We start from the raw sequence: 241587 nt of genomic DNA, 5'->3' as shown, positions 1-241587 counted from the left end.
TTTAATAAAAAAATCTGAACAATCGCAACTTTTGAATTATTACGAGTCAGACAAATTTTGAACTGACTCGTAATAATTCAATAGTTTTGTAATATAAACTGAACATTTAATGTATACAAAATGAACATTTCTTGATAAAATATGAACATTAAAATTGCATGTTTATGTTCAATTTTTGTGACGTGTTCATATTCTTTTTACTAAATGTTCATTTTTTGTAAAATGTTCAATTTTTATTTACTAAATGTTCAAAAGTATAGTCGTGGTGCACCTATTTCTAGGTGCACCATGGTGCACATAATACTAATTGCCCAGCGCGTAATATTTCTAAAGGTGGGGGTGGATCGGATGAGATTCAAATCCATGACATGTATGTCACATTAGCTCCGATGCCATATTAGAGAATCATGTAAATCAAAAAGTTAAGCGGATGGTTGAGGCCCAAGATTATATGTATACACATATTGTTTGAGACAATTTGATATTATAATATATGGATGGTTGGATCGATTTCAAAGCACAATCTAGCTGCTCGTGAGCTTGCATAGTTGGCACGGCATAATCAGTAAGAATCGTCAAATATTGTGATCTTTGACAAATTGAGTCCACGCTATATCATAATCATTAATAATATCTTGTTACAAGACTTATTACCACATTAGTCAAAGATTGATTTAGCAACGAATATAGCATCTATCTATATTTATCAATCTATATTATCACGGAGTACTAATTTTATCCATTTAATCATTTCCAATTTGAATTTGGACTGTGTTGTATTTCACGTTTAGTTGTTGTAACGCACAATTAGAATACAATTTAAGTACTCCAAACGATATCGAACATTTATTTGATCGTTGAATAAAACAAAGTCAATATTGCATCAAAAATAAGAAATTAAAAACAAATAATCTATATTGAATAGAAAGTACGTAGTATATTGTATTTTGTATGTGGATGGATTATGGATTTATCCATTTCCATTTGTACACTCTCAAAGTTTCCTACCTAATTTGTAAAATAATAAATTAAAATATCTACACAAGTACAAGAAATACTCTTGTTGTGGCATATGTCAATATCTATGTAGTATATGAAGCCTGTTTCGAGGCAAGAGACCTGGGTTCGAATCCTACCAACGCCCCGAGACAAGGCGAAAAAGAAAAAATAGAAAGAGCAAGTGTTCTCTCCATATAATTTTGTTTAGCAATGGAATAAAATAATAAACAAACCACTAATATCTTCAAGTCTTCAACAACGAACTCATCAATAATGTATCTCCATTAAAATGATCAATGACCAGCACCACCCCTACTTGGACCGGAGTAAGCTCTTGCGATAATATATCGAAAAATCGATGAATCAACGGGTTGTTCTTGATCTCTTAGAGGTCTCACGCCTTCTACTCGCATACACTCAGAAATAAGCAAAACGAAGATTGTAACAAGAATCATATTGAAGAATGATGCATACATTTGGCACCTCATTTTTCCTTTTCTTTTTTGGAAGCTAAAATATCTCAAGAAATAATAGGTAAATTAAATGGTATGTATAATGTATTGTAGTTTTTTGTACGTGAAAATTTATGATTTGAGAATTATGAAGAAATGAAATGAGGTTTTGAATATTTATAGAGGGAAAGAGAATGAAATATATGTTCATCTACTACAAATTGATTTAGTATATAACAAAATTTGGTGGGTTGATAATAAATAAAGAAAAATATTGTGGGAAAAGTTTATGAAGTTTGGCGAAGAAGTAAACGGTAGTTAAAATTTTCAAAGGTTTGAATTTTAGAGGGTTGGAAACGTGTATGAAGGAAAGGTTATACAGATTAAAAGTTATAAGTCGCAAAATGTTTAGCATATGAAACGAGTTAAGTCAAAGTGTCGGAATAAAGGTAGGAGAGTTGGTACGCTGGTTAAGCTGCAACTAGTATAACGATTGGCGTTTTCAAACTTTGGACTGATTTTAGTTATTATTAAAGTATAATCTATTAATCTCACATTCTTACTGGTACAATCTTAGTACGTATATACTTTAGTTATTTAATGCTGTTTATGTGTTGAAAGTTTATTTATTGGACTTTTTCATTGTTGTCATTTTTTATTTTTACATAAAGGTTATGAAAGAGATATCAAAGTTATGAACTAGTACTTGACAAGCTATTTGGTCGAGTAAGTACTGAGTCTCATTTTAAGTTTCCTATTTTAAAGTTCAAGATGATACGTCCATTATAAAAATTAAAGTACTTTGATGATTGGTAAAGATAAGAATCTTACCTTTAAAGTACTTTTAGAGGAAATAGGTGAATTTCAATCCTACTAAGTTTAGTTCAAATTAGATCAAATTTTGAGTCGTTACTTTTAAACTTTTAACTTTGGATCAGGACTTTATCGCTTTTCCAAATCTAGCTACACCTAATGAAATCGTTATATGGAATGATTTATACTTTAATAGCAAGTAAATAATTAAAAATAATCTATAACAAATCAATTATAATAATAAATAATGAACTTCAACCTTTGAAGTCAAAAGAAACCTTTCTTTAACTTAGTAGGGAGGGAGTAACCATCATTTCATTTCAATTTTATTTTTACTTTTTAATATCCATTACAATTCAGCATTTTGCTAACCTCCACCCCAAAAAAGTAACATGTGTACATGACAGCAAGCTGAGCAAAAGAGAAGACTAGTAGTAGTGTGAACAGCCAACATATAATGACGTGTGAACAACTACTTTTGTATGGCAAATAGCAAAATAAGACTGAAAATTAGCTCAAAATTTATGGAAATGTTGCACAAAAATATGTTGATAAAAAACCAACCGTCCTAAAGCATAGCACATACAATACAATAGTGTGACCTAAGCAATGACTAAAACATCTTATATTCTTCACTCACACACAAACAAGCAGCTAATACAATTTTCAGTCAAGAAATGCGCAAGCTCAAAAAATTTGAATTGAATTAAGATTTTGTTTGCAGTCAATGTTCTGAATTTGAACAAGTCACCATTGATTTAGTTGTGTTAGTGCACCTTACAATTCTCAACCATTTTCAAAACATCAATAACATACAACATTTGAAAACCTACAAGATAGATGGTCAATGTAATACATTATTAGAAAGGAGATAAAAAGGAAGGTGCTCAGCTGTTTCATAATTTCATCATCTACACATGCTGATATGCAGACATACTTTCCAGCAATAAGCTTTGACTGACCGCCTGTGACATGATTCCTGTGGAATTCAAGATACTAGTACGAGTGAGAGAAGAGTTTAGGAAAATTCAACATCCACTCTGTTTCCAAGCTGTAAATGTATGATATAACCACAAACGGTGCTAGGGAATTCCAAAACTGTATGCTTATGGACTGTTATAGTTGATACCATCGTTTGGCTCACACCAAAGCACATCCTCTCCCATAAGAGGGGAAATTATGTTGCATTCAAAGCAGAGCAGACATTTCTATCACCTGCGACGAAAACCAATACAAGAAATGAGAGCGTGAAATGACTGATCCAGGCATGATGCAATATAAGCAAACTAACCTGTCAAAGTCATCATAGGGAAAGAACTGCATAGATTTCAATCTCTACACGGAGAATCAAGTTTATGCCATATCGTCATCAACTTTGTCATAGACAAGGTTGCATCGTTTATTTAACTGCAAAGCAAAAGAATACTTAGATCCAGATGAAAACAATTATTAAAAGTACAAAGCAACTGGAAAAGTTAATACATGAACAAAACCTAGCTTTTATTGTTCATTTGATATACTTTGCAAAATACTATTTCAATCCACCAAATTGTGTTTGCGAAACTAACAATAAGTGTTTGCAAATAAAACTACTACCCAATATGCTTGGGATGCATTACCATAATCTTGCAATTAAGACTAGGGGTCCGAAACTTACACATGCAGCTACAGCTTGGGTTTCTACTTTCAAGCATCATCATCACATTGATGATAAATATCCTCATGCTCTGCATCGGGCACGAGTTCTAGTATCCGGGCCAATTTGTTCCATTGTGGTCTAAGGTCACCTTTTTAAGAGATCCACTATTTTCAACGGAAGTTGTATAACTTCAAACTCGGAAATACATAGATGCACAGCCACTGCCATTGCATTACAGCATGAGCATATCCTTAATCAACATCCTTCCGCAGGATGAAGAGAAGGAACAATGTATGTTGACTCATAGCGAGTGGTTCCTTAAAACATAAATACACTTCCTTAGATCAAAGCATAATGTGCAAAAAATAAAGGCTCTTCCCAGTTGTTGGGAGGAGGCATACACAAATACAATGGAATGTAAACGAACATCTTTTAAGTGATAATAACAGAAAATTACTCCTTCCAAAGACAGTGATTAAACAATTACAAGAAACATATTCATCGAAATTCCATACCAATTATTGGAATGAAACAAGGTTAATCCATGATTCATGGAAAGAATAGCCAAAGACATCTACTCCATCGCAGGCAAATCCAAGTGTCCTCCGTAGCTTTCACTAATACAAGCCTAACATATATTTACAAGCAACAATTAACATATGATTACAAACAAAATAGAGAATAAAAGGCTACATCAGCAATTCATGGGAGCCACCAAGCCACATAGGGAAATACTGAAACAAGCAGTTAGAATTTGGAGTACAGGTCTTTGGCACCACCAGGCCCAACAGACTTAACCAGCTAAACAAGCAAACAAGTGAACAACTGATAATGTCAGCTATTCGGAGAAACTGAACATGCAAAACTAAAATTGATATGTTTTCATCATCAAGAATTCCTAGAAGGCTAGAACTGTTGGTAATAGAGAGAGGACAGAAGCTGCCAAAATGGCTTTAAACCAATGATAATCCCACCAAGGCATTAAATTATAAGAAAGCCACTACACCTGCATTCTGTTCATACAAATTTGTACAAAATAACTATTATCAAAGATAACCTCCCTCTTAAACCATCCCAAAAAAGTGAGTCAGCAATTGACCACGCATATCATCGTTATCTTGCATATCATGATAGTTCGTTTCTATTTTGCCAAATATTCTTTTATGGGGAAAAAAATCTAATAGAAAGACACCTAAACCCAAAAATTTAGCAAAAGGTTAACTGCAGATATAGTAAATTTCTCTGTGGGTTGATGGTTAGAAAGAGCTTCAATAGTAGTCAGGATATATAGACTTCCATTAACTTCAAAGTGCATAATTCTAACAATTCATTTAGGCAATTTTGTAGAATCAGATAATGAGAGAAGAAAAGACATGATCACAAAAGCAATATCATACCTGGAGATAAGGCAAGACAGCGTCATATGCATGTTTAAAAGCCTTTAATTTCAATGTCAACCTGATCCATTAACCAAGTGTTACGATAAATGAATAACAGGCAGGATGTAATTATTATTTAAAAAGAATGAGGGGGAAAAAAAAAAACACGTTCAAAATAGGATACAGAATACAAAGACCAGCTTTGGACCAATTTCGAAGGGTTTGGAATAATTAACATCAATGAAGATGAGGGGGCTCCGGAATGCCAAGTTGGTTATTATTGCAACCACCTCCTGCCACATAATTTCAAAATAGCCACATTACTGAACCAAACTCATTATTGGGACTTTATATAGACCTATTGATAGGCTTCTTATGGTTCCATACCAGCTTATATGACCCTGGGATCACCCCCACGCATTTACTTCAACTTCGGAAAATTTTCTCAAAAGTGGCCCAAAAGTGTGAATAATAACCTTTAATTTTGAACAATTTACAACTTTTTGGGACCCGAAAAGAAAACAGGTCGGGGTGCTTCCCATAATCCCATAGACCAAAAAAACCCCTGGAGTCCATTTGAGTGATTGGAACCATCAACTTTACCTTTAATCTGCCAGTTCCCCCCCGCCCCCCCAATAACTCAAGACCATCACATGACTTTGTACAATCGACTTGTGCCTATATATGGTTCCAAACAATATTATATGACACAGAGATACAACCCCTCAATCCTAAGATTTTTCAACATGAAAGTCTAAAACCCATTAACCCCCTCAAATTTCACGAGCCTTCAATTTTGGTCAATTTCGGACTTCTTCGACCTAGAAAGAAATTTTGTCAGGGTTCTTTCCATGGACCCCACAACAACCCGAGAGGTCATTTGGGTTGTTGGAACCATCCACTTTGCCTTTAAACCGTCAATTTAGTTGTTTCCGTAGAAATCTCCCTTAATTAACTCAAGGTCACCATAGGCTTTTTATGACCGTTTAGTGGTTATAATCGTTACGTGTGCTTCCAAAAAAAATATATGACCTTGGGATGCATCCCTGAAAATCCCGAAATTTGCCGACATCGGGTCCTGAAACCTCTAAAATTGGTCCAAAAGAGTGCATTCAAAAAGATCATGTTAGCGTAGAACCCATATTAATCAATGCAATTGTCTGATCCTGGATACTAGCTAATTCAATAACATTAAACCTTTGTCTGAGTTCTGATACTACAATACGAAACGCCGGAAAGATAAAAAGCTTACACAAATGCAACCCAAAGCAATTTCAAAAGGTGCACAATGGTCGTGTATTTGAGAGTCTAATCAGATTTTTATTTTACTTTTGATACTTGTCAAGGGAAGCATAATTGCACAAATAGGAAACATAAAAAGCATCCTTTACACATTATTTCCACAGCTGCAAATATGAAAGCCTAAGACTACCCAGTTTTAAATTGAGTCAAATTAGATAATTCCAATGTAGGTATTGAAAGAAAGGCCACTTCAATCCTAGAACCAGCAATTTTGCAATATTGATAGATATGGATTTCAGATTCAGATTTAAAGTTCCCTATATAGCAGCCGCAGGTCCAGATAAATCCTTTAGACACATTATAAGAGTATGATGTATCCTTTTGTTGAGATCCTCTGAGAACACAGACAAATTATTGTGCATATCAGTGTACCACTATCATTCAGGTCATGTGACATGAATATAAGGATGAACATAAGGGTTGGACCCCTGCCTACGCCCTTAAATGAGTTGAGAGAAAAAGCTCCTAAGTGCACCTAATAAGCTCTAGATAATATAAAGGACAAATATAAATTTATATCAAAAATAGTGCTTCTATGTGAGAACATGTCAGTTGTATTTTAAGCAGAGTTGTCGTGCCAAACCTAATAAACGGACATTAGATGCATACCTTTTTAAAAGACGAAAACAAACATAGATTTCCTCAATGTCTTCCTCAAGCTTCAGCTGAATATACTGCCTCAGAAGCTCGCATAAGTTATGCGAAGATTCATTACCCACATCATCGAAATCACTATATATCTGAAATCCTGAGAGACAGCATTGCAGCGTAGAGGACAACACCCCAGTAGACCCTGACCTGAGAAACATCTCTGCAAGAATGTTCAAAATCAAGCAATTGCTGACTTTGAACTTATGGACCCAACAAGGAGGACTTCCAACCCAAAGATTACTATCTTTAGCACATTCCACAGATCCAGTATTATCCCGGCCATGCCCCATTTTCTGCGCTACCTCGGAAACTTTGCAAGACTCAGGTAAACCATTTGGCCTTCGATGGGCAGGAAGTGCCCCAACTATATCTGCTCTCAGTTCCTCAGGTAACTGGTGTAGTATAGACATGTCCACTTGGCTTAATGAATAAGGCATTAGGTCAACAACTCCTGATTCCACTACAGAATTAGGGATAATTGCAGTTACTGTGCCAATAGTAGGCAATGCCTCCTTTTCCTGATTCTTGGAACACCCGGCCTACAGACCACAAATCCACAATGATAAGTCATTACAAAACAAAATAGACATGTCCACTTGGCTTGAATGACTAAGGTATTAGGTTGACATTTCTGATTCAAGTATTCAACACAAAAATAGAAATAATTACAGACACAGTTGCTGTGCCAACTGCCAATAGCAGGCAATACCTCTTTTTCCTGGTTCTCGGAGCACCCAGCCTACAGACCACAACAACAAGTCATTATAAAACAAAACATAAATACAAAAGCAACAACTGCATGTTTACATGCTTAAATGACGCAATATTATTATGTTGTACCCAATTAATCACAATACTATGTACCTATGAAAGAAGGAAGCAAAATTACAAGATAACTCCTATGAAAATGATAATAAAACAGTCATCAAATGAAAATCGGCAGCTGTATTAAACACTACCTTGTCATCCTTAATGTTGTTAATTTGCACAGCAGCAGAAGCATGAATTTCCTGTTCGTTGCGCAATTCACCTAAATGACCATTGGGGTTAAATAGTAAGCCAGGCAAAATCTAACATACACAGACAAAATGTTACCTTCAACTTTCTTCACAGACATAGCAGAGACACTCTTATATAGGTCTTTGTCCTTAATTTTGGATATGAGATCAGTCAACCTCCCTCCATACATATCATTAAACTCTTTAAACAACTCTGGGGGCAAGCTCTCAATAACACCCAGATCAAGATCACCCAATGACGGCAGCACTGCAACTGGATTTGAGTGAGATTCATGGTATGAAGGATTTGAACTTGTCGCTGAAGGTCCAACAGACTCAAGATAAGCTTGGCCTGCAACAAAATCAAAATGAGATGTCACGCAGAGCAGATACTTTCAACAGGAAGACCTGTAACCACAATCTCTGTTTGAAGATGGTATATCCACAATACCTGTATCACACATGTTGCGGTGTTCTGTAGAGTTTGTTGTGCCAGATCTAAGCCACGACCTTAGAAAATTTCTTTCTTGCCCTTAAGATCGGATATGAAAAGGAGACATTAGATATTGTCAGAAACATCAAAGTGAAGAAGCAAAACAAGAAAATACAAGACCATGTCAATGGCATGCAAATCAAAGACATACTTTGCTAGTTTTCTACTATAAGACATAGAAAACAAGCAGATAGAAATAAAAAAATATAAAGAAAATTGTTGATAGAATAACAAGCCAACAAGGTGCTCAAACAGACTAGCACAAACCTTGTCTCATAGTATCATTACCCTCCAGCTTGGTCACTTGTAATCCGATTCCTCGAATATCTTTGACATCTAGACAGATAAAACGGATAGTTTAAAACTTGGAGAAAATCTAATAGATCTATCAATGACTAAGGCTGTGAAAATCTAGGAGGAAATAGAAACATTTGCTTGGCTCTAAAATTCAAGACTCTGTATCCAGACTTTCCCAATCATCTCTTTCCCATAGAAAAAAGGCATCAGCAATACCCAAGCTCTTAAATAATAATTAAAAAAAAAAAAAAAAAAAAAAAAAAAGAATGTGTATTAAGACAATAGACCAGCACTACAATGGCAGAAAGCTAGTGGCACCAAGGTCTGGCCACCCCAAAAAGAAAACATTAAAGGAATAGAAATGACTTCCAAACCCAATTGTTTACAGCATAATGCAGCCCTATCTCAATTTTATGAAAGAGCCCTTATATTACAAATTTTAAACCTTTAAAACTCAAAAAAGTCATAATTTATCATGTACCTCCCATGCCACAGTAGACAAATTATAAAATGTGCAAACTCATTATTATTACAAACTCCTTAGTAGCCAATATCATTTAGTGGACTAAAAACTAAAAAGTTAAAGATCCCAGATACAAGCTGACCTATATGAAATGATCCAAATAGCTGCATTGTTATCCTTTGAAGAATGTCAACATCATCCGTTGCAACAGGAACCTGTAATCAGAAGAGTAACTCTAGGATGAGAAAAAAATGATAATAAACAAAATGACAATTGTCAAAACTTAATCTAAACATACTGTCGTAGAGTGACTAAGATTTTCACAAGCCCCATGACCCATGTATTTTGTTGGCTCCCCAGCATCTTTTCTGCGCTTCTTAATCTAAAAATTATTAATGCAGACAAAAACAAAGATTATAACTTGAGTTAGCAGAGTTATCTAACACCATGAATACAAACAAACAAGTATTTCACAGTCAACAAAGCTTTCAATAACTCCAGACTCCAGAGCATGAATGTGAAAAGGAAAAAAACAAATAAATAAAGAAAAATCCAACAAAAAATTTACAATATTATATAAATATATACATACATAGAAATAAACAATGTTACATAAGCAGAAAAGAAAATTGTTGTACCTTGAGCGTAAAGGTACGCCCTTGTAATCCACATCCCTGCAAGCGCAAAGAAACCTCCTTGCACAGACTCGAAAGGAAGTGTTCACTCTGTAAAGCATGTGAAAACATATCTCAGACATATTTAAGGGCAAAGAAAACTGGATATTTAGTCGCATAAAGAGTTGAGATCCGACATCTTTTATATCCTTGAAGCGCACACCCCAGTTTACATCAGCACCAATTGACTTGCTTTCCTATACAATGTGTTTATTAGTCAAAACAATTGCTCAATAGAATCAATATCTAAATTATACGTCAAAAGGCAAGGTTCTTAAAAATACATTATATGTTTAGACAGCATAAAGATAGTTAAACAAGGTTTTAAAAATACATTATATGTTAGACTAGGCATATATAAGTTTGTCAAACACCACATGGAGATTCACAACACATATATAAGTTTGTCAAATACATTATATGTTAGACTAGGCATATATGACAAAAATAAGTGGAGTCAATATTCAAATAGGTTTAAGATCAAACACTACATGGAGATTCACAACACAGATTTTGCTCAATGCATCTCTCCATCAAAAAAGAAGAAGATTAAAAATTACATTAACCTAATTCAAAACTGGGAACTAGGCAGTCATCCAAACAAGTGAACATGTATACCAGAATAATTAATAGCTGGATTCAATCTTCCATAGACTTCTAGAAGTGACTCACAATCTTAAAATATCAATTCAAAAGTTGCACATGTTAAATCTAGTCTTACACTTCAATGTCCAGATCCCGCCAAGGGTAATAAAACACACCCTATCAATGCGCCACAGAAATTTCAACGTATAATCCCTAACATGTTTCTAGACAGCCTTTTGCACTCTTTAAAAAAAAAAACCGAATGTACTATCAACCATCAAATGTTCCAAACTGGAAGTTCGCAAATGGCTAGCCCTTCTACAAGATGTACTGGACCAAATATATCCATCTCAAGCAACTGCAAGTATGTAAGCACCTCAATACCACAAGAGCAATCACCAAAATAATTTGGGTATACCAAAAAGGAAAATGCAACAGACATGTATCATATATTCTGCCGAACCTGAATGACTCCAACTAGCCGATTATCAACACCTCTGCAGTAATTCCACAACATTTCACCAGTTTTTGTTCCAAAGTCCCTCTGTAAAGCCTCCTACAATTTGAGTATATCAAAACTTGTTAAGAAGTTCCATAAGAGCCAACCCCTTACTTAGATCATATAATCTCACATTTAACAGTTATAACACTTAACATCCGAGAGGAACAAAGATACAGAGTGCCAATATTCCAATCAGAGTATAACATCATAGACAAGATTATCACTATGCTTTGCACTATATATTAGACCTTAGAAAACCTTCGCAATTGGCCACAGGTCTGAACTCCTTTATTTTTTAGCTTTTGCTCCAAGACATGTCCAATACCTGGAAGTGTCTTTAAAGGGAGTTGCAACAGATACTCGTCAACCTGCAAAACAAATTTAGTAGTCACCATTTCAGAGACGGAAAATCAACTGTAAAAAGAAAGCAATGGTTCCAAGAGAGAGTAAATTATAAGAATGCACAGGACAACAAAGAGAGAATTTAAGCCAGCAATCAAACTTCTTGAGCTCAGATCAAACAAAAATCAATCATTTGATGACAGAAAGTTGACTGCAATTGTTCTGATAAAAAAAAAGAAAAAAAAAAATTAAAAATGAGCACAAGACTGCAAAGCAAATACGGATCCAGCTTACAAAACCCTTACACTGTGATCAATAGCCAAAGCTGCATAAAGCTCAGCCAAGCTACAACACAGGTATTTGACTTAAAATTAACCCCTTGTAAAGTGTTCCTCAAATAATTTAGAGCAAGGAAATTACATCTTTATTCTTTGGACATGCAGAAATGCAAATATATCATCATGATCAAGCAATCCCAAGTTTGAGCTCAACGAGTCAGTCTTGACTTAGGCAAGACTGCAAGATGGAACTGATCTTTTCCCAAGGCATATTTACAGTCATGCAACTAATTGAATTTTCTTTTCCAAGAATCATTTACACTAAGTAGTACCTTCTCCGGAGAGATGTAGCATTGACCGTTTGGTTTGGCAGTTCTAGTGGCAAGACGAGCCATAAGCATATTTGAAGCAATGCCTGCGCTAGCCGTGCAACCTGTTGTTTAAAAGATCTCTTTTCTTATTTCAGAAACTAAAAGCTCCGGCTCTGCCACGTCTGAGTCAGTGATATCCAGAAATGCTTCATCACAACTTACTGCCTGCAGGAAAAACAGATCTGCTAAAAAATACTGACAGAGTGACAGCAAGGATTAAATTGCATAGAATATTGTTGCACATGCCTGCACTTTATCACAGTGTTTGTGCAAGATGTTGTAGAATTGGTCAGCTACCTGCCACAACAGCAAAAGTTTCATTAAGTTCTAAAGACTCGCAAATCAGGACTTCTCTAATACAAACTATGAGAGGTTTTGGGGGTGGGGACGATGGCAACTAATATGAGACTCGATGGTCTATAATACCTCTTCATAAGCTTCAAAGTTGTAAGGTATGATTTCTAGATGAGGACAACGAGCCTTGGCATCTCTAACAAACATTCCAGCTTTCACCCCTATTACAAGAAAGATAAAACCATTTGAGAATAAATTCTAAAAAACTGTCCATTTAAATCACAATGCTAACTGCCATAAGGATTTAAAATCAACCATAGTCTCGAGCAGGATAATTCGCAGAAGAGATTTCAGCAGTTCCTCTAGAACTGTCTGAATGGCACACTGCTACAGGCTTGTCCATCAAATCTGGACGGTTCCGGATAACAACAGCCACAAAAAAGCAGTCCTGCAATGATATATTAATCAAGAGGATCAATAGATGGTGGGAATAAGGGAACTGGGCCTTTAAGTAAGGGAGACACATTTTTTTCTTAAGACTTAAAGAGTGTGGCATTGAAAAGACTGATACAAGACTACGAATTAGAGAAAAAGTTTCAACAGAGAAGACTCAAGTCATCAAGTACCATGTCCATATGGATGATCATAGTTTTCCGAGAAGTAGAAGCAGCATTAACATCAAAGCTTTTTTGCTTAGTTTTATTGGAAAGGCAGGAAAATCGCTTACGGTACCGGTTCCTCCAAGTTCCAATGAAATGCAACCTTGAACTCTTCCCAGCCACAAACACAAATAAAAAAAAAAATGAAAAAACATATTTTAAAAGAAATGGAGGAAAAATGCAGATAAAAGAGATGAAAGAGAACAGGGAAACATGTAGAGTTTTTACACCTTAAAATAGTTTTCAACAAAATTCAGGTCCTCAAGGGTTGAATGACGGCAGCAGGAAGGTCCCCCAGCCAATGAACCAGATGAATCCCCGCTAGGCTTTTCATACGATTCATGATGACTGGTGGGACTAATATCGACTTTGTCTTTAGAGGTGACTGACTTCTCTGGTTGGGAGAAATCTTCTTCAAAAAATTGCTCTGAGTCAGCTGTACCAATTTTCTTACATCCATCGTCTTCCATCTCCTTTTCACTTTGCCTAGAACATTCAGACAACTCACCCAATTCAGAAGAGGCATGATCAAGAACAATATCATCCTTCACTTCTGAAGCTTCAGCATCTGCTTCAGCTTGCAGCATACAAGCTGAATCAGACAGAACACCTTGATTGACTGTATTTCGTTTCAAAGCGAAGAAAGCAGACAGCTTTGGTTGATTGCTTCCTTCATTGGCCAGCTGAATGAGTTGGTATGGAACCCCTACATTTTTTTTAAAAAAAAAAAAGACAAGAAAAAAGAACAAAGTCAGGGGAATTCACAGGCATACAGCACAATTACTGCTTGACAAGATCATTACCAAAGCAGAAAATAACTTCTACTTGGATTTTGGGAAGCTAAAGGGTAAAGTGAACCTGGCATACCCTACATTATCCCAGAACCAGATTCTTAAGAAGAATAGAGTCAAAATTATTTAGCCATTTCAAATTTTCTCCTTCGCATATAAATATTCTTATTTCCAGCCATAAAAACTGGATGCGCCAGTATCCAGCTCCCTTTAAATTCCTGCAAAGAATTAGTCGCCAAATTTGGAAAACGAAAAAACAAAAGTTCAATACTCTTCTAACTAATATGCTACAGTTAACCTTTTCCATAGAATCTTCCTACAAATTCTCTTTACTAGATTCAGAAATGAAAGGTTATGTATTGAAGAAAGGTGTACAGTATCTCAAACGAACTTACAGCTGTAAAACATAATTTAATATATCAAACGCTCTCTCTGCAATTAACCCCCTCTTTCCCATATTAATATTGGTTTATTTAAGAAAAAAAATGTACATCTATCTCTCTGATGCTAGCACATCTTTAATGCACCACTCCTCTCAAGTCTCAACATATTTGTCATATTCTCTTAATATAGAGTATGTACATATTAGACTCTATAGTTTATACAGAAACTGGAACTGCATCAATAGGCCATATCTAAATGACTAAATGTGGGTCTTGCCAGAAGGCTCTATTTAAGTAAGCTATATTCTCCAATGTTCTTAGTCACTTGTTCTTTTAGCTAATAAAGGCTGTTAATTCTGCTGTCTTTTACTTTATTAATTTATTTCAAATTCCTATTCTACTAATTCGTTAAGGGAATCTGGAGAATTGAGTGAACATCCAAGTGGTTTGACATAAACACCAAAGGCAACTAGGCAAGAAAAGAATAATACACCCTCCCTCCGTCACTAAACGTTCTTCCTGTTTGGACAGTGACAATCGTGCAAAAAGTAAAAAAAAATGCACTCTGTAACAAATACGGAGTAGTTAGGATGAGCAAATAAAAGACTCACAGTTCAACAGTTTCCCAGCTGCCACACAATCCAACACCCAAGTGGGTTTTACAACAGGCAGTCCACCACTGAAAGATCTACACCAATTATACAACGAATCAAACCATATTCCAATACAACCCTAAACCATTAAGTACTCTACTATCACTATTTAAAGAAAGAATAATTGACAAGAGAAAAAAGAAAAAACCTGAGGTTTTTAATTTTACTATCAGGTAGGTTACTGCAAATTATATGAGTGACACGATGCCTCGAAAAGTAATTCTCAAATCGTCCCCCATGCTTCAACATGTATGCTCGAAGCTCCTATTAGGTTTTATTACCAATGTTTTTCATGATCATTACAATTAATCGATCCAAGCACCAACATAAAAAAGAATTCGGAGGCTAGTTTATAACAAACCTGGCTAGAGGGAATAGTAAATCCATCAACAAAAATCGAAACACACTGAAATATCGGGTTTACAGAATCTGAACCACTGTAAGAAGAATTTGAAGCTTCTGCATCAAACTGATCATGTAGTTTCTTATTCTTCACAGCCATATAACTGCACAACACATTAAATTCAATCAATTTTATAACCTTAAAATAACGCCTTCAATTCACCTACCCTAAAATAAAAGGCAAGTATCAAAATTTTCCACAACTATTTAAGCAACTGCAATTTATGTTCAAGACATTCCCAAATTGTGTCAAAATTGACCAATTGAACTAATAATTTGCAATCAACGACAAAAATCTCGTGCAAAGTGAAATTAAACAGTCTGAGCACATAACCTACATCAAATTAAGCGATTTTGAGCGAAATTTGAAGTGAAATTCAATAAATTAAACGGAAAAAATAAATAAATTTACCTGCCAAAATCGGAAAATGGGGCACTACGAAACGAAGATCGGGAAGAGGTGAGAGAATTAGCTCCCCAAGCGACGCCTAGGGTTTTCTGATTAGTCTTCTTCTTCTTATTGTTAGTGTTATTGGAAGAATTTGAATTGAAGCTTCTTTTGGAATTCGAATTGGAATTTCCAGAACGAGTTGAATCGTAGCTCATTTTCGACGCAAATTTTGCTACAAAAAGCGCGGGAATCAGATGAATGTTTGAAGAAGAATGCGAAGGAAAACAACAAACTTGCAATAGAAGTCTATATAGGGATAAGAGAGGAATTGTGTATTTTTTTTTTCGATATGAAACGGAAAATTATAAACCTTTGAAAGAAAGTGGTCAAATTCAAGAATTTTTAAGCGTCTTTAACTCGTCTCAATTAAATACCGATTACTTAAATCGATAAATAATCAAGAATTCTCTTCGGTGGAGTCGTCAAATTGTAGACGTCAACCAACAATCAAAATCAATAACTTCACCAATGACCAACAATTCTACCACAGAGAGACTGGTACATCTACACTAGTCGTGTAGATTTATTGAAATCAATAGTGAAAATTAGAACATAATTAGGAGAATGGGTCGAAAATAGTCTATTTTCGAGACTATTTCGATTAATGAGCTAAAGTAAGAGAGCTGCTAGTGTTTTGATTGTATATGTTATACTAAGTATTAGGGTGGCATTAGCTATGTGACTAATTAAATTTGATTAAGTTACTTGATTGCATAAAAAAAACAAAATTTTCACATACCTCAATAATTAATTGAATTAACCTTTAAAAAAAATATAATAATAATAATAATTAGTTGAATTAAAACATCTTTTTAGATCCTTAAAAAGTTTAGTAAAACCATGTTTTGCTTGAGAAGCCGAGAACTAACAAGTTATGATTATACTACCTCCGTTAAATGTAATGTGTAACTTTGGGGGTAAGTTGCACATAACATTTAACGGAAGTAGTGGTTTTAATGGATGCATCATTTTAAGAATCACGGCTTTTAGATGATCTTTGGAGATGAGAAATATAACAAGAAAAGAAAAAAAAAAAAAAAAAAAAAAGATCCATGTAATATGAGAAAGATAGAGAAAATATATTAACTAAATAGGAAAGTGGTGCATCTTAATTAAAAGTATAAAACTTTATATATATAAAAAGTGATGCATCTAAAAAACGGAGAAAGTATAATCATTTTATTTTTTGCAAGATAAATTCTCATACGTATTTAGGGTCTATTCTCTTCAGCTTAATTTCAATTCAGTTCCGTTCCTAATTTCCTTCTCTCATAAAATATTCATTTCAACTCTATTCAGTTCAATTCAGTTCAGCTAAGCTCCACTCCGTTCATATTTATTTCAATACGGAGTACAATAGTGTACAAAGTGCATGTATGGAACCCTCATTTTAGTGTCAAAAGAAGACTTTACTGATTGAGTTGCACTACTCCATACTACAAAGAGATTCAAAATATTGTACTTGTACTAGATATTCTGATGTAAAAATATTTTCTTATATACGTACCCTTCAACTAGCTATTAGTCCCAAGTTCATCAACAATCTATACCTTCTTATCCCTTGGCACCCAAAACATTTGTCCCCTTCATTAGGTCTAAGAAGACACAATTCTTCTTCCTTTGAGCAAAAACTTTACATTACTTCTTCATTTAGCTACTTAAATTCACAAAAACAAAGTAATTACTACTTGGACTATACTTAGATGACAACTAGATTTCAAGGCCTGGTCCTGGTGAAGTTATAGTAGCAGATGACCAGAAATCGGCACCATTGTTGTTTGCGACATGGAGGATGCATTCCAATGGAACCAAGCATAGTCCTCTGCTACTTAGACCCTCCATTGAATCCATCTCCATTGCACTCGGTCCACCCTTTTCCTGCAAACATTGACGATTAATTTCATAACTAGTAGTTCCAGAAATACTTTGTAGTTTCATCTCATGAACGAAGCCCAAATATATTACTACGTATGTCAAACATATGATGTATAGCATATACAACTATACAAGTACTAGAGCGCGAGTAAAAATCTAGGTGAGCGACTTAAATACACTTGATCAAATTGAAACTATGTCAGCCAAACAACTAGGAAATGATTTTGGCACACCATAAGTTAATTTTAGCACTCTTTGTGAAAGCACAATTTTTTATGCTCTTCTTAAATGAAGGTGTGTCAATATCAATTAATGACGTGCCAAAATCAATTCCCCGTGACTATGTATTTGGAAGTATCATTTCATAGTTATTAGAAAAATTGAAAAGAAGGGGAAAGAGGCAAGTGCATGCATGCTTCAGTAGATGGCCTGATTATGATGGGACTATAGCTGCGTACACTTACAAGTTAACTCTTTTGAGCTTACAAGTCTTTAATTTTTTTGAATTTTGATTGACATCATATCACTGTTTTTTCTCCTTACGTCATTCTTACAGTTTTTTTTTTAATCACAATAATCCCACTTATTTTAGAATTAATTAACTAAAGTATCTTTTTCTAGCAAAGGTTATCTCCCAATGTCTATAATCAATCACCTACTCACACAGTCACACCTTAATACATACTCCAGTACTTACTTTCGTTTTCATTTCTGGCTGACCATACATACGAAGTAATGTTTTTGTTCCGTGTTCGGATCAAGTACATACACGACTACACGATACATAGATGCTTAGAATAGACAAGTACTACTAGAAAGATAAGCTAATGGGAGTATATCTGTATATATGAAGAGGCTTAAATAAAAATTTTAAAACCGCATAATAAACATTGAATCAGTCAATACATTGATCAACTTGCCTTCCTTCTAATTAAATACAGATTATTTCGAATTAAATCTTCCTAAAATGATGAAACATTAGAGTGGTAAATCATCTAAACATCACTTGTTCCTCCTATAATTCACATGTATTTCTCAAAGTTCTAGTCCGACCATCTACATTATCATACCACATCATGTAGACCAAGAATATAGAAACAAGTCAATTCATAAGACTCCAATCATACAACCAAATTAGGTGAAACACTTCTAGCAACAAAGATGTTCAGGGTGGTGCCAAATTAGAGTAAAATGATAATCAATCGCGCACTAGTGTACAACTGTCTTACCTCAATCACCATTTATCTTATCATATTGCACTGAATTACTCCATTACATTCATAAACAAGATAAAATTTGTCCCAAATTTTTTTTCCACTTTGGGGTAGATTCATTATAGATTGTACTTACAGAAATAAAGTGACGAGGAGACGACGATGAAGGCGAAAGCTTCAAGTAAGGTGTAGAAAGCACCTTCACTTGATCATGTAGGAACCTTATGTACCCCATTGCTTCATGTAACACCGAAGAAGTGTCCGTCTGTATCACAAGAAAATAAAAATCAATAAACCAAACAAGCATGCATAAATTTATTTCCTAGGAAATCAAAATAAATTCCCATGAATTTGTTCGTCAACCAAACAAGGCCGAGGATTGTACTCAATTATTATAACTAGTTATATATCCAATTTATGGATTTACAATGATTCAAAATTGAACAATTTTCACATTATGCACGAAGTACATGTTACTTACTGAATAAACCTAGTACAAACATACCGTCCACGTAGAATTGGCAGTGCAAAGCTAAGTAGTTAAAAAGAGAGAATAGTTAGCAAACCTTGCCATAAGGAGATACAAGCTGCTGCAATACAGCAATCCTCTCACCAAGTTTCTCTCTTTTCCCCTATTTATTTATTGTACATCACAAAACATCAACAACATAAATTTGCAGCAATATTTATCAATTATTTGAGTCATCTTAAAAAATAAAGAGCCCAAAATATATTGTAACAGCAGTAGAACTATAATAAGACTAATAATCAAGGTTTATGAACATGCATGCAAAGTAAAGCTGAAAGCTTTTACCAACCTTTACATGTTTAGGAGAAGATGTAACAATGGGCCCCATTTCTGTTTTATTCTTCTTCACCCCATTTTTCTGATTCTGACCATTTTGAGACCCATTTTCAGATTCTTTACCCGGCCCATTTCTCCTTTTCTGTAATCAAAATTAAAACTCATCAACATTAGCATCATTTATGTTACCCGACTCTTCATTTCATCTCAACTACCCGTACAAAATTTTTCATAAAGTAGACGAGTCTGATACTTAGGCACGTACTCATGTCAGACACGAGTACATGAATCCAAGTAATATAAGATTTCATAAAGAGTAATAGAGGGTGAAAGAAACTAACATTGGAGTTTGAGGGAGTGAGATTAGTAGTATTGGCAGTAGTATGAGTAAATTTAGGAGTGGTTTTAGAAATAAAGTCACCAAAACAGAGCATATTAGGAGTATTAGAAGAAAACAGAGTAGGAGAAACAGGGGAATCAACAGAAAAGCCCTTTTCTTCAACATCTTCTAATGACAAAAGTAGCCTTGAAAAACTCCCACCTGGAAGATGAATTTCTCCCTCTTTTCCTCCATTTTCACCCATTATCATACTATAATATTTACCCTTTTTATTTTTTTTATAAAAAAAACCCAAAAAAGAAATGAATGTGGGAAAGATTTCTAGGAGTAAAAAACGGAAGGTTCTTCTATTTAATGTAATGCTCTGTTTTTATGCTCTGTTTTATTTGCTCTGTTTTTAAGGAAGGAAGAAAGGAAGAAGAAAGAGGAAATGGGGGAGGGGTAAATTAAATTTCCAAGGAGAGTGTTGGGTAATGGGGATTAAGGGAGTCAAAGAGTGAAGAAAAACACAATCTATCAATCAAAAAAACTAAGCCCAAGAAAAGTCATGGGTTTAGTGCTTCTAAACCTGAAAATGCAAAACAGTAAAAAAAAAAAAAGAGATAATGGTACTGTTACTGTGTTTCTACCGCTTTGGTGGAATCGAGTAAGTGAGTTGAGTACATGTTTGTTTTAACTTCATGTGGAAGTGGAAAGATTTTAAGAAATGTAGATGAAATTTGGTTCACATTTTTAAGGATTCCATATTTTCAAAGGAAAAAAATACTCCTCATTTACTACTATACAATAATTTAAGGCTTACCTTCGCATTCTAATTTACAGGTGTTAAAAACTGACTTGATCGATCCGAGAACAGCCTAATTTAGATTTTGATTCATGTACATAAAATATTTAACATGACTTAATTTGGAAATAGATAGACCTAATTCGACCTCACCAAACCCGACTCATTTATCTTGATTGACACCTATTTATTTATTCTATTTCCTAGAATATCCCAATGTTATTTAACTTTTTGTCTATAAAAAAAAAAACCTTGCTATGGAGTATGTATTTTGTTCTAACTTATGTTTCCTCCAAGTTTTATGCTTGTCAATGCACTTCTAAACAAGTAATATCTATAGTAGTAAGTATGATTTTAATCTTACATCAAAATGATTCCCTGAATCAAGGACATTATTTGAAAAGTTAATAATCAAACGAATCTAACAAGATAAGTGTCTTTCTTTATTTTTTGGTGTTTAAAGAGCCACAAGGGCGGGGTGAGAATCGATCCTAGGATCTCCTGGAATCGAGAGGGAAGCTCTAACCACTTGAGCTATCCCTCACTCTCATAGTGTCTTTCTTTATAGACTGGTATTAAAATGCGGTCAAAGTTTAGTTAAATTATTAAATCAGATCAAACCAGATAATAAAAATTCATATTAGACCAGATCAGATCTCGTGAAGTAAACAAGTCTTAAACCTGTATACTAGATTAAGCAAAAGAACTCAAATTTGAAAGGCTTATAGAAACATAACATACTTGCTCATTTATTTAATACTACAAAATCATCTAAACAAAGCAAGTCAATTGAAATCCACACAGGTGCAAAAACTCTAGCCCTTTTATGTTTCTGCAAGATATCATCAACCTTATTTGTCATCAAAACGTCCCCCAAAGAATGTTTATATAGTTAAAAACTCATCACCCCCCAACCCGCTCCCCGCCCAAAAAAGTATGTTCAACTGATGGCAACAATACCAGGATACAGTTTTACCATCCTCAAATACATAGTTGTAGGTGCTTAATAGTACTCCAATCTCTAAAGTCAAACTTTAGACCTTTATCAGATTTCTTGGCAGCTCCAGTTGCAAACAATAGCAGAGCACAGGTGATGCATGAGTTCATTTAGAAGGTCTTCACCTTCGTTATTGTGATGCTGCAGTGTTACCTTGGTAGCCTATCAAACAAGATACAGAAACATAAAATCATCAAGGCATTGGAATGGAGATAATACAACAGTCAAGTACTCCATTATAAGCGGAAACATCTTCAAGGTGGAGATTGAAATTACAATAATAGTTCATGAAATTTTGAAGTTATTTTCAACAATAAAATAAAATAACACACGTTTTCAGTAAGGATACCAGTAATATTTAAGGAATGTAACAATGGTTTAGTGTTCATCATTACTTCATCTTCATCTAATTCATCCTTCTCTCTCATACATTTTCTCTCAATTTCCCTTCAAATTAGTCAGAACCAGAATTATTCAATTTCTATGACCAAGAACAAGTTTCTTCCTTTTTCTCTCATAATTTCCACTTAAACCTCTATGAATTCTCAACCCTATAATCTTACTATGTATACATATTATCGCTTCCTTTCTTCTATCTTTTTTAAATTTCATTTCATCTTAACCTCAAACTTCCTTTGAGCGCCTAATGAGAACTGAGGAGTGAGGAGTGATGGTTTAATGACAAAAAGTGATTTTGCTGCTTTTATCACAGAAAAATACAATTGCTATATTGCTTAGTCAAGGAAGATAAAGTCCTCAGTAACTGTTATTGGAATACAATTGCTCCTTACATGTAATAGAATCTTCTACACACCAATAGCTTATGAAGTGCACCCACTTGTAGAATAGGGTAGAGAAATAGAGGATGGCTCATTTATGGAGTCATTCTCCTTCCTCTCCCCTCCTCTGATAATGCTCTCTTCTTCTTACCCCATAATTTTGGTTCATGAAAAAGAAGAAAGAGGGCCTCTTAAAAAGTTTTTGGTAAATGATGCTCCAATAATAGTACAGTCAAACCCTTCAAATAAAGTTTTTATTATATATTTTTACGATGTGCCTCAAAGGTCTCTAGCCATAATAAGAAAGTTGGAAATAGGAAACTAAATTCTCATACCAAAGATCAAGAGTGAACCAAGAACCAAGAACCAACAACAATTCCAACAGAATTTTCAGTCTTTCTCGAAGATCTAGTCATCATGTTCCATGACCAGCTAACAAAACTAATCCTTGAAGATTTAATAAGAAATTCACAAAGGACCCCCCCCCCCTTCTCTCATCTTAAAACACATCAAGGTAATTAAAAATTCTACTGCTTTTTTAGAAAAATAAGAGGCTTATAAATTAAAATTGAAGAACATGAACAGCCATGGTGATTTGCTTCAAGAGCATTCTGCACAGAATCACATCTTCAAAAAAAGTAACCATGCCTCCCTCAAAAATATAGCAGAAAAGGCTAAGGCATATTTTAGAAATTAAATAACAATGTATCGTCGCAAATCAATGATTAGTGGTGCATAGAGATGCATGCATCCACCAGCGCGTGCACCACACACGTCGGCATATGAAGTACATATGAGTAACTTATGTACCTCATACGTCGGCGTGTGTGATGCATGCGCCGATGGATGCAATTAGCTTGATACACCTAAGATGGAGCCTACCATTAGAAACACTAAGCTTCAGAAGCCCAATTGTACCACATACTATGCAGTTTCATTAACAACAACACACTTAAAAAAAAGCCAAGTCCAACCCATAGAATTAAGAGATTTGTAATCATTGTGATCATCAAACAATGATAACGACACTTTATAACAAATGATACATCTTATTCATAAAATTAATTTAAACCTATTGAGAATACAATATCATTCCTCCATTCCATATTAATTGCAACATTTTGACTTTAAAATCTTCAATGTACTTATTTGACCATTACTTCCTTAGTATTGATCATTATAAAAAGATTATATTTAGAAAAAAAAATCAAGAATAATCTTACAAGATTAAAATTCCTCATGATTATGTTTTTTCTTATATGTTATTGAGCATTTATAATTAGAACATTAGTGTCAAAATGTTGCAACTAATAAAGAAGGGAAGTATATATTATAATTTTCCCTTTTTTTTCTGTTAATAATGAAATCTTCATGAGGACTTAGGAGGTGATAGGCTAATAATAGTGGCATCTGAGAATTTTTCTAGATATCAAAACAAAATGATAAAAATATGATCATTTGGATATTGTATTGCAAAAAAATATTCAAAAATTATTATCACCATATCATTCCTTGTCTCATGATTGAAATCCAATATGCATCATGATTCACAACACTTATAAAGGAAGGAAAGAGGTGGACTTATGTGTGGCCCATCTTATTCTCTACTTACAAATGGTACATGATACAAAGAGAATACTCTTCCTTCACCCAATGTCACTTACTCACTTTCCTCACTAGATTCATACATCCATATTAATGTATAGTTCAAAAATATGTTTAGCCGCTAATAGAGGTAAAGGGAGGATGAATCATGAAAAGTTGATTATTGATGATGATCTAATAGATAAGACATGCACCTTCCATTTAATTCAATTTACAAGAAATGCGTAGAAGTTATTAAGCTACAACAAGACAAATCAAAGGCAGCCCAAACTATGAATTAGCTACAATAATATGTAGCCAAAGCTTACACAACATTTTTACCAAGGGATTTAAATCACATGAATGAGCCGGCTAAACTATTCCTTTAAGCTTTAGACTAATAGAGATCCAAAAAGGTTCTAAACTTCAAACCACAAATAGGTTACTATAACTTCTACCACAACTAAAAATGGGCTTAATTCCTTCTCCAATTGATTTAAATCAATGCTTACATGGCGCACATAGATACATGCACCAACCAACGAGTGCACCACATGCGCCAGTGTGTGAGGTGCACATATTAAATACATATAATGTATCTCACTCACTAACACATATGATGCATGTGTAAGAGGTGGATATAGCTAAATACACCAAAGGCACATAATGGAGAACCAATTAGAGATTAGAACAAAGGATTGTTAAAAGTTTTTAGAGAAAACAAAATTCCTTAAGTAAAGGGAGTGTTTGAGTTAAAAGACACTAATTTTTGTATCTTATAATTTTTGTGCAAGTTAGAAACAACTAAATTATGTTTTACTTCATAAGCTACGAGGCAACAAAACCTTAGAAGGAACACTATTTGAGAGAAAGGATGTGGAGTGCTTATTCTAGGCGAGGTGATTTCAGTGAGGCCAGCAGATTATTTTAATTAAAAAAAAAAATTACACCAAGTGTGCCTCACTTCAATGCACAATGTGCACCTTCCGCCTTTTCATATATATGATGTGACCATCAATTTAACTAAGGGGTAGAGAGTAGAGACTAGAGAATCTAGAGAGCTAGGCATGAGCTATTCAAACAATCCCTTGAAGCTTTTACTTCAAGAAGGACCCATACCCTTTAATAACATCAAGGTTACTCTAAATACTATCAAAGTAACAGATTAACAATATATCATCTTTATGAGAAAAGAGGATGTTCAGGCTTAGGCACAAGGACAATCATATATATGCTTCCAGAATGCATCTTAAATGTCACTAAGCCTTTCCCAGACACATAGAGTGACTTGGGACTCTTTGAGGCTCCTCAGTCAAAGCTCAAAAGTTCTATTTCATATAGGCTTTAGCAAAACAATGACCTTCACTCTTCCTTAGTTGTCAAGGTAGTAATACATGCCATTAAATCAATGCTTACATGGTGCACAAAGATGCATGCATCCACCAGCGCGTGCACCACATGCGCCAGTGTGTGAGGTACAGGTGACTACCGTGTATGCCTCATACGCCGACACGTGTAATGCATGCGCCGGAGGGTGCACATAGCTTCATGCATCAAAGATATGTACATAATTACTCCATTGCATCCGGTATAATATATATCTTCACAATCCAACATTAAAAAAAACACAATATTGCAAGAGAGATCTATCACTAGACAGATCGCGCATATATCATAAACAGCAACAGAGCAACAGCAAGTCCAACTCATAAAGCACAAAGCTTAATAATAGCAGCAGTTAGCTAAAACATCTTACATGCCTGAATAATCAAAATGACAAAGTTGATATCAATCACTAATCTAACATTTCCAATCCAACACAATTGAACTTAATTCAATGATCAAATCAAAACAAATTCCAAATCATCACCAACACATGCAAAACAATCAAACTTTTTAATCCGAAACCCAACAAGGCAACAACTAAAAAGAAAGAAAAGTGGGGAAAGCGTACTGATCTTTCACTGGGTAGAACAAACATTCTTCAGCTTCTCCGCCGCACCTTCATTCACAGAATACTGCAATTTCACCCACCAAAAAATCAGGAAAAAAAAAATCCCAAATTAAACAAAAAATAACAAAAATCGAAGCGTCGAAGAGAGAGATGACCTTGTGAAGAACCCAAACAGAATGAGTATAAGTGCGATTAAGAAGTTCATCAATGGCGGCGGAATCAGCAGCATCAACTTCTCTGTAATTGACGAAATTTTCGCGAGCATACTTAGCATAATAAGAGCGAGTATCTTTGGGAAGACGCCTAATTAACCTCAGTACCTCAGCATATGCTCGCAATGCTTTCTGCATTTTCTCTACTACCATTCGATTATTCTGCTGCTGCTGAAATAAGAACCCTAATTTTTTTCTCTCTCTTCTTCGGAAATTGGGAATTTCAGAATTTGGGAGTAGAACTGGTAATGCAATTGGGGAAGACGATGTCTTGTTAATTGTTGCTCACTCTTAAAGTTGTATCTTTGAAAAGTCAACTTTTGGGCTTGCAGTTATTTGTACCATTGTTTGGGCCTCCTCTTAGATCTCATCTTATTGTGGATTTGTGGCCTTGTAAGTTGTAAAGTTAATTTAGAGTCTGATAATTCTATATTTGTAATATCTGTATTTATTAGATGAATATTTTTTTTATGTTGGGTTGGAAAATATATGCCTACTTTTCCATTAAGTTTGATATTGATCATATTGAGGGCATGGCTATAAATATATATATAATAAATATAAAGTAGTAATATAAGTGGTTAAAAAAAATACTTATATTAAATTGTGAAATACTACTATTTTCGGACATATATAAGAGATAATTAAAGGTCCAAATAAACCTTTGCTCCACCATTAACGTTCTTACATACTCTCACTTTGCCTTGTAATTAGGGGAATTATTATTTCTACTCTAACCCCACAGGATACTAATAGATAAGAATCTATCAACATTTATATATGTGACTAGATTGGTGTATTATTTGAAGAGATGTAGTTAACTAGGTTTTAGTGGTATCAATTTTAGCACGTAGCATTTGTCTAATATGCAAACTACAAAGCTGAAATTTGGCCACTTCCTAAACAGGCTAAACATTCCAATCGTATAAAGTATTTTTTGTAAAGTCCAAAATTGGCTGCTCCAAAATATCCACGTCAACTTCTTTGTATTCTTTTCCATCACCACTCAATAGACAAATTTATTACTACTAGTATAAGATCAGATTGAACTCATTGAAAAGCAATGCAATAAATGTTAAATTCACGGGCCATGCAAATGAGAAAGGATAACCAGTAGTATCATTTTCCTTTGAATATACTTTTCAAAACTTCCAATTTTCGGTTTAATAAAAGTTACAGAGTATATATTGAGCGAATAGTTAAATTTGTTTCTCAATTAAGAGCACGCACGCAGTAGATAAAGTAATTAAACAAGAGTAATTGTAAAGATCATGCTAACTAAAATGAAAACGGAACAATCTTATATTAATTAATCATTGCCTTAATATACGTAAAATGGACTAATGAGGACAATATAATCTTTAAGAAACGCAGGGATTATATGTTATTATATCTGTATATATAATATTCCCTTCTTCCTTTAATACAATGTCTCTTTCTCTTTATGTGAAAAATAAATGCTCAAAAAAGGCACTGTATTAAGGGACGGAGGGAGTATTTCGTATATGTTACACATATTGGGTGTACTATCACATTAAATGCATGAAAGCAAACAGAAGTAGTAAGATCAACCTAGCTTAATATGGACCGCTTATGACGATACACCTTAGAGCCTTATTTTGTTAGGTGGCTAAAATTAGTTCCAAGTTGGCATATCATGCATCACTCATTCTTCCTATAAATCCATGCATGTATACTACACTTCATCGCTTACAGTCTTCCATACACTACTCTTCTCCTTAATTAGCTCTTAACCATAAACCTCAATAATATAATCTCAAGTATGGATATTTGGTCATGGATATGTGACCTACCTAGTTCCCCTGAATGGAGTAGTCATTCAAACTCGCAACTCTTTTACAACCTTGCTTCTTCTAGTAACACCACTAGAGAAAACTCAACTCGATCAATTCAACTAAAAGCTGAACGTTCATCCGAGTTGAAAACTGAAGTATGGATAACGTTTTCTATATGTATCCAAGGATTTGATCCTAATGAACCGTTGTCGTCTCAAAAGACACTATGGTTATCTGACCCTTGTTCCCTTTCCTCTAATAAGCCTTTTCTACCCCTTGTACTCCAACTTGTCCAAGAAACAATAAATCGTGCACCTATGACTTTCCATGATCACACCCACCATGGATCCCAATTTGTTAAGGTAAAACTTTATCCAATTGCAAGGATCCTTGAGACGTATACACCCGAATCTTTTTCGTGTTTTTTCAATCTATTGTTATTCACACGCCTATTTTGGCTATGTGCATGCGATGCTCCTACTGAAGTCGGATCTTTCTACTTCCATTCTTTATTAGGCCCAAACCTCGAGTTATTGTCACGTGTTAATCGCGTGCCAGTGTTGAAGGGGTTCATGGGTGTTATAGGTGCCGATGTTGAGATGTGCATCTCACGCGCCTTTGGATATATGCTAGCAAAGTGGTTGATTACAAGAGAGATGCGCGTGGGTTTGACATCGTTACTACCTTTGCCTTCAAACCTTGGGCTTACTTATGCTTCGGAAGCTTGTGGTCTTTGGTTGTTGAAAGGGTACGTGCCAATATGGGGGATGAAGCGTACGTGCTCAAGTGATGGGAAAGAAGGGTTTCTTTTTGTTGGGGCTAAGGAATCAGCACTAAGGTATGCTCTAGCACACCAACAACTAGAAGCTCATATTCAGCTTGAATATGCAGTTAGATTCTTTGAAGGGCATATCCAAGTTAGCACACGTGTCGATAACATACGACTCCACGTGGTAAAACTAGGGTTTAATAAAAATGAAGACGGTAATGAGGTGGAATTTCGTGAAGAATTGTATTTTCCTTCAAGAATTGAATTTTGGGTTGGACCAGAGGTAGGGTCTGACTATGTAACAAGTTTGAGTTTAGGGAAATCAACGGCTAATTCAGAAAGAGAATTGGAGACACAAAAATTAGTGAAAGGCAGTTTTGGTAAGTTGAAGAATCCTAAGGTGAAAACGATGTCAAGGAGCTCAACAAAGACGAAGATGAAGAATTGGAGATACGACCAAGATGTAGAGGGAAACACGGCAATATTTGATGCAATCTTTTATGATAACACAAATGGGATTGAAGTTTATAGCACAAAGTTAAATGGAGGTGCATGTATCAATAACAAGCCTAAGGATGATTTGGGAAAAAGGTATTCAAGAGTAAATAGGCCTTTTATGAAATCTGGTGGCCTTGTTTTCACTGGAAATGAGTATGGAGAAGAGGTTAAGTGGAGATTGAACAAAGATATGGAGGGTAGTGTGTTGAAGTGGGGAATTGGGTGCAAAATTTGGTTGACTTATTGGCCAAGTGACGTTGAAAGTTCTTATTATGAAACTAGGTGCATAGAATGGAGTGATGAGGTTGATTTGCCACTAATTTCTAGTAATTAGATTGTAAATATAATTAATAATGATACGTAAAAGTAATCCATGTATTATATACTTATATATAGTTATATATCATCTTAATTAACCGAATGAATGTATGATAAATAATTGTAATTGTATATCCTACTTATGGCTTAATTTGATGTATGGTTTATAATATAAGTACTAGTAGTGTTATACCTATCTTATGGCCAGTTTTTATTTTACCTTTAGATTTTTATGAACTAAACTATTAAACAATTGGTCATATAACTCATAAGCCATGTAAATGAGAGGACTCCTCCCGGATTTTATTACTTAATACCTATAACAGAGTATTAATTTAACACTATTATTTAATTATAAAAAATTATTCCTAAATGAGATGAGGGAAGAACCCAATAAACAAATAAAAAACACAATTACACCAACATATGTGGCAAAACCACTCCAACTATATCCTCCCGAAGAGTAATGCTTGGTTTGTGGAGGCGGATGCACGATCTGTATGGTGCATCCGCTCCAAAATACAAAAAGGCAGAATGAACATGCATGTATATACTAATGTACATGGGCATATAAAAGAACATAGTGTTCATTTATAATGTATATAGACATATATATAAAAGAACATAGTGTTCATTTATAATGTACATGAGATTTTCGTACAACAATTTTTTATATATATATTTATTTTTAAAGAAATTTTGTATAATAAAATAGATAAATAGTACTATAATTATTATTTTTACCATACATTAATTACAAATCATTTCAATTTTTTTTTACCAAAAGTTCACTTTCTCTCTCCAAACAAAACTTCAAACCCATTAAAATTCCTCAAACCTCAAGCAAAATTTCAAGAAATTCGAAATTTTGAGTCCAAAATTGTTCAAGATGACATATAAAAACGAAATGTAAGACCAGATTCGACATTCAAACTTGTTTATTTGACATTCATGCTTATTTATTTTGAGTTTGAGTGTTTGTTTTTTATAAATTAGATTGAAAATTGTAATATCTGATTTCATTGGGAATTAATTGCGATTTTGATGTAATTTTGTTGTTGCAATGAGAAATAAAATATAATTCTTGAAGAAGATCAACCAACTAATACATTTTGGAAGAAGAAAGCAAGCAAAAAGACAAATTTAGAAAAAGTTGTAGATCCAAATAATACAATGTACATTAAAATACAGTAAAATGTTCTTTTTTCATATACTTACATGATGCAAATAATACAATGTACATTATAATACAATATAGTGTACTTTTTCATATACATATATGATCATTTATACCAAATGTACATTTACTATATGAATAATGTTCTTAAATTGCAAAAAATCACCTTTTATAACACTTTTTTTGTGAAAAAACACCTTATAAAAATTTTCTTGTAAAAACACACCTAAGATCACTTTTTTTTTGTGAAGTAACACCTTAACCCGGTTTCCGGTGTTTGACTCGATTTTCCGGCGTTGACTTTGCACGTGTGGGTCACGTGATCTTCTTCCTTTATTTTTTTTTCTCTTTTCCCTCACCGCCACCACCTCACTGCCGCCCCCACCAACACCACCTCACCACCACCACTAATTCACTACTACTCTCACCAACACCATTTCACCCAATAAATTTGCTCCCATGAAAATTCCACCCATGTTCATTCAGCCCCATTCACCCAAAAACCCCACTTCACCTCTTCATCCCCTTCCTCCAATGAAGCCCAATAAATAGAGAAAGCACATACAAAAAAAAAAATAAAATAAAATAAAATAAAATAAAGACCACATTGGTGTTCATTAATTGGCCTCTCGAAATTACTCCTAATTTCATCATTTGTGGGAAAAAACGAAGAACCCTAGCTAATTTTCAATTACAAACCCTAATTTATGAATATACGAAAAACCCAACATAATTTACAAGAAATTCAGTAATTACAACAACTTACCCTACTCGAAATTAGGTTAATTGCAACAATTCATGCTTAAAAATGGATATTTCTTCATTATTAATGGTGAATAATTGGGACTTTGTTGGAGAAGAGGGAGGAGAGAAAGTTAAATTGGAGAAATGGAGGGTAAATTGGGGAAAAAAATAATAATAGGGGCAAGTCACCGGAACACGTGCTTCTCACGCGCAGGTCAACGCCTGAAAACCAAGTCAAAGGACGGAAACCGGGTTAAGGTGTTACTTCGCAAAAAAAAAAGTGGTTTTAGGTGTGTTTTTACAAGAAAATTTATATAAGGTGTTTTTTTTACAAAAAAAGTTGTTATAAAAGGTGGTTTTTTGCAATTTTTCCTTAATTTTATTATGTTCTTTATTAATATTACAAATGTTCTTTAGATTTATAAAAAAAAAACATATAAAATTGGATGTTCTTTATAAAATAGCTATATGTTATTTACAAAATAACTATATGTTCTTTACTGACAACTAAATGTTCATTCCACCTTTTTTTAAAGAAAACCGGATGCACCAAAAATTTCACCCGAAGAGAGTTTATTATTTTGATTGGAAGACCATACATGGGTCAGGGTGGTGGTCATCAGCGGCTAGGGTGGTGGTGGACTGGTGATTGTCGTCGATCAGTGATTGGTGGCATCTGGCAAGCAGGGGAAGGTGGTGGTGAAATATTAAGGACATGGTGGTCAATTCACACATTAACGGTTTTGTTCTTTTTTTATGGCGGTATTTAACACTCCAAAATGAGAAATTGATTTTGGCACACCCCTACGTGAGAAAGAACATAGAAAATTGTGCTTTCACATAGGGGTGTGCCAAAATCAATTAGGGGTGTGCTAAAATCATTTCCTCCAAAATGATCAAATTATTAAAAACTAAAAATTGGTCAAATTATTTTACTGTTTTAGCATACAGTTTATCTTCCTCAAAATTTCTAAACAAAATTCAGCTCAAAGATACAGATTATCATTAAATCATAAAAAAAAAAAAAAAAAAAAAAAAAAGAAGCTAGGGTTTCTAATTACTTGAAAACATTAATCAAATTCAACCTTTTTTTCAGACGGGAATCAAATTCAACCTAATATGCACTATTTCCCCCAATTTTGGCCTGAAATCAATCAAATTCAAGCGACATTGTTGTAAGATCAATTGTCAATGTTTTCTGGGAATGCTCAACTTCGATATTGCTCTTCATTTCCGCTTTTCGGACCAAATTTCGTCTTCTCTCGCCATTTTTAACGCCCAGGTTAGTCGATACAGATAATTTTCTCTCTCCAATTCTTCGTTTCCCCTTAATTTGTCAAGCAAAATTACAAAAATTGTAATAAAGTTGATTAAATATTTTTTTTATTTGATTATTTGTTTGAAAGCTTGAATTAATGTTATACAACATTAAAAATTGAATTTTTCATGTATATATAACTAGTTCAATTATTTAATTTCCATTATTTTTTTTCCTTTTATTTTTTAATTTAATTTCACTGTAACGAAGAACCTTAATGCAGCATTTGGGAATGATTTGTGAAATTTGTTGCTAAAATGCTCCACAATCTCGTTGATTTGTGAAAGAACCTTGATGCACGTGAATTGTTTGCTGTATTGCTCCAGTAGTGAGCTTAATTTAATACTTGTACTTCGTTTGTGTTTGAATTGAGCAGTTTTTGTATAAAAAATGTAACTGTGAATAGAAGTGAGCGGTCAAATGTATCCTAGCTCACCTAATTAATCTTAGTGGACACTGCAAGATTATTGTACACTGCTTCCTATGGTTGTGTTTGTGTGCTTTTGATTGGATTGTCGCAATGCGATATACCTTGACTTAAGCTGTGTCCGCTTGCTGAGAATGTTTTCGTGATGATAATCCAACGAGTTATGAACACGAGGTTATGAATTGTGGAGGGGCACATGATAGAGTTATGGTTGTTGAGGGATAAGTCATTGGTTGATAATTTAGATCAGTAGTTTCAAATCTCTTCCTATATTGGGTGTTTTTGATTTGATTTAGAGTTTCAACATTTCCAAGTGCCCTCCCACTGCACAAGAACAAGATTTTTATCTATTATAAAGAAAAAGATTCAAGATTTTTATTGCAACTATCCTTCCCATGTATTATTGAGTGGTGAAATCTTGGATATCCGAAGGATTGTCCATTTTGGCATTCATGTTAATTTTATTCCTCATATAAACTTTCTGTTTTCTTAATTTCCTTCTTGTAGCCTTGTAGGTTTTACTGTCATCTCTTGTTTTTGTTGTAAGCTGAATTTTTTTATTGACAGTGGTACAGGATCATCAAGGAGGTTGGCTTTCCTAGTACTCTGCCACTGCGATGGTTGGAATTGCAGTTGCAACTTTTCTATGGAGGAATGCCTGGATAAGGTATAAGGTTTTCATCACAGCCTGTATTTTGTTGCTTCAATATTTATCACTGATATATATTTGGATCTGCGTAAGACTTTGAAGATAAGTACCCTCACTTAATATAAATTACTTTGACTTAAGGGTTATAATTTGACTTTTAGCTTCACTTATCAAACTTTAAATTTAGAGGAACTCTAAATTCATTTATAAGCTTCACTCACATTAAAATTGTTTTTGAGGAACTTGTATGTGGTTTGATTTGAGATGCCTTTATCTCCTGCAAATAAAGAAGAAAGTTATTCCAAGCTAACGCTACCAAAGTAAAGATTCCAAATGCGTGTAGCACCTAAGTTAAATATGTGAAGCACCTAAGTCAAATATGTGCATTGGCATGAATGATTATGCTGCCTTATGCTCGCATTGGAGTATATTTTTTGATGCTAATGACTTTATATAATTATATTTCAATTTATTGACATTATAGGTAATGAAATAATAGTATTAGATCACCTAAGCTTTGGCAAGCCAATTAATCCTTCAAACCCCATTTTCAAGCGCCAAATTGTCTGCAATATGTTAGGATGGACTTTAATGATTGAATTATTGTAACATAAAAGCATATAGACCAGCAACATGCAATTAACACACAATTGAAGGAGCATCTCCATTTTATTGATCACAACAGCACCATATCAGAAAATTAGCCCGTCAAACTTTTACCACAATCCTCAAATCACATACCTGATGGAAATATCTCAATGATTGGCATTGCTAAAGCTTAGGTGATCTAATACTGTAATTTATTACCTATAATATTTATTATTTGATATATAATTATATTTGCATAAAAAAATCATATCTATAAAATTAATTAGTTGTTTATATATATTTGATTTCATATTTATATTAATAGTATATATAACCTGTGCGATGCACCTAAATTAGAGAGTCCATATGTACCTGTTCAGAAAAAATAAATAAACATGAAGCCGCTTGTTGGAGTTTTGCTGCTTACATTTTATTGCCACGTAAAACATCATGTTTCTAGCACTCATTAAGAAATTAAACTGCCTGTTTTGTCTTGCTCATTTTTCCCAGTGTAAAATGCCAAAATGCCACCAGATGAGACCAACCAGCTGCTATACTTATCTAAGGGCCTGTTCTCTTACGTTGAAATTCAGTTCAGTTCAGCTCAGCTCAGCTCCTAATTTCCTTCTCTTATAAAATATTCAGTTCAATTCAGTTCAGCTGAGTTCAGTTCAGTTCAGCTCAGCTCAGCTGAGTTCTGTTCAGTTCAGCTCAGCTGAGTTCAGTCAATGAGAACAAGCCCTAAGTTGCTACATTTCTCACTGATCAACTCCAACCTCAGAAGCAATCCAAAATCTTGCTAAGAAGACCCATGAAATACTTAGTACAGCTGTTCCCCAATAACCTTGTTATGAAGCTTTGGAAAGTAGACGTCATTTACCGACAAACACATTATTTAACGATAGAAAGTGTTTTACTTTTTTTTTGAACGGAAAATAGCTTTTTCTTGTGCTATTCACATTGAAACTAATTTAACCGTCTTCACAATACCGAGTGTCTGTTAAATCACATATCAGCAAGCTTTGGCATGTTGTCATTTAAAAGGTTGAAGCTTTCCTTGCATTTGTGCCTTGGTAAATTATAGTAGGCTAACTTGGAGCTGGGTTTAATTTGATTGTGTGTGTGTGTGTGGGGGGGGGGGGGGGGGGGGGGGGGGGGTTGTTACCGAGACAGATTCTCCAGAAAAGGGAAATATGACTTATTTATTAAAACATTTTTTTAAAAAAAAAAACGTTGTGGACGTTAGCTTATTTTTTGGGATCTTTTGGATGTATTATTAGTTTTGTTAGCACTTCATTTCATTTTGATTCTGGTTTCCAAATGTTGTTTCATGATCTCACAGATGGACAAAACATCGCAGGATCTAATATTTGCATGAGATCAGTACCTCTGAGGGTGCAAGTTCGACTAGTGAAAGTTGCGAGCTGCACTGTAACTGTGGGCTTCCAGCCAAATTGGAGGATGTCAAAAACTTTGAGAAATCCCTATAGATTATTCTTTAACTGCCCCAAGAATGTGTTTCAGCATGTATGCACTCTATATCTCACACTTAATGTTCAATTCTTTTCAAGAATTTTATTTATCGACTCATAGTTGTAGCTTTTCTTTTTGACATTATTGCAGCAATGTGAATTTTTTCATTGGTCTGATGAATTATCAGCTAGTGTAGAAAGAAGTAGAAAAGAAATTAGTTTTCTTCGGAATGAGTGTATTCGGCTGCACAAGAGAATTGCACATGTTCAGTCTCGGCGAGAAAATGATAGAGCTTTGTGGGAGCTAGAAAGGTCAGAGCTAAGATCAGAGGTATCATCTGTTCAAGCAGAGCTAGATGATATCAAGAGTAGAGTTCAACACTTGTACAAGTTAGATAATATGCCTCCCGTAGATGAATCGTATGTCATGAAAGCGGAGAATGATGGAGCAATATATATAGAAATTATATAGAAAATGAGGAGAGCTCAACGTACTTGCTCATCTTTAGTGCTCTGCTTCAAACATCCATATACCGCAAACTGTTGTTGCCATCAACCCTCCGATTTTTGAAAGGAAAATATATTTGTAGTCTCAGTCTCTTAGCAGAAGGAAGCTTTTGTCTTGAGGATGGGGTTAGCCAGTTTCATGAAAATTGTACTGATTTGCTCCCCTTGTAAAAAAATTCACATTACATAAAAGTGGTTTAATCTACATGGACAGTCTATCTGTCATGTTAATGTATTTAAATTATATGTTCATCACTATGGAGTAGCTATTAAGCCTATGTGTTGTTAGAGTTGCTCACATTGCACGGCTTTATTAAATACTAGATGAAGCCCGTGCGATGCACGGTTTGTTTGATTTTTTTTAAATAATGTTTTTTTTGTATTTATGAGCCTAAAATTTGTTATATATTTAGATAAAATTCCTAATATTAAAAGATAATATATAATATTTAATTAATTTAAACTTAAAAATCTCATTCGCCAATTTTGCTTACATGACATTTAAATTATTTAATCCTAAAAGAAATTAATAATCTCTTATTTAATTGGCTACTACTAAGATTTATAATCCTACATGGAGCGCTGAGAAAATTAGATCCTACATGGCTCTCTAAAAACTCGGGAAAAAACTCCCCTTTATATATATATACTAGTTTTGTGCCCGTGCGATGCCCGGGTTGTTTATTGAATTTTAAGATAAATTTTTAACTATATGTCAAATTTTAAAACAGTACATATCATTGATACAAAATTAGTTAGGAATTGATGTGTTTTTGTGATGATTTAAACTATATAGTAGGCATGTAATGACTAATAATAATATTGGTGAAAAACATTTCTTGACCCGTAACCTGAAATAATAAAGTATATTGTTTTAATTGATTAGAATATATTATAAATAATGGATGTGGTGCATTTTGAGCTAATTCCTTCGCTCCAAAAAAATAATATGATACAAAAAATAAATTTATATGATAATTTATGAGTGTTATAATTTTTTTTTAATAAATTATAATTTAATTTGTACATTTGAAATATTGCTATTTTATCGAAAATAAAACTCTAAATTAATAATTTTATCCTAAAATTCTATCCAAATTTGATTGACTTTTTTATATAATTCTAAATTAACTTTTTTATAACTCTACCCTACGTGACGCGACACTTGGCATTCGACACTTGGCGAAAAGTTGGAATGCCAAGTGTCGTTATCTCGTCGTCTAGCTAAAAGTTTAGCTTTATATATTAGTTATTATTAGTTATATGATATGATATTAGATTGTTACGGAGTATTGCTTTTATAGCCCTGATAAGAAAATATAGCAATATACGGAGTATTTGGGAATTGTAAACCTTCCCTAGTTCCTACATAAAACATATACTGTACTTGTATTCAAGAATCATACTATATCATGAATATAATTTGTTCAATTTACAATATTTTAATCCCAACATATCAAACACAAATTAAAAAAATTGAATAAATTATATATCAAGCGGCACTTTTGGAATAGTTTCCGTTATACATTGATAAACTGAATAAAACTTTTATATTCGCATAAGTTGGATCAAAATAAAATACTTTGTATTAATTTTAAACTTATAATTATATTAAAAAAAAATAAGTCTTGTTTTATATACCTCTACTTTTTAAAAGTGATACACTAGCTCTTTTTACGTCTCACGCATGTGACGCATATGTTTTGCCTACTTTAAGAGTATAAATCCTCAAAACCCTAGTAAGTTCCATAACATACAAGAGTTGACGAAAAGGAGATATGGGAAGGCACAGAGTAGTGGATTGGTCGGATCTCCCACCGGAGCTTCTATTAGAAATCGGAAAACGCCTCAAATTCCGGTTAGACGTCCTGAGATTCCGGTCAGTTTGCAAGTCATGGAGATCTGCTCTCTTCTTTAAACCCAAAATTGAAGCTTTTAAAATCCCTGAACCTCCAATAATTTACGACTGCATAAAGAGAAGGGATCCACCTTCATCATTTATTCTAACAGAGAGAACTATGTATTTGCTTCACCCCAAAGAATCCGAACAAACTGGGCATGGGTATTATAAATCCGCATTCGGATTTGTAAATTGGGCTTCTGGCAAGCTTGCTGAATTTGAGGAGCTTCTTCCTAGTAAATTTCTGCCTCATGTTTTCTCCTCAAAATCTTCTATTGATGGGTTTTTTAAGGTAAAAAATATGCTTGATTTTACTATTTCTCCAATTACTAAGTTTTATGGAATTGTTCTTCTTCATAATAAAGAAGAAAATGTGAAGGAAAGATTTGTTAAATTTGATCGATTTCGATTTTTAGCTGGTTATAATGGTGTTGTTGATAAAGTTATTATTGTGAGTAATTATAATTATGTTAGTATTATTTATCCTATTCCTATTGATTGTGATGATGAGGATGGAAAAAATGTTGTTGTGGCTGCCCTTTTGCGAGGAGGGAAAGTGGGATTGTTGAGGTTGTTGGGATCTGAATTAACCCCTGACCCAGTCGGACGAAGACATTAGGTTTGATGATATTGTTAATTTGGAAGGGAGATTGTGTGTTGTTGATTGCAAAGGGAGAGCCTTTTTAGTGGATTTGTATTCGTTAGAGTTGACTCAAATCGCCTTACCCCCTCCTAACTGCAATCTGGAGGGGCTGCAATTGCTTCAGAGGAGGAGGAAGCGGTTGGTAGAACATTCCGGTGATTTGTATCTACTTGTCACTTGTCGATACAAAGTTTGAGGAGGGTTAAGACCTCATATATTAGTTTATAAGTTAAGGGTACAAACCCGAGAGTGGGTTGAGGTTGTAAGCTTGGGTGATCTAGCTCTTTTTGTGGGTTTCGATTTCTCTTTTGCTGCCACTGCTAGTAACATCTTTGGGAATGTGGAGTGCAACAGGAACTGCATATTTTTTGTCAAACATAGTTTCCCGGATTGTAGCAGCCGCTATCAAGAAGAGGTTATGAATCCTTTATTCCTAACATCACCCTATCACCGTGATGTTGGAATATTCGACTTGCCTGATGGTGCCAATTTTGGTTTGGCATCATGTGATCGCTGTGATGAGTTAACGTACCACCCTCCGACTCTTGCTATTGATAGGTATTCCTATGGCTTCCCTGTTCACTTGTTGGCATTGTTGCACTTTTTATTATTTTTAACTGGCTTATGTGACCCTGCATAATCATTTAGGAGCATTATCGTGCTCCACAAATGATACTCCACCATTAGTGGTATAGTCCGTAGCTGCCAAGTTAGCAAAGCCTCCACTAGACCACCACACATATGATACTTGAACCTAAAATGGTTGTATATTCTGCCACATAATAAGATGAAGCAACACTAGTTTTTTCTACCTTAGAGTGTTGGACTGTTTTTACATGTTGAGTTTACTTTTAATTCTTCTCTTGCATGCTTTCCCATATAATGCCCCCAAATTAGGCCAACTCAACCAGAACCAGAGTAGAAAAGAAAGTAAAATCTCTAGAGATAGTCTTGTAGCAAATTAATTTTCCAATATACTATTTAGCGATGGTGGTGCTTGTTATGGCATACTTGAGTTGTTCAGCCAGTTGAATAATGCATCCTTACTACTGTCGCTCTCCAATTCTTTGCACTATGATTTTAACCCACCATCACAAGACATGGATTGATTATAATCTCTACACTTTGGTGAATTTTGTATTAACATGTTAATGATAGACTAAATTTAAATGCTTATGCTAGATTTACAGTTTAAATCTCAGTGTAATTAATGCCATGAATTTTTGTAGGCGCCGGTGGGCGTCGTTTGATAGCTGAATTCAGACATGAAACTAGAATCAGTGAGATAGTAGAATGTGAAGGCATGAAAAGGCTTTGACTCTGTTTGGTGAAGAGAAAGACATTATTCTGTTGTGCTAACAATTACATTGAAGAATTCATGTTGGATGTTGTGGAATATGGACTATGGAGCGTCAACAATAATGCATTTGCCTTTTTTGTATCTTGTTCTGTTATCAACAATAATCAAATTTAGGCTTTGATTGATTGATTGTTTAGTTATCAACAATAAACTTGTAGTTTTAGGTGATGATGCTGTGTCATCATAGCTACCCATTTTCACTGTCTCATAAGTAGCAAGGACGACAAAATGCTGGATATAGATCAATTATCCTCATACGAATATCATTATGTACTGATACATCTGTTAAATCTTGTACATTATATAATTTATAATTTATTCCATTGGATTGTTATAATGTTTCATGTCGTAAGATCAACTTCAGTTTGTAAATCACATTTATCTAAGAACATTACTCACTCTATCAACTTGTGATTAAGATCAACTTGAGCCCGTAAACCACATATATTTATCTAAGAACATACTTCTATCAATTTTTTGTATTAAGATCAACTTGAGCCCATAAACCACATTTAGCCATGTATGTTATATCAATATAAATTTGGAAATTTTTACATTTGCTACCACTAAAAACACCAAGCTTCACATTTGGTACCTGTTAAATTTTTTTATTTTTTTTATTTTACTACCACCTAAAACAGAGTTTGTTAAAAATCACTACCACATGCCTTATTCTGTTACTATTTCCGTTAGTGGGCCCACTCCACCGTTTAGCCACCCCTCCAACCACCCCTCCTCCTCACTGCCACCCCTCACCTCCCCCTCCCTCTGCCGGCGCCAGCGCCGCCGCGCGAACCCACCCCCTCCCTTTCCCCCACCCTATGCGCATCCAATCCCCCTTTCCCTTTCCCCGTTCTTGAGCTCCGACCCCCACCCCGAACGAAAACCACCCCCTTTCCCCTTCCCTCCACCGGAAATCGGCCCCCCTCCCCTGATTCCCCCACCGAAATCGACCCCCTCCCCTTCCCCTACCCTTTTCGGCCGTCCCTAACCCTAAACCACCACCCCAAAACCACCCTAAACGAATTTTAGGGTTTCGGTTGTGGTGGTTTTGGGGTGGTGGTTTAGGGTTAGGGATGGCCGAAAAGGGTAGGGGAAGGGGAGGGGGGTCGATTTCGGTGGGGGAATCAGGGGAGGGGGGCCAATTTCCGGTGGAGGGAAGGGGAAAGGGGGTTACGGTGGTGTTGGTATGGGTTTTGGGGGTTACGGTGGCGGTGGTGGTCTGGGTTTGGGGGTGTCGGCTTTGCAATTTTGGGTGGGGAAAAGGGAGGGGGGTGAGGTCACCGGCGCCGACAGAATCTTTAGGCGCCGGCCGCCGGAAGGGGGGAGGGGAAGGGTGGCAGATTAGGGGAGGGAGAGGGTGGCAGATTAGGGGAGGGGGTGGGTGGGGTTGCTGGTTTTTTTTTTTTTTTTTTTTTTTTAATTTTTTTTTTTTTTAATAAACTTAACGAAAATCCTAACGGATTCCGTTAAGTGGTAGTGATTTTTAACAAAATCTGATTTAGGTGGTAGCAAAGTAAAAAAAATAAATAAATAGGTAGCAAATCTGAAGCGAGGCGTTTTAGGTGGTAGCAAATGTGAAAATTTGCTATAAATTTCAGTTTTTGTACAAGCTAAAATCAAATTTTGAATCCTTGAAACAGCGAAATGATGCTTACTTTTGAGATGTGGGTCTACAGTGTGAAGTTGCTATAAGGTTACTTATTTGCATATAATGTGATAACAATATATGTGTAGGGCGACAGATTCGTAATAAGAATTTCAGCATTAGACTTGATCAACATCCCACAATATAATATGCTGTATCTTTTACTATTGTCAAATATTCCAATGTTGACAAATAAACTAGGGATCTTTTCCTGGCACTTTTTTAATGTGATGACTGATGGGCAACTACATATGATATAAGAACCAGACATGCCATTATATCTTTATTTGTTTGGCAGGATCGGAGTAGTAGTGAGACATCTTCCATAAAAAATGCTCCCACTTGAACCTTCATGGATCTCATCCATCTTGCTCCTTTGGGCCTTCACTTCATTGGCTTTTGGATCAACTGCAACCTGTAATACTATTCTATTCTATCTCCTACTTAAATAAAATAAAATAAATTACAAAAATACTTAACGGCACGCAGACCGTATTTAGATTACAAAAATACATCACGATGCGCAGATCGTATTTAGAATCTATGGGCCATAGTACTAAACATGGGCACGGGCCGTGCCCGTGCCGCCGCGGGCCGTGCCGGGGTGGGGGCCGTGTCGTGCCGGATCCGCGGCGGGCCGTGCCGTGCCGTGCCTGAATTTGGCACACCCCAGCCCACGGCACGGCACGGCCCACGTGCCTTGCGGGCCGTGCCGTGCCGGGCCGCGGGCCAAACCGTGCCAGCTTTTTTTTTTTTTTTTTTTTTTTTTTATTTATTTTTTTTTTAATAAATGAAAAAAAAAAAACGAATTAAACGATATATATTTTTTTTAGTACAACTTAATATATGTGATTAATTTATGTTTATGTTAAATGTTAATGTTAATATATTTTATTTTCATTTTTTGAACAACTTTATTTTAATTTAGGTTATATAAATTATTTATCTAATTAATAATTATGTTTAAGTTTATTTAAACAAATAAAAACAATTTTATTAATTTAGCAAAAAACAACAATGCATATAATAAAAAAAAAATACGAGTGCGATAATCCGAAAACACAAAAAATTGAAGAATAACTTATTTTATTATATGACGGTAGCCGGTACCGCGGTACGAATGTACGATAATTCAATAATACAAAATAAGTAATGATAATTAAAAATCGTACAATAGTGTATGAATATTGAATAACTTCATTTATTATACGGAATACGAAGTTCGATAATACAAAAAGAATACAATAGTGTATAATGTAAATATGTAATCATGTAATTATTATTGGTCGTCTTCGTCTTCGCCTTCGCCTTCGTCTTCGTCTTCGTCTTCGTCTTCGTCTTCGTCTTCTAGAGGTTCAAGTTCATCCGCCAATTGAGTTGATTGAGAAGTATGAGAACTAAAAGAAGTCGACGTTCCTTCATCGTCGTCGTTTTGTGCATAAGTACGATCTTGAGAACGAGTTTCGGCATCCAACCAATCCTTGAAGCAAACACACATTTCAAGTGTTTCGGGTTTTAGTCTTGTTCTTCTATCGTCTAAAACTCGTCCCGACGCACTAAAAGCTCTTTCGGAGGCAACGGAGGAGACTTGGATTGCAAAAATATCACGAGCCATTGCCGACAAAATTGGATGTTTCACGGTTTGTGATTTCCACCAATCGAGGATGTCGAGGCCAAACTTCTCTTCATCGTCCATGCCTTTCATGAAGTCGTAACTTAAGTACATTTGCAACTCCGAAACATCGCTTTGTGTTCTCTTACTTGATGATGATTCCGTACCTGAAAACTTGGACATCATGTTAGCAGCTTGTGCAAATAAACTTTTGGCCCGTTTACTTACATTTTTGGATGTTTGAGAAGGGGCAAATCGAGACACGGTTCCATATTTACTTTCATAGGTGGAGTATAAAGAAAAAAAATCATTTGTCACCTTAGTTTTAAAAGCTTCAACATCATCTTCAAAATTCATGTTACTATAATAAATATCAATTAATAAAAAGGTGCCATCATATTTTTGCCTAGGATCTAAAATAGAAGCAAAAATATAAATCATAGGAATATCGGTGTAATATTTACGCCATTTTTCCTCCATGGATGGAAGATATCCACGATAAACATGTTGAGATCGGTGTTCCGCAAAAAGTTGTGCAAGTAAACATGCATTACTAAGAAAAGAATGAGAACAAGGATTATATACAGAAGAAAAACAATGTGTCATACCATATAGTAATTGTAAAAACTGCATATATTTTTCACAATTAACCCAATCATCTTCTAGTAAAGCATTTTGTGGAAATTTCATATTATAAAAAAGTGTTAAATGAACCTTGTACTCGATTGCCCGACTCAACATTTCATAGGTGGAGTTCCACCTAGTTGGACAATCCGGTGTTATTTTTATGGTTTTTATCCGTTGTTGCCTGCAAAAACCTTTCCATTCTTGATATCTCATGTTAGAGCTATTAATAGACATAATAGCATTCCTTATTTTGTGATAAAATGGACCAATTGCTTGTGTTCCATCCTTCACACACAAGTTAAGAACATGACAAATGCATCTAACATGAAGTGCATTTCCATCTAATATAACATCGGTCAATTGGTTTTTGACCAAATTCGCACTATATGTCATAGAAGTTGCATTATCGAAAGTCATTGACATGATTTTATCCCTAAGACTATATGCATCAATGGCTTCCATTAAATGATGTGAAATGTTAAGACCGGTATGAGGGTATTCAAGCATTTTGAAATGAATGATGCGTTTTTGTAACATCCACTCATTATCTAACCAATGACAAGTAACACATAAATAGTGGAGTCCGTAACCACCATCCCATGCATCGGCGGTTAAAGAAACTCTACTAGGAAGATTAGCTAATTCATTTACTAATTTCAATTTGTACTCTAGATAACTCTTCATGGCAGCAGATCCAACGGTTTTTCGGGAGATTTTTTTGTGTTTTGGTTGTAGTGCTCGGTTAACATAGTTGTTGAAGGCATCATTTTCGGCGAAAAGAAAAGGTTGTTCCGCATGTACAATCATTCTCCCAAGTTCATCCCTATCTCTCTCGTAATTGTAAATGAAGCCTTGTGGATGGAATTGAGAAATTTTGGGTTGGGTTGGATCACTAGATGGTCCACCACATTTTTTTGTATGTCTATTAAGGTGTCCCGTCCCTCCCTTGGTATCGGCCGAGAAAATTTTACCACAAGTCCGACACTTGGCCTTTTGTCCATTTTTACTTAATTGATAATGTGACCAAACTTCACTCTTTCTTTTGGTTTGAGCAAAATCCTCTTCGGTACACCACTCTAATATGTTAGGATTTTGGGTGTTGGGCATTTGGGTGGATGGTTCACTCGACCCGCAGGCTTGTGTTTGGCTACCTTGGGAAGGAAGAGGAAAAGGAAATTCATGTTGTTGAAATTGGCTTTGTTGAAATTGGGTCCAAGGAGCCATATCATCCATTTGTTCTTGCCCTCCCGTGATTTGGGGATTAAAGAAAGGGGTGGAAGTGTTTGGAAAGGGCATGTTAGGGGAGGGAAAGGGCATGTTAGGGGGGGGCATAGGCATTGAAGTGTTTGGATTTGGTGATTCCCTACGTTTTGACTTGGCTTTTCTAGAGGAGGAGGAAGCGTTCGGGTTTGATGCCATGATTAATTAATAATAATAACAATAAAAGTAACAATAACAATAATAATAATAATAATACAAATAACAATAACAATAATAATAACAATAAAAGTAACAATAACAATAATAATAATAATACAAATAACAATAACAATAACAAAGTAACAATAGCAATAATAATAACAATTCACAACAATAATAATAATAACAATTCACAACAATAATAATAACAATAACAATAAGAATTAGTAAGTAGTTTTTATATAAATTAAATTTTTAAAAATAATTATAATAATAGTAGATTACTTGGATCAATGAGATCCCAGGTAGGAGAGGTTAGGAGCGACGTTGTCCAGAGCCCAAGTCCCGCCTTAGACAGATTTCAACAATCCAAATAACCCACAATTAAAATAGAAAGTAGTTTTTATATAATTAAGTAGTTCCAACTTCCAAGAATACAATAATAATAATAATAATAATAATAATAATAATAATAATAATAATAATAATAATAATAATAATAATAATAATAATAATAATAATAATAATAATAATAATAATAATAATAATAATAATAATAATAATAATAATAATAATAATAATAATAATAATAATAATAATAACAAGATTAACAACTAACAATAACAAATTAAAATAAAGTTGAGTTAGATCTTACAATGACGCTTCAATGCTTTCCCAAATTTATAATTTCCCGAACTTATAATTTCCCGAATGTAAATATAACAATTTTTTTTTTTGGTAGTAGACTAATAAAGGTAATAATAGTAAAAATGTAAAATTTATAAGAGAGTAGGAATTTTTTTTTTTCACAAAAGAGAGCAAGATTGTAGATTTGTAGGATTTGTAGGAATTTGAGAATTGAGAATTTGGGAGTAAGAAAATTAGAGAATAAGAGAGAAGAGATAAGTTGATGAATTGTGAAAATTTTGGAGGAAAATATGAGGTATTTATAGGGAATTTGGGTGGGAAAAGGGGTGGAAAACTAGCCGTTTATAGCTGTTGGAAAACGGCCATAAACGGCTAGTTTTCCAACGGTATGGCACGGGCCGTGCCGTGCCGGGCCGTGCCGGGCCGTGCCTTGCGGGCTCGTGCCGTGCCGTGCCGTGCCCGGCCGTGCCACGTGCCGTGCCGCCGGGTCGTGCCAGCGTGCCGGCCCACGTGCCGGCCACCGTGCCGCCCGGCGTGCCACGTGCCGTGCCCGTGCCAAATCCCACAATTTTGTTCACGGCACGGCCCACGGCCCACAGGTGGGCCGCCGTGCCGGGCCGTGCCGGAGTCGTGCCGGGCCCGTGCCGCCCGCGTGCCGGCACGGCCCGTGCCCATGTTTAGGCCATACTAGTCTATATATAGCAATAAACAATATCATATATTATAAAGTGCCATATAATAAATCACTCATCATGCTTTCCTAAACTACAACATCGATGTTCACAATAAAGGAAACATGGCTTCTAAATATCTCATATTATAATTAATTACTGTAATTAGATAATATCATATATTATTCATGACCAATCATAAAATATCATATATTTTAATTTAGGTATGAGATAGAATCAAATCTTATTTGAATTATGGAAGATAAATCATATTTATTTTCCATGATTATCCTAATTAATTTAGGAAATTCTATCATAATTACTAACCAATCATATATTTTAAATCAATTATTATCCATAAATAATTATGGGATAATCACATTATTTAATCAATCATTATCCAAATAGAATCTTTTGCTCCATAATTATCCAAACTTAACAACTTTAATCTTGTTAATTATCTTTTCAAAATTAAAACTTATCTTTTTAAAATTTGAAAATCTGATTTTATCCAAAATAAAATAAAATAATTTTTTTTTTTTTTTGAAAAAGCTGTCGCCAGCCACCGTGGTGTGGCCAGCCGAAGCCAGCCACGGTGGCCGTACACTGCAAGGTGTACGCTGCTGTGCAGCGACGCAGGGCAGCAGCAGCAGTGTCGCGCTGCAGGTGCACGGTGCTGCTGTTGCTGCTGTTCTGACCCCTCCCCGCTCCTCCCTCCGGACCACCAACAGCGGCAGCCGCGGTTGCTGCTGCTGAATTTTTATTTTTTTTTATTTTTTTATTTTCAATTAAATAAAACAAAACAGATTTTGTAAAATTAAATTAAACTTTATGTGGTCCAATTAATTCCAAAACTAAATCATATTCAATTTTGAAATTAGGGTTCTTGATGAAATTAATCCCCAATTTAATTTAACACTTAAATTAAATAATTTGATCATGAAAATTCATAATTTTAACATGTAATCAAATAGATTAAATTCTTTAAACATATTACAATCGAAATAAATCAAAATTAAACACAAAATTTCACAAATTAGGGTTTAAATTTTCGAAATTTTCAAAAATTAGGGTTCTTGGGGTTCGAAATTTTCGAAGCTATTAGGGCAAAAATTCGGATCAATTCAAGGTTAATATGGAGCAAATTAAACATCTTTAATGATTCTATATTGTTAAATCACATTTAAAATAACAATTGACCCATAATTAAATTATTCTCCCTCCTAATTGAATTAAAATTGTGGATTATCAAAGAATTATTACTCAATATATGTAATTGCAAGAGGCGCTCTGATACCATTGTAGGAGATTATAGGTACTAATTGCGGAATTAACATGAATCATATTCATATAGCACCAAACCAAGGATCTCATGCATAACACATAAAGAAGTAAGAATTATACCTTTGAAGCGTGATTCCACCGGTGATCGAGCAAGAACTGGGGAGATAAAGAACCTCAAGTGTGATTCCTCTACTTGTTCCACGGGCACAGATTAAGACCTCCACTAATGCTAGTTAGTCGCGAGAGAACTCTTCAATCGACCTTCTACGGAGATGAACGAACAACGAACTAGCCAAGAACCACCGCACAACACCACGAGGACCACTAGGGTGGCCGGCCGTGGGTGAGAGGGGAGAGAGAGGGCCGTGATTTTGAGAGGGGAGAGGGCTTTGGATGTTGGTTGCTTAGATTCACAATTCACTGTATGTTAATTGTGACTTAATTGATCAACCCTAGGCATGACTAATTAAATGCTCATGAGGCCCATTAATGGGCCTCTAACTTGCTTAACCCATTACCCTTGTGTGTGACCTTATAGGATCCATTCTAAAGGGCTTTGGATTATTTGACTAGCCCAAAGATCATCTCTCATAGTCTAGCAACGGAGGATGACGCCCCAATAGAATGAACTTATTATCTCCATAATAGTGATCCTTGATATATCTAGTAATTGCACTTATCGAAGACACAATTCCTTCACTCCTTGCACTCCTCAATTCCCGAATCAGAATGGTGTTCTCGGACCTCGACCTCAGCAAGCATACTACATGGCTGCCCCTCCTTCTCCGGGTTATGTTCCGACTAATATTGAACAAGCTATGCATACCTTGTCTATGGTGGATCCGAACTACCACATGGACACCGGTGCTACATCACATATGACCAATTCCCAAGGTAAATTATATTCATATGTTCAATTGCATAAAAACAGTAATAATTCTATTATTGTTGGTAATGGTAGCAAAATTCCAATTCAAGGTTATGGTCACGAATCTCTTAATCAAAACACACTTCAACTCAAAAATGTCCTTCATGTCCCAAAGCTTATCAAAAATCTTATTTCTGTTCGAAAATTCACTATTGATAATAGTGTTTCCATTGAGTTTGATCCTTTTGGGTTTTCTGTGAAGGATTTGCAAACGGGGAGCAAAATAGTGAGATGTGATAGCAGTGGCGATCTTTACCCTTTCTTCTCGGATTGTCAAGTCCTTTCTTATTCCTCTCCATCAGCTTTTGCAGTTGTCTCTCCAAGTGTGTGGCATTCCCGTTTAGGTCATCCGGGAAATGCGATTTTAGGTTCATTACGTAGTAATAAATTGATAAAATGTAATAAGGCTCATATTGATGTTTGTCACTCTTGTCCTTTGGGAAAACTAATAAAATTGCCTTTTTACGATTCTCAATCTCATACTACTATGCCTTTTGACATTATTCATAGTGATTTGTGGACTTCTCCCGTATCTAGCTCTCTTGGGCACAAATATTATGTTCTCTTTCTTGATGATTACACAAATTTTTTGTGGACTTTTCCAATTGCATCCAAGTCTCAAGTTTACAACTTGTTTCTTCGACTTAGAACTTATATTCGTACTCAATTTGAACGGGAGGTCAAAGCTTTCCAATGTGATAATGGAACCGAATGTAAAAATGATCCTTTTATTAAATTTGATTACCAACATGGGATGGTTTTCCGGTTATCTTGTCCATACTCTTCTCCTCAAAATGGCAAATCCGAACGTAAAATTAAGACTATTAATAATATCGTTGGAACTCTCCTATGTCATGCCTCTATGCCTCCCTCCTTTTGGCATCATGCTTTAGAAATGACTACCTATTTACACAACATCTTGCCAACTAAGCTTCTTGATTATAAGTCTCCCACTCAAATATTATATCAAAAACACCCCAACTATTCTCATCTTAGGGTGTTCGGTTGTCTATGTTATCCTCTTTTCTCTTCTACTCAAATTAACAAACTTCAACCGCGCTCTACTCCTTGTGTTTTTCTTGGATATCCAAGCAATCATAGAGGTTATAAGTGTTATGATATTTCGAGTCGCAAAATTATAATTGCAAGACATGTTTGGTTTGATGAATCGGTCTTCCCATTTTCTAAAATTCATTCTCCACAACCCCATTCTTATGATTTCTTGGGTGATAGCTTAGGACCTCTTACTCATCCATTGCTTCAACATAATTATGATGCTAGCATTGATCAGCGTCCTACTCATACACCCCACGCAAATCAGTCCCCCCAGCAGCTTCTACCTTCGCCAATTTCTTCCCCTAGGCAGTCTACCCCGCAGCCTGGTTGCGGCACACCAGCCCAGGCCGCGGATGAGCTGCGGAATACGCTGCCTGCCCAGCAGCAGCTCCATCTGCCCCCCCACATCACCCCCCTGCCAGCAGGTGAGGACTCTCCCAGCACCCTGCAGCGTGGCCCTGTGCCACTGCCTGCATCCTCCGCCGGGTTACCAGCGGGTGTTGGTGCTAGAGCTCCCATTTCTGCCGAGCCCACTGCCCAACCCGATGGTTTTCCATCGGCCGCTGGTGCGGGTGTGGACGAGCAGGGGGTGCTTCACATTCCACCCGATTTCTCTTCTTTTTCCTTCTCCTATCCTACTCCTACACCAACCCACTCCATGACTACTCGTAGTAAACATGGAATTGTCAAGCCCAATCCCAAATACCAAGATCAATCTCATCATACTACTACTTCCATATCACCTATTCCAAAGAACCCGGTTAATGCACTTCGTGACCATAATTGGAAAATTGCTATGCAGGAAGAGTATGATGCTCTTATTGACAATGGAACTTGGAAATTGGTTCCACGACCACCGAATGTGAACATAATTCGGTCTTTGTGGATTTTTCGGCATAAGACTAAGTCTGATGGGTCTTTTGAGAGACATAAGGCACGTCTTGTTGGTGATGGTAAAACTCAAAGGGAAGGCATTGATTGTGATGAAACTTTTAGCCCGGTTGTTAAACCGGCTACTATTTGGGTGGTTCTTAGCATTGCTTTGGCTAAGTCTTGGAAAATTCATCAATTGGATGTGAAAAATGCTTTCTTACATGGTCATTTTAATGAAACGGTTTACATGTATCAACCTATGGGATTCAAGGATCCTAATAACCCTGATCATGTCTGTTTATTAGAGAAGTCACTATATGGTCTGAAACAGGCACCCCGTGCATGGTACAAACATTTTGCAGATTTTGTGGCTACTATTGGATTTTCTAATAGTAAATTTGATACTTCATTGTTCATTTATCGCCATGGTAATGATACTGCTTAGCTACTTCTGTATGTTGATGATATTGTGCTCACTGCTTCATCGGAATCTCTCCGACAACATATTATTTCTCGGCTCAGCTCTGAATTTGCAATGAAGGATCTAGGTCCATTGAGTTATTTTTTGGGTATTGCTGTTACTAGAGGTAACAATGGTTTATTTTTATCTCAGAAGAAGTATGCGCAGGAAATCTTGGAAAAAGCAGGAATGGCAAATTGCAAGCCTTCGCCTACTCCTGTTGACACCAAAGGCAAGTTGAGCACTCAGGAGGGTGTTTTGTATGACGATCTTACTTCTTATCGGCGCCTTTGTGGTGCTTTGCAGTACTTGACATTTACCCGACCAGATATCTCTTATGCAGTTCAGCAGGTTTGCTTATTTATGCACTCACCACGTGTTGAGCACATGGATGCGTTAAAACGCATTCTTCGATACATTAGAGGTACGACGGATTTTGGTCTACAATTGCATAAAACTCCTATTTCTTCTCTTGTGTCATACACGGATGCTGATTAGGGCGGGTGTTCGGACACTCGTCGTTCTACATCAGGGTATTGTGTGTACCTTGGTGATAATCTGATTTCTTGGTCTTCAAAACGCCAACCCACTTTGTCTAAGTCCAGTTGTGAAGCAGAGTACAGAGGGGTTGCAAATGTGGTTTCTGAATCCTGCTGGATTCGCAATTTGTTGCTTGAGCTATCTCTTCCTATTTCGAAGGCAACATTGGTTTATTGTGACAATGTTAGTGCGATTTATCTCTCTAGTAATCCGGTTCAACATCAGCGCACTAAACACATTGAGATGGACATTCACTTTGTTCGCGAGAAGGTTCAACGCGGCGAAGTTCGTGTCCTACATGTTCCATCCCGATACCAGATTGCAGACATTTCCACCAAAGGTATGCCAAAGGTGTTATTTGATGATTTTCGGGACAGTCTCAGCGTTCGTAGTCCTACCGTTTCGACTGCGGGGGTGTGATAGATTATGGAAATAATCTTTTGTAATTATCTTGCATATATTTAGTGTATATCTTTCCTAGTTTAGCATAGCTTAACCTAGATGCCTCTAATCTTGTATATATACTAATATTTGATGAATGAAAAGGCTACGGCAAATATTCACATATTCTCTCAGGTGGAGCCATGTTAGAGCAGAGAGATTGAAGAGAATGAGGAGAGAGATTGAAGAACAAGCAAGCAAAGCAAAAAAAATTGAGGAGAGAATAAGCGGGAATATCACATATGCAGATATGCCCGCTGTATATATATTGCTCGGTTGCTCCGTGTGTATATAATCTAGCAATACCTTTAGTTATGGTTATCCCATTGTAAGTTTTTTTTAATTATCTATAAAGCGTTAAAACTTACTTTACAACCCCGAGTAATACTTTTATACTCCCTCCGTCCCCTTTTGATAGTCCCTTATGAGCATTTTTCACGGGAATTAATAAATGTAAATAAGAATAGTAAAATTACATTGAAAAAGTAAATTGACATTGGGTATGCAAAAAAGTGGAGAGAGAAAGTAATAAAAATATATGGGAAAACAAAATTTACATGGAAAATTAAAATTTGGAGGGAATTTTGGTAAACAATTATTATTAATGGTTGTTAGAAAAAGCAAACGATGTGAACGTTTTGGGACTAAAATTAACCCATAAGGGACTATCAAAAGGGGACGGAGGGAGTAATTTTTTTTTTCTGTGGAGGCGGATGCACCATGCTTGGTGCATCCGGTGTTCTTTAAAAAAAAGGTGGAATGAACATTTAGTTGTTCAGTAAAGAACATATAGTTGTTTTTATAAAGAACATATAGCTATTTTATAAAGAACATCTAGTTTTATATGTTTTTTTTTTGTAAATCTAAAGAACATTTGTAATATTAGTAAAGAACATGATAATATTAAAGAACATTATTCATATAGTAAATGTACATTTGGTATAAATGACCATGTATGCATATAAAAAAGTACATTTTATTGTATGATAATGTACATTGTATAATATTCTAATGAACATATATGTTATAATGTTGGTTACATGTTTAATGTACATTGTATTATTTGCATCATGTAAGTATATGAAAAAAGAACATTTTACTGTATTTTAATGTACATTGTATTATTGAACTTACAACTTTTTCTAAAATTGTCTATTTGCTTGCTTTCTTCTTCAAAAATGGATTAATCGGACGATCTTCTTCAAGAACTTCATTTTATTTCTCATTGCAACAGCAAAATAACATCAAAATCGTAATTAATTCCCAATAAAATCAAATATTACAATTTTCAATCAAATTTATAAAAAACAAACTCTCAAACTCAAAATAAACAAGTATGAATGTCAAATAAACAAGTATGAATATCGAATTTGGTCTTACCTTTCGTTTTTATTTGTCCTCTTGAACAATTTTGGACTCAAAATATCGAATTTCTTGAAATTTTACTTGAGGTTTGAGGAATTTAAATGGGTTTGAAGTTTTGTTTGGAGAGAGAAAGTAAACTTTTGGTAAAAAAAAAAATAAAATTGAAATGATTGTAATTAATGTATGGTAAAAAAATAATTATAGTACTATTTATCTATTTCATTATACAAAAAAAATAATTATATTATTATACAAAATAATATACAAAATTGTTGCACAAAAATCTGATGTACATTATAAATGAACACTATGTTCTTTTATGTATATGCCCATGTACATTATAAATGAACACTATGTTCTTTTATATGCCCATGTACATTAGTATATACCTGCATGTTCATTCCGCATTTTTGTACTTTGGAGCGGATGCACCATGCGGATCGTGCATCCGCCTCCACAAACCAAGCAGTTGTGGAACCGCGTGATCGGGCGCGCGGTTCCCAAGTTACTCATTAGCTAATTGTTTTGGCATCGGTAATAGTTACATAGTTTTGATATGTTGTGGTTTTATAAAATGTAATCAATTTTTATTATTTATGAATACAATATATCAAGTACACTCTTATGGCCTGTTCACTTCAGCTTAATTTCAGTTCAGTTCAACTCTTAATTTCCTTCTTTCATAGAATATTCATTTCAGCTCAGTTCAGTTCAGCTCCAATCAGTTAAGTTTCGTTTAGTTTAGTTTAGTTCAGCTCAATCCATTAAATATGAACATGCTCTTATATTAATATTGTACTTCTGACCAAAATTCATAAACTTTGCCTATCAAATTAAATTTTATACGAAGTAGAAGCTAACCCACGCCTTTTGGATTATTAAAATTGAATCTAAACCGAATTTGAATTCAATTTAATCCAATCCAATCTAATATAAACTGAAATAATTCGATTATGGAAATTGTATAGTATAACTCCTATAGCTTATTTCACTTACTTGTATAGTTGTATATCTATGACATATTAGTTACTCTCCCTATCAAAAAATAAAACTAACACTGGTTCTTTGAAGCTTTATATTGTGAGATTTGTGACACGACATGCTAAACTAAGGTGTAAGGAGATCTATTCTTTTACATTGTGTTGTGGCTAAGGCTCATTCATTAAACTTCCAAAATTAATTGCTTGGGACGGAGTGATGGACAGTGCAAAAGAATCAATAATTCCTTCATTCATACAAAAACTTGATTTATTACAAAATTATCAGTACATTATACAAGTATTAATCTTACAATCAACTATAATACATACTTCGTATAAATTTGTACTTCATAAATCAAATATTACAAAATTGATGAACACCGAAAGACTGATCATGATCCCTATATGCCCTTAACTATTCGTAACTTAAGCTTCTTAGCTATGGATAATCCCTCCTTAGTTTGGTCTAGACCGCTCATTGCAACAGAGATTGAAGGCATGCCTCTAAATCCTCTAAAGTTATTGTCAGCAACTCATTTGAGTCCATACAATCAACGAGCATTAACCAACAATGGATCAATCAAACCACCATTCATTTCCTGCCTTCCTGGCGTTGCTTTACAGTGGTTTCTCTCTCAATCAATTCTGCAATAGTATCCAAAGTGTAGAGAGAATGTAACCTAAATCCGTATAATAAGCTACTTTCAACTTGGTTTCGAGGGTGGGGGGAGGGGCGGTCGACGGTTTTAAGGGGAGGGGAGGGTTTTTTAGGGTTATTCGTGGGTGGGGGGAAGTGTTTTCGAGGAGGGGAAATCACACCAATAAGATGCCACGTCATGAGTTGTTTTTTTTTTTTTTTGTACAAATAATTTTCTTCAACTAAATTTATAATAAAAGTATTTAAGATTATTATAATACATTTATTTAAAAAAAAAATTATTATAATACAAGAAAACTATAATTTGAAGTAATCACTATTTAACACATAGACCCGAGGCATCGCACGGGCTAAACATTAGTTCTCGCTTAAATTTAATCAAATTCAACCTTTTTTTTTTTTCAGACGGGAATCAAATTCAACCTAATATGCACTATTTCCCCCAATTTGGGCCTGAAATTTATCAAATTCAAGCGACATTGTTGTAATATCAATTTTCAATGCTTTCTGGGAATGCTCAACTTCGATGTTGCTCTTCATTTCCGCTTTTCGGACCAAAATTTCGTCTTCTCTCGCCGTTTTTAACGCCCAGGTTAGTCGATACAGATAATTTTCTCTCTCCAGGTTCCTCTTTTCCCCTTAATTTGTTAAGCAAAATTACAAAAAATGTATTTTAATCGATAAAAGATCTTGTTTATATTTGATTATTTGTTTGCAAGCTTGGATTAATTTAATATGGCATTAAAAAATTGAAGTTTTTCATGTACATATAACCAATTCAATTATTAAATTTGCTTTTTTTTTTTTTTTTTTTTTTTTTTTTTTTTTTTTTTTAAATTCAATTGCACTGTAACGAAGAACCATAATGCAGCATTTGGGAATTGTTGTGAAATTTGTTTGCTAAATTTCTCCACATTGTCGTTAATTTGTGAAAGACCTTGATGTACGTGAATTGTTTGCTGCATTGCTCTAGTCGTGAGCTTAATTAATGTGTGTTTGAATTGAGCTAGTTTTTGTGTAAATTTGTAATTGTGAATTGTAAATAGTAGCGGTCAAATCTACCCTAATTCACATAATTAATCTTATCGTACATTGTACACTGCTTGCTATGATTGTGTTTGTGAGTATGTTTTTGGTTATTTAAGCTGATATAGAATTGCTGGATTTCATTAGTTTGCAATTGTTTGCTTGGTGGAAGTTAAGAGGTGCAAAAGGAACCGAGTACAAGAATAGCAACTGATTGTAGTAAGCTTAGCTGACAATCTCTTCAGATGGTATATTTTTGGTTGTAGAGACTAGAGACAGTGGGCAATGCCTTGAAGTCTAGTATGCTAGGTTACGTTGATGCAGATCTGGCTCTTGAGTCATAGTGATTATTCAGAGACATGGAAGCTGGTATTGATACTGTGGTGACGGGTTGAATTAGGGGTGAAGAAAATGGCATGGTGCTTCTCCCAAAGGTAATCCAAGACAACTTATGACACCAAATATGAAGATGGTGAGGGACAGTTTTTGCCATTGACGTGATGAGTTGAGTCATTAGGCTGGGTCTAGCACTCTATCCATGTAATGTCATGGCGATTTGCAGTCTGATGGTTGTTCAAACAGTCGTAACATTCTGAATAATAATCGCCGCTGTTACACAAGGATAAATTTCATAGTGCTCAAAAAGTCAAAATTGCTGTCTATAGTATATTTAAGATAAATGAACCAGCAACTATTAGTCTATAACCCATTCTATGAAACCTCTCCTCGCTCCCTAAAAACCCCCATATTCGAAGGAAAGATCAAGTTTACTGTATATTATGTTTCCTGACATTCCTCACAATTTTGGCATCTGACTCCCATATTAGGCCGAGGCATCATACTGTTCTTATCTATTATAAAGAATAAGATTCAAGAATTTTAATGCAACTATCCTTCCCATGTATTATCGAATTGTGAAATCTTGGATATCCGAAGGATTGACCATTTTGGCATTCATATTAATTTTATTCATCATATTTTCTCTTTCTGTTTTCTTAATTTTCCTTTTTGTAGATTTTACTGTCATCTCTAGTTTTTGTTGTAAGCTGAATTTTCTGATTGACATTGGTACAGGATCATCAAGGAGGTTGGCTTTCCAAGTACTCTGCCACTGCGGTGGTCGGAATTGCAGTTGCAACTTTTCTTTGGAGGCATGCCTGGATAAGGTACAAGGTTTTCATTACAGCCTTAATTTTGTTGCTTTGACAATAATTATCACTGATACATGTTTGGATTTGCTTAAGACTTTAAAGATAACCCTCCATATAAATTACTTTCATAATTATTTGACTTTTTGCTTCACTTGCCAAACTTTTAAATTCAGAGGAGCTCTAAATTCATTTGTAAGCTTCACTCACATTAAAAATAATTTTTGAGGAACTTGTATGTGGTTTGATTTGAGATTCCTTTATCTCCTGTAAATAAAGAAGAAAAATTTTCCAAGCTAACGCTAGCAAAGTAAAAATTCCAAATGCGTGCAGCACCTAAGTTGAACATGTGAAGCACCTAAGTCAAACATGTGAATTGGCATGAATGATTATGCTGCCTTATGCTCGCATTGGAGTGTATTTTTTTTTTATGCAAATGACTTTATATAATTATATTTCAACGTATTAATATTATGTAATAGACTAGCTTGGCGGGGTAGTATATGTATTTTAGTAATATTAGTTCATTAAGGTTAATAGTCCTTAGTATAAATAGAGAGGGAAGGGAAGGAAATAAGTAGGCAGAAATTTGGTGTAAACCTTTGGAGAGTTATGGCCTAAAGCTATTATTGGAGAGTGGTGAGCTAAACTCACTATCGAAGATTGATAGCCTTAAGCTATTACATTATCCTTTGTAACCCTTCCACCATTATCAAGCAATCTAAAAGCTTTCTTCTTTATTAATTTGCTAGTTAAAATCAGAAACCATTGTTGTTACATTGGCTTTGCTGGGTGACCGAACTCAGTTATTTACATATTACAGTTAATGAAATAATAGTATTAGATCACCTAAGCTTTGGCAAGCCAAGATTTCCTTCAAACCCCATTTACAAGCGCCAACTTCAAATTCCCCTAAACATCGTATTGTATGCAGACAAGATTGAATACATTAGAATCCATATAAACCCATCTTGTCTGCAACATATTAGGATGGACTTTAATGATTAAATTTTCTTAATAAAAGCATATAGACCAGCAACATGCAATTATCACACAATTAACAGTAAAACACACAATTGAAGCAGTATCTCCATTTTATTGATCACAACAGCACCACAGCAGAAAATTACCCCTTCAAACTTTTACCACAATCCTTAAATCACATGCCTAATGGAAATATCTCAAAGATTGGCATTGCAAAATCTTAGGTGATTACTGTAATTATATTTTTTGATATTATATCAATTAGTTGAAATATAATTGTATAAGGTCACTTGCATTAAAAAATGTCATTTGCATAAAAAAAAAAGAAGATAAATTTACTACGTATAAAATTTATTAGGTGTAAATATAGTTGATTTCATATTTATAATATTAATAGTATATATATATAACCTGTGCAATGCACCTAAATTAGAGGGTCCGTATGTACTTGTTCAGAAAAAAATAAATAAACATGAAGCCGCCTGTTGGAGTTTTACTGCTTACATTTTATTGCCACGTAAAACATCATGTGTCTAGCAGTCATAAAGAAATTAAACTGTCTGTTTTGTCTTGCTCATTTTTCCAAGTGTAAAACCAGATGAGATCAACCAGCTGCTATACTTATCTAAGAAGCTACACTTCTCACCTATGTTACTTGGACTCGGATAAAGTGTCCAATTAGACACGGGTGTCCAAGTATCAGACTCGCCCATTTTCTTGAAAAAACTGTGTTTTTAGTTAAAAATGAAGTGTCCAAGTGTCGGTGTCGGTGTCCGACACGAGTCGTGTCGACACGGACACGTGAGGTAAATGAAAGAGTCCGAGTAACATAGCTTCTCACTAATCAACTCCAACCTCAGAAGCAATCCAAAATCTTGCTAAGAAGACCCATTAAACACTTAGTAGAGCTGTTCCCCAATAATCTTGCTATGAAGCTTTGGAAAGTTGATATCATTTACTGACAAACAAATTATTTAACGATAGAAAATGCTTCTCCTTGTGCTATTCACATTGAAACTAATTTTGACCGTCTTCACAATACCGCGTGTCTGCTAAATCACATATGAGTAAGCTCTGGCATGTTGTCATTTGAAAGGTTGAAGCTATCCTTGCATTTGTGCCTTGGTAAATTATAGTAGGCTACTTGAAGGTAGATTTGAAGGGGTGTTCCTAAGACAAATTCTCCAGAAAAGGGGAATATGACTTTATTATAAAAACATATTTTTTCAAAAAAAATAGTGGACGTTATCTTATTTCGGGATCATTTGGATGTAATATTAATTGACTTTGTTAGCACTTCATTTTATTTTGATTCTGGTTTCCAAATGTTGTTTCATGATCTCACAGATGGACAAAACATCGCAGGATCCAAGATTTGCATGAGATCAGTACCTCTGAGGGTGCAAGGCCAACTAGTGAAAATTCTGAGCTGCACTGTTGCTGTGGGCTTCCAGCCAAATTGAGGATGTCAAAAACTTTGAGGAATCCCTATAGATTATTCTATAACTGCCCCAAGAATGTGTTTCATCATGTATGTGCTCTATATCTCAACCCTAAGTGTTCAATTCTTTTGAAGAAATTTATTTATCAATTCATAATCGTAGCTTTCTTTTTGACTTTATTGCAGCAATGTGAATATTTTCATTGGTCTGATGAGTTATCAGCTAGTATAGAAAGAAGTAGAACAGAACTTAGTTTTCTTCGGAATGAGTGTATTCGGCTGCATAAGAGAATAGCATATGTTCAGTCTCGGCGAGAAAATGAAAGAGCTTTGTGGGAGGTAGAAAGGTCAGAGCTAAGATCAGAGGTAGCTTCAGTTCAAGCAGAGCTAGATGATATAAATAGTAGAGTTCAACCCTTGTATGAGTTAGATAATATGCCTCCTGTAGATGAATCATATGCCATGAAGGCGGAGAATGATGGAGCAATAGATATAGAAATTATATAGAAAATGAGGAGAGCTCAACATACTTGCTCATCTTAGTGTTCTGCTTTGATCATTCAAGTACCTGAAACTGCTTCTGCCATTGACCCTCTGATTTTTGCAGAAAAATGTATTTGTAGTCTGAGTCTTTTTGCAGAGGGAAGCGTTTTAGGGTTTATGCAGTTTCATGTAGATAGCGCTAATTTGGTTCGCTTGTAAAAAATCTTCACAATACACATTACGTAGAATGATAGTAATTTAATCTACTAATCTACATGGGCAGTCAATCTGCCATGTTTGTGTGTTGCTTTATCACATACAAGTTAATTGAATCAGATGTTCGTTACTTGATGTTAAATATGTGTGTTAGAGTTACTAACCTAGTCACCTTGCACGACTTTATAAAATTTGTTATTGCTTTTTAGCTCGGTAAGAAGATCTAACAATTTGTTTAAGAATAGTAAAACCTTCCTACAAAAAACTTATATCAAGACTCATCAGTGTTATATATATAGGGTTCCGTAGTCAGTGTTATAGGGGTTACTTGTTAGGGGTTACTTAATTGGTGTTATAGGGGTTACTTTGTTCTTTTATAAGTAGCCACACGGTGCGGTCAACCACACATGAGACGGACTGCTTCGTACACAAACTTTCATATGTGGCTAGCCTACCAGCCACATTTTTTTTTGAAAGAATATATTCGGGGTTACTTGGTCCGGGGTTACTTAGTCAGTTAGGGATTACTCACTCGATCAAAGGTTACTCGATCAGTCAGGGATTACTTGGTCAGGGGTTACTCGGTCGGTCAAGGGTTAGTTGGTCGGTCATGGGTTACTTAGTCAAGGGTTACGTAGTCAGGGGTTACTCGATCAGTTAGAGAATACCTGGTCAGGGGTTACTCGTGTCTTAGCTGGCCATACGGTGTGGCCAGCCAAACACAAAAGTTGTACTTCGTAACACTTATTTTTTTTTGTTCTTATCTGAACTTATCTTTTTAATCTGATCTGAAATAAGTAAAAATAAGGTGAAACTGGTGATCTAAACAAGACCATAGTATATGACTATAGATCTTGAATGAATTGATTGTATTTGATATTGCACTTCTAGAATCAAGCAATGACAAAAGGATGAGGAGAATTGTTGTCCACATGCTACAAAATCAAACAATTGAAGAAGCTCACATGCGTGAGATCTGCATGTAAAGATACGTCAAAGTTCGTTTTGGCCAAGTTATATTAGAGAATTCTTTGTAGGTCAGTGAATGTTAAGTAGTTAGTGGTTGCGTAATTGAAGAAAACAGCTCATGTTAGTAATATTAATCAACCATGTTTGATATAATATCAAATCTCACTCGTATTCATACAGCTTGCTCAAGCATACATATGATCTAATCGATTTCAGTCATTTCAGGGATATTTCCACTAATACTCTTACGGATGAACAACTATTAGTACGTATCCATATAAGGTTATGTGACGCATATATAACATATGTTTGATGCGGGTATGTATAACATGCATAAACGCGTAATAATGTAGCTTTAGTGATTTGGTTTCGCAGAAATTACTCAAACTTTGGACAATTAAACATGGTTGACATAAGAACACAACGTCACATTCTAACATTAGTATTATCGATCAATTGGAGGTCCAGCTAATACATTGTTGTGCCGGTGGTCAGCTTCTTTAATTTCATAGTACTTGTAAGTTGTAACTTCATTCTAAGTTCTAATAATCTTCAAAGGACCTACTTATTTTTGATTGAATATTGAAGGTGCCCTAATAGATAAGGAACATAATATTATAACGTGAATAGAAATCAGATAAGAAACATAGTATTACAATCAATTAAAGTAAGTAGGGTCTATATATATTTTTTTATGATTATTTTTTCTTTGTAAGTAAAGTTGATCTACTGCTACGCTTGCAAGTAGCATCGTAATTTAATTATATCCAAGTATAAAAGGAGATTGAATTGTTATAAAGGGTAAACGATTTAACATGATATGTTTGTAAAGTTTAAAAATACAAAATGAATATCCAATCATATTTTTAAATTGGTGGTAAGGGGTAATTGATATAGACGGGATATGACTACTATTTAGTATTTACTTGGTAATACGGAGTATTTGTTGTATTTTTTATATGAAAAATATACTGTAATTCACTAATTCATATCAATTCTAGGAGTTTATTTATTTATTTTTTATAATTCAGTCCAAATTGATACCTTTTTCATCTCTCAAAACAAACATTAATTTGACATTCACGTTTTTATTTGTTATGAGTAATATACACTTCACAATTAATAACTTGTATACAAAGTACTCCTACTTCATAGTTTATGATTAATCAAATGACAATTATCTATGCATGTTTGATTTCCTATGGAATAACTTAAAATAATTAGATACTCCTTGATAAAAGATCTCGCAAGTCTTAAGTACTGGAGAAAGAGTCAAATTTAAATTAGAAGACATTATTTTTGCTGAAAAGTGAGGGGAAAGAAACAGACATAAAGCAAAACATTTAGTATCTTCCTTTGTGCCACGTCTCTCTAATCAGTATCTATAAAAGAACAATGCGTCTTATATGCAGCTATATGTTTTAATTATCTCATATTTTTTCAATGTGAAACAATCTACATATGTGTGTAGGTCTAATATTTTGAAAATTTTTACACAGTCTTATTAATCATATCAAGGAAATAAAAGAAAGGACTATACTTTTGTGTATATACTCCATGTCTCCATATGTGATAATGATAATGTTGGAAGCTTAAGAAATTATTGTTCACAAAGACACTTTTAATATTGCAAGGAGGATACATTACAAAGTGTCCTAATCCTTGCAAATTGGAGGATAATCATTTGCTTAAAAAGGATCAATTTTCTAGGTAAAGAATAATATTTATGGAAAGCAATCAATCTATATGCAACAATAATTTACAACTAAGGAAGATATGATACAAAGATAACTAGATAAGATAGGACACTTAGCCAAATTACAACTAAGCAAACATTATCTTACTGTCCTTAATCAAAGAAATCTCTATCCTTAAATGTATATATTTCTTGTCTCTCTTTCAATCAAAAGCATTTTTCCTTCTTTCGCTTTATTAAGAATTGTATCGGATGTGTAGATAAAAATAAAATGAGATAAATCCCATATGATAAATCAAAGAGTAAACATGAGACAATCGTTAAGAGAAGGCATAGAGTAAAAATATGAGGCTATCGTTAAGAGACGGGATGAGGTAAAAAACAGAGAGTACAGTCAATCTCTCATCACAAGCACCAACCAATACAGCAATAAGCAACAGCCAGAGGGCCATAGTCCCATGCACTGTCGGTTTCTGAACAATAATAAATACCCCTTATTTTTCTCAAAACCCAATTAAATTACGCCAAAAATGCCATAAAATCAACAAGACCCACCCACTTTTTCATACCTACACATGGACCCTTTTCATTTTCACTCTTTTCTTCTCTTTTCCCTTTGTTTTTCTCTTCTTTTTTTGGGTTCTTTTGCTACATTTCTTCAACATGAAAAGCCTAAAGATAGTAAATTTTGGAAACCAACTAGAAGATTATTGTTGGAAAATGAAGAAATTAGGCCTCTTAAGATTATGTTTAAAGATGGTGCTAGGAATTGGACTGATGCTCTTCCTATTGGTAATGGTCGTCTTGGAGCTATGATTCATGGTGGGATTATTTCTGAGGTTATTAATCTCAATGGTATGTTATGTTTTACTTCACTCTTATTTTCTTGTACTTGCATTTGGGTTTGATAAAGTTGTGCTTTTGTTTCTAAATAATACGCCACATTTGATTTGAAGTCGGGTTGGTTTAACCGGTTGTAACACATAGATTGTAGATTCTTAACTATTTTGACTTATTGGGTAAATTCCGTAAATTAGAAAGTGACTTATTATTTTGGAACGTGCATAAATAGAAATGTGGTATATTGAGTATTAATTTGTGCAATGGGGGTTTAATAAGTGTGTTTAAGTGGTAAGATCTAGCATTGTGACTTAAAAAAAATGTGTGTATTTTTGTCTACAAGATTGGAGTTTCATCTTCTTCATTTTGGAACTACTATCAGGTGATTCTATGTTGAAGGAATATGAAGTATTATTATGTTATAAAATTAATTATAAATTAATTACATTATTAAAATCCATTAGTGGGTGGTGTCATAGATACGGCATAGATATAATTAATTATTGTACTAGTAGATACTTTATGTCACAAAACAAGCCAAAAAATAATTGCAACTATCTCTGAATGTAGCTGCATTTTGTCTCTGAATATGTACCTGACCAAGATTTATCAATCCAATGGCCCAATTCCTTGATTTGCTCAAGGATGAATAATTGAATTTGTTGTTTTTGTGTATTATTATATGCTTGATATTTCTATCTCTGTTTCTTAATGTTCGTCCCACATTTTTTAAGAGTTGTATTGAGTTGGGAGGTAGTTTTATCTTTTTGCATTGAGGTAGAAATAAAAGTAACACCGGATCATGTTGACTAAAGTAAAAAAAGATTCGAGGCAATCTTTAAGAGACGGAGAATATATTATTAGGTAAATGATTTCAGGATAAACTTGCTTCCTAAGGGGAAAACTAGAATCATTTACCCATCTCCAAGTTTGATTCTTTGTCTATGTTATGCATCCCAAATTCCCAAGTTTTTGCTATGCTGGATTGAGTACTAACAATGGTTACACATAGTAATTCCTTTGTCATTTGTGTTGTATATATGCCCTCCAGATCTTATGTTGTTAGACATCAGTATGAAATAGGCAGGGTAACAAATGACTTTAAATAGGCTCTCGCCTTAGTTGGGGTCGAATATACACAGACTTACCCTTAACTCCTTTGGATAACATATCGGCTTAATTTGAATTGTACAAATTTGATGTCATATTTGGGGGGGTGGGACTTCAGGTTTTTTGAGTATGAATGAAGAGTCTTAGTAACAACATTAATTTGGTTCTGATGTTGAAATTTGAAACTGAACAAAATCAATACCTGTTTATGATTTGTAGAGGACACACTTTGGACCGGCATTCCCAGGGACTATACAAATTCAAGTGCTCCAGAGGCACTGGCAACTGTGAGAAAGCTCGTCGACAAAGGAAACTATTCTGAAGCTACTGCTGTGGCAGACAAGGAGCTTTCCGGAGAACCATCTGATGTATGTTCCTCCAGTCCTTTCTTTAGCTATTCCTTGTGAACAATGAAACTTAAGCTTGTTAGTGTAACATAAGGCTATACTCATCTTATGTATGTTCAATATTTGGCTAATGCTCATCTTAAAAGTATGATTGTGAGTTACCCTAAGGAATACCCTCCTTTAGAGCTGTTACTCTTGGACAGCCTTATTTTTTCCGTGCCTGCCTCCAGAAACAGCTCTGATTACGCAGGATTACTTTTAAAACTAATAATTTTAAGCATCCCTCATCCCCTAGATTTGGCTAGTATTTGAACATGAACTATAAAACTTTAATTTATGTAAGTTGATACATCTTATTAACATGAAATGATTGTTGCAATATCGTATTACAAATTCTAATCGAACAATATGCTTATTATATGTATAGGTTTACCAACTTTTGGGTGATCTCAAACTAGACTTCCATGAACACAATTCTACTCATAATTACCAAAGAGAGCTAGATCTGAATACTGCAACTGTTACTGTGAATTACTCACTTGGTGATGTGAAGTTCACGAGGGAACACTTTGCATCAAATCCCGATCAAGTAATTGTGACCAAGATCTCATCCAGTAAAAAGGGCTCCCTCTCCTTTACAGTATCTTTGGATAGCAAACAGCATCATCATTCCTACACTGACGACAAAAACCAGATTATCATGGAAGGAAGTTGCCGTGGTAAAAGGATACCCCCAAAAATATATGAAGTTGACGACTCTCCAAAGGGAATCCAGTTCTGCATGGTTCTCAATCTACAAATTGGTGGTGATAGTGGGGTTATACACAATATAGAGGATCAGAAATTCAGAGTTGAAAATGCAGATTTTGCAATAGTTCGTCTGGTGGCATCATCTTCATTTGATGGACCATTAACTAAGCCTTCAGATTCCCTGAAAAATCCAACTTCAGAAGCTCTAAAAAGGATGAACTCAATAAGCAATCTCTCATACTCTGCTCTATATACCCGTCATTTAGATGACTATCAGAAACTCTTTCATCGTGTCTCACTTCAGCTGTCAAAAAGCAACAAGACTGCTAATAATGAAAATGAAGCGGTTCCTACTGCAGAGAGGATAAGGTCATTTAAGACTGATGAAGATCCATCTTTAGTTGAGCTATTGTTTCAGTATGGTCGATACTTGTTGATTTCTAGCTCTCGGCCAGGAACTCAGCCTGCAAATCTGCAAGGAATATGGAATAAGGATATTGAGCCACCATGGGATGGTGCTCCTCATACAAATATTAATCTTCAGATGAACTACTGGCCTTCTCTTCCTTGCAACCTTCATGAGTTGCAGGAGCCATTGATTGATTTTATGTCTTTCCTTGCAGCCAATGGAAAAAAGACCGCCAGCATAAACTACGAAGCTAGTGGGTGGGTTTTGCATCAAGTGACTAATATTTGGGCAAAGACATCACCTGATAGAGGGCAAGCAGTTTGGGCATTGTGGCCAATGGGTGGGGCTTGGCTTTCGACTCACTTGTGGGAACAATATACTTATACCATGGACAAAAACTTCCTAAAAACTAAAGCTTACCCTTTACTTGAAGGAGCAGCATCTTTTTTGTTAGACTGGTGGATCGAAGGAAAAGATGGATATTTGCAAAGTAACCCTTCAACATCTCCCGAGCATATGTTTACTGCTCCGAATGGTAAGCAAGCAAGTGTGAGCTATTCATCAACCATGGATGTTGCAATAACTAAAGAAGTTTTTGCTATAATTGTTTCTGCTGCTGAGGAACTGGGGAGATCTGGAGATGATCTTATCAAGAAAGTTCTAAAGGCTCAGGCAAGACTGCCACCTTACAGAATAGCCCGGGATGGTACACTCATGGAATGGGCACAAGATTTTGTGGATCCTGACCCGCATCATAGACATGTATCACACTTATTTGGAATATACCCAGGTCATACAATAACACCTGAGGAGAATCCAGATCTTTGTAAAGCTGCAAATTATAGTCTTTACAAACGAACAGAAGATGGCCCTGGGTGGTCTACTGTGTGGAAAGCTACACTGTGGGCAAATCTGCGTAACAGTGAGCATGCATATCGGATGGTCAAGCATTTGTTCAACTTGGTAGACCCTGATCGAGAAGCAGACTTTGAAGGTGGGCTTTACAGCAACTTATTCTCAGCACACCCTCCGTTTCAGATAGATGCAAATTTTGGTTTTTCTGCTGCTGTATCAGAAATGCTAGTTCAGAGCACTCTAAAAGATCTCTACTTGTTGCCTGCTCTTCCAAGGGATAAATGGCCAACTGGTTGTGTTAAAGGACTGAAGGCTCGAGGTGGTTTGACAATCAACATCTGTTGGAACGAAGGAGAGTTATATGAAGTCGGGCTTTGGTCAGATGACACCACTTCTGTCAAGAGATTGCACTATAGAGGTACTACTGTTACAACACAGATTTCTTCCGGTAAAGTCTACAGTTTTGACAGGCGATTAAAGTGCCTAAGCATACTTTCTCGTAAGTAGTAAGTAGATTTCTTCCATAATACTTAACGCATATAGATGCAGGGAAGAAGCTCTATTAAGGCCAAGGGAATTATTCATTTTGCTACTATTTTTTATTAATTCTTTCAAGGAACATAGTTCCTCATTACTGAGATGTTGATGTAGAAATTTTGTATCATCAACTTCTGTCTTGAAAGCAATGATAAATTATTGATCTGGAGCATTAACAACGAATCGTAATTCATTCATGTTTACAAACAATATTAACTTGGATGGACTGAAGCAGAATTCCCCTGTTTACAAATTCGGCCATATCTTTAGCTTATCTTTCTTTGCCACTAAGAAAGATGAGCAGATCATTAGTAAATTGTGTTAACTAAGGTCAGATTTTACTTGAAGCAATTGAAGGAGCAAGGGTGAGTTGTTTTTTCTAATAGAGGTGAAAGGTGAGTGAAGAAAATTAGTGGTATAATTAAGTGGATGGGTCCTTTTATCACATATAACAATCAATTATTGAACAATTTTCATAACTAAATATATATCTTTGAAGGTAATCTAAAAATGATGGATATGCATTAATTAGATAATAATCAAGCCAAATGACATGTAATTACAAGGAGTGTAGACCCATAATGTTAGTTGAACAACTAAAAATAATTACTCAGAGTTTATGAAGCAATTACATTGATTATGACCACTTTTGACATTATATTACATGACAATGATCACTTTACATTCTGCAAGGATAAATAGACATCTTAAGGACCAGAAATCTCACAAATTAAATTGACAAATTAGTATGACAACATAACCGTTTAAGAGGACAACTCACAATAATTATTAATAAGAGGATGACAACTGAGGCAGGTTAGATATCATCCAAAATCTATCTAGTTTATTAACATGAGACAACTATGAAAGTTTTTTTTTAATAAATGTAATATTTTCGGAACAAAACAATTTTGACATAAAAAATTACATTCTTATTGGTATTCTAATGTTATTCGCTCTTTCTTTACATGTTACATAATCACATGGATCAAGTGGTGCATCCCTACTATGGCTATATTTCACCATATCCAGTATGACCAATCTGTATGGTGCATTCTCAAAGCCCAATCTAAGACAATTGGTTAAATTAGAATAACTTTCTTACTAGGTGATCCAAACACTTGTTATAGTTGTTGATAACGTACACGTAAGTAGCAAAGCATAATCTATGTTTATTATATTTTTCAAAAAAAAAAAAGAAAATGGCTTGAATGTATTCATTTTTATAGTTATTATTACACCCAATGTGTAACAAAGATATTATGGGACCATTAGAAAGAAGGAAATGCAAGTTGCATTGCAATCAAACTAAACCAAAAATCCTCTCAAGTTCATTTTCCAAAACGTGGAAGGAAATCTATCCAGCTAGATGCGTCCCTTTCACGAAAGATATTATCTTAACCACTTCCTTGAGGCATCATCACTAGTTACTATATCACACACTTAATATGGCCCATGCAAATTGGTGATGTATGCATAGCTTATTTTCAAAAACTTTAAGTGCGGTAAAATTTAATACGTAATAATCCTTATGCATACGAAGTGTAAAGTTAATATGAAGTGTAAAGTTAATACGAAATATAAAATAAGTAGGCGCTAAAAAGTAAAATGATTAACTGAATAAGAATAAATTTAAGTTTAAATTTAACTTTACGTATATCCAATCATCCATACGAGGGTGACTGCGCAACTAAAACGAGTTGTGCCCTTTTCTTAGCTCAAGGAACAAAATTTGTCATATAACACTGAGATTTTGGGAACAAGAAGAGATAGGTTTTGTGCAAAGCTTCAAATAGTTTCACATAATTACACATGTAATATATTTACAGATGAAAGATCATGAGACCAATATTTGCATGATTTAGGCCCTGTTCTCTTCACCTGAATTTTGCTGAACTGAAATTATTTTTACTGAACTGAAATTAGTTTTGCTGAACTTAAATTATTTTTACTGAACTTAAATTAATTTTACTGAACTTAAATTATTTTTGCTGAACTGAAATTATTTTTACTGATTTTCTATTATAATTTTCTTTAAGAAAACTGAATTTTACTGAACTGAACTGAACTTATTTTTACTGAACTGAAATTATTTTTACTGAACTGAAATTAATTTTATTGAATTGAACTTATTTTTACTAAACTGAAATTATTTTTACTTAATATTATTTTTTTAAGGTGAATAAAACAGGGCATTACATCAAAGTTATCTTACAATTCAAAAATAACCGAAAAACAATATAAAAAAATTCCAGTAAAAAGTTCTCATATATATTCTGGTGTACAATTTATGCCATTCAAAAACTCCAAAAACCAAACATTATTCATGAAGCAAAGGACCACATCACTAGATTATCTCCATAATTAATAGATATAAACATACAAAAAAACAAACCCAATTATGTAATGCCAAAGGGGCAATAATTTTATATATTATATTAGACTTACCTTAGAATTTACATTAATGATTATTATAGCATGGATCCTCTCCAACTATCTCTTCTTCTTCCTCTATGTCTTTTCTTATCTTTCTCTCTTTTGATTTTGGGTCATTTCGGGGCAATGGAGGAACACGACGATTGGGTAGTGGCGAGGAAGCCATGGGAGAAAGAATTATGGAAACCGTCAACAAGTTTGGTAATGGGAGATGAAGAAAGTAGGCCTCTTAAAATTATCTTCAAAAGGCCAGCTAGAAACTGGACTGATGCTCTTCCTATTGGTAATGGACGTTTTGGTGCTATGGTACATGGTGGTGTTTCATCTGAGATTATTAATTTAAATGGTATGTCATAATTTGATCTTAATAGCATCTTCATTCTTTAAGAATTAGTAGTAAAATAACAGCATATTCACAACTTTAACATTTACATATGTACTTGAACATATTTTATGTCATCATTAGTAATGTTGGTCTTGTAAGATGTTCAAAACATGCATACATCAACAAAAGTATATTTCAATGTGATAGAAGTTTAAACATGGCTAAACAAACCTTGATGCATTGCACAGATGACACACTTTGGACCGGCATCCCGGGAAACTACACAGATCCAAATGCTCCAAAGGCGTTAGCAAATGTGAGAAAGCTCGTCGATGCAGGAAAATATTCAGAAGCTACTGCTATTGCAGACAAGGAGCTCTCAGGAGAGTCATCTAATGTAAGTTCCTCTTGCAGAGCTATTGCAGCAAAATGTACAGGGAAAACGTGTTAACTCACTTTTAGAAAGAAGGATTATAACTTGATACGCTGAAATTATAATCTAATGTAATTTTTGTTACATGTGAAGGCTTACCAGCTTTTGGGTGATCTTATACTGGAATTTGAGGACCACAATTCTACACACATTGAACACATGTACCATAGGGAGCTAGACCTGGATACTGCAACTGTTACAGTGAGATATTCTGTTGGCGATGTAGAGTTCAAGAGGGAACACTTCGCTTCAAATCCTGATCATGTGATAGTGACCAAGATATCGTCGAGTAAACAAGGTTCACTCTCCTTCATAGCATCATTGGATAGCAAATTGGATCATCATTCTTACACTAATGACAAAAACCAGATCATTATGGAAGGAAGTTGCTCCGGCTACCCAAAGGGAATCCAGTTTTCTTTGGTTCTGAATTTGCAAATAAGTGGTGCAAGTGGTGTGATACATAATCTAGAAGGCCAGAAAATAAGAGTAGAAAAAGCAGATTCTGCAGTCATACTTTTGGTGGCAGCATCTTCTTTTGATGGGCCATTCATTAAACCTTCAGATGCAAAGAAAAACCCGACTGCAGAAGCTCTCAGTAGAATGAAGTCGGTATATAACATCCCATACTCCACTCTTTATGCCCGTCATCTGGATGACTATCAGAAACTGTTTCACCGTGTTTCACTTCAGCTATCAAAAAGCAGCAAGGCTGATGAAAAAATTTCTACAGCAGAGAGAGTGCAATCGTTTCAGACTGATGAAGATCCTTCTTTGGTGGAACTGTTATTTCAGTATGGTCGATATTTGTTAATTTCTAGTTCGAGACCAGGAACTCAGCCTGCAAATCTGCAAGGGATATGGAGTAAGGATGTCTATCCACCTTGGAGCGGTGCTCCTCATCTGAATATCAATCTACAGATGAACTACTGGCTTTCACTTTCTTGTAACCTTCATGAGTTACAAGAACCAGTGTTTGATTACTTGTCTGCCCTTGCAATTAATGGGAAGAAAACCGCTAGTGTAAACTACAAAGCTAGTGGTTGGGTTGCACACCAAGTGTCTGATATATGGGCAAAAACATCGCCTGATAGCGGGGAAGCAGTCTGGGCCTTATGGCCGATGGGTGGGGCTTGGCTTTCGACCCACTTATGGGAACATTATACCTATACAATGGATAAGAACTTTCTAAAAAACAAGGCATACCCATTACTTGAAGGTGTAGCTTCATTTTTGTTGGATTGGTGGATAGAAGGAAAAGATGGGTACTTGGAAACTAATCCTTCAACTTCCCCTGAACATACATTTACAGCATCAGATGGTAAGACTGCAAGTGTGAGCTATTCGTCAACCATGGATGTGGCTATAACTAAAGAAGTCTTTTCCATAATTGTTTCTGCTGCTGAAGCATTGGGAAGAACTGGAGATAATCTTGTCAGAAATGTTATAAAGGCTCAGGCAAAACTACCACCTTATAGAATCGCTAAGGATGGCTCTCTAATGGAATGGGCTCAAGATTTCGAGGACCCTGATCCACATCATAGACATGTATCACACTTGTTTGGTATATTTCCGGGGCATTCGATAACTCCAGAGGAAAATCCTGCTCTTTGCAAAGCTGCAAATTACAGTCTTTATAAACGAGGAGAAGAGGGTCCTGGGTGGTCTACGGTGTGGAAAGCTGCACTGTGGGCACATCTGCGTAGCAGTGAGCATGCTTACCGGATGGTCAAGCATTTGTTTGACTTGGTGGATCCTGACCGTGAGGGCAGCTACGAAGGAGGTCTTTATAGTAATTTGTTCGGGGCACACCCGCCTTTTCAAATTGATACAAATTTCGGATTTTCTGCTGCTATAGCAGAAATGCTTGTTCAGAGCACTGTAAAAGATCTTTACTTATTGCCCACACTTCCAAGAGACAAATGGACGAACGGTTGTGTCAAAGGATTGCGGGCTCGGGGCGGTGTGACAGTCAATATATGCTGGACTGATGGAGATCTGCATGAAGTTGGTCTTTGGTCAAATGGGTCTAATTCTGTGAAGAGACTAAATTATAGAGGTACTACAGTCATGGCAAACATCTTACCTGGTACAGTATACACATTTGATAGGAAATTGAGGTGTGTGAACACACAATCTCTCCTATAATTCTTTCAACCCTGATCAGGGTCTTCGTTATTCTATTGCTTGCTGAAAGCTGAATCTTCAGAGTGCCACTTCTCGATGTTCATGAGATATACATATATATATATGATTTTTTTTACCTCTATCCTCAAAGAACTATTGATTCCAAATTACTAAAAGCAATAAGCACAAAATATTTTCCTCTTTCATTCTCTCCAAATTGAAGTATGAAACTATGGAACATCAGAAAAGGAAGATTGATACGGCAATTGATAAGAATATCTATGAATTATCAAGAAAAAGGAGATTATCATCTCCTATACTGGAGTTCAAATCTCCAAATATACTAAAAGGAGTCAAGATAATGTCCATAAAGATTACTTGCCTATCAGCTAAATAAATCACTCAAGCCTGTCAGAAGCACTGTTAATTAACATAAATTCACAGTAAAGCAGGAAAAAAATCTCAAGAGCTTGTGATTTTTGGGGGGCTGGTTGCAAAAAAAGTAGCTAGATCAGAAGAAATAAGACAATTCAATCCAAGATACCCAAAAAAACGATTTCCTTGTATTTGTTCAGACAGATGAGAATCTCTTTCCGTCACACTACATAGCATTGCAGATAAATCATTTAAATTCTCTGATGTATACAAGTATAATGGAAAACTTTCCAGTCTCAAAATCACCTGAAAACTAGAGGACTCTGAAAATCAAAGATGTTAGTTATCTTGATGGTGGGGTTGGTCATTATCAGCTTCACCAGCTCCATAATCTACCCATGGAAGCAACGATTCAAATAACACAGCCAACGGACTGCGATCAGCCAACTCGCGTGGGACACGAACCTGCACATTGGCACCTTGATCCTGATTTTCTACCATCTCTCTCATCCTTGGGTCTAGCACCATGAAATTTTGCAGGTTTTCAGGTGGCATGGTGGCTACAGTATCAGAGAATTCTGAAACCATCAAATGTCCATACCTGAAAAGTAAGGAGAATATATAAGGGAAAATCATTGCAAGAAAAAATTAAATTTTATATCTAAACCACAAAGATAGTTCAAAGTTTCAAACATGTGAGTGCTATGATTAATCAATTGCAGATGACTCAGAAATCATATGTCGCATAATATTTCGGCATAAGATGTAATTTCTAATTTCTTTGTTAATTTTCAAACTCTACACATCAGGTAGAGAGAGAGAGAGATTTTTATATTTAAGGGGAGGGGGAGGGGAACTAGGTGGTTATTAAATCACAGGCTCACAAACTAATTTCTTTCATTATTATAAGACTTACTCATTCTTATCTGAGGGAAAAGCTTCTTTTCTAACACAAGCCCATGTATTGGCTTCACTTGAATCATGTTTCAGAGATTCAATCACGCCTAGAGCAGCATCCTTCAACAACTTCTGCACATCAGGCAGCCTCCAAATGATGTAACTTCTCTCAATATATATTCTGATTAGGTGATCCAAAGATGGAATTCCTGTATCTTCAGATTTGAAGAAAGGATTTTTCGTTATGGTTGTCAATGCCTGGTCTTCTAGGGGAACCTTATCCACTAGCCTCCTAAGAACTGGAGGGTGAAGCATCAAAGCCTGCTTCATCAGACCAGATGAAGTCTCTATGTCTTGCAAATTCTTATTATCCTTCGCAGTCGAGTCACGCTCAAGAAACAACCGACAAATGGCAAGAGAATAAGCAAAGTTTGGAAAGTTCCATAACGAGTTGTCACTTTGATACTCATCAGAAAATTGTTCCAACCATGCATATTCTTCTGCCCTCAGGGAGAAGTAATCAATACAGAACATCGCACCCATGGGATCTGCAGGATCAAGTGAAAGTAGTAATTTGCAGACTTCTAAAGCAGATCGATGACAACCACGCCTGTCTAAGTTCTTCATGTGACAAAAAAGTGTAGAAAACAACGGCTTGTTTGTTTCATGGGTATATTCCAGTCGGCAATCTGCCTGCAAGGGACTGAACATAGGATGCCATGCACACTCCAAAGCATACAAACATTTAGCAATAGCATCTGCTGCCATTTGATGTTCACCTGAAAATCTAAAGTAATCTGCCAATGTCATAAGTGACTCCACATGGTAAGGATGGTGCATCAAAATGCTTGCCACGCCATTCAGATCATGGGTTGCCTTGGCAGCTTCAAAAGCCCTTTGAATGTGGCTGTACGAAGCTGAGTGCACATATCTACATCATACAAGGAAATAAGAGTAAAGAACTACAAAGTCATAGCAACATATTACAGTTTTCTGCTACTTATTCTGAAGCATAAACATTAAAACGTCAAAGCAGAACACCTCATTTACTGTTTAAATTTTTAATAAATTAAAAAATAAAATAAAAATAAATAAAAAATAAATAAAAAAATAAAAAAACCCTGACTGATACGTTATAGACTTTTAGCTGAATCCATGATAAAACAGGTCAAATCATAATATTCTTGGAAGTTGTAACTGAACCACAGGTAGATGGGTTTCGTATTAATATTGTCTAGGCAATATACGAAAATTAGTTGTGCTTCAGAGTAGGAGATGTATTCCTCTCCTCATGCGAGGACATAGGTATTAAATTCCAACAAATAATAGGTGAAACAAGTTTGCCGTCAAAATTGATCTACAAATTCATTTGTGATGCAAAAGGTTTTACAGACTCCAAGTGCATTGAGCATCCATCTTCTCTTTATAGAGATAAGATACACCCTCCCCGTGCACACCTTTATTAAGAATCTATCACCCAAAGGCAGCAAGCTGCAGCACAGAAACCAACACAATATGTTCAAATTCTAAAATGGCAAATTGACTAAATTCACATTACTTGGTTAAAGATATGGTGTAGCTATTCGTTAGCATCAAGATGGTCATGCAATATGGTCGTCAAGCAATACTCAAATAGCAACAGCACAAAAGAAGGGAATGGAGATTATGGAGACTCAACAAGCAACTAAATCGTAACATAATGCAGTTTAGCATTTTATGAATATGACTATATGGCAAATAAAAAAGATATTTACCTAAAGTAATTGTTCCCGTCTTTAGTCTCTAAGAGCTCCATGGAAAGAGACCCATCCCATCGTGGCCAGTGATCATTTGGGGAGACGAGAATACACTTTTTGTGACTGTACAATCCACGTCTTCCACCACGCACTTGCCTAGAAGTGCTGCCTTGATTAGCATTCTCAAACGAGCTCACTACCTTTGAACCAAATATTCTTCGTAGCTCATATTCAGCATTCAAGAACTTAGGATCCACCTTCAAAATGCAGGATTTGGACAGTTTACTAATAGTATCACGAGCTCTGATATTCTTACTGGAGGTAGCTTCAGGGGCAGGATCAATATCAAGAGATAAAGATTCTATATCAACCTCCACAGACTTTTTAGATCGATCAGCATTTGAGAGTGAAACCTCTTTGTTTTTCTTCTTTTTCTTTTTCTTAGATTTCTTATTAGATACTGGAACAGTAGGGGCATAGCTTCTCATAACAGATTCCGAATCATTGATCTTATCTTCCAAGGCATCATCTATGGCACTGGACTCGTCTTCCTGAAGTGGTAATACAGAAAAAAAGTCAAATGATTGAAGAACAGCAAATCATGAATTCATGCTACCAACTGCCAAGGAGACAAAAAGTGCTCCTTATATTCAGTTGGTAAAAAGCCTGAGCACAGGGACTCAGGAAGTAATTCTCTTTTTTCCAGTAGTGATCTTATTCTTCTAAATGAGCTAGACAGATGAATCTTCCACTTCATGAAAAGAACTTTATTATCTAAATGTTTATTCAACGTGAAGCAAAGAAACAGAACCTGGTCATTCTCATGGTCATCATCATCATTGAGGAGATCAAATGGATTCTTAGGTTGAGCATCAGAATCAGACTCATCATCATCAAGGTCCTCCTGCAGCTCTTCTTCAATAACATCACCCTCTCGTTTCTGACTTTGCTCTTGTTCCTTCATAACTTTTCTTAATAGCCGACCAGACATATTTCCTGGATAATATAGAAAAACAGAATAGGTCAATGCTATCAAGCAAGTAAAAAGAAAGGGTGAAATGAATTGGCCAAGATACAAAGCATTTTGGAAAAAAGAGTAAGCAACACAACGATCTTTTTAGATGCCAGTAGTTAGTGACTCAAACTTACGATGGTTTACAGAGAGAGTAAGGCTGTGGAACTGATGGTGGACTTAAGAGTCAAGACTCAACTTCGTTTTCCATCTTTCAGACACCAGAACAATCAATGTAAAGTGCTGATCACAGAAATTTTGATATACGCAAGGAAACTACTAATATTCAGCCTTCGGAAAGGAGAGAACCTTTACAAAAACTGACCACTAAACACAGGATAAGATTTTATCCACAAAGGAAGCAGCAAATGCTTCTCCATATCTCATTGAAATGTCATACAAAATCAATAAGACATGTTTACCATCCTTGTTCATTACATGGAAGCAAATAGGCAATGCTAGATTCTAATTTATCCAGACTCTGGTATTATTACTGCCGGACACAAATACAACCTCATTTATCACATGGGACGCAATGTAAGACCATGTTAGATACCTAAGAGCATGTTTGGTAAGAATATTATTTAGGGTGAAAAAAGATTCAATTAAACTAATACCGTTACCATTACCTATATTACCTAGGGGTAATGGTTTCCACCTACTTGTTACCTTTCTAAAACTTGAGACAACAATTATCCTTACTCTCCTCAAACAAAAAGAAAAGGAGGTAGGTTTAAGTGATTCCATACCATGATTAAACCAAACAAATGAAAAGGTAAGAGTTATTTGTTTCCTTTCCTCCCTCTTATTTGTTTCATTTCCACTCCATTTCTAATTTTCATACCAAACGCCCCTTAAGTAAATTATACTTCAATAAAGAGATGAAACTAAAATGTACTTCGTATTATACTTTGGTACTTCCCCTCCAGGCTCCAGTTACCTTAGTCACTACATTCTACATAGCTTGAGTTAAACCTTGCAATACATCTAGTTCCAAAGTCAAGCAATGTTAAGCCTTCATTAATCCCCAATGTCACTCAAAAGACCAAACTACAACGCTTTAATACCAACACATCAGTTTTACAGCATAAAAAACGGCTTGTCAGATCAATTTCAGTGTTCGATTCAAATCCGAGTTACATGGCTGGAATTTAGCTTTGTTTTAAGAGCTTTTGATAGGTTTTCAAGAATTCAATCATATTTGGATCACAGCTCGCCACAAAGAACTGAAATAATACAATGCAAAGTTCAATGCAGGAATTCTCTTCCAAAACCCTCAAAATACTATTGCTCAATTGGGTATATTTGATTCAGTGATTCATATTATTATACAGAAAAAAAAAAAAAAAAAAAAAAAAAAAAAAAAAAAAAAAAAAAAAAAAACCCACAAAAATCACACACATATATGCAAAATAACTTCAAAATTAAGTAATTAACTGCGAAATTAATACATTACCTGGAGATTAAGATTATCCCACCTCGGAATTAATGTGGGGTAAAAGCAATTTCAACTGCGGAACAAGAAAAAGAGCGTAATCAGCTAAATTTAAGCAATTTACTGTTACTTTTTCAATAAATTCGTTAAATTTGGGGTTTAATGCAAATAAAAATTATAAGAACTGAAGATATGACAAGAATTGGAGAGTAATATGATTGACTTGCCTGAACCCAGAAATGGATAAACAAGAAGATGCAATTATGAATATGATGATCAAGAATCTAGATTTAAGGTGATGGGTAAAGTAGTTTGAAGATTATGGATGAATGATATTGAAAACGGAGGTGTTTTCAGCTCTAGTGAGTCGGCGACTCCAACTCCTCGAGACAAATGCTGCGAAGATAAATATGGTTACCACGCTTCTCCCCTTTTCTTGAGACGCCAAAATGACCCAAATAGGCAAATAGTTTATGAGCATTATTTGTGGCTCGTTTAAGAAGCAAGCAAGTTCTTTCAAATAAAAAACAGCACCTTTTTGGTGCAGACTAAACATGGGCAACGGGCCGTGCCGTGCCGCCACGGGCCGTGCCTGGTCGTGCCGTGGTGGGGGTCGTGCCGTGCCGGGCTGCGGGGCAAATCGTGTCACTTTAATTTTTTATTATTATTTATTTTTTTTAAATAATAAATGTAAAAAAAATGATATATATTTTTTTAGTACAATTTAATTTTATATAAATAATGTGATTAGTTAATGTTAATATATTTTTTTAGAACAAATTTATTTTAGTTAAGGTTATATAAATTATTCATCTAATTATGTTTAAGTTTATATAAACAAATAAAAACAATTTTAATAATTTAGCAAAAAACAACAATGCATATAATAAAAAAAAAATTACGAGTGCGATAATCCGAAAACACAAAAAATTGAAGAATTACTTATTTTATTATATGCCGGGAGCCAGTACGATAAATCAATAATACAAATAATTAAAGATAATTAAAAATCGTACAATATTTGGTGAATAACTTAATTTATTATACGAAATACGAAGTTCGATATTACAAAAATTGTACAACAGTGTATAATGGTGACATAAATGGGCCTCATGCCGTGCTGGGCCGTGCCACGTGCCGTGCCGGCGTGCCGGCCACCTTGCCGCCCGTCGTGCCGTGTGCCGTTCCTGCCAAAACTGAGTTTTTTGTTCACGGCACGGCCCACGGCCCACATGTGGGCCGCGCGTGCTGGCGTCGTGCCGGGCCCGTGCCCACCTTTAGTGCAAACCGTGTGGCCTGTTGCCAACTCAGTAAAAATAATGAAGTCTGAACCTTACGCCTAATCTCAAGTAACCCCTAATTTCAAGTAATTTTCAATTTCAAGTAATTCATATTATAAGTAACCCCTTATTTCAAATAATCCCTAATTTCAAGTAACTTCAAGTAACCTCTAATTTCAAGTAATAACCCCTAACTTCAAGTAACCCCTAACTTCAAGTAACCCTGATATCCAAAAACAAAAACAAGTCATCCATATTGTAAGTAACCCCTAATTCTTTTTTAACAAAAGTAACCCCTAAATTCAAGTAACTCATATTATAAATTTCCCCTAATTTCAAGTAGCCAATACCATCAATAACCCCTCAACAATTAACTCATATTATAAATTTCCCCTAATTTCAAGTAATCAATACTATCAATAACCCCTCAACAATTAACCCATATTATAAGTAACCCATTTTCTTCATCTTCTTCTTTAATAGATCTCCTTCGAGCTACTCCAATGGCGGTGAAGAAGACACTGACGACGAACAACTCAAACTCCAACTTCACCAAATCAACCCCAGAAACCCAACAACCCCATTTTTTATGCTTTTGTTGCAAAATTGCTTGAAATTTTTTGCCAAAAATCGCATGTAAAAACTCGAAAAATCAAAAACCCGAAAAATCAATTTGAGGGTTTTCAAATTACTTGTTCTTTGTGTAAATTTTTTGTATGAATTTGTTTGTATGTTGTACCAATCATTCTCATGGAAGGTAGAAGAGAGACATCATTTTCATGGAAGGTAGGAGAGAGAAAAGCACGAGAAGAGAAATACAATGAAGAGTGAGAAGTGGGAAAACAAAAATAAATAAAAATTGTGGCTGGCCACACGGTGAGCTCATCCACATGTAAAAATTGGCAATAAAAAAATGAAGCATGCAAGTGAGGTGTTTAAGATCGTTAAATGTCAATGTTGATCTCAACTTTAAACCTTAATTACCAATACAATCCCCTAAATTATAGTCGAGCAACCTTTGCGATTTAGAACCGAAGCAAATATTTGCATGAAAATCAAGGCAATTCCCTGCTAGCAAATCGAGATGTTTTATATTAAATTTTTTTTTGTTAATAAAGGGTAAAATGGGAAAAATCATGCTACTCACGTGAGTCAACAACCAAAATCCAACAAGTGGTTGTGTACCTTATCACAAATATAAGTCTTAAAAGGTAGGTTTTTTTACTGATTTTTCTTAAAAGATAGTTTCATGTTGACAAAATAGCAATTACTTATATAATGTAACGCGCGGTAAAATTATGGATGAGCTAGATAAGAAAGAAATTACAAAATTTTTCAATCTTAACCAGAGTAGTGAGAACCTGTCATGTGCTGACAATTCCCTAATGCCCTGCAGCCCTGGCACAACAAGTCCCATACGAGGCAACATCCTTATGCCAGTGTGCCTTTATTGATTCATGTATTTGCGATGCAATTAGTGCCATTATTGAGTATTATTTACTCTATTTATTTACTAGCTTGTTTCGCATATAGGGATGGCTGACGTGGATCGAGCCTCGACAATTCAAGCATTGCACGGGCTATCTTCCGCTCGTCCCGTGACAAACCACTAGCTACAAGAGATAAATTACTAATTTTGTCGTCTATATTAACCACATAAGATGTAGAAGTTGTTATATACACTCGGGTGTATCGTTCACCCAACTAACCCAATGTTAGTTTTGGTTGATTAAATAAAAAACAATTATCAAAATGAGTACAAAATACCTATAAACGTGCAGTACACTCGAGTTTATATAACAATCTCTTGAACGGCGCCTTTTTGGTGCAGCAGGCCACACCATGTGGCCTGCTGCCATGTCAGCCAAAATAACGGAGTGGACGCCTTGAACTAAATGACTTTAACATAATTTAACGGAGCAGCACTCTGACACATACACGCACTCACTCTCACATATAAAAGCAATGACACACTTCCCAAAAGCAATAAAACTGGAAATGGAAATCAACAAATTGCAAGGTAATTTTATCAAAAAATTAACAAGTAACCCCTAAAGTAAACAAGTAACCCTAACAAAAAATTAACAAGTAACCCCTGTTAAACTAACAAGTAACCCCTAAAATAAACAAGTAACCCTAACAAAAATTAACAAGTAACCCTAACAAAAAATTAACAAGTAACCCCTGTTAAACTAACAAGTAACCCCTAAAATAAACAAGTAACCCTAACAAAAATTAACAAGTAACCCCTGTTAAACTAACAAGTAACCACTAAAATAAACAAGTAACTCTAACAAAAATTAACAAGTAACTCTTAAAAATAACAAGTAACCCCTATGAAACTAACAAGTAACACCTGAAACTTAACAAAAATTAACAAGTAACCCCTCTAACTTAACAACAAATTCTGTAAAACAAACAAGTAACTCCTAATAAACTACGAGTAACAAGTAATAACCCCCTAAAACTTTACAAATAACCCTTGTAAAATCAACAAGTATCCCCTCCCTATAAAACCAACGAGTAACCCCTAAAACAAGTACACTATAATTTTTAAAAGTAATCCCTACATAATGAAAAAAGTAACTATTGTTGTATCTTTTACATTAGCAAGCTCCTCCAACATCTTCTTAGCAGCCTCCATTTCATCTGCTTTTTTTTTTTTTCTTTTCATTCTCTAGTAATTCTTCATAAATTGCTTGATTTCTACTCACGAATTCTTTCACACCACCAAAAACAATCTCACGATACTTGTTCAAATTGCAGAGCATAGATGACAAGAATTGAAAAATTACTAAAATTAGGGTTTGATTTATGTCAGAAGTAGGAAAGTTCAACGTATATATCGATCCTTTCCCCTTGGGGAAGATTATCTTGATTTTAGTCATTATCAACGAAAAGAACAATTTAAGGAGAGAGAATTTGAGGAGAAGAATTTGAGGAGAGAGAAAATGGAAGAAGAGTAGTTTGAGGAGAGAGAAAATGAAAATAGAGAAAATGAGAAAACTTTGAGAAAGAAGAACCTTTTGATGTAATAAAATGAAAAAAAAGAAAGACACCTTTTATTTTTTTTAATTTAAAATAACGGACCCGTTTGGTATAACGGAGTCCGTTATATGAAACGGACTACATATAAAAATTTGCCTCAGTCGAATGCACCATATCGTCAATCAATCCTACAACCCCGAGTTTGACTAACATCTTCCGATTCTACTTGGTGCTCCGTATATACCCAATTTCTCCATTCTATCTCCACCAAAACCCTTGCAAAAACCCTTTTGCTTGTCAACAAAAATGGCTGCAAGATTTGGTTCATTGTCAAGGTCTTTCATGTCTTCTGCTCGAACTTCCACTCTCCGTTCACCACCATCTCTCCTCCGTCCTCCTCCTATCTCCTCCCCTCGCCTCCGCCCTCGCCGCCCCTCCTTCGCTCCTTCCAGGTCTCCCTAACTCCCTTTTCCCTCTCTTCTTTTTCACCTCTATTTTCATTCACATTTTACTTTATGACTCTATTTTTGGTTCAGTTTATTTAACTTGTTGAAAAGGTTTATACTTTATGGGTATTTGTTGAAATTAAAGTTTGATTTGATTCCTTAAATGTAGAGACTTTTGTTTTACTTGGGTTATTATAAATTCAGTTGGTTGATAATGTAGCAGATAGTTGGAGGATGAACATAATTACGGTTTTGGTTGTTATTTACTGTATCTTAGAATCAATGTAGGTTCAATTTTGAGTGTCTGATTCATATGTAAATGTGTATGATTTCTGGGAACTTTGTTGCAAATGATTTGGATTTTTAAAAATGTGATCTTTGAATAAAGATGCTTTATTAATAATGCATCTGATAGTCGAAGGCTAAATGCAACATCTTTGATTTGCTGGTTGAATTATACAAGTAATATCTAATGATCAATGTTGTTTAATTTTGTGTTTCTTAATTGAATTGTAACTTTATTTGTTTGTAGAAACTTTGGAGAACTAGGATGCACGCAGTCATTGCTTCCTTTCAGCTGTGCTGCAACTTTGCCTGGACGCCTATCTACTGAATTGCGAGTATCCGAGCTCTTCCATGGTACCTTTTGCCGTTCTTGTCAGGATCGCTAGTAGTTAATTTGTGAGTCCATTTCTAGGACGTTATTTTTGTGATAATTGCCATGCTATCAAATTGACATCCAATTTACATGTACTAGTATTTTGTTTGTTAATTAAAACAACATTGATGTTACACTATTCTGTTTAGATCAGTAATGAAACCAGAGAATAAGTTAACTAAGTTATCTTTCCTTATTTACTTTCGTCTTTATGCTGAATTTGGTTGTTGAGAATGGTTGTGATTGGGATTTATAGGGAATAATGGAGAGGATGGGTGATGTTGCTTGGAAGCGTCGATCATTGAAAGGACAGAGGTGCTGCGTCTTTAGGTTATTATCTTCTTTTGATCTTGCTCCCTATCACTTATTATGTTTATTTACTTATTTTTTCTTGGATTACTCTTGGCTATTAGTAATTGTATCAAATTCGAAATCAATACAAAACAGAGTTGTTAAAGGAAAAACAATAATAGCTGATTATTTGAGATTGATGATTTACTGCCAGAAAACAGAAAAAGAAGGCTATATATTGGTGGACTTTCTCACTGTTATAGACATTTGCCTTTGTTTTTTTCTTGATTGCTTCAAGCATATCTTAGTTATCCGTCTCACAGTTCAATGCAAGACTGCAGACTTCTACACATTACTTTTCCTTAATCCTTAAATAGTTACCTACTGTATGCTTTGAACTTCTCATTGCTTGTATTAATACTGTTTTGTCCATTTTCACAATTTTATGCTTAATTGTGTTTCATTCCTCAATGTATACTTCACCTTGGATGTGGAATCTTCTTATACTCCCTTTGTCCCTTATTGATAGTCCCTTATGAGCAATTTTCACGGGAATTAATAAGCATAAATAAAAAGTAGTAAAAGTACATTGGAAAGATAAATTTACATTGGGTATGCAAAAAAGTAGAGAAAGAAAGTAATAAAAGTACATGGAAAAAGAAAATTTACACGGGAAAGTTAGATTGCACAAATATTGTTGCAAATTGGAGAGTATTTTGGTAAAAAATTAATATTAATGGTTGTTGGAAAAGGCAAGTGGAATGAACATTTTGGGACTAAAATTTAGCCAAAAGGATCTATCAATAAGGGGCATAGGGAGTATATGTATCATCCTAAAATTGATAATCCTATTATATGGACATTTATGTGAAATATTTTGTTGGGGTTTCTTGCTGAAACCTATAATGCTCGTAATTCTTCTCTCTTTTACCAGTCCAATTCAAATCCCATAGTGATGTCAATGTTTATTGCCTTACTTCTTTGCAAGTTAATGATCTTGTATTGTACTGGACGAATGACCAAATTGGCAACTGGAGTATGAAAAGTAGGTGTGTTGAGGGGTTGTATGAAGAGTTATAGAAAGTCAACATACTAGATTTTTTGGATTAGGTGTGTCATGCTGTATTGATACTTTTATCTTCTCAAGAGGAAATGTTTACTCAAACCTAGATACATAAGTTAGTTACTTTAGAGTTTTGAAGTTGGGTTTGATTGAAAAGCCACAAGTATATTTCTAGAAAGTAAAGTGACTTAGCTATATCCCGTTTTCTACAAGATGAAAATCTTTTGCATCATATCAAACTACTAGAAATTTCTCCCTTCAATCATCATGGAAATTTTAAGAGGTGTCTTGGAGGATTAAGCTAATTCAAGCTTGGGGTTGAGAGGCATACCATAATTAACTAGATCCATTACATAATCTTTTTTTCGGAGGTTAGCCGGCTTGCCTTGCCCTGTAAATCTACCATTTATGTCAAAATGTCGAGTAAGATAAGTAAGTGTTTCAATGTAATTATTAGAGTTGGTTGGAGAAAGTTATAGCAGTGTCTGCAGCGAGGCGATTATCTTTTAATCATATTGGACGATATACCCATAAAACTAACAATACCTTTTCCTAGCATATTTGAATACTCCTTCTCTTCTTCATCACTCAATTCTTTTCACACTTTAATTCCCTAAAATGCCTTATGGGCACTAGCCCCAATGATGCCTTCTCTATCTCTCTCTCAGAATGCCACATTTAATATTTGTGCCCAATCCAACTGAGATACTCATTTAAAGTACAGGAAGTTTGTAAAAGAGTTACATCCTCTTCCACAGCTCCACATAAAACCTATTTCTCACACCTTAACCAATGCCCCTTTCCCACCTCATTCTTTGACATCATGCAAAATTTCTCCACAATTTTTTCCTCATGTCTTTTCCTTCTCTGTTCGCCTCCTGACTTATCCTTGTCCCTCTAACATCTTTTCCTCCCTTTTTACCCCATTTGTCACTAATCTCAGCACCACAATAATATCCTGTTGATTACCATATCTCACCTAATAGCTGTGAGCCTGTGAGCTCCTTTATTTTAGCCTACGACACGCAATTTGAGTCCACACTTGAAGAAAATTATGGTAAAAATATTTTATGCTAAATTTCTGGGGGCAATAATCTTCCACCACACCACAGCTCTTCCACCACAGATTCAGTGGTAGTTGCCTAGTTAGGGCCTCTATGGGAGAAGGGGTATTAGGAGAAAGGTACAATCTTAAATTCTTCACAATTAAATTCAGTGTGGGAAAATCTTGTCTTTGATATGTGTAAAGATGGAGTAAGATTGATGGAAGAGAGGAGGAAAGTTAAAAATGCTCATGTGAGGTGGAAGAGGGACATTGTTTGACGTAATGATGCAGATTGTATGGACGAGGGTGATAGGAGTTGATGTATGAATGGGTGAAGTTGGTGGCTTGGTGCCAAGATTTTACATGAGAACTTGATGATGACATAGGTGTCAAGCGTTCTTTGTAGATATTGACAGCACTGAAGTAGAATGCTGAGATGTTTGGTGTTGGAGGAGAGAAATTAGAAAGATTGGAGGAGTGTTGTTCATTGTGAGGGAAGTGAATGGATGCCATTTAAGAGTGAGAAAGGAGAGGAAGGTGAGGTTGAAAGGAAGATACTATTCTGGATGGTTTTGTTTAATTTTTCCTCAAAGTTTTGTTTTGTTTTTAATGACGTTATACTTATACATGTATTTTATTTTTTGTCATTTAATAACTCTGATTGCTAGAATAATGACTAACATTGTTCAAATGTTACACCACGTCTTTCTAATTGCTCAAAGTTTCAAGTTCAGTATATGAGGATTTTACTAGTATACTTATCCTTCACACAATTTTTTTTATTATTGCCCAATTTATGCTCTAAAATCTCAATGGTTTCCTAGAAATTCTGGCTTCAAATTAAAATTATGGCTTGATAGTTTTCTTTTGGTTTTTCTTTGTAGGGAATCAAAGGTGTTTCCAGTTTTTTTCCTTATGTCATGCCAGACATTTTCCTTATGCTGGACTAGAGCAATTTTCCATTTGCTACTTGTCTATAGTTTTGAAGTACTTTTCTTGAATGATAAAACAGTAAACAAGCTATGAATAAGAGAGTTACTCTGAATTTTTTCTTTCTGTAGTTCTGTACAGGATGGGTTTGTGGTGGAGTCATTACTGCTAAATAGTTTTTTTGTTTGTCCTTGGTTACTAACCTTTTTCAAAATTTGAAGTTTTTTTATCTGATTGAGTGTCCATTGGAATCGATGACTTAGGTAGCTTGATGATGTTAGAAGTTAGTGATCTGTCTTTTACGCATACTTATTGATTACTTTGATTAGATTTTGGTTACTAACCAGTTCACCACTAAGGAATATGTTGCATTAATCTGAGACCTGAACGACTTGTGACAAGTTTGATATTGTTAGCAAGCCTGCTTCTTAAATTTTATCTACTTTGTGAACACACCTTTATCGAGGTTGGGAGATTTTGCTTTAAGAATGGCTTTCTTGCTAATGGGAATTGGGAATGGTCTCCGTATTGAAAGGTTTTAAGAGGAAGTATATTATATAGCTTGCAGGCTTAAAGATTTATTGCAAGACACAAAGTGCAGATGGGTTAATTTGAAAAATGCACTTTATGATGGTGGTTAAATATGAGGATATCTAAAGGTGTGCAAATAAGCCAGTCGGAAAGGATAAACCACACTGTTATTTATGAATCACCAACCTATGTATGTTTTAAGAATGAAAGATTTTACCAAATAAACCTTGGTGAATTTTTACCACCATGGGCCATTGGAAATTAAAAGATGGGAGAGGCGGGAGGGAGATAACAACATTGATAAGTTATTAAAACAACTCTTGTACCTGAAAGCACGTGTAACATGTGGAGATTTGTCATGCATTTAATCTTGTGAGATGGTTGAGAACTTTCTAGGTATTGTTAGACTCCTAGTTTAGTAATTTTATTCATTGTCCGATGGGTGGCAATTCAGGTCAATGGACCAGGCTCAAGTTTTAGTTTCAGGTTGTGGCCCTAAAAAAAACTAGTTAAACTGTGATTCAGGTTTCTGTCAGTAACTGTAGTTTGGGTTAGGTCAAGCCAACTCTATTGCTTCTGTTGCCAACACCTAGGGTCTTTCCTGGATTATAAGAGTCCTCCCTCCTCCCACTATTTTTCAGGACTTACATTGCAAATTTGCAAGTACCACCAGGAGATTCTTGATTGTTTTAAACTTTTGATCTGGAAATGGTATGGGACCATTTACATGCACTTGCCATGCATCTTGTGGCATTCTATCCTTTGCAGAATAGATTTAAAGGAGTGTCAGAAAATAAAGGGATGTGTAAAAAGCCTTCAAGGGTGTTTGTATTCTTCTTACTATAATCAGAAATTCTATTTGATTTTTGAATATCTTTTTAGGTAAGCTTGTTGTCCATAATATTTGGGCTTTGACAAATCCCAAAAAAGACAGTAATTATCCCATGCTACATGCCAAAAAGTAGTGCTTGTTGGTTTTCAATTGATGGTGCCCACTTTCTAACTAATTGCCTTGAGCACCAGCCTATTGTCCTAAGCTCCATCTCTGGAATGAGAACACAGCTGCTGTCAGTATCTGTGTGTGTGTGTGTGTGTGTGTGTTTTATCTGGATGACTGGATCCTGTCACCGGAATCAGATTATCAAGCATGAGAGATCAAGCATTCTAGATGCAATAGAGCCACTCTAAAATCTAGAGAACTTTGTTTTCCTACAGACTCCCCCCCCCCCCCCCCCCCCCTCTGAATTTGTTCCATCTCAGCCTAATTTTCCCTACCCCCCCTTCCCCTGGCACTTGGCTACAATCCTCCAACCATGCTAGTGGTATATGTTGGAGTAGATTTAGCCATTTTCCAACTCTTGGACCTATAATTGGGCCTAATCACTAGTGTCAAAATGTAGAGCCTTATGCAAGCATCCTAACAATGTTATCCTCAGCACTATTGTGGATTGGCTGATTAAGGTCCAGTGATCTTTGCTTTGAAGCCTTCGATAGAGAGGGGCACTTTGGCTTGTATTGATGCTTGCTACTGTTTCTTTCTGTGCATTATTACATTAAGCCATGAAGGGCTAAATCAAACACATTATCTTTGCTCTGCTTCTTCCCCCTTTCATGTCAGCCAAGGGCCTAATTAAACAGGCTCCTCACATTAAACAGGCTCCTCACAATACCCTTGTTGTTACAGAATAGGTGAGAGCCTTGTGAAATGTTGGTAGAACTTATAGTGTGACATGGTACCGGTCCATGTGCTCTAGGATATGAGAAGCTTTTTTAGGTTTTGATTTTGCAAATTGCCGTTCTCTTTGTCCTAAGAATGAGGCCAATCTTGCTGAAAAGTAGTTCATTATTTTGACACTTATCTTTAGTTCTCTTTAGGATGAGTCGAGTTCAACCTCATTTGTTCAAAGCTGTTCTTTGGATGTGTAAAAGGATGAAGATAAAGTTGGTTATAGTGAAAAGGGGGAATCTTAGTGTAGAACTTGCTCAAGTCCAGATTTGAGTTTTTTGTTTGAGGCTGTTGTATAGCTGAAGTCAAGTGTTACATTCCAAGGCGTCCAAGATAAAAACACTTTAATATAACTCGAGGGCATGCTATTTTAGGCTCTAGCACACTTGTTAATGCCCCTTGGTTTGTTTTTAGATTAAACATATTTTATACTAGTTAAAATCTGAGTTGTACTTTAATACTACCTCCGTTAACTATTATTTGCAACAAAGGAATATTTTATATCTCACAAATAATATCCCTTTGTTGCAAATAATAGTTAACGGAGGACGGAGGTAGTAGTATTAATTGAGTAGAAGCTGGACCCTATCTGGGGTTTGTGATAATCAACTTAAAACAAATTTCTGAATTCTGAATTCTGATGTTGCTGTTACATTTCAGGTACATAACAAGATATGGATCAGCTCATCAAAAGCTAATAGTCTCCTCACTTACAAGTGGGTGTACTGTATGCAATATTGAACATGATATCAATTATAAAATCAACTCAACTCATGAAGATCCATATCTTTTTAGAAAAAATTGTAGGGCCTTGCCGGTTTTGCCACTGTCGTATTTCTTTTTGATACATGTTTTCTGCTCTATATTATATCTTTGCTATTAATTTGCTGTGACCATACGCTTTGATTTTTATTCTCAGTTCCATCCTGAGCTTCTGTTTGTGGTGCCTTTTTGGGATGATATACAAGTATCTTTTACACAAATTCATAAGTGATTAATATACCAAGGCTAGCATTTGCACAAATAATCACGTATTAACAAGTTATTAGAAGTAATTAATTTACTTTTTGCTCACTCCATCCACAAATAAAAGTCTTATTTTTCTATTAGGACACATTTTTAGGGAGTTGAATAATTAGATTTGTGAAGTCTTGTTGAGTAAAGTTGAAGATAATAAAATGATAGCGGTGTTTGGTTTTTAAAGTGTAAAAAGAATGTAGTTGGGTTCTTGTTTAAAGGAGAATAATACTACCTCCGTTAACATTTACTTGCAACTTTGGATTATTTTATGTCTCTCAAATAATACCCCAAATGATGGGGACTCGGTTCGATATAGTGAGACAAATTTCAAGTTTGCTTCGAAAGAAATCTCAAATCCGGACATGGCCCGGGAATTTGGAGTTGAGATAGATCAGAATAAGAGGCCCCAGGAAATTTCATCATCCTCATCTAGTTCATACAAAAGGCAAAAGAGTGAAGAGGTGACTTGGGCTTTCAGGGAAGTGATGGGATGACATGGACATTGATTTGCAATTGTTTGGTGAGAATCTCGTCGACGGATGTTGAATATGTTCATTTGTAACTGATTAAGATTATCCCTCTAATTCACCTGCATAATGTAACGCCCCGACTTCTAAAAGGAAAAATCTGCTACAAGCCTATAACAACACCGACTATCGCTTTGGTGAACAAAATAGCACAACCTGAAGCGCGTGTAGAACACAGCACCAACACCAACTGTCCTAAGTTTAGGATATTACACATAATGCACCATTTATTTCTGATTTGAAATTTTCTTGTTTGTTACATATGAAGCTTTGGATTCTCAATCTTACAAGGAGTATGCACCAGTCCACACCTTATGTCCTCCTTTAGTAATATCTTTTTTCGACGTTGCCCACCAAAGTCCATCAGTATGTTTTGAAGGGTAAGTATGCAAGTCATTGACGAGGATGGATAAGATGATGGTAGGGACGAAGAACATGTTCTGTAGCAAAGGTTTTTTCAAAAAATGAAACCTTGATTTTATGGACATGAAGATTTGGAGAATGTGAGATTAGCTAAGTACATTACTTTAAATTAGGCTTCGAATACGTGGAGTTTGTTACATTGTTTGACAATTGTAAGATATTTTTGGATTTCTATAAAAATGCTTTTAGTATTTTACGTAATCATATTTGTGTACTAGGTTTATTAAAAAAAAAGGTGTGACAGATATTTTATGTAATCATATCTCTTCTAAATTGAATGTCCCAGCTGCTTAAAAAGAAACTACCTAATTAACTATGTATGTATGGTCTCTTGTGATAAGGTGGTCTCTTTTCCTAAGAGATTGCTGACCTAGAGACCGCCTCTGAGGTGGTTTATAAGGGCTACTTGGACCGGTCTCTTTCACTATTTTTGTAGTTAAAAAAAGGGGACCCTAGTTGTAGAAAAGCGGGTAATGTCACTTGACTATGATAAGGAGTACCTAAGGCCATCATCTTCAATGCAACTATATCAGGTACTCCATGGAAAATTGGCAATCCATAGTGACTAATATTTAATTTGCATGCAGTAGATCGTGGTAAACAAATTTGCTATGGAATGAAGTATTAAGCCGAACTCCTCAATGACATAAATTAACTATTGAATTTATAATGGAATACATGAAAGTTTAATAGTAAACAAGAATCTCATTCCTATAACCAAAATTGAACCAATTGGAATTAAGAATTTATTCATCAAATTCCTATAACTAAAATTGAACCAATTGTAATTGGGTTAGGGCCCTGGGCAGCGGCACCTAATGCCCTGCCCCAGGGACGGCCCTGATAGTTGAAAGACTTTCTACATAATTGAACACCCCCAGAGTGCCATAATAAGAGTTAAGAGGTTTAAATTGGACACCATCATGCTCTTCAACATGATCATCGTCTAGCCCATACGATATCAACCGTCCCTTGTCATCACCTAAGAAAATCCGATCATCATTTGGAATTCCAAGCACATGAAACTCAGGATCAAGAGTTTGTGTTGCAATAGATACAAGCAAGTTCCAAGATTCTTCAACACCATACTGATTCATTATCCACACCTCAATATTCTGCTTCTCGAGGGACATTGCAAGAACAGCAATAGTCTGCTTAAACAACCAAACACTCATGTTTGTGTCTATGAAACTGGGGGATATCTTATTGGGTGGAATTGGAGGGCCAGCCATTACTTTAAAAGAGTGATCTACCATACCAAATGTTAGGACACCAAATGCTACAACCTTACCACTATGTTCATCTCTTTTGGCACATGACCAGTGACAAGCCCCATGGGTGAAGCTGTTGCAGAATGGCTGTTCAGAAACAATATACGGGAACGCCAAACCGAAACAGGAATGACGATATTCAAGACAACAAACAGTCGTCCACGAATCAGTGGCATTATTATAGACTCTGACATGCCAAAGTTCCTCGGGAGGAAACTTATATGCGGTGTCCCAGTGACAGATTACAACAACCTTGTGTTGATCAATGTCGTCATCATACCCGAACCCAAGATGAAACCCTTTTGGGTTGCACACATCATCATCCGAATATGAACAAAAGCCGCGATGTAGATCAAGGGGGAACGGGAAGGAAACAGGAGGAAGAATGTGTTTGTAGGATCGAGTGGCGGGGTTCCAAAATATTAAGGTACCACCAAGTACGGAAATAAGTCTATGGAATATACAATAGATCCCATTAACAGGGCCTACTATATGAATATCACTAACACATGTTTGAACTTCATCTTCTCCGCATCCAGGAAGAAGGTCATCGATGTCAGCCCCTTTAAATACCCACCTATTATCATCAACAAAGGGGGGAAATTGTAAGTTATAATCCTCCGATGATGATGATATCGGCTTCGTCAAGGTCGTAATATTTGGAATATAATATTTGCCAAAGCAAAACAATCCAGATCTACTCAATTGATTATAACGAGAGATAAAGGATGGCTTTCTAGTAACAGAATTCCATCTTTTGCAAACGCTCCTGAATCGGAGGATAGATTTTACTGGTAATCGTACAAGGATTTCTCCCTCTACGTCGTCCGGTATAAAATTTGGCTTCATTATCTATTCTTCTTGTTTCGAATCTACCAGTGATTGGAGTTTGGAAGTTAGGGTATTGAATCATTGATGAATTCTGATGGGAGTTTTTATATAGGTAAACCAACCCAATCCGTGCCCTTTTAAGACTATTATATATAGATAAACCTAATTAATTAATTAATTAATAATTATAGGCTGAAATTTAAAAATTGATTACCTACCAATCTACCATATACCTCAAATTTTTAGGTCACGTAAAACTTGCTCCCCAATTTTACATTTCTCTACAAAGGAGGAAAGTGTTTCAAAGTTGATGACATATTAGGAATACATATGCAATAACCAAAAAAATAATTAAGAATACATTTGCAACCAAAAAAATAATTAAGAATAACATTTGCAACCAAAAACATAATTAAGACTACATTGAATAATATATTAAATTAATAGAGTTATCTAAGGGACAATAATTAAATTTATTAATGATTTTAAGGAACAATAAAATAAATTAAATACTCTATTATACTAATAAAACTTACTCATACTAAAATTAGTACCCAAACCCTACAACTACATAAACCCAAATAATAAATGAAACCCAAAACCATCCCATGTTACCAATAGTTTTACTAGTGGAATTGTTGGGATTTTTTACAACAAAGACTTTTACCTTTAACCCCAACTTACACAAACTAGCTGTGCCGGATATAAAATAATGCCAACCCGTTTTCGTCAATTGTATCATTGCTTGAGCCGAGTTATCTTCAAAATCCTCGATGTCAATCGGATTGTTTGCTACACAATTCTCATAATCTGACTCCGGTACTTCAACGACAGTTTGGTTCTCCACCATATTGAATACTAAGAAAAAAAAACAAATTATAATTACAATACAATTAACTAGTTCTTTGAATGTTTTTTACTATTATTTTTGTTTTTTTAAGTTATCATTCACTCCAATTTTTTACAAATTTTTAGCGTCTTTTAATAATAAATTATAAATATGTATAATCAACAAACAAGAAATAAGATTACACAACTTTACTAAGAAATAAGATTATTAATATAAATTATAAATATACAGCTAAATATAGGTTTAAGAAAGAAAATTACCAAGAAAGTCATTTAGGAAAAATGTAGTAGAATCGGACCACCCTTGGAGATCGGAATTGATCTCAAAACCGGTTGCACCTCCAACAATTTGGTTTCCAAATGTTTCTCCTTGGGACAATAAGCTTTAAAAAAAACAAAAAGAAAAGCATTAATAAAAATTAGTATTAAATAAATTAATTAAAAAAAAAAAGAGAAGTAGAGATTACCCAATAAGAGAAATTAATATTATCACCATGCCCATATTTACTTTACAACTAACCGTAATAATTGTTTGTTGAGAATTTTTTCGTTCTATGAAACTATGGAGTATTGTTATGGTTTTAAACTTTTAATAGGCATAAATAATAGGATGAATAATGGGATGAAGGGGAATATTTAATCATTAGTAAAACATTTTGATAGGTAGATGAGTAATGATATTGTGATAAGTGGAACATTATTTATATGATTCAACCAGTCAACCATGAAGATTAATTTTAGAGGGGGATTACTACATGCATGGCAATGCATGCAAATCAGAAAAAGAATACGTGAAGAGGCATTGAGCACGTACTAAGAATACGTGAAGAGGCATTGAGTGTTAATAATTTAAAGAATGGTAGGTCACTTTCATGTTATTTAATTGATTTACTTAGGTTAAGGTGTTGTATTATCAATTAAATAAGTAATTAAAGCAAATAAATATAATTGACTGTTGTCTTCAGTTTTAATCGTATGGTTTGGCTGTACAATGCTTTGTGTCATTTGGCTTAAATAGCCAAACAATACTAAGAGACGATTGTGACCAAACAATACTTCCCATAAGAATTTGTATTTCATGGGAATTAAATTGTTACATCAAATTCATGGGAATAGCTTAAAATTGTTTGGTTGACATGAAAGAAGTTGCAAATCATGGGAATTTTGACTTACCTAGTGGGGTTGGGTAATCAACTTCCCATGTTTTGTGGAAAGTCACAATTCCCATTAATTTGCAATTCCTTCGTTATTTTCACTTTTTATTGAGAGTGAGACATGAAAAGAATAACACTAACTTTCTTTTTTCATTGCTCTTGGGGGTTGTTAAAATCATGGGAATTTGAAAATGAATGAGTTATTTGGTTGACAATATAAAGTGTAAATGAGGAAATTGCAAATTCATGGGAATCATGACTTTCCACAAAACATGAGAAGTCAATTATCCAACCTCCCCTAGGTAAATCAAAATTCCCATGATTTGCAACTTTCTTTATGCCAACCAAACAATTTTATGCAATGCCCATGAATTTGATGTAGGAATTTAATTCCCATGAAATACAAATTCTTATGGGACATAGCAACCAAATGACACCTTGATTTGCATTCTTAATTTCATTATTTATCATCATAATAATTTATCTAAGTTTGATTACATTAGATCACAAACATACTACACACGTACTATTGAATGAACGTTTTACATAGGAAAATTAAACGTTTGGTGTGTGTATTTTCTCCAATTTTCAACAACAATTTTTTAAAGCTTTGACTACATTTTTTCACGATTAATATGTAAATTTAGGATTAATATGTAAAATGCTATTGGATTAGTGATCAAAGTTGTACATTAACGAGCATAATAATCATAAAGCTGCAATTTTTTGAAACAAAAAATTTGAGGAAACATCTTGTAATCTCCTGGTTCACTTGTTTTTGTTAGTCGATTTAACATTCCAACATGGCATGAAAGCCTATGTTAGCCTTTCCCCAGGACCAAAGTAAATCGTCAAATGATGTACTACTCCTTTCGCCGCCACTGGGTAGTTTTGGTACTAGGATTAGTTTGTTTCCCCTTCTTACCAGTTATTGAGAATAATAGGTCACATCTGACTTTAGAATCCTATATTCTTAAAATCTTACATTGATTGAGAACATAATTATATCGTATACATGGCTTACAGTTAAAGGTTTAGCATTGTTAAACTTACTATGCATTATATTGACCCCTACTTCATACACACACATGGAGGCACCAAGTCGATCAATTATTTATACACCTCTTAAATTCAAGGAGGCAAGAAAGCTTTGGTTCTTATCGAATATTATAGACATGCGCTATGCAATGCTTTCGTATGTTGATAAGGGGATGATCTAGCATCACATTGGAGTATTGCGGCCAGCCTCCATTGTGAACTTTGACTCTATCAGGCTCCTTGAACTGAACTGATGGTCGTTGCAAGAGGATTGGACTTAGCTTGGGTTTTTCGATACAAGTATGTTGTTAAAAGGAAGGTGATTAATGAGGCCGCAGTCATATGGACAGTAGATATGCACTTGGTTGAGGAATTCACGTCTAAAATGTTTTGTACTGTAAAAAATAAAAAAAAGTTGATTAAGAAAAATGCACTTATTTGCTCATTTTGCTCATTTTGCTCTTCTAACTTTATATATCTTAGACTTAACTGAACCTATGTGAATTTTTAAGCATTGATTTTAGTTGTAAAATAAACTTAGTTAGCCTTGACTAAACTTATTTTTATGAAATAAGTGGAAATAAGCTAAATAGAACATCACCTACTTTTTATTTAGTTGCAAATATTACCGTTTGAGCTTTTACATGTTTATTCTTTTACCATATTCAATAGTTTTTCAAATTTAGTGGTAGTCTCTTTTTACCAAAGAAGTCCCAACACGAAGGAATCAAATTGTCCCCATAAAGTAGATATTTATAGATCGTCCATCTAATGCAAGAACTAATAAAGCTTAATTGGCACAACTTTGTTTGTAGGCCAATAAGGGCATCTCGTCCATGTTCATTGTCAACAACTCAACACCCAATCTAACATAATATGGATGAAAATCCAGCTTTGCACTATACTACTCCTATGATCAGCTTACTGTTTATCAGAGCTAAAATTTCCTAAGAACTATAAACTCAGGAAATCGTGGTATCAGCACTTTAATTCAGATATATGTCATGAGTAAAAGAGCTAAGTCATTGACTGTTAAGTACTTCGTATACAAATAGTGCAATTTTACATGAAGTTCTTATTCTCAGTTCCCGCATAATAAAACATGTTACTTTTCATGATCAACCAAACTACTCCGTAGTTCAATTACAAAGAATAGAACCACATGAAAAAAAGTTCTCCTTCCGTTTTCTTTATTTGCATCAATTTTCTTTTTAGGGTGTTTTTTTTTAAATTCATCACTTCTATATTTGATAACTTTAAACTACTCCGTATATTTTATCATTTTTCTCTCTTACTTTAAACCCCACTCAACATATTTTATCATGGTTCCCACTAAAATAATATTTCCTCTGTTCTATTAATATTGCAACAATGGACTTTTTGCACTATTCATCACTCTTGTTTGACCATATAATATGAGTTATACCTTAAGCAAAATATAGTCAAGTGAGATCTTGTTGGATTCGTCTCATAAAATACTTTCACAATATCAACTTTTTATAATTTTTACTCTTACACAATTATAGATATTTAACATATAAAATGTGTATTGGGATGCGTAATTTTCTTCTTATTGCAATATTAACAGAACGGAGGAAGTATGTAATAAAAATATATTTCCTCTCTCACATCCTTTCTATTTCAAGGTCCCATCTTACTAATATTATAAAATTTATTCACACTCACAATATTATATTACTCTTCTAAAACTCCGTGTAAACACAAGTGATGCAAATAAAATAAAAAAACGGAGGGAGTACACAATTAAGCCTTGGGAGTTTGGGGAAACTGGGAAGAATAACAAGCAATAATTTCCAAAGGGGAAAAGGCAAGTACAAGTGGTTCATAATGCGTCACATGCAGGTGGCCACTTTGTTCATATGAGATCTTCCAAAAAAACCCTACATTCAACTCCCACAAAGATAGTCTTGTTCTTGTAAAAGGACAATACCATAAATAGTAAGATAGCACTCAGATCCATCAACTTTTCCCAGTAATATTATCATCTAGGGACAGCTTATTCCACAAAACATCAAAATAACTTTAGTTAATTTTTTATTCATATTTTTTTTTTTATGGGAACATCACAATAATTTATTTTAATATTAATGATGAAACTCAATAACCCAACTTTAATCCACTTTATAATCTCCTTCATTTAAGCCAATCACCTAAAAAAGATTCATTAAAAAGACAAACTTTTTTTTTGGGTGGTATCCATCTCATTGGACATGACATGAGATGATGGAAAGATCAAATCATTAAGCCTATTAAGATACTCCAAGTAGCCAGTTAACAGGATACCCTGCTAATTAAAGAAAAAAGAATAATCCATATGATAATGGCAAATGCTATGTCCACCCAAAACAAAAGGATCTAGGGACTCAAATAGTACACCCCTACCTTAATTATTGACGCCTTGAATAATTAATCTACAAAACCTAGAATAATTGATTATGAGGGTCTTTTTTCGGTTCAAGTAAAGGTTAGATAATTTGAAAATATCCGTATGTCGTTTGCAATTATATATGATTATACTATTATAATTTTTGACAATTTTACCCCACCCCTTTCTCAGCCCTAAGCGACAAACTGACCACCACCAGCCATTCAGCCACTACACCCAACAAAACCAGCCAATGCTTCTACCACATCCTTCACTAACTACCAACCACACCCACGAACAAGTTCCAAGTACTATAGGATGCGGTGGTTCCAGGAATAAGGGACTAACACGAGGATTAAACCCCTACTTATCCTCATAGATGTAAGAGGTAAAAGAGCTTGCCGCTCTTCCTACCCCTCATCCTCGCAAAAGCTATCATCATTAAACTACCGTACGTGCAACATAAAATACCTACTCTGCTCCAATCTACTCAGCAGCTTTGGCCTTTTAGACTTTCAGCCAGTGAAAGAGTTGCCCAGAGTTAAGTTCCAAGTACTAGTACCAAAAGACAGTACAAAGCATTTACAACAGTACAAGACGAGATCTATGGTACTAGGTAAAGTTAAGTACAGTAGTAAGTAGAGCACAAACTTAGTGGATTTACTAACAGACAGCAGGCAATTGAGTCCAATAGTAAGAAACATGAAGTTGTCAGTTGATAAAGTAGTTTGTAGGATAGTCAACTAGTGTTCCTTTTGGCCTACCTTTGAAGTGTAGAGTGCCACTTAAAGTTGGTATGATTTGATATGATCCAAGAAAGATACATTAAGGTGGGAATCCTAAGCTCGACATTAGCAACTGTTTCACTGACCTGAGTATTGTCTTCTGTCCTACCAAAACATCACTATATGGGTCCTATCTTCTTACTTCAGATAATATTTCTAATCTTCCCTCTCACTTTCTCTAGTGTTATTCCTCCTAACTCTCTCTTTCTATCTCGCTCTAGCTCGCTCACTTCTAGAACAACTCTTCTGTTTAATACTCAGCAAAACAACCATCAGCGAAAAAATTTGATCCTGAGGGTTGCAGGATATAAAATATGATAGTTCAGAGTGATATAGCGACAGGGTTAACATCTAACCAAGATCAAGCTGTCCAAAAAACATATTCGGACATGGAGGAGAGCAGTCAAGGGTGGCTAAATCTGGGTTTGACAACAAAGCCGGCTTCTATAGCTGACGAACTGAGTTCTTCAAGACCGGTTCCTGCTAAAATCTTCTCATGTAACTTCTGCATGAGGAAGTTTTTTAGCTCCCAGGCTCTTGGGGGTCATCAGAATGCACACAAGAGGGAAAGGGGTGCAGCAAGAAGATTTCAATCTAAAAGGATGATGTCGATGATGGAGTTACCTGTTAACTCACTTATGCAACGATCACTAGGTGTGCATCCCCATTCACTGGTACACAAACCACCAAGAGAAGATTATCCATTTGCTGGAAGATTTAAACACTCAGATATAGGAATTGCCACTCCTTGGAACCAGTTCATAGCTGACAGCACAACAGAAGTGCTGTGGCCTGGGAGTTATCGCGTGAATTTGCAACCAGTTGAACAGCAACCAGAGGAATCGAAGCTTGATTTGAATCTCCGGCTCTGAATGAGTTTCAACTTTTCAAGCAATCTTCCTTACCTTCACAACCCAGGTTTTTAATCAAGCATCAAGGACACGGCTTTAAGTGAACCAAGCCTCTGCAAATTTCAAGTTCAGGTTTACAACTTCCCAGAGTAAGATTCAGAGTGGTCCTACCTCTAAATACTCGCAAGTGTTAACTGTACAAGCTTCCACTTGAATATAAACAGCGTGATGCCCAATAATTATAGATATGCTGAAGTACTGTAATTTACATAATCAAATAATGTATATGAAATTTATGCATATAAAAAAGCCAGTTATCTTTAAATTCTCTTCTTTACTTTTTCATCCTCAACATGATCATCTACATGGTTAGTCATATCTGAAATGATCAAAGGACAACTTTCAGGAAGAACACAAGTCTAGTTCTGGACTTCCCAGCGGTCCCTCAATAATAACTGGCAAACTTTCAACAGAGAAACACCTCGACTGTAATTCAACTTAACTAAAGAAAAATAACCATCAAGGTAGTTTTCGTGCTAAACAGCTTTTTTTAGGTGTTTCAGAAGTAGTCCTTTAGCTGGTGCGGACCAATCGAATTTATGGCTGCAGTATGTGAATAATTAGATCTCCACCCCCAAACCGTCTACAGACAGGCCAATCGGGATCCTTCCAAATTTTTTGTGATTTTTAGTTATCGTGTGTGTGTATCCACCCAATATATTGAACAGATGCAACCAGACTAATTGAAAAGCCAAGATGGTCAAACACACTTGCACACAGTTCACATCAAAAGTCATCTAGTTAAACTAGAGGATGTAGTTGTAGGAATCATCACATCAAGAACTAAAACCACAAAAGTCTCATAAAGAGGGGGGGACTACAGGTCGGAGAAAAGGCTTCTTTTTCAGAAAAAAATCTAGCCTCAGAAAGGACAACTGCATAAATTCCTATACTTTTCATGTGTTTGAGAAGATAATGCAAACTGCAAAGCGTGAAATAAATAGATGAAAGTTATTGCCAACAATATCTCGCATGGTCAAGGACATTATACATGTCAAGCCTTGACGATTTGTTTGAAAAGAAGACACATGAAAAAGTAAATAATCACCACGGAAAAAACTACTGAATGTCATAACTCTCTGCAGAGGGAGGGGGTTGAAAACCAGGAAACGCACTCGGCAGAGTCAAGCACACAAATGACAAGGTTACATAAATCACTCAAGCTCAGATTCTTCCACAAGGAAAAGAAAGAGTGCCACAGAGTGATTGCAATGTTAGAGTCATCTTTAGGTAGTCTAACTAATGTCAACAACAAGCTTGCAATCCCAACAGCTAGGTCTAGTTGCTGGTGTTAAAGAACTCAGATATTCGGCTCAGCCTCACATGAAATCAGAATAATATTATATAGATAAGACGTAAGAATTTAACAACTTGACTCCAGAACTAGTTTGTATACCAAGGTGGATTATTGCAAATTTTCAAGAAAAAAAGTAACCAACATATATTCCTTGAAAAAAGTTTTTTTTTATTAAGGTAAGCTTAGGCCCCACCTATGTTACTTGGAGAGTTGGAGTCTTTCATTTATATATATGTCGGATCCTCAGTATTCCGAATGTTTTATTTATAAAGGTAAGCTTAGGCCACACCTATGTTACTCGGAGTCTTTCATTTACATCTACAACGAATCCTCAATATTTCGAAACAGATAGACAATTAAATTTTAAACACTTTATTTTGGGACATATTCATGAATTCATAACTTTTTTATTTCTTCACAAAATAGTCGAGTTGGACATTGTCACGTTGAATAGGTACTCATTTCTAACATGAGTACTCAAAGCCAAGTAGCATAGGTCAATATTAGGTCCCCACTTAACTCTATATAACGGGTGAGGGATGAGATCATAGCTTACAACCTCCTTTGATCACCATCTCACTAAGAGCAAAGCCATTGGTTGCCAAGCCAATGGTGGTCATCAAATATTTAATACATATCTCTCTCTTCCACTTCATTCATGCGTATCATGCCCAATTCTCATATGCACCCATGCCCATATACCCTCATTGGTTGCCCTAGTCATAAGTATTTTCTTTTTTATACTTTTACTCTTATGCACATAAAACACTAAAAAGAATATTAAAAAAAAAAACAATATAGGCCAATTATAACAAGACAAGTGGCGCACCCTCATCTTTTTCCCACCTTTTGCCAGAGGTCATAGCACTTTCCTCTCCAAAAATGCTATTTATGTATTTTATAATATTATTTCATCTACTCTCTCCTCATGCCCATTACAAAAGGGCAACATACGGCTATGCTCTTAAGTGGCGAGAATCAAAACCATGATTAAAGTCGTGGAACGCAGTGAAATCCATTGCCCCCTCAAACAATTTTAGTTCCCAACAGAATCAATACAGAGGTGGAACCTTAGTTATATTTGTTGAAGGCAGCCTAGAATACCAACAAAGCATTGCCACTATGACAGCTTCTGTTTGGTTTCGCAAAATTGAAGGCTTCTACTGGTCTCAGTTCCGAAGTCATTTCATAGTACATGGCCATTATAAATTTATAAATGCACCTTTGATGCCTTCACGTGGTATTATAATGTGCTTACCAAGCAGACAACCTTCCATGCCTCCATTAATGAACTCTATAGCAAAATAAACATATACTTTAAATGCAGAAAGAAATTCTCATTCAGAATTGCATCATTATGTTAGATGGGTATAAAAACAATTTCATTCCATTTCAGATTCAGTCAGTATACTAGTGTTATGAATAGCCGCTGACAAATGAATGTTACAGCCTTACAGGTTGGTAGTCTTGGTATTGAATATAAGCTTTTGTGTTTTATGCTTGATGATAGGGAGCCTCTCGCTGATGATGCTTGGATCATTATATGAAGCAACATCAACTGGATACCCTTTCTGCAAGATATAGAGGGAAATTAATACAAGGGCAAAACAGTTGCAGAAATCCAAAGCAGTAAATAGACAGTTAAGGCCTAAAGGGATAACACAGATACTTACTGCAGCCAAGGCACTGAATGAACACTCTCTCCAGCAGCTTTCCCGAAGAACCACAGGGAATGAGTTTTCTCTAAAAACACAATGCAGGCGCGTGTCTCGAAGTCTCATAAGCACGCCATCAACTCTTAGCTAAATGGAATTTAAATCATGTTTAGATAAGTATGTAGACAGATGAAGCAACAGATGAGAGTAGATCAGTATGCTCCCTATATCTAGTACAATTATTTTGCATCAGTACAAAAAAGCATGGGTGAAGAGGAAAAGACTCAAGCAATTGTCTTATAACTACTATCCCAACTAATTTTCTGTGAATTAACAAGTCAGTGAATTGATCTCTCAGTCAAGAATCTAACAGAACTATTCTTCTCAGTTGCATGGGTAAGAAACATACATCTACTTTTTTTTTTCCTTTGAATAGTACATACATCTCCTCCTCTATACCAAAAGTGTTATTAGAAACAATATGGACTTTAAAAAAGAAGATAAATAGAAAAGGAAAGGAAGATATAAATTTCAGTACTCACCCAAAATCTTAAGAGAACGAACCAACCACTTGGCATAACTCTCTGCAGAAATAAATACTCAGTCCTCCATGTGATCAAGGAACATACAACAATTTCATAATTTAATCAAAATATAAAAAATGTCAGAATTACCACTTTAGCAGTCAAAAGTGATACTCCATTGTCGGCTAATTCATCTTCATATAAAACCACCTGCTCCAAATGAAGAGAAGCATTAAAATAGGGAATAATACGACTACATATTTCATAGCAACAGAGAAGTGCTGAAGGATTCAAAGGTTGAAAGAAAGTTTGAAGATACTTAGAAGAGATCATCTAGTTTAACTTTCTAAAGAGGTATCTTAAAAGTGTGGAGACAACTGTGTGTTTAAGTATAGATCCTAGTCAGCAACCAAAGAATAAGAGCTCGAATTTTAATATAGTATGATGCAAGCCTTAGAGTTTTCGATGTAAAGCAACATATACAAAAAGCTAGTGCATAGAAAGGAGAAAGTATGTAACAGTGCATTAATGAGTCAAATTAGAACATAAAGGAAGAGAAGTGAATAACCAAAGAAAACAATGTCATTTAGTGCACCATATGAAAAACGAGATACACATGAAAACTTGTTACAAATTATATGAGAGAAATGTCAGGCATTTATAACAAGAACATAGTTATATTTTTCTGTCATATTAGCAAGTAGCTGTTATAAAAGATAAAGGTGTGTGGAGTTTAGACGCTTTATCACATGCGGACCTAGACCAAATAATGCACCATTTATGAAGATTGATTACATCAAGACAGGTACAGAAAGTCTCGGTTGAACTGTTCAAGACACAACAGACAGATTCAATATCCCTCTATTGGCAGTTTATAGTTGCTTTATCAATACTAACCTCATCATAAAACAGAATGGGTTCTTTCGAAGCCAGAGCCACCATATCAATCTTCTCCTCACAGTCTTCCCAACAAAGGCTGGGACCACCATCTGAAATGTCCCCTCCAACCTGTTTTGCATAACATTCAAACAAGCCACCATTACAATCAATGCAAAAATCAAAGAACAAGTTTTTTAAAATCTTAAATAAACGAGAAACAAATTTCAGCCTGAAAATCACATCATAAGAAATACACATGGAGTGGAATATGCACAAGAAATATGGACAGTTAAAATTAGAAGCAAAATTAGGGAGCCACACCTTTTCACTATTTGTGTCAACCTCTTCACTCCCACAATAAGGAGTTGTGAATGTGTAGTCATAGTCCAATATCACCTGTTGAAATGGTTGGCTGCAAAAACATAATTCCATGCAACAGGGTTAGACTTCACTTTAACAATTGGCAATATGAAGCCAATCAAATGTATTGCTACAAAGTAGTTATATGTGATAGGTCAATCAAGAGCATACACATTCAGCCAGTAGCCCAGCACTGGACAGTAAATAATTATATATTTATATACACAATTTCCATCTATATTAAAAAAAATTACTTTCACCCAGCTCAAAATGAATTTCATCATTTGTTTATAAAGCTTGTCAATATCACTCGTCATATATGAGCAACTTTAAAGAAGAAAATCATTTCAGATTCACACTTTGGAACGCAGACCAATTGCATTACATCCCACCTTTTCCTTTTTCTTTCCGGGTGAAGGAATGGGAGGGGAGGGATGATATCCGATGGAACGGCAGGAAATCATTCACATGCAATTTTTGGCGACATTAAATATGTCTACAAACTTCCTTCAACCTTTAACATTTTCCTTTTGGCCACAAGCAATTTGGCAGAGTAATTTAACAACAAAAGTTGTATTTGTGGTTGGCTTCAAGTGACTTGAAGCCAAGCAAGCTACTATTTTACTAATTCAAGAAACAGAGAAGATATTTTGTTCACTCTGACTTTCAATCAAAATTATTTACAGGTTCCAAATCCAGAGGCCATGTAGAGTACTCTCATGAGTCACAAGTCATGAGCATGTTTATGTTTAGTGTAGGAAGGACGAAGAAGCAGGAAAAAAGATATCCCCCCCCCCCCTCTATTCTGAAGTGGCCTTTAAGCCGAGTGTACCATGTTCAAGATGTGTAGGGGAAAAGGACTTCAACAACAACCAAAAAAAAAAAAAAAAATCATCATATACAGGTTCATTTACGAGGTAAGGGTGGAATTTGGAGCAGAAAGGTCATTGGTCATTATACCAACTTGTTAGCTTTGTGATTTGAGAACATTCAAAGAAATGTCAGAATATTTCACAAGCTTCCTTTTGTGTTCACACAGCCAGGGGGTTTCAGATACATTCTCTTTTAGTTCTTAAAGCACAATGGACAGGTTATCTCACACAGATAGTTTTGGAGGAAAGACATGTAGTTTAGAGTTGTAATCGGCTTCTTGATATAGTTACATATAGCATTCTCATTACAAGAAGTGAAATATATGACAGGGACAAAGTGCAAAAGCAACAGACAAAGGCAACCACAAGTACCGAATACGAGAGGGCCCAGTGACAGCAGGAATACAGAAGAGGATACTCAAGTAGAAGCAACACAATGACCATTGATCATAATGTTTTTCCTAAACCAAAAAATAGGGAAAAAAAACATATACTTTTCCAAACATTTCAAAAGATGCCCAGATAAAAGAAAAGTGGTTAAAGTGGATACTCAGCACCTATTCAAAAGTTGGGCTGACGTTTACTATGATTGCTCATCATTTACCGAGCATGTTATATTGAAATGTTATGTCTGTTAGGCATGTAATGATACACGAGATCTCAATTTTAATAATTCATTCAGCTAACCTTCTGAATTTCCATTTTGCTGCAGCAGGAACTTCAACTGGTGGTAAGGCTTCTTGCTTCCAGCCGATTAAAGCATCAAATGCGTTGAAATGAATTTTAGTACCACTAGCTAAATGCTTAAGAATTAAAGAGCTGTTTCCAAATATCATCTCAGGAAAGTGAGTTGTCTTTAGTTTTTCTTCCCAACTGCAATTACAAAATATAGAACCACCAGAGCAAAGTTAAAATAGGGCAAGAAACAAAATTCATATAGCACTAAGGTAGTAATTAAGATCAGAAGAAAGGATTAGTTGCAAGTTGAGTACGCACACACGCTGACATGCATAGAAAAAGGTTAAGAGACTGGCACACCATAATATTGAGATAATTTTCTGACATTGACTCTCCAACTACCACGACTCCCATGTCTAACAGTGGATCCAAAATCTCAAACAGATACTTGTATATTTATTGGTATGATCCCTCAAAATACTTAAAATGCTAATAAAAATACATTAAAAAACTTTCTCAATCTGTGTCATGTACTTCAAACGAGTCTGACACTGCTGAAAGGTCATTGAGACGGTTAATTTTTCTTACAACACTTCTGTTAAATTACAAATCTTCCAAAGAAACAATTCACACTTTCAATCCAACACCACAGGTAGGATAAGCATGACTAAATGACTCAAACATCTTCCTCACTCACAAAATTCCCAGCAGTATATATTTAAGCAGAAATCTGCAGCATGTAGCAACAAAAGAAAAGAGCCCTTTCCTTTTTACTTTTCTGGATGAGAAATACATAAGAATGCCAAGGATTCAAGACTACTGCATTCCCAACTATAAGCATCATGCTAAACTGCATACGGCATGACCAATCATCAAAAGTTGGCCAAACCCATACACAAGTTTAAAAGATCAACAAACAAAAAGATGGTGCTCAGCTTCCTACTATTTCAAACTAAATAACTATAAGTTTGAAACAAAAAAGTTGTTTAAATTGCTAACAACAAAAACCCGAATTAAGGAGCAAAGTGTTGACCATAACTAATACGTAGTAGCACAATTCATGTTTAGTAGATATATATATAACACAACTGAGTGACAGAAAGTCTTAGAGGAACCTACAGGCCAGATACAAAAATTCTCTGCCGTGATATTTTCTTTAGATTTTCCAAGCATGTCACAATGAAGAAAAGCCCCGGTAAAATTCCACACTATACACAACTCCCCAGTAATGTAAACGGTGCAGTCTAATTAATACTTGCACTTCTTAGATTATGGTACAGTGACTAAAAGTGAATGATAAGTAAGTGGTCAAAGTTTGAGTAATGATCACCAAGATCATACATGATGTTACTTCGCTCATACATGAAAATTTTCAAATTAGCAACAAATAATCATCAAAACACATCTCGTATCGTAGTTCATAAACTTATTACAACTAGATACCTAGGTTACTCTGATTCAGGTAAGTTTCCAAGTTTCTATAATTTCCAGTGTTGAGGATCCAACAAGAGAAGTCGAGGTAAAATGAAGAGTCCAAGTTGCATAAATAATGATCAGAATCAAAACTAAGATTCAGCAAGAACAAAGCGCACAAAATAAACCTAAAAAATAAAATTTCCCGTCCTTAATTTTCGACGATGCTAAACAATTAACCTAAAATGTAAGTCAATAAATTCATCACAACTAAGATAATTTCAAGCTGACCAAAATTCCAGAAAAAAATGTAAAAGTCAAATGGAAACAAGGAATTAGAGAAAGAAAAAGAGGTAATACAGTTGAAGTTCAGGAGAAGTGAGGATAGAGCGCTTGGAAGTCTCGATCTCCCAGCCGTGAATACGCAACCCTCGGCGTCCGTCGGTCAAGGCGGCGCCTCCGGCGGCTTTGATCTCTGTCTCGTCGATCTCCACCTCCATTGCCGCCACTGCTGTTGCTTTTTTTCTGTTTCCGGTGTAATTTGGGGAAGAACAATTAAGTGTTTTGGTACTCCCTGCAAAACGAAAGGGGAAAACTCTACAATTGTCAAAGAGGGTTTACTACTTTACATTTCAAGCATTTGGGTAAAATTCATTTTTTTTTTTTGTTTTTTTTTTTTTTTGACACAAGGGTAAAATTCATTTTAATAATCTCAATTTTTTCCAATTTACTTTAATTAATCTCAATTTTTAATTATTCTGTAATTAAAAAAATAAAAGGTAAGTTTTCTTTTTTCAATTCTAAAAATCGGTAATATACTGAAAATGTTAAAAAAAATTGTAAAAAAATATATATATGTACTTCGTATTTGTCACGTGTCAATACGTGATTAATCCAAAGAGTAAAAGACAAAAAAAATAAATTAAAATAAAATAAAATCAAACCAACAGCCACCTACGTTGGTGGCCTCCCCTCTCACCGCCCCGGCCACGCCCTCCCCAGCCCCAACACGCTGGAAACAACCCTCCTCCCTCCCCAACCCGAAAGCCACCAGCCACCTCGACCACTCCCACACCGTCGACCCCGCCCTAATCCTGACCCCTTTCTCTCTTTCCCTTCCCATCACCATCGCCGACCAACCCCCACCCACCGGCCCTTTCCCCCGTCGTTGAACATACCCCGACCCCCTCCTAAAAACACCACTAAAACCCACCCCCGAATTTCAAACCAACCCCTGCCTTGACCTCTTTTTCTCTAGCGTCCCCTTTATCTCTCCTCTTCCTTATTGAAAAGTAATAAATGTTTCCAACCGTATCTTAATAAGCGTTACACTTACCAAATAAAGTCGTGTTTTAATACGTGTTACATTTCCATTTTTGGCAACATTTTAATATTATATCTTTCTCCTTTAATAGTCCCCACCCATTCCCACTACTAATATTTTTTTTATTATTTCTTTCCTCTCACATTTATTATTTTTCAATAAACTATTAACCACACTATCTTTCTTTTACAATTTTTTTAATATTCCAACTATCCACTTACCTCTTATTTTATTTAAGTCAATTAAATTGCCTAAAACTATGTGCCGGTCAAAGTGTAATACTTATTAAAACACGGATGGAGTATGCAATATTGAACCATCATATCCCCAATTCCTCATATGATGAAAAACTCAATAGGCTAAATATTAATTATGCAATATTGAACCATATATATTAAAAGTAGTTAATGGTGTTTAAATATGTAACTAGTTATTGGTTCAGGCAATGCCCCGAACCATTATATAATTGCAATTTTGATCAAAATTCAAGTTAAGTGGGTTAATATTAAACAATATTAAGAAGTGAAGGAAGATATAATTAATGACAAAAAAATAATTAAAACATCTTGTGGTTACACATTAACCGAATATATAACATTATTTGTGGTTACGTGATTGATAATGCTATAACAATGACCAAATCGTTCACGTATAATTACAAAAAGTAATTTAATTAGCCAACTATCTATAATGAATAGAATATAATCAATATAGAACTATTATACTTTCTATTAATATGAGTTTAGGGTTATAACATAGCCGTGCACAGTCAAAATAAGAAAAACATTTAGAATCACATAAAGTATAATATTATATGCGGTTTAGGGTTAGGGTTACTTATTAAGGGTTTATGGTTTATAGTTAGGGTTTAGAATTAAAGTTTAGCGTTTAGGAGAACGTTAGGGTGTTTAGGGCTTTAGGGTTTAGGTTTAAAGGTTCGTGTATTTAGGGTTTAGGGTTAAGGGTTAGGGTTTAGAGTTTAAGGTTTAGGGTTTACGGTATAGGGTTAAGGGTTTAGGGTTAGGGTTAAGGGTTAAGGGTTTAGGGTAAAGGTTTAGGGTTTAGGGCATTTTATCCAAAAATGTATTTACCTATTTGCCCTTGGAATTAATTTCAAAAAAATATGAAAAATCTTTGAAATTTAATTATTCTTCAAAAATATATATTAAAATTTCCGATCTCCTTCCCCATCAAACAAAACCCAACAAAGAAAATTTCCGAAAATAATAGAATTTCCAGTTATGTTAAGAATTAAAAAAAATATAAAAAGGCAAAGATGAAGTTTTTATTTTGTCAAATATTAAAAATAAAAGATATTGAAGATGTTTCGAAAAAGCAAAAGATAAAAACGTTGTTTAAGCTGTGGTATTGGTTGCCGGTAACAACCGTCACACCACCCAGCAATCTTTGCGAAACCACCGAAGTAATGTATTGCCCCAAGTGACCAAACTGGTAATTTGTTTGATTTTGGCATTCACTGCGTTGAAGATTCGAATAGTTGAGAATCCCAATTCCAATTCGAAATCTAGGAAGAATTATGGAGGATTTCAGGAAATTTATAACCCTAACCCTAGGTTTGGATTGAATTCGTGAATTGAGTGGAGGTATAATGAATTTGGGTCTCCTGCGAATGAATTTGATGGGTATTCGGGGAGCAATGGTGGAGGTGGGTCATCATCTGGGTATGGATTGGGGGTAAAGAAGAAGAAAAGGGGGAGTGCGTTTGCGGAAGCTTTAGGGGAGACCAGAGACAATACAAATTTTTACCTACACCCTAGTGTAGGTAGAACTCCCTACACCCCTCCCCACTGCATTATCCTACACCTCTCCCCACTACATACATCTCCTCCCATCCTTCCCCTCTCCCATCCCAAATTATAGCAGCTATCACCGATTCACCGCATCTTACCTCCAAATTATATACAATATCCATCTATATTAACTCTAGAGAAATCCATTTTCAACAATCTCACCGCCATTATCTCCTTCCCTGACGACATTATAAACCTCGCCTCGTTCGTATAACCACCGTTTTATATAATCCGATTAAATCACAAGACTAATCACTTATAAACACTCGATTCCGATAAGGAATCTCGGATCTTTGAAATTAAATTTAATGGCAGTAGCACTACAAGAAAATAACCTTTTCGTAGCGATTATTTTAACCTTTAGTATCGATTGTAATTGCAACAAAAAACTTTCCCAACAAATGGTCATTCGATACAATATCCGCCGTTGCCTTAGCCTTTTAGTAGTGGTTTTCAATATCGCTGAGGTTGGCCTCAATAATCGATACGAAAAACTACATCCAATCGTGGTGATTATTGTAGCGATTATAATCGCTATAAATGTTGAACTCATTTTCTTCAAAAAAAAATAAAAAATCATACATATGATCTTTACAAGATTCGAACATGCAACCTCAAACTCTTATACTAAATGTTTCACCAATAAGCTATGACATATTTTATGTATTCTTTGTCAAACAATATTTATATATCTAGTGTAGAAAAGGCTTTTCGTATCGATTTTTGGGATTTAGTGGCGATTGTAAATGATACGATTTCCCAAAATTATATAAATGTGCAAAAATAGTGTGGATATGTATTATTATGTTTTCCGTATCGATTTTATATGGGAAAACCATGGCGATTGTAAAATGATACGATTTCCTTAATTATTTCACAAACATACTTGCATATTGTAGCGAATGTACAATCACTACAAAATAATCGTTACGAAAAGACAATTTTCTTGTAGTGTAGCAATTGTGTGCTCCTGGGCAACAATTGTGGTTATGACCGTAGTCATGGTTATGGTGGTGGTAGATGTATCTTCCATTATATGGAGTAGCGGCGGGAAATATAGGAGTTGATATTATATCCCATCACCACCACCATGGATCGTTTGTCACGGAGGAACGACGGCTTGAGCTAATTTGGGATGGCGTAGCGGGGTAGAAAATCGAACAGGGGAAATTGTTGGCAAACTTTTATAATTAAACATATAATATTTTTAAAATGAACATTTTTAACATTTTTTAATGGTTGTAAATGAACATTTGTTTTTATTAATTGTAAATGAACATTTATTATTTTATAAATGAACATTCAATTATGGAGCATTAAAATTAACCTATTGCGGATAACATGTTACAGTTTAATTATTTGATCAATAAAACAAACAACTTTCAAAGGATATTTTTGAAAAATAAGCACTATGTATCTAAAAGTCAATAACATAAAAAAAAATTAAGATATGTCAATTATAAAAATATTTAAAACTATGCAAATGAACATATAGAAATATGAATATATAAATGAACATTAATTATATTAATAATCTATTAACATGTGAATAACATCGTACTGATATATAAATGAACATTTACCAAATTGAAAATGAACATCCATAAAATAGAACTTTCCGCTACGAACTAAATTTACAAATCTATATTCATATGAAATAGATTAAATTATCAAGAAAATTGCGAAAATTTAACTCTTTTTTTTTAATTTTTTGTGTCCAACAATTTTATAAACTAATAACATACCACAAATTTACAAATCTATATTATACTTGTGTTTTCGTTTCAAAAATCAACAAAAACACTTACAATTTCGATTTTCGATTTTCGACTTTGTTTTGGTAATTTTTCCAACGAAGTGCAAAATTTTCTCATATATTAGACATTGTGCTTGATTATTGCAGAGAACTGTAACTTTTTATTGAAATTTATTTGCAAATATAAGATTTTGATGAGAGAGAAAATGGGGAAATAAAATGAAAAGATGAAGAGAGAGAATTTGAATGGTGGATCGATTTTTCTTTTTTTTATTTTATTTATTTTTTTTTTTTTTAATGTAGTTAGTGGGGTATAGATTGTTACTGTAGCAAGTAGGTAGTATATGGGATGTAAGGAGTTGGTGGAAGGAAGACTAATAGTAATACAGAACCGTTTTGCATGAGGGGTGTAGGTAGAAGACCCTACACTAGGGTGTAGGGCTCAATAACTATTAATATTAAGAGGCCTGGTTTAAGCCCAAGAAGCAAGTGTGCTTATAATCTACGGAGTATGTGCTAATAATTGGGGCCCAAACTTTCTTTCTTCATAGGACCATAGCTAGGTTGCACGAAAACGGAAACGAGAAACTGAAACGCGGAAATGTAGAAATGGGGAAACGTAGTTTTTAAAATTAAAGAAACGAAGGGAAACATGAGATACTTAATATACATAAAATAGATTATAGAGAAATCACATGTTTTTATAAGAGGAAGAATAGTAAATGAAAATAGAGTTATGTAAATTGAAGCTCTCTTGAAAGAGTAAGTGAGTTTAAAGAGTAAGAATTAATAATTTTGTTAGAAATATTTTTTTCAAACCAATGAAACATTATTAAATATAAATTAGAGTTTCGGAAAAGTTTCCACAAATGTCTGAAACGAAAAGGTGTTGGAAACAGGAAATGCAAACCCTCAAAAGAGTTTCCGTGCATCAGAGGGTCATATATATAGTCAATGTAAAATGAAAAATTAAGACCATGGATGTGAGTCTTTAATCAATAAAAGTTGTACTTTCACCGTTTTCAAAAACTTGTAATAAAGGGTCAATTTATGTTAAAAATATAAATTATTAGAAAGGAGCTCGTGACGATAAGCACACGTCATGCATGATACATATGTACCCCACCTCACCCTGTCTTGCATCTTTCTCCATGCAAACACGTCTCAAATTAAGAGCAACATTTTAAATAAATTTTTTATCTCTCACAAATATTCTCATTTGTTACCCAACTACAATAGTTGGGTAGTCATTATATTTCAAAAAAAAAAATATTCTCATTTGTTGCAACTATTAAATAACGGAGTAAACTATGATAGCAATTACTTGTACCTTATATTTTAGTACTTTCATATCCATTCAAATACATTTTCAAACATTGCTTTATTCACATCAACTAATTTTTGCTAAACTTATGTTTTTAAAGCTGAACTTATTAATTTTTTTCTAAACTGAACTCATTTTTACTTAACTAAACTTATTTAGGTTAAAATCTTAACAAATGTCTCAAGGATTGAACTTAACGATACTGAACTTATTTTACTAAAACTTATTCAAATAGGAATAGGACCTTAATTTTTTTTTTAATTCTTTAAAATGAGAAAGTAATGAAGACTCCTTCCTTCCACTTCCTTTCATTTAATTTTTTTTTTTTTAATTTCGAACCAAACATTCTTTCAATTTCCTTTCTTTTGGATCCAAATCCCTTCTACCAACCTTGTTAGGGATTTCATATTACCTATTTAATAATTCAAATATGTTAAAATATTCTATTTAGTCATTTTATGTAACTTTAATTAATAAAAGCAGACTCTTATTATAATAATTTTGCAAATGCAATGGTTATTTAAATAAATAAAAAATCGTGAAAGCAATGGGAACTGCATATGAAGTTGATTGTTTAGATTAAGTACAGCTTTGTAACAAAGAAAGTACATTATGTTTACTGATCAAGTAATCATTGATATGTTCTAGTAATACAATCAAGCAACTGTGACTCACTCTAGTGATATTAACCTTAATTTGATCAGCATGTGACAAGCTCCCAATTATAGATTAGTGCAAATTCCAGAACTGCTCAAGCTTGACTCAGAGTAGAATAATGTCCTGAAATTATCTTTGTTGCTACAACATTATTAGCAGCTTCGGTACAATGAACTTCATCCCAATATATAGACTGACACATTGCTGCAGATGCTTGAGCCTGGTTGCCCACTTGTCGCGTTTTTGTCATAGAAGTATGGAGCCCCATGACCACAACAGGCTCCAAATTGATTCTTTAACAATTTGATGATTTTGTGTGCGCTAATAGTATACTTTTGTACTTAAAAAGAGCACAGCAAGCTTTCAATTAAAGGATAATTATACCATATTTTTCAACATAGATTATGACAGCATCGTCGTACACCGATCTTAGATTTGAGAGGAGCAATTGACAAAGATGTACACATCGCACAACCATTGATAGAAATCTGAATTCATGAACAAATTGTCTACCTGTCTTCCATGCAATGAAGCTTTAAATAAACTTAAAAAATGACTAAGAGATAACGCAGAATATCCAAGGTTTGAGAGAGCATCCACTTATATCTCAAGGTTGTTCTGCTTCATACCCTCCAAATTAACACTACAATTTCCATGCATGCAGCTAAACTATCAACCTAAATGACAAGCATGTACAGATTCAAATCAGATGTTGATCCACCAAGTGTAGACACCCAGGTGCAACTTCATCAAGCATTGCAAATCTTAAGGTCTTGCATGTCCTATAACACTGTGTCAATACAAAACTTTTGAAGACTTAAAAAGGGCCCCTATATTGATAAATTTCTAGCTAGCACTGTCATGCAATTTGAAAGGAAACAGACTTACAGGCTAACAGCTAAGTTTTGTAGCTTAGAAAAGTTACAAGAGAGCAACCCTTATTCCAAAGTCACTTCAATTCAAATCACAAGATAAAACACGTCACTTGAGCTACAACATCCAAACCAATAACCATGCCAATAACAAGGAAGACAATAGAAAAAGGTAGACACACTGGAGTATTGCCAGAGCAAAAGAAAAGAGAAGTGATAACTGAAGCAAAAAGGAGAACAGACTCCCCCAATTTCAACATCTATTGCACAAATCTTTACAACAGATTTTCAAGATTAGAACACGATATCAGGGAAGCCTTTGCATATCAAAAGAATAACACTAATTCTGCTCAGCTTCCCTAACCACCCTCCCCCCCCCCCCCCCCCCTCCTCCCCTCTCGCGAGTGGACAGCGCCCATAGCATCATCGTCTATTTCATATAAGTCACTTCTAGTATTATTCTGATCCAGAAAGATAGCAAGAATAATAAGCTGTATTTAAGGTCCTTTAAAGTGATTTGGCAAAAGTTGCAAGAGATCAAATCAAAGATGCGAATCAAATAATTCTTATTTCACTATACTCTAAAGTCTAAACTAATAAGCTCGTTTTTTACTAAATTAATATTAATATAGCAAATCGACACCAGTTTAAATCCTGTTCCTTCTACCTCAGGATCCTGGTTTTGAAAAATCTAAATTTACATTTCAAAACTATCAGAGATAAGGAAAAAAATTCCTTGCTAAATTCTCATGTAAAAATTAGCACATATTAAACGCATCATTTAGTGTAAATTTCAACGACTTTCATCTCGCAACCCTTTATTTCAATTATTCGGCTAAATCAAATAATTGAGCTCAATTAGTTGCATACTAAAAAGAGCTAGAAACAGCAACGACGTAATCAAAGCAGCATATAGTGTAAATTTCACCAATTTTCCTCCAGGTATATCTATGTTAAGTTCTTCGCCTAACTAAAATAATTCAGCTAAAAGTAGTTGCACAAACTTAATTCCTTGACAAATTGATTAGGAAAATAATATCCAAAAACAGCAACAATGCAATCAAAAATTCAAAAATTAAAAATCAAAAGGACAAATCATGAGAGAGAAATAAATTACCTTACAATGCCAATTCTCATGATAGAAATGGCAGACAACACGATCATTGCTTATGCACACGAAAACATCCAATTCGATCAAGATCAGTGCCTTTACGACGATGCAGAGCATGTTCTACAGGTAAGCAGCCAAAGGGCCTTACGTTGTGGATCCAGGATTTTCTCCCACCATATATGGTAGTTTGTCTGTATCACATCAATCACCTTTAAAATGAGCATCAAAATAGTCCCCAGAATAGCAAAACTAATTAACAGTTAGAGTGTTGACGGCTTACCTGCACAGCTAATCTGATTTCTTCGAGAAGGGATGGAATCTTTCGAGCAACAGGACCATAAGTTAAGTTTGATGCACGAAGAGCCTTTACAAAATCGTTTTGTCCAATGTCAATTATATATAATGCACTGCGGAATCCTTCTTCATCGATCAAGTCCCTTGATCCTGCATAGAATGTAAGCAATAAGTCAACAGATTTTCTGATCACAGGTAACATTTCATAATTATGGACTTGTGTTCTACAGGAATAGAGAAACTACTGCTGCTAATAAGGTAAGAAGCTAGGCAAAGTATACCAAGTTACACGAGCTCAAGTGACTTGTTTTTAAAGAGTGATCTGGCGAACTTGAGCATTCAATGTAACTGGAAAGAACTCCGGCAGAAGGCTTGCACCCGCAACAGCAAAGTTGACTCCACTGGTAAAATTTGGTGACAGTAAATCCAATACAGTGCACCTGCCACAAAATTAAACATGAAACCAAGCTATTTCAGCTAGCTCTTCAATAAAACTTTTAGTGCTACAATATGACTGCTCAGCCCCAGAAGATAAACTTAGTAAGATTTTCAAAGCCCTATTACATTAAAAATCAGATCATATAGGATGAAAAATGAAGGAAGGCATCAAGTACAGATGTTTATAATAGGTATAGTGACAAATAACAAATAAAATCTTGATAGTTTGGATAGGCTATCCTTTTTTCTTTTTTTTTTCTTTTTTCTTTTTTTGAGTTTTACTGTATTATACACTTGCTACCATGAAAATCATCATATATTTTACATTAAATCGGTCACTTAAATTTTAGGAAGCAATAGGAATTAAGTTTGATTAATCAACAAGAACAAGCTTGGTACTATATGAAATCTTGCAGTAGCTTAATTAACCAAATTCATTAAACACTACATAGGCTAATGATTTTCATATGGATACATTTGTGCAAAATATCAAGTTTTTGCATACAATTGCGAGCTATGGTGCAACAAAATCAATAATCAGACAATATAAGCAAATTCTAAACATAAATTAGCAATATCAACTCACTCTTTCGCAAGAATTTCAATGGAAATGTAGCAAAGAAGTGAAGTGCCTTCATCCCAATCAAGACCAGGCCAAGAAAGATCACGCAACACAGCACAGCCTCCTCAGATTCCTTAGTAGACCTCTACATATCAGTATCCTCAATTCTCCGAACAAACTTTCCACCTTTCGACCTAAATACCGAAAATTTGCAGTATAAAAATTGCAAAACAAAAATAAAGTCAATTACTTTAATAGATAACCATACATGTAAAACTACGACAACCAGCATAACAAAAGGCTCACATGTCCATGATGGGTCTTCAAGACTTCAAGCCCCAATCCTCCACTCTACAATTGCCACCGATAACAAGCGCCTTGACAGGTACCTATTCAAATAATTAAAAAACAGAAGATAAGCTTACTAACAAATCCTAAACTTTTGAGAATGGATAGAGCTCATAGATCCCAGCTCCCACAATCAATCAATTAAGGCAATAACTTTCCTACACATCAACATATGAAAAAAAAAATTCATTTTCATATTCCAATCAATGACTATAAAATCATTCTAGCAAGACAATACTGAAACACACTTGGATCTTTGTCATTCATAAATTATATTATACACTTAACATCTTGGCCATATCCTATTATTATATAGAATTATTTTCTGTGTATAAAATGCTAGCAAGCATGGCATATTAAGAATAGGTAGTTTTCTCAACATATAATAGAAGTATAAAACTAAAGAGTTCACTGATCCTCAAAGAACCTTGCAGAGTTCCTAATAAAACACCTCGGCCTAGGATAGGTAGTCTACGAAACCATTGATAATTTCGTAAGACAAATGCATCTTCAAGTTTCTTCAGATTTATCAATATACATTATTTCAATGGACAAATTTTACCTAGTTCCTTTAAGTGTCAATTTTTGCAATGTCTCAAATAAACACCTTTGACATAAAAGCAATTCACCATCAAACACAGCTTTCTAAGGTGAAACTATCAAACAGCAAGGATAATCAATGTTCCAGAGCACAACGAACAACCAGGAACATAAAAAATTCAACTAAAACCAATTATACAAAGCCTTAAACGTCTAAAACCCAGATACAATTAGAAAATAATAACTGAATCAACCTTAATGACCAGCCACTCAAAAACAATCAACAACTTAAACAGCTCCAACCAACATAACGACCTTTGTTTGGGCTCATGGTAGCCCAACCCTCCTAAGCTATTTTGAGTTATTAGATACTCCCTCCGTATTCTAATGATCTGCACATATACTTTTTGGGAAAGAACAGGAATAATGTATTACTTGTATAACGGGAGTGGGGTCAAAACGCAAAAATAGATTGGAGAGAGGTAAATGGGATAAAAGTAAGGGAAAGTGAGAAAAGTAAGCGAAAGTGGTAAACCGACCGAAGCACAAACATATACACATATGAAACGGAAAAAGAAAAAACAACGGTGTGAGGCAACCATCAAGCGAACACTAAAACATAACATTTTCCAAGAAAAAAAAAAAAGACAAACAAAGGCCAACAAGAAAACAGATTCCAAGTGAAGCCAAAACCACACAAAGCCATGCAACTAAAACTCAGACAGACACCTCACAACAACTCAACAACACAGAACAAGAGAAAGAACACAGAATACATGGACCAAAAACCAATCCCCAGCAGACAAAGAAAGCAGGGCCTTCTAAACCAACCAGAGACGCACTACCCACCTCGCAGCGGAACAAAAGCAAAAAAAAAAAAAAAAAAAAAAAAAAAAAAAAAACAGAAACAGAAACAGAAACAAAAGAGTCTGCTAACCATTTGAAAAAGCAGGAGCAAAAGGAGAAGCCAGAAAGAACCGAACGGGACACCAAAGCTGAAAGAAATGCAGACCACCATTTACAAGAAAGCAGATCAGCTACTGACCAAAGAACAAACAAATACACATATGAAACGGAAAAAGAAAAAGAACAGTATTGAGGCACCCATCAAGTGAACACTAAAAAAGAACAAATCCCCCCCCCACCCCCCACCCCCCACCCCCCCCCCCCCCCCAACAAAAAAAAAAAAGGAAACACCAGCCTACCAAAACCAAGAGCAACATAAAACCAAACACAAGAAACATATCAGAAAGGACTTTCTGATGAAACTCTCCACAAGTAATCAAATGAAATCTTTGCAGATTGCTGCGCATAAGAGCATAATCAAGAGTTATTATTAAGTGGGTATTATATCTATACCAGCAACAAAAGTTACAATGTTAATGCAGCATTCATATCTATACCAGCAATAAGAGCACCATGCAGTCATTACCTTCTGCTTAAATGGACAGCCCAAAGAAAAGCAACTCCAGCTCCAGCTCCTTATCCTCGGATGCAGATCTTAATCATCAACCAAACAGCAATTAGTCCTTAGATATAAGGATCATCAAAGCTCTTTAACAGGTGTAGAACTAAGAACAAAAACTTTAAGTCAATGTACATATAATAAAAAGAATCACAGCAAGAATGGAGTTGTTGCTGAAAAAATGTGAAGAATGGAAATAACAAAGAAGCATTAATTTCATTATCAAAATTTATAATGCGGCTCCAGAATCTTTTATTAAGTTTGAACTTTTACTAAATCTACAAAACATCCATTATTCCATATAGTCAAGGCATTCGGTATAATATTACATCTAAAGTTATTCATTCTATCTCAAACTATCAATAATAATTATTAACATAGTACTTCATTACGAATATACCAAAGAATAAGCACATAACCAAATCGGAGTAGATAAATGTAGGTAAAGCAAAAATAAAATCCAATATACTGCCATTCTAAATTCTAAACCTTTTATCAAGTGAAGTTAAAATTACAAAGCAAGAACACCAAAACTCTAAAATTAAAGAGAGCGAAATAAGTTAATCATCATTGTTACAAGTAATACACAATTTTACTATTTTTATAGAACTAAAGATCTGAGTGATATAACTTAGTATACTTGAGAGATTTAAATGAGAGATTTAAATGACAGATTACCTAAACCTAAAAATTGATTTTGTTTGCAAATTCACGACCCTTACCCCATTAAGCAACAATATAAAAACCCTAAAACAAGAAAATCGAGCAAACGAACATGAAGGTCAAACAAACCGAACAAGGAAGTGTACAAAAAAAGTAGAAAGACCACAATCAAGAACACTATGGAATTATTCATTGTTAACATGACATGGCTTTGACTCAAGATTGCAGATCCAGTCAATCAAGTTTCTAACTCACACACACCAACATATAATAAACAAATTAAAGAAAGAAAATAACTCGGAGGGACAACGCAATATTGTGGAACGTGAATTTGCAACTTATTGATGCAAAAAGAATAATAACAATATTAACAAGTAAAAACTATAAGAAAGATGACAAAAATGATCAAAACAAAGAGACTAAACAGCTTGACAATTCGAAGATATTCTAAGACAATTTAACAAAAATTAACATTAAGACATACAGAAATGAAACCAAAACAAATTACCAATACAAAATATGAGTAGTGCCTGCAATTGAAGGTTGATTTGAGAGGTGTTGGCAGCTCCAACACTGCGTCTTTCTCTGTATATCGGCTATCCTTTCTAATTTGAATAACATAAGAAAATAAAAATGGAACACATACATGAGCAACAATAATAGTCAGATACACATCGTCACATCAAGTAAATTCATGATTTGGGAGCATAGTAGAATATTGCTTACTTGGGTAGCATTCAATCGAGCAACTCTCCACTTTCACACAACCTGATTACAAATGATAATCAACACCATATCAGTAACAAGACAATAGGTTAGTTGACAAAAGTGAGGAAAAGTTGAATGCCTCTTTTAAAGGAGAATACATAGCAGGCATCCTAAGATGCAGGATCTATCATTGAAGAGTATGAAAGTGTCTAGGGTGAAAGTGTGAAAGTGCCAAAGCACACTGTGCTTAGGTGCTCGGCACAAAAAACTGGCTCAAGGGCTGCACACAATCATCAACAAATTTTGCCACCAAAACCTACCTATGGATCAAAGCACATCTACCCACAAAAAACTGACCGCAACTTTTGACAGTTTAAAAATAAAATTTATAACAAATACGATGATTTGCCCTGGCCCAACGAATACAGTCATGGACAAGAAAAAATGAAAGGAACAGAACAAGTCGATGAAAGAGGAACCTTTGAAGCACAGTTTCTCGTTCGATGTTACACCGTGCGAAGCCAACAAGCCATCAATCCAATACCGACCATCATGCCCAATATTTTCACCCTGGAAAAACAAAAAGAACCCAGAAAACATGAAAACACAAAGAAGAGATCCTGAAACAACTAAACAAACAATCGCATGTTGACAGTATAAAATCTATAACAGTACGATAGATTTTTCCCCAAGACAAGTTAACAACTAAACAAACAATCGCATGACCAGGCGAGGATGATCAAACCCAAACCACTTCAAAACCCCAGCCGCTGAATGTGAACCCTAAACCAAGAAAAAAATCAAAAACTCCAAAACCAAATCATCCAGATCTAACACCACACTAAACCAACTCAATTAAAGCTTAAAGGAAGAATTGAGAAAAAATTAAGAAAATAATTAAGAAAGGAACACAAAACTTTTAATCCAATGCAGCAGAAGTTGTACAAGAAAGCTTCTCGAGAACAACAAATCTGCAGATAGAAGACGACGAGATCTAGAACCCGAGAAAAGGCAAAAGTAAACCCAACAATAGCAAAAAGAAATAACAATAATAAAACGAAGACCCAATAACAAAAAGATGATAAGAGAGTAAAAAGCAACCTTCGGATGACCTGCCGGAAAACAAAACAGGGACGACACAGTTCAGATCTGACCACGAAGAGAGAAACAGACTGAAAGAGAACGAGACTAACCGACGACGGCCCTGCGGGGCGGAATAGGTAGCATGTCTCCAAGGCGATCTCCAAGAATTTCGACCATGATGAGAGGGAAACTATTGACAGCGAAACTATCGAAGAAAATGAGTGGAGGAGGGAAGAGGACAGCAAAACATAACTGAAAAAGAAGTGGCACAGAACGTAAATAAGCAAAGAACCGAAGGGCAAAACCGGAAGTGGAAGTTACTGTTCATATGAACAGTGTATCCACCCTTGTTCACTTTTATAATGTACAGATACAATGATAGGGTTTTCTAGGAATATATAAAACATTCTAGAAAAAATATGGGGGGTATAATGGGCATCCACATAATATAATAATATTACGTGACACAAACAATTAATGTCAACAGCAAACTTGCAAAATTACTCACTAAACCTCTTAAGAAATTCAAAAGGTTATAAAATGACATACCGTGTATTAAATGTCTTAAATCACTAGGTTATACAGACTAAATTTTCCTAGCCTTGACAACTTTGATCATTTAAATTATAATCCATTCAATGGAAATTCATTTAAATTAATTCAATGGTATTAACACAATCCAAGCATCTGATACAATCCTTACCATCATGATAACCTATCTTGCATTTCTTTATGTTCTTGGATACAACGTAGAGCAATAATAACAGCTTCCTTGGTAAACGAAGACACACATTACATCCATTATCATGGGTTCTTTTCAAAATTACCCAAATTTAGGCCATACATTACATCCATTATCTATGTCAACAAATTTCTATTTATTTTTTTATTTTTTTAAATGGCCTTGAAAAAGATGAAACAGAAGAACAATGAAGTTACTGCATTCACTTTTATCAATTTTGTAAAATAAAGCTGTCTAAAGTTACCAATAGGCGTATATAATCTTTAGGCATTCCTGTGCTAAGGAAACTACTTGCATAAGCGGAGAAAACTAACCTACCCTAACTGTAGTATGATGTAATTCTTGATGATGTTCTAAACAAGCCTAATGTGTTTGCTTATTTATAATTTAAATGGCAAACCACACAAATACCCTCTAAAAAAGGAAAAGAAACAAAAAACAAAAATGTTGCATATATTATATAGTCTAGTTAGAAAATGTCGCTTCATTCTAAACAAACCTAATGAGTTTGCTTATTTATAATTTATATACTCAGTTTAAATATATCTGTCATACATTGTCCAAAGTACCCTGCTAAACCAAATAAGGCCTGAATAACTCCTTCACTAAACAAAGAACAAGCCCTTTTTTCATAGGACATGCAAAATAATATGCTTTTAATCAAGTGAGACAAATTATAGTATTAATGTGGAAGTTCATTGAATTAAGTGTAAATGAACACGCCTTCAAAATGCTTTTATAATGACATCTTATGATCAAACATAAACATATAGGAACTACAAACCAAATCACTCATCTTAAATTGGAAACATTGGTACCACGAGTGTTTATTCAATGGAAAAGAACCCTTTAAAATCCTCTCTAAATCAGCCCTTCTTCATGGCTTTTAAAACCCAGAAAACCCCCAAATAAAACCAGAAAAAACACTCCTCAAAACCTTTAAATCTTATTCAAATTACCAAGACCCAAAAAAAAAAAAAAAAAAAACCATATAAATAAAGCAAAACAGTTGCTAAAAACTCAATCTTTGCAAAGAGTTTGTGATCCTCATAATGTTTTGTAGAATCTATATTGATACTCCATCTAATAACAAGTATGGAGGTAATAAATTACACTGAAGTTCATTAGGAAATTCCCCACGTCAATTTATAATATAACTTTATTCTTAACCATGTGTTTTCCTAAATAAATGTCCATTACCATCATATCTAATATTAAGCGGCAGTGATCTTTGATGACGAGAAGCTTGTAGGTAAACAAGCATTACCATGGTTATGAACATGACGCTTCTCTTAAAATTACATACAGCCTCATTAACATTACTGTCATTTATTATCTCTCACCAAATGATTTTTAAGGGCCATGTTTGGAATGAGGAGAAACAAAGGTACAAGATAGTTAATATATTACCAGACAGGAAGGGTTGACAATTATTACCCTCATTAGGTAGTAATCTATTACCTTCTCTTCCTCCTCTCTCTTCCACCAAATACTTATGATCACCTCGCAACCATCCCATTTGCAACCCCTTTATGAATATTACCCTGATGTCCCCGTTCTAAGCATATAGTAAGTCATAAGTCACTATGCAGTTATCTAGTTTCACTCATTCACTACTGCTAATGAACATTTTGCAGGCTTCTCTTTGTTCAATAATATCCATAAAAGTCTTGTAACTAAGTGCTCATCTAGGCTGAGCTAGATAGCTTTGGTTGCTATTAGCTCATAATCACACCTATAAACCACACAGAGGAAAAGCCACTGTGCTATTTAGGCATTTAGGAACCTCCGTGTTTTTTCTCTTCAAAATGACCTTTAAACATTATCTATAGCCAGTCAGCCAATAACATACGTTCCTCATGTTTAATAAAATGATAATTATTTATGTTCCAACCATCAGCTGAAAATAACCACCTATACAACAACATAGCCTTACAAAGTTATCTTATAAATCATAGCATGGAAACCATATATAAGGGAAATAAGAAAAATCCAATCAAATAACATACAATGATATGCATACAACACATAGTGAAGGCTAATTTTCATATGGTTAAAGATGAATAATACTCAGAATATGGGAGCATTTACAAATTTACCTGAAGTTGATATGGATCTGCCACCATAAGGAGAAGGGAGGGCTTATGAACTCATTACCATAAGTCATGGGTTATCCTTATTATCCATTCCTGGAATTTGGACAGGGGAATATCCAAAAGGCATTGGCACACTCCCTGGAGCTGAGAGTGTGGGCTATCCAAAAGGCATTGGCAAACTCCCTGGAGCCGAGAGTGTGGCCTAAGAGGCTCACCATTAGTAGGAGTGCTGCTGATATCCCGATAGAAACTATATTAGGCAATTTATTTTTTCATTCGCGAGGAGCTGGATGAGAAGAAACTCTCACGTCCGGCGCTCAACGGACCCTTTTTTTGAGATACAAACCCCTTTTTTAATTTGAAAGCCATATTTCGACCCGGACGTTTTCTGTATCAAAAGTGTCATGATATGCAAGCAGCCTTCTTTCTACCCATCCCAAGATAGCACTCAGAAATTTAGAGTATACTGTATCCCTCGTTGTCTTTGCATCCCTTGCTACTTCTTTTAGATGACCATCTGCAGTTAGGAGTTCCAAGTTCAACTTGACCAGTTGCAACAAAACGATTACAAAGAACCCATGTAAAACAGAGGTTATGCAACAACTGGATAATGCCAAGAATAGGCCAAGTTTTCTTGGTCCATAAGTTCATCAACCTCTTCAATAACTGTTGATACAGAGAGGGAACCCATCAGCCCAATGACAAGAATCAGACAATCCATCAGCTGCTCTGCAAGCCAAAGCCACTACAGCACTACGAAGAACTTGCATTGATTCGTTATTATACTGGTCTCTCCAAAGCTCCACGAAGAAACTTTTGAAAGTTGGGCAGCAACTTCAGCTTTAAGATCAGCTTCAACAATCGTCCAATTTTGTTTTTGCCATGAGTCATACTCTTGCTGAATGCTGATCAGTAAAGTCTGACAACTTCAGCTGTTGTAGCAGCTCAAGTGGCAGTACCAAGTTATCAATACGCTTTCCAAGCTGTGACAAGAACATTAAATCAGTCACTGGATCAGTTAAACTTTGGTTAATGTCTAAGACCCAAACAAAATACTTCCTCTTATCCATGCTGCATAAAGATCAAAGATAATAGCAAATGCATTGAATTAAAAACAAGCTGAGTTACCAACTCAAGCACTTTCAACGCTTCCTCTCTGCAACATGCCTTGCTCAGTTCAGCCTCAACAAGAACCACTTCATCAACAAGGGTCAGGGGCCATTAACATACTGAGAAATTGCAATACTGAAGTCCCAGGAAGCCGAATACATTCTGAAGTAGCAAGAATTCAATATTGTGTCCAAAAAAAACACTCCGAACTCTCATCTTTCTTTCTAAACTGATCTATCATTCTAAAATGCATCTTAATTCTTCTACAACATAATTATCTTAATTATTTTTAGAAAACAAGTATTCAGCGTCCAGAATTTCAAGTGAAATAACATCTTAATAAAAATGATAAGTCTTTACTGTTTAGCAATGCAACATGCTGCCTGAAGATTATATCCAGAACTCTCAAAGCTTTGTTTCACAATTAAGAATATCAAAAGTTCTTAGAAATCCAGATAAAAATATTAGGCATATATCAACATACATTGTCACAAAAGGAAAAAATGTTATGCATCTATTCATGGCTAATGCCAATATCAACATTAATATCAAAGTACAGCAGCCACAACCAACAGGAACAGTCACTTACAAACAATCTACCTTAGACCTATATTAAAGTTCCACCTAACACATAACCTTCTTTGCACAATTTAACAAAAAAATCTTCCAAATAGCAAGGAACCAACTGACTGGTAGCAAGTTCAATATACTGACGATTCAAATAATCTTCACTGTCAGCCTTTTGAATAAAAGGATCTCCGGTTCTTTGACTCCTATCCTTGAAATGTGCATGCACCAATCTCACATATCCGAGAAAATGTTTTTGATACCAATTTGGAGCATCATCAGTGCCAACAGAGTTGTAGGAGTGTCCTACGCTACCACCAGTGTGAGAGGAGTGTTTTCTGGTATACGCTTTGCAAAATCTTGTTTAACTTCGACAAGATATAAGAAATTATCATGAATTTTCGAATCCAAAGAATTCCTTTCAGGTGCAGACTCACCCATAAAAGAGACAAACCCATCATTAGATAGAGGTGTTGATCCTTGAACCCACTCCTTATACACCAGCTCGTAAAAACCAAATCGTGCAGACCAGTCCCAAAGGCTAGGGTGATTTTTAACCACAAAACCATTTTCCGTTTCCATTGTCTTCCTTAAATGCAGCAAACCATCAGGCAACTTAACCCCACCCAAAATTTTATTGAAAATAATCCCATCCAATCTCAACATATCAAGTTTGGCTGACTTTTCTTTCAAAACTTTAGCTTCATCCTCAGCTGGGTTCGTGTTTCTAAAAGTCAAAATGCAATCCACATCAACCACATATTTATCCGACATCAAATGATACTCTCTTTTTTTAAAAAGAAAGTTCTCGGTGTTATGTAAATAACCATGAAATTCATCAGCAGCGTGAAAATCAACAACCGCTTTTAAGATGCTCCTTATGATCAACCTTGGATTATCATCTAAGCGCCTACTATCCCAATTGTCCATGCAATCAACTCCATTTTTTTTTCGAATCTTCTTGATTCCAAACATCATATAAAGCAGACCAAAGATGAAGGTCTACTTTTTCTTTCCTTTCCAGCCAATCTTTCAGTGTAAAATCATATTGAGACTTACGAACTCTTCTTTCATCGTTAACACAGTTGGTCTAGGCTTTTCATCTTCTTGAAGTTCTTTTACTTTTACTTCATCTTCGTTCACTTCGTCAACTTCCATATCATCTGCTACTTGCACTTTTTCCACCACTTCTGCTACTTCCACTTCCTCTTCTCCCAAATCTTCTATGTTAGCTTTATGTACTGGAGATTTAGCACCCACATTTTGTGCTTTAGAAGCAGGTCTCTTCATCTTCTTATCTTTTCGCTTCTTAGTTTTTTCCACCTGGAAATCATAAATCAAAAACTAACATATAACAAGCATAGAAACAATGTTATGAATTGCCAATGAAAATGATTTTTCAAAGTCATTATTTGTTTGTACTTTGAGATTTTTCAAATTCCCAATGGTGGATCCGTGCTTTTGAGAATCCTCAATAGTGTACATAAACTTTTTTTAATCTCAATGGCTTCCCAAATGTAGTTTTATGGATGGAATATTCTGTTAGATAACAAAATTTTCCATTAAATTTAACCCATAAAGAAAAATAAAAACCCCCACTTCCACCCAGCACCGCCTACCACCACCCAATCAGTGTATGAAAAGGCGCAAGGCGCACTGAGGCGCTAGGGGTCTTGGAGCCTAGGCGCAAAGAGCAGGCGTTAGGCGCGCGCCTTATCGAAGTGAGGCGCACTTTCACATAATTAAGCCTTTTTTCACTCATATGCATACATAACCCACTAAAATAAACCATCATAACACATAATAATTTAACAAAGGTTCTAAATATTATCATTTTAGATCATGTTTAATCATTTTAAGCAGCAAAAGATACTACATATCAACATAGTTAGCATTAATATGAAAAGGATATGGAAGATTGGCATTATATATAGTCTTCTTCTTGTGCAATGTCTTCCTCCATGTCATCTCCATCAAGTGATTGATAGCCTTCATCGTCTTCTTCCTCTTCTTCTGTTAGGATTTCATTGATTTAGTTAGAGCAAAAACAGCAGTGAATAGTGACCAACTAATAACAGCAGTAACCAGGAAGTAATGAACAAAGCAGCAAGGAATGCAAAGAACAGATTACAGAACAGCAGCCAGCAAATTATAAACAAAACAACAAGAAATGCAAATAATAGAACTGCAGCAAGAGATGCACAGGCTAGGAAATAGCAAAAACAACAAAAACAATGCCACGTATATAATGTATATATTACTATAAAAGAAACAAGACAACACATATTAAAGGGAAGAAAATGTATGTTTTATAATAATAATAATAATTATTATTATTATTATTATTATTATTATTATTATTATTATTATTATTATTATTATTATTATATACATTTATTATTATTTAAAAATATTTTTATAAGTTAGTGGCTGTTTTGTCAATAAAATAATGGTGGGCATGTGATATTTAATGGTGGAAATTGGAAAGCAATAAATAAGTGGTCCATGGAAGAGATAAATAATGATTAAGAAAATAAAAAGTTGAAAACTTCCTCCTCTATATAAGAGCAGTTGAAGATCAGTAAAAAGAAAAAGAAGATGAGAGAGAAAGAGATGAAAGTAAGTAAAAAAAGATGGAGAAAAGATAGCACATAAAGAGAGTACCTTTTTGCTTTCTTCTTCTTTCTTCTTCCTGCTTCAACGTGATACTGCTACTTTCTTCAATGTTCCATTTTCAAGCTAGGGCTTGCTGGGTGTACGTGTCTTCTCCTTTTCTCTCTCTTTTTTTTAACCTTTCATCTCCACCCTTCTAGACTTGTCAGCTCTCATAATCTTCAAATTGGGCTTTGACCCACTTTCTGATTGTTAAGGGAAGTGTAATAACATAGTAACATATAATATTATAATAATACAAGCATACACAATTTTCAACAGAAAAATTTAAAGAAGCACAATATCTCAACACCTTGCGCCTCAATGCCTAGGCGCGCCTTACCACAAATGCCTCGCCTAGACTCAATTAAGCGCTTACCCCCATGCGCCTTGAGCCTTAGCGCCTAGGTGCGCCTCAAGCGCGCCTTTTCAAACACTGCACCCAATACCATCGGCCTCCACCCCAATTCCACCTAACGACGCCGGCAAAACTCCCTGAACCCACCCAATACCGTCGAACCACCCTCAAACCCCAAAAACAACCCACGAAAACAGCCACCACCCCCTCAAACCCTAACAACAACCCACGAAACTGCCCACTACCCCTTGAACCACCCTCAAACACCCGACAGCCCATGAAACCCACCGAAACCACCCACCACAAACCGACATTACCCACAAAACCCCAAACCACCCATGAAACACTACCCCTTTTCGAGCCATACCAGCCACCTCCTTCCATCCACCCCCACCCACTTTCGAACAATTAAGGGATCTTTTTTGGTGGTTTACGTGGGGAGTTCAAAGGAGACAGGGATTGGGATAGTGGAGGTGGAAGGCGGTTGTGTGTTGACCGATTAGTTCTGGGGTGTATGCGATGGCAGCTAGTGGTTTAGGTGATAGCTGGTGGTGCTAGGGTGGTGATTGGCGATGGAGAGAGAAGAGAGGTGGTTAAGGTTAATATTTAACAGTTTTAAGCAAACACTAGTTTAGATATATTTTTGAGATTTAAAAAAATTTAGATACACCATTGAGAATTCGTTAAATAACAGGTACACCATTAGAAAGTTCCCTAGGTTTAATTACCGTAGGCTCGGGCAATGCATTTGTAGGTAGATAAGAGGCCTTCTCCAGTCTTGAAGAAAATTCCAAAGTCCAATCATGTACCCTATTTCATATTTCAATTACAAAATACAATATGTTAGATGATGGTGTAGAATAATTATGATCATGATCATAATCATAATCATAATAATCATCATAATCATAATGATAATGATAAGATTATGATATGTCAAATTATAAATGCTAATACACATGGCACATACATATTACATTTCACTCCAGCTGAAAAACCTAATGTCTTCCCCAAAGTATCCTTTAAAGTCTCCTGATTGTGCAACACCAATTTTAGTTAATCTGATAACTTAAAAAAATACAATTTTAAAATGAAATTTTGAACACAACTTACAACAGTTGTGTCAGAGCCATCTAAACCAAATCGAAAATTGTCTCCCCAGGACATTACCTGTAAGAGAACAAAAAGATTATTACATGTAAGAGAACAGAAGATATGATGTAAAAATTAAGATGAAAAATTCGATTAAAAAAAATTTCAAGACACTTAATATAACAATGTTATCAACTGATGCATCCACGATCTCAAAAAGAAGCCTAAAACAGCGATGATTAGCTTCTTTAACTAAGTAGTCCTCTATAATTTTGTGTTGGTATTCCTGAATAAGTATTTACAAGTTAAGCGTCATAATTAGAATTTGGTTTCCAAAACAAAACCAATAGTGATAATTTAGTACAATATTAATAACTTATAATACGTAGGTCAAAACTTTATAAGCCATATAACACAAAAGCAGCTAATAATATACTTTCAACTAAGATAAAATTGAAAGATAAAGGTAACAATGTTTGCATACTTTATTGTTCAAAAAACACAACTTTGTTGATAAAGGTGAGTTTTTTTAAACAACATGGTCATTAAAGGTACTTTTTGCAAAAAAAATGACATAAAAGGCATTTTCAGAAAAAAGTGGACATAAAAGGTGCATCCTGACTAAAAATTCTATTTTTAATTTCATCTTTGAATGTAGCCCTTTTTTACAATATGTATCACTTGTGTTTCTCTGCCTTGCCTTGCTGTCACTACATATCATGTTGTTGTTATCGGGAAAAAATTATGATAATAATTCCACCTTTTACTCATCTTCTCAAAACAGTCTGAGTTTAATTTTTCATTTTATATAAACCGACCTTTATACTTTATCCGCTTAAAATGGTCCCTAACATGTAGGCAATCTATGGTAACCCGTATAATAAGTTAATTGAGACATGTGTCATGCAAGGTGCAACAATCTCAATTTTATAATATTGAATAAAGAGATTAGACATAGATAATCCTCATCCTCACCTCTGGTACTACAATGATATCAAATTTTTCAAGATGACCAATCTGTCTTTGTACCACTGTTACATGATGATGTTCTGTAGCAACCTGATAAAGAGGCCTTTCTTTAAGATTCTCAATCTCATCCAAGGATCCGGATACCTTTGAAATTGACTGCTGACGGTCAGCGATCGTTTGTTTCACCCCAGCTATAAGATCTGTCTCTTCCTAAACGTAAAACATATGAAGTGCAAAACAAGAATCATTAATTAAAGCATGAAAAACACATTAGAATAAAAGGTAGAAGCATATAAACAAAAACAAAAAAATCTAGCAAGCTTTAAATAAATTAGATAAAACTCATGATTCAAAATACCTTGAAACCAACTAGACATATCTCTTCCTTTTGGAAAGGACATCTCTCCACAACAATGATTGAAACTGTTTTGGATTCATCATTAAAATCTTTCATTGGGCCATTTATACTCAGCTTCCATCCAAGATCAAAACATTTGAAAAGATGAACTATGAAAACAATGAATTAGAAAACGATATCTTAGTAATATATGTATTAATAACATATCAAAAGGAATAAAGTTGACATTAAAGTACTTCATACCTATAATATCACTTATAGCATTCACTGTAAGGTAAATGAACATTCCTTGAAGCTTTAAAGATTTCTTCACCTGCCACAACAACAAAAACAAAGTTTGAGAAGAATGAGGTTGAAAGTAGAACAAAAAGTGAAAGTAAAGGATAGGACAAGAGAAAGCATGGCAAACCAAAAAAAACCAGAAAAAAGTTTGAGAAGGTACTATGAAGAGGGCTAAAAAGAAGATGCAAAGAGAACATAAATGTTAAAGAAAAAAAATAACTATAAAATTAATAATAAAATAGATAAGAGAAATTTTTCTAAAACCTTATACTTCCTCCGTAATAAAATACATGTTACACTTTCATAATATATATGAGACATATTTTATTAAAGTGTAAAATGTATTTCGTTACGGAGGAAGTATAAAATTTTCTAAGATAGAAAAAATTGGCATCATAAATCCCAAGTTGGGGTGTTTCCCATCTTAATACCATATGTTCATTATTTCTAAATTATCAGTCCCAAGTTTAAATGCATTCTTGCCATCTTTAATTTCCTCTTTCCTCCTTAACCTCACCCATCAAACAAAATCAACATTCAAAACCCACTGCAATGATGACACGTGCAACCTGACCACAACATCCATGAATGCCTACCCTATCCAACACCCTCACATCTTCAGCCTTGAAGATTGTTGTCTTATTGCCCAAGCATGATAACAACCTTCAATTCAATAAAGATAAAATTTTCATCAACCCACCTTCTCCAATACAACCTCAACAAAACAACCCAATGGTAATGAAATTTTGTTTCATTGTTTCTCACTTCCATAATCATGAAAATCAAACTGAGCTTAAATAAATATATTGTTTTAAGTCCAAAAGAATCATGGGTCGTGATGTGGAATTGTAGATCATAATGCTGTTAGTTGAGATGATTTTAGGGAGAGGAAACACTACCATTTAAAGGAAAAGGAAGGGGTTTAAGTAGGAACATAGTGCCCATTTCACTTATGTTTTCTTTGCTTTTCAAAAAGTCTGGCAGCAACATTAAGGAAGTAGGGCACTGCTAATTAGTGTTAGACAATTTTTATTTAAATTTCTATATTGTTGAAAATCATGTATTATTATGTCTCTAGTTCATATTAGAGTTAAAATAAAGCAAAACTCCGTTTTAATCCCATTAAAGATTAGGCAGCATTTTGATGCCCCATTATATATACATACTTCCTCCATTTTTTTATAGTTGCATTGCAAGAATTAAGGAGAGGATAGAGATAGAGAGAAAGAAATAATGGTACCCATGTGATAGGAGAGAAGTAGAGAGAATTAATTGCCAAGAAAAATGATGCAAGTAATTTGTAACTTCCTAAAAAGGAAAACGATGCAAATAAAAAAAAATGGAGGAAGTATATTTTGCTAGTAGCAATGGAACAGCCAGTTGGGATGGTGGCAATAAAATGGCTTAGATAGTCCAGAAGGGAAAAAAGGGGAGGGGAAGAAGATTGTTGCCTATCATCATCAAACTTCTCTCCAAAATCATGACATGTGCGTATATAACCTTTTGGCGATCTATGAGTTGTGATCAATATGAGAAGACTATCTCTAAACTTGGGATTATTAAGATGTAACCAAAACTTATAATTTCTAAAAGCAAAATAAAGCAATAATATATTATATTGTGAACATGCCGAAAAACAAACCTTCTCAAAATGTCCAGAAATTGTAAGCTTCGAATTAGATTTGTCAGAAATTTTAAGCAACATATCAGCATAGCCCACATCAATGACAGCATCACACCTCTTGGGCATATCCTATATTAAACATATTAATATTTAATGTTATAAAAAAATAACAAAAAGGCAAAAGGAGATAATAGTAATGATACGTAATTCTTACTGTATCACAATGAAAGTAATTCAAGTGGCAGCAAGTTTGTTCAATATGTTATGTGAGAGTCAGATTAGGGCACAGGAACAAAAATTAATTTTGTTTGTGAATTGGTGAGAATGTCGAATGATAGAATTAATAGAATAATGAAGGAAAAACAAGTGAATCTCAAAGCTTTATAAGAATTTAAAAATCTCAATCCAAATAGTTTGGTTTAACTAGAAAACCTTAAGCAATCTCAAGCAAAAGCAACAAACGTAATGTTTGATAAAAGATAAGCAACAACACACTTATACATATGGCACCACAGGAAAGTGAATAAAAAACTAAAAATTACCTAATATATGATAAGGAAAAAATGATATAATCCAAATACCACATGAGCTAATTATAGTCACTTTGAACCACATCAAGTAATTACCTTTGGCATAATGTCAACACAAATGTCAGTAATACGCTGTTTCAACTTTTCGGTGACATAAGTGCTTAGAATCTTGTGTAAACAAGAAGTGCACTCAAAACTGTTAACCTTAATCTGTGTTTTCACCCTGGTACCAAGAAATGCATCCAGTTGGAAAAAATTGCAATTCTTTGGCAGAGGGAGATCTTTTAAGGATGGGAGTGGATGAGTCTTAACATCCAATTGCCCTGATGACCCTGCAAATTCAGGTAACAATATATAAACAAATTTGAAAAGATAGACTAAAATTTCATCAGCAAGAGAGAGAAAAATGGATAAGGATGAAAAGATACAATCAGTTCAGCTCAGAATAGAAATGTCAATATAGTAAGACAACGTAAAGTTGGAAGCAGTTAGCTGTGTAGAGAAACTACGAAAAAACTGAAACATTTCCTAAAGTGACCACACCACCACAGCGAGCACTTATGCCACTTCAAAAAAAAAAAAAAAAAAAAAAAAAGACCCACAACCTTCTCATCATAATCTTCACATATACATTAGCTTATTAGAAGAAAATCAGTCAACATCTACGATTAAACACGATATAATATTATTAACAATACAAATAAGCTAAAACATCCCCTCAACAACCACACATTTTTTCTGTTAATAAATTAGAAAGACAAAGCAAACAGAGAAAGAGAATGAGAAATGAAAATAAGATTTCAAATCAGAATACAGAAGATAGGCACGCGTACATGTTGGACAAGAATACACAGAGTCATATATGGCCATCTTTTCATGCTCTGACATATCAAATACAACAATGATGTTTCAAAATTCCAGATTTCAGAAAAAAAATTCAGAGCACACACATTTGAGAGAAAAACAAAAACAAAACAAAACAAAAAAATATTTCCTCTTATTGCAGTTATTATTGAATGTTCTCTAAGAACATGAATTCGAATATAATTAAAGTGACAGGCATCCAACGTTGATACACAAAGAACAAAAGATACCTCCAAATGATGGCCAAGTGCTAATGGAAGTAGAGAAGGCAACATCTTCTCCCTTCATCTTTTAATTCTAGAAAAACCAATTAAAACAAATTATGTTAGCAAAAAAAAATATCAGTACAATGTTAAAACACTGTTCTCTCACTTTCAAACTTCTCGCCTTCCACGAATATACTTGTTGCCCTTCAAAAATGCATGTAGAATCCTCTAATTTCTTAACAAGCCAGCAGATTCGAAATAACCAAACACTAAACAACAAATACAAACCTCTATAGTTTACATTTGCCACAAAAAATAAAAAGATAATTCAAACTAATCAAATCCAAACAAAACATGTGTAGAGATTTCCCTAATTATGTAAATCTAAACTCATTCAATTATAGAGAAGATATAATAAAAAATAAAACAAACTATTCTATTGCACTTCTCATTGACACTCTGATAAAAGGGACACCATATGCGCCATTGCAATGTAAGACTTAATTCTATTGCACTTCTCATTTACACTCATATATTACGTAAAACCAATAGATTCAACAACCTTAAACCCCAAACCAAAAAAAATACAGGTAGAGATCTATCCAATTATGTAAATCTAAACTCATTAAATTAAACAGAGAAGATATAAGTAAAACAATCTACCAAAAATCAGAAACTAGGGAGTATAAATCATCACCAACAGATATAAAAGGACTCCGTTTGCGGTATTGCAATAAGAGTGACACCAGAAAAACACAGCCATAGCCAGATTAACAAGTTTAACAGATGAACCGCAAAAGTGTATTAAACACGGATAGTTAGACAAAGTACCAAACAATATCAGCTCAATATCATACAATACAATCAAACAAGGATACAAGTAATGTACCTTGGCAGCAGTAAAGGTTGAAACGGACTGGTTGAATAGAGCAGCAGTGACAACTTGGAGGAGAAAGAACTGGCAGGGGCATGCCCAAACAAAAAATCACAAATAAATTCATAGCTAAACCATAAAAACTCCCAAAATTCAAGGATAAACATGACTCAAATCAAAAAACATAGAATAATTCATACCCACATCATGAAAACTACCAAATATCAGAAAATAAACAAGATCCAGATCAAAAAACACAATATCATTCATACCCATGTCATAAAAACTCCCAAATATCAGAAAATAAACACTTTATCAAGCAATAATATGAATCAGTTAGTCGAAATTTATCAACAAAGCGACAACAATAAAGTTTGTAGGATACTACTTTCAGCTATGGATGATAATTAAGTTGTGTTAAGGAACTCTGGAGAGTAGCAAACTAGACCTAGCAAAACATACAGGCAAACAAACAAAGTCGAATTCGAAATTAATCTTCAATATGATTATATGAATCAGTTTTGTTAGTCGAAATAAATTCATCAACAAAGCAACAATATGATTATATATAATAATAAATTATATGAATTTGGAAAATATGAAGGATGAACCTGTTTTTCTTATTTTCATTCATGGAAACCCTAATTTCTAAATGTCTAACTAAAAAAGGGAAAAAAAAAAAAAAAAATACAAAACATAACATGATGCAATCAAATCAAAAGTGAATGTTCCTAAGATTGATTGACCTGATATTATTTTCGATCGAATTAAAGACTCCGCACAGCACCGCGCCACGCCACCGCTTCCCGCCGTCCCTCGACAAGCCCACCCTGGTTGACCGCCGAAGTTCGAAACCCAACCCAACCCTACACTACACTACCCTGGTTAGTGTTAGTGTTAGTGTTAGTGGTGAATTATGAGGAACAGAACATATCAGAGGGAGAGAGAAAAATAAGAGCTCCATCCTTTTTACTTTTTATTTAACTAGTCGAGCAATCGCGCGCCAAAATGATATTATCGGGTGTGGATATTTTGGAACGTAAGTCTGTGTATGCTATTAATCGGTGTAGAGTGTTTTTCTTTCTTTAAATCAACAACCGCTTTTAAGATGCTCCTTATGATCAACCTTGGATTATCATCTAAGCGCCTACTATCCCAATTGTCCATGCAATCAACTCCATTTTTTTTTCGAATCTTCTTGATTCCAAACATCATATAAAGCAGACCAAAGATGAAGGTCTACTTTTTCTTTCCTTTCCAGCCAATCTTTCAGTGTAAAATCATATTTGAGACTTACGAACTCTTCTTTCATCGTTAACACAGTTGGTCTAGGCTTTTCATCTTCTTGAAGTTCTTTTACTTTTACTTCATCTTCGTTCACTTCGTCAACTTCCATATCATCTGCTACTTGCACTTTTTCCACCACTTCTGCTACTTCCACTTCCTCTTCTCCCAAATCTTCTATGTTAGCTTTATGTACTGGAGATTTAGCACCCACATTTTGTGCTTTAGAAGCAGGTCTCTTCATCTTCTTATCTTTTCGCTTCTTAGTTTTTTCCACCTGGAAATCATAAATCAAAAACTAACATATAACAAGCATAGAAACAATGTTATGAATTGCCAATGAAAATGATTTTTCAAAGTCATTATTTGTTTGTACTTTGAGATTTTTCAAATTCCCAATGGTGGATCCGTGCTTTTGAGAATCCTCAATAGTGTACATAAACTTTTTTTAATCTCAATGGCTTCCCAAATGTAGTTTTATGGATGGAATATTCTGTTAGATAACAAAATTTTCCATTAAATTTAACCCATAAAGAAAAATAAAAACCCCCACTTCCACCCAGCACCGCCTACCACCACCCAATCAGTGTATGAAAAGGCGCAAGGCGCACTGAGGCGCTAGGGGTCTTGGAGCCTAGGCGCAAAGAGCAGGCGTTAGGCGCGCGCCTTATCGAAGTGAGGCGCACTTTCACATAATTAAGCCTTTTTTCACTCATATGCATACATAACCCACTAAAATAAACCATCATAACACATAATAATTTAACAAAGGTTCTAAATATTATCATTTTAGATCATGTTTAATCATTTTAAGCAGCAAAAGATACTACATATCAACATAGTTAGCATTAATATGAAAAGGATATGGAAGATTGGCATTATATATAGTCTTCTTCTTGTGCAATGTCTTCCTCCATGTCATCTCCATCAAGTGATTGATAGCCTTCATCGTCTTCTTCCTCTTCTTCTGTTAGGATTTCATTGATTTAGTTAGAGCAAAAACAGCAGTGAATAGTGACCAACTAATAACAGCAGTAACCAGGAAGTAATGAACAAAGCAGCAAGGAATGCAAAGAACAGATTACAGAACAGCAGCCAGCAAATTATAAACAAAACAACAAGAAATGCAAATAATAGAACTGCAGCAAGAGATGCACAGGCTAGGAAATAGCAAAAACAACAAAAACAATGCCACGTATATAATGTATATATTACTATAAAAGAAACAAGACAACACATATTAAAGGGAAGAAAATGTATGTTTTATAATAATAATAATAATAATTATTATTATTATTATTATTATTATTATTATTATTATTATTATTATTATTATTATTATTATTATTATTATTATATACATTTATTATTATTTAAAAATATTTTTATAAGTTAGTGGCTGTTTTGTCAATAAAATAATGGTGGGCATGTGATATTTAATGGTGGAAATTGGAAAGCAATAAATAAGTGGTCCATGGAAGAGATAAATAATGATTAAGAAAATAAAAAGTTGAAAACTTCCTCCTCTATATAAGAGCAGTTGAAGATCAGTAAAAAGAAAAAGAAGATGAGAGAGAAAGAGATGAAAGTAAGTAAAAAAAGATGGAGAAAAGATAGCACATAAAGAGAGTACCTTTTTGCTTTCTTCTTCTTTCTTCTTCCTGCTTCAACGTGATACTGCTACTTTCTTCAATGTTCCATTTTCAAGCTAGGGCTTGCTGGGTGTACGTGTCTTCTCCTTTTCTCTCTCTTTTTTTTAACCTTTCATCTCCACCCTTCTAGACTTGTCAGCTCTCATAATCTTCAAATTGGGCTTTGACCCACTTTCTGATTGTTAAGGGAAGTGTAATAACATAGTAACATATAATATTATAATAATACAAGCATACACAATTTTCAACAGAAAAATTTAAAGAAGCACAATATCTCAACACCTTGCGCCTCAATGCCTAGGCGCGCCTTACCACAAATGCCTCGCCTAGACTCAATTAAGCGCTTACCCCCATGCGCCTTGAGCCTTAGCGCCTAGGTGCGCCTCAAGCGCGCCTTTTCAAACACTGCACCCAATACCATCGGCCTCCACCCCAATTCCACCTAACGACGCCGGCAAAACTCCCTGAACCCACCCAATACCGTCGAACCACCCTCAAACCCCAAAAACAACCCACGAAAACAGCCACCACCCCCTCAAACCCTAACAACAACCCACGAAACTGCCCACTACCCCTTGAACCACCCTCAAACACCCGACAGCCCATGAAACCCACCGAAACCACCCACCACAAACCGACATTACCCACAAAACCCCAAACCACCCATGAAACACTACCCCTTTTCGAGCCATACCAGCCACCTCCTTCCATCCACCCCCACCCACTTTCGAACAATTAAGGGATCTTTTTTGGTGGTTTACGTGGGGAGTTCAAAGGAGACAGGGATTGGGATAGTGGAGGTGGAAGGCGGTTGTGTGTTGACCGATTAGTTCTGGGGTGTATGCGATGGCAGCTAGTGGTTTAGGTGATAGCTGGTGGTGCTAGGGTGGTGATTGGCGATGGAGAGAGAAGAGAGGTGGTTAAGGTTAATATTTAACAGTTTTAAGCAAACACTAGTTTAGATATATTTTTGAGATTTAAAAAAATTTAGATACACCATTGAGAATTCGTTAAATAACAGGTACACCATTAGAAAGTTCCCTAGGTTTAATTACCGTAGGCTCGGGCAATGCATTTGTAGGTAGATAAGAGGCCTTCTCCAGTCTTGAAGAAAATTCCAAAGTCCAATCATGTACCCTATTTCATATTTCAATTACAAAATACAATATGTTAGATGATGGTGTAGAATAATTATGATCATGATCATAATCATAATCATAATAATCATCATAATCATAATGATAATGATAAGATTATGATATGTCAAATTATAAATGCTAATACACATGGCACATACATATTACATTTCACTCCAGCTGAAAAACCTAATGTCTTCCCCAAAGTATCCTTTAAAGTCTCCTGATTGTGCAACACCAATTTTAGTTAATCTGATAACTTAAAAAAATACAATTTTAAAATGAAATTTTGAACACAACTTACAACAGTTGTGTCAGAGCCATCTAAACCAAATCGAAAATTGTCTCCCCAGGACATTACCTGTAAGAGAACAAAAAGATTATTACATGTAAGAGAACAGAAGATATGATGTAAAAATTAAGATGAAAAATTCGATTAAAAAAAATTTCAAGACACTTAATATAACAATGTTATCAACTGATGCATCCACGATCTCAAAAAGAAGCCTAAAACAGCGATGATTAGCTTCTTTAACTAAGTAGTCCTCTATAATTTTGTGTTGGTATTCCTGAATAAGTATTTACAAGTTAAGCGTCATAATTAGAATTTGGTTTCCAAAACAAAACCAATAGTGATAATTTAGTACAATATTAATAACTTATAATACGTAGGTCAAAACTTTATAAGCCATATAACACAAAAGCAGCTAATAATATACTTTCAACTAAGATAAAATTGAAAGATAAAGGTAACAATGTTTGCATACTTTATTGTTCAAAAAACACAACTTTGTTGATAAAGGTGAGTTTTTTTAAACAACATGGTCATTAAAGGTACTTTTTGCAAAAAAAATGACATAAAAGGCATTTTCAGAAAAAAGTGGACATAAAAGGTGCATCCTGACTAAAAATTCTATTTTTAATTTCATCTTTGAATGTAGCCCTTTTTTACAATATGTATCACTTGTGTTTCTCTGCCTTGCCTTGCTGTCACTACATATCATGTTGTTGTTATCGGGAAAAAATTATGATAATAATTCCACCTTTTACTCATCTTCTCAAAACAGTCTGAGTTTAATTTTTCATTTTATATAAACCGACCTTTATACTTTATCCGCTTAAAATGGTCCCTAACATGTAGGCAATCTATGGTAACCCGTATAATAAGTTAATTGAGACATGTGTCATGCAAGGTGCAACAATCTCAATTTTATAATATTGAATAAAGAGATTAGACATAGATAATCCTCATCCTCACCTCTGGTACTACAATGATATCAAATTTTTCAAGATGACCAATCTGTCTTTGTACCACTGTTACATGATGATGTTCTGTAGCAACCTGATAAAGAGGCCTTTCTTTAAGATTCTCAATCTCATCCAAGGATCCGGATACCTTTGAAATTGACTGCTGACGGTCAGCGATCGTTTGTTTCACCCCAGCTATAAGATCTGTCTCTTCCTAAACGTAAAACATATGAAGTGCAAAACAAGAATCATTAATTAAAGCATGAAAAACACATTAGAATAAAAGGTAGAAGCATATAAACAAAAACAAAAAAATCTAGCAAGCTTTAAATAAATTAGATAAAACTCATGATTCAAAATACCTTGAAACCAACTAGACATATCTCTTCCTTTTGGAAAGGACATCTCTCCACAACAATGATTGAAACTGTTTTGGATTCATCATTAAAATCTTTCATTGGGCCATTTATACTCAGCTTCCATCCAAGATCAAAACATTTGAAAAGATGAACTATGAAAACAATGAATTAGAAAACGATATCTTAGTAATATATGTATTAATAACATATCAAAAGGAATAAAGTTGACATTAAAGTACTTCATACCTATAATATCACTTATAGCATTCACTGTAAGGTAAATGAACATTCCTTGAAGCTTTAAAGATTTCTTCACCTGCCACAACAACAAAAACAAAGTTTGAGAAGAATGAGGTTGAAAGTAGAACAAAAAGTGAAAGTAAAGGATAGGACAAGAGAAAGCATGGCAAACCAAAAAAAACCAGAAAAAAGTTTGAGAAGGTACTATGAAGAGGGCTAAAAAGAAGATGCAAAGAGAACATAAATGTTAAAGAAAAAAAATAACTATAAAATTAATAATAAAATAGATAAGAGAAATTTTTCTAAAACCTTATACTTCCTCCGTAATAAAATACATGTTACACTTTCATAATATATATGAGACATATTTTATTAAAGTGTAAAATGTATTTCGTTACGGAGGAAGTATAAAATTTTCTAAGATAGAAAAAATTGGCATCATAAATCCCAAGTTGGGGTGTTTCCCATCTTAATACCATATGTTCATTATTTCTAAATTATCAGTCCCAAGTTTAAATGCATTCTTGCCATCTTTAATTTCCTCTTTCCTCCTTAACCTCACCCATCAAACAAAATCAACATTCAAAACCCACTGCAATGATGACACGTGCAACCTGACCACAACATCCATGAATGCCTACCCTATCCAACACCCTCACATCTTCAGCCTTGAAGATTGTTGTCTTATTGCCCAAGCATGATAACAACCTTCAATTCAATAAAGATAAAATTTTCATCAACCCACCTTCTCCAATACAACCTCAACAAAACAACCCAATGGTAATGAAATTTTGTTTCATTGTTTCTCACTTCCATAATCATGAAAATCAAACTGAGCTTAAATAAATACATTGTTTTAAGTCCAAAAGAATCATGGGTCGTGATGTGGAATTGTAGATCATAATGCTGTTAGTTGAGATGATTTTAGGGAGAGGAAACACTACCATTTAAAGGAAAAGGAAGGGGTTTAAGTAGGAACATAGTGCCCATTTCACTTATGTTTTCTTTGCTTTTCAAAAAGTCTGGCAGCAACATTAAGGAAGTAGGGCACTGCTAATTAGTGTTAGACAATTTTTATTTAAATTTCTATATTGTTGAAAATCATGTATTATTATGTCTCTAGTTCATATTAGAGTTAAAATAAAGCAAAACTCCGTTTTAATCCCATTAAAGATTAGGCAGCATTTTGATGCCCCATTATATATACATACTTCCTCCATTTTTTTATAGTTGCATTGCAAGAATTAAGGAGAGGATAGAGATAGAGAGAAAGAAATAATGGTACCCATGTGATAGGAGAGAAGTAGAGAGAATTAATTGCCAAGAAAAATGATGCAAGTAATTTGTAACTTCCTAAAAAGGAAAACGATGCAAATAAAAAAAAATGGAGGAAGTATATTTTGCTAGTAGCAATGGAACAGCCAGTTGGGATGGTGGCAATAAAATGGCTTAGATAGTCCAGAAGGGAAAAAAGGGGAGGGGAAGAAGATTGTTGCCTATCATCATCAAACTTCTCTCCAAAATCATGACATGTGCGTATATAACCTTTTGGCGATCTATGAGTTGTGATCAATATGAGAAGACTATCTCTAAACTTGGGATTATTAAGATGTAACCAAAACTTATAATTTCTAAAAGCAAAATAAAGCAATAATATATTATATTGTGAACATGCCGAAAAACAAACCTTCTCAAAATGTCCAGAAATTGTAAGCTTCGAATTAGATTTGTCAGAAATTTTAAGCAACATATCAGCATAGCCCACATCAATGACAGCATCACACCTCTTGGGCATATCCTATATTAAACATATTAATATTTAATGTTATAAAAAAATAACAAAAAGGCAAAAGGAGATAATAGTAATGATACGTAATTCTTACTGTATCACAATGAAAGTAATTCAAGTGGCAGCAAGTTTGTTCAATATGTTATGTGAGAGTCAGATTAGGGCACAGGAACAAAAATTAATTTTGTTTGTGAATTGGTGAGAATGTCGAATGATAGAATTAATAGAATAATGAAGGAAAAACAAGTGAATCTCAAAGCTTTATAAGAATTTAAAAATCTCAATCCAAATAGTTTGGTTTAACTAGAAAACCTTAAGCAATCTCAAGCAAAAGCAACAAACGTAATGTTTGATAAAAGATAAGCAACAACACACTTATACATATGGCACCACAGGAAAGTGAATAAAAAACTAAAAATTACCTAATATATGATAAGGAAAAAATGATATAATCCAAATACCACATGAGCTAATTATAGTCACTTTGAACCACATCAAGTAATTACCTTTGGCATAATGTCAACACAAATGTCAGTAATACGCTGTTTCAACTTTTCGGTGACATAAGTGCTTAGAATCTTGTGTAAACAAGAAGTGCACTCAAAACTGTTAACCTTAATCTGTGTTTTCACCCTGGTACCAAGAAATGCATCCAGTTGGAAAAAATTGCAATTCTTTGGCAGAGGGAGATCTTTTAAGGATGGGAGTGGATGAGTCTTAACATCCAATTGCCCTGATGACCCTGCAAATTCAGGTAACAATATATAAACAAATTTGAAAAGATAGACTAAAATTTCATCAGCAAGAGAGAGAAAAATGGATAAGGATGAAAAGATACAATCAGTTCAGCTCAGAATAGAAATGTCAATATAGTAAGACAACGTAAAGTTGGAAGCAGTTAGCTGTGTAGAGAAACTACGAAAAAACTGAAACATTTCCTAAAGTGACCACACCACCACAGCGAGCACTTATGCCACTTCAAAAAAAAAAAAAAAAAAAAAAAAAGACCCACAACCTTCTCATCATAATCTTCACATATACATTAGCTTATTAGAAGAAAATCAGTCAACATCTACGATTAAACACGATATAATATTATTAACAATACAAATAAGCTAAAACATCCCCTCAACAACCACACATTTTTTCTGTTAATAAATTAGAAAGACAAAGCAAACAGAGAAAGAGAATGAGAAATGAAAATAAGATTTCAAATCAGAATACAGAAGATAGGCACGCGTACATGTTGGACAAGAATACACAGAGTCATATATGGCCATCTTTTCATGCTCTGACATATCAAATACAACAATGATGTTTCAAAATTCCAGATTTCAGAAAAAAAATTCAGAGCACACACATTTGAGAGAAAAACAAAAACAAAACAAAACAAAAAAATATTTCCTCTTATTGCAGTTATTATTGAATGTTCTCTAAGAACATGAATTCGAATATAATTAAAGTGACAGGCATCCAACGTTGATACACAAAGAACAAAAGATACCTCCAAATGATGGCCAAGTGCTAATGGAAGTAGAGAAGGCAACATCTTCTCCCTTCATCTTTTAATTCTAGAAAAACCAATTAAAACAAATTATGTTAGCAAAAAAAAATATCAGTACAATGTTAAAACACTGTTCTCTCACTTTCAAACTTCTCGCCTTCCACGAATATACTTGTTGCCCTTCAAAAATGCATGTAGAATCCTCTAATTTCTTAACAAGCCAGCAGATTCGAAATAACCAAACACTAAACAACAAATACAAACCTCTATAGTTTACATTTGCCACAAAAAATAAAAAGATAATTCAAACTAATCAAATCCAAACAAAACATGTGTAGAGATTTCCCTAATTATGTAAATCTAAACTCATTCAATTATAGAGAAGATATAATAAAAAATAAAACAAACTATTCTATTGCACTTCTCATTGACACTCTGATAAAAGGGACACCATATGCGCCATTGCAATGTAAGACTTAATTCTATTGCACTTCTCATTTACACTCATATATTACGTAAAACCAATAGATTCAACAACCTTAAACCCCAAACCAAAAAAAATACAGGTAGAGATCTATCCAATTATGTAAATCTAAACTCATTAAATTAAACAGAGAAGATATAAGTAAAACAATCTACCAAAAATCAGAAACTAGGGAGTATAAATCATCACCAACAGATATAAAAGGACTCCGTTTGCGGTATTGCAATAAGAGTGACACCAGAAAAACACAGCCATAGCCAGATTAACAAGTTTAACAGATGAACCGCAAAAGTGTATTAAACACGGATAGTTAGACAAAGTACCAAACAATATCAGCTCAATATCATACAATACAATCAAACAAGGATACAAGTAATGTACCTTGGCAGCAGTAAAGGTTGAAACGGACTGGTTGAATAGAGCAGCAGTGACAACTTGGAGGAGAAAGAACTGGCAGGGGCATGCCCAAACAAAAAATCACAAATAAATTCATAGCTAAACCATAAAAACTCCCAAAATTCAAGGATAAACATGACTCAAATCAAAAAACATAGAATAATTCATACCCACGTCATGAAAACTACCAAATATCAGAAAATAAACAAGATCCAGATCAAAAAACACAATATCATTCATACCCATGTCATAAAAACTCCCAAATATCAGAAAATAAACACTTTATCAAGCAATAATATGAATCAGTTAGTCGAAATTTATCAACAAAGCGACAACAATAAAGTTTGTAGGATACTACTTTCAGCTATGGATGATAATTAAGTTGTGTTAAGGAACTCTGGAGAGTAGCAAACTAGACCTAGCAAAACATACAGGCAAACAAACAAAGTCGAATTCGAAATTAATCTTCAATATGATTATATGAATCAGTTTTGTTAGTCGAAATAAATTCATCAACAAAGCAACAATATGATTATATATAATAATAAATTATATGAATTTGGAAAATATGAAGGATGAACCTGTTTTTCTTATTTTCATTCATGGAAACCCTAATTTCTAAATGTCTAACTAAAAAAGGGAAAAAAAAAAAAAAAATACAAAACATAACATGATGCAATCAAATCAAAAGTGAATGTTCCTAAGATTGATTGACCTGATATTATTTTCGATCGAATTAAAGACTCCGCACAGCACCGCGCCACGCCACCGCTTCCCGCCGTCCCTCGACAAGCCCACCCTGGTTGACCGCCGAAGTTCGAAACCCAACCCAACCCTACACTACACTACCCTGGTTAGTGTTAGTGTTAGTGTTAGTGGTGAATTATGAGGAACAGAACATATCAGAGGGAGAGAGAAAAATAAGAGCTCCATCCTTTTTACTTTTTATTTAACTAGTCGAGCAATCGCGCGCCAAAATGATATTATCGGGTGTGGATATTTTGGAACGTAAGTCTGTGTATGCTATTAATCGGTGTAGAGTGTTTTTCTTTCTTTTTTTTTTTTTTTTTTTTTTTTTTTTTTTTTTGTTTTTTTACCTATTTCTATATTGATTTTGAATGTATGACAATGTAAATATACTCTAATTGAAAATTGTAATTAAGAAAGAAAGAAAGTGGAGCTGGTGGATGCGGAAGTTCGGACTTTCAGAAGAAAGAGAACTATGCAAAATCCTTTTGTGGACAACCAAAGAGTACTGCTGAAAATGCTGGTGACTGTATATTGGATAGGGCCTCTGTAGAAGACGGCCTGAGTAACTGAGATGCTAAAAAAGGAGAGGGAAAGTCTTAGTTTTCATGGGGACAGTTAAGTGATTCAACTCTAAAGAAGTTTGCACTAAGTGCTGATCCATGGGGTTTCGATAAGTCTAAGCAGTCTAGAAACTCATCTGGTTGGGGTTTCTGAAGGGACCAAGTTTGGAAAGGACAATGAGAAACAGGACTCTTAGGGGAAACCAAATTCTTCAACTTGGAAGGAGTGAGATTTTCAATTTCTTTCATATGATGAATAGTGTAAATGAGGTTAGATTGATAGTAGGGGCTTAGGTGAAGATATTGATAATTTTGACAAGAATGTTTTCATGGAATAAGCCTAGAAAGGTTGGTTCTGAAGATGATGAGAAGGATGATGCATTGATGTAGGTGTTGATAGCCCAATATGGTAAAATCGGGTGTGGATATTATGTAGCGTAAGTACATGTATGCTATTAATCACTGTAGTTATTGTTATTTTGTTTTTTATTATTGCTATATTTTACTTTATAAAATATACAACTTTAAAAAATATAATTGGAAAATAGTAATATGTCTTGGGAAATATATAACTTCTTTAAAAAATATATTAGTATGAATAATTTTTTTTTTTTTTTTTTTTTTTTTTTTTTTTTTTTTTTTTGTGGTTTTGCTGATATTAAAAGTATTAATTAATTAAATTTATATCCAATTTTTTTTAATGGTTTTGTTGATATTATAAAGTCAATTCATGTTAGCTTCCCCTTATCCGTTTATCACTTGTCATTGTTGTTGTGTACCCTCTATTTTCCTAAGCTAATTGTCGTATTTCCCTTAAGTGATCTTTCTTCCTCTAAAGCTAATTTCCCTAAGTTTCTTAAGTGATCTTTCATAAGTGCCATCTCTCTCTCTCTCTCTCTCTCTCTCTCTCTCCATCTATCTATCTATCTATCTATCTATCTCTCTCTCATTAACTAATTGACTTGAGTTTCTTAAATAATCTTTCTTAAGTGGTCTCTCTCTCTCCTAAGCTTTTTCCATGATTTTCTTAAGTGATTTTTAAAGTGGCCTCTCTCTCTCTCACCCCCCCCCCAGCCCCCCCTCTCTCTCTCTCTCTCTCTCTCTCTCTATTTCGCATGCATTTTGTTAAGCCTTTTTCCTTAGCTAATTGCCCCGACTTTCTTTAGCGATCTTTCATAAGTAGTCTCTCTATCTTTCTCCTAAGCTAATTGCCTTGATTTTTTAAGTGAGCCTTCTTAAGTGATCTCTCTCACTCTCCTAATTTGATTGCCCTGATTTTTCTTAAGTGAAATTTGGTAAGTGGTCTCTCTCTCTCTCTTCTTCCTAAGATAATTTCCCCGATTTTCTTAAATGATCTTTTTTCTTAAGTGATCTTTCTTTAGTGGTCTCTTTCTCACTTTTTCCCTAATTTAAGCTAATTGCCTTGCCTTAAGTGATCTTTCTTAAGTAGTCTATTGATTTTCTTAGGGGATCTTTCTTTTCTTAAGTTACCTTTCTTCTTAAGTGATCTTTCTTCTTAATTGTTCTTTCTTCTTAATTGATCTTTTTTTTTTTAGTGATCTTTCTTTTTTCTTGAGTGGTCGTATTTCTTCTTAAGTGATCTTTATTAAGTGCTCTCCTTATCGCTCTCTCTATCTCTCTAAGATTTAGTAACTCTTTTTTCCTAAGCTAATTTCTCTTATTTTCTTAAGTGATCTTTCTTAATTGGCATCTCTATTTTTGTTAAATGATCTTTTTTAATTGGTTTCTCTCAATTGATCTTTCTTAAGTGGTCTCTCTCTCTCTCTCTTTCTCTTTCTCTTTCTCTTTATTTCTCTCTCTCTCTCTCTCTCTCTCTCTCTCTCTCTCTCTATCTATCTATCTATCTATCTCTCTCTAAGCTATTTGTGTTTTTCTAAGCTGATTGGCCCGATTTTCTTAAGTTATCTTTCTTTAGTGGTCTCTCTCACTCTTTCCCTCTTTCTTGCATTTTAGCGTAAGCCTTTTCCTAAGCTAATTGTGTTTTCCTAAGCTAATTGCATAGATTTTCTTAAGTGATATTTCTTTCTTTATTCTAAGCTAATTGCCTTGATTTTTTTTTATTTTTTTTTATGTGATCTTTCTTAATTAGTCTTTCATCTCTCCAAATCCAATTGATCCTATTTTCATAAGTGATTTTTCTTAAGTGACCTCTTACTCTTTTTCTCTCTTAAGATGATTGCCATGATTTTCTTAAGTGATCTTTCTTGTGTTGTCTCTCTTTTTCTCTCGCATTTTAGTAAGCCTTTTTCCTAAGTTAATTGCCCTAATTTTCTTAGGTGGTATTTCTTAAGTGGTCTCTCTCATTCACTCTTTCTTTCTCTCCCTTTCTTAAGCTAATTTCCTTAATTTATCTCCTAAGCTAATTGCCTAGATTTTCTTAAGTGGTCTCTTGATTTTCTTAAGTGACTTTTCTTTTTAAGTGATTTTTCTTAAGTGATCTTTCTTCTTGAGCAATTTTCTTTTTCTTGAGTGATTTTTATTCTTAAATGATCTTTTTAAAGTGGTCTCTCTCTCTTTTTAACATTTCAGTAACTCTTCTAAAGTTAATTTCTCTTATTTTCTTAACTGATTTTTTTAAGTAGTCTCCCTTTTTTTGTTAAGTGATCTTTTTAAAGTAGTCTCTCTCAAATGATCTTTCTTTAGTGGTCTTTCTCTCTCTCACAAGTGATCTTTTGTATGTGATCTCTCTCTCTCTCTCTCTCTCTCTCTCTCTCTCTCTCTCTCTCTCTCTCTATCTCCCTCTCAAGTGATCTTTCGTAAGTGATCTCTCTCTCTAGTGATCTTTCTTCATAAATTAGCTTAACAAAACGAAATTAGCTTAAGTGGTCCAACATTTTAGTAAGCCTTTTCCTAAGCTAATTGCTCGATTTTCAATGTTTAGTGATATTTCTCTCTCCCTCCTTCTCTTTCTTCCCCTCCCTCTTTCTTACTCTCTCTATAGCATTTTAGTAAGTCTCTTCTTAAGCTAATTGTGTTTTCCTAATTGATTGCCCTAATTTTCATAAGTGGCCTTTCTCCCCCTCTCTCTCTCTCTCTCTCTCTCTCTCTCTCTCTCATTTTAGTAAGTTTCTTCTTAAGCTAATTCTGTTTTTCCTAATTGCCCTAATTTTCTTAAGTTGCCTCTCTCTCTCTAATCTCTCTTTTCCTTCCTTCCTTCTCTCTCTCTCTCCCTCTCTCTCTCTCTCTAAAGCATTTTAGTAAGCCTTTTCCTAAGCTAAATGTGTTTTCCTAAGCTAATTGCCCTCATTATCTTAACTGATATTTCTTAAGTGGTCTCTTTCACTTTCTTCAAAGCTAATTAATGTGATTTTTTTTATGTATTTTTTTTAATTAGTCTCTTTCTCTAAAGCCAATCGACCCGAATTCCTAAGTGATCTTTCTTAAGTGGTTTATCCTTCTCACTCTTAAGCTAATTGTAACGATCTTCTTAAGTGATCTTTCTTATGTGGCCTGTCTTTTTCTCTCGCAATTTAGTAGGTGTTTTTCGTAAACTTGTTTTATTTTCCTAAACTAATTTCCCTAACTTTCTTAAGTGGTCTCTCTCTCTCTTTCTTCTAAGCTAATTGCCCAAATTTTCTATGTGATATTTCTTAAGTGCTTTCTCTCTTAAGCTAATTGTCATGATTTTCTTAAGTGATCTTTCTTAAGTGCTAATTGCCCAAAGTTAATTGACGTGTTTTTTATGTGATCTTTTTTAATTGGTCTCTTTCTCTAAAGCCAATTGACCCGATTTTCTTAAGTGGTTTCTCCTTTCTCTCTCTTAAGCTAATTGTCATAATTTTTTAAAGTGATCTTTCTTATGCGGTCTCTCTTGATCTCTCGCAATTTAGTAAGCGTTTTTTGTAAACTTATTTTGTGTTTCCTACGCTAATTTCTCTAACTTTCTTAAGTGATCTTCTTAAGTGGTCTCTCTCTGATCTCTTTCTTCTTAGCTAATTGCCCTAATTTTCTTAAGTGAAATTTAAGTGCTCTTCCCCCTTCAAGATAATAAACCTGATTTTCTTAAGTGATCTTTCTTTAGTACTATCTCTCTCTCTTAAGCTTAATTGCCCTGAATTTCTTTAAGTGTTATTTCTTAAGTACTTTATCTCTCCGTCTCTCCTAAGCTAAGCTCTGAGTTTTTTAAGTTAATAACTCTAAATTCTCTTTTTTATTTTTTGAAAGAAGTCCAAAAGGACACTAAATTTCATTGATTAAAGTCATACGACATCTACAATTGATAAATAACGATAATGAAAACAGATTTAACAAAATCAAACAAGAATTAATTGGAGAAGTGCTAAGAATCCAAATACATAGATATAACAATTCGACATATTCTCGATTCGTTGTCTCATACAACTTTTGAGTGGATCCGTCGATGCTTCAATATTTTGTGAGGAAAAAATTTCTTGTGATAATTTTGTAACCCGAATTCGAGCAATAATCAATCGTAGCCCCATAAAACTGGAGACCCTATCAAACGTAAATAACACCTTGTCTTTTAAAGGAGTTCGAAAAACCTTTTCTTTCGAAGGAGAATTTGAAAAAACCTTGTTTTTCAAAGGAGATAAACTCTTTCTTTTGAGGGAGACATTATTATAACCTAAGAATTAAAAGAAACTTAAAAGAAACAAACGATTGGGGCTTTCCACTAGTGAAATCTGATGGAAGCCCCTTCAAAATTTACAATGGAGAGTAAAATTTAATAGAACTCTAAATTGTTAAGCAATCCTTCTTAAGTGGTATCTCTCTGTAACATTTTAGTAAGCCTTTTGCCTAAGCTAATTGCATTTTCCTAATTGAATTGGCCTAAATTTTCTTAAATGCATGGTCTCTCTCTATCTCTCTCTCTAGTACTTCGTAGCTATTTTTCTTAAGCTAATTTATCTAAATTTTCTTAAGTAATTTTTCTTATGGTGTCTCTTTTTGTTAAGTAATCTTTCTTAAGGGGTCTCTCTCAAATGATCTTTCATAAGTGATCTCCCTCTCTCTCTTGCTCTCTCTCTCAAGTGGTATTAATTTGGGAAAGCATGACAAAATCACGCGTCGATCGGTGTAATTAATGTTAATTTTAGTTTAATCTTTCTACTTTTAGCTAGCTTATCCAATGCCCCTGGGGCATTCATTAGCTTTTGCCTAATAATAATAATGTTTAATGTATAATCAATCGTTTAAAATGGGTTAAATAAACTAATGTTAATAATAAAGTTTTTAAAGTGGATATTTTTAATGTATAATCAATCACTTTCTCACCCCTCTTTCTCTCTCTCTCTCGTCCTACTCCCTCCAAAAACTGAGATTTACAACTACCTTGATCCGATGAGTAGCGCAAATGAGGCAAGACTAATAGAAGGGGCTTAGGTGAAGATATTGACAAATTTGACAAGGATGTATTAGGGACACGTTTCCTCTCAAGAGGATCTAGTTCACCCTTAATTGGTACTACGTCCGGATCAATTTCTGTTGGAGGAGGTGGAGGAAGAGGTTGATGAGTGGCATTTATGCCACTTTTCCATCCTTTTTCTCAAAGGATTCTCCCCTTATTTGCACTTGTTTGAGCCTTTTTAAGCATTTTTACCTTAGTTTTGCCTTCTCCTTTCCTTTCTCGTGTTTCCTTTCCTTTTTCCCCTTTTTGTTGGTTTTTTTTTTTCTAGTGTTTCTTTGTTGTTTTGTAGGTTTTTGGCCCGTTTGGATGAACCTTTGGATGCATGACGAGCTATGGAAAGGAAATATGATGCTCAAGGATGGCACAATGGCAATGGAGAAGCCGCGGGCGCGGAGTCAGAGGCCGCGGGCGCGGTTGTTCAAGCTTGAAGATGCCTCAACTTTCGGGAGATGCTGCGCCGCGCCCCAGAAGAGGGCTCTCCTCACTGGCCCGCGGGCGCGGCACCTGGAGCCACGGGCGCGGCTACTCGAGGCTGGCAGCTCCCCTGATGTCTTGCCGCGGCCTCTCCTCAGCAGGAGAGGCCTCTCCTTTCTTCAGCCGCGGGCGCGGGCGTAGGAGCCACGGGCGCGGTTTGCTGGGCTAAGCAACTCCGTACCCACATTGGAGAGGGCGCGGCTGATGGCTAGAGGGCTCTCCTTGGTGTTTTATTCCCGTCTTTTATGATGCATATAAATAGTTCCCTCATTCAAGTTTGTAATCATCTTTTATCTTATGAACAATTAGCCCTAATCTTAGAGAGAGAAAGTGGATTATGACTCAAGTTTCCTCTATTGTATTCAACTTTGATCAAGTTTAATCTTCAATCTAGCAACCTTTCAAGCTTTCCTCTTTCATTAATCTCCTCTTTAGTATTCTCTTATCCTTTCTCTTTATTTTATTTATTTGCCTCTTAGTTGCTTACTTTCTATTAATCTATTATTTCATCTAGTTATTACTATTTTTATAGTTCTTAATCATGTTTTGTTTTGTGTTTCTTGAGTCTATTTCTAATCTTGCTATTATGTTTGTTCTCCCTTCTCTAGGCTAGCTAGGGGAAGGGGGTGGAAAATATGTGTTGAATATTGGATGAATGATGATGGTTGGATTGAATACATGCCTTATATTGATGGAAGATATGATTTTTGATAGCTTGAGATTATTGTTGCACTTTATTTGATTGCTCTCTAGTTTAAATGCATGAAAATGATTTGAACTAGATTAAGATCACCTCTATTTTAATGATTGCATGAGAATGAGTTGTTAAAGTGGAGCTTTATGGATTGTGCTTCTTTATTCTCTTGTTTTGCTTGTAACTAACAGGATGCATGCGAATGATCCAATTTAGTATAGACCTCTTCCATTGGTTTGCCTTGATGATTGCATGAGAATGAATTATTTAGGTAGAATCTTGTGTTCTTTGGCATGTTCTTCATGATAGCTATCATTGTTCCCCTATTTCTAATCATGTTTGACACCCCCGTATCCCTAGCGTTGTTTTCTCTTGAGTTTATTCATCTCTATCTTTGCTTATTTGTAGTCTTAGTGCTTAATCCAAGAAAATCAACAAAAACATTTCCCTTCTTACTCTTGCTTAGTGATTTTGATGTTGAACGAGTGTGCTTCCTTAGTGGTTCGACCCTTTACGTACCCCTATACTTGTATTAGGGTAGTCTAGGATTATAAATGATTAATTTGATTAGGGTAGTAGCTTAACGACCTATCTTATCCCTAGCAGAGGTAAAGCTACTATTTCCCGATTCCTTTCTCTCCTTCTCTCTCTCCCCTTTTATCTTTATATCTCTCTTTCTCTCTGTATGGTTGTACAAACATAAAAAAAAAAATAAAGTACTTACTCATGTATCTAACCCGTTTCTACCTTAATGTTTAACTTTTATGTTAACTGTGCTACTAATTAGATGACTTGTCCTTGTTGCATCTTCTAAAAGACTTTGAAAATTATAAAAAGCTTTGAAAATTCCCAATCCCTCTTATCTTTGTTCCATCCTCTAAAAGGATTTGAAAATTATAGGTTGCACTTTATCCCTCTCCCCTTAGTCCCTTCCCCGCCCACACTCTCCTCCCCCTTTGCCCCTTTATATCTCTCGGTTTATCTCTATCTCCCTCTTTCTCCTGACCTCCCTTTCTTTCTTTTTCCACCGACCCATCTCGCTCTCTCTTTATCACTCTATATATCTTTTTCTCTTTCTTGGCTACACTTTTTCTTTATTGCTCTCTCTCTCTCTCTCTCTCTCATTCCTAACCCCTCTTTCTATCTCTCTCTTTTTCTCCCGACTCCTCTCCCCCAATTTTTCTCTCTCTTTTCCTCTTGGCCTTATTCTTCTCCTATCCTATCCCCTCTTTCTTTTGAATTGCCCTCTGCCTTTCGGCTGCACTCTCTCTTTCTCGGCCCCTCTCTCTCTCTCTCTTTCTCTTCCAACCCTTCTTTTTCCCGGTTCCTTTCTCTCCTTCTCCCTCTCCCCCTTTATCTTTATATCTCTCTATCTCTCCCTATTATTGTACAAACTTAAAAAAAGTACTAATTAACTCATGAATCTAACACGATTCTACCATAATATTGAACTTTTATGTTAAATGTGCTACTAATTAGATGACTTGTCCTTGTTCCATCTTCTAAACAGCTTTGAAAATTATGAAAAGTTTTGAAAATTCCCAATCACTCTTATCCTTGTTCCATCTTCTAAAAGGCTTTCAAAATTACAGGTTGCACTTTATCCCTCTATCTCTTTTCTCCCGACTACTCTCCCCAAATTTTTCTCGCTCTTTTACTCCCGGCCTCTTTCTCTTTTCTTGACCTACCCCCTCACTCTTTGGAATTGCCCTCTCTGTCTTTCGGCTACCCTTTCTCTCTCTCGGCCCCTCGCTCTCTTTCTCTTCCAACCCTTCTATTTCCTGGTTCCTTTATCTCCTTCTCTCTCTCCCCCTCTATCTTTATATCTCTCTTTCTCTCCCTATGGTTGTACAAATATATAAAAAAAAAGGGTACTTACTCATGAATCTAACACGATTCTACCATAATGTTGAACTTTTATGTTAAATGTCCTACTAATTAGATGACTTTTCTTTGTTCCATCTTCATTCTAAAAGGCTTTGAAAATTATAAAAGGCTTTGAAAATTCCCAATCCTTCTTTTCCTTGTTCCATCCTCTAAAAGGCTTTGAAAATTATAAGTTGTATTTTATCCCTCTCTCTCTTTTCTCCCGACTCCTCTTCCCCAATTTTTCTCGCTCTTTTTCTCTTAGCCTCTCTCTCTTTTCGTGGCCTGCCCCTTCTCTTTGGAATTGCCCTCTCTGTCTTTCGGCTGCCCTCTCTGTCTCTCTTGGCCCCTCTCTCTCTCTCTCGTCTCTGTCTCTTTCTCCCTCTCCCCCTCTCTCTCTCTTTCTCTCTCTCTCTCTCTCTCTCTCTCCCTCTCTCTCTTCCAACCCTTCTTATTCCTAGTTCCTTTCTCTTCTTTTCTCTCTCCCTCTTTATCTTTTTATCTCTCTTTCTTTCTCTATGGTTGTACAAACATAGGAAAAAAACTACTTACTCATGAATCTAACACGTTTCTACTATAATGTTGAACTTTTATTTTAAATGTGTTACTAAACATGGGCACGGGCCGTGCCGGCACGCGGGCGGCACGGGCCCGGCACGGCACGGTCGCCGGCACGGCGGCCCACCTGTGGGCCGTGGGCCGTGCCGTGAACAAAATTGTGGGATTTGGCACGGGCACGACACGTGGCACGCCGGGCGGCACGGTGGCCGGCACGTGGGCCGGCACGCTGGCACGACCCGGCGGCACGGCACGTGGCACGGCACGGCACGAGCCCGTAAGGCACGGCCCGGCACGGCCCGTGCCATACCGTTGGAAAACTAGCCGTTTATGGCCGTTTTCCAACAGCTATAAACGGCTAGTTTTCCACCCCTTTTCCCACCCAAATTCCCTATAAATACCTCATATTTTCCTCCAAAATTTTCACAATTCATCAACTCATCTCTTCTCTCTTATTCTCTAATTTTCTTACTCCCAAATTCTCAATTCTCAAATTCCTACAAATCCTACAATCTTGCTCTCTTTTGTGAAAAAAAAAAAAGATTCCTACTCTCTTATAAATTTTACATTTTTACTATTATTACCTTTATTAGTCTACTACCAAAAAAAAAAAAATTGTTATATTTACATTCGGGAAATTATAAATTCGGGAAATTATAAGTTCGGGAAATTATAAATTTGGGAAAGCATTGAAGCGTCATTGTAAGATCTAACTCAACTTCATTTTAATTTGTTATTGTTAGTTGTTAATCTTGTTATTATTATTACTATAATTATTATTATTGTTGTTATTGTTATTATTATTATTATTATTATTATTATTATTATTATTATTATTATTATTATTATTATTATTATTATTATTATTATTATTATTATTATTATTATTATTATTATTATTATTATTATTATTATTATTATTATTATTATTATTATTATTATTGTATTCTTGGAAGTTGGAACTACTTAATTATATAAAAACTACTTTTTATTTTAATTGTGGGTTATTTGGATTGTTGAAATCTGTCTAAGGCGGGACTTGGGCTCTGGACAACGTCGCTCCTAACCTCTCCTACCTGGGATCTCATTGATCCAAGTAATCTACTATTATTATAATTATTTTTAAAAATTTAATTTATATAAAAACTACTTACTAATTCTTATTGTTATTGTTATTATTATTGTTGTGAATTGTTATTATTATTGTTATTGTTACTTTGTTATTTGTATTATTATTATTATTGTTATTGTTACTTTTATTGTTATTATTATTGTTATTGTTATTTGTATTATTATTATTATTGTTATTGTTACTTTTATTGTTATTATTATTAATTAATCATGGCATCAAACCCGAACGCTTCCTCCTCCTCTAGAAAAGCCAAGTCAAAACGTAGGGAATCACCAAATCCAAACACTTCAATGCCTATGCCCCCCCTAACATGCCCTTTCCCTCCCCTAACATGCCCTTTCCAAACACTTCCACCCCTTTCTTTCATCCCCAAAACACGGGAGGGCAAGAACAAATGGATGATATGGCTCCTTGGACCCAAATCACCCAATTTCAACAAAGCCAATTTCAACAACATGAATTTCCTTTTCCTCCTCCTTCCCAAGGTAGCCAAACACAAGCCTGCGGGTCGAGTGAACCATCCACCCAAATGCCCAACACCCAAAATCCTAACATATTAGAGTGGTGTACCGAAGAGGATTTTGCTCAAACCAAAAGAAAGAGTGAAGTTTGGTCACATTATCAATTAAGTAAAAATGGACAAAAGGCCAAGTGTCGGACTTGTGGTAAAATTTTCTCGGCCGATACCAAGGGAGGGACGGGACACCTTAATAGACATACAAAAAAATGTGGTGGACCATCTAGTGATCCAACCCAACCCAAAATTTCTCAATTCCATCCACAAGGCTTCATTTACAATTACGAGAGAGATAGGGATGAACTTGGGAGAATGATTGTACATGCGGAACAACCTTTTCTTTTCGCCGAAAATGATGCCTTCAACAACTATATTAACCGAGAACTACAACCAAAACACAAAAAAATCTCCCGAAAAACCGTTCGATCTGCTGCCATGAAGAGTTATCTAGAGTACAAATTGAAATTAGTAAATGAATTAGCTAATCTTCCTAGTAGAGTTTCTTTAACCGCCGATGCATGGGATGGTGGTTACGGACTCCACTATTTATGTGTTACTTGTCATTGGTTAGATAATGAGTGGATGTTACAAAAACGCATCATTCATTTCAAAATGCTTGAATACCCTCATACCGGTCTTAACATTTCACATCATTTAATGGAAGCCATTGATGCATATAGTCTTAGGGATAAAATCATGTCAATGACTTTCGATAATGCAACTTCTATGACATATAGTGCGAATTTGGTCAAAAACCAATTGACCGATGTTATATTAGATGGAGATGCACTTCATGTTAGATGCATTTGTCACGTTCTTAACTTGTGTGTGAAGGATGGAACACAAGCAATTGGTCCATTTTATCACAAAATAAGGAATGCTATTATGTCTATTAATAGCTCTAACATGAAATATCAAGAATGGAAAGGTTTTTGCAGGCAACAACGGATAAAAACCATAAAAATAGCACCGGATTGTCCAACTAGGTGGAACTCCACCTATGAAATGTTGAGTCGGGCAATCGAGTACAAGGTTCATTTAACACTTTTTTATAACATAAAATTTCCACAAAATGCTTTACTAGAAGATGATTGGGTTAATTGTGAAAAATATATGCAGTTTTTACAATTACTATATGGTATGACACATTGTTTTTCTTCTGTATATAATCCTTGTTCTCATTCTTTTCTTAGTAATGCATGTTTACTTGCACAACTTTTTGCGGAACACCGATCTGAACATGTTTATCGTGGATATCTTCCATCCATGGAGGAAAAATGGCGTAAATATTACACCGATATTCCTATGATTTATATTTTTGCTTCTATTTTAGATCCTAGGCAAAAATATGATGGCACCTTTTTATTAATTGATATTTATTATAGTAACATGAATTTTGAAGATGATGTTGAAGCTTTTAAAACTAAGGTGACAAATGATTTTTTTTCTTTATACTCCACCTATGAAAGTAAATATGGAACCGTGTCTCGATTTGCCCCTTCTCAAACATCCAAAAATGTAAGTAAACGGGCCAAAGGTTTATTTGCACAAGCTGCTAACATGATGTCCAAGTTTTCAGGTACGGAATCATCATCAAGTAAGAGAACACAAAGCGATGTTTCGGAGTTGCAAATGTACTTAAGTTACGACTTCATGAAAGGCATGGACGATGAAGAGAAGTTTGGCCTCGACATCCTCGATTGGTGGAAATCACAAACCGTGAAACATCCAATTTTGTCAGCAATGGCTCGTGATATTTTTGCAATCCAAGTCTCCTCCGTTGCCTCCGAAAGAGCTTTTAGTGCGTCGGGACGAGTTTTAGACGATAGAAGAACAAGACTAAAACCCGAAACACTTGAAATGTGTGTTTGCTTCAAGGATTGGTTGGATGCCGAAACTCGTTCTCAAGATCGTACTTATGCACAAAACGACGACGATGAAGGAACGTCGACTTCTTTTAGTTCTCATACTTCTCAATCAACTCAATTGGCGGATGAACTTGAACCTCTAGAAGACGAAGACGAAGACGAAGATGAAGACGAAGGCGAAGACGAAGACGACCAATAATAATTACATGATTACATATTTACATTATACACTATTGTATTCTTTTTGTATTATCGAACTTCGTATTCCGTATAATAAATGAAGTTATTCAATATTCATACACTATTGTACGATTTTTAATTATCATTACTTATTTTGTATTATTGAATTATCGTACATTCGTACCGGCTACCGTCATATAATAAAATAAGTTATTCTTCATTTTTTTGTGTTTTCGGATTATCGCACTCGTATTTTTTTTTTATTATATGCATTGTTGTTTTTTGCTAAATTAATAAAATAGTTTTTATTTGTTTAAATAAACTTAAACATAATTATTAATTAGATAAATAATTTATATAACCTAAATTAAAATAAAGTTGTTCAAAAAATGAAAACAAAATATATTAACATTAACATTTAACATAAACATAAATTAATCACATATATTAAGTTGTACTAAAAAATATATATATCGTTTAATTCGTTTTTTTTTTTCATTTATTAAAAAAAAAAAAAAAAAAAAAAAAAAAGCTGGCACGGTTTGGCCCGCGGCCCGGCACGGCACGGCCCGCAAGGCACGTGGGCCGTGCCGTGCCGTGTGCTGGGGTGTGCCAAATTCAGGCACGGCACAGCACGGCCCGCCGCGGAGCCGGCACGGCACGCACGACCCCCACCCCGGCACGGCCAGGCACGGCCCGCGGCGGCACGGGCACGGCCCGCGGCGGCACGGGCACGGCCCGTGCCCATGTTTATGTGTTACTAATTAGATGACTTGTCCTTGTTCCATTTTCTAAAAGACTTTGAAAATTATAAATAGATTTGAAAATTCTCAATCCCTCTTATCCTTGTTCCATCCTCTAAAAGGATTTGAAAATTATAGGTTGCACTTTATCTCTCTCTCCTTAGTCCCTTCCCCCGCCCACACTCTCCTCCCCCTTTGCCCCTTTATATCTCTCGGTTTATCTTCATCTCCCTCTTTCTTCTAACCTCATTTTCTTTCTTTTTCCACCGACCCATCTCTCTCTTTATCACTTTATATATCTTTCTCTCTTTCCCGATTGTACTTTTTCTTTATTGCACTCTCTCTCTCTCCTCCCACAAATGATTTTTCAACAAAATTTCATCATGCACACTAATTACAAGATAAAGAAACTCAATTTCGTTCAATTTAATTATTCGTCCTACATAATCACTCCATAATACAACCTAAATTAACAGTGAAACTTAAAATTAACAAAAATCTAATTCTTAAAATGGGAAAAAGCTACAACCAAAAAATTTAGTAACAAACAATAAAGAAGCAATTCAACAAAATCAGCATCGATCGTAAATCATGAAATCAATAACAACAATTTTAAAAAGGCAGCAAAATACCTGGTAGGAACCACACATTGTGTAACAGTACCAAAATAGCAAGGCATTTCTTCTTCCAGAGACCTAAAAGTTCATTATAATTATATAAAGATAATCAACATTATGTAAAGATAAATTCTAAAAATAAAATTATAAACAATTATAGCACATCAATTCAACTAAAACAGAATGTTACAACTTTTTGGTAGTATGTCATACCCTTTTTATAGTGCATTTTTCGAGTGTTTCCCTGACTATTAGCAGTGGAACTGCAGGACAAAGCCTAAATGTTTCTTTGACCACGGATTTAAAATACTCGAGCTTTGGTAGATCATCTGGTGATACATAACCCTTGTTGCCTGCTAAACCTCGAAGCTCTCTTCGTACTTTCTTCATCGCGGTTGAGTTCTTAATTAGTTATGTCATCGCCCAAACTACTATGGTTGAGCTTGTATTTGTTCCTCCTACGAACATATTCAGTGTAACACATATTCATAACCAGTCAGTTTAGAAACTGTCTTCTAAAAAAATATATAATTGTAAGATAAGAGCATCCCTTAATTACCATAAGAACTATGTTGGACTTAATGATTTTGATGATGACACAACCACACTTACTTACAGACTAATAAGAGCTTGATTGTTTGAGTGTGTGATCAGTTGCAATGACTAGGAGAATTAAGGGTCTTGCGAAGATTCCATGAGGAACAGGAAGGCCAGAAACAAAGCTATCCAAAAAGAAGAGTTCCCTCACAGGAACTGGTGCTTCAGAAATGAAGACTTGAGAAGAGAAGGTTCCCCTTAGGGAACAGAAGCTTCAGAGCAGAAGCTTCACCAGAGAAGAGAAGTTCCTTACAAGGAACAGAAGCATCGGAGTAGAAGCTTCAGCTGAGAAACATGAAGACTAATATATTTTTATATTTTAGGATTTATGTAAGTATAAGGATAGAATTACACTCGAAAATAGCTGTGTGGAATTGGTCAAATAAGATAAGATTGTGCATGCTTGTTTTTAGGAAAATAGTTTTCTTTCAACGGTTATATTTTTATCAAAAAGGATTTTATTTTTATTCTGATTTTCGAAATATCTTTTTAACAAATAAAATCTGATTTTAAGTTTTCCAAAACTTGCGGCCTACTCCCCATGATCTCTTCCATATCATGGTCTTGCACATTGAGAAGTTCATGTCCCTTGAATTTAGGAACATGATCTTCTTAGTGGGTTGGAGTAGTGGCATAATGGAATTGCTGCACAAAGAGGTTTTTCCAGAGTATTTGTTGCTCTATAAATAGTCTTTGATTTCAGATGGAAAAACTCGCCCTTGCTCAAATAAGTTTTCAGCTTTTACTTTCTTTAATTGAGTTGAGAGTCCAATTCCACATTTGTGAAAAAGAGTGTTCTAATGTCCTTATATTAGAGTTATTTCTTTCGAGTTGTATTTTGGGGAATTGGGAAGTTTGAGTGAAGTTCTGTTTGTGAGAAAGAGAAGTGAGAAAGAGAAAAAGAAGAGTAAGAGAAGAGAAAGAGAAGAGAGAAGAGAAGAGAAAGAGAAGAGAAGAGTAGCAGGTTGAGGAACTTGCTGCTTGGGGCTTTGAGTTCGTTGAGGAACTTGAAGTTAGAGTCTTTAGTTTGTAATAGGTGTTTGCCCTATTCTAGTGAAGATTCTTTTCCTAAAATCCCAAGTGGTCGTGGTTTTTCTCCTTGATTAGGGCCAAGGAGTTTTCCACGTAAAATCTCTCTTGCACTTTCAGTTCCTTTAGCTTACTTGTTTTTATTTCCGCAAAAAGTCTGACAAATCTGTCATACTACAATTCAACCCCCCCTTCTTGTAGTATTCACTGAAACAACAATTGGTATCAGAGCCTAACTTCTAAGAAAATCAGGAAACCCTGAAGAAGAAAGGTCTTGGAAAGGATGAATACTCATGAAAAGCTTGAGGAAGGATACTTAACTCAGAGGCCTCCCATGTTCAATGGCAAGTTCTATACTTACTGGAAGAACCTGCATGGAGATCTTTATCAAGGCAGAGAACTACCAAGTCTGGAGGGTCATTGAATTTGGTGATTTTGAAGTCACCAAAACAAACGCTCAAAATGAGGTAATCCCTAAGCCTATGCCTGAATATGAGAAAGAGGATTTTGATAAAATGAAAATCAATGCTATGGCTGTAAAATTGCTCCATTGTGGACTTGGACCTCACGAACACAATCGTGTTATGGGGTGCAAGAACGCTAAGGAAATCTGGGATTTGCTGCAGATTACTCATGAAGGAACCAATGAGGTTAAACGCTCAAAAATCGATCTACTTATGTCTAAGTATGAAAGATTTGAGATGCAACCAAAGGAAACTATTCAAGAGATGCTAACCCGTTTTACTAACATCATAAATGAGCTGGTTTCCCTTGGTAGACAGATTCCTACAGATGAGTAGGTTAGGAAGGTTCTTAGAAGTCTTCCACAGGATGAGAGATGGAGAGCTAAGGTGACAGCCCTTCAGGAAACTAAGGACTTCACCAAGTTCAATATCGAACAACTGACAGGTTCTCTCATGACTCATGAACTACACCTTGGAGTCAACAATGAATCTATGAGGAACAAGGGTCTGGCTCTTAAAGCTGAAGAGGAGGAAGACTCAGAAGTGGACGAGGATGAGGCTGCCCTGATTGTGCGAAGATTCAAAAAGATGTTTAAGAAAGGCCGCACCTCAAGGAACTTCGGGAAGAAGACCTCAAATCCAAAACCTGACTACAGCTGCCACAAGTGTGGATCCCCAGATCACTTTATCAGAGACTGCCCCCTTTGGGAAAATGATAAAGGCAAAGGAATTTCCAAAGAGCAAGGAAAAGAAAAATTCAGCAAAACAAACTACTCCAAGTCAAACATGAAGAAAGCTATGATAGCAGCTTGGGGAGATTCAGACAGTGAAGAGGAAGAGGATGACCAACCAGATGAGGAGACGGCTAACCTTTGTCTGATGGCCAAATCAGATGATGAAAGAGCCTACCTTGAGGAACTCTAGAAAGAGGTATTTCTTGATCCTAAAGAGCTTAAAACTCTCTCTAAAGAAAGTCTAATTGAAATATGTCTGGAAGAAGAAGAATTCTTTAGAGAAACTTGTGTGAAGCTTAACAAATGTGAAAAGGCTCTCAAAATTTGCAAAGAACATGGTACATGGTTGGAAACAACCTATACCAAGTCTCAAAGCAAGTTAAGAGAGTTAGACATTAAGTATAAACACATAACTGAGATAGCTGATAGGATTAAGAATGAAAGTATTCTTCTGAATGTTGAATTAACTCAGTATAAGCTCATGAATTCTGATAACAGTTCTAGCAGTTCCTCAAGCGATCAATTGCTTAAATTTAATGTTGATTTTGAAAATCTGAAAAATGAACTCTTTACCTTAAGAATTCAAAAGGATCAACTTGAAACGGAACGGAATACTAGGAAAGATAGAAGTATTGACCCAAAAGTCATACCTAAGTGGATAGCTGAAGCTCAAGGAAAACAAACTAAAGGACTTGGTTACATGACCAAGAGAAAGGGTAAGCAAAAGAAATATGTTGAGCTTCCTAGCATGAAGGTAAGCACTTTCTGTGGTAAGACAGGTCATCTCTACGAGCAATGTAGAAATAGAGAAGAAGCAAATAAAAGAAACTTTAAGCAAGTGTGGGTCAAGAAAACTGATATTGCATCCACGTCTAAGGAACCCAAGGAAACCTGGGTTCCTGATCCTAATGCTTAGTTTTCTTGCAGATCCTAGTGAGGGGGAACAACTCGTGGTATCTCGACAACGGGTGTTCAAAGCACATGACAAGTGATAAATCAAAATTCCTCTCACTAGAAGACTACCCTGGAGGAATAGTAACCTTTGGGGATAATAAGAAGGGCGAGATCATTGGAAAAGGAAAGATTGGAAGATCAAAATCTCATTCCATTGATAATGTGTTCCTGGTCGAGGGCTTAATGCACAATTTGCTCAGTATATCACAGTTTTGTGATAAAGGAAACTCTGTAAGTTTTACTTCTGATTCTTACAACATCATCAACAACAAGTCAGGAAAGGTTGTTCTAGAAGGAACAAGAAGAGGGAATACATATACTGTTGACCTCAACTTAATCCCAAGGAACAACCTTACATGTCTGAGTGTTGTTGAAGATGATTCCCTGCTATGGCATAAACGTTTTGGACATGCTAGCTTTTCATTACTGGACAAACTAAGGTCAAGGAACTTAGTTGTGGGACTTCCTATAATCAAGTTCCTACAGAACAAAGTTTGTGATGCATGTGTGAAAGGCAAGCATGTTCGCTCATCTTTTAAATTGAAGAAAATGGTAAGCACTACAAAGCCTCTGGAATTAATCCATATGGATTTGTGTGGTCCCATGAGAATTCAAAGCAGGAGTGGCAAGAAATATGTTTTGGTCATTATTGATGATTATTCCAGATTCACTTGGGTTATTTTCCTTGCTAGTAAAGTTGAAACTTTTAACAAGTTTGTTGCTTTTACCAAGAAAATACAGAAAATCAGTGGTCACTCCATAGTCCATCTCAGATCAGATCACGGAACTGAATTTGAGAACTCAAGGTTCGATGAGTTTTGCAGAGAAAATGGCATGAATCATAACTTCTCAGCTCCAAGGACTCCCCAACAGAATGGAGTTGTAGAAAGGAAGAATCGAACCCTTGAGGAAATGGCTAGAACGATGCTAATTGCAAGTGGATTGCCGTGGAACTTCTAGGCTGAAGCCGTGAATACAGCATGTTACATTCTCAACAGAGTAACAATCAGAAGCATCATCAACAAAACTCCCTATGAATTGTTTAGGGGAAGAAAGCCAAACATATCTCATCTTAGAGCCTTTGGTTGTAAGTGCTTTGTACATAATAATGGTAAGAAAAACCTAGGCAAATTTGATGAAAGAAGTGAGGATATGCCTCTGACAGCAAGGCTTACAGAGTTTTTAATAAAAATTCAATGTGTGTTGAGGAAAGCATTCACATAATCTTTGATGAAGTTAATCAGTTTGTGAGTGTGCAGGAACAAGAAGAAGATAATGATTTTGAAATTGGATTGATAAGGAACAGGAAAATGAAGAAGTTCCTCAACAAGAAGTACAGGTCAATGAGGAACCAGCAAATGAAGAAGAAGTAGAAGGAACAAAACAAGAATCTCCTCAAATTGGAGTTCCAGTGAGAGAATTTCAACCTAGGCCATTCAGGTATCGAGGTTCTCATCTTACTGATCTAATCATCAGTGACATAGAGAAAGGAACTCAAACAAGATCACAGATGAGGAACTTCTGTGCGTTCCATGCATTTCTATCCATCTTAGACCCTCAAAATCATCAAGAAGCCTTGGGAGATGCTGACTGGATAGTGTCCATGCAAGAAGAGCTAAATGAGTTTGAGAGAAACAAAGTATGGCACCTTGAGCCAAAGCCAAAGAACAAGAAAGTCATGGGTGTTCAGGAACAAGCTAGATGAGCATGGCACTATAGTAAAGAAAAAGGCAAGATTGGTTGTGAAAGGCTACAATTAACAGGAAGGTATTGATTTCGATGAAACCTTTGCTCCTGTAGCTAGATTAGAAGCTATTAGAATCCTAGTAGCTTTTGCCTCTTTTATGGGTTTCAAACTCTATCAAATGAATGTGAAATGTGCTTTTCTTAATGGTTTCTTAAATGAGGAGGTTTTTGTTGAACAACCTCCAGGTTTCGAAAATCCTAAATTTCCAAATCATGTTTTCAAGCTTGATAAAGCTCTCTATGGGCTTAAACAAGCTCCAAGAGCCTGGTATGAAAGGCTTTCAAAGTTCCTATTGAAAAACGATTTCAAAAGAGGAAAAGTTGATAAAAATCTTTTTCTTAAATCTCGAGGAACTGATTTGTTGGTTGTACAGATCTATGTAGATGACATTATATTTGGTGCAACTAACAATGTTTTGTGCAAGTACTTTGCTGAGCTAATGGGTGGTGAATTTGAAATGAGCATGATGGGTGAATTAAATTTCTTCCTTGGACTTCAAATAAAGCAAACTGCAGAAGGAATCATGATTCACCAACAGATTTATGTCAAGGAACTTCTAAAGAAGTACAATATGGAGAATGCTAAGACAAATCACACACCTATGGGAACAGCAACAAGACTTGATGAGGATCCACAAGGAACAAGTGTGGATCAAACTACTTATAGAGGTATGATTGGTTCATTGTTATATCTAACAGCCAGTAGGCCTGACATTTCCTTTAGTGTTGGATTGTGTGCTAGATTTCAGTCTAATCCTAAAGAATCACATCTAACGGCTGTCAAGAGAATTTTGAGATACCTCAAAGGAACAGATGACCTGTGTCTGTTCTATCCTAGAAGTGATGACTTTAAGCTTAGAGGATTTACCGATGCTGATTATGCTGGTGATTTAGTCAACAGGAAAAGCACCTCAGGTATGGTCCAGTTCCTTGGCTCTTGTTTAGTTTCTTGGGGTTCTAAGAAATAAAATATTGTTGCATTGTCTACTGCAGAGGCTGAGTATGTAGCAGCAGCTGCTTGTTGCTCTCAAGTCCTTTGGATCAAGCAACAGTTGCGTGACTTTGGTATTAAATTTAATTGCATTACTATCTACTGTGATAACACTAGTGCAATTTGCATATCTAAAGATCCAGTCCATCATTCAAGAGTCAAGCATATTCACATAAGGCATCATTTCCTTAAGGATAATGTTGAAAAGGGTTTGATTAAATTAGATTTCTGCCAAACTGACAATCAAATTGCAGATATTTTAACAAAACCCTTGAATAGAGAGAGGCATGAGAAGATGAGAATGGAACTTGGGATGATTAAGTTAAACTAAGAAAAATGCATCAAGTTCCCTCAGGTATGAAACTCAAACTGACGTGCTTAATCATTGTATACTGTGCACAAGTGTTATATGTTTAATTACATAGTTGAGATAGGTTGTGAGCAGGAGTAATATTTTTTAAGGCATGGTAATTTGAAAGGCATAGTCTATGAAAGTCCCTAATTGATTGCATGAGCCTTGTTGAATTGTTCCGTGTACCAAGTTGTATTTGCAAGTCTTCCTTGGTAAAATTCAAAAGATCAAATTTTTGTGTTTATCTTATTTTCAAAAATTCCTAATTTTTCTATCCAAACACAATTTCTGATGAATACATCTAATATTCATCTCTATCTTTTATTCAAAAGTAGCCCACATACACTTATCTCACAAAAACACGGTTTACGTTTCCCTAAGCAATAAATATGAGTGTCAAATCAACTTAATTCACTTCACCTTCCAAGCGACACCTCACAAATTCACCTCACCAAGTTACCTCCACCATAAAAAGGATGTCAGCCTCACCAAAATTTACACCACTCAAAAATTACCTTCTCACTCCTCACTCTGATCAAAACTTCTCTCCCATGGATATTTCACCAAAAACCCAAGCCGAAACCGAAGCAAACACAAACCCTATTCCAGATATCACCATGGAAAACCTTCCGGAAAACCAAATTCCTGAGCCTCCAAAGAATGAATCCACCACTGAATCCCATTCTTCTAGAAAAAGGAAAGCCGATGACATGCAAGAAGGAGAAGAAAGTGTTCCAGAGATGGGTGTCAACTATCGAGACAAGCCTGCTGCCATGAAAAGGCAAGAAAAGATAGCTGATCACTTCGTGACAGGTGTGGCACTCAATTTACCTTGGTGTAGATCTGTTAAATTGTATGAATTGCTTGATTTGCTTGAGTTTCAAAATTGGGTCAATTTGTTGAGTGAATGTTTTAATCGGAGTATGTATGTTGATGCTATGAAAGATTTCTGCAAAAGCTTTAAGTATTTTAAGGGTACTATTCGTAGCACTGTGTATGGGAAGGAGATTGAGTTTGATGCGATGTATTTGGCTGAGTTGTTTGATGTGCCTAATTCTGGGTATGATTTGTATTTCAAGAACAATGTCATAAGAAACCCTCTTCCTGATGCTAATATTGATGAAATTGTGGAGCATCTTGGAGGTGACCCTGAGGAAACCTACATCAACCACAATGACCTAACCCCTCTTGACAAAATCCTGTTGAAATTTGTATACAATGATATAATCCCTCGCTCTCAGAAGAGAGATTGTGCCAACAAACTCGATGCTACCCTAATCTACTGCCTAGCCCGAAAAATACAAATCAACTTTCTCTCTATCATGATCCAACACCTCTCTCACTGTGTTCCAAAAGGATGGAAAGTTGGATATGGAAACCTACTTACCTATGTCTTTGAAAGCTTTGGCATTCTATTTGCCAAAAAGGAACCCCTACCTCTCAAAAACACCGAATACATTCGTCGCGTCGGATCGTTAGTTGCTTGGGTGTGACCCGAAGGGTTCAGTCAAGATTAAGCTGTAATATTAATTATACATTAATACTACTGATCGGAAGCGACCTCCACCTAGGCATTCCGATCACTTGAACTTACTGAATAAATAGCTTTCCAATAGCTCCGAACCCTCTATCGGAATAATACACTTGTTCGAAGGACACCATTCCTTTCAATCTCCCACTTGTCCTTCCGTACAAGTGCGCTTTTAGTGTATAGCCTTTTTCCTATGTCACTTAATGTCTCTTCATGAACTATAAGGTAAGATTATTCGTCATCCTTATTACGTCTAGAAGTGTTTCTCGAAATCTGAGTCTGACTGTCAATAAACAGATGATTTCTAAAATCCATCCGAGCACGACCATGCATTTTCACAGTCTCGCTCTTCGAGAGGCCTTGTAAACAACAAAGACATGTTCCCTATTGTTAGTAGGGGGACATTCCCAGTCTTGCACTGTTAGCTTCTCTTACTAAGAGGACCTAGCCGCCCGAGTGTTGCCGTTATAATCCCCATTTACGACAGACGTTTGACAACATCAAAACAGACTAGTACTCAAACAAGAGAACTTACAATACTCATGGTCGAGGAAAGAGGTTCTGATAGCCATAATGAGAGGTATACTTATGACGATATTAAATCTCTTAAAGTATTCTCATAGGTCGATCCGGTATGGTTCTAAACCAATACCCGTGCAAATGATTTATGACAATCATGTCCTTGTAGCACAAGAAACGGTGCTATAAACCATACTACACACTAATCTCAAGTGGTCATTAATCGTCCACCATTTAAATGACCTCGATTAGGGATAATTTTCGATTAAAATATTCAATGTTCACTTAATAGGTGTTTCTTTATCCAAGACATTGTCTTGATACCTTATTTTGAATATTCTCAAAATCGAATGGACTCAATATTTAATTCTAAACCACAATTAAATAGCAACGGAGTGATAAAATTGCATGAAATTAAATTACTCCAAAACCTGAATGGTTCATCTTATGATAAATGGTTTTTCCAAATGTTTTAAGAGTAATACTCTTTATAAAACATTTATAGAAATCACACCCGTATTTAATATACTTGATTTCTTTCGTGCAATTGTGAATGTTGTCGTTCACTTATTGCATAGGTTTAGCTATAATTACTTTGCAAATCCTAGCATCTTCATTATCGATCACTTTTATAATAAGATGATAAGATTTGAGAGTGTCATGGATTATATGTGATTTAAAATTTATTGTCCAAGTGATGGCTCCCACTCATCTTCATGATTGAGATCTTAAACTTGACAACCTACAATCATCAACGTTCAACAAAAAACTTTCCATTTAACATCCTCCTTATTATTGCCTTTAAGACAACCATATTCTCAACATATATTTTAGTAGACTTCCTGATGATGCTTTGCTTGGGTTTCACACCAAACGGCTCACATTGATTTGGGATACCCTAATCACTTGTGATCATGGAAATTTACCTTAAATTCCCGCACATTACACATGGATGCACGTCCATGTTACCATTCTCAAGCCACGACTCATTGTTAGTTCGTGCTTATAAATGGCTTCCTTGTTAAGGATCTGATCCTTGTTAAGGTTTGTGCTTGCAACATCAATTCTCAAATTACATTTGTTTCCATGCGTCAAGAACCCATCCCTTTTACTTATCCAAGTACTTTGGATGTTCTTGATCATAATCTAACGGTCCATGACTTAGATTTATTTTGATTGGTACTTTATTCTTCTCATGTTCTAAACATGTAAATTGTGTGACGACTCCATAGCATACACGATGGTTTCAATTGCAGAATTATTCACAATTTTATTCCAAACATGTGACCTTTTAGCTCATCCAGTTTCACCGAATCTTGCTAAACTGTTTGCTATGTGATATGGTTGAAAGTCTCTACTCGAGTCTTTCTTGTTTGACTTAGTATTTAGCCTAGCTTATACTTAGTTCAAACAGTTACTTAGTTTTATACATACGGGTCGAAAGCCTTTTTAAGTCCTTCAATTCATGTTTAACACGGTAAATTCATTTACTCGTTCAAACATTTTATTAAGTCTATACAATAGATCTTAATTCCCAATATGTACTAAGTATCGTCTTTTTCTTGGTCCATTGTCGAAAATACTTTCAAATCTAAGCATTTAGCATTTGATAGTTAATTTACAACAGAGTTCGTAAACTTCTTGTTGGACCTTACAAGATTGACTCTTGCTCTCACTAAACTTCTTATCCACAAGAATTTCTATGTTTCTTCATAAGCCAATCCCTTTTATTAACTTTATGAGAAAACACGTTCCAATTCCTTTATGCAATGCTTCCTTCAATCCCATAATGGATTTCTTGAGTTTTCTTTCAAATCTAGCATTATTCAGATTTTCAAAACCCTTAGACTATTTTCATAGTCACTTCCAAAATCCTATTTTAGGAAAGCAGTTTTGGTATCTATTTTGCCATATTTCATATGTGCAATTTTGCTAGAATAATCACGAAAAGACTTGAGCATTTTGATTGGTGAATAGGTTTTTATTAAAACCAACTCCGTGAATCCTTTTCAACCAATATAGCTATGTATGCATATACATTTCCACATTTTTTAGTTTTCTCCTTGAAAACTTATTTGCAATCGATGGGTCTTTCACCCTTCATGCAAATCAATCAAGTTTTAAACATGATTTTCAAACATGGAGTCTATTTCGGATTTTATGGCCTCTAACCATTATTCGGAATTTGGATTTGTCGTAGCTATCTTACAAGGCATTATTCCCTTACTATCTAATAGTAAATAGTATGCTTGTAAGTCTTAGGTTTATTTCTAACTTAATAGAAATTTTATAGGATTCAATCCAAACCTCTGGTGAATTCTATACCTATACGGGGTAATTGCATCAAACAATGAGTTTCAAGACGCTTTCAAAGCCCTTTCATTATGTTGATCTTACTCCAACTTTTCAGAAGTTTTGTAAGTAATGAACTCTCTTTTAAGGCACTTGTAAAGTCCTTTTGAGTATTCTTGATCAATTATTCTCACGAAGCCCTTTTGAGGTCTTCCGAGATTCTCAGTTCTAGTTTGTTGCTAATCTCGATGGTCATCGAGTTCATTTTTCTCTCACTTGTCGTTTTGGAAATGTGTTACTTTCCAGAAACACACCACTTAGAGCAACAAACAATATGTTCTCAATTAGGTTGTGGAGGTAATTCCCGTAGTCTCACTTGAATGCTTACAAAGAGACATGTGTATAGTCTTTGGGTAAAAGTTCGTTGTGAAACAAACAGTTAGCTCCCACTTGAGCTATCTTAGCCTTTAATGAGCCATTAAGCTCCCACTGAGCCACCTAGCTCTTGCTAAGCCGGTGAGCTCCCACTGAGTCACTTAGCTCCCACTGAGCCAATGAGCTCCCACTAAGGCTAAGAGCCTTAGACATATACTTGAAAAGACGTTTAGAAGTTATTTCTATCCATAACTGAATATGGTGTCCTTTCTTAGCTTCGACATTTTGTTTAGTGTAACATTAGTCATTTGTGCAAATCTTTAAGAGTTTTATAGGAAGGAATGTGATCCATCATCGTTCGAGTCATTTTCAAATGGCATCGAGGTCTCCGTGAAGACACATTATGTTCTTTGTGGAGTTATTTATGAAAGTTTCAATTTCATAACTTTGAGATGGTCACGCTTGGCTCAAGCAAACATCGCTCGATCTAATCTAGACGTTTTGATATCTTGCCAAGTTGATTCTGTACTTCATTGAACTCTTGAGCTATTCAAGGTCAAGTTTGTTCACATTTGATGAATATAGCCATATTCTTTCAAATTCTTCGTGAAACGTTGAAGTAATTAAATCCTCTTTAGCTTTCGGAGTCAATTGTCTATGTCAAGAACAATAGCTCTTTGCTTTGTCGGTTTTTAACAAGTAAGACTTGTTTGTCTTAGAACGATTCCGAATCGATCAACTGTCAAGAGCCTATATAGCCTTGAGTACGTTCTTGTTAATGTGACATTGCTAAAGATGTACAAATCATGCTCATGACTTGATTGTGAGTCTTCATGTTAGGGAAATGTTTTTTTATAATCAAGCATTCTTGACTCATGGTTTAGACAACCATGCCATTCAAATAAATTCGCAACTATTACTCTTTACTTTGAATGTGAGTCTTTCCGTGTGTTAACGGATTGTTTGCTGATTATGGAACATAATAATAACCATTATTTATTCCAGCCTTAGCTTTAAAAGGTCTTTAAACAAAGCATACAACCTTACAACTAATGTAGCACCACTTGCTTCATTCTAAGCTTGTAAGTCAATAACTTAGCTTCACTTCAATAGTTTGAGGTCACCTTTAAAGTGGAACCCTCAAGCAGTATTCGATACTTGTGAAGATAACGAGTTGCTAAGTTAACTGTAATAACATGAACTCTTTAGTAGAAATGGAATCTTATTCCTTTTCTATGTTCTTTGTTTCCTATATTTCTTATCATACTTCATCTCATAATCTTTAAGAACCATTTCTTTAAGTGTCTTTGACTTTTATACTTTGTTAGGCATAATTAAGCATCTAGTGCACCGTATAACAAAGTTCTATCTTTTCTTTAATTCGTACTTGAATTAATACATCAATGAGTTGTACTCACTAGTGTATAAAGCGAAAAGATATGTTGGTTGTCAAGCATTGACAATTTGAGTTTTCAACTCAATACTTCATGTTTATCAAAACTACCTAGTATTTTGAATACATGATGCCCAACCGTCCTTTCGGACTTAGTTATAAAAGTCATTTATGAGAATTGTATTTTAGAAATGCCTTTCCTTTCTTTGAGAACTATTCTCCAAGATTTCCTTTACCAATCATTGAAAACAATATAGTTTGATTTGGAATTCTACAAATATAAGTGCAAAGTATAACCATTTATCAAGAAAATAACATAATAAGTTTGAAATTTAAAAGCATTCATGCAAACTTTCAACCTTATTTAGCGTCTTATCCACGCATTAAATTTGTCCCCATTTGGCGAGAATAAGGCGATTCCAAGATCCAAAGAATCAATGAGTGATTAAGCATGCTTTGGCTTGTCTTAACACTCAATATTCTAGGGTAAACAACTCTTTGCTAATGACTCCAAGCCACTCTTGGTTAGATAAATCGTCGCATCTAATGCTCTCTCAACAACTTATCCACTTTGCCACGACATGTTAGGAGTTCATCACTCATATCGTTGAGTATAACTAAAACCAACATGCACACCCGGTGTGCCTTACGTTCCTCGGAGAGGTAGTGATGCCTCGCTTTGGCGTAGCCCATCACTACCCTCGTTCGGTTGGTAAGTGTTGTTTTGGAAAGGCAAGTTTTACTCAATATTCTTAGGGACCCTACGGTTTCTATGTTGGTTGATTTAAGTGAACTTAATTAACCATCGCAACATTGAAATCCTAAACATGCATCTAACATATCATTCATATATATATAAGCACAAGCATAAATATATATCGAAAGCATAAGTAAATGATGCATTTGGCAACTAGCATGACCCCTTGAGTCTTCAAGTCTTCAAGGGTCTTGTTTTGCAACTTCATGGCTTCGTCTTCCAAGAACCTCCGTCTTCAAGACTTTAACCAAAATTATGCAACTAATAGTATCTACGATTAGGACTAATCTAAATATTAAGGTACAAAAATACTCAACGGTTCGCAGGCCGTATTTAGATTTACAAAAATACATGACGGAACGCAGTTCGTATTTTCTATCCTAATCGGGCCCCACTAGTTGCCATTTTTATAAAACCTGCGGGAGAATATACATTCCATTCATCCATTCAATATTTGTGAATGGCCAATCATTTTACAACGGTAAACAAGTAACAATGCACAAACACGCGTAAACTAGTAACTAATTTAGGTTGTTAATCCGATTAACGCCCCTAATTAAAACTAGTCAAAGTTGTTTAACCGATTATGTAATTTAGCGCAATTAATATTGAAGCTCCCACTAAATTCCGCATCCATCTTAATTAATCCAATTAATTAAGCCGGTAAACCCAAAATTTTGCCAAAATTAAATTTTGCAAGTGCCGCTGAAAACCGAGGCCTAGCCTCTAAAATTTAATTAAAATAATTAAAATAAATAAATCGGCAAAAATTGCAAAATGAAATCGAGAGAGTTTAGGTGCATCGGGTTGTCCAAGGCAAGCACCCCGAGCACTCGTACGTACGCATGTGTTGTGTGCTGCCTAACAGCCTCGCACACCATGCGTGCCGAGCTACTGCTTGGGTTGCCTGGTCAGCCCGCACACCCTACGCGCCATGGCCGCAGCTGCTGCTGTGCCATGGCCCTCCCTCGTATGCCCTTCTCGCACCAAGTCGCGCACAGCCCCACGCACACCCTTAGCACAGCACGCACCAAGCACACAGCGCACCAGCCCGCATCCTCGGCAGCCACATGCGGGCTGCGCGTGCAGCCCAGCTGGCCGAGTGATGCTCGTGGCTATTGTGCCTTGGTTTGCGTGCAAGTGCCTCGGGATTATTTCCCGATTTTTTCGTGTGACATTTTAATTAATTCTAAATTAATTTTAGAATCAATATTTTGGGCAAAAATGAAAATAAAACAAGTCCAACTTAATTAAATTCAATTTAAGTGCACAAAACCAAAATTATTTCCAAGAACTATTCTTTAATAAAATTGGTTCAACTTGATGCAATAAAATGAATAGGGATATTCTCACTATTAATTTAATTAACTTAAATTAATCATGAGATTTGACAAAATTAAAGGGGGGTTGGAATTATGAACATAAAAATTCAAATAAAGATTCCAACTTTAACTTGTGAATCCTTGAAAAATTATATCTTCCAATATGAAGATAAATGAAATTTCTATCACAAGATTGAAACTTTATGATTCCAATCAACTTAATACATGATTAAATCAAAAGTTCAACAAAAAATTCATGGAATTTAGTAACTCAAAGTTCCAACCACTTAAAACAATTAAAGATTGGATCTTTAGTACTTAGAAGCCTCAAAGAATAAATTTTTCACACTTAATGCAATGAATTTGCAATTGTGTGAAAATTTAACCAATCTTTCAAGCACTAATTACTACAAAGTAACCATGCTTAAAGAGGTCAAAATTGCAGAAACATTAAGGAAAGAACCATATACATAATCACCATAAATATGCTATTAAGATTCAAGGTTAAAAGATTTAAAATTTTTCGTCAAAAACGAAAAACCCTCGAAAAAAGGCATTTATGTTCAGATTTTGGCTTTTTTCACAGCCCTAAAAGGATTGTAACGTTCCCAGAACACTGTTTCCACCCAAAATTCACTGTTTTTGGGCGAAAAATCTGGGTTCGGGGCCAAAAATCAGCTTTAAAACGGGTTTAAAATTAATAAAACCGAGGTACTAATCTAATTAGTAACATAAACCAGAAAAATAAATCATTAAAAACACCTTGAAAATTATTTGTTATAAAAATAAATGAGTAAGGCTCCGATACCGCCGTTGGGTTTCGATGAGTCCGACTCACCGCGGAAATAAAACCCGAGCCCAAGAACAAACTCACAATTAATATAACAAAATGCATAAATAACAAGAATAGAGAAAAGACTAAATTACCCTTGTAGCGTGCTTCGCTCAACCGGATGGAGCTCTTACTTGAGAAAGCCGAGCCTCACAAATGGCAAGGACCTCCAACGAAGTCCACCCGCAACTCGACCCGACCGGTCTACTACTTGGAGGTTAGCCAAGTCCGACCAAAAAGACTACCCGAGTAATTAATGAGCTTATAGGTTTTCTCTCAAGTGGAGATGCCTAATTGAGCTCTTACTCAAGTGAACAATCCCAAGGTATGCCTTGACTATTTATAAGGAGTGCTTCCTTGTGAATTCCACTCATCTTTCAATGTTGGACTTTTTTACAAAAAGATCCCACATGGAAAGAATGTTGAATTCAATCCTTAGTTAAATAAACCAAGGAATAACTAAGTAACAAGTGTCACATGGTTAGGTGAGGACCACTTCCTCACTTGCTCCCCAGGGCAACTCACATGCATTGTGAGCTAACCATGTGGCACCCAACCTTGAGCCCCAAGTTGGGTTCGGTTGGGCCGCCACCCTTTGGCCCGCGTCCATGACCCGTCACCCGGGTTCGCGGCCCGTTGCCACATGGCACTGCCACGTGGCGCGCTTCTATTTGGCGCGCTTCCCTAGCCTTCGCGTGGCTAGGGTTTTTACTTGTTACTTGAAGCATTTTCCCGTCTCGCCAAATCCTAAATTTTGGCTCGACTTTTGAGATTCGGTTCCGACGCTCTAAGCTCGGAATCCGACGTCTTTGTTCATAATACTCGGGTGACTCATTAATTCCTTTCGGATTAATTCGTCGCGTCGGATCGTTAGTTGCTTGGGTGTGACCCAAAGGGTTCAGTCAAGATTAAGCTCTAATATTAATTATACATTAATACTACTTATCGGAACTGAAATTAAGCTTAAGTCAAGATCGTTAGTTGCTTGGGTGTGACCCGATCACTTGAACTTACTGAATAAATAGCTTTCCAATAGCTCCGAACCCTCTATCGGAATAATACACTTGTTCGAAGGACACCATTCCTTTCACAAGAAAGACATGTGTATAGTCTTTGGGTAAAAGTTCGTTGAGGTCTTTCGAGATTCTCAGTTCTAGTTTGTTGCTTTCACCCTTAGGGCTTGTTTACTTCAGCTTAATTTCAGTTCAGTTTAGTTCAGTTCAGATCAGTTTAGTTCTCAATTTCCTTCTCTCATAAACAATGAATTTCAGCTCAAGCTCAGTTCAGTTCAGTTCAGTTCAAATCAGTTCAGTTCAGTTCAGTTTAGTTCAATTCAGTTCAGTTCAGGAGTTTTCAGCCGAAGTAAACATGCTCTTAGACTTTTTTTTTCAAATAATTTTTTTTCAAAAATAATACAGAGTACTCCTCCGTCCCAATATATTTGCAACATATTTCCTTATTTGGGTGTACCAAAAATGTTTGCAACATTCGCAACATACTATATTTATTTACCCAACTTTATTATTTTACACTCACATAATCTCTATTATATAAGGGAGAGTAGGGGGTGGTGGTTGGTGGGTACCTGAAATTACCAACCTACCCTTACTAATCCTTCATCAATCTTTATTTCAGTAAGGTTATTTTGGCAAATCGAATATAATTATAAAAACGTGAGATTACACTACTACCCTTGGTAATCATTCCTCATTACTTATTTGAGAAAGGTTATTTTAATTAATTGAATATATTATAATCACGTGAGATTACACTACTACCCTTACTAATCTATTTTCACTCTTTAATGGTCAATATGGAAGCAATCAAATTAGATGATTTCAATCAAGCAACTTCATAATATGACTTCATTTATAATAATGCGGGAAAAATTAGATTGTGGGAAAAAAATAATTAAACCATAAATTACATCAATTATCGCTCAATAAACCAAAAATAAAAGACATTTCTCAATCATATAAACACAATTGTTTTCTTAGCATAATTAACTTAAACTTCTCTCTCATTATATAATAGAGATTAAGAGATAATGTACTTCGTATAATTCTTTTACACACAATATATCACACACGCATCGCATGCATAAAATTCCAGTATTATATGAACGCCAATATATTTGTCTCTCCTCCACTTAACTACCACAATCACCACAAATCTTTACACCACAAGACAAAAAAAATAAAAAAGTAACCTCCTTCTCTTTGTTGCAAACAAAGAAGGACGAAGGAAGTACTTGGTAAATAAATAAAAAGCATTTAAAAATATAAAAATTAGATTGGCATACACGTCTCTGAAGTGGCGGCGCTGCACGAGGTCTTCAATTCGCTCGACAATATTAGGTGAATTAAATCAATCTTATCTCAGGAATCATTGATTTGATTGCTTTATGTTATATATGTTGAATTGCTGGATTTGCTGCTATTTTCTAGTTAGACTTTAGAGATTAGGTTGGGTTTTTATCAAAATAAAGAAAGCAAGCAGATTCATCATTCACAATTTCGAAATTCAATTCATTTGTAAATTATTATCATTTATTTATAATAATCATATTGTTGCTATGTTGATAAATTTATCTTATTGAAGATTAATTTCGAATCCGACCTTGTCTGTAAGCTTGTTTGCCTGTGTTGCTTTTGGTTTGCTACTCTTGAGTTCCCTAACTTTTCTGAAACACAACTTAATCATCATCTCGAAATTCATAGTGAAACTTAATCGTTGATTTCAGAATTTTTATTGTTGTCGCTTTGTTGATTAATTTCGACTAACTGTTTCATATTATTGCTTGATAAAGTGTTTATTTTCTGATATTTGGGAGTTTTTATGAAATGGGCATGAATGATTTTGTGGGTTTTGATCGTTTATTTTCTGATATTTGGGAGTTTTTATCAAGTGTGTCATGTTTATAATCTGATTTTTGGGAGTTCTTATGTTTTAGGTATAAATTTACATGTGATTTTTGATTTGATTTTTTGTTTGGGCATGTCCCTGCCAGTTCTTTCTCCTTCAATTTTTACTTTTACTGCTGCTCCATCCAACCTGTCCCGTTTCAACCTTTACACTTGCATTCTTGTTTGGTTGTATGATATTGAGCTGATATTGTTTGGTACTTTGTCTAACCATCCGTAAGCTTTTGTGGTTCATTTGTTAAACTTGTTAATCTGGTTATGGTTATGTTTTTGTGGTGTCACTCTTATTGCAAAGAGAAATGTTTGTGTCACCCCCAAACTCGATACATTTTCATCTTGTGATTGATAATTGAGGGTGCCACTGGTATTTAGAATTAGGATTAAATTTTTATCTTTTCAATCCTAATTCTATCATTTTTTCTTTCAAACCTAATTCTATCATTTTCCTTTCAATCCTAAACCTGCGTATTTTAAATTTTTATAGGATTGAAAATAAATATGATAGAATTAGAATTGAAAAATTAAAGATTAAAATCAATTCAAAAAAATATTTTTCCTACGTGGCGTACTCACTCTATGCTTTCGAAATCGTATCATTTTAGAATGTATATATTGATTTATTTTTTTGTAAGGCAATATAAATGATGTATATCATCTGTCATCTGATGTAATAGGAACATGAAAGTCTGAAAACCCTAATTTGCATTCATGTCACAACATTAAATAAAACTGTAGTGGGAATGAATTTTATTGAAATAAATAATGATATTGAAAGAGGGAAAAGGTAGGCAAATGAGAACCAAGAGTATCACCATGGTTAACATAACACGATGAAAGAAGAAGATTGCAAATAAGTTTTCATATGAATGTATAATGTAACAATGTGGAGAAATGAAGAAGCTCGCTCAATAACCTTTTAATTGAAATTTGATTGAGAAGGACGAAAAAGCTAAAGGCAATTTTGTTTGGAAATTCTTGATATGAGTAATATCTAAATGTGTGCGATAATAGCCCAAATCTAATTCCTTTTGCCTTAGTATACTCAGACATCTAGCTGATTTGGGTCAAATCCAACATTTCAAATGTAATGACTATTCCATTCCCCTGTTTTATCTCTAAAGCCAAACAAAAACTGATTTTATTTTCCATCAAAAGTTACTCCACTCTTGTGCAGATCAGAATGTCTTCTGGAAGCTTTAGTGAGGGTTCTTCATCATTGCTGTTGTCATCGAGGCGGGTGGCAAATACGGTGTTCTTGTTCATGACTCATAGTCCATCAAATCGTATCGCTCACACCTTCTTCTGCTGTGACATCCCTACCAACTTGCCTAATGATGAAGTCGACTTCAAAGATGATTTAGAAGCGGAGAGGCTAAAGCCAATATTGGAGTTTCCCTCCAGTGAATTCCCAAATTTTATGACGTGTACGCAGCTTGGGTCCTGTTTTTATTTTCTGGGTGGGCAGCTCCTTCAGATGGGTACCAATGTTGAACAGATATATCCTTCTAATGTCTATATGTTTGATGCAACTACAATCACAAATACTACTTCTACTCATCCTACCCCATTAGAGTGCGGGATGAGGAGTGGGAAGCCTCGTGCTTGCACGTTTGTTGCAGATGGAAAGCTTTACGTTTTGGGTGCTTTCCAAAATATCATTGGCCTGGATATAGACTATAAATCCATACAATTATTTGAGGTCTATAATCCTGAAACGGGCAAGTGGCGGAATCTGAAGGATCCTCCCGTGGAAAAACCACTACACTGGCGTATCCCCTCGTTTGAAAGAGTGTCTGAGTCTGGAGACAGCCCTTACTATCCCTACACCCGCAAGGTGGCTTTGATTGGTCGACCAGCAGACTCTCGCTGTACGATTGTGCTCGAGTTCCATCTGGACACTGAAGAATGCACTCCAATGAGGCGGATGATTCCGTATCTGCCTTTAGGTTTGATAATGGGTGACACAGTGTACCATCTTGGCGTCAGAGGAATAAAGTATTATCAACCTAAAAAGACGAAGATTTTACCAAATCATCCATGGATGATGGGGGAGGAGTTGTTTACTTTGCCAGGAGACCCTTGTTTTTGTGGGTTGCAGAATGCTTTTTGCCACCTTGGAGACATGCATTTCTGCTATGTGAGTACTGAGCTTGTTGGCCGCCGATGTTATGGGGGTACTCACCTTTTTATCCGAATGGGTGTTATTAGAGTTGTACAAGAGCAGGATTCATCCAGGTCTGAGTTGCTATATTCTGCCAAATTTGATTACGAAGTTGAATTTTCCTGTTTCAATAATAGGTTTCCCTTCATTGACTGCTATGGGCTCTACCTTGTAAGTTGTCTCTCTCTGCCCCTTTATTTCTTACATGTCTTAGATATTGTGTTACGATTATGTGGATTGTGTATGCGTAGTTACCTGAAATATTTTGTTTTAAACAAGAATATGTGTTAGATAAACTGTGTTTAGTAACCATTTCGCGATAAACATGTTATTATTTATTTTATTATGAGTATTTTGCAGGGATGTACCAAGAAAATAGGGCATTTTGTGGGGAACTACCATAGTAAATTTTTTTTGTGGGGAAGTACCACGATATATTTAAGTTTTGTTTTAAGGTACCAAGAGGCCATTTTCCGATGACAAAGTCAACTTCCCAGCCAGTTGACTACTCTACTTACAACGATTTGTCTTAATTATACCACGATTTGGCTAGTTAACTACTCTTTGTAAGCTCACAAGCTTTGTTAGAGAATAACACGAACCAAAATTAAGACAAATAGTGGTAACTATAGTAGTCAACTAGTCGGAAAGTTGACCTTTTCACCAGAAAATGAACTACTGGTACCTTTAAACAAAACTTAAATTTATTGTGGTACTTCCCCCCCCCCCCCCCCCCAAAACAAAAAAAAAAAAAATTTACCCTGGTAATTCCCCACAAAATACCCTATTTTCTTAGTACATGCCCGCAAAAAACTCTTAAACATTCTAAAGTATTGACTTTTTCTCAGGTCCAAACTTATTCATCTAATTTGACAGTAAGGGTCCTTGTGACCTGATAACTTACTTTCTTCATGTTTTGAATTTTTTCTGCATTATCTCTCATTATTGTTATTGTTGAGTCTTGAAGTTAGTTTGTGATGTTATTTGGACAGTTTTCAAAAAGAAAGATGGCGGGAAGATTCAATTGACAGTTTCTTATAGTGTGCTTGTGTTGATTTGTTAATAATGGTGAGGCATAAATTGTGGCACTCTCAGAAAGTGTGAAGATATGACAACAATATATTTGGTGAGGAAAGCTTTATTGAGAGAAAGATAAATGAAAATTTTCATGACTTGGGAAGAAGAAAACAAAACCAAAAAAAAAAAAAAAAAGGATAAAGGAAAAAAGAGAAAAAAGAAAAGGAATGTAGTAAACAGAGGGTAAAAGGATTTAATGATTAAGGCCATGCCTGGAGTGGGGGTCCTATTAATTAAGTAGTAATAAAGGTCAAACTAAGGAAAATATAAGTCGATAGAGGTGGTGATAAAAAGAATAAAGCGGTAATAGTTACCCTCCATTCCCCTTTGGGTAATATCTACTCTATCTCTCCCTTCCCACCACCAAGTCACTCTATAAGTTTTTTATCACCACCTTTGTTTATTATCATCTTTTTTCTTGTCTCCACTTTTAATCACTCTCATTTCTCTCTAGTTTGACTTCTATTGCCCCATATAATGTATTACCCCCAATTCAAGTATGTCCTAAAAGAGTAAGAGTGTAAAGGGTAAGTAATAATAAAATAAAATAAGGGTATGTTTATTGGTGATCTTGGTGGGAGTCTTGACATGAGATTATATTGTGATGTTTGATCCAATATAGTATCAAGACGAGTTTTGGATTTCAAAGATTCTATTTAAGACTATACATGCATACATGACATTATTTTATTGGTTGTAATGTTCTTTTTTTTTTTTTAATTATAAAATTAACAATCGTTGTGTCTATATTGAAATTTGGGGATGAAGTGCAAAGATATTGAGTCTAATATAATTAAAAGTTGGTGGAAAATTGATGTGGCGGAGTGTAAGTTTTAGGGATAAAGTTACTTTAAAAATCAGAAATGAGAATTATATGCTTTCTCCGTTTTTTTTAGATGATACATTTTGCCACAGACTCGGACTCTTAGGCATTTTTTCAAGAGGAGAGAGATAGAGAGTAAAAAAGGTGATGATCCATGTGGGTAGGAAAGATTTAGAGAGAAGGAAATGCCAAAATAGGAAATGTATCATCTAATTTAATATTGTCAAAATAGGTGTATTAACTAATAAAAACGGAGGAAGTAAATATAAATTAACACACTTGTTTATAAGTGATTTCCTTCTACATCTATAAAAATATTAGGACTTTCATTCTACTATTAGTTAGTATTATAGAACTCCTTGCCTAGATTTTGTTCTAGTACTAGATTGAGATATATTCTAGTTGCTTTTCTTAAATTTATGTAACGGCTCCTATTGCTCATATACATTCATTTATTGGTTCCACTTGTGCTCCAGGACAAGGAGAGCTAAACCAGATGTTACCCACACTTGCCCTCCCTGAAATCATGGATTCTATAAGGTTCAGTATGGTGTTCTTATGTTGCCTTGGTTTTCGAGTTATGTTTTACCTTTTGCTAGATATACAAGTTACATATCTTCAATGGTTTTTAAATGTATTTTACTTTTGATTATGAGACAATTTGCATATGAAAATGTTTATCTTTTGGTTTTAGTTGTTTCATTCTATTCTTACCATAATCCATTATGATGATCATTAATAATTTGGAAATTTGTTTAGTGTACAAAAATAGAACTTTAACAAAAGGTGTTTCATACCCCTATTTATTAACAATTTTTTATATCATTAACTAATTAACAAAAAATTGATTACTGCATAAGTAATGACCAAATTTGTCAAAATACAATGACTAATTTAATCTCTTTTAACCACAAATTATTGTTGAGGTTCAACCACAAGTGTAATATAAGGCATGAGCATTGAGTCATTGACTAAGGTTTTTGACATGATAATGTAGCAGATGATAGGGTGAATGTTGAACATTTCCTTATGTTGAAAGATTTGCAACCATTGTTTTACATATCCCTTGCCTGCTAAACTTGGGAATCTTGAAGTTATGTGAGAATAAAAATGCTAGTTTAATTGTTTGTTTCTTTGTATACTCTTGCGCCAAATGTGGTGGATTCGATTTTCACAATTGACCTGGCCATATCAATCTGCAACAAGAAAACTTGTTTAATTAATTAAATTATTCACTATGCCATAATTAGATTACTTTACTTAGATTTAGGTTTTGCTTATGAAGTGAATTTCAAAAATTATTATTCCATATATATATGTGTGTGTGTGTGTGTGTGTGTGTTTTCAAATAGGTATGAGGCAAGGCAGCAGGTGGGAATAGATGCGGCGAGTTTAACATATATATATGTGTGTGTGTGTTTTTTCAAATAGGTATGAGGCAAGGCAGCAGGTGGGAATAGATGCGGCGAGTTTAACATAAAATACATCCCCACCTTGATGTGTAATGATATAGCCCAAGAGGTTTAGATGATTAAACCCAATTCATTGATTAAAGGAAAAATTGGCCGCAACAACACCAACTATGATAAAGGTGCGTGTAGCAGCACAACCTTTTAAGGGTGCAGTCTACATCACAAACTATGTAATTTGGTGTACATAATAGCATAAATTACACCAATGAACTAAGATTTCATGGAAAAAAATGGAATCTTCATTATTTTATAAACTTAAATGATTTTCCATCACGCTGACTAAGTTAGCCGTTTCTTCTGTTAATTATTTTCATTTAAACAATTCTTAACCTCCACCATCTAAGCGTATTCCTTCAAAAAGTTTTTGTTATTATATATTTTCTTTCGTTTGCTTCTTCAATTCTTTTTTTTTTTTTTTTTTTAAATCGATCTCACGTGATCTGATTGACTTAAATTCCTCTCCCTCTACACTTAGTCAAATACTAAATTGATAAATTAATACAAATCATCCGAAAACCATTTCATTCCACCAAATTTTAAGATACATAAGTCACCATCTATTACAAAGCCCCACAAAATGCTTCAAAATAATTAATTCGAACAACAATTTTTGAATTAAGATTTTAGGATAGGCCAAATTCTTTTCTTTTTTTTTTTTTTTTTTTTTTTTTTTGTTTGTTTGTTTTTGATGTACAACAATTTAATTGTGGAGGTTGTGAGAGAAAATATTTTAAAGGGAAAATAAATAAAATAATACAATGGAATTGGAAACTAAGTCAATCACAAGAGATATAAAAAAAAGTAATTGAAGAAGCAAATGATAGAAAATGATGGCGAAAACTTTTTGAAATAATCCACTTTAATGGTGAAATAGAATGGTGTTTAAAGTAAAACAATTAATGAAAGAGAAGACTACTTAGTCACGTGAGATAGAAAATCAAGTAGCATGGAATTAAACAAAATATATATAAAAAATGCATAAAAAGTATTACTCCGTATAAATATTGAAGATTCCACTTTCCCAAAAAATCTAAGTTTTACCAATGTCATTTATGCTATTATGTGCACCCAAATACATAGTTTGTGATGTTGAGTGCACCCACGAAAGGTTGTGTTGCTACATGCACCTTCATCATAATTGGTGCTGTTACGGCCAATTTTTCCTTGATTAAAAGATAGGAAATTGAAAGAATTCGTTAAAGAACAAATAAAACAGGTTCGGATTTATGGAACAATTTGGGTTTGTAGTTGTTTTTGTGTGAATTTGGTAGTTTAACTTACAATTTTTAAGACAAGCTATAAAATTTAAAGGTTCTTAACATTCTTTGAGACAAACTACTAAAATTGTTAAGCTAACAAGTTTGATGACAAACAACTAAACTTGAGAGGATGTTTTAACGAACAAAATGAAAGAACAAGATTGATTTAATTTTTAAGTGAACGTGATTTTTCTCATTGATATCAAGGAGTATTTATACACTTGCTTTACACACAACTACTTGGAAAAATCTCCTAAATTAAGTAGAATAAGATCGTAAAAACCGTGTGAACATAGCTCAGTAGCAAGTAAAATATTGCCCCTATGTGCTTCTTCGGAATAAAGCCAGCTTGAGCATCATTGATAACCTCTCAAATCACTTGAGATATGAGGATCTTGGATATGAGCTTATAGATCATAGTGCAACAGGCAATAGGCCTAAAGTCTTCACCATCATTAGATTGTTCACCTTTGAAACCAAGGTCAGAGTAGTGCAATTCATTTTCTCATTCATTCTGCTAGTGTTGAAGAGGTTTGGTTTATTTTGTTTGAATCCATTTAAATTCATTTTGATTGAAAATGCTTTGTTTGACTCCATCACATTTTCGCTTGATTGCATTTGCATTGTTTGAATCCGTTTCACTTGTACTTTATTCCATTTGCTTTGTTTGAACTCATTTAACTTCCTTTTAATTGAAGGTGTATGTTTCTTTTTTTTTTTAATTTTTTTTTTTTTTGTGTAATTCTATTTGGTTTGAGGAGTCCGTCTCACTTCTATTCGATTCCAATTGCTGTGTTTGGACCCGTTTCATTTCTACTATTTGATTCCATTTGCTTTTTTTTCTTTCCTTGTTGGTAAATAAAGGATTATATTAAGTACCAAAATGTCATTATACAACCTAAGAACTTTGGAGGTTCCAAGTAAGGACCCTCTAAAGGAAGGGTCCTATGCATGCTCAAATATATAAAACTCAACCTTCTGGATCTACATTGCCTTCTCTTCTTCAAATGGCTATGTTATCTGAAATTTTCAGTGAGTTACAGGTGAACACTAAGCAGTGAGGACCGAGAGCCACAAAGAAGTATTGTGTGCCTCAAGAAACAGTTTTGAGTGAGACACAAAGGTCGTTACCGTGTTTTCTTTTTCTTTCTTTTTTTCTTTTTTTTCGTGTGGGCAGTAATTGTCCTCTAATACATGATTTAGTTTTTAATACAAATAAAAGCTTTTGTTAAGTCATTAGTGTATGCAATAGATAAACTTCCTAACATATCCCAGCATCCCTCTGTGGATTTCTGTAAGCACGTACTATGGTTCTATTACTGTAACAGTTTGGTAAAGTGATGTATTATCTTTATTTTGGCTGTGTTATTGAAGTATCACAATGCATTCCTTTTGTATCCACTGTCGATATTATCTAGAATTTGGTTGTGCTCTTGGTCCATTCATACAAGTTTCAGAAAGAATTTCAAATGTGGAAAGTAACCTCCTCAGGCCTCCCTCATAGCAAATCTTTACAAGCATTTATATCAGATCTCACTAATCTAATACGAGTATAAGTTACATTTTGTACTGGTTAAAAAATCTTCCAAAATAATTACACTTTGATGAACCTAGTTTGTGCTTCCCGGCCCATAGTGCTTGAATGTGATTTTATAGAATGAAGGTCGGATTAAGAAGCTGATCAATTTTAAGTGTCTTCCTTCAATCAAGGGGACTGATTTCTCATTCTCAATATTTTGCACTCTTAAGCATTGCTTTCCTCCTCCGCCTGAAATTAAAAGAAGTTGAAGCGCGCGCTGATACGTCTTGGCCCTGGAGAGCCAACAGATCTCCGGAATTTTCCTTGTCTAGCCGGTGTCAAGCTATAATCCCGATCTTTCATTTTCTGCAGCTCCTCTGTCGCCAATTCAGCCTCATTCTCTGCCTTTTTCATCCTACGTACCCTCCTCCTCTTCCTTCAGCTTCAGTTCTTCGATATTCCTCTCTGCTACAACAGTTTTCACCTTCATTCTTTCTCATCAGCCATCCATGCTTCTGCCCATGCATTTGTTGCTGCTGCCACTTTCTTGTCTGTAAGTTCTCTAGCTTTGGCTGCACATCCCGTTAAATATTCATACTCAAATTTCGATATCGTGATGGTAGAATTTTTCTTGGAAGCCCTTTCTCTTACTACAGTTTCTGTCAGAGCATTTGCTTCTCTTAATTTAAGTGCTTCAAGCTCTTCTATCACAGCTTCTAGCCTCTTTTCATTTTCATTTGTTTCTGACTCCCTGATGTTGTTTGTCAGTTGTCCCTCCTCTTTCCTCGCCTCCTCCTTTTCTTTCTCCAACTTCTCTAAAGTAACCGAGAAACTTGGTAACATCAATTTCGCCTCTTCCTCAGATGCTCTGGCACCCTCTAACCTGTCTTTGGCTTTAATAAGCTTCAACTTCAGCTTCTTTATACACAGCTCATTTTCTAGCTCCCATTTTCTCAATCTTTCTCTTCTCACTTGAGTGTTTATCAGTTATAACATCCATACTTCCCATAAGTTCTATTTCACCTTCCTTGATAACCTTCAACTCCTTTGCTCCCTCCAAATCTTTTCTGACCGACTGCAACCCTAATTTCTTCTTCATCCTTGGGGCTTCTCTAAATCTTATTATCAATCTCCTTGATCAAATTCAGCTCATACTGCAATGCCTCGACATCTCTAATAGTAAGTTGTAACAACTTTTTTTATATCTTCCATTTTCTCAACCTCATTTCTCAAAGCACTGATCTTCTTCCTGCTTTCTTCAATCAGGAATGAATATCTTTCTGTTTCTTCTTTCCTCTGAGCCTCGATTTCTGCAAGTTCTTTCCTGGCCTGAATCTGAGCCAGCTCAACCAGCACCTCCTCTTCGTTAGCTTCTTCAATCTCGCCCGGCCCCTCATTCTCTCAAACACTACGCGTGTAAGACTTCAAGCTTAACCTTGCTGTGTTCGCGCTTCAAAACTTCAACTTCCCTCGCCACCTGTTCATACTGACCATTCTCTTCTTGCACAAGCTTTCCTCAACTCGTACTCCCTTCTTATACTCTCTAGCTCTCAGTTTTGATTCTTCTATCCTCAAGTTGAGCTCCCTAACTAATATCTTAGCCTTCAGAAGTTCAAACTCAACTTCGGATATTTCTGACTTACTGTTATCCTGTTTTCTTTGATTTGGCTAATCCTACTCGTTGCAACATGAAGCTCTGGAGCCTTTGAAGTTTTCTGCAGCGAAATTCATCACCAACAAAGTGGTAAATACAATGAGTTATTTTTACTTTATATATATATAATGCTTAAAATGTGGTGATCCTAAATCGGTTCTCATCCCTTTCTGGTGGCTCATTTGCACCAAAACAAAATAAGTTAATACAATGCTTAAAATGTGAAATAATATACCTCAAAGTTTGATGATGCATCATATTGAGGCTTCTTAATTACTTGTACTTGATTAGCCCTTCCTCCATACATGTCAATGGCTGCTTTGACTGCCCCAACTTTTCTACCATTTTGGAACTCTCTCTTATCCATTTCAACTATAAAATGAATAATCTGTATTCAGTGACATAAACCCATCATCTGAATATCAGTATATTCCACAAAATCTCAAATTTTTTAGGCTCATCTTCCACCAAATTTGTGTTGCAGAGAAAAGCCACAAAATTTGTTTAGTAGAAGATAAAAATTTGAGGAACCAAAAGATTAGAGGACAAATTGTTTGGTTGTTATTGTAACAAGTACAGTAGTGCCAAATGCCAGCAATTTAAACATTGTTTTTCCATGAGAACTTTATTTATTTTGACATTTTTATTGTAGTGGGACGTATATGAGGCTATGAGCTCTCCTTTTCAATGCTTTTAAAGATTTTGGTATTTGGTGGTAATATAGAATTGATTAAACAACTTAGGGCTCGTTTACTTCAACTTCAGTTCAGTTCAGTTTAGTTATTTTGCTAATTAATTTGTAAAATATTTCAGTTCAATTCAGTTTAGTTCAGTTCTCAGCTGAAATAAACAGGCCCTTAATCTAGTTTGTGACTCTGTGTCCACTCACATGGCTGTGGCTGCGGTAAAGCGAGCTTCTGATGTCATTATTATAGTATATTTATCACCCCTTTTTGTGCATTATCATTTCTTAGAGAAGACAAAGGATAACTTTCCAAGTCTTTTTTTAATTTTACTCTGTATATGTATATGTTTTTCCTGACATTAATATCTAGTTTGATTAAACTACTTAAACGATTTTAAATATTATTGCAAATTAGTAAAAGGTTGAAGTATAGAATACATGTATATTTATTGCAATGTTTATTTTAGCATATTCATTTTATACAATAGTAAAGATATGCTCTTTTTTAATATTATTTTAGTAAATATTATTTATGTTAATATATATTTGATACGAATATATTGTTTATTTATAAATTTATATTGTGAGATAATCTAAGATTTAATTGCTTTATTTAGAAGCTATTAATTAGGCAAGAATAGAAATCAAATAAAGAGAGACACGTGACAAGGTGTGGAGTGAGTGGTCTCTGTTTTAGTATAGATAATGATGATGATTTTATTAATACAAATGAAAATCTTATATTAAATGATTAAATTAAATATTATATATTAAATATTATTAAAAGTTAGAGTGTATATCAAACTTTTAATTAAAATTGCTTGTATATCAAACTTCTGATTCATGAAAGGGATTCTTTTGTTAAGTTAGAGTGGTCCTTTGCTATGTTATTACGGGGAAGTATCAATCCAAAACAGCAGTTGGGACAAGCCGGTCAAGCGCGTGGCAAAAGCAGTAATAAACAGCAACTTCGAGGGCAAAACCAACATTTTCTGAGCAAAAAGTAGACAAAATTTGAATGGTTGTCCACGTGAATTTAATTGTTGTCCACGTGAATGGATGAATTACATTACTTGAATGGAGAAATACATTACATTATTTGAATTGTAAAATACAATACTCGGAATAAAACGACGCACGTTGTCCTCAAACTTCAGCAAAATTACGTAATTTGACACGGGCTGGACGTTGTTGTCTCAACCCCTGTTTTAGATCTATCATGACCCATGTTATTTCACCCCCATTGCTTTCTTTTTAGGTGAGTTTGATTTATATTAGCTATGTTAGTTGGAATAGCTCATTACACCTCACAAGCTTTTGTCAAATTACCTGATTATGTTGTCATGTAAGCTAAGCCTGAGTCTCAAGGACAGGTCAGTTTTTGTGATTTGATTAACTAATGTGTGGATTAGGCCGCTGTTTATAGTAAACCTGATTATTACTGTTGTTTTTGTCATTTTGTCCTTATTTAGATCTACTTTATGAAAATCAACTAAAATTAGTGACAATCAATGTGTATTTTGTAAGACATGAGTGAATTTGTATAATAATGATATGTATTCTTAGACTTTGGACTGATTTCTTCTCGTGTTAATTAAGACTCTAAATTTCTTTTTTGGGTCTTTGTTAAGTAATCCTGTTGCAGCAAACGCTGAGTTAGCGTCTAATAGTAAATTATTCAGAAGTTTTTTTGCATAAATTTTTAATTTACTAGGTAATCCTGTATTTTGTTATATAGTCCGGCAAAACAGAACCTGATACTGTTATGGAAGTATTTTGTAACACATTAGAGTTTGAGGGACTACACTTTTTAACCTTTTGTGATATTCAACCATAGATTCCTTATTTTTAAGAAATATATTTTATGGAATTTTTGTATATATTTGAGTAATTAATTAATTTTTATTTTTATTCATCTAAAAAGACTATAGCTTATATGACTTGTTGTATGCTTTTGAATTTTTAGAACTTTTTTTATATCTATACTAGTTTGTGAGTCATCAACCCGAAATCAACTTGGTCAAACTACCCCGAAACCAACTTGATCAAACTAAGTGATAAATGAAATTGATAAATGAAATTGCTACTAAGTTATAACATTTACAAACATATACACTTATTTCTCTCTCATACTAGCAATACTTTAAATTATAAAAAAAATCCTATTTTAGACTCTACCCTATAGAAATCAACTTGGTCAAACTACCCCGAAACCAACCCCCACCCCTTCCCCGACCCCCGAAACAAGGTAGGCACGACACGTTACTGTGCGTGCCAGGCCGTGGGCCACAAAAATGTATGTTACCCTAGGTTCAACGCGGGCACCGCCGAGCAGCCAGCTTGAAAGGAAATGCCATGCAATCTGTCGAGTTATATCTATAGGGTCGACGCGGGCTCCGTTGAGCCGGGCCAGCTCGAAGCACGGCGCGAGGTAGGCACGACACGTTACTCTGCGTGCAAGGCCATGGGCCCGGCCTGAGCCACACTTTCAAATTTCAATATGGAAGAAATTTGAATAAACCGGTTGGAGTACATTTATCCCCAATTATAATCCCGAAATCTCAAGCAGAGGGTAAAGATGGCACAGGGCCGAGCCAGCGCGAAGCACGACACGGGCACGAGGTTAGGGTAAACGCGGGCTCCGCCGAGCAGGGCCAACTTGAAAGGAAATGCTATGCAATCTATCGAGTTATATCTATACTAGGGTCAACGCGGGCTTCGCCGAGCCGGGCAGCTCAGCTCGAAGCCCGGCGCGAGGTAGGCACGACACGTACAACACCCCCCTAGACCCGAAACTACCCCGAAATCAATAGGGAGAGGGGTTGTTTCGGGGATCGGGGAAGGGGTAGGGAGTTGGTTTCGGGGTAGTTTCGGGTCAGGGGGTGTTGTACGTGAATTTTGGAGGGTTAAGGGGTGTGGCCGCCGTCGGGGGAAGAGAGGAGGGTGGTGGCCGCCGAAGGTATCAATGATCAACTTTTGCCCTGCTTGAGATTTTGGGATTACAATTGGGGATAAATGTACTCTCCTTGAGATTTCGGGATTATAATTGGGGATAAATGTACTCCACATTTAATTTAGACGTTTGACTATGAGATTAACAGGGCGAAATTTAAGAAATTCTCACAATTTTAAACCCTAATTTGTTGAGAATTTCCTGAATTTGAGATTGATAAAGAAATTCAACAATTGCATGTCCGTAGAAGTAGAGTAGTGCGAGAAGATCGGAGAGATTTGAATGAACCGGTTGGAGTACATTTATCCCCAATTATAATCCCGAAATCTCAAGAATACGAATTTAATGTACTCTAGTCAACACGTGTATTTTTTTTTCATGTAAAAAATTACTATATTTTACTCTCGACCCAACCCCTTCTCCATCGGAAGTCAATAAAGGGGGTGGAATTTCAGGCGGTGAGAATATAGGGTGGTGGTTCGATTCGTAGGGGTTCAAGGTGGGAGTGTGATGGCCGGAAAAGGGATGGGAATAAGTAAAAAATTTAACAACAACAATCAACAAATCAATAATTTAACAACAACAATCAACAAATCAATAAAAAAAATCTAAAAAAAATACCTCGGAGGCTACTGAACAGTGCACACCGCCGCTAGAAGAAAATTGCAGAGAGGCACCTAGCCCCCTAGGGGAATCTGAACGGACTCTCGTCTCTAAAAAGACAATTTTGCAGTGCATTGGAAAGTAAAGAAAATCAAAATCATCAACATACACTATTTATCTTCTCTCTTAGCAATCGGAATCGATCTCGGGACAACCTACTCATGCGTGGCAGTTTGGCAGCGTGGATATGTGCAAAAATTGGGAAGGGACAGGAAGAACTGTTGAACTGAAATGAGTTGAACTAAACTAAACTGAAAATAATCTAATGATGATGTTGATGAATATCTTTTTAGTATTTCTGAGCGGCTGCATAAGCACTTCATAGGACAAGGGACAGGAAGAATTGCTTGGAAAGAAACAGGTTGGAACTGTTTTACCCTAGAGGAAAGCGCCAACTCTATGGCTTCCAAGCTAAGAAGGATATGGGCCTTATGAATTTAATCGTCATTGTCAGTTCAGTTCAGCTCCACCAATCAGTTCAGTTCAGTTCCTAATTTCCTTCTCTCATAAAATATTCATTTCAGTTCAGCCCCAATCAGGTTCAGTTCAGTCCAGTTGTTTCCATTACGTAATGATTGGGTTTGACAACTAAAAAATGCTTATAGCAAGACTTGAACTTGAGACCAACAAGTTTTATTATCTTAGCCATTTATTTATTGTGCTTTTCTGTCCAACAAAATTATAGTTAATTTAGATAAATAATTAGTGTTTTATTATACTATTTGTTTCCATTATGTAATGATCATAAGACGAATTAACAACTTAAATTTTGAAGTTTGAAAAACTCTGTATTATTTTTCAAATTGATGAAATATAATAATTTTAATTTTCTAATAGTCAATAGTTTTTGAATGTCTATAAATATATCATAACATACTCCGTATAATATATTGAATATGGTTCTCAATACAAATCTTTTTTCAACTTATGATGGAATTTCAAGATGATTATCATGATACTAAGAAAAATCAGTCGAACTTAATTAACAAACTAAACAAGTACAAACTAGCAACCTGGGGCATCGGGCCACACACTAGTTAAAGTGAATTAAATTAAAGTTTCAAAACTCTCCATATTCAAGACTTTCAATGGTCACATATTCACGTTCACCCACCCTAATCTTCCTATATATACTCAATAATGTTGAAATCAAAGATTCACATATAACTTAGAGAGTTTCCAAAAAAAAAAATGGAGAGTTCAAGTGAAGACGCAGATTATAGTGAGTGTGAGTCTGAGATAGAAGAGTGTTCTGAAAAACCTTACAAAGATCTGATAGATGGGAAGTGCAAATTAAGGTTTTCAGATGCGGGTTTTAGGTGCCCATATTGTCAGGGAAAGAAAATAAGACACTACAATTTCAAGAGTCTCTTGCAACATGCCCATGGTGTTGCAAGAGGTTCTTCAAAGCGACGTGTTAAACAGAAGGCACAACATCTTGCTCTGGAAAAATATTTGAAGGAAAATGAAAACCAGTTGAGCCGTTAATTTCAGTTTTATTGAGAAAAGATTAAGGCCTTTGTTTTGTTTTAAGGCTTCTAGATATTTGCGATTAATTTTGCACATCGGCACTCGGCATATGATCATGTACTCGAACAACTGTTTTTTAAATTCATCAATTTACTTTCAGTTTTTATAGTTTTTTACGTAATTTGATTAGAATGTCTTGAATTTTTTAAATTTTCTGATTTTTATTTTTATTGTAATCGTTGACTTTCTATTATGCACTAAGGCTATTTAAATACAAAGAATACAGCAATAATCTAGGCTAAGAATAACAACTGATAATCCTAAAATACATTAGACTAGGCGTGATACTAGGCCATGATACACGGCTGACTATACAAAACAGAATATCCTTAATTGCTATGATTAAGGATGATCATAAAGCTAAAGATACACTTTACAAAAATTACTAAAGAGATAAATCAGAATATATATCTTTCAAAAGTTGCACATAAGGGGCTGGTTGGTAAAATTCGTTAAGTTTCAATAGTCTGTTTGGTTCTTGTTGTTTGTGGTCCTTTTGATGGTGGTCGATTCCAAGTTGGATTTGGACCATTAATTACCGGGTTAATTAAATCAATTTCATTTTTGGCTTTTGATGGATTTTGGGTCTGTCATGGAAGCTTGAGGGTGATTGGCATGATTTTTGTGCTTTGAAGTTGGGAGATTGAGCCAAGAAGAAGAGAAGAAAAGAAAGAAAAAGGAAAAAAAAAAAAAAAAAAAAAAAGGAAGAAGAAAAGCCGCAGCCCAAACAAGCAAGCCCAGCTGCCTAGGCACTTTCTCCTCCTTTTTCAAACTGATAATATTACTGAATAATAATTCTTCTTTTTCAAATCTAACTTCTTACGCTGAATACTAATATCCACTGCTTAAGGGTGGTCTAGTCTACCTGTTTTTTTCACCTACTAGAGCTTCAATTCAAATCCATCAACTACAAAGAAATTTCCGACCTAAGCTGAAATTAATTATGGTCTACAAGTCAAGTAAGCATTAGTTTGATGGACACTAAGTTAAACTCTTGGCAGCAGTACAAATTAACAAGTCTACTGTCTAATCATCAACAACAAAATCTTGAAATTTTTTAATGATATCAAAATAAGCGGCAGCACATGATTGAGCCACTTCAAGGGATTGTTTAGTGGATTGGTATGGGAAATCAAGAGCTCATAGACTACTTCAAAGGTTATGCAGCCATAAGAGCCAAACACTCGTACGGCCCTAAGGGGCATCTGCTTGCATTTCTTCATCATCATCATCATCATCATCATCATCATCATTCACATTATTCTCTTCTTCTTCCCGAGCACTTGAAAAAGCATATCTAGAAGCATTTCGCCTTGCTATATCTTAATGTTGAGCCCTCAAATCCTATGTACGCTCCTCAAATACTACATTCTCATGAACATCATCATCCATCTTATTCACCAAACCTCTCATCTCACTACCAACCATAAAAAGTTAATCAGCTAAATCCAATTCTACATCATCCAATTCGCAATCGCTTTCGGACTTTACACCTTTCCCCTTCTCCTCTCTACTAAACCTCCCTGAAATTGCACCTTTCCCCTTCTCTTCTCATTTCAACCTTCTCCTTACACACATTTCTCACCATGGCCTACAAAGAAACTTGTGACTTTTCAAGCGTGGGTCACCGGTCAATGTCACCGGAACTCCGGCGACGGTGAACCTCATGACGTGAGTCTTCCAATTGGTAGTCACGGATCCCAATTTCTCTAACCATTGAATTCCAAGTATCACTTCGGCATTTCCCAAGGACAAGGGTAGGAAATCCTCCGTGATCGTAACACCTCCATCAAGCTTAATCACCACCTTCCTACACACCCCACGCCCTTTCTCCGTGTCTCCATTTCCGAGAGCCACCCTGAATTCCCCACTCCCACACACTTCTAGTGGTAGTTCCGACACTAGTTGTGCAGAAATGAAGTTATGAGTTGCTCCCGGGTCGATCATCACTACTATGTGTCGCCCCTTGACTTCACCACCTAACTTCATAGTTTTTGGGTTTGAAAGACCCACCACCGAACACAAGGATACTTCAATGGCAGGTTCACTAGGCTCCCACACTTTACTTTCTTCATCCACCTCAACACCATCTCTTTCTTCTTCTCCGGCAACCATGAGTGTGAGCTCCTTCCGTTTGCAACGGTGGGCCACACCCCACCTCTCGTCACATCGGAAACAAAGCCCCTTTGCTCTCCGGTCTTGCAGTCGACGGGTGGTTCCCACGGCCTTGCTAGCGGCAGAGGAACCAGGCTGTCCCAAGTTCACTGAACCTTAGGATGACTCTGGGCCTTAGGCCAATTCTTTGGGCCCAAACTAATTGGCAGCCCATATTTTCTAATTAGCCCACCTTCTACTCCACTCTTCTCTACTGCTAGCACTTGCACCAACGACATTCGAACTTCTCCTCCAACCTCCACCTCCTTTCCGCAATTGGGCAACTCGATTTCTCTCCTCCATTCCTCACCGCCATCTCCATCGCTTGGTCGAGGTTGTAGGGATGTAACAACCGCATCTCAGCCTTTGATATCATCCCGTAAGCCGTTGATGAATTGGAACAACATCAAGCTCTCCGAAATGTCCTCCAATGGAAACGCCATCTCGATGAACCTCCGCCGGTAATCCTCCACGGTGGTGGCCTGAACCACCGCCAGCCACTGTTCATGGAGTGAGCCGGCATTATGAGAAGTGCAAATATTACTTATGGAGACAATCGTGCCAAGACCATTAGCTACAGGTACCGCTACTGCATTCTTGACTTGAATGCACCTATTACACGTGTTACAAAAAAAAAATTACATTTAATTAAAACTTATCTTAAGAATTCTAACCTCTCCTTAATAGAGCCATAGAGTTGGTAACAAGCCTTACGTTTTCCCGTATGCTAAGCACTCTATCTTGCTCAAATCGTATGCGAATGAAGGACCGCAAAACTCACAAGTCGATGAAGAACAACCCTCACATATATTTACAATAATATGTACTACCATCCCATTTTCTAATTCGGATGAAGGACCGTATGTAACTATTTCTACACTATATTTACAACCATGTCTTTGGCTTCATGCTCTTGAAGAAATGAGCAAATATTACTTGCTCTTTTGTAAACAATTGATATTTAGGGGGTGGGGTAAGGGGCACTTTTAAGATCATGTCAAATGACATTTGGTTACTCTAGTGTTATTTGTGCCTTTGTGCATCTCTGCACTTATATCCAGTTTTTATAGCTTAAGTTGATGAACTTCAAATGTATGTGATGTTAAATTAACATTCAAAGATGGGAAGAAAGGAGAAAAGGATTGGATCCGTGAAATGCTATTTTGTAAACACAGATATGTGTCCAAGAGAAGTAAGATCTATGTTCATGCATCTGGATACCCTACCTAGATTGTCCAAGTATGCAATCAGGTATAATGCTTCAAAAGTTTGTCCTATATGATCATTATAATTTTTTCTAACTGAATAATGCAAAACGTGATGTAAGTGGACTTTCTACTAATAAATTTAACCAAATACTACTACTTGTTCAAAGGATCAGTTTGTGACAAATTTCATCACTTCCCTCGGTCTTGATATTATCCACCAGATTTTGATCATCAATAAAATCGATTATATCCTTAGATTTTTCGGCTGATAAAACCAAACCAATCAAGATGTTGTGCTCACCGAATACTTTCAACATTATCCTATAATCAACCTTCTACTATTTGAATGATAAAATGTCACGCCGTGACCATATATGTATTTGTTACAGAAGGAGAAGTTAGAGGAGGATTTGAAGGAGAAAAATAGGCTGGAAGCAATGTTGCTTGATTCCAGGAGAAGGTTGGAAGTTTTCGGTGAGCATCAGCATCTGAATTGGTTTTATCAGCTGAAAAATATGAGGATATAATCGATCCTGTTGATGATCAAGATCTGGTGGATAATATCAAGACTGAGAGAAGTGATGAAATTTGTCAACAAGGATCAGTAAAACCAGTAGTTAACAGAGGAAATGTTGTCACAAACTGATCCTTTGGACAAGCGGTAGTATTTGCGTACATTTATTAGTAGAAAGTCCACTAATATCACGTTCTGCATTATTCAATTTAGTTGGATAATCTAGGTAGGGTATCCAGATGCATGAACATAGATCTTACTTAACTTAGACACATATCCGTGTTTACAAAATAACATTTCACGGATCTAGTCATTCAATCCTTCTCTCCTTTCCCCCCATCTTTGAATGCTAATTTAACATCACATACACATGAAGATCATCAACTTAAGCTACATAAACTGGATAGAAGTGCAATAAAAAGAAAGAAAAAGAGAGAAAAATGCGAAAACTAAAGTGTATGTATGAATTGGTCTATGATACTCAGTGTATGTTGTTCGATGCATGATGTTTGTAAAGGATCAATTAAGCGTCACTTGATTGACATACATAAAAATACCTTCAGATACCACACGAATACAATTCAACAAGAGCAAATAGGTCCATACTTCAAAATTAGGTGGTAACTAATGCTATTTGTCTTAAAGTTCTAATGCACAAAGTGTAATATGAATATGCAACACCCAAGTAATAGAAAATAGCAGCCATCAATCATATATGCAGATATGCAGGGGTAATTTGCCTAAATAAACTCAAATGAAGGAGTATAAATTTCGACACCACCTCCCCATAAAACGGACTAAACCAAAAATTAAAATTAAATCGTAAATCATATATATCATTTCCAGCTAACTAAGCCAGCATAAAACGCATAATTCAGCTAACTAAACTAGCATAAAACACATAATCTAGCTGAAATCAACAGAGCAAAAAATTCGGATATGATTTAATACAACAAAAAAAACTAACATATATCACCCATTTGGACCAATTAGAAAACAGAGGCAATTCTAATTAAAATAAGCTTTTTTTTTTTTTACTATATTAGAAAGGTATGCAACTAAGTAAAATAGGCTTCTTCTTACTATATTAAAAAGGCATGCAACCCCTTAAAAAATAGAAAAAGTATGTAACTAGGATCTAAAGATCTCCACTATGAAGTATGCAAGCTAACCCAAATTCCATAGAAATGTACATGTTTGGTCATACCACCACTACGTCTCCGTTTGAGTCACGATTTCGGCACCGTGTCAACCTATTTCACGGGGTCCCCACTCCCGCCGAACGGCGACATTGAACCGATTTCGTTCCTCGAGACGGTCCACGCAAGCGGTAGTACCGAAGTGCCACATGCTCATACCACAACTGCGCCTCCGTTTGAGTAACGATTTCAGCACCGTGTCAACCTAATTCACGGGGTCCCCACTCCCGTTGAACAGCGACATAGAACCAATTTCGTTCCTTCAGACGGTCCACGCAAGCGGTAGTGAGCATGTTTGTAAAGGATTAATTAAGCGTCACTTGATTGACATACATAAAAATACCTTCAGATACACATAAAACGGACTAAACCAAAAATTAAAATTAAATTGTAAATCATATATATCATTTCCAGCTAACTAAACCAGCATAAAACGCAAATAGACCGAATAAACTGCACTGAAATATAAACAAGTCAAGCTAAAAAATTAGACTTGGGTAGGTTTATTGATATCGTACCACTTAATTATCATCCTTATGGGGTAAATTACTCATTCAAGTGTTACAAACTGAGCCTAATTTGTAAAGATGCTGCTGAATAAAGACAACTGTAATCCTACTTTTATATTTAGTTTTCTTTGTTCTCCGACACGATACGACGCTCAACACGGCTCTAGAAAAATGTCGGAAAATAAGTGTCGATATCCGGTTCACCGTTGACCCAATTATCTACTTTGTAATTTCAGACCAAATTTAGACCAAAAACCTATATTTAAAGTTTATAAAATGGAGGACACCTACAAGCAATAAAACGATGGGGCTTATTGAAACCTGAGAGGTGTTTTTCCACAGTGGATATATCCACCATGGGCCCATGGCTGACATGGCAGCTATTTCACGAAAGCGAAGAAAGAGAAAGAGGGAAGACAGCTTTAGTGTTGTATTTTATTGATGTTGGGGCATGGAAATTGAACTAGATTTAATTCTCATATTCACTACATTTAATTGAATGGTGGGGTAAAACAGAAGTAGGCCATGTGGCTTTTTATGAAGTTTTTTTTATTTATATTTTTACCATGTTTTTTTTTTATTTTCCATGTATAATACTTCATCCGTTTGGAATTAGTTGCAACATGGGTGTGGGCACAGAGATTATGGAAAAGGGAGTTAGTGGGTTTTAGTCCCCACGACCCACGTAGGGTATGAGATTTAGACAAAGAAGCCCTTGTATAATGAAAAGGGAGTGTTGGTCCCCACATGGAGAACTTTTGGTATATTATTAGGAAAAACTTACTAGTTAGTGATGTCGCAACTAAACAAAACATCCATTTTAGGGAAGTGTTGCATCTAATTCCAATTGGAGGAAATATCATTAATGCTTGTACTTGCGCTCAGATAAAGGGAAGATACAGAACCTAGTATGAAGAAACGATTTTATATCCTATCTTTAAGGTCGTATTTGGCTAAAATGATCAAGAAGATCAGTAGGTAGAAAACTATTGTTGCTCATATACTAGGCTCATTGTCGCTCTTGTTTGTATATATTTTTTTGTTTTGGCTACTTTGACCAAGGATCCTTGTAAGTAACTCATCAAGTAACAACTACACCTACTTCTACCTTAAAATCATTGTTTTTAAGGTCGTATTTGGCTAAAATGATCAAGAAAATCAGTAGGTAGAAAATTGTTGTTGCTCATATACTAGGCTCATTGTTGCTCATTGTCGCTCTTGTTTGTATATATATTTTTGTTTTGGATACTTTGACCAAGGATCCTTGTAAGTAACTCATCAGGTAACAACTACACCTACTTCTACCTTAAAATCATTGTTTTTATTGGAGCTTGTGCCCATCTTATTGTTTTTCAAATTGTACAATTTTTAAATAATATGAATGTCCGGATACTTTATATGGTAGCTGTATCTAGGTACGTCGAAGTGTTGGCCAAAATTTTGGAATGGAGTGTTGATCCTTTGACAGTCAGACACGACATCCAAATCCGAGTCAGTGTAACAGAACTATATTCTTTTCTTGTAAAAGCAAAATAAACTATTCAGCCAAAAGCATAAACAAAAAAGCAGATAAAAATGAGAGCCATTTACCTGGGTAATACTCAAAACAGCATCAACATGAATGTCAGAGCCTTCTCTTCGGAAAACTGGGTCTTCTCTAACCTGGGGTGCAATTTTGGTAAGATCATTGCAGCAGCAGAACTAGCAATGGCAACAGTAGATACCAGGAGCAAGAATTATCAAGGATACCTTAATGACAACATAAAGATCACCTGGCCCGTATCCATCAGGATCAGCTCCACCACTTCTAGATACCTTCATTGTTTCATTATTATCCACACCTGTAAACACACCAAAATGTCAATATTGTTATGGAGCTGGTTTCACCAAAATGTCAATATTGGTATGGAGCTGGTTTCCACGACATAAAAAGAATGGTTATCATCCAGCCTCAAGCTGGCTGCTTCTAACCCAGCATATAATCTCACACCACCAAAAGGAGACATGGAAAAGCCATAATGACATATAACTTTAAAATATAAATAAGCAACTTCTTGTGTTGATTTTGAAATACCAGCCTAGCTACTCCATCGAGAGAATTATAATACCACTAAAAACACAAACAAAGCTAGTTGCAATAATATATATAGGATTTGCAAGTACTTGATGCCACTGTCCATGTAAAGTCGGCTGTCACATGTAGGTTTGCAACATGGTGCAATCGCCTTTATCTGGGAGCTCCAGATTCATAATAACAGCAACGCCAATGATGAGCAATCAATCAAATAAAGAACAGGTGATATGAAAAAAATAGATATAAACAAATGGAAGAGATATACTTTTCCATCTCTCTCCTGAATTACGTGGAGAGATGCTTACAGATATATACATTGTAGCCTTCTTAGCTTGAATTACATATAGCACACAACCAACCCGCAATCCAAATTCCAAAAGCACATACTATCCACTAATTTGGAGACTCGCCGACTCGGCCAACAATAATCATAAATACCCCCCCACCCCCAATGGACCAAAAATTAAATAAATAAATAAAGAAAATAATAATGGATAGGGTCAAATAACATAATTAAAAGAAACAAATAACCAGCTACAAACAGAAACATGCATAATCTGCTAATTAAAAAAAAAAACATACATATTATTCACCACTAACAAGAAATTTGATTGAATCTCGAAAATGGTTCACCACCAGATAGGAAAAAAAAAAAAAAAAAAAAAAAGCCAGCATTATAGTGAAGACATCCCAATTATGTATGAAGCTTTCAAGGTATGGACTGGTAATTCATCAGCAAAAAAAATGCTCTAAGAAGAAACTATTAATGACAAATACAGTATACAGCAGCATGAACATATTTAGTTGTAATGCGAAGACTACTTGAGAATATTGTTGCAATTATGTATGAAGCTTTCAAGGTATGGACTGGTATTTCATCAGCAAAAAAAAATGCTCTAAGAAGAAACTATTAATGACAAATACAGTATACAGCAGCATGAACATATTTAGTTGTAATGCGAAGACTACTTGAGAATATTGTTGCAAGTATTAACTATACATTTTGGCCTTATTGCTTGAATGATGGGTATCTAGTTATGTAGCAACAACTTAATTGCCCCATTTTTCAATTTTGTAGGATCTTACGATTCTGTGATCCAATTTTACCGATTCGATCCTACTCCCCTCATCGATCCAACCTGAGATCCTGATCCTAACAACCTTGGTTACAACTAAAACCTATTTCAACCATTTTATCCAAATTCAAGCCGTTGGTGAATTAATACATATGAGAAGCTCGAATCTTTATGCATGATGGTTCGAGTAGGTATTGTTATTGAACGTTTGATTACATTGAGATACTTGGTGGGGGAGGGGGGGGGGGGGGGGGGGGGGATGTATTTCATGTTTTGGCTACATGATCATCTAACTTTAAGGAAGTTTTGCAGCCTACTGCAGAGTTCAAAAAAAAAGAGGGGAAGTAAGATGATAGCCAAGTAAAGAAAATGACACATTTCATATATCATAACAGAGATATATAATATTGGAGCAATGATACCACCAGACACCAAACAAAAAAAAAAAAAAAAAAAAAAAAAAAAAAAACCCTTATAGAAGATACATACCAAGCCAGATATATGACACATTTGGGCAAGCTCAGAGCAAAAACTGCGAGCAACGCCATCTTGCACATTGCGTGAAAAATTTATGCAGAACCAGTTGTTCACTGTTCCCCCGTTCACCATTTTCTGCCAAAAAGAAATATTAACGAAAGGGACTATTTTTGAACTATTTTCCAGTTATAACACGTATATCAAGATAACCAAAACATCCAAAATTTCCCTACACATGGCATTGTGGCCACCAAACTTCCACAATTACATATTCCATATCAATAATCATTAGACATGAGCATACCCAGGATGCAGGAAGAACACGTGCTTCAACACTAGCAAGCCACTCATCAATTTTAATCCCAAATTCTTGTGCATAAGGATCAGCATGGTAAGCATTGTGATGAACAGTCTGGATCAGCAACCAAATAGATCAATTATATAGTAATAACAATGCATTGCATCACACTCATTAGGAAAGTGCTGTCTGATAAACGCAAAAGATCACCTACACAAGCTTGCCAAACATTTGATGGTGACCACTTATAAGTAAAAGATACGCTCAAACACGTTAATAAGGTGACCACTTATAAGTGTTCTGAATTCATCCTCATGAACCCACAAAAAAGAAAAACAGCATAATAGTAGACAAGAAAAAAAAATTCAAGTTCTGAATTCATAATAATAATAATAATAATAATAATAATAATAATAATAATAATAATAATAATAATTAAAGCAAACGCATGCATAGCTTTCTCTCTGAGAGCTAATACTTCTTAAACGCATGCATGAAAAAAGTCTTTTTGGTTTATCTCTTGCAAGAGAATTTTCCTAGCGATCCCAGCATTATCCTAATCGAAAATCCAGAATTAATCTTATTATATAATCTTATTGTAAGCATGGGAAAAAAGTTACAAGCCATACCGCTAATAAGGGTAATCTGATCCCAAGCGCCCAAAACCTAATATTTTTTGCTGTGAATACTCCACAATCAACTACATTATTTTGCTTTGGATTATCTTCCACATATTTGATGGTCCAAGTTTTGTCATCAAACTTGAGTTTCATATGTTGTATACTATAATATTACAAGACTGATTACGGAATTTTGTTCATTATTAAAAGCGAATACCAAAAAATTGGATAAACGTTGGACGCATCAAGATTCAAGCATATTAGCAATAATTTCATGAAGCAAAAAGCAAGAGATTCAATTGAGAATAAAATCAAACAAAACAGAAAAATGGCTTATATTACCTTCCAGGGGTAATCACATTCATTGAACTCAAAATAACCTTAAAATGTGATTAAAAAAAATTGAAAAAGACAAATCTCCACATAATAAACTTCTTGTACAGAAAGTGATTTATCCATACATTAGGAAATAGACTATTAATCAACCAGTGTAATACACGCATGTCAGTAATACAACAAACCTTGACCAAAGTCACACATAAACCCATCACAATAACATGAATTGAAAGGGTAACCAAGCAATCATTCAACATTCCAGAAAATACTCTTTCTACACTTGCCGTTGCAACGGATAGAGTTAGAACCAACTACAAAAGCAACTAACTTGATAATACAGTATAGCTAAAAGCCTAAAACACTAATAGTGAGCTTAGCACTGAACATATACAAATTCAAGGCAATCACTATATCCAATTGACCAATTCTAATGTCAATTTCAAAAAATCAGAAATGCAATTATCCAAACGAATCCATTCCAAAAAAAATCAGAAACCCTAAGTTCTTAACCCCCTAATTTCATAGATTAAATATGAAATCATCAAATTTACTAGCCCATTGTCGATTTATAATATCAATTTCAAAGAAAAAAAAATCAGAAATTCAATATTATCAATTCCAAAATTAATCAGAAACCCTAACTCTCTAATTTGATAAATTTAATAACAGATCAACAATTTCAAAGAACATACACACTAATTGACTAGATTAAATAACACAAACAACTCAATTAAGCACAAAATCAATCCAACAAGTCAGCAATTAGTGTATAATACGAAATTAAAACTTGAAAATAATCAAAGTTACCTAGAAGGCTGTAGGTGTGGAGGCAGTCCTGGAGTGCGGCTGTACGGTGGGCCGTGGGCGCTGGACGGTGGCTGGAAGGTGCGGCGCAGCGGAGGGGCGGTGGCTGGAATGTACGGCGGCAGGCGGCAGCGGTGTGGCGATTTCCGTGACTGTGTGAATCGTGAATCGTGAGATGTGAAGAGTGAGGGAGACGTGTGAATGTGAGTGAAGAGTGAGAATCGTGACTGTGTGAGACTAGTGACACGAAACGGTTTAGACCTATTCATATTTCAGCCCAATAGACAATGGACCAAACTCTGTAAATATAAGAAAATGAGCAAAATAACCCATAAAAACTAAAATCAGCAAAACTGCAAAAAAAAAAAAAAAAAATTTGAATTTTTGATTATTGAAACGGGTTCTATATAGTCACGGTGTAACATTTTTAATTTTTCTTGAAGGAACAATGTGTGACATGTTAATACATACAGTACTCTAATGTTTAAAGTCTGATATCGTACCTTAGTAACAAATGCTTCTTTATCTATCTGCACTTCATAGATGCTCAACTCGAGGTCTGCAATTGTCTGAAACTTTAAGTTTTTGTAATGCAATGCAGTTTGTGACAATATTTTCTCTGTTATTAATTTATTATAAAAGAAATACTTCTCAATTTCTTGGTTCTGCATCTCCTTAAACTTGGTCGCCTCTTGAGCCCTAAAATGGAAGAAATACTTCTCAATTTCTTGGTTCTACATCTCCTTAAACTTGGTCGCCTCCTGAGCCCTGAAATGGAAGAAATACTTCTCAATTTCTTGGTTCTGCATCTCCTTAAACTTGGTCGCCTCCTGAGTAACATCCAAAAGCACAGCGTTCTTACTGCTACTATCTACACCGGCAACAAGTTCTGCAACAATTTCTGAACTTTGGGGATTCGAGTAGACCCACCAACAAGGACAACATCATCAATATCACTCTTCTCCAATTTTGCATCCTTCAAACACTTTTCAACATGGTCCAAACAACCCATGAACAAAAATTGGTATGACCATCTAGTTGAATTCTTCTATATTGTTTGTTCTTGTAATGGCCTTGTGTGTTTACATGTACGAGAAGTATTGGTAACCCGGCTACTCACCGCCATCGAACAATCATGATTCCTCGTGGCTCGCAGTTTGGTTGTGTGTTTTATCATGAATCGTCAACTGATGACTATAAAATTCTTGGTGCGTTTTTATGTCGTGGTGGTAACTATGTTCGAATTCATGAGTATTCTCTGAGTACTGGAAATTGGAAAAGAATTGGTAAATTGGACTACCCGTCATTTGATCTTCCTATCATCACTTTCAGGATCTCTATGCACGTCATATTGTAGAAAGGGTAGTGTTGATTCATGATACTTTTTACATGTTCATTGGAACGGTGTTGAATTGGGAGAAGGGCAATCGCAATCCTGTTATTGGTTTTGATTTGATTACAGAACAATTTAAGGAATTGCCGCCGATGGATTGGTTGGAGAAGTATAACTGGCAGAATAACTTTAACATTCATATGAGACTGCGTTTGTTGGAGTTGAGAGGGTGCTTATCGTTGCTTTGTACAACAACTTATTTTTCTAAAGATGATGTTTGGATGTTGAAGCACTCTAGTGATGGGAATTCCTGGCATAAATTGTTCTCTATCAATCGTACTGGTGTCATATACTATTGTTTCTCTGAGACTGGCAAGTGTTTGCTTCCTACTAAGAAGGAACTCAAAGTATTCGATCCAAGTCGGGAGACACCATAAATGGCTCAAGGGGGTATTGCTTTCGATAATGCAGATAACATAGTTCACTCAAAAGGTTATATTGAAAGCTTAGTTTCGCCTTTCTAAATCCGGTTTAAGCAATGTGAATCTGTTCCAGTTGCTCCCTCTCAACCAAATACTTCTCAATTTCTTGGTTCTACATCTCCTTTAACTTGGTCGCCTCCTGAGCCCTGAAATGGAAGAAATACTTCTCAATTTCTTGGTTCTGCATCTCCTTAAACTTGGTCGTCTCCTGAGCCCTGAAATGGAAGAAATACTTCTCAATTTCTTGGTTCTACATCTCCTTAAACTTGGTCGCCTCCTGAGCCCTGAAATGGAAGAAATACTTCTCAATTTTTTGGTTCTGCATCTCCTTTAACTTGGTCGCCTCTTGAGCCCTAACTGCATCAGGTATCCAAGGTTAACATCATTTGGTCGATGGAGCAAGAGAAATTATTTTGGGATTTTGTCCCGAGATGCAACTGGATAAGAGCCAGTAGATGGACCATTAACAACAGTTGTCGCCTTCATTGCTTGAGCAGGAACATCCTTCAAGTCAGGAGAAACTAATTTGTCTTGCCTAGGTTTAAGCAATGTGAATCTGTTCCAGTTGCTCTCTCTCAACCAAATACTTCTCAATTTCTTGGTTCTGCATCTCCTTTAACTTGGTCGCCTCTTGAGCCCTGAAATGGAAGAAATACTTCTCAATTCCTTGGTTCTGCATCTCCTTAAACTTGGTCGCCTCCTGAGCCCTGAATGGAAGAAATACTTCTCAATTTCTTGGTTCTGCATCTCTTTAAACTTGGTCGCCTCTTGAGCCCTAACTGCATCAGGTATCTAAGGTTAACATCATTTGGTTGATGGAGCAATAGCAATTATTTTGGGATTTTGTCCCGAGATGCAACTGGATAAGAGCCAGTAGATGGACCATTAACAGCAGTTGTCGCCTTCATTGATTGAGCAGGAACATCCTTCAAATCAGGAGAAACTAATTTGTCTCGCCTAGGTTTAAGCAATGTGAATATGTTCCAGTTGCTCTCTCTCAACCAAATACTTCTCAATTTCTTGGTTTTGCATCTACTTTAACTTGGTCGCCTCTTGAACCCTGAAATGGAAAAAATACTTCTAAATTCCTTGGTTCTGCATCTCCTTAAATTTGGTCGCCTCCTGAGCCCCGAAATGGAAGAAATACTTCTCAATTTCTTGGTTCTGCATCTCTTTAAACTTGGTCGCCTCTTGAGCCCTGAAATGGAAGAAATACTTCTCAATTTCTTGGTTCTGCATCTCCTTAAACTTGTTTGCCTCCTGAGCCCTGAAATGGAAGAAATACTTCTCAATTTCTTGGTTCTGCATCTCTTTAAACTTGGTCGCCTCCTGAGCCCTGAAATGGAAGAAATACTTCTCAATTTCTTGGTTCTGCATCTCCTTTAACTTGGTCGCCTCCTGAGTAACATCCACAAGCACAGCGTTCTTACTGCTACTATCTACACCGGCAACAAGTTCTGCAACAATTTCTGAACTTTGGGGATTTGAGTAGACCCACCAACATGGACAACATCATCAATATCACTCTTCTCCAATTTTGCATCCTTCAAACACTTTTCAACATGGTCCAAACAATCCATGAACAAATCCTTGTTGATTTTGTCAAACCTTGCTTGATTGATGGTTGATGAGAAATCGATACCCTCAAAGAGACCATCAATTTCAATAGTTGTCTCTGAAGTTGAAGAGAGGATTCTCTTAGCCCTTCACATGCAGCTCTCAACCTTCCAAGAGCCCTATGATTTGTACTTATATCCTTACTGTGGTTCAATTTAAACTCGGTTACAAGATGGTCCATCATTCTATTGTCAATGTCTCCTCCACCAAGGTGAGTGTCCCCGCATACTGCTATGACTTCAAAGACATACTTCTTCACCGCGACTATAGACACATCAAAAGTTCCACCACCAAGATAAAAAACCAAGATGTTTCTTGATGCAGGCCGACCACGCTCGGTTGTACTCATAACTGCATCAGGTATCCAAGGTTAACATCATTTGGTCGATGGAGCAAGAGCAATTATTTTGGGATTTTGTCCCGAGATGCAACTGAATAAGAGCCAGTAGATGGACCAAACCGAAAAATTGATAAAAAACGGGTTGATAGTTGTCTGAAATGTATTTGCTTGCAAAACTTTTAGAACTAATATATTTCACAGCTCCCTTTGCCAATTGATCTCCACATTGACAAGCCTTTACTTATTTTTTTTTTTTTTTTTTGCCTTGGATACAAAAAATTGAGTAAAAATTTTGACTAAACATTCTATTTATCAAGTAACAAATTTGGGTTGTTATTGTGCATATGAAAGGTAACTTGAGTTGCTTTGTGCTTGAGAGTGTATGCAATAAGTGTGTGTGGCATGTATGGACTATGTGAGGGCTACTGTGTATGTTTTTTGGTTCTCGCTGTAGCACCAATGTACTGAATTCCTCCTATATTAACCGTATATGAAAAGAGTGGCATCCTACCGAGGGTGTCATCTAGGGGTGTTCACCGGTCCAAAACCGAACCGGACCAGACCAGAACCGGTTTGGACCGGGACCGGTGAATCAGAACCGGAATTAATCGGTTCGGTTCCGATCCGATTTTTAGCCGGTTGGACCAGTTAGTTTAAATTATTTTTTTTAGGTTTAAATTTGGACCGGTTTATATCAAACTAAAATAAAAAATTTAAATTTCGCGGTGCGGGCCTGAAAATATATATATACGGGTCAACCCGGAACCAACCGAAAAACCGATAAAAATCGGGTTGATAGTTGTCTGAAATGTATTTGCTTGGAAAAATTTTAGATCTAATATATTTCACAGCTCCCTTTGCCAATTGATCTCCACATTGACAAGCCTTTACCTCTTTTTTTTTTTTTTTTTTTTTTTTTTCCTTGGATACAAAAAATTGAGTAAAAATTTGACTAAACATTTTATTTATCAAGTAACAAATTTGGACTGTTATTGTGCATATGAAAGGTAACTTGAGTTGCTTTGTGCTTGAGAGTGTACGCAATAAGTGTGTGTGACATGTATGGACTATGTGAGGGCTACTGTGTGTGCATGTATAAATAGATAAGGGGGCATAGTTGTTGTGCGTGAGTAATGTGTGAAAGTATATATTTAGTTAAAATTTCTTTTGGTGTTAGTGGGTGAAAAAGAATGAGGAATAATTATCCTTAAGTGTAATTAATTAATTAATTAATTAATTAATTAATCAGCCTAATTAGGGGGTGGATGTAATCCTTTTATTTAGAAGTATATTGAATGCTATTTAGAAGTAAAAAAAAAATTTTCTCTTTGATCATCTAGCATGGGATGAGTTGGATCAATTTGTGACTAAGTGATGTATTTAACCATGCCGGATCATCTAACATGAACACGAGTGGTTCTTCACATGAGGAAGAAAGAAGAGGTGTCGGGAGAGTGGTGTTTTGTCTACAAAGAAAGCGGAAACTTATTCCCTGTGAACATAAGTAACCATCTTTTTTTCATTCTCCATTTTAATTAATTATGTAACACCCCCATATTCTCTCTTGTATAAAATACTTAATTTGGCGCGTGGCATCATAAAACCGAGAATTAAAAGGGTATTATTGCTATATCCAACCAATCACATTGATTGAATACTATGGCATTTATCAAAATACAACAGCGGAAGACTTTACTTTAATTAAAATTCTTTGAAAATTTAAATGATAAAACTTAGTTTGAAATCCAAATTAAAACATCGTTACAACTTTGAACCACTAAAGGCCTCATTATTAAATACTCCAAGAAAACAAGTTAATAAACATTGTTAAAATGAATCCAACGTTATAAATAGTGCTGTCAAATTTCAAACCGAAACCGTTTAACTGCCCGAAACCGACCGACCCAAATGAGAACCGAACCGATTAAAAACCGAATTTTTTGAAACCGAAAACCGACCCGAACCGTATTTTAGTAAACCCGAAACCGAATCGACCCGAGTAATGGTAAACCGTTTAAGAACCGAACCCGTTAACAAACCGAACCGAATATAAACCGAACTGAATGAAAACCGAAGCGAAAAAGAACCGAACCGTATCTAAACCGAAACCGGTTCCAACCCGAAACCGTTTAAACTGGCAAAAAAACCGGTTACACCGAACCGTTAGCAAACTGCTACCCGTTTGCACCGAACCATTTAAAAACCGAACTGATTGTAAACCGAACAGGTTATAAACCGAACCGTTTATGAACCAAACCGCTTCTAAATCGAACCGTTTACAAACCATTAGTAATCAAAACTTCACTTACAAACCGCTGCTTATGCTTTTTAGTCAATTGCATCCAATATCAGAAAAGCATACTTACAATTTAAACAAGTAGGTATATATCTCTGAGAGACTGAGATAGATAATATTAAATATAATTTAGGAAATAGTCTATGCAACTTATATGGCATGTGGGCAGTGTGCCTAATTGCCAAATTTTGTCTGCTCAATCTGGTACAAAATATAGTAATATATATTACATGTAACATTTGATTAAAAGAAAGAGAGTATTAAGTTACAATTTATATACTCATATGTAATATTTGGTAGCAAGACATGATAAAAAAAAAGGGGATATATTGAAACATCTGAAAGTTGATCATGTTACGAGTTTTGGAAGCAATTACATACAAATAGTTGGGAAATCTTCCTGCCCAACTAGGTCCTTAGCCTCACAAAAGCCTACACTAAAAATGGCTGTGCTATTTTGCTACAAGCATATATGAAGTCTAACAAAGTCCTAAAACTGTAGACATGGCAGCAGCAGAACAACATACAAGCAGAACAGCAGACACAGCAGAACAGCAGAGACACACCAGAACACAGCAGAGACACAGCAGCAGCAGAACAGAAGAGCAGCAGACGTGGCAGAACAGCAGCAGCAGAATAGAACAGAAGACATGGCAGAATAGCAGCAGAAGAACAGAAGAACAGAAGAGCAGCAGAACAGAAAAGAACATTCAGCAGACATGGCAATAAGCATCAGCAGACATTCACCCCAATATAGCATCGCCTAGGCTTGAGGAAAAAGAAAAGCTATATGTGAGCAGAATTCAGGAGGGAGGCAGGAGGAAAAAAAGCTATTTAAAAAAAAAAAAAAAAAAAAAGATTAAAGGACGTCAATACCTTCCGAATTAGATGCAAAACTTTCATCTATCACTTCTTTACCAATTTCAAGGACGTCTTCTTCAATATCACAATCATAACCACGTAACCAATTTTGTGTGGTAACCAACGCCTCAACATTCTTAGGCAAAAGTGCACTCCTGTACTTGTTTAAAATACGACCACCCATGCTAAAAGAAGACTCAGAGGCTACCGATGTTATAGGAATGGCCAAAACATCCCTAGCCATAACAGCTAATATAGGGTACACCCTAACTTGAGATTCCCAATACTTGAGAACATCATAATTCTCCCCTTCAATATATGGTTGACGAGTAGTAGTCAAATAATTATCAATCTCCATCGATGGTCGGTTTAATGGGCCATCATCATCATCATCATCAATATTCTAGAAAAGTTCAAACAAAATGCTTTTATTAAATAATAAAATTAAAACATACAATTATTATTATGTAATATTTTTAAAAAGAAATTAATTACCTTGAATATGTCATCATCGTCACCATTTGATTTATGGGTCACAATTGGGATGGTGGGGGGAACAATTGTACTTGAGTTAAAACCGGAAGACATAGATGAATAAAAGTTATACAACTCCAAAAGAGCATCTTTAATCACCTTTGCCTTTTCAACACATGCCTCCTCAACATAAAGCACTTTCAACATCTTTGTCACTTTAATAAGCTTATAGCGAGGATCAAGAACGATAGCAATTGAAAGGATCAAACTATACTCATCCCAATAGCCCTCAAACTTTTCAAGCATAACTTTTGCCATGGGTGCAAGTTTAGGGTCTATATGGGCTTTAGTTATCGTGTGCTCAATTTTCAAGACACTAGCAAAATACAAATTTGCAGTAGGATATTCTGAACTAGAAAATAACACAGTGATTTCATAAAATGGCTTTAGGAAATTACATATTTTTGCAAGGGTATCCCATTCATCATCCGAAAGTTTGAATTCATAACCCATAAACTTATCGATAACCATTTTCAAGGCTTCCTTAGCTTCTAAAGCTTTTCGGAGCATCGTATAGGTGGCATTCCAACGAGTCACAACATCAAGACGTAACTTACCATTAAACACACAATTAGCCTCAAAAAGAGCATGCTCAAATTGAGTAAGCCTAGAGTCCGAAGAATCAATATATTTACAAACTTCACGCAATTTTTGAACACTACTATCAACTTCTTTCAAACCTCTTTGAACAATAATGTTCAACACATGAGCTGAACATCGAATATGAAAAAATTTACCATTACAAGGAAGAGGAGAAGTCAACATTAAATCTTTCTTCAAAAGATTAACCATAACATCCATGGATCGAGCATTATCAACAGTAATTGCAAAAGCTTTACCCTGAAGCTTCCACTCCCCAATAAGTTTAAACACAAATTTTTCTATCTCAACACCAGTATGAGGAGGACCACAATATCTAAAATTCAGAATTTTAGACCTTAGACACCAATTTTTGTCAACATAATGTGCAGTTAAAGTGAGATAACCTCGATTAGTGCATGATGTCCACAAGTCACAAGTGAAGCTAACTCTACCTTCAATTCCAGAAAAAGTTTGCAACAACAAGGACTTAAACTTATCATGCTCAACAATACAATATTTCAAAATAGTGTTTCTAGACACATGCTTCACATTAGGATTCAGATTCGTAAAAACTTCCCTAAGGCCATGATGCTCCACAATACTTAAAGGATAGGAATGCAAAATTATAGCTTTAGCAAGCAATTGTAAATGACGAGTTTGATTAAACAAAGGCTCAACACCACTTTCTTTATGTCCAGGATGATGTGGATGTTTTTTCATGCATGAGGTAGTATGAGCTTTACAAGTGGAGGTACCAGCCGTACCTGGTGCTTTATATTCATTACCGCAAACATTGCATCGGGCATATCTTATCAGAGCAACACCAACCAACTTATCAAAAAAGGTGTAATGCCTCCACACATCTGATGTTCGTTGACGCTTACTACCACTAGTGTTAGTGACTTGTTGTTGAGAAGAATCTTGATTCTGAACAGTGTCTTGAGAATCTATAGTGTGCTCATCATAATTTCCAAACCCTTGCTCCATTACTAAAAAAATAGAAACAAAACAACAAATTTCATCATAAGTGGATGTAGTTGAGCAAACAATATTTGAAACAAAATCAATATTAGGCCACATATTCAGCAATCTTAACAAGAATTACAAATTTACAACACATTCAGCAATCTATCTTGAATTCTTGATGAAAATGAAGCACATGTTAGAGTTAAAATGCAGCATATATTCAGCAACAATAAAATGCAGCATATATTCAGCAACAATAAAATGCAGGCACATAGCAAGATTAAAATGCAGGATATACTCAGCAATCTATCTTAATAAGATTAAAATGCAGGATATACTCAGTAATCTATCTTAATAAGATTGAAATGCATATACAAAAATTTAGATGAATAACAGTATCAGGACATAAAGCAAGGAAACATGCCACAATAACATAGGCACATACAAAAGATACATAGCATAATAACATGACTTTCTGAAAAGTGAACTAATAACAGAATATCAAAGAAAACTACCTATAAATCTAAACATGTATAACAATGTCAAAACCCAAAATAATCAATTAAAACACTAAAAAAAGGCTAAAAACAGGATATCAATTTGATATTTCAGTATAAATTGAGACTTCCACTAAGTAAACGAAACTAAATTGACTGAGGGTACATCAAAAAATATATATGCCAAGTAGTGATTATGCCTCTTATTTATGCAAGGAAATAAGGATATATATCCGTAATTCACTAATTCCTTATAAACAAAACCCCATTCTTCAACACTTTCAGTCAATTCATCCATTCATCCCCAAATTTACATTTTCAATTGCCATGCATTACAAGAAATACATATACAAAATATAAATAATAAAAAAAAAAAAAAAAAAAAACCAATTCATACACCGAATTTACATGATACCAACAAAACATATCAATTAAAATCTAGAGAGAGAGAGTGGTTACCTGAATTTGGAGCATTTAGGGCAGCAAACACCAATGTCTCAATGAGAAAGAGACGCCAGGACAGCTTCAGAATGAGAGGCGCCGTGAGACGGAGAGGCGATGAGACAAAGAGGCGCTTAGCCGTGGGAAGGAGAGGCGATGAGACGGAGAGGCGCTGAGACGGAGAGGCGATGAGACGGAGAGGCGCTTAGCCGTGGGAAGGAGAGGCGCCGTGAGGATGAGTGACCGGTAAAGTGAGAGTGGTAAAGTGAGAGTGAGAGTGAAAGGGTTTCAAAAAGGTGAGAGTGGTTTCATGTAAATCTAACCATTGATTTTTTAATCTATGGTTCAGATTGGTGATCCGTGTGTGTTGTGGGAGAAAGAATCTAACCATTGATTTTTTTAATCTATGGTTGAGAATGGTGATCCGTGTGTGTTGTGGGAGAAAGAATCTAACCATTGATTTTTTAATCTATGGTTGAGAGTGGTGATCCGTGTGTGTTTGTGTGTTGTACATTCATCTACAAAAATATTATTCCCTCAATTCTTTAGTATTTTTTTGCCCCATTTGATCGGAATCAGTGCCCAAGACATGTATTAAAACATCTACTAGTATATCTTTATTTGCATACACGTAAAAATTATTAAAACGTTATATTAATAAAATGTATAAATAGATTAATTTAAAAAGATCACTAATGAGCTATAACTTTGTACTAATACATACGAATAACGATGATACGAATATTTATCTATGAGCTGAGATATTGAGATGGTTAGATACCACGTGTTAATAATGTGTACACAGTACATATGATCGATTGAACTAATCAATATGACCTTGTTAATTAGTCATTAGTGTTTTCTTTCATTATACAAATCAAAGCACTTTGTAATATCTTCATAATTTCATGAAAATATATAATGATAAACGAGTCATAATTATCAGTCTTGTTGACTAATCAAGTATCGAATTACCAAATTGCAAATTTCCATTTCACAAGAAGTCAAGAACTCATCAAGTCATGATTATGATTGTATGCGTAGTATATAAATGATTAAATAAGAAGCATATAATAACCTAATTGTATAACAATAATACATTAATACACTAACTCTTATAATCTACTTCGTAATAAACTAGTAAAATCAGTATGACTAAACTTGAAACAGAACATAATATGTATTTATAAAATAAATGAGAATTTGTTTATAATATGTTGCCTAAATATGAAATGATTCGCGACTTGCCGACTTTATTTAAAACCTGTGAACGCAAAAGGTTAGCAAGTACTATCAAATTTCAAACCAAAGCCATTTAACTGCCCGAATCCAAACAACTCGATAAACAATTTATTTTTTGAAATCGAAAACCGACCCGAACCGTAATTTAGTAAACTTGAAATGGAACCGATATGAATAACGTTAAAGTGCGTGGTTAAACCATCGAAGAACCGAACCAATTATAAATTGAACCGAAAAAGAACCGAACCAGTTAAAAACTGAACCGAAAAAGATCCGAACCAGTTATAAACCGAACCAAAAAAGAACCGAACTGTTTCCAACCCGAAACCGTTTCCAACCCGAAACTGTTTGAACCGGGATAAAAACCGTTTACACCGCACCGTTAACAAACCGCAACCCGCCTGCACCGGACCGTTTACTACTCGGACTGTTTACAACCCGAACCGAATTAAAACCGCTTAAGAATAAACCGAAACCGAATCGAACCGATAACTATTTAAACCGAACCAAAACCGACCCGCGAGACAATTAAACCGATTCCAAACCGACCCGATTAACTACCGAACCGATTTCAAACCGAACCGAAACCGAACTGTCAAACCGTTTTGACAGTGCTAGTTATAAATATTCATAATAATATTCATAATCCAACGTTAAATTTCAAATTCAAGGATCGAAGACCGGACCGAAAAAACCGGTCCAAAACCCGGACCAGACCGATTTGGACCGATTTTCAATTTTTCTATACTTTTTAATAGTTTTTATTATATTATGAGAAAAAATAAAAGTAAATATAAGAAAAATGACTATTCAATGCCCATTTTGAATGGCTAACATGAAATAATGTATAATATAAAAATATTTGTATCATATTGAACTTAAAATAAAAAAAAAAAAAAAACAGAAGAACCAAATGGTTCTACAACTATACAAGTTCTTTAAAAAAAAACCAGCTCACTGGCTGGGTGTGAAAAACAGAAGAACCAAATGGTTCTACAACTATACAAGTTCTTAAAAAAAACCAGCTTACTGGCTGGGTGTGAACGGAACATTCGGACGTCGTTCACGAGAGCTTCTCCGAGGAACCCCCCACCTGTGAATAATCCCGACGTTGACGACGAGGAGGAGGAGGAGAAGGAGCAGGAGAACGAGAAGGAGAAGGAGAACGATTGTCATCATGGACTTCATCAACACACATTTTTTTATCCCACAATATAAGCTCACGCTTATACGACTCGAAATAATCGTGCCCGTTAGAGCCACGATTATCCACAAATCGTATATGATGATCAAATATAGCGAGCTTGTCCCTATGCATGACCGGGTCGAGTTCGTAGCCTCCAAATTGTTTTGTAACAAGATGTGGTTTATGATGAACCACAAAGTTGTTACAAAATATCGGGCCAAGTCGTGTTACGAACCATTCATCTTCTTTCAACTCATCTGGAAGCACCCAATTGGCATAGGGTGTCCAGCAAATTTCCTGTCAATAAAACATCAAATACAATATCAAAACCAAAAAAATTCAATAGTGTAATTCAGCTCCTAAAAGGGCCTAATTCAAATTAGAATATGGGACATTAACATAGTGACACAAAAACAACATATAGATGGACAAAACTCGTTCAAACTTATTCTGCCAGGGACTTCAGCACACTTGTTTCAGTTCATTTTAATTTTAAAATCAGATCAGACTAGATTTATGGTTGTCAATACAAAGAATGACACATACAAGGGGACTACTCCTCAAATAGTTTCTGCCAGAGAACTCTTAAACTCTTTTAGCGTTCATAATTAAGTTTTAATAGTTCTAGCAGATTGTATTAAACAAGAATAATACTTGCAAAAAGAAAATGATATCAATAAACAAGCAAAAGACTTATTACAACCAAAATCGATATAATATAGATGGACAAAACTCGTTCAAACTTATTCTGCCAGGGAATTTACCAAAAAAAAAATAAAAAAATATACATACCTCATCTTCAAGGTTCTCAAAAACAGTGTGCATCTTCTTGCGGTAATCCGACCTGCGGTCATTGCCAAGGGCGGAATTTAGAAGCAGCTTCTCTAGTATCAATTGCATTGGAAATGGGTGTTGATCCAATTGCCCGGCCTCCATCTCCTCCCTCACTGATGTGAGGCCTAAAGAATCCCACAGCTTCGGGATCCGTACCAAGAAGAAACACTGTACAGTAAGCAGTCACAATCACATTAATTTTTAAATAATAAATATAATAAAATAAAGATTGATTAAAAAAAAAAAAAGAAGAAGAAGCTTACCACCAAAAGCCATGTACAACCACCTAATTTTGTTGACAGATTCAACTTCTCTTCTCCAAGTGATGCTGGAGGAAAGCAAGCATGGCTGCCCCCCATGCATAAGTGCCAGAAGATGTCCCATCTGGATCACTTAGAACCTCAAAAAGTGGGGGATAAAAGTTTATCCCATTGGGAGATAGAATTATAATGCATTGCACTATTACCATTAATAGTGCTGCCTTGCGCTTCTTCCGATCCGCAGAGGTGTCTTCGATAATCTCATACAACTTGTTAACATCGTAGATCACCTCTTCGAAAATAGCAGTGCAATGGTTATTCCTATAATCGTTAACAAGCACCGGCTTGCCGTCAATCCGGATTCTTGCTAGGAATAACACATCTTCTAGTGTTATTCCTAGCACGTGCCCTCGAATGTCAAAGGTGTCGGTAATAGGATCGTAATATCCCAACACCTCTGACAAAAATGGGGATAGAATCGCGGATTTAGGCAGGGACAATATGTTGTATAAGCCGCGTAATCCTAAGCAATGTTGTAGAAAAGGCTCAGAAGTTTTACGTATATCTTCTACAATAACATTAAGGGTACTGAGACGGCCGACGGCATTATATTTTCCCTCCATTTAGATCCTATAACATTAAGGGTAGAAAAGGCTCAGAAGTTTCATATGTTGTATTAGGAAAGTGATTTATCCATACATTAGGAAATAGACTATTAATCAGCCAGTGTAATACACGCATGTCAGTAATACAACAAACCTTGACCAAAGTCACACATAAACCCATCACAATAACATGAAATGAAAGGGTAACCAAGCAATCATTCAACATTCCAGAAAATACTCTTTCTACACTTGTCGTTGCAACGGATAGAGTTAGAACCAACTACAAAAGCAACTAACTTGATAATACAGTATAGCTAAAAGCCTAAAACACTAATAGTGAGCTTAGCACTGAACATATACAAATTCAAGGCAATCACTATATCCAATTGACCAATTCTAATATCAATTTCAAAAAATCAGAAATGCAATTATCCAAACTAATCCATTCCAAAAAAAATCAGAAACCCTAAGTTCTTAACCCCCTAATTTCATAGATTAAATATGAAATCATCAAATTTACTAGCCCATTGTCAATTTATAATATCAATTTCAAAGAAAAAAAAATCAGAAATTCAATATTATCAATTCCAAAATTAATCAGAAACCCTAACTTTCTAATTTGATAAATTTAATAACAGATCAACAATTTCAAAGAACATACACACTAATTGACTAGATTAAATAACACAAACAACTCAATTAAGCGCAAAATCAATCCAACAAGTCAGCAATTAGTGTATAATACGAAATTAAAACTTGAAAATCATCAAAGTTACCTAGAAGGCTGTAGGTGTGGAGGCAGTCCTGGAGTGCGGCTGTACGGTGGGCCGTGGGCGCTGGGCGGTGGCTAGAAGGTGCGGCGCAGCGGAGGGGCGGTGGCTGGAATGTACGACGGCAGGCGGCAGCGGTGTGGCGATTTCCGTGACTGTGTGAATCTTGAATCGTGAATCGTGAGATTTGAAGAGTGAGGGAGACGTGTGAATGTGAGTGAAGAGTGAGAATCGTGACTGTGTGAGACTAGTGACACGTCTGATAGATTTAATGAAACGGTTTAGGCCTATTCATTTTGTTTTTTTTTTAACTTAATTTTTTTTTTGTTTTCATTATTTGTTTTTTTTTAACTTAATTTTTTTTTGTTTTCAGTATTTGCTTTTTGTTTTTTTTTTACTTAATTTTTTTTTGTTTTCAGTATTTGTGTGACCTAGAGGCCCGTGAATAGATCCGCCCATGCAAAAAAGGAATACTGTAAATAAATATTAATAAAAGAGATACGAAAATATACATTAAAACTCGAATTCGTCTTGTCCTACAGCTTTCTCGGAGCTTCTCCAATAATATCGAATTCCGATCCCTTCTCTTTCATTTCAAAACCCGGTCAGAACAGCCAAAAGATTTCCCAAATTCATTGAAAAATTAATGATAATTAATTAGAAATTAGGTTATAGCAAAGGAAATCTTGTGGTGGTGGCTTCAAGATTGGTGGTGTTGTAAACAATTAATTGTTGGCGTTTTACACCCTAATTATCTAATTATGAATTTTTTGTATGTAATTAATTATCGGGGCAGTTAGTGATCAACTAATTATGAATTCTGTATGTTATGCCGGCCTGTGTGCCGAGTAATCTTGTAACGGTGGGGGTCGTATAACAATTTTAATTTGAGAAACAAGTTGACCTTTGTGCCAAAAATTTGAACTGTTCACGAACAATTTCACCTATTATTACTCCAAAAATTTTGAAGATGTTTGTTTTTTGAGTTAATATTATAACAATAAGACTGTTAATCTATTAATGTGTAATAACAAATCATTTATTTCGAGGCATTTAAACCTTTTTAACACCAACCAAAATAATAACGAGCTACTTATTACGGTGGAAAGAACTTTTCAAATAATATTAAACGCGGGTAGTAGTTCAGTATATCAACATCAAGTAGTTACACCCTCTAAGAAGTGATAAATGAAATTGCGGTGAACAACCTAGTGTTGCAATTAATATGAAACAGAGGGAGTACACTATAATAAGAAGTGTGTGTATAGTGTATTACTCCCTCGGCTTCATATTAATTACTACCTCCGATTATACTTTTTGCAACTGGATAAACCTTATCATGTTAGAAATTGGCCTTGCACCTTGCAAAAAGTATTTGAAGAGGCAAAAAAATCAAATAAATGCAAACACTACTATTATCGCAACATAATTTGATCAAACAACTACATTCATCCTGAGGTCCCCGACAAGATTTCATCACCAAGAAAGTCAACAATCAGCATTCAAGCCAGTGACCCAATGAAAATCTTTATAAAAAAGTTCAAATTCTGGGTTACAACGGTTTACATATTTAATATGACGATTTTTGAGACTTAGTTGCATGTTTCTTCCAGAAAAATGCTAAACTCTTCATTCTAGAACATAGAGTACACAAATAAAGAGAATGTAAAAATCACATTCATGACATTAACAATTCCTGCTATAAATTTCAATTACTCCTTAAATGTAATTAACATCATTGTGATATAATCTTTATTAACAATTACAAACTGCTAGAAATTGAACATTCCTAAAAAACTTTAATGTTGACTTAAGAACAAGTCCCAATTCCCAACAGAAGACGAAGCCAAAGGGTCTACTCTTGGTCTCCTTTTAAGTTCAACTTCACAAGCCTTACAAAACTTCAAATTAAATCAATAGAAAAAGCCTTACCAAAAAAAAAAAAAAAAAAAAACTTTAATGTTGACTTAAGCACCTCCCCAGGTATGTCAAACCGCCCTAAATTTGTGTATTCGCCCCAAGTATGTCAAACCGCCCCAACAAAACGAAACCGCCCCAAATTAGACTATCCGCCTCACGTTAAATTATTCGCCCCAATTACCCTATACCGCCCCAAATTTGATAGTAAGCGCCTCAAGTAATTTAACAGCCCCAAGTATGTCAAACCACCCCAATTACCCTATACAACCCCAAATAATCTCAAAAGAAGAGAGTATTTTGCAAACATTTCAGCAACACCTCCCCATAAACGGACTAAACCAAATATTAAAATTATATTGTAAATCATATATATCATTTCTAGTTGACTAAACCAGCATAAAACGCATAATCCAGCTGAAATCAAAACAAACAGAGCAAAAATTAAGGTCGTCTATGAATGAATTGGTCTATGATACTCAGTGTATGCTGTTCGATGCATGATGTTTATAAAGGATCAATTAAGCGTCACCTGATTGACATACATAAAAATACCTTCAGATACCACACGAATACAATTCAACAAGAGCAATGAGTAGCTGCTTGGGGATCCTCAAATATCATGTTTTGGTAAATATGATAATGCTAAATGAATAATAATATCAAATCAACTTGTGTCTCACCTTTAGGGATGGGTTGTCAACATATTCGTTGAGGGAGGGTTATAAGGGGCATACGTTCCTAAGACTTGGCTAAGTTGTTCATAGGAGGATTATGGATGGGGATATAGTTTTCATTAATCGACCTCCTACTACTCATAAGCATTCTTTTCAAGCATTGCGTGTGTACATTCATGAAGATAACGTGGTCAAAATAAACCCTCTTATGTGTGGTCCTCTAGCTGCAGATTTTGATGGGGATTGTGTTAATCGTTTAAGTACCCGGGGTTAAGAGATTTTCTAAATCAACCCCTACTATCATCTTAACCCCTACTAAATCAACCCCTACTATCATCTTAACCCCTACTAAATCAACCCCTACTATTATGTAAACCCCTACTATACCAAAACCCCTACTATCTTAACCCCTACTATCATCCTAACCCCCAATCAACCCCTACTATCCTAACCTCTACTAAATCAACCCCTACTATCACCTTAACCCCTACTAAATCAACCCCTACTATCACCTAATAATAAATTAAGAAGTATTTCTTCCTATTCAGCCCTCAGGAGGCAAACAAGTTTAAGGAGATGCAGAACCAAGAAATTGAGAAGTATTTCTTCCATTTCAGGGCTCAGTAGGCGAACAAGTTTAAGGAGATGCAGAACCAAGAAATTGAGAAGTATTTCTTCCATTTCAGGGCTCAGGAGGCGACCAAGTTTAAGGAGATGCAGAACCAAGAAATTGAGAAGTATTTCTTCCATTTCAGGGCTCAGGAGGCGACTAAGTTTAAGGAGATGCAGAACCAAGAAATTGAGAAGTATTTCTTCCATTTCAAATAATAATAATAATAATAATAATAATAATAATAATAATAAAAAAAAAAAAAAAAAAAAAAACCGAGCTAATGAACAAGTATGCTCCTCGCCCCGCCGAAGATGTTGGAGTTATTGCACAGTGGGAAGAAGAGTGAGATGAAGAAGAGGCATTGGGAGGAGGAGATGGAGCTGGAGAGGGAAATGTAAAGGAGGACCAATTTGAAAAGCTTCAGCAGGAGGAGCGGAAGAAGATTGAAGATTTGAAGACAGTAGCCTCGAACACAGAGGATGGTAAGCGCTTTCTTTTCCCTTCCATTTCAGGGCTTGCTTACATTGTTCCATCGACCAGATGATGTTCACCTTGGATACCTAATGCGGTTATGAGTACGACCGGGCGTGGTCGGCACTCGGTCCTCTGGATTTTCAAGGGCCGCCGGGGGCGCATAAGACACCACGCAACGTGTGGTGCTCTTCTAGACGCTGGACCCTACCTCCGGATTGTTCCATCGATCAGAGGTTGTTCACCTTGGAGACTTGATGCGGTTATGAGTACGACCGGGCGTGGTCGGCACTCGGTCCTCCGGGCAGATCGACATAATGACCAACATTGCTATTCTATTTCAATCCAGGATGCACACATGCCTTTTTGGAGGAAGAATTAGACTTGGGTGGGAATCCTAGAGGAACATCGAGATCATTACCAATAACTTCAGTCATAATAATTGGATTTACATCAATGTAATGAGCTGCAATGCTCTTATCAATAGCATTATTCGCCTGTATAAGTTCTTCTCTCGAAAGGGACTTTGAATTGGCTAGCACGCGACAAAAGGGTGGAACACGGTAGTGGGAGACCTACCCATATCGCGTCATTTGACTTGGGTATTGAGGCATTTACCTTTGTTAAATTGCCAAAGGATGGAACAGGGGAGAGGGAAAAGCCTCTACGATTTATCTTCCTTCTCGGAGGATCGGTAGGTCTCTTTGATGTTTCGCCTTGGCAAAATGGATTCGTAACTTCGGGAAAAGGTGGACTGCCTCTGGTCGATGGAACAATCCGGAGGTAGGGTCCAGCGGCTGGAAGAGCACCACACGTTGCGTGGTATCCGGTGCGCCCCCGGCAACCCTTGAAAATCCAGAGGACCGAGTGCCGACCACGCCTAGTCGTACTCATAACCGCATCAGGTCTCCAAGGTGAACAGCCTCTGGTCGATGGAACAATGTAGGCGCCTCTGGTCGATGGAACAATCCGGATGTAAGGTCCAGCAGCTGGAAAAGCACCACACGTTGCTACTGCTTATAAACTAGTTGTTTTAGCAGATGCTTTTTTTTTTTAATTCATCTGGTGTTTATTAATTCTCATCCTATCACTGTTCCGGCTTATTTCAATAATCTACAGCGTCAAGCAACTAAAGATGCTGGAATCATTTCTGTCCTAAATGTGCTTTGCATTATTAAGATTCAAGAAAAGTAGTTCATTTAAGAGTATATCTAATAAGACTATATACTTTCACATTCCGTGACTCTTGTACATCCTTGTTATCTAGCATCCATATGCTGTTTTGCCAAGGAGAAACATCAAAGAGACCTACCGATCCTCTAAGAAGGATGCGGTTATGAGTACGACCAAGCGTGGTAAGCACTCGGTCCTCTGGATTTTCAAGGGTCGTCGGGGGCGTACCGGACACCACGCAACATGTGGTGCTCTTCCAGCCGCTGGACCCTACCTCTGGATTATTCCATCGACCAGAGGCAGTCCACCTTTTCCCGAAGTTACGGATCCATTTCGCCAACTTCCCTTGCCTACATTGTTCCATCGACCAGAGGTATTACAAGCCAGCATAAACAGGTTATACTTCTATTGCATTACTTCCCTTGCTCTTCTCTCTTTACTCTGAACTGCTTTTGCTCTGGAATTCCTCTTTACTCTAAACTTGGTCGCCTCCTCAGCCCTGAAATACGTGTGGTGCTCTTCCAGCCGCTAGACCCTACCTCGAGATTAGGAAAAACAAGACTAAAGTATGAGATTAGGTCATACCAGGAGATGGTAGTTGTTCCCTTGAAGAAGATGAGTGAGGATAATCAACAACTCACTTGGTTTAATATGTAGTAGCATACACTTGTCACCTTTCTTTTCCCTTCCATTTCAGGGTTGAGGAGGCGACCAAGTTTAAGGAGATGCAGAACCAAGAAATTGAGAAGTATTTGGCTGAGAGAGAGCAACTGGAACAGATTCACAGTGGGAAGAAGAGTGAGATGAAGAAGAGGCATTGCCGCATTGGGAGAAGGAGGTGGAGCTCGAGAGGGAATTTGATGCTGCCTTAACCGAGCTAATGAACAAGTATGCTCCTCGCCCCGTAGAAGATGTTGGAGCTATTGCACAGTGGGAAGAAGAGGCATTGGGAGGAGGAGGTGGAGCTGGAGAGGGAAATGTAAAGGAGGACCAATTTGAAAAGCTTCAGCAGGAGGAGCGGAAGAAGATTGAAGATTTGAAGACAGTAGCCTCGAACACAGAGGATGGTAGGCGCTTTCTTTTCCCTTCCATTTTAGGGCTTGCTTACAAAGGGGAACCCAATTTTCTCCAAAGGGACTTTGAATTGGCTAGCACGCGACAAAAGGGTGGAAACGGTAGTGGGAGACCTACCCATATCGCGTCATTTGGCTGACAGAGAGAAACTGGAACAAATTCACAGTGGGAAGAAGAGTGAGATGAAGAAGAGGCATTGCCGCATTGGGAGAAGGAGGTGGAGCTCGAAAGGGAATTTGATGTTGCCTTAACCGAGCTAATGAACAAGTATGCTCCTCGCCCCGCCGAAGATGTTGGAGCTATTGCACAGTGGGAAGAAGAGTGAGATGAAGAAGAGGAATTGGGAGGAGGAGGTGGAGCTGGAGAGGGAAATGTAAAGGAGGACCAATTTGAAAAGCTTCAGCAGGAGGAGCGGAAGAAGATTGAAGATTTGAAGACAGTAGCCTCGAACACAGAGGATGGTAGGCGCTTTCTTTTCCCTTCCATTTCAGGGCTTGCTTACAAGGGGAACCCAATTTTCTCCAAAGGGACTTTGAATTGGCTAGCACGCGACAAAAGGGTGGAAACGGTAGTGGGAGACCTACCCATATCGCGTCATTTGACTTGGGTACTGAGGCATTTACCTTTGTTAAATTGCCAAAGGATGGACAGGGGTGAGGGAAAAGCCTCTACGATTTATCTCCCTTCTAGGAGGATCGGTAGGTCTCTTTGATGTTTCGCCTACATTGTTCCATCGACCAGAGGTTGTTCACCTTGGAGACCTGATGCGGTTATGAGTACGACCAGGCGTGGTCGGCACTCGGTCCTCTGGATTTTCAAGGGTCGCCGGGGGCGCACCGGACACCACGCAACGTGTGGTGCTCTTCCAGCCGCTGGACCCTACCTCCGGATTGTTCCATCGACCAGAGGCAGTCCACCTTTTCCCGAAGTTACGGATCCATTTCGCCAACTTCCCTTGCCTACATTGTTCCATCGACCAGAGGTTGTTCACCTTCCATGACTCTTGTACATCCTTGTTATCTAGCATCCATATGCTGTTTTTCCAAGGAGAAACATCAAAGAGACCTACCGATCCTCCAAGAAGGATACGGTTATGATAATAACAAACATGTATTAAAATTAAAACAAATGTCTTTTAATGTTAGAATGAATGAATAAGTATAAATCTAAATAACATGTTGATATATATTGAATTAGATTGCAAATAAACATCTTTCAATATAAGAATGAACATATAATGTAAAGAGAATGAACATGTATCAAATTTAATGGAAAATAAATGAACATGAAATCCATCTAAAATGATCAATGTTCCACCCAAAATGAAAATTTACAATAGATTGATATTTCTTATTAGATCGATAGAAAATATAGGAAGAAAATGGAGATCATGACTTTTATCATAATTCTAATGACCGTATATTAATATGTGCATGAACATATACTAGTATATGAATGAACATTTATCAAAATGAAAATGAACATTCATCTACGAGCTGAATTTATGTTTTTATAATCATATGAAATGGACCAAATCCAGAAATTAAGGCAATTAAACTCTTTTTTAATTTTTTTTTTGTCCAGTAAATTTATAAGCTAATAATACACCACAAATTAATTCAACTTAAAGTAGATTATTATACCAAACATCATTCTACTACTCCGTATAATTATAAGAAATCATTGAGTCGTCTTTGGGTCTCGAAATCTTCTTATGATAAATATTATAAGAAATCATAAACTAATATTGGAACTCATATATCTAGAGAAAGTAATTGAAGAATAAGGCAAATAAAAAGTTAGGGTTTGTACTTTTTTTTTCAAAAATAAACAAAATCAACTTACAATTTGATTGTTAGTCATTCTATGATCTTTTGTAGAAATTTTCTGCAATTTCGTCTCTTGCATACAATATTTTGGTAGAGATCTAGGAGTATTTGAATTTTTTGTAAGTCAAATTAGGGAGATTTTGATAGTTTAGGAGTGAGAAATGGAAAGAGGAAGAGGTAAAATTATGAGGAGAGAGAAATTTAAAATGTTGGTAAAATTATAGAAAAATTGATTTATAAGATGAGAGAGAAAAGGTGGGAAACACATTTTTATTGTTTATAGGTTGTATAGTGTATGTGGGGAGGGGGGTGTAGGTATTAATACCTACACTAGGGTGTAGGTATTAATAACTAGCCATGATTTTAAGGCCGGCCCATCAATTTAAGTCTTGGAGACCCATTTTTAGTAATGGACCCTGGCTAACTTGCAAACTAGGCTCAACAAGCATTTTCCACTACTGGTTGGGTCCATTACTCTGTAAGACTAGATCACCGGACCAAAGCCACCACACTAATATCGTCGATCCCTTACAAAACTCCATTTAATCTTGTCGTCTTTTCTGATTTGTCACATTACTAATTTATTAGTTCAAAATACACTATTAATATGGTCACTAAACATGAATTGGATTAGTAAATACTACTATTGGAAAGTTATAACATTAATTCATTATTTGTTTGTAATCTATATAAATACACTAGATTGTGGATACCCTGTTTATTTTTTTTAAAAAAAATAATAAAGATTGTGGACACCCTTTGTTTTTAATAAGTTGCAACACTTGGTTAGTTGGTTTTGACATGAGGAGTCGCGCTTGACTTGAAACCCTTAATTTTGACATATTTACACTATTATTATAAGAAAAAATTACAAAAAAGCTTGTACATTTATCATTTTTCTTTTCATATTCAATCCACAAATTCTGAATTTGACTCATAATCTCCTCACTTGAATATCATTAATAATAAAAGAAAAAATAAATCAATAAAATATTCTCACTTTTTCGGAGGACTCCTCACATTATTTGATCTCTTATACCTTTCTCCCATCTCTCTCTACTTGTGACGCTTTCTTTGACCATAATTATTGACTCTGTTTATGTACTAAAGACACCTTCATTACCAATGTCTAAATGATTGTCTCTTTCATATAATCATATGTGAAGTTGAACTTTTAGCTTTTATTAAAAAAAAAAAAAAGGTATTTTGATAAATAATTATTACTATGTGCTTTAATATTTTCACATACATTCTTAATATCTACGTGTCAAATTACTTTCCATGATCAATTATCAAATACACGCAATGCCTCTCTTACATTAGCTATAAAGTGTTGTGAAATCACAAATTATCATATCATTACAATTAATGTGTATGTGTATTCACATTAGCTATAAAGTTTTGTGAATCACAAATTATCATATCATTAAAATTAATATGTATATCTATATATAAGGGTCATGTTTGGATGTTTCACGTTGTCATGTTGATTAGTATGGTGAGAGGATAAGGATAGGGATAGAGTGGTGATATAGGAGTATGATAAAAAGTACTTTAGTGTGGAGGAACAGGTATAATCTAGCTAGCCATATAACATTATAACCGATAGAGGTATAATGTATATTATCCAATAAGGAGTACATGGGAAAGGAAGATATAAGGAAGAGTGTCAGGGATAGAGAAAGGAATATAGGACTTCAATAATTTGCCTTCAATAATGAAAAAAGGAGGGCAAAAAAGGAACAAACTTGATAAGGGTAATTAAAATTAACGACGGACCTAGGATTATTAAGTTTGGTGCAGTGGCAAATCTTAGCCAAAAATTTAGAGGGATCAGAATTTGAATCTTACCTCTCATTCAAAACTAATTAATCATTATATCTCAATATTTTATAAGTAACATAAAGTTATTTAAGTTCATTAACTAATTAATTACAATAAGTTATCGGGGGTCGGGCCCTAACCTCCTTTGGTTTGGTGGGAGTAATGGCCATATTGCAGATTATTAATTATATACATGCTTATTTTATATATTATTAGTGAGGCAGGAGTCACTTAAGATCCTTACAAATTAAAATCCCCTAAATTTTCACAATTTTTATCCAAAAAAAAAAGTAAAATACTTAATAATCCCCAAGCATTACATACGCATGTCCTTTATTGTTAAATTTTGAACAAATAGTATAGCACAATGATTCAACGACCAAGGGGTCATTGATCATAAACTCGAAAAGTTGATGGTTTGGATATCAATTCAATGATCAATATTCTTGACGTTGTTGATAAGCCAGCACTAGTCCACTATATATCAAACACATGTTCATCATTACAATATAACAATGTACTATTCCATGTTTTAGTAACTAACATCCTTCCGCGTAAATCAAATATTCACATGTAATATACATCAAATCACATAATTACTCGTATATTGGCTTATTGCAACGCGGACTACAACATAACAATTAAATTGGGACATCCCAGCCAAATTCTGCGCCGATAATATGGTAATCTTGGTACCATATTTTATTGCACCAGATAATTTATAAATACATACACGTATTATGTTACTAATAATAATTGTAATAATAATAATAGTAATAATAATACAGGGGATAACAGGCATTAAAAACGGCGGCATTAAAATGTGTGGTACGAGAGAAAAGGGAGCAACAAATCTTTATGTATGACATTTTAAGATTATATCCTTATTTTTAAATGAAGAATTAGAAAGATAATCACTTGCCTTCTCATTAATCGCAATTGGGAATATATAAGCAATACAACTCCTAGTCCTCGTATGACAAGATAACGTAGGATCTTAGGTAATTAACTAAAATAGAATATGATAAACATATGGAAAACAATCTAAATATTCTAAATATATGATAATATCTCAATACCCCCCCTCAAGTTGGAGCGCCTGGATCGTAAGTGCCCAACTTGGAAAGAAGGTAATCAAACTGTGCTTTCCCAAGTGCCTTTGTAAATATATCCGCAAGCTGTGAAGTAGTCGGAACATGAGAAGTAGATATCCACCCCTCGGAAATTGCATCACGAACAAAATGACAATCAATCTCAATATGCTTTGTTCGTTCATGAAAAACCGGATTCTTTGCAATATGCAGAGCCGCTTCATTGTCACAAAATAGCTTAATCGCTTTTGGATGTTGGACTCCAAGACTCAACAATAAAGCCTTCACCCATTTTAGCTCTTTTGAGCACGAAGACATGGACCTATACTCGGCCTCCGAAGAAGAGAAAGAAACAGTTGGTTGCTTCTTAGTTTTCCATGAAATTGGAGATTTTCCAAGAAAAACTAGCCAACCAGTTAAAGAACGACGAGTCAATGGGCAAGCAGCCCAATCTGAATCACACCAACCCTGCAGATTCAAATCACAATCAGAGCTCAACAAAATACCTTGACCGGGAGTCCCTTTCAAGTAACGAACCACCCTCATTGCAGCATCCCAATGTTCACTACGAGGTTGCTGCATAAACTGAGACAAAATATGAACTGAATACGCCAAATCAGGACGTGTAACAGTAAGATAAATCAGACGACCAACAAGCCGTCGATAAGACTCTGGATCAGAAAGAAAATCACCAGTTGCCAACCCCAACTTGTGATTCTGCTCCATGGGAAAACCACTAGGCTTCGCGCCTAGTAAACCTGTCTCAGAAATAATATCCAGAGTATATTTCCGTTGACATAAGAATAAGCCTGCAGAGCTACGAGCCACTTCGATCCCCAAAAAATATTTTAAAGGACCTAGATCCTTCATCTTAAAACAGTCACTCAAATATGCCTTAAAAACATTCAATGCAGCGGAATCGTTCCCAGAAATAATCAAATCATCAACATACACTAAAACTGTAATCTGAGTATCACGAGTAGTAAGAGTGAATAAAGAATAGTCAGAGTAAGATTGTTTGAAACCATACTGTTTTAAGGCAGTGGTGAGTTTAGCAAACCAACATCGAGGTGCTTGCTTCAAACCATAGAGTGACTTCTTTAATCTGCAAACCAAAGAGGGATCGGAACACTGAAAACCTGGTGGTAATTTCATGTAAACTTCTTCATCCAAGTCACCATGAAGAAATGCATTGTGAACATCCATTTGATGAATTTCCCAATTCTTGGCGGCCGCAATAGCAAGAACAGTACGAACCGTCGTCATTTTAACAACCGGAGCAAAAGTCTCATCATAATCGACACCTTCCTTCTGATGGTTCCCATATACCACCAAACGAGATTTAAGTCGCTCAACTTCACCGTTGGCAAGAAACTTGGTCTTATAGACCCATTGACTCCCTAGAGCCTTTTTACCTGGAGGAAGAGGCTCCAAAATCCAAGTACCATTGTTCTCTAAAGCTTGAATTTCTTCATTCATGGATTTACGCCACCCTTCATGTTGCATAGCTTCTTTGAAAGATGTCGGATCTTTAGTTTGAACAACAGCTGAAATAAACTTCTGATAATTCACAGAAAATTTGTCACAATGTATATAGTGTGCTAAAGGATAAGGAGTACCTGAAGACTGATTGGAAGACGGAGACGGACTATTGGCAAAAACCGAGTGAGTAACAAAATCACGAAGCAAAACAGACGAGTATTTTTCTCGAAATCCGCGCCCCATATTGGACTGTTGGGCTACGGGAGATGTGGTGCTAGGAACGGGCTGCTGTGGGTCACTACGCTGCTGCTCTGTGGCGTGCTGTTGTGGTGACTCAGCTAGCAGCTGCTGCTGCTCAGCAGCGTTGGCAGTGGCTGCTGGCTGCAGTCCAGCAGCTTCGGCAGCAGGCTGCTGCTGGTTAGTGCTGGCAGTGGCTGCTGGCTGCTGTCCAGCAGTTTCGGCAGCAGGCTGCTGCTGGTCAGTGCTGGCAGTGGCCTGCTGCTGCTCCAGGGCAGAGGACTCCGCAGCCTCCCTGCGGCCAGCAGCATCATGCCGCAAGGGGGTTGCGGGGTGGGCTGTCTCGGGAGTGTCACAAGCTTCAACGGGCTCAAAAATTTCCAAAAAATCATTATGAACATCTTCCCCCATATCATGCATACTCACATCAATATTGATATCATCCGGACAACCAAACGGAAAAATTTCTTCCACAAATTTAACATCACGAGACACAAAAAATTCTTTTGTTTCAAGATCATACAATCTCCACCCCTTTTTCCCAAACGGATACCCCAAAAATACACACTTTCGACTCCGACTAGCAAACTTATCCCCCTTAGTCTTTTGGTTATGAGCAAAACATAAACAACCAAAGGTACGAATAGCATCAAAGGAAGGGGGTTTATTGAAGAGTATTTCAAATGGAGTTTTGTTTTGGAGAAGAGGTGTTGGAGTTCGGTTTATTAAGTGTGCAGCGGCCAAAACACATTCGCCCCAAAAATAAATAGGCAATTTAGCTTGGAATCTCAAGGCTCTCCCGACATTAAGAATATGTTTGTGTTTTCGTTCTACTCTACCATTTTGTTGAGGGGTTCCCACACAAGAGGTTTGGAAAATTATGCCAGTTGCAATAAAAAAATCAATCAAGCAATTAAATTCGGTTCCATTATCACTTTGAACAATTTTAATTGTCTGATTAAATTGCCTTTCAACCATAGCAACAAAAGCCATAAACATCTGAAAAACTTCGGTTTTATCAATCAATAAATAAATCCAAACAGCTCTAGAATAATCATCAACAATTGTCAAAAAATAACGAGCCCCACATGACGAAACATGTCTATATGGACCCCATAAATCACAATGTATTTTCTCAAAAATTCTAGAAGATTTATTTTCACTCAAGGGAAATTTATCTCTATGATGTTTAGCACGAAAACATACTTCACAACTTTTATCTAAGCTACCTTTATTATTGCTAATATGCGGAAGTAACTTAACCACTTTTTCCGAAGGATGACCCATTCTTCTATGCCAAAGCTCCAAATCTGATGTTGCTTCAACCACAGACACCCGTTGCACCACATTCGGTTTGCCATAGAAATAATATAGTCCGTCCCTTCTAAGTCCCGTTCCAATCAGCTGCTTCAGTCGGTCCTGTATAGCACACATATATGAGTTAAATTGGACAACAACATTTAATTGATCACTAAGTTGAGTTACAGAAAGCAAATTGCAATTAAGATTTGGCACATAAAGAACTCCAGTAACGGTAATTTGATCAGATAACTTGACCGATCCTTCCAAAGTAGCAAGTACGCAATCACCATTCGGCAACCCAACGGGACATTCAATATAACGAGTGTCAAATAACCAAGAATAATTTCCGGTAACGTGATGAGTCGCTCCGGTATCAATTATCCAACAAGAATCATCAAACTTACCATGTAGGCGATTTTCGGGAATAGTTGTATTACCAATAAACCCCGAGAGTGCCTTCCATTGTTCGGCAGTGAACACTTGATTCGAGGAAGCTGCGGCCTTGCTAGAAGAATCCCCTGCTGCTGCCATATTAGCACGAGCCCCCCCTTTCCCCGAGCCTTCTCTCGGCCCTGGGGTCCAACCTGCGGGATAGCCAATCACCTCGAAGCATCGAGACGGATCGTGACCCTTCTTCTTGCAGTGAGGGCACGGAGCTTTAAACCAGCACGAGTTAAAATCGTGCCCCTGTTTCTTGCAGTGGGAGCAAACAGAGCTTCGACCACCTGAATTAGCCCGGAGAGCAAAGCCCACAGCCTCTGTCGGCTTGGCTTCGGCCTCCTTTCTTGCGTTGCGGACACGTTCGTCCTGAACCACCAGCTGATACGCCCTGTCGAGGCTATGTAAGGGATCTTGAGATAAAATATTAGAACGGAGTGAGGCGTAATAATCCGAATAAAGGCCCATCAGAAAATCATGAAGCCTTGATTGATCCCGACGCTGTTCATGAAGCTTCCCTGCCGTACAAGAAGAGCAGCACTTGCAGGAAATTAATGGTTCGTGGTGATCTAATTCGAGCCATAGAGTATGTAATTTGCCATAGTAAACCGAAACAGGCATGGTTTTGCTCTGTTCACACCGAGCAATTGAAGAACGAAGTTGCTGTATACGAGGGCCATTGGTCTGAGCGAATCGTTTTTGGAGATGATCCCAAAACGGCTTTACTTCTCTGAATTTTGACAGGGATGATTTTACTTCCGGAGAAATCGTATTGGAGAGCCAAGAAATCATTATTGCGTTGATGGCAGTCCAATCCGATTTTGTACAGGGAGACGCAGGCACTGTAATCGTACCATCAAGAAATTCAAACTTGCGACGTGCCTCAAGGGCAGTTTGGATATCGGCAGCCCACTCATCGTAGTTGTCGCCGGTAAGTCGAGTAGGGGTAATGTAGTCTCCAGGTCTGTCTTGAGGACCCAGAAAATAAGGAGAATTGGGTTCAATTTTAAACGGTGGTGGTGGTGGCGGCGGTGGTGGAACACCGTCGCCAGACATGATTATTAATTAGAAAAAAATTATCCTGCTCTTGATACCATGAAGAATTAGAAAGATAATCACTTGCCTTCTCATTAATCGCAATTGGGAATATATAAGCAATACAACTCCTAGTCCTCGTATGACAAGATAACGTAGGATCTTAGGTAATTAACTAAAATAGAATATGATAAACATATGGAAAACAATCTAAATATTCTAAATATATGATAATATCTCAATATTAAAGCCAATGGTCGGTGCACACCATTTTTACGCTATACAAATTCTACCTGTATACTTTAAGCCATGCACCTTCGCATTAGCAAACATGCAATTTTTTTTTGTTTTTATTGCTTTTTTGTCCTTACTATGTATTATTACATGTATTTAAGGAAATAACATTATTAATTATTTAATATACATTTACTATATATATCTAGATTGATTGATTAATTATTGATTAATATACATTTACTATTAACAATTTTTTTTTTTTTTTCTTTTTACGAGCTAGTGTTAAATTTTAATTACATATACTACCTTCGATTACTTTTATATGCAACTTTAGAGTATTATTTAAAAGATATAAAATATTCCAAAGTTGCATATAAAAGTAATCGAAGGTAGTATATTTTTTCTAAGGATGGACTGAAGTGTACATTACTAACTCTTACATCTATATTTAATTAACAAAGCATGTGTAATAAGTAAAAATGTCAAGGAAATGGTGTAAAAAAGACATAAAGTGAAAAAACTTTCGTAAAAGAGGAAAGATTTTGGTTGAAATCTTGAAATTTTCATCCTTGAAATATACTCAAAAATCACAAAGACTAAATTATATTTATATTCATGCATGAATCTTTGTGTTTCGTTTATTATCATTGAAAAACTTTTTGTATTGACTATGAATGATTGTTCGTCGTACATTTTGATTTTATGTTAAGCAAAGGTTGCTAGTGGGCCATTTTGGACTAAAAATTAGCTTAGCCCAGTCAAAGCGCATGTGAATTGTCTGTATATATATATATATTTTTTTCCCCTAACTTCTTCTTTCTTGAACTAGATTGACTCATAGACCCACAATAATACATCCTTCGTTATATAATTTGACTTTTACACTATTTACATACTCTCTTTTGATAATTTTTTGTAATTTATACGTAAAAAACTAGTTGTAAAGTGAGTTCTTATTAAAATTGTCTTTATAAACCTATCATATTTTTTTTAAAAATTATAATTTTTTTTATTGAAAACCAAATTAAGATTTTAGTTTTTAAGTTATGAATTGACAAACATAAGGCTGGTCAATAAAAAAAAAATAAAGAGCCTTTAAGAATATATGTTAGATAAATATGAGGTAAGAAAGAAATACATAAAAAAGAAAAAAAAAAAAAGGGATTTTGGCCACTTTTTATACAATACGAAGTATTTTTTTTAAAAAAAAAAATACAAAGTATAAGGAAACTACTTTACGAATTCTAAATGTATGTCAAAACTACTTTATCGTTAATCCTAGTATATTAAAGATATATGCATGAAAAATTATAAACTACTGTATTAGATACAGTATAATATAAATTTTTCTAAGCATCCTTTTGATGATTAAATATATACTTGTACTTCATATGTGTTGATTTCCTAGTAAGTAGAACACAATCATTAAATGTTAATCATTCCACGATTATGTACGTGCTCGTACCATCAAGAATTATGAAGCAAGTATTATTTATGCACACAATATATTATTACCCACTAATTAGGATCAATAT

The 241587-nt window shown here is 35.4% G+C and overlaps 18 protein-coding genes, 3 long non-coding RNA genes and 3 pseudogenes across 44 annotated transcripts; 10 read left to right on the top strand and 14 right to left on the bottom strand.

Moving 5' to 3' along the window:
* Nucleotides 1-2986: 2986 nt before the first annotated feature.
* Nucleotides 2987-16113, bottom strand: LOC145558920 (translesion synthesis protein REV1-like; annotated as a pseudogene). The gene is made up of 27 exons (XR_014092621.1): nucleotides 15833-16113; nucleotides 15380-15524; nucleotides 15167-15282; nucleotides 14977-15053; nucleotides 13422-13897; nucleotides 13159-13302; nucleotides 12848-12980; nucleotides 12665-12753; nucleotides 12481-12535; nucleotides 12200-12399; nucleotides 11496-11615; nucleotides 11209-11301; nucleotides 10298-10357; nucleotides 10125-10211; nucleotides 9785-9868; nucleotides 9629-9701; nucleotides 8994-9062; nucleotides 8685-8765; nucleotides 8331-8585; nucleotides 8195-8265; nucleotides 7945-7974; nucleotides 7194-7774; nucleotides 5301-5361; nucleotides 4419-4531; nucleotides 3922-4220; nucleotides 3556-3671; nucleotides 2987-3479 (listed from the first exon to the last, which is right to left on the bottom strand). The product of XR_014092621.1 is annotated as a translesion synthesis protein REV1-like (transcript).
* A 422-nt stretch (nucleotides 16114-16535) lies between these two features.
* Nucleotides 16536-20427, bottom strand: LOC145560301 (transcription factor bHLH113-like). Its single transcript, XM_081621558.1, has 5 exons — nucleotides 20107-20427; nucleotides 19779-19907; nucleotides 19527-19592; nucleotides 19097-19225; nucleotides 16536-17749 (listed from the first exon to the last, which is right to left on the bottom strand). Exons 1-5 carry the CDS (start codon nucleotides 20353-20355, stop codon nucleotides 17582-17584), a joined length of 741 nt encoding a protein of 246 aa, XP_081477684.1. The 5' UTR covers nucleotides 20356-20427; the 3' UTR covers nucleotides 16536-17581.
* Nucleotides 20428-21611: 1184 nt separating this feature from the next.
* Nucleotides 21612-109881, bottom strand: LOC145558919 (LYR motif-containing protein At3g19508-like). Its single transcript, XM_081620294.1, has 4 exons — nucleotides 109864-109881; nucleotides 26359-26688; nucleotides 26204-26267; nucleotides 21612-22048 (listed from the first exon to the last, which is right to left on the bottom strand). Exons 2-3 carry the CDS (start codon nucleotides 26566-26568, stop codon nucleotides 26211-26213), a joined length of 267 nt encoding a protein of 88 aa, XP_081476420.1. The 5' UTR covers nucleotides 26569-26688; nucleotides 109864-109881; the 3' UTR covers nucleotides 21612-22048; nucleotides 26204-26210.
* Nucleotides 28199-29812, top strand: LOC145558039 (uncharacterized). The gene has a single exon (XM_081619192.1). The coding sequence runs from the start codon at nucleotides 28199-28201 to the stop codon at nucleotides 29810-29812; it is 1614 nt and encodes a 537-aa protein (XP_081475318.1).
* Nucleotides 32748-37008, top strand: LOC145560300 (uncharacterized). 2 transcript variants are annotated; one of them, XR_014093128.1, is made up of 4 exons: nucleotides 32748-32999; nucleotides 34030-34129; nucleotides 36060-36226; nucleotides 36323-37008. It is a non-coding gene; the product is annotated as an uncharacterized LOC145560300 (long non-coding RNA). The 2 variants fall into 2 exon arrangements; XR_014093127.1 differs by having other exon boundaries at nucleotides 36042-36226; nucleotides 36323-37005.
* Nucleotides 38376-40904, top strand: LOC145560299 (uncharacterized). The gene is made up of 2 exons (XR_014093126.1): nucleotides 38376-39779; nucleotides 40451-40904. It is a non-coding gene; the product is annotated as an uncharacterized LOC145560299 (long non-coding RNA).
* Nucleotides 55943-61173, top strand: LOC145560297 (uncharacterized). 4 transcript variants are annotated; one of them, XM_081621555.1, is made up of 4 exons: nucleotides 55943-56383; nucleotides 57892-57983; nucleotides 60315-60480; nucleotides 60577-61172. In XM_081621555.1, the coding sequence occupies exons 1-4, from the start codon at nucleotides 56318-56320 to the stop codon at nucleotides 60895-60897; spliced, it is 645 nt and encodes a 214-aa protein (XP_081477681.1). In that variant the 5' UTR covers nucleotides 55943-56317; the 3' UTR covers nucleotides 60898-61172. The 4 variants fall into 4 exon arrangements, with proteins under 4 accessions (XP_081477681.1, XP_081477680.1, XP_081477683.1 ...); XM_081621554.1 differs by having other exon boundaries at nucleotides 55950-56383; nucleotides 60297-60480; nucleotides 60577-61171; XM_081621557.1 differs by lacking the exon at nucleotides 55943-56383 and adding an exon at nucleotides 56964-57251 and having other exon boundaries at nucleotides 60577-61173.
* On the top strand, nucleotides 64193-68785 carry LOC145558917 (alpha-L-fucosidase 2-like). The gene is made up of 3 exons (XM_081620292.1): nucleotides 64193-64609; nucleotides 65924-66072; nucleotides 66479-68785. The coding sequence occupies exons 1-3, from the start codon at nucleotides 64330-64332 to the stop codon at nucleotides 68570-68572; spliced, it is 2523 nt and encodes an 840-aa protein (XP_081476418.1). The 5' UTR covers nucleotides 64193-64329; the 3' UTR covers nucleotides 68573-68785.
* LOC145560296 (alpha-L-fucosidase 2-like) lies at nucleotides 70986-74065 on the top strand. The gene is made up of 3 exons (XM_081621553.1): nucleotides 70986-71384; nucleotides 71612-71760; nucleotides 71890-74065. Exons 1-3 carry the CDS (start codon nucleotides 71081-71083, stop codon nucleotides 73942-73944), a joined length of 2508 nt encoding a protein of 835 aa, XP_081477679.1. The 5' UTR covers nucleotides 70986-71080; the 3' UTR covers nucleotides 73945-74065.
* LOC145558916 (uncharacterized) lies at nucleotides 74452-79857 on the bottom strand. Its single transcript, XM_081620291.1, has 6 exons — nucleotides 79606-79857; nucleotides 79400-79454; nucleotides 77743-77927; nucleotides 76950-77482; nucleotides 75215-76126; nucleotides 74452-74899 (listed from the first exon to the last, which is right to left on the bottom strand). The coding sequence occupies exons 3-6, from the start codon at nucleotides 77920-77922 to the stop codon at nucleotides 74638-74640; spliced, it is 1887 nt and encodes a 628-aa protein (XP_081476417.1). The 5' UTR covers nucleotides 77923-77927; nucleotides 79400-79454; nucleotides 79606-79857; the 3' UTR covers nucleotides 74452-74637.
* LOC145560295 (uncharacterized) lies at nucleotides 83841-91319 on the top strand. 6 transcript variants are annotated; one of them, XR_014093122.1, is made up of 4 exons: nucleotides 83841-84098; nucleotides 84625-84731; nucleotides 85007-85065; nucleotides 90997-91319. It is a non-coding gene; the product is annotated as an uncharacterized LOC145560295 (long non-coding RNA). The 6 variants fall into 6 exon arrangements; XR_014093120.1 differs by having other exon boundaries at nucleotides 85007-85080; XR_014093125.1 differs by having other exon boundaries at nucleotides 84625-84773.
* On the bottom strand, nucleotides 93122-94426 carry LOC145558038 (F-box/kelch-repeat protein At3g06240-like). Its single transcript, XM_081619190.1, has one exon. The coding sequence runs from the start codon at nucleotides 94424-94426 to the stop codon at nucleotides 93122-93124; it is 1305 nt and encodes a 434-aa protein (XP_081475316.1).
* Nucleotides 100638-101796, top strand: LOC145560294 (zinc finger protein 7-like). Its single transcript, XM_081621552.1, has one exon. The coding sequence runs from the start codon at nucleotides 100935-100937 to the stop codon at nucleotides 101490-101492; it is 558 nt and encodes a 185-aa protein (XP_081477678.1). The 5' UTR covers nucleotides 100638-100934; the 3' UTR covers nucleotides 101493-101796.
* LOC145558918 (TIP41-like protein) lies at nucleotides 104142-109847 on the bottom strand. The gene is made up of 8 exons (XM_081620293.1): nucleotides 109570-109847; nucleotides 107806-107991; nucleotides 106208-106298; nucleotides 105905-106015; nucleotides 105158-105217; nucleotides 105026-105067; nucleotides 104502-104630; nucleotides 104142-104399 (listed from the first exon to the last, which is right to left on the bottom strand). The coding sequence occupies exons 1-8, from the start codon at nucleotides 109707-109709 to the stop codon at nucleotides 104280-104282; spliced, it is 879 nt and encodes a 292-aa protein (XP_081476419.1). The 5' UTR covers nucleotides 109710-109847; the 3' UTR covers nucleotides 104142-104279.
* A 6084-nt stretch (nucleotides 109882-115965) lies between the features above and the next one.
* On the bottom strand, nucleotides 115966-124519 carry LOC145558915 (uncharacterized). 10 transcript variants are annotated; one of them, XR_014092618.1, is made up of 11 exons: nucleotides 124184-124519; nucleotides 123562-123652; nucleotides 123101-123142; nucleotides 122883-122979; nucleotides 121679-121746; nucleotides 121184-121241; nucleotides 119665-119747; nucleotides 119383-119552; nucleotides 118640-118798; nucleotides 118345-118508; nucleotides 115966-118255 (listed from the first exon to the last, which is right to left on the bottom strand). XR_014092618.1 is itself a non-coding variant. In XM_081620287.1 (11 exons), the coding sequence occupies exons 1-6, from the start codon at nucleotides 123680-123682 to the stop codon at nucleotides 119710-119712; spliced, it is 402 nt and encodes a 133-aa protein (XP_081476413.1). In that variant the 5' UTR covers nucleotides 123683-124519; the 3' UTR covers nucleotides 115966-116871; nucleotides 118071-118255; nucleotides 118345-118508; nucleotides 118640-118798; nucleotides 119383-119552; nucleotides 119665-119709. The 10 variants fall into 10 exon arrangements, 7 of the variants coding, with proteins under 7 accessions (XP_081476413.1, XP_081476415.1, XP_081476410.1 ...); XR_014092620.1 differs by having other exon boundaries at nucleotides 124276-124519; XM_081620287.1 differs by having other exon boundaries at nucleotides 115966-116871; nucleotides 118071-118255; nucleotides 122905-122979; nucleotides 123562-124519.
* A 4034-nt stretch (nucleotides 124520-128553) lies between these two features.
* Nucleotides 128554-132933, bottom strand: LOC145558913 (uncharacterized). The gene is made up of 4 exons (XM_081620282.1): nucleotides 132804-132933; nucleotides 132661-132722; nucleotides 132419-132500; nucleotides 128554-130003 (listed from the first exon to the last, which is right to left on the bottom strand). The coding sequence occupies exons 1-4, from the start codon at nucleotides 132855-132857 to the stop codon at nucleotides 129713-129715; spliced, it is 489 nt and encodes a 162-aa protein (XP_081476408.1). The 5' UTR covers nucleotides 132858-132933; the 3' UTR covers nucleotides 128554-129712.
* On the bottom strand, nucleotides 132883-138655 carry LOC145558037 (uncharacterized). The gene is made up of 8 exons (XM_081619189.1): nucleotides 138505-138655; nucleotides 137640-137706; nucleotides 136642-136877; nucleotides 136034-136144; nucleotides 134353-134422; nucleotides 134110-134258; nucleotides 133758-133961; nucleotides 132883-133068 (listed from the first exon to the last, which is right to left on the bottom strand). The coding sequence occupies exons 2-8, from the start codon at nucleotides 137695-137697 to the stop codon at nucleotides 132883-132885; spliced, it is 1014 nt and encodes a 337-aa protein (XP_081475315.1). The 5' UTR covers nucleotides 137698-137706; nucleotides 138505-138655.
* A 4033-nt stretch (nucleotides 138656-142688) lies between these two features.
* LOC145558035 (uncharacterized) lies at nucleotides 142689-148472 on the bottom strand. Its single transcript, XM_081619188.1, has 9 exons — nucleotides 147702-148472; nucleotides 146704-146939; nucleotides 146096-146206; nucleotides 144415-144484; nucleotides 144172-144320; nucleotides 143820-144023; nucleotides 143029-143130; nucleotides 142866-142922; nucleotides 142689-142784 (listed from the first exon to the last, which is right to left on the bottom strand). Exons 1-9 carry the CDS (start codon nucleotides 147757-147759, stop codon nucleotides 142689-142691), a joined length of 1083 nt encoding a protein of 360 aa, XP_081475314.1. The 5' UTR covers nucleotides 147760-148472.
* Nucleotides 148473-182003: 33531 nt separating this feature from the next.
* Nucleotides 182004-188581, top strand: LOC145558912 (uncharacterized). 4 transcript variants are annotated; one of them, XM_081620279.1, is made up of 4 exons: nucleotides 182004-182174; nucleotides 183897-185073; nucleotides 187279-187342; nucleotides 188234-188581. In XM_081620279.1, exons 2-3 carry the CDS (start codon nucleotides 183922-183924, stop codon nucleotides 187291-187293), a joined length of 1167 nt encoding a protein of 388 aa, XP_081476405.1. In that variant the 5' UTR covers nucleotides 182004-182174; nucleotides 183897-183921; the 3' UTR covers nucleotides 187294-187342; nucleotides 188234-188581. The 4 variants fall into 4 exon arrangements, with proteins under 4 accessions (XP_081476405.1, XP_081476406.1, XP_081476407.1 ...); XM_081620280.1 differs by lacking the exon at nucleotides 188234-188581 and adding an exon at nucleotides 188155-188200; XM_081620281.1 differs by lacking the exon at nucleotides 188234-188581 and having other exon boundaries at nucleotides 183916-185073; nucleotides 187279-187495.
* A 2362-nt stretch (nucleotides 188582-190943) lies between these two features.
* LOC145558911 (protein PLASTID MOVEMENT IMPAIRED 2-like) lies at nucleotides 190944-210057 on the bottom strand (annotated as a pseudogene). Its single transcript, XR_014092617.1, has 7 exons — nucleotides 209810-210057; nucleotides 208053-208160; nucleotides 207761-207883; nucleotides 205871-205962; nucleotides 205712-205783; nucleotides 192942-193094; nucleotides 190944-192767 (listed from the first exon to the last, which is right to left on the bottom strand). The product of XR_014092617.1 is annotated as a protein PLASTID MOVEMENT IMPAIRED 2-like (transcript).
* An 884-nt stretch (nucleotides 210058-210941) lies between these two features.
* On the top strand, nucleotides 210942-211576 carry LOC145558034 (F-box protein CPR1-like). The gene is made up of 2 exons (XM_081619187.1): nucleotides 210942-211092; nucleotides 211164-211576. The coding sequence occupies exons 1-2, from the start codon at nucleotides 210942-210944 to the stop codon at nucleotides 211574-211576; spliced, it is 564 nt and encodes a 187-aa protein (XP_081475313.1).
* A 1125-nt stretch (nucleotides 211577-212701) lies between these two features.
* Nucleotides 212702-213587, bottom strand: LOC145558033 (heat shock cognate 70 kDa protein-like; annotated as a pseudogene).
* An 8208-nt stretch (nucleotides 213588-221795) lies between these two features.
* On the bottom strand, nucleotides 221796-225043 carry LOC145560293 (uncharacterized). The gene is made up of 4 exons (XM_081621550.1): nucleotides 224659-225043; nucleotides 223281-223907; nucleotides 222976-223185; nucleotides 221796-222480 (listed from the first exon to the last, which is right to left on the bottom strand). Exons 2-4 carry the CDS (start codon nucleotides 223374-223376, stop codon nucleotides 222061-222063), a joined length of 726 nt encoding a protein of 241 aa, XP_081477676.1. The 5' UTR covers nucleotides 223377-223907; nucleotides 224659-225043; the 3' UTR covers nucleotides 221796-222060.
* A 10272-nt stretch (nucleotides 225044-235315) lies between these two features.
* Nucleotides 235316-239836, bottom strand: LOC145558032 (uncharacterized). Its single transcript, XM_081619186.1, has 3 exons — nucleotides 238247-239836; nucleotides 236941-237643; nucleotides 235316-236868 (listed from the first exon to the last, which is right to left on the bottom strand). Exons 1-3 carry the CDS (start codon nucleotides 239834-239836, stop codon nucleotides 235316-235318), a joined length of 3846 nt encoding a protein of 1281 aa, XP_081475312.1.
* Nucleotides 239837-241587: the final 1751 nt, after the last annotated feature.

This window comes from Chenopodium album, chromosome 9 (genome assembly GCF_948465745.1).
Source record: "Chenopodium album chromosome 9, dcCheAlbu1.1, whole genome shotgun sequence".
Taxonomy (NCBI): domain Eukaryota; kingdom Viridiplantae; phylum Streptophyta; class Magnoliopsida; order Caryophyllales; family Amaranthaceae; genus Chenopodium; species Chenopodium album.
This window is presented reverse-complemented; position numbering and strand designations above follow the sequence as displayed.

Excerpts from the sequence above, each read along its gene's own strand:
- LOC145560301 (XM_081621558.1), bottom strand. The coding sequence starts at position 20,355 with ATGATAATGGGTGAAAATGGAGGAAAAGAGGGAGAAATTCATCTTCCA. Across the intron at positions 19,593-19,778 it reads CTTCTCCTAAACATGTAAAG|GGGAAAAGAGAGAAACTTGG; the intron begins GTTGGTAAAAGC and ends ATAAATAAATAG. Across the intron at positions 17,750-19,096 it reads CTCCTCGTCACTTTATTTCT|GAAAAGGGTGGACCGAGTGC; the intron begins GTAAGTACAATC and ends CAATGTTTGCAG.
- LOC145558919 (XM_081620294.1), bottom strand. The coding sequence starts at position 26,568 with ATGGTAGTAGAGAAAATGCAGAAAGCATTGCGAGCATATGCTGAGGTA. Across the intron at positions 26,268-26,358 it reads CTGTTTGGGTTCTTCACAAG|TATTCTGTGAATGAAGGTGC; the intron begins GTCATCTCTCTC and ends GTGAAATTGCAG.
- LOC145558039 (XM_081619192.1), top strand. The coding sequence starts at position 28,199 with ATGGATATTTGGTCATGGATATGTGACCTACCTAGTTCCCCTGAATGG.
- LOC145560297 (XM_081621554.1), top strand. The coding sequence starts at position 56,318 with ATGTTGCTCTTCATTTCCGCTTTTCGGACCAAAATTTCGTCTTCTCTC. Across the intron at positions 56,384-57,891 it reads TCGCCGTTTTTAACGCCCAG|GATCATCAAGGAGGTTGGCT; the intron begins GTTAGTCGATAC and ends ACATTGGTACAG. Across the intron at positions 57,984-60,296 it reads TGGAGGCATGCCTGGATAAG|ATGGACAAAACATCGCAGGA; the intron begins GTACAAGGTTTT and ends ATGATCTCACAG.
- LOC145558917 (XM_081620292.1), top strand. The coding sequence starts at position 64,330 with ATGGACCCTTTTCATTTTCACTCTTTTCTTCTCTTTTCCCTTTGTTTT. Across the intron at positions 64,610-65,923 it reads TGAGGTTATTAATCTCAATG|AGGACACACTTTGGACCGGC; the intron begins GTATGTTATGTT and ends TATGATTTGTAG. Across the intron at positions 66,073-66,478 it reads TTTCCGGAGAACCATCTGAT|GTTTACCAACTTTTGGGTGA; the intron begins GTATGTTCCTCC and ends TTATATGTATAG.
- LOC145560296 (XM_081621553.1), top strand. The coding sequence starts at position 71,081 with ATGGATCCTCTCCAACTATCTCTTCTTCTTCCTCTATGTCTTTTCTTA. Across the intron at positions 71,385-71,611 it reads TGAGATTATTAATTTAAATG|ATGACACACTTTGGACCGGC; the intron begins GTATGTCATAAT and ends TGCATTGCACAG. Across the intron at positions 71,761-71,889 it reads TCTCAGGAGAGTCATCTAAT|GCTTACCAGCTTTTGGGTGA; the intron begins GTAAGTTCCTCT and ends TTACATGTGAAG.
- LOC145558916 (XM_081620291.1), bottom strand. The coding sequence starts at position 77,922 with ATGTCTGGTCGGCTATTAAGAAAAGTTATGAAGGAACAAGAGCAAAGT. Across the intron at positions 76,127-76,949 it reads GACGGGAACAATTACTTTAG|ATATGTGCACTCAGCTTCGT; the intron begins GTAAATATCTTT and ends TGTATGATGTAG. Across the intron at positions 74,900-75,214 it reads TTTCCCTCAGATAAGAATGA|GTATGGACATTTGATGGTTT; the intron begins GTAAGTCTTATA and ends CTTACTTTTCAG.
- LOC145558038 (XM_081619190.1), bottom strand. The coding sequence starts at position 94,426 with ATGAAGCCAAATTTTATACCGGACGACGTAGAGGGAGAAATCCTTGTA.
- LOC145560294 (XM_081621552.1), top strand. The coding sequence starts at position 100,935 with ATGATAGTTCAGAGTGATATAGCGACAGGGTTAACATCTAACCAAGAT.
- LOC145558918 (XM_081620293.1), bottom strand. The coding sequence starts at position 109,709 with ATGGAGGTGGAGATCGACGAGACAGAGATCAAAGCCGCCGGAGGCGCC. Across the intron at positions 106,299-107,805 it reads GCAAAATGGAAATTCAGAAG|CCAACCATTTCAACAGGTGA; the intron begins GTTAGCTGAATG and ends ATGTTTTTGCAG. Across the intron at positions 105,068-105,157 it reads CACTTTTGACTGCTAAAGTG|AGAGTTATGCCAAGTGGTTG; the intron begins GTAATTCTGACA and ends TTATTTCTGCAG.
- LOC145558915 (XM_081620283.1), bottom strand. The coding sequence starts at position 123,682 with ATGTTTTCTGGGTTCTTTTTGTTTTTCCAGGGTGAAAATATTGGGCAT. Across the intron at positions 122,980-123,100 it reads CTCGATTGAATGCTACCCAA|AAAGGATAGCCGATATACAG; the intron begins GTAAGCAATATT and ends TATTCAAATTAG. Across the intron at positions 121,747-122,904 it reads AAATCAACCTTCAATTGCAG|ATCTGCATCCGAGGATAAGG; the intron begins GCACTACTCATA and ends TTGATGATTAAG.
- LOC145558913 (XM_081620282.1), bottom strand. The coding sequence starts at position 132,857 with ATGTCCTGGGGAGACAATTTTCGATTTGGTTTAGATGGCTCTGACACA. Across the intron at positions 132,501-132,660 it reads GCTGGAGTGAAATGTAATAT|GGTACATGATTGGACTTTGG; the intron begins GTATGTGCCATG and ends AATATGAAATAG. Across the intron at positions 130,004-132,418 it reads ATGCATTGCCCGAGCCTACG|GTGGAAAAAACTAAGAAGCG; the intron begins GTAATTAAACCT and ends TATGATTTCCAG.
- LOC145558037 (XM_081619189.1), bottom strand. The coding sequence starts at position 137,697 with ATGAAGGGAGAAGATGTTGCCTTCTCTACTTCCATTAGCACTTGGCCA. Across the intron at positions 134,259-134,352 it reads TGCTATAAGTGATATTATAG|TTCATCTTTTCAAATGTTTT; the intron begins GTATGAAGTACT and ends TTGTTTTCATAG. Across the intron at positions 133,069-133,757 it reads ATATCATTGTAGTACCAGAG|GAATACCAACACAAAATTAT; the intron begins GTGAGGATGAGG and ends ATACTTATTCAG.
- LOC145558035 (XM_081619188.1), bottom strand. The coding sequence starts at position 147,759 with ATGAAGGGAGAAGATGTTGCCTTCTCTACTTCCATTAGCACTTGGCCA. Across the intron at positions 146,207-146,703 it reads GTGTTGACATTATGCCAAAG|GATATGCCCAAGAGGTGTGA; the intron begins GTAATTACTTGA and ends TGTTTAATATAG. Across the intron at positions 142,923-143,028 it reads ATGCATCAGTTGATAACATT|GTAATGTCCTGGGGAGACAA; the intron begins GTTATATTAAGT and ends GTTCTCTTACAG.
- LOC145558912 (XM_081620279.1), top strand. The coding sequence starts at position 183,922 with ATGTCTTCTGGAAGCTTTAGTGAGGGTTCTTCATCATTGCTGTTGTCA.
- LOC145558034 (XM_081619187.1), top strand. The coding sequence starts at position 210,942 with ATGATTCCTCGTGGCTCGCAGTTTGGTTGTGTGTTTTATCATGAATCG. Across the intron at positions 211,093-211,163 it reads TGGAAATTGGAAAAGAATTG|AAAGGGTAGTGTTGATTCAT; the intron begins GTAAATTGGACT and ends GTCATATTGTAG.
- LOC145560293 (XM_081621550.1), bottom strand. The coding sequence starts at position 223,376 with ATGGGGGGCAGCCATGCTTGCTTTCCTCCAGCATCACTTGGAGAAGAG. Across the intron at positions 223,186-223,280 it reads GTTGTACATGGCTTTTGGTG|TGTTTCTTCTTGGTACGGAT; the intron begins GTAAGCTTCTTC and ends CTTACTGTACAG. Across the intron at positions 222,481-222,975 it reads TTGAGAACCTTGAAGATGAG|GAAATTTGCTGGACACCCTA; the intron begins GTATGTATATTT and ends TTTTATTGACAG.
- LOC145558032 (XM_081619186.1), bottom strand. The coding sequence starts at position 239,836 with ATGTCTGGCGACGGTGTTCCACCACCGCCGCCACCACCACCACCGTTT. Across the intron at positions 237,644-238,246 it reads GCTTAGATAAAAGTTGTGAA|ACTAAGGGGGATAAGTTTGC; the intron begins GTATGTTTTCGT and ends CATAACCAAAAG. Across the intron at positions 236,869-236,940 it reads GTCTTCCAATCAGTCTTCAG|CTGTTGTTCAAACTAAAGAT; the intron begins GTACTCCTTATC and ends AGTTTATTTCAG.